Below are 281,150 nucleotides of genomic sequence, written 5' to 3'. Positions count from 1 at the left end.
AGGGGTGTCAAACTTCATTGAGGGCCCCTCAGGGGGCCGGGTGGGTATGGCCAGGGTGGGCGTGGCCTACTGGGTGGGTGTGGCTAGAGTGCATATGGCCTACTGGGTGGGCGTGGCCAGCTCTACATGGTTCGCATCAAGGGTGCCTATGGGGTCTGGGCAGGAGTGGGACAGTTCTGAGGGACTCTGGCAGAAGGAGGGTCTCTGGGCCAGGGCCAAGGCAGTGGGGGCCGTTCCCTCACTGTTTCCAGGATGGCTTCATGGGCCACATGAAACCACTTCGTGGGCCGGATCCGGCCCCCGGGCCTTGTGTTTGACATGTCTGATCTAGTGTCATCATGAAATGTAGACTTCTTCAAAAGCCCAAGACAATGTACATTGTTACACCTTAGCTTATAAACCAAATTTCTTATTTCCCTACCAGCTTCTTAACTTGCTCCCCTCTGTAAACTGTATTGTGTGTATGAAAATCTTGATTCTTTTGCACTCAGATTGTCACCCACAAACAAGAGTTTGTAAGTCTGGAATGACAAGATGGCTAGCTATGTTTACTTCTGATGGAATTCCTTTTCCCTAATAAAACCCTAAATGGGCTTGTCTATTCACAGTTAACTATTTTTTAAAAAAACATTTTATGGGTAAGGGTGAGGCGCCATTATTTTTCTTTCCCAGTTAACTTTTTGTATGAGAGAGTGCTTACTCTAGTTGTTTTCAATCAGACTACTACCACTATGTTCCAAGTTAGACTAAATGGGTCCATCAAATAGCTAACCACCTATAAATCTTGGAAAACTCTTAGCAAGAATAGGACCACTCAATCTTTTCCTTCCTTCCTTCCTTCCTTCCTTCCTTCCTTCCTTCCTTCCTTCCTTCCTTCCTTCCTTCCTTCCATCCATCCATCCATCCATCCATCCCTCTAATTAGGAAGTCACAAAAGCTGTAAGAGGATCATTATTCACGCATTAGGGGAGTTCAGTTTTTATTTCAAGTGCTCCAGGTATGAATTACCGTATTTTTCGGACCATAAGACGCACCTGACCATAAGATGCACCCAGTTTTTAGAGCAGGAAAACAAGAAAAAAAATATTCTGAACCAAATAGTAGCAGTATACTAAAACAGGGCTTTTCAACCTTTTCATCCATTGTACCACTTTTAGGACAAGGCAATGCACCCAGCAACATGTCAAAAACTTGACACCCCCCCTAAAAAAGGAAAAAAATGATAAAGTACAGGTAGTCCTCGACTTACAATGATTCACTTAGTGACCGTTCAAAGTTACCATAAGACGCACCTGACCATAAGATGCACCCAGTTTTTAGAGCAGGAAAACAAGAAAAAAAATATTCTGAACCAAATAGTACCAGTATACTAAAACAGGGCTTTTCAACCTTTTCATCCATTGTACCACTTTTAGGACAAGGCAATGCACCCAGCAACGTGTCAAAAACTTGACACCCCCCCTAAAAAAGGAAAAAAATGATAAAGTACAGGTAGTCCTCGACTTACAATGATTCACTTAGTGACCGTTCAAAGTTACAACACTGAAAAAAGGGACTTATGACCATTTTTCACACTTATGACCGTTGCAGCATCCCCAGGGTCATGTGATTTACATTCGGATGCTTGGCAATCGATTCATATTTATGATGGTCACATTGTTCCAGGTTCATGTGATTGCCTTTTGCAACCTTCTGACAAGCAAAGTTAGTGGGAAACCAGATTCACTTAACAATCATGTTACTAATTTAATTTCTCTCCTTCTCTTTCTCTCCCTCTCTCCCCCTCCCTCTCTTTTCTCCTCTCCTTTTCTCTCTCCCTTTCCTTCTTTCCCTATTTTTCTCTTTCCCTCTATTTCTCCGTTTCCCTTCCTTTCTTTCTCCTCCCTCTCTATTTTTCTCTTTCCCTCTATTTCTCCCTCTTCCTCTATTTCCCTCCCTTTCTTTCTCCTTGTCTCTCTCTCCCTTTATTTCTCTCCCTCTTTCTCTCTCTCCCTCTATTTCCCTCCCTTTCTCCTCTCTCTCCCTCTTTCTCTCCCTCTTTTTCTCTTTCCCTCTATTTCTCCCTTTCTCTATTTCCCTCCCTTTTTTTCTCCTTGTCTCTCTCCCTTTCTTTCTCTCCCTCTTTCTCTCTCTCCCTCTATTTCCCTCCCTTTCTTTCTGCTTCTTTCTCTCCCTCTCTATTTTTCTCTTTCCCTATTTCTCCCTCTTCCTGTTTCCCTCCCTCTTTCTTTCTCCTTCTCTCTCTCCCTCTTTTTCTCTATTTTTCTCTTTCTCCCTCTCTCTCTCTCTCCCTCCCTCTCCCATTGTCCCTTCCTTCTTTCCTTCCTTCCTCCTTCCTTCCCTCCCTCTTTGTCCTTCCCTCTCCGCGTTAGAGCAGTACCTATGTAGGCAGCCTTGCGGCCCAGCTTTCTCTTGCAGAAGGCAAGCTGAAACGGAGCAAGGAATGTGAATCGCTCCTGCAATCTCCTTCGCTCGGTTTCAGCTTCTCTTGCTACAAGAGAAAGCAGGCTGAAACGGAGCGAGGGAATCTCCCTTGCTTTGTTTCAGCCTGCTTTCTCTTGTAGCAAGAGAAGCTGAAACCGAGCGAAGGAGATTGCAGGAGCGATTCACATTCCTTGCTCCGTTTCAGCTTGCCTTCTGCAAGAGAAAGCCGGGCCGCAGGGAGATTGCAGGAGCCAATTGCAATCTCCCTTGCATTCACTTGCGGAGGTTGGGGCTGGCCATACAGATCACCTTCGGACCATAAGCTGCACCCTTGTTTTTCCCCCCACTTTGGGGGGGAAAGTGTGTCTTATGGTCCGAAAAATACGGTACATGTTATCTGTTTTTAATCCCTAATTCCATTGAGTAGGTAGGTTAGTTGTCATATTTCAGGCCATGTTCTGTCTATTTAGTTCACAGTTTTCTTTTTAATTTGGGTACATACTTCAGGAAAGAAATAGTTCTTATGATGAAATCTGAGTAAGATGTTGCATGTTATTTGGAATGTGAAAATTGATTAATAACAGAAATCATACGTTTGATTACTCAACAGGAATTGTCAAAATTATGGAAAACAATATTATTACTAAGACAATTCTACTTATAATTATTATAATTATAATTGAACATTCACATGAATGGGACTATAAAATACATGTTTACAAAAGTATTGAAATGTTGGAAAATTGAAATAGAACATACAGTATTATGAATAGAACACATATACTGTGAGATATATGAAATCATATTTAATCATCTGTCCCTTATATCAAAAGAAGTTTGAGTCTCGGTTTGTTTGTTTGTTTTTTAAAAAAAACAGGGTAGTAATTCCCTCCCTCTTTTCCAGAAGTAATCTTTTTGTTTTAAAGCTAAAAAATACAGAATAAAAATCATCATCCAGTCAGAGCTGAAGAACCTTCTTGAATGAGAAGCAAAACATCAAAGAAGAACAAAGTCTAGTTGCCTCTTGAAAAATCACCTTTGGGACAACCATGATCTGGATGACTGAGAATCTCCATAGACAACAGAATACAAAAATACAATTTGATGCACTATTAAAGTTTTCATTTTGAACATATAATTTGGATTTTAGCACAAAGGCAGCTCTCTTTAACTGGATCAAGACTAAATACATGCTAAAGTCTTATTTATTCACCAGGCTTTTTTTTTTTAACTAGGCTTGGAAGGTGCCAAGAATTTAATTGGCAGAATGACATGATTCTTACGTAACTTAACTAAGCACGCTGCACGTCCAAGGTTTTAGCTGTTAGCTATTTCACTGAAAGCTCAAAATTAGAAACATTTGAAATCTCTTTGAATCTATTTTTTTTCTTTTAAGCTCACTTTATTAATTATAGATATGGTTCAAAATACATATTACAAATGTGTAAATGCCAAGTTGTAAAGAAGTGAGACTACAGTGCTTCTCTTGATTTAATGATCAGATAAGACTATGTGTCAGCCTGATACCTTTAAGGTGGGCTGGACAATTCTAGTGGCCATGTTGGCTAAAAATGAATGTTCAACACATCTAGAAGATGTCAGATTATAGAAGATTGCTGGGGTAATGGGGCAAATGTTCTTTTTTTTAATTGAAAAGTTTTACAGTACATTTTATCTTTAACAATCCCTCCCCCCTCCCTCCACCCACCCCTACCTAACCCTCCCTATCCCTCCCCCCCTCCCCCCCGACTTCCCAGAGCTAAGTACAAGGTATAAAAACAAAAAAAAATCATAAACAACCATATGCTAACAACAATAAACTATTAAGTCTATCGCACTCTAGCTCATATGAAATGACTACAAGCAATACTAATATACAAAGGAAAAAAAACTTATTCAAATGCTAAATGAAACTTTTTAGTCCCAAATGGGGCAAATGTTCTTATCCCTTAGTTAAATTTGTGAGCTGAATATTTTCTAGAAAACTTTATAAAACATTCTTTAAAATCTCAGTATTTCGGAAGTAAATCCTCTTGCCTGAAAGTGGCTATAAAGGTTATTCTTTCAATAAAATAGTATAATAAGATGACATGAAGTCATATCTTAGCATTTTTTTTTAATTTCTGCATTGAACCTTTGATAGATTTGCAAATAGCCATCTGTGGAAATATAATAAGTAATTAAATATTTATATAAGAATTCCAAACTATACACAGAAGAAATTATACAATTTTGTAGAGTACTTTGGACAAACTTGGATTTTCTATTCATAATTATTTGATCTTGGTTACATTTTGACAGCAGCAGTCTGTATTTACGGACCATTACAGGCTAGGTAACATGGATTAACTTTGCATTTTACATCAAAATAGCTTATAATATTTTCCTATAGTATGAAGATAAGAGTGCAAAGCAATATGTGAATATGCTGAAGAGGAAATAATTGTATTTGATAAGCACTTATCTACTCATCCAAATCATTAATAAAAAAAATTGAAGACTGACTGTGGAATCCCACTTCTTAGATCATGCAGACCATACTGTCACAACTTCCAATTTGTGTTTGAGATGTCACTTAAACTGAAATTGTAGTTGTGTGAAAACATCCTTCTACATAATTCTGTTAAAGGCAGTAATAAATAAAATAATGTCTTTAACAACTGTTAGTAACTGCTGTTCCACCTACTAATGCTAATTAAAAGAAAATGTAGCATACTTGTCCATCAAAAGAGTACATATTTTTTTTAACAAAAAATTCTTTGAGGGCAGTTTATAAGGGTTCCTGAAAATGCATTCATGGTTGAAAAGCTTCAATAAATTATATTGATAAATCACGATTCAGCAAATGCACCTGAAAAGCCTTTTCTATTTTACATGCTTTGATCTTTTGTTTTTTATATACTGTCATCTTTTTATCAGGTTCTTGATGAATACCTTGACATGAACAAATACTTTTCCCTCTTGTGAACAATTTTGTCCCTTTTACATGAGTGGCGGTATAATTGTGTTGATGCAGCAGCTCTAAAATAAGTACCCGTGTTAAAAAAAAAAATACAAGGCAATTATTATGCCTCTATACTTGCTTCTAGCACATATTTTACAAAATCCCACAAATCTCAGGAGAAAGGATTACTTTGGCTTCCCAGCTAGCAAAAGATAGCATAGAAAGTGAATTTTAAACAATCACTTTCCAGAAATGATATTAAAAGTTAATTTAGATGGCAAATCAATTTTATTTTCTAATTTTATTTTAAATTATTTTAAAACTTGGGTTTGTTTGTTTTTTAAAAAATGAAGTACTTTAAATGAAGTAAGGAGAGGGATTCTTCTGTATTAGATATAATTATGGAATTATATTTTTTTGCTTGCTTCCTTGTAAAATGGGAGTGAATAGTGTCTTGATTTACATTCTAAACATATAGAAAGCGCAGCTGCTTTCTAACCCATTGCTGATTTTTTTATCTAACCCCCTAATAACACTGAGATTAAAGAGGGAGGGGGCATTAGGAAGTTCCAAAGAGCAATTTTTGAGGACAGTTGTAGCATCCATGCATTCCTAGAAAGGACAAAACAAAACTATTTTTAATTCTGTTATTAATGAAACAATTGAAAAAATTTCTCACACTGGTAGAGTATAAGATATGAAGCAGAAAACACAAAAGGTATTTTGAAAGAATGAAAGCAGAAAGACAACTTGGAGAGAAAGAAGTCATGATCTAATGTGTGTTTAAAATTAAATCTGCAACTCCTCATTTCTAAGCAGGAGGGATCTGAAAAAGGTGACTGGTGCAACAGTTAAATAATAATGAGACTTAATTAGTTAGGAAGATGTCAGGATACAACATTTGCCAAGCAACAGAACAAAAAAAATTCTGACATTTACGTTCCTAATTAGCAGGTGTTAATAATATCTCACTTTCCACTAAACCGTATTTCACTTAGCCTGCATCAAAATTCAGATAACTTTTATCTAAGAAGCTTAAACAATCCCATGTACAGGAATATAAATTCACACAGAGAGAAAACTCAATAGGTTCAAAAAATGATAGCAATATACTTCAAGGATCAGAAGCAGCATGCCACTAAATTATATCTGCTATGTTATTGCCCTCCTATTCCTAGGGTGTCAGTGGGAAGCAAGATGGTATATATGCTTCATGTTTGACCTGATTTAAAGCAACTTGTTTTAATAAATAAAGACTTATTATAAATACAGTCCTTATAGATGTCACTAACAAACATTTGACAAATATCTATGTGACATAGAATTAGATCATAGTATTCTAAATTGGAGTTGACAATGGTCCCCTCTTCTTTTTGTGGGAATGTAATCCCATTCAGGATCACACCTGGAGAATTTCCAAAAGCTAGCGCACCCTATCTTGACAAAGTTAAGCCAAAACCTTCCATATTTTTCATTTATCACTGGAAACGATTGCTGCCTTATTTTTAACATGCTGCTCTTATTGACCATTCCCTACTCCCAAGTCAGTTCTCATATTTTTGGTGGTAGACTGTGCTGTGACTGAAATATTGATGCTCCCTTCTCCTTAGTCTGCTGCCCTCAAAGTCAACAAAGCAGAAATCTCACACAATTTTAAAATAAAATTTACCTTGACATAATCTTGGCAAGCCGATGGATTAATCAGAAATGTTCTTGGGACATGCAGTTCATGAGGACACTGATTGGCATACAGATACTTCTGTCCCCATTCCAGGATCCTCACTGACCACAAAGTCAGTGAAAGAATGAATTTAGCTATCTATATCTTATAGTTCTAGGTATGCATTACTAATAGTGCTCTGCTATTAGTAGTTTTGCCCAGATTGTTAATGCAGTGTGTTCTGATATGTTGGTCCCCGTTCAGACCACAGGTTGAAAAATCAAGACTTCTCAGATTAATACTTGGAATACCATGTGTCAATTTGTCTGTTATTTTATCATGAACTTCTCTGGCTAAAATGAAGCAATTCTCATACTAAAGCATAGCTTACAAATTTGGGAAAAACAGTAAAAAGGAAGATGAAGACAAAGTTAGCCATAGATTTATATTTCTATTTAAAAATAAATTTTATTTTGTAAACAATATAAATAATGACATGTAAGAACAAAACTTTGAATTCTCATTTAAAACTATGAAATAAAAAAGCTATATACTGTACTAAAAAATTAAACAATATACACTAAAAAGGAAAAGAAACTCAGAAAAACAGAGATCTAGAAAAAGGTAAATAATAGAAATAAAAGAAAACCATTATACAAGATACACTGTCTGATATCAAACTAGAAATATATATGTACACACAGTTACAATTCAGTTTTTAAAACATTAATTAATCCTATACCATATCAAATCATACTATTTGATCCTATATTATGATCAATACAAAACCAGTTCAAAGTCTGAGAACTATCATATTTATTTTCAAAACTGGATACATGTGAATTCTTCTTGACATACATAATTGCCTTTTTGGCAATCGACTAAGGCACAATTCAGCTAAAGCTCATCATATATTAAAATAATTCCATATTTTTGGAGTATAATTAATAATACATGGAGACCTTTTTACTTTTATTTCCTTACAAGAATCTGATTCACATTTATCTGTAGCATAAAAAGATAACAATGGTTTTTGAACATCTGATGAAGTATCCAATATACCAGAGAAACAATTAGATGAATAAAATGAATCACACTTAACATTTCTTAGAATCAAAGACCATGCAGTATAGGATATTTAAGTTCCCCATTCAATATTTTTTGCATATTGTCTAAATTTATGTATTTAATATTTTAAATTTTTGATCATATTGAATTATTGATTTTGTTTTTATAAAGCCTTCAATACACTTAACTCAATCTTAATATCAGACACTGCTATGGTATGTTTCAACAAGAAACACAACAAGTAAGTTAGCTGTTCATATTGCCACCTAGTTAATTGTACTATTTTCATAATTTTTTAAAAGTTCCAAAATGGTTAAAAGTTATTACTATCTTCAAAATATGTTTATTCTGTATTTTTTAAATACGTTTTGTTCCAAAACATTAATTTCTTATCAGAACCAACATGGAACTTTAATGTTTTTTCCAGTAACATTCAAATATATCTGACCGCTTTACACAATGGAAATGGATTTCTGTTTGAACCTAATTTAATATAATTAAATAAAAAGATATGACTAGTTTATTCTGGAGAAGAAACACTTCCCTAACTAGGATGACCCTTGTTATAGGAAATGTCAGCAAATGTGCATTTCAATTTTTAAACTCTACTGAATTTAATCGTACAATCAAAGGTAAATTTAGTTTAGTACCATAGCCTGGTATTATTGAAATCTAACTTTCTATTTTAAACTGGATGCTGATATGTATCACATCTGCCATAATTCATATTATATTTTAGTCCCTATCATAATGCTCTCAGCAGCTACAGCATGTTCTTTGTTTAAACTTTGGTAAGATATCCTACTGTTTATGAATATATTTTGACTGCCACTAGTTGTTAGCAACTTAGTTAATTACTGAAATATAAGTAGAAATCATAACTACATTTAGAAAATTCCAATTTCCCTAATGTCCATTTGCAAAGTTCATTCACCTTCCATTTTTTCTTCAACTCATTTTGTTTCATTGATTTGTAATAACCAGGATCATCATTTCATTCACAAAGATTGCAAGGAGATCTAAAGTCTGATATATAGAGAGGCAAATCTCTTATCAAACAGAAAATAACATGGAAAGAACTCTGTAAGAGAAAAATGAGAAGAAAATAAAAGAAAATTATATCCTGATATTATATCACAAAGTGAAATGATTGAACAGTTTTGACACCTGTAACTTTTAGTGCCTATAATCAGAAGAAATAAAGGGGAAAAAAGATGAATCCTTCCTATATGTTTATAATCAAATAAATGATGGCTTGGGAAGCTACATCCATGAGATTAGAGCAAAACCATATCTTCCCAAAGTTGTTTCTGTTTTTATTTTTTAAATTCCCTGAAAATTTTCACTGAGTTAACTTCTTGAAGTTGGAAAACTATGTAATGATTTAACATGGTTGTATTATTATTATTTTTATTAAATCATTTAAAATATTGTCATCAAAAACAATGATCAGAAAAGGAGAATGATCTTGTGGGGATAAATTGGCAGATGGGTGAACTGAACAATTGTTACTGAGCTCATCTTTTTATTGATTTCCTTCTGCAGATAGGATAATAAGCTAGTGAAACCACAACAAACTAAATATGATTGTGTCTTGGCTGATTGATAAGTGCATGAAAAAGATACAGTTTTATGATATACTTACACTGTTCTTTTTACGCCATTATGGACATTTGCATCCTGGAACATGCAAAATCTCTGAATCTGGGAGTCGATTTATTGTCAGTTTTACCTTTTGGGGGGGTGGAATTAGGAACAGTAATTATAGTATTATATCTTACAGTTTATCTTGTACATTTTGTGTTAGTAAGATAATAAGCAATTGTTCAAATCCAAACTACGAATCAGCATGAATTTCTATAATAAGCACTGGATATGAGAAATGTATACAATTCAGATGATTTAGGCCTGCAGCAGCAATGAATTTTCTTGCCAGACAGTTTTATGAAGTTGGGTATCATTAGCATCTTGATGGAATCCACGAAAAATCTATTGGCAACAAAGTCCTGAAGTGAATAATTTCTAATGTTAGACACTGAGAAGTAGATGAAGAAAAGCCAGGAATTACCACTACCATAATAATGAAATCATCTGTCAGCGTGATTTTAAAGCAGTGATAAATTTGTCTTACAACTTGCAGGATGACAGGGGATATTAAAGAATGTTAGCTTTTTCCTTGCTACAAATAGAAACAAATCATAGGCCAGCTTGAGATGCATTTCTAGTTTTTAAAAAATAACAATCCATTTAAGTTTGCTGATTCTCCTTACCAGGAGTTAGAATATTCTGAATATTTCACAAAATCAGTTGATGTGTCATTGCTGATAATAGTGGTGGTATTTAAAAAGATTTAAGTTATTGAAAGAAACTAGTTTGACCAAAACAAAAAAAAACACTCCCCCCCCCCCGCCCATCTTCTAGTCTTTACTGCTTGCTCATTTTCACTTTATTTCTAAGGTCAGGCTTAAGTTTAAAAAGGGTTCATATGGCTAATGAAACCAATTCGGAGAGGTGAATAGGGAGTGAAGGATGATACATGATCACTTATCATCTGGCTGGAAATTTCTAATTGTGGATTAGCAATTTATAAGCGGATAGGTGGGGCAAAATATCTAGTGATAATTTTCCATTAAAATTTTCTATTCCTTAGTGCTAAGCTTTACCTCAATTGTTATGTCTTACCTTCTTTCTTGATCTACTTATGAACCAAAATATTTCATCCATATCTTTGATATTCAAATCATTCACAGCCACTATATAATCTCCCTGATGAAATATGCATCCTAAATGACATGGGTCTTTCCACTGAGAAATGCTGCAGTAAATTAGAAAAGGGACAAACACCAGACATTTTAGACTTCTTATCTAACCTGATCTGGAAATGAACAGAAAACACCATCATAGATCACAGTTTTAAGGCTGCATTCCCTTATTGTTGGCAATGTTTGCTAAAATTGGTAGGATCTGATCATGCTGAATTTTCATGGTACAGCACAGCTGGCTGGCTGGCATTAAAATGTTAGAAAATGGAATGAATTTGAGAGCTGTTCATTTATTAGGACCAGGAAGAGCAATTAATTAGAAGTAAAATTGTTTGCAAGTGGGCAGTGGAAGGCTATTACTATATTAAAATATTCAATACCAAGTTTTTATACAGTCATATAAAATCTCTTGTGACTTTAATATCTTGCAGCACACTATACTTCAAAAGGTTCCAAAAAGTAGCAACAGAAAAGAGAACTAGTTGCTCAATGAATGAACTGTGAGCAGCATTTGCTATTGTGTGTATGTGTGCGTGTGTGCGTATGTGTGTGCATGTGTTAACAAAAGAAGTTTGTCAGCCCAAGAACAAATGGAAGATTTGTTATGCGAAGATTTAAAATGATTATAGATCCAGAGGACAGGAAGGCCTGGAGGAACATTGTCCATTTGGGTTGCGATGGGTCGGACACGACTTCGCAACCAACAACATGGATCCAGAAATTGATTTATGTTATATATCAGATATTAAACCTCATATTAGCACTTTGAGGTAGACCAAGTTCTATATTTATATGTATATACACATATACATCTACGAAAACATATACATCTTCATATATACATCTTGTTATTAACTGCTGGCTGGAGGAATTCTGGGAGTTGAAGTCCATGCATCTTAAAGTTCCTGAGGCTGAGAAATAGCGATTGAACGTCTGACAGTGTTTTTTCTTTCCTACTTTTTATACCCAAGAAAATCAACGCAGGGTCACTTTCAATTTCTTTATAACAGCTTCCTTTTTCTGTGCTTAATTCACATTATGTTAACTACCACAATCCTAATGGAGAGCTTTGGCTATTGCTAATCTCCTTTCCACTTTATTTTTTGTATCCTTCCTCCTTTTGCCAGTCCCTGATATTATAGGCCAGTCATTGATACTGATAGGCCTCTTTGCCTGTCAACACCACAAAGTGGGTGGGGAAAGGGATATTCTTCAGTGTCCAAGCCTTCAGTACCAAACATACAATTTCCCATTTGTTTTGAGAAGAAAAGAAAATAGGTAAAACATGTGACACTAGAAGCTGGCTATCCTAATCAAATTTCCTATTTCATCTTGTTATTAACTGAAATCTGGAGGGGGCTGCTGGACTGATGGCAGACTCCACCTCCCCCGCCCCCGCTCTCCTCTCCACCTGTCCATCTTTTTTGGTTATCATATTGATGCATTCTCCTTGCGTTATTTTCCATCGTTTATTTTATTTTTCTGTTATCTTATTTCTGTTCTGTTTACATTCCTTTCATTTTCTTCCTTTTTGTAAGCTGACTAGAGGATCCCTGTGGCAAGATAGGCAGCAAATAAATGTAACAAATAAATAAATGAATGACCCAAAAATTATTAGTTATTAATCAGGAGTAGCATAACAGTCTATGAATGATAAGAAGCTAAAGCTATAGGATCTTGATACTTTTATTAATATTGTTTTTTTCCTACAGTCTTCTACTTGCAATGCAAGGTTAAGCAAGCAATGCAATGTTGTTAAGAAGAAACTTCTTTGTTGCTTTATTTAATGTCTTCATTATTTGAAGAAAGATAGTGGTAGACAAAGTGTGACACCTTGTGGTTTACCAAGGCAGTAGAATTTTAAAATTTTAAAAACTTTCCAGGTTTTCTATTTGCTTTTTAAAATTTTACCCTGGATGTCTATTGTGCGAATAATGACTAACCCTACATGAGGCCTCTGGCATTATTTTCTGCCAACTGAATTTGCTTTGATATTGATGATAAGATACTCAACAGCAACTGTGCAGTTCAAGCAAAACTGGACTGTACAGCTTTGTTCACTAATTTGGTCTCTTCATACGTATGTTCTCCCTGAGGCAAACACTTCAATTTCCTTTTATTCGTATCTATTCTGACATTAGGAGATATAAATACAAACACTGTTTACTATTGTATTGTTTTCAAAATTTAAAGCCAAGTTGTTTTGCACTTCAACAAATTTAAAGCCAAGTTGTTTTGCACTTCAACAACTTTTCTCACCACGTTTTTAAAAGTTAATTTTTGATCACTAGAAAGATCTGTGAAATGTATTATAGATTTCTAAGATTCATCAAATGGTAGCTGGAGACACAAAATTAACTTATAAATAGCTGCTCAAATTAAAAATGTTAAGAATTAAGAAAGAATTAAAATTAAAAGAGCTACTTCATGACTTTAAAAAGAATTTTTATAAAGTCCTTTGGCAAAATCTGACAGATTTTTGATAGTGTTGGAACTATCTAATCCAATTAATTGACTTTTGTTAATGGAGTTAACAATCCCAGCAGATGGTGAGCACATGATTGGCCTTTTCTGGATTTGAAAGTTAAATTAGGGGGTTTTTGTTCCAGGAAAAGAGATCTCAAATGAATATCAGTGATGTATGGTTGAGAAGCTGAGGGAAAAATACCTTGGAAGATTGCAGTCATAAACTGTTTCCATAATACTGACAAAAAACAGCAGTTTTTTGAAAGTGACTTTGCTACTTTTAATAGTTAACCAACTGCACATTAATTAGTTGAAGCTATCTCTTATGAAAGAATATTCAGTGATGAGAAGATGGCAGTACTAAAAATAACCCATGCATTTATTTTGGCCTGACAGCATATTAATTATGATAAAGCAATATATTTAGTTAAGGCAGCAGGAGTCTTATCAAAGTCCCTTCAACATAATCTTTGTTGAAAAACTGTAATTTGATCATTTAGTTAGCTGATTCTTTTAAGAAGGTAAGTAGTTAACCCATTCCCGACCTACCAAAACAAGTCAGCTGATTGTTTTTCAGAAGTTCAAACAATAAATGCAGTAAATAATTAATAAAATATAAATAAAAGACTTTACCATATGCATCCAGAAGCTTTTACAAGTGTTAAGTAGCATTTAAGATTATTCTGGGGAAGGAGAATATCCACCTGCTCCAACTGGTTTTCATCTGTGATTTTACTGAAAGAGAGAATGAAATCCAGAATGTAGGACTGTTGGATGTAAACCATTGCAAGCTATTGTTATTCATGCTAATTCTTAAGATAGAAAACATATACTGTAAGCAATAGCAAGCTATACAGTTTTCTAGACTGGGCTGGGAAACACTCAGCCAGATATGATTCAAATCTGCAGCAAACAGATTTGAATAATTTTTTAATTTTGCATATAGTTGAATTTCTGCCTCCTCTTCCATATAATTATATTTTTATTTAGAATTCTGTCTTTCCAAATTTTAAACAGTATTAATATTGCTTTCTCCTCTTGGCTAGGGCAGGAGTACAGGATGCTGTTAAACCAAATACAGATATGTCACAACAAAAGAAAAGGCATCCAGTAATGGTAGCAGAAGTTTCAAAATCAAACTATTTTAGAGGGGAAAAATTGGACCATTTCATTTCTCTTGTATCTATGCTTAATAAGCAAATAAAGGAACAAATTTATGCTTTGGTGAATTCAATCAATAAGATGATGGAGAGATAAAGTTAAACATTACTTCCTGGTTCACATAATGGAACAACAAACTTAAAATTTTTGTTCATTAACTACCAGTGCGATCTTTATCGATTTAGAACTGGAACGATTTGACAAGGTTGTATTTATCTCCAATTTAAACAAAACATTTCCTTTTAGATCTCAGCATTTTACAATAATGAAGGAAATGACTGTATTCAAAAGACATTCTTACCTGAGAATTATGGACAATTGAACCACAGATAAAAAGAAGAGTTTGGGTGTTTTCCCCAATATTCTTGGTAATGGCTTTGGTTGGTGTTGGCTGTCTTCTGCCATTTGTACATCCATTTGATTTTGGGGAAGGGTCACTAATTGATTATTGGCACCTTTTGGTTTTATTTTATCTTCTACCATTTCTGGAATTCTGAGGGGCAGATTATATTAACCTTAAAAGATGTTCATCAATCAGATCCCCAAAAATCTTACCTCTGCACAATCAAATCAAGGGCAACACTTGAATGAAAGGAGATCATGTAAAATTAAGATAAAATTTAGGATAAAATTTAGGATAAAATAAAATTAAGATAAAATTTAGGATAATTCAGGTAAAATTTAGCAAGAAAATGTGATAATTTATTCTCTGACCTCATGGCCGTGAGTCATAGATTTCTAAAGTCAGTCTTTTGACATATGTTGAAACTACATTGAGTACACTTTGCATTTTGAAGACCCTGAAGTGTTTGGAAATAAACTTACTTATGTTGTGCTGTTCTGCTTTCTGTTTGGCCTTATAATTTTTTTCCAAAATGGATAATTCTTTCTGAATTTCACATATTTAGTGATCCAGCTTTTTATTTGCTTCTTCTTATAGCTCAAATAAACATGGGTGATTCCATGTTTTGAACAGTCATTTATGCCTTTAAGTCAATGTTGACTCCTGGCAATTGCTTGGACAAGTCCCTGCAGTTTTCTTGGCAACATTTTTGTAAGTGGTTTGCCATTGCATGTTTTCTAAGGCTGAGAAAATGAGACTGGCCCCAGGCCACCCAGCAAACCTGTTCTCAGTTTGTCCTCTAAGACCTCACTAAAGTGATTCCTGTATACCAGGGGTGTCAAACTGCCAGCCCACAGGCCAGATGCATCATAGAGAAACTGCGCCCACCCCATTGCCACCAATGGCAAAAAGGTCACAATATGTTGTGACACGTCATGTGACATTGCAAGCTTGACACCCCTGCTGTATACCCTATGCTGCTTGCTAAGGCTGGAAGACTGAAATCAGCTCAAATTGAAAAAATGGAACAAATAGATATTGACAATGAATTAGATCTTCTACAATTTTGCCATGTTGGCTGGGAACTCTTGGAAATGTACTTGCATTACTTCTGAAGAGCTTCAGGATGGAGAACCCTTGTTTAGTCTATAGAAAATTTGGGGAAACTATCCAATGCGGAATTTCCTAAAAGTGTATTAACTGCTTATAGCAAAACCAGCAAAACAAAACAATGGATTGTCTTGTTCCAGATTACTTCAAATATTGTTATTAATAAATTTTAAATGCTATGTTAGGCCATAATTCAATGAAGTAAGAATGAACTACAGCAAACATAAAGGTCACATACTTCTCTTCTTATTTGAACAAAGGGAAAAACTATTTTTATTAGCAGTTTTTGGAGAGGCACATCTTGCTATGTCATTCTCATCAACAAAATGTAGTCAGTGTTAAATAGAGATTGTTTAAAACAAGCTGACCTGAAATCCACTGGTAGCATCAGAATTGAAAATAAGAAATGTGTGGGCCTTAAGCTGTTTTGCCCATGTTAAACTCTGATTTGGCCACTTGAATTTGAATATGGCCACTGCATTATTTATAATTGGTTCATTTAGAGGTATAGCAAAAGAAAACAAAGTGTGTAACCAGCACAAAAAGAAAATGGCAGTATACTTCTTTAGAAACTTATGAGTTAATATGTGATAAGTATACAATTAAAATTATTGGTAATAATTACCATCATTCTGACTGCTAGTATTAATATCTGAAGTTAGATTTTATTTTTAGTACTGATTTCCAATCTTACTCCAATTTGAACTCAGGTGATACAATTAATCAAATGTTTACATGCTGATGGTCCTTTGGAAATAAAGTTGGATATCAGCCAGATTGAATGTACATTTTCTGATACAATAAAGATTAACTTAAAATAGAAAGAACAGACAAGAGGAACCTCTAGCACAGGAGCCTAAGATGACCCCTGTAGTTTTCCCCTATAGTCCTAAACTTCATCCTCCTCTAAATCTTTGACCTATCTCCCCAGCCCTCATGTTTTCAGAATTCTCATTCTCTCTCCCCTCCTGATTATTCACAACGATCAGTTAACCAACAGGTGAATGCTGAGAGCAAATCATTCACAAATAATTTCTGAGTAGGGAGGGGGATTTATTTCAGTACAAGAAGAGAACCCAGAAGGAAGTGCTTTGTACCTTTTTTTTTCAGGGAGAAAAGACCAGAATGGGACACCTCTGCATGGTCAACTTGGGACAACTAGCGCTGGGTTTACCACCACTTACTACCACTATGTCGCCTCTGCCAACTCATTCTGCCAAATCATTGCAGGACAAGTCAACATGGGCAATTCGCTGTGGGGACAACTCACTGTGGGCACCTGGGACAACTTGCTGGGTTGCCCAGATGGAGTTGGGTGAGCAGTCAGGTGAGCAAGTGAGTGAGGAGAGCTGGGTGGGTGGGCAGGCGAGTGGGTGGGCAGAGCACATAATGGTGGTGGCAACTGAGGGCTTCCCATTCTCCTATCCCATGCTGCTGCCACCACTGTTTACTGTGCACACCTGCTCACTCACTCACTTGCCCACCCAGCTCTCCATTGGGGTGCCCCCAGTGAGTTTTCCCCACAGTGAAAGGCCCATGTTGAGTTGTCCTGCAACGACCTGGCAGCAGTGAGTTGGCAGAGGTGATTGGGCAGTGGTGAAGGGGCTGCCCCTAACTGGCCATCCACAACAGGCCTGTCAGTTGTTCCAGACCCAAAAAGAGGGTATTGTCCATATAGAGGACAACAGGTGCCAAGCACTTCTAACAGAACTACTAGAGACGGAATGCCAAATAAAGGATTGGAATTTCTGCCTTCTATTGCCATTCTGGTTTTGAAGCCAACTCTGGTGGTCTTGCCTGCAACATGCACAATAAGGAAAACTTTTAAAGTATTGTACTTATTGTTGACTTTGACTTTGCTACTCACATGAAAAAAAATTGTAAAAGAAATGCATAAATATTTGTTTCAGGAGAGAAATATCTAGTAGCTAGTATACTTACAAATCTTTCATGGACATATATTCTTTACTGCTACTGAACTTTTCATTGTCTGAGATGCTATATTCTCCCAGTGTGTTAGATTCATCAATCACCTCATCCAGCTTTGAAAATAAATTACATAAACAATTAATAAATGTTATCTTATACACTATTTGTATACAAATGTCATCAGCTAAACTTAACAGTTTCTAGATTTGGATTCCACTATTGATACACTCTATCTGGCTAAAGCTAAAACTGTATCTTAGTAGTGAAGCAAAATAAAATAGTTGTTGCTGAGTAGTTAATTTAGTTTCTATAAAAATCTCAGTAACTAGGACTGCTGAAAATATGTTCAAATTGATCAAGACAAAAAAGATGGCAAAAGGGAAAATAGGCTTATTTCACCTGCCCTGCTCAAATCAATTTTCTTTCTGAAAGTAGTCCCTAGAGAATCAACATTATTTTATAGAATCAACCTATTTTTGTCTCATTTCTGGCTTCCTTCCTAGTGTGGTGCAGGTAATGCTTAAATTATCTGGAATCACACTAAAGATAAAAAATGGAAGGTTTTGTTCTTTTAGATCAGGGGTAGGCAACCTTAGCTCTTTTATGACTCGTGGACTTCAACTTCCAGAATTCCTGAGCTAGCCATGCTGAGGGGAAAGGGAGAGGTTTCCAAGCTGAGCCATGCTGGCTCAGGAATTCTGGGAGTTGAAGTCCACAAGTCATAAAAGAGCCAAGGTTGCCCACCCGTTTTAGATCTTAGCTGCACTCAGCAAAATTAATCAAGACTTTCTTTTGGACTATCTATAAGATAGTGATACGGAGCATTGTGTTATCATGGTTATTCTAATTGGTGACAATGGGGGAAGAGAAATTGGAGATTTGGGCATTATAATATAGGATGAAGGCTTCTCTCCTAATCTTTTTCAATCTGTTTGATGTTATCATTAGTATCCTAATGATCTCTACCTATATCTCTCTACCCAAGGCTGACCAGAAGATTAAATGGACTTGCAAGCTGTAAGGGACTAGATGGGATTGAACAGACTAAATCCCATAAAGGTGGAATTAGTTCCTCTGCATCAAGGAAGTTCCAACTTTAGTCTTGGATGGAATGTTGTCAATGGTGTGCTGGACCACACTGGCTTACAAGAGGTGATGGTTAAACGTTCTGCAATTTAGTGAGCCAATTGAAGACAGAGCCAAAACACTAAGCTTAATACACCAATTAGCAATGTTCCATGACTAACGGTGCAGACCCAATTCTTAAACATTCAGGATGTTTAAGGATATTAGTCTCTTGAAGGATTTGATACACAATTTAGGCTTCTCCTGGGCTCCTGCTAGAGTGTCTTTGGCCAGCTCAGACTAGGGAAGAGTAGGGTAGAATGTCCCTGTCAAATACATGTAAATTGAGAGGGAAATGTTATGGGCTCCCAACCCTGAATGTTAGGGGCAGGACCTGATGAAAGATGTTTTTGGACATCATTCTCTTGCTTTGGAACAGCTTACCTCCTGAGGTCAGAATGGCCCATTTCTTTATACTCTTCAGGACAGCAGTTAAAACTGCTGATGGGCAAAAACTTAGAAATTTGATGTTTCTATGTTGATTATATTTATGTGATGTTTTCAGATGCTTATTGCTTATGATAACTTATCGCTTATAACCCTCCTAAATTGTTTAAGCAGCATGGAAATAATTACATAAATAATGTATAAATAAATGACATGTTAAAAATGAATGATTGTATTTGTTTATGCAAACATCCGCATTGTGCTTACTCCACGGCTTGCCTAATTGATGACATGGGAGATCAAGCCATTCTGCTTACCTCAGCTAAAATACTTGATGGAGAAGCATAATATTCCTCTTTTTCTTCCCTTTCTTCAAATGAAGTATTTGTCAGTTGCCTCTAAAACAATAATTTAATTATTTTTTTACTCAAAAATATTTGAGAAGATAAAAATAAATGTCAGCTATAAAAATCACTGCAAAACAGTGAGGTACCTATTGCTTCCTTATTAGATCAGAAATGAAGTTCAGAAATGGAGGTCACTGATTAAAATATATATGTTATAATGTGGGGGAAAAGCCAAATTAAGACTCATCTCTGCCAATTGGTATATAGCTATATACTAAGTACAGTAACAAGAGCTAATGTTATAATTTTAAAAGGTAAATGGTAAATGGTAAAATGCTTAGATAACTATTGAACATTATCATGCTAATGCATAGATCCCATACACATTTATTTTGTATAAATATTCTGGCCAAATAGCAAAACATCTACATACTTCATTGTATTACTAAACATTCATTCATTAATACTAACTCCTTTGTCAAACATAACCATATTTGGAGCCTCATAAGCGTAAAAAGAGGCAGAAATAAAGTAACAATTGGCAAGAGGAAAGGACGGAAGGAAAGAAAGAAGGAAGGAAGTAAAGAAGGAAGGTAGGTTGTAAAAATTTTTTTTTAATCCCATTTACATCCTGCCCTTCTCCGAAGACTCAGGGCGCCTTACAATCTAACAAGCACAAATCAATGTGCTTAGCAATAGCCTTCATTCTATGTATATGCCTGCTTATTAGGGCTTTCGGGGGCCCCCAAGCGGCATTTTACAAAGTCAGCTTATTGCCCCCAACAAGCTGGGTCCTCATTTTACCTACCTCGGAAGGATGGAATTGTTCCCCTTACTGCAAATAATTAAATATTAATAAATATTTCATATAATTCTGATGGACAACATATCCAGGATCAGTTTCTGAACTCACCAGGCGGTATAGGAGTTTTCCCGGAGACTCATAAATATGTCGTTCTTTCTCGATTTCTTGAGGACTAGGATCTGAGTTTGGCCTTTGTTTGTGAGCTGATGCTGCTATGTCCTATACCCCAAAGAAAATAATTAGTCACTGAATGGTTAGTGATAGTCATTTATTGAGTATAGAACACAGCTGGGCTTCTCACAGCTGTGAGAATCCCAGCTGTGTTCTATACTCAGTGATGAAATTATTTTCATTCTCTGATTGTAAAGCTTTTAACTGATAGTAATTTATTATCAATGATAGCTGAAAATCTGAGATAGGGTTTCTGATAAGAATTAATATAAACAGACACTTTAGCGTTAATTTACTTTTGATATGTTACAATTGTTGAAGAAGAAAAAGGTAAAAAAAACTATACTTAATCACTAAGGGGATATTAGTCAATGGCACAGCTAGGATATGCTGTTAATATTGAGCATACTGTGAAAGAAGAGACAGGAAATTTTCTGAAAACAATGTTTCTCAACCCTGGGGACTTTAAGAAGTGTGGACTTTGAACTGCTACCCAATTGATGATTTTGGATCAATTGGATGCTACCCAATTGATGATTTTGGTCCATCTCAGATAAGTAGTAAGAATTGTTGAAGGAAAAGAGAACAATTATGCTGTCCTTGTTTTATTGTCATGCCACCTCAAGTATTTAATAAAAAAATTATATACCGTATATCTAGAGAGTTATCATGGAAGAAAGTCTGTTTAAGTACATCCCTCTCCAAAACCTCTAAAAAAATAGTAATGACTAAATATGCTTACTGGGAATATAAGAGTAACTAATGGAAGAAATAATGAAGAATGAAATCCAATTTCTTAGGAGAGGGTATTTTCTTGACTTCTTAATATTTTGCCCCTTGCCACATAATATTATATAACTGGTTTGTAATTAAAGTGGATGTGTGTCTATAAAATTTAAACATGTAACACTTACTTCATATTTAGTGCCATCCATTTTGGTGATAGAGGTAATATCCAATTCATCAAGACAGGCTGGGACAGATTTGGACCGACTTCTGACTTTCTGTTTCTGATTCAAAATTTAGGCAGCAAATTTTATATACTTTACATAAATCATAACAATTGTTTATCATAACAGCTGAAGACATGTTTCTGCAAGCATTTGGGGGCAAGTAGTGTACAGGCTATCTTTTAGGCAGATTATTAGTTGTTGCTTGCTCCTGTTTATTTTACACATTTCCTTATTTTGTAAACTACTTTACTTGAGATCCACAAAAATGGGCAGTGTGTAAACTGTGTAATAAATAAATGGCTATATTCTTTCTTTGAATCTTCAGATACCCATAAATAAGATTCACTTTATATTCCATTCATCTAGGGTGGCAAATATATTCCGAAAGTTATGCAAAAGATAGCGAGGCTCTACTTGCTTGTTTTATTGTATTCATTGTCATTTAATCCTCAAGCATTTTGCTGTATTGAAAACTTCCACATTGTCTTTTCTAGGTGAAGAGGCATTACTTTGGGATATAAAATTACATTATTATATTATGAGCTCTTGCTGTTAAACATTCTGCTGCAGGGGTCATTCTGGCTTTCGATTCAAGAGGTTGATCAAATAAGCCTTTTTCTGTTCTGGTGCTGCTCTGCAAACAATGCAACAGGTGTGTTGCAACGTTACAATAGTCCCAGGTGAGCTGCCCTTTCATTGAAACTCTTTCCCAGTATGTGTCATGGAGAGAAATTGATTAATACTTCAATATGTTAGTTCTTGGGTTTTTACCTTTTTTTTTGCTTTTTACTGCATTGTATGTTGTTTAAAAACTGAACATCACCCACAGCACTTATGTAAACATAATTTATAAATAAATAAAAAAGAAACAAATGTTTTCCCTTAATAGCAAATACCAGTAATCTGTTTTATGATTGTTAATAACATGGGACATTGATGATTAGGTTAAGCTGTGTCAAAACTTCATATAACACTTAACAAGGTTGCTAAATTGTAACAATAGCCACGATCTGCATAAACCATCTGGTGTCTTCCTTATATTATTATTTAGTTCATGCCTTTTCTGTATAAGTTTAATTTATTGTTTTACTGTTTTTATGATTGTTACAGTTATTACCTTTGATTGTTTTTTCAGTTATTGCTTAAGCAGAGATGCTTAAGATGGGTATAAATCTTTTTTTAAAAATATAGTACATGGCTGATGTGTTGTAATCCTGTCTTTTAAAATTGGACTTGGATCACAAATAAAAATCAAGAATTATGTAAATATTATCTTGTCAACATTCAGCAGATTAAGGAGATTAAGCAAGTGTTAGTGAAAGTGAATAGGTGGAGGAAAATTGATTCACATTCTTAAGTAAAGGGGAAGAACTTTAAGTAAACCTGTCTTTAATGAAGGCAAATAAGAAAAGAATGGGCTTATCATTATCAACATCAAAGATTTACAATATTGCTTGTAAAAGTGACATTTCTTGAGCTAATAATTTTGTTAGATCGTGAGTTCTGGACCGCATGGCCAAGATGGACGATTCAGGACAACAGGGTTCACATAGCACACTTTATTGATTCAGCACAGACTGGGAGAACAAAGGCAACTACCCTTTTATATACCTAGCCAGGTATACATTGCACCAATCCCAATATCTGGATTTCCCGCCAGAGGATGCCCTGCCAATCCTGACAGGGCACCCTGCCACCTGGTGGTGATAGTGGCTTATCTGTGTGTGACATCCCCTCTGTACATAACAAATTTGAAACCTGGCTTCTGTAATCTGATTGCCTTATTAAAGCTTTTGGCAACAATTGCTAGTAAAATCCTATGTGGTTTTCTTGTGAACTAGAATGTGGTTGGAAAAGAAGGAAGGCAAATGAAAATGAACAGTTTTGTCTTTTTTTCTCCAGAAACATTAAATATGGTACTTTAATAACATAAACTCTTGGTGTAACTCAAAAGAAAACATTAATTTACCTGTTGCTCTGAGCACAATGTAAATAGGAAGGTGGCCCATTCCTCAACTTTCTTGCTAGAATTTTAAATGTTTTAAAACAGACAAAAGAGAAATAGACACATGAGAAATGAAAGTGAATAAACATTGTCTGGTGAGTAACAGAAGTTAAAAAATATATAAGTCCAGATGATGCTCACAACTTTTAGACATTCCACCAGATGATGACTCTGTCATTTTTTGCCATTGCCTATGACTTTCAGAATTAATCAAGAAGCATGCAGCAAGCTGCAGCACCTATTTGGACTTCAGAATTAAGCACAATGGCTTGGAAGAGTGAAATTCCCTTGGATTTGGATGCTTGATTTGCAGGCTAGAATAGAAAATTGAAAAAAAAAATCCCAGAAACATAAACAGGAAAACCACTTCAATATTGTTGTCCAGTAAAATTCAGCCTTTCTATGGAGAGTCAAGCTTGATTTAAAAGAAATTTTACTTGCCCACACTCTTTTAAAAAAAGAAGGGAAACTGTTTTGTTGTTTTGTTTTGTATGCCACTCAGGCAGTGGTGGGATTCAAATATGTGAACAACTAATTCTCTGTGTGGATGCCATTTCCAGAAGTCCATTCTGGGTCTGGGCAACAAAAAATTAGTTACTGGATCTGCCGAAGTGGTGCGAACTGGCTGAATCCCACCACTGCACTCAGGGTCATTTTTTTTTTGTGAGATCCGAAGCTATGTAAATTAGATAATAAATAAAATGTTGTTGCTTATGTAAGCGTTATCTTTTCATTTTTACAGGAATAGGTCATTTCAAAAGCTATAAGATATTTGGAGACAACACCAAGGATTCTTGAAATATGAAATGACAGGGCCAAGATGCTTTTAAAAAATAAACTTGTTGAGTGATTCCATTATTTTATGCATGAATTATTTTGAGGATGGCTCGAGTTCAATTCTTCTATTTGGCCAATTATTCTAATGGTGTCTTTTTTCTTGCTGAAGAATGATAAGAGAAGAAAAGATGATATTTTAATTGGTGGGCTGGATGTCAACCCTCAGACAGTTTCTGTTAATTAAAAACTGATATTAGACTAAGGATGGCAAAAGAAATTATGCTTTTCAAATGACTCCTATACAGGTAGTCCTCAATTTACAATTTATAGCCAGAATCAAGGTCAAAATTGTAAGTTAGCCGATTTAATGACCATTTTTATGAGTGAATCACCATACTAATTAAGCAAATCCATGGTTGTTAAGTGAATGCTGCAGTCGTAAGTGCAAACCCATTCTTCTAAATGGGCATTCTTTTTTTCTGGAAACCAAGCATAATACAGTGGCCAAAGTATCAAATTATTCAGTTTATAAAGCAGTCTTTCACAATCTGGAGCTTTACACATTTGCATAGTTGAAATAATTTGGAGTTTAATCCTTAAGACGTCAATCTGTAAACTGCACTTTTGGCCTGTTACCACATGCTACTTATTTTACAACAACCCCTCGTATATGATTTTTTAAAAAAAATATGTTATTATTATTCAAAGAGACATTTCCATTCATAACAGTTCTCTCCCTCCCTCCCTCTCTCTCTCTTCCTCCTCTTTCCTCTCTCTCCCACCTCTCACTATTTTAACAAAATATACATTATCCTTTTGTTTGAATTGATAGCAAAACACCAAAGTAGTAAGGGTAAGCAATAATTCTGATGTTGCAAAGAAATTCTGAAAAAACAACTTTCTTCTATGGAGCCAGTGATATTATCCAATAGAGATTTCTTCACCAATTCCTCCTATAAGCAAACTAGGCATGTGGGTGCAGGAATGGGAGCCAGTTTGCTGCTCCAATTTCTCTGCATTCATAGCCTCTCTTTGCTTGCAGTTACTCTATCTCCAGCCAAAGATGTAATGAGAATATATGGTCATGGTAGGTATGACATGCCCTCTTTCATACTTTTGGATGATTGCTTAGATGAATTGCAGAGAGACTAATATCATGCATGCTTGCTCTTCCTGTACATGGGCGAATGTATGCTCAACTCTACATGCAGCAATCATTTAATGGTGGATTTAATGGGGATTAGGAATGTAGGAGATTCTTGAGACTTCATTGCAAAAACCCCTTCATTTACCATAACCAATCGATCTCCACAGGGACTATTTTTGATGAAGGCAACTGAACTCTAATAACTTGTTTTCCTTTCTGACGTATAAAAACTTATAAAAACATTACAAGTAACATTATGTTTCAAAAGAACGATATAATTCCATTGTTTAAAGAAAACTCTGTTCTAGATGACCAATTTACAAAGATCAAAGATAATTCTAAACAAATGTTCTTTGTACCATACCTTTTGTTTACAAGATCTTACTAGAAACAGGCAGAAATTTAAATTCTTTCAGAGTAGCTGAAAGGAAATTAAATTCTTTCAGAGTAGCTGAAAGGAAATTGGTAGGGTTTTTTTAATCTGAGAAGAATTATAATTATAAGATATAAGAATTTATTGAATTCTGGGAAAAAAGGAAGAAAAGGTTTAATTATAGGATGTATCAAAACGAATATGCATTTTTAAAGTATAATTAATTTTTCTCCCATAGCGAAAGTGAAGTGCAAATCTGAATTTCAGATAGTTTTCAAATTAGCCACATAAAATATTCCAGTAGAATTGATTTCACTTAAGAATTAGCTCCTATTTCCCTTCTCACAATAGAACTTCCACTATTCTAGAATAGTGGAAAATAGTTTCCTCTTAAAATAATTTTATTTAATTATGAAAAAGATATATTTTCTTTCTTTCTTTCTTTCTTTCTCTTTCTTTCTTTCTTTCTTTCTTTCTTTCTTTCTTTCTTTCTTTCTCTCTCTCTCTCTCTCTCTCTCTCTCTCTCTCTCTCTCTCTTTCTTTCTTCTTTCTGTCACTCTTTCTGTCTCTCCTTCTCTATTTCCTTCTTCTTCTCTCCCTCCCTCCCATAACTGGGAGCAAGTGTATGCCACACTTTGCTCTTCTCTTTTGCAGTCTTATGCCATAAATGTTGAGAAACTAACTCTGTCATAAACAGTATTGAACTATGACTGCAGTTAATATCTCTCATCTATGCAAACTGTGGAATTCAGAATAATGATATGAAATTATAGGGGGCAAATTATAGCTGAATGCTAGAAGAAACATCTTATCAATAAGAGCAGTTTCATAGTAGATGCAGTTTTACCTCCTTGTTGGATGTGTTTAAACAGAAATGTTTTAGTCTAAGGATCTATTTTCAAAGTTTTGGTGTGCTTGTTTTCTAACATTGTAATGAAACCATGTCCATAAAAGGATTGTGAACTTACCTATCTCTTCCAATAAGGTAAAATATTCTGTTCTCTGTAGTGATACTCATCACTTCGGTGGACTGGCACTTGAACATCTTTTTCACAACAGACATTTTCTCAGAGTCACCTATGCCAATTTCTATTTTTGAAGCCCTGTCAAATAATATAGGTAAACAAATAAATGTTATTAATTTGTGACTATTTAAAAACAAATTCTTACAATAAAAAGTACATTTTTTTTAAGAATGCCTGCGTTGCATTTGAAACAACAGTTTTGCTAGCTGGGTTAGTTGGGATTTGGTTTTGGAAACTTCTGGATGGTAGCAGATTGTGGAAGACTAGATTTGGGACACAATTGTTTCTCAAATCCTTATCCTGTTCCATGAGTTTAAAAACTGAATGTGAATCAAAGATATCAGATGCTTAATAAATGTTTAGGAACATTTCAGGATTTAATTCTATCAAGGCACTTACTAGGACTGTTCATTAAGTTTTACAGATATGAGAAGAGAAAGTTTGTAGACTATATGTGGTATAGAAAAATCCTGCCAAAAGAAGTTCTTAGGCAATCAGTAGAGCTATCAAACCCAGGTGACAAAAACCCAGGCAACTATTAGATGGCAGATAATAGTTCCTCACTCTTTGCCTATGATCATCTGGGGTTTTCAAGCCCAGGTACAGTAATTGTAGGATCAGAATTATGTCTTCATAAAAAGTACCCCTTTATGCATAGTTGCATAGGGTCTCTTTTCACAAATCCATACAGTCAGAATTTGACTAAACTCATGCAACTCTGTTATTCTCATTTATTTTAATGCATGAGGATGTTATTCGACTCTCCCTTTACAACTTGCTCTCTAATATTTATTTACTTACAAGTAGCCTTAGACCTACGACCACAATTGAGCCCAAACAATTTTTTTGTTGCTAAGTGAAACATTTGTTAAGTGAATTTTGCCCCATTTTACGACCTTCCTTGTCACAGTTTTTAAGTTAGTAACAAGGTTCTTAAGTGAATCTGGCTTCCCCATTGACTTTGCTTGTCAGAAGGTCACAAAAGATGAGCCTGGGACAGTGCAATTGTCTTAAATATGAGTCAGGTGCCAATTGTCTGAATTTTGAACACATGACTGTAGGGATTCTACAACAGTCATAAGTGTGAAAAACTTTTTTCAGTGCTGCTGTAATGTTGAATGGTCACTAAGTGAACTGTTGTTAGTTGAGAACTACCTGTACTTACAGTACTTATTGTATGCTAACTCGATCAAACAGCAAATTGAAATAAACTAGATATTAGGACTAAAAAATACAAGGTGATAATGATGATCTCACAGCATAAAACAAAACATAGCCACACTTATCCTCGAGGACCACCTGCTGCCGGCGTCAACTCCCCTCCGCCCTGTGCGTGCCCACAGAGAGGGCCTCCTCAGGGTGCCTCCGGTCAGGGAATGTCGACTGGTGGGCCCCAGGGGGAGGGCCTTCTCTGTGGGTGCTCCGGCATTATGGAACCAACTGCCGGTTGAGCTCCGGATGGCATCGGACCTTCGATCCTTCCGTCGTGGGTTGAAGACCCACTTATTTGAATTAGCTGGTCTGGCCTGATGGGGGAATATGGGTTTTTAATTGGTTTTTATTATTCTATCATTGTTGTATTTTAATTGGGCATTGGTTTAATTTTCTTTTAATTTTTGTATAGCTATTTATACATGCCCTGTGAACTGCCCTGAGTCCCTCGGGAGAAGGGCGGTATAGAAATCAAATAAATGAAATGAAATGAAATGAAATGAAATTAAACATAGATTCAATATTATCATAATGCATCATGTGCCAGAATCTTTTGAAAGATCCAGGTTTGTGAAACAGGGTTGGGACCATAAAGAACTGGGGTCAGGGAGCTGTTCCATAGGGAAGTTGTAGCCACATATCATATAATCTAGACAAAAATGTATTATAGAACCAGGGGAAATTGCAGCATCCTTTATTATTTAAGCATCAGAAGTTTTGTATTTAATTAGTAACTCTGTTAAAATAAACTGTGATAGACTTGTTCAAATACTTACTCATTAATTTCAATGTGGCCCTTTATTTGCTGGTCTTTATGATAGCTCAAGATGTAACCATTTTGGGCAGAATGAGAAAGAATAAAATATCTCCTTTTCCAGGAACCCTACAGTAAGGGGAAAAATCAAGTTCATGCATTAGTAGAAAACCGACACATTAGGAATGTATTTTGATAATGATGATAGTAAAGCTATCATTTTCTTAACTGTACCTGATTATTAAAAAGGTGAGGTGGTGGTGATTTTATGAAGAAATCATGCCTGTAGACTCTGTCATCACTATTTCCTAAGAAAGAAAAACAAAAAGTCATGTTTTATAAAAAGAGATTATTCTCCATGCACAAAAACTAATGCTAAATTCTGGGCAACCAAATTTTAGCCCTGAAGTATCATCAAGCCATCTCTATTTTTCTCACTCACTGTCCAACTCTGTTTTAAAAATGCATGAAACAAAATAGTAAGTGCAATAAACAAGGAATGGTATTGTGTATTTTTTTTAAAAAATAAACAGCTACAAAATATCCTGAACATGTCACTATATTGCAAAAAGTTCCTAGAAGATGGGAAGTAGGCAAAATGTATATTGGAACAAGAAACAAAGAAGGATAAAAGAAACAGAAAATAAAGAGTGATTTTGGAGAAAATAAATACGGTGTTTTTGAGTTTCAGCATCTTTCAGGTGTATAAACTTCAAACTCCACAATTCCCACAGCCAGAATTTTCTACAGTCCAAAGTTGTAGTGTGGGACAAGAATAGAATAAGAAGATTGATTTGTGTAGCTTGGTATAATATTTCCTAAAAATGAGGAAATGAATAACAAAATTTTCAGATATGCAAATGCTGGAATGAAGGAATGAAGATTTTTTAAAAAGTAAAAAATAGTTATATATACATGTTAAACTGATTCTGTCCATTGCATTAAAGTTGAAAATTTCACAAAAGGAAATTGAAGCCACAAGAAAATGGTTACTGTACTTAAGAAGCCAGAGTGGTAAGAGATAAGATTATGAATGGGTGATAAAAATATGTGGACTGAATATAAAGATGAATGAATGAATATAAAAAGACTTATCGAGAAGCTTTGGTCATTCAGAGACAAAGGATAAAGATATAATCCCAAATATATGAAAGGAGACTGAATTCATTGAGAGGAAGGTGAAAACCAAGAAAGTTCTTTTTTGGAATGTAAAGGACAAAGTACAAATATGAATTTGTTTGCCAGGACAGAAATATACAGAAAAGTACAGAAGATGATGTTTATGCGAAATAGCTGAATTAGGTTTCCTTTTATTTTATCTCTTGATTTTAATTTGTGTTCCCTACTATTGCTTACACTTGCATTTGCAAAATGTTGCTTACTCTGAAAGAGTAATGTTATGTCTATATATGTTTGTAACAACACTCCAAACACATTGTATGATTGTATCTCTATTGTATGATTTCCAGTTGACTATATGTACACCGCCCTGAGTCCCTTGGGAGAAGGGCGGTATAAAAATTTAATTAAATAAATAAATAAATAAATATATATGTCAAAAGGAAAAAAAAGGGCATTAAATGTATACCATGATAAACCATATTAAAATACTTTGGAAAAAACACATTTGGAAGGATAATGTATTATCTAATCCCAATATGAGTAATGTTATATAGTTAAGCAATGAAGGTAGTGAAAAAAGATAGATACCATGATCTGAAGATAGATACAAATGAAAGCATAAGGAAGCATTTCTTGTATAAGTTCCTTTCATCCTATGCATTATACATTTTATTGATTATTACGATACTTTTGCATATTATCAAGGCACATGAACAAGGACAGGAAGTGGCCCATTAATTCTTGAAAATTGGATAATAGCCTAAAGCATTTGAGTTAAAATGGCAGGCTACAGATACAAGCAGAGTTTCTCTTTGTTCTTAACAAAATTTTAGCAAATTGACCTTTTGCTTCACAAAAATGGTTAAACGTGTTGAAATGTGCTTGTTATTCACAGAAAACTCAGAGCAGCATTTGAAAAATGATGTCAAAAATAAAATATATACGTGAATAGCTTTTTAATGAATAAGAAGCAGAGCTCAGTTTGAATCAAATTCAGCTAGATCACATCTCTGAACTGTGTAATGAATATAAAGGGTAAAATATAAAGCTTGGACAGTGGGCATTTTCTGCTTCATTGAGTAACAACTTAATGAAAGCAGAACTTTAGATACGAAAATCTGATTCTAGGGTGGCTTAAGCATGTCCATGGCCAAATTCTTCATTAGGTTTCAGATGCGGATCAAATGTCACCCTGCTACTGAAAAAAGAGTGGGAATATAGCATGGCAGCTGTAATAAATTGTTATGACTTTAATAGAAACTTGTTCTGACTGCATTTATTGAACAAGGCAAATAGAATAAGACATATATTGACAAATATCAAGTATCAAAAATGCTGTGAAAAGGGGAATCAGTCAAAAACATTAAAAATTAGTTGTGTACCAATACTAGTTCTTCTTGTAGAATCCATATTTGTTTATTAGGTCAACCTGAAAAATAAACAAAGAATGAATGTTAAAGGGTACTTGAATAAGATGAGTTTCACTGTTTCTCAAGGCTATCATAATGAAATGATTTCTAGAAGGCAGACCTTTTCTTTTCAGGATTCACTAATTCACTAATCCTATTCATCAAACAGAAACTATTACCATACAAAATATTATCAAATAGTAACCAATATTGTTTGTCAATCTTATTTAAATTTAAGTTACTCATATACCTGCAATAAAATAAAATGCTTTCATATGCCAAAACAAACAAAAAACCTCATATAGTTCTCAGTTTTCCCCAAAGGATGTGGTCTTTTCCAGAATAAAAATGTGATATTTTATTTCTATAGTTTTTTTTTGCTAAGTAAGAAGAGTTGCTCCTTGGAGTGTTGTGGGGAAAAAAAACCTGGAAGAAAGAATCAATTACCATCCTGGAAATTCAACAAAATAACAAAATCCAACAAAAAGTCCCTTGAGATTTGAATTGTAAGAATTGCATTGATAAAGGATTTGTAAGAAGGAAAAGAGATTTAGGAACTGATATATATTACTGTTTAGCAATTATGAAATTCCGACTTTTTTTTTCACCTTGCAGATAAAAATCGTAGTAGTAACAAAATGAACAATTCAAAGGACTTACCGTAGTATTATGCAAACAGATTTATTTATGAAAAGGACTTCCTTTCCCCCCAGTTTTGTCTTTTTCCTGCACAAAGATCCTTTAATCTGCCTAAGCTATTTTGGAAAGCCCGTCTAGATGCAAAGGAGAGAAAAAAATACAGTAGGTCTGCTAGTAAATGCCACTTTACTAGCAGAATTACAGTCAAAATGAAGATTTTCAAAAGTGATTCTAACTTCTATGCTGAAGAGAATTCACCATATTTTAGAAATAAATTAGATTTGTCTGAAGAAAGGAACCTTGGCTTTTGAATGCTAATGGTAAAAAAAAGAGGACAATGTGTTAAATTTGAAATATAGTCCATAATCATTGGAAGGCAACTCATGTGCATTTTCTCCCCCTTTCATTTCTAAGTACTTAGAAAACACAGTGCTTTTAGTGAAGAGTACCAGCCAGGCACTGATCTCTTTATCAGTTTTGTTTCAGGACAAGAATAATTTCCTACTCATTTCATTAGAGACGAGAATTTTGTGGATACACAAAGTTGCTACATTGGAGTGAACTTTCTCTGTTTTTCCTCTAGAAATAAATTCAGAACATCAAGTGTTCACTAAAAGTTCCATTTCTGCAAGGAATTAAATGAAGAGAACTGCAGAGTGTTTTTTTTTAAAAAAAGCCTATTTTGGCATGAGAATAATCATTCACTGCCCTGAAACCCTATTCTTCTTCCTCCTTCTATTGCATCACATTTGTGTCAAAATCCAAATGTACGTATAGTATATAACAATTATTTATTTGCAAGGATTGAAAGGGACTCATTTCCACTGTATGAAGAATACATTTTACATTAACACCAGCCTACAATAAAGGGTACCCAGAACTCAACTTATAATTGGGGGTACATGAAACCATACTTTTCAGCTGATCGGCGCTTCTTCTGGGCTCAGCAGAAGAGCCAGGATCAGTGCCGAGCTCCAGCTGGAGCCTGGCGCTGATCCTGGGGCTTCCGCTGAGCCCTGACAGCCCTGCAGCTCCAGCCATCTCTCGCTCAGGCTTGTGCAGTGCTGCCACTGGTTCAGCTCATTCCCCTCCCCTGCTAACACTTTTCTAGGATGGTCGCATACCACCTGCTAGGTGCCAATGTACCACAGGTGGTACCCGTACCACTGGTTGAAAAGCCCTGGTTTAGAGGGTAGCCAATATAAGCACAGGGCAGGTACCTATTAAGGGTGCAGTGCTGAAAGCTCCTTTATTACTAAATATTTTGTTTCAGCTTTGTTGGGCAACTGCAACATTCAAGATATTCAAGTGACATACATTCCTTATTCTTCAAAATGTTGGTTTTAAAATTTAAAATTAATGTTTTTTTTTAAGTTCATGTTTCATTCTTTTTTATTTAATATATAAAATACAAAGAAAAAATAGAAATGCTTGATGGCATACTCCTCTTGGGGCTGGAGGGATAGCTTCAGTCACAGAAGCCATGATGTTCTTATTATTTCCGCTCTTAATATTTTTATTTATTATTTATTAATTGAATTGATATCCCACAAAAACAACCAAGAAATACAGCAAGCCTAGCAGAGGTGCTTTAGAATCAATCATTCAATGTGGATCAAAACATACTTGAAAGAGCCAAAAACAAGAAATTAGTAGTCATCCTCCAACAAGAAAGAAGACAAAATTAAAATGCAAACCACTGTTAATATATTATTTAAAAGAGGATTCCAATCGAATCAAATATTTGTTTAAAGAAGTGAAACAGAACTTGAAGTGAGAATGGGGGATGATTTGCCTTGATAAAAACATTTATCAGATATTTCTGAAAGAATTAACAAACAGACAAACATCAGACTTTGCTCACAGAATATTCAAGTTTATCATTGCCTAAAAATGCCTTCTGCTATGAAAAATATGAAGAAAATAATATAGATGTTAAAATATCTCAGGTAGGTGTTGAAGATTGTAACATATGAAGCAGCATCTACATCAGACATGTTAACAAAAAAGTTGAGAATGACAATGTGATAGATTACATCATAATGTAATAAGACTTTATGATCTCTCCCAAAATTGCATGTATCTGAAAAGAACATGGTATAAGTTCTTCAAATTCAAAATTAAGACTTTTGAAGTTTAACAAACCAAGACTAAAAGAATTTATTGAAGACTTTTAATGCAAAACATTCTTCCCAATTTATTAAAAGAACTTCAAAAAAGAATTCATTCAGGAATGAAATTATTCAAATATTTGCTTGCTTCAAATATGTCATATATAAACAGAAGATTTTTTTGCTCCACTTAAGAATTATTATACATGTACAGTAAGCAGAATAAAATACTGTTAAGAAGATATTTTTATTTTTACTAGCTAAGGTAATTATTGCTGAACAATGAATTATTTTTACAATATAATATCTCTAAATTTAAATGGTTTGATATGATCTAGTTTATATCCTTGCTTGAGAACGTTTCTCATAAAAGCCATTATTTCACCATGAAAAATAGCAAATCATTATTTTATAAAGAATGGGGGTATATTATTGCTTATATAAGAAAAAAAGTCATCCATGCAATAGTTTATAACAGAAATTATGGAAATGTTAAATTTTACCAACATCATGTGAAAATAATTTAACTCTAAATATAATTTTGGTTGTTCCATGTCTCCTAGTAATAAATTATTATGCACTTTATTCCTGGTACAATAATCTAATAGACATTGTATAAAAATTATTTTCAAAATACAAAATTGTAGATCTAAATAATTCTGCTGCTATAAAGGCTTATTATAAATGTTTGTTTTACTTAAAAATAATATTTTTTTAAAAAAACAAGACTGTAGATAAGCTAAAGAAAACATAAGGTACCTTTGAATCTGGACAGTTAGTTTGTCTTCTTCCATATGGTAAAACTTCCAAATTAAGTGCAAACTCTTAGTCCTATAGGGCATACATCAAACAATATTAGAATAAGCTAGTGTCATTTGTTTTGCTCATGCCCTTTATATATCAAATTTGCTTGAGGTTGAGGATGGTAAAACACTTTTAAAATTAAAGGATGTTATGTTATGTATGTACATACTTGTGAATTTACAAGAGGGGCTATCTCCAAATTTTGAATACTAAAAGAGAGCAGGAACATTAATTGCAGATAATGTCCATGTCCAATTAAAGAAAATTGCAATAGCACAACTCTTCCAAAGGTGAAAAAAGATAATTCTAAGTTTATTCCTGTTTTAAATTTTATTTACAGTATTTATTAGGGTTTTACCCTAATTTTGTGACAATAAAATGTAGTGAGGCACTTTGCACTTTAACTATTGTACACAGAACAAGAGAATAAAATTAAATTGTACACATTAATGTCAGCTATAAATAAATGTTATGATTTTTAGCAATACTTACAGGATATGATGTTTGCCATGCTGGAGATCAGCAATGCCCAAACATGTCACTGAGACATTTATTGAAAATTGGATTAGTTAGTTGCAGAGCGACTCTTTTTATATCAGTATTAATTACATCCCTAACTGTGACTCATAAGGAAATACCCAACATTTTCATATGAGAAATATTCCCTTTTACTGTCAAAACTGAAAGTTGTTTTAATGAGGAAATACGGGAAATGGCAGTGTTTTTAAAGACCTTTTGACAGGGCACAAAACAGGTGCAATAATAATACTAAATCCAGGTTGACACTTCTTTTGCTTTTTTTAAAAAATCATTTCCTCATAGCAATCTTTTAAAAATGTAACACTGTCCCAACAGCAAGTAGAGGACAGATATGAATTGCTATGAGGATATAGTTGGGTTGTTGTGGTTAGTTGTGAAGTCGTGTCCGACCCATCGTGACCCCATGGACAATGTTCCTCCAGGCCTTCCTGTCCTCTACCATCTTCTGGAGTCCATTTAAGCTCACACCTACTGCTTCAGTGACTCCATCCAGCCACCTCATTCTCTGTCGTCCCCTTCTTCTCTTGCCTTCAACCTTTCCCAGCATTATGCTCTTCTCCAGTAAGTCCTTCCTTCTCATTAGGTGGCCAAAGTGTTTGAGTTTCAACTTCAGGATCTGGCCTTCTAAAGAGCAGTCAGGATTGATCTCCTCTAGGACTGACCAGTTTGATCGCCTTACAGTCCAAGGGACTTGCAGGAGTCTTCTCCAGCACCATAGTTCAAAGGCCTCAATTCTTTGGCACTCAGCCTTTCTTATGGTCCAACTTTCACATCCATACATACTAATTGGGAAAACCATGGCGTTGACTATATGCACTTTTGTTGGCAGGGTGATGTCTCTGCTTTTTAATATGTTGTCTAGATTTGCCATAGCTTTCCTCCCCAGGAGCAAGCATCTTTTAATTTGTTGGCTTCAGTCCCCATCTGCGGTGATCTTGGAGCACAGGAAAATAAAATCTGTCACTACCTCCATTTCTTCCCCATCCGGATGCCATGATCTTGGTTTTCTTAATGTTTAGTTTCAAGCCCACTTTTGCACTCTCCTTCTTCACCCGCATCAAGAGGCTCTTCAGTTCCTCTTCACTTTCTGCCATTAGAGTGGTATCATCTGCATATCTTAGGTTGTTGATATTCTCCCGGCAATCTTAATTCCAACTTTTGATTCATCTAGCCCTGCCTTTCTCATGATGTGCTCTTCACATAAATAGGCAGGGCGACAGTATACAGCCTTGCTGGATTCCTTTCCCAATTTTGCAATTATTACAATCTAACAAAATACTTTATTTAATGAATAACATAGGCAGGAAAACTCTCAGAAAACAAATTCATAGACTTTTCCTTATGTAGATCTAATAACTGGAAAAAAATGCTTTATTGTTTGCTTAGAATTCCTGGTATTCCAACTAATACCAGAAGCAGCCTTAACCCACGCTATTCTGATGTTACTGAAACATGTTAAGAAAAATCTAAAATGTATAAAACTGTGTTCTCAGTGCAGCTGACTGACTGCTAATGCAGAAGATTAACTGCAACTGATACCTGTTGGCAATTTCAGGCTGGTATAGGCAAAGCTCACCGTGCCTCCATTCTTTCATAGTTTTCTCCTGGTAGCACAAACTTGGCACAAATGTAATGAGAGATGATGGACTGCACAATTAACAGGAGGAACTGGATTTTTCAAAATGGAGATACTGCCTAGTTTTCGATAAGATAGCACTTTACAGCAGAGCTCTATCAGCCTACAAAGCCTGTTTGTCAAGCTTGTGTACGTTCTGGTTGTCCTGAATTGGCCCAGCAACACAGCAATCATTCATGATAGAAAGAGAAGTATGAGACACAAATATTAAGAAAGCTTTTGAAACAATTTCCCTTTATCTCCCTTCTGCTGAGAGGCAATACTCCCCCCCTCTCTTTGGAGGTATCCTGGTCAGATTTGCTAATGATGGATTGTGCAGCAGGTTAAGACATTGGCATGGGAACAATAAAGGTGACTGCAATGGAGAAACGATCCTCAGTATTTCAGAGGAAAACCTGAGCTGCAAATTAGGAATAACTTCAGTGTCTCTCCTTAAAGGACCCAGAGCTGAGAAAAAACGAAGAAGGGAAAGGTGAAAGAAACCTCTGATTTCTTTCTTTTCTTTTTTTTAAAGTTTTATTGATTTTCTAGTTTTACATTTAAATATTTAAAAAGCAACGTGGCAGCTGAGTTAATCCATAATTCAATAACATACAAGTTTCTTTAGTACAAATAATAATAATAATAATAATAATAATAATAATAATAATAATAATAATAATAATAATAATAATAATAGTTGGAAGTGACCTTGGAGGTCATCTAGTCCAACCCCTTGCTGTCCAGTCTCTTCTTAAAAACTTCCAGTGTTGGAGCATTCACAGCTTCTGGAGACAGGTTTTTCCACTGGTTAATTGTGGATATTTTTCTGTCTGTGTAGAATGCCGTTTTGATGTGTTTTTGGAGGATACAAGCAAATCTCTTATCAAACAGAAACTAACATGTAAGAAACTCTGTAAGAGAAAAATGAGAAGAAAATCAAAGAAAATTATGTCCTGATAATTGATTGAAGAGTTTTGACACCTGTAACTTTTAGTGACTATAATCAGAAGAAATAAAGGGGGGGAAAAGATGAAAGATGAATCCTTCCTATATGTTTATTATCAAATAAATGATGGTTTGGGAAGCTACATCTATGAGATTAGAGCAAAACCATATCTTCCCAAAGTTGTTTCTGTTTTTATTTTTTCAATTCCCTGCAAATCTTTACAGTTAACTTCTTGTTATGTGAAGTTGGAAAATTATGTAATGATTTAACATGGTATTATTATTATTATTATTATTATTATTATTATTATTATTAATCATTTAAAATATTGTCATCAAAAACAATGATCAGAAAAGGAGAATGACCTTGTAGGGATATATTGGAAGATGGGTGAACTGAACAATTGTCATTGAGCTCATCGTTTTATTGATTTCCTTCTGCAGATAGGATAACAAGCTAGTGAAACCACAACAAACTAAACATGATTGTGTCCTGGCTGATTAATAAGTACATGAAAAAGATACCGTTGACTTCCAGTTTGCCGGCGTGACTGCCACGGACATTATGAAGGCGAGCTCCATCCTTCACTTCCAATTTCGCACTGCTGGGGGCTCCTAGAAAAGGTCAAAAGTCACCCTGTAGGGGCAAACAGCAAGGAGGTGATCCCTGCTTGATCATGGGAGGGCAGTAGTTCTTCCGCTCGATCTGGAGCAGCCCTCCAAACTGGCAGACAAAAGACCGGCCATAGCAATATGGCTCACTAAGTTGCAGACAGCCAAAGTCAAATTTACCATCAGGCACCTACAAAGCAGCGCAGATGAAACTGGGTAAGATATACCTCTCTTCAATCCTATTTTTTTATTCTTATTGAAGATTTGGGTTTTTACTTACAAAAAGAAGTAAAATTGGATAAAGGATTATAAAAATTTTGGACTTAAAAAAGGTGACATCTTGTGGCTAAACCTGATATTACAATTTGTTATAGCCTAAAAGAGACTTGGCTTGAAACCAGATTATAGATAAGACGTAACCATGACAGATATCAGCTGTGAGAAGCCCAGCTGTGTTCTACACTCAGTGACAAAATTATTTTCATTCTCTGATTGTAAAGCTTTTAACTTAACACTCTATTAAGAGAACATAGATGAAGATCAGGAACAGATTCTCTTTATGTTGAAAGCAATTTATGAGACTATTCTTACAGCTACTGATGAAATAAGAAGCTACAGAAAAGAACAAGATGTCAGCCTAGATCAGGGGTGTCAAACTGCCAGCCCACGGGCCGCACACGTCATGGGGAAGCCAGGCCCACCCCATTGCAGGCAATGGCAAAACAGTCCTGATACATTGCACGACATCACGTGACGTCGCGAGTTTGACATATCTGGCCTAGATATACGAACCCAAACTTTTATTATAACTAAAGTTGCCATTGTTTTTAGGGGATGGGATAGAATCTTCCTTCCCTCTCTCCACAGGGGGAAAATACTTTGGGCAGCTTATGCAGGTAAAAAAATAGTTAGGATTGAAGAGAGGTAAATCTCACCCAGTCTCATCTGTGCTGCTTTGTAGGTGCCTGATGGTAAATTTGACTTCGGTTGTCTGCAGCCTAGTGACGAGCCATATTGCTATGGCCGGTCTTTTGTCCGCTGGTTTGGAGGGCTGCCACAGATCGAAAGGAAGGGCTACTGCCCTCCCACGATCAAGCAGGGATCCCCTCCTTGCTGGCTACCCCTACAGGGTGATTTTCAACCCTTTCCAGGGTCCCCCAGTGGTGCGATATCGGATGTGGAAGACAAAGCTTGCCTTCCAAACATCTGTGGCGGCCGCATCGGAAACCTGATTTCTATTTTCTCTCTCCCAGGATATGTCTGACTGACATGTTGTGGAACCTGAAATGGAATCTTGCTCTCTCCTTGCTGTGTCTCTTCAGCTGATCAGGAAAAGACACTTGTGTATGAAGTGGGGTTTTCTGCTTCACAGTAAATGCTTTTTGGCTGCGAGACAAAATAACTGAACAAAATGTGTGTGTACATGTGTCTGTCTGTGTGTGTGAGAGAGAGAGAGAAAGAGAAGAGGGAAACTTGCAGAGGATAACATGTAGATGTTTCTAAAAGAAAGAGGAGAAAAAAGCAAGAGAAAAAGAATGTTTATAGAAATTAAAACAAATGAACAAAATGTTATCTCTCATCCACTGTTTTTGATATTTTTAGAATTCAGATCTTAATTCTGTCCAAATCTTCCCACACTCAGCCATTATTTTTCCAGACTTTAAACCCAAATGCACCTGTCCATGTTTGCAAAAGTTCTCTGGTTCAAGTAGTACTGGTTCCTATCTTGTCAATTTTAGCTGATATGACCCTGGTGCTGACCACGTCCGTTTTGCATATTGCAGCAGCCCACCCTGCCTCCTTCCACCACCTGCCTTAGCTTGTCAATGTCCAGTATGGCAGTACTTACCAATGAAGATGCCACAGGTGCTCTCCTTGTCATTACTCCTTTCCAGGCCACTTATAAAATGTGACTTTGCCCTATTTATATCTTTGAGCAAATGCATTTCAGTCCATCTCAAGAATAAAATAGATGTTTTATGCCAAGACCAGACTTACCCACACCATGAAGGCATTCAAAATGTGGCTTTGTCATCTCACCTACGGTTTTGATAGTATGGTTGAGTGGGATCTATGAATGTTTTCAGTTACTGTTTTATGCTGTTTATATTGGTTTTAAATTTTTTTGTTGTTCGTTGCCCAATTTATGTGAAATGGGCAGCCATATATTTATTTAGTTAATTAAATAAGCCATCCAAACGTGATACTTGTTCAAAAGGTCCAAGTGTCAGGCCTTTTCAGTGGTGATTCATTGTAGTTTGCTCCAGAAGTATGATTGGCTGTTAGTTTGGACAGACCAAAGTAGCATTGTTCCACTTAGCATTTGGCCCTTAAGATGTACTGTTTTTATTTCTGTTGGTATTGTGTGATTTTTAGACTTTTTTAAACTTCACCAGGAGCCAACCTGATTAAGGTGGTAACAAATATTGCAAAATGAGTAAATCAATAACTAAACTAGTCGTTATATACAAAGAATTGGTGCACATAATTTATTTTCATTTACCAAGTTTTTCCTTCTTTTCTTCTATCATGCTTCAGTCGGGAGTCTGAGCTGCAATCACTTATCACTTATGCTTATTTGACATCTCACTGACCATATGAGAATCAATTTTCACAGTATTTCCTTTTTCATGTCTCTCCATCATTTAACAGACCTTGGAGCTTCTTTCTCCCATGTTTCCCTGATGATTGGCTTAAAATAAAGACTTTTTTCTCAGATGTACTCCACACGTTTGTGGAGATAATGAAACTCTATATCATCTCTCCTCCTTTTCCCCAAATCACAGGACTGGCTCAAGGAAATTTCTAACTCACAAGGTGTGGTGTATTTGGAACCTAGGCAGCAAAATAATTTTACAGAAGTTGGACAGTAGCTCTGTTTTCCTGTGCCTATTATGCCACGTCTAACCCGGAAGTCTCTTTTCATGTTCCTGTTTATTGAAGGAGCTGTGGTGGCACAGTGATTAAATGCAATATTGCAGGCTATGGAGCCATATTGCTATTATTAACGAAAAATACTTGAACTATTATTTACCATTTGCCTGTCTACTCCACAGCAATCATGTTAACTGTATATAACCTTCAGCTCATGCAAATTGTTTATTTTTTCCTGTAAGGAGTCTTACTTATGTTCTAATGCAAATGTGTCCTTCAAATATTTAGGACCACTACTATAGCAGTTGGCCAACTGCTGCCCAACACAATTGTTATGACTTTCTATTTGAGCACTAAATATAGATTACATATTTGGAAGATAGAAAGCAAACCTAGAGAAGCACATATTGTAATGACAGCTTGATTATAATAATACAGCATAATGCCAATAATTTCTCCAGATGTGAGGTGCTGAATATGTCTTCTTCCAAAACTCAAAACAAAAACACTTTAACAAGCAGATTTGTTCTATTGTATATGTTTATCCCGTCAGTTTTTTCCTTCTTGGAATTCATTAACATATTTTCAAAGAAACATGTTTTTTGCTTATATAGATTGGTTTTATGTGACTAATTATATAACTTAAAAAATATAACCTCACCATAACTGATCAACTGGGTAGGGAAGGGGTGTCAAACTGCCGGCCCGCGGGCTGGACGCATCATCAAGAATCCACACCCACCTCATTGCCGGCAATGGCAAAACTGTCCCGATACGTTGCACGTCACATGACGTCGTGAGTTTGACATGTCTGGTATACGGTGTCTGTTATTGTTGAATAACCACTAAATCAGAAATTACATAATCCACAATTCATTATTCAAATGACATAGACACAGTGGAAAATTTCTGTTTTACTGAATTTGTGAAAATTTGGTGATAAACTAAGGAATTTTTCTATATTAGTTTCTTATGTTAACTGCTGGTTAACGTAAGCATTTCAAAGTATTTGACATTCTTATGAAGTGAATGGAGATAGCTGTTTCCATGCTATGATAAAAAACTTATTAATACACCTTCATAAAGCAGAAACATAAACTCCTAAGAAGTCTTCAAGTTACTGAGTCACTGAGAATGTTTTAGTTGCAGTACCCATTACTAATGCTATTCCATAGTTACATTTTATTTTCTATGCAAAATGTTGGGAAAAAAAGTACAGAACTGTAATCACTCTATATCCCAAAACAGCATTTACTTTGATTGGTTGTCATGTATTTCATCAAGGTCAGCACAGAACCCAGTTCTTCTCTTCTGTGGCAAAAACAAAAACAACATGCCTGATCCCAAAGGTTAAATTTCAGGAACTTTCATCAGTGTGTGTGTGTGTGTGTGTGTGTGTGTACATTTGAAAACTAGATCGGCCAAAAGTTACTTGAAAAGGGGCACATCCCTTTATTGAAAAGTCCTTAAACTATCAAGTACCTACTCTAGTTGTATAATAAATTTGCAAATCTATAAAGTGAATCTATTGTAAATATGTAGTAACAATATAGATGTTTTGTAAAAAAAAGTTATTTTAAAAAACATTGTGTTACATAATATTGATTGTATATTAAGAAAATAAGTAACCAACAATTACCAAGAGATGAAGACATTACAAGAGAATTTGTTTTGGGCAAAGACTATGATTATGCATAGAGAAAGAGAACAAAATAATGGTTTGTTGAGAGAGGCAAATAATACAAGAAAATAGAAACTTAGAAATAATTTTCTTTTCTTTACTTGCTTTGTAGAATTACGCATTGAACAAATCAACAACCTATAATTTTGTTCTATTTATACACTACACTACATAACTATACTACCAAATGTCTTTGATACAAAATTATTTTTGTGTAAAATAGATTGTAAATTGTGTTTATTGTTCATTGATCTAAGAAAAGGATCAGGAACATTTTTTTCATTTTGGATAAAAATAAGAAATTTATATCTATCTTAGAATTAGAATTGGTTGCTAAAAAAGGAGAACAGAGAAACTAACAGTTGAACTACTGTGAATAGACTGGACCTTAGAGCAGACTCATTGAAACTATGGAGTTTAAATTAATAATAATGAAATCAAATAATACACAAAATAATGGATTTATAATAGACTAAATATGGATCCCACCTTGTGATTTTACATGTAGATTGGGATGAAAAAGAGCATTTAAGCATCCTTAGATGATTTCTCAACCATTTTATCACTGATCATCAAATGAACTTTGATAATACTTTTTTCCTATTCCAGATGGAAATATTTAACAAATATATACAATTATTCTTATAAATTAATGATGAATCTAAAAAAGTAATTAATAGAGGAAAAATGGGGTATTTCTGAGGGAAAGGAAGACGCCAGAGAAATATTGTGATTGTGCCTGGTGAAATAGAAAGAAGCAATAGGTACCTCCAACAACACAGAAACATGTGGCACTGTGAAAATCAATATATTAATTGACTGAGGTAATCTTGGCATTGTATATTTTAAATGTCATGTATCAATTTTAACTCTAGATCTATGACTGCCTTCTGCTGGAAAAGCTTGGATTAAAAATATATTGCAAGTTATAATGCATTATGTATTTTAAATGTGCTGTGCTGGTGGCACCAATTTACAGAAATAAAGTTCTTTGGTTAGCATGGATACCACACAAGGAACCTGCTTCTTCCTGCAGAAGCGTGGGTCATCAGACTGAGATTCATAGTTTCTTGCTACTCTGTAATTAACCAAGGTCAGAATCTGCAGGATCTCCAAATTTTTGCCATACTCATTCAACACTGAGCAAAGGGACTGCACAAACCAGGAGCCTTTCCCTGGATTCCTCCAGGAATAATAACCTAGAAGTAAGAATAGAGAAATGTCCTTTAATGACAGAATTAAGAATTAAGATGTTTTTTAAAGTCAGAAAGGGTTCTGTTCACCGCCCTGAGTCCTTCGGGAGAAGGGCGGTATATAAATTAAATAAATAAATAAATAAATAAATAAATAAATAAATAAATAAATAAATAAATAAATAAAATACAGAATTTATCACACTGTGCAAATTTATATTGTAAATTTAGCTATCTAAATCCAACAATCCATAGACAGAATAATACTAAACTGGCAGGCAGAAATATTGATTCCAAGTGCCTTTCAAGCTTCTGGTTAGTACAGTGAGCACTCATTTACAGACCACAATTTCGACTGGCAACTCGGTTATTAAGTAAAGTGGTCACTAAGTGAAACTACAATTGTGCTTGTGATTTTACTTCAACTTTCCTTTGCTTTATAAACCTGCAAGTCATAAGTGCAGAGTGGTAATGGGTTGCAATGACTATCTGTACATGTTTCATAGCCCGTACGTGTGAAACCACCTTTTGCTGCATAGATTCATTGGGACTGGTGTGCTCCATGTCCCATTCAATACTATCATTTATTTAATCCAATTTATTTATTTAATCCCATTTATATCCCGCCCTTCTCCGAAGACTCAGGGCGGCTTACAATCTAAGCACAAACCAATGTGCTTAGCAATAGCCTTCATTCTATGTATTTGCCTGCTTATTAGGGCTTTCGCCCCCCCCAGCAGCATTATTACAAAGTCAGCTTATTGCCCCCAACAATCTGGGTCCTCATTTTACCTACCTCGGAAGGATGGAAGGCTGAGTCAACCTTGAGCCTGGTGGGATGCGAACCTGCACTAATTGCAGGCAGCTGGTGTTACTTAAGGAGGCATTAGCCCACTGCTCCACCAAGATCATCTTGGGACATGACATTCAGATCTTTGACTTTTGTATTGCCCCCCTCCCACCCGCCCTCTGCTGTTTGGAACAAAGTCTGCATGCTTCTGACCCATCTATTAGAAAAGTCTTAAAACTGGATTTACAGTACGCCCTGCCACAGTGTTTTGTGACTCCTTACAGACACTGATACTGGACATTTCAATCCCTTTTTATAGTATTTTCTTCCCTGTTGCTCTGCATTTGTTATAGATTTCTGTTTTCTTTTGCCTTATTCTAAAATATTTATGATATTCACTTTTTTGATTGTGGCAGCTTATAAATTTATTAAATAAATAAAAAAGCAAAGAACAAGGAAAAATTCTATCCCCTCTATATGTAATAAAACCTTATGGCTGTGGGAAATAAATTGTCTCTGGGATATATCTCTCATAGAAAGGGAATTTAAAAATTTTGAATAGGCTACAATGTTTTCTAAAATAAAGAATGGGAAGGTTAAGTTATGAAAGATATTTTGAAAGAGACAATGTTTTTCTTGTATGATGAATATCATGATTTTTAATTTCATGACATTCATATTTCACGATATATGACAATTAATTTGTGGAATAGATTGTTACAATGTGATAAAAAATATCAGCGTTTTTACAGCCTGAGAGAAAATCAATACTTAAAAATAATTCAGTTAATGGGTATGAGGCATGTTAACCAAAAACAGAATTTGCACTTCTGTATGAGATGGTTTCTTAGAATAGAGGTCCCCAACCTTATGGGCACCAGGGACTGGTTCCGTGGAGAGAGGTTTTTCTGCGGACCGGAAGGTGTGTGATTTTGTGTGCTGCCTGCATCTTGCAGATGGGCTTTGCTTGTTTGTGCGGCCCAGCTGCTGGCATGCTGTGGCCCACTACTGGTCCACGGACCAGGGGTTGGGGACTCCTGCATTAGAACATGCTTCTGAGTTCATCAACGACACTTGCGGCACCATTGATGAAGTTATACTAATCAATCATGGCAATCCTCAATTTATTTTTTTTATTCCAGGTAGTTCTTGACTTACGACCATTCATCTATCATGTTTCCCCAAAAATAAGACCCAACCAGAAAATAAGTTCTAGCATGATTTTTAGAATGTTCTTAATATAAGTCCTACCCCGAAAATAAGCTCCAGGTAAGATCGTTAGTATCGCACATCCGTTGCAACACAGAAAGCAGCCAGTGCACCGGAGCTGACGCTGTCCGAGTTGCCAGCTCCTTGGCCTGCACACTTTGCAGCTGAGCAGCCTGTGCAGCACAGGTGAATCTGAGTGCTGTGACTGCCGGCCTAGCCCTCCAAGCAGCAGGTGGAGGCAGAGGGCTAGCGGGCTGTGGCTGCTGACAGACATTGGCTCCTGTGCACTTACCACCTCCTGTACGTGTGCTAGGAGGATGCCCAGCTGGGCTGGGCCTGGATGACAGAGGCCAGTCTCTCACCATCTCTGGGGCAGCCCTGCAGGCCAGATATGGACCTATCGTGGGCCAGATCCAGCCCACAGGCCTTCTGATGAAAAAAATAAGTGACTTATGACCAGTTCTTGTTCTCATGACCATCACCTGACTTGCTGAACAGACATGAATCAGCAATGGAAACTTAGCAATGGAAATCCCAGTCCTAAATGCAGTCGTAAGTTGAGAAGTACATGAATTCTATTTGGTAGAGGTATACATCCCTACTGAAATGAGCATGGATGAGGCTGCTGTACTTGCCAACAGTTTGGTAAAGGAGGTGTGCATTTTGCTGGACTTGAATAGAAGATCCAAGACATGAGGGAAAAAATAGGTGTTGGAATTAAGGAGGAATTGAGGAATTTGCAACAGAGCACTTTTCACTACCCTACCATTATCTCTTTCACCCACGCGTGTACAGTCATGGCCGAAATTGTTGGCACCCCAGAAATTTTTCCAGAAAATCAAGTATTTCTCACAGAAAAGTATTGCAGGAACACATGTTTTGCTATACACAGGTTTATTCCCTTTGTGTGTATTGGAACACAACAAAAAAGGGAGGAAAAAAAGCAAATTGTCTTCCGGGTGAGGTTCAAGGTGTTGGTAATGACTTACAAAGCCCTCCATGGCATGGGTCCAGAATACCTTGGGGAGCACCTGCAGCCGGCGTCAACTTCCCTCCGCCCAGTACGCTCCCACAGAGAGGGCCTCCTCAGGGTGCCGCCGGTCAAAGAATGCCGACTGGTGGCCCCCAGGGGGAGAGCGTTCTCTGTGGGTGCACCGGACTTATGGAACCATCTTCCGGTAGAGCTCCGGATGGCGCCCGACCTCCGCTCCTTCCGGCGCGACCTTAAAACCCATCTCTTTAAGGAAGCGGGCCTGGCCTGATGGGATGGGGTGGGTTTGTTATTATGACTTTAATTTTAAATTTGTACTATGGGCATTGTTTAATCATGTTTTAATAATTTTAACTTTTGTATCTGTCTTTTACGTATTGCCCTGTTAACCGCCCTGAGTCTCTTGAGAGAAGGGCGGTATATAAATTAAATAAATAAATAATAATAATAATAATAATAATAATAATAATAATGTCAAACAAAACTCCAAAAATGGGCTGGACAAAATTATTGGCACCCTTAACTTAATATTTGGTTGCACACCCTTTGGAAAAAATAACTGAAATCAGTCGCTTCCTATAACCGTCAATAAGCTTCTTACACCTCTCACCAGGAATTTTGGACCACTCTTCCTTTGCAAACTGCTCCAGGTCTCTCTTATTGGAAGGGCGCCTTTTCCCAACAGCAATTTTAAGATCTCTCCACAGGTGTTCAATGGGATTCAGATCTGGACTCATTGCTGGCCACTTCAGAACTCTGCAGCGCTTTCTTGCCATCCATTTCTGGGAGCTTTTTGACGTATGTTTGGGGTCATTGTCCTGCTGGAAGACCCAAGATCTCGGACGCAAACCCAGCTTTCTGACACTGGGCTCTACAGTGCGACCCAAAATCCTTTGGTAATCCTCAGATTTCATGATGCCTTGCACACATTCAAGGCACCCAGTGCCAGAGGCAGCAAAACAACCCCAAAACATCATTGAACCTCCACCATATTTCACTGTAGGCACTGTGTTCTTTTCTTTGCAGGCCTCATTTCGTTTTCGGTAAACAGTAGAATGATGTACTTTACCAAAAAGCTCTATCTTAGTCTCATCTGTCCACAAGACATTTTCCCAGAAGGATTTTGGCTTACTCAACTACATTTTGGCAAACTGTAATCTTGCTTTTTTATTTCTCTGTGTCAGCAGTGGGGTCCTCCTGGGTCTCCTGCCATAGCGTTTCATTTCATTTAAATGTCGACGGATAGTTTGCGCTGACACTGATGCTCCCTGAGCCTGCAGGACAGCTTGCATTCCTTTGGAACTTGTTTGGGGCTGCTTATCCACCATCCGGACTATCCTGCGTTGCAACCTTTCATCAATTTTTCTCTTCCGTCCATGACCAGGGAGATTAGCTACAGTGCCATGGGTTGCAAACTTCTTGATAATGTTGCGCACTGTGGACAAAGGCAAATCTAGATCTCTGGAGATGGACTTGTAACCTTGAGATAGTTGATATTTGTCCACAATTTTGGTTCTCAAGTCCTCAGACAGTTCTCTTCTCCTCTTTCTGTTGTCCATGCTTAGCGTGGCACACACAGACACACAATGCAAAGACTAAGTGAACTTCTCTCCTTTTTATCTGCTTTCAGGTGTGATTTTTATATTGCCCACACCTGTTACTTGCCCCAGGTGAGTTTCAAGGAGCATCACATGCTTGAAACAATCTTGTTTATCCACAATTTTGAAAGGGTGCCAATAATTTTGTCCAGCCCATTTTTGGAGTTTTGTTTGACATTATGTCCAATTTGCTTTTTTCCCTCCCTTTTTTGTTGTGTTCCAATACACACAAAGGGAATAAACCTGTGTATAGCAAAACATGAGTTCCTGCAATACTTTTCTGTGCGAAATACTTGATTTTCTGGAAAAATTTCTGGGGTGCCAACAATTTTGGCCATGACTGTATGTGCACACAAGTCTAGGAACAGGCATGTTTGTTTTACAGAACTGCTGATAAGCCTAGTTTTTCTATTTATATAGTTGTGAGATAACAAACTAGTCCCAATTAGATAATGATGTCCCATTACTGTTTTAGCATGCATCACCTAATACCTGCTAGATGCTTAGTCATCACCAACATTCACTGTAAAGAAAATCCCCCCAAAATAGCCTTTACTCAAATAATCACTTTTCAAATGCCTACATTTTCTCTCACATTTTATGCCTGACTCATCCTATATCAAACTGTTAAACCCCACCCACCCCAAAGTGTACCTGACACAGTGGAATATGCATACAAAAAATCTGCCTCAACTGGAATCTTGTATCTTGGATTGGCATCCATTTCCAGGGTGTCATTTGAAGAACCTGAATCTGTCTCAATCCCTTCATCAAATTCAGAACCTCGACATGCCTGAAACCATAATATTAAACAGTAGGCGTAATTTGCATATGTATAAATGGCACATGGTAAACAAAAATCATAACATTTTATGATAGTTCTCTAGCAGATTCATTTGGTGAATGAAGAAATACTTACACTTTGTAAAATTAAATACTGTACATTAATGAATTTGACCAGGATAACCACTGAAGTGCACATTAATGACTTCTATTACTGATAAGCAGCAAAGAGTTCCATCAAAAATGCTTTAACTCTGAGGGCTGCAGCATAAATGTTCCGGCTGCATTTCATTTACTAGACTATGTGGAAAAGGTCAAGCTGTAGCTAGTGGGCATATGATTTATTATTCATAAAGTTTCCAAAATTATACTCATACCTAGTTTTGGGATATATATTTGCCCCTGGGCTATCCAAAAGACATAATAACGAAGAGAAAACCTTTGCCTCTTAGTCACAAAGGTAAACAATGAGAAGAGAAGGTCTGGAGAAATAAAGCTGCACAGAATTGACAACTGTGCTTGAGATATGAAGCTTCCTTATATTCAAAGCCAATCTAGCTTTGTACTGGGCCATCTAGCAAAATTCACATTGATAGGATTAGACCTCATATATGTCAACAAAATTAATCTCAGCCCAGCTATGCTTAGTATACCTTCCCTACACTGAAGAATGAAGTATTATAGAACAATGGGCCACGGCATCCCACAAAAGAGTAAAAGGAGAACAATCAAGTAGTTTCTGTGACCTGCTGTGGCATGCGTAGTACAAAAAGGAAAAGATTTAGACTTTTCAAGGAATGATAAAGACAGCCCAGATTTTCTTCAAAGATCACAAATGTAGTTATATGATCACAAACGTAGTTATATATGACATTTACAAGAAAATGTCTGTGAATTTTGTACCCTTTTTACTTGCAGTTTTTTGGTGGTGTTTTCAAATATATGGGTATGCCAGGCTATTTTCTAGCTGTGTTTTGTTTTGATAAAACATTCCGTCCTTTAAGAACTAAAATCAGAAAACATCTTACCTGAATAAAGAACAGTTTGGGTTTTCCAATTAGGCTTTGGCATTTGTCTCCTCTGAAAAGTGTTGTCAAATCCTTGATTGCCATGAATGCATCTGTACCGTAGATGCGGCCTTCATCTCCATGGCTTAATAAAATGCAGGAAAAACAAGCAGCATCACTGTGATCTTCATTGGCAACTACAAATCAACCAGATCTCCCATCATTAAATGAACATGTCACTCAGCTCTATTTAGTAATTACAACTAAAAAGGGCATTTTTTTCCCAACTAGGTCTTTTGTCTTCCTGCTGCTTGAAGCTTATGATTTTTAAAGTACTGGTTTTAATTTAAAGAGTGTTGGGTTTTATAAAACATGAGATTCTGTGCATGAAAACAGGCACATAGTTTTAACAATAAATAATCTTAAAACATTACAGGTGCTGAAATTGGATTACAATTTGAGGATCCTAAAGCTCCAGAGAATTGATATGTGATTTATTATTCTTGATAGGGACCCGGTGGCTCAGTGGGTTAGGACGCTGAGCTTGTCGATCAGATGGTCGGCAGTTTGGCGGGTCGAATCCCGAGTGCCGCGTAACAGAGTGAGCGCCTGTTACTCATCCCAGCTTCTGCCAACCTAGCAGTTCGAAAGCACGTAAAAATGCAAGTAGAAAAATAGTGACCACTATGGTGGGAAGGTAACAGCATTCCGTGCGCCTTTGGCGTCTAGTCATGCCAGCCACATGACCACGGAGACGTCCTCGGACAAGCGCTGGCTCTTCGGCTTTGAAACGGAGATGAGCACCAAGCCCCTAGAGTTGGAAACGACTAGCACACATGTGCGGGGGAACCTTTACCTTTACCTTATTATTCTTTCTCTCAACCTTGCACTTGTGTTGAGCTTACAAATTTCGGGAATTCCCAGACACCTGGTTATGCATTTTTAGTACTTATCAGCTTGGCATCAACTTAGAAAAAGTTGTCCAAACTAGATTTCAAGATAATAGTTAAGTCAAGTTTAAAAAAAAAATCAGTACCTTCACCAAGGATTTCCCTCATTTTCTTACAGCTGAGATCATTATAGATGTAAACATCAAAACCAACGTCCCGAAAACTTTTCTGCAAGTCACCAGCATCTTTGTCAGTGCCATTTCGTATACACATTCCTAAGCCAAAACAAATGAATGTCACAACCGGCTGTGTGAAATAATATTTTATACAAGCAGTTTTATAACCTATAGCTCTGCATAACTTCCACATAATCATTTCTCTAATATTTGCTGAAGCTCAAAGTATGCTATTTTTACTTTTCTATAGTGGCAAGTAACTGCACTATAAGGGAATGAGCCAGCAACTACAATTATGCTTGCATGGTAATTGAGATGCATGGTAATTCAAAATATTTAAATAAGTATTTCTTTAAAATGCAGTGAAGCAAAGAGAAGAACAAAAGCCTCCTTTTAAAAAAATAGAGGCAAATTAAGAACTAAATTTAAAATCAAAAAATTAAAACTCCTCTGAAAGAGGTACTTGATATTTAAAACAACTTTTCAAAACCAAAGGCTTTTGTAAACAAAAGAAAAGTTTTAATTATGGCTACCACGCTGGGCTTCAGTCATCTGACTGTTAGATGGCTACAACAAAGTCATACATGTATTAATAGTATCCCCCCCCCCAATCAATTCGTTGTAGCCTATTTAACAGCTTGGTGGAGGCAAAACAAGAATTCTAAAATCCACAATGAATAAAGTGTATTACAGTTAAACTCTGGCTTGGTAAATTTTGGATTTAGGAGACAATATGAATTTGAACTAACAACAACAAAAGATTTGCTTTTTGATAGACATAACTTCACCCACTCTGGAAAAGTGAAGCTTACTGTATTTTTTTAATTAAAAAAAGTCTATGTTAACAACCACAACAAACCAGTGAGCATTTGAAGTTACAGTTGCCCTCAACAATTCCCCCCCCCTAAGGAATCTGGCACTGAAGTAAATGTCCTGAGGATCCTATATCCCATAGTGCATGCCTATCTACAGCCTCTGGTTACATATTTGTTCTGGGTATAATTCAAGATGCTGACCATCATCTTTAAAGCCCAAAACGACTTGGGACGAAGTTATCTGAAGGACCGTCTCTACCCAGGTACATCCAGCTGAACAATCACAGTGAGGAGGCAGGGAATGTTGCAGTTCCCCCCTCTTAAGGAGGTACATCTTGTGGGATTCAGAAGAAGGGTCTTTTGTGTGGTGGTTACCTTCCTTTCCATTGCCACGGAGGTTAGACTAGCCCCTACTTTGACATTCTTTCAAAAGGTCCTGAAGACCTGGGTTTGACAATGGGTCTGAGGAACCTGGAATGAGTTCAAGTGGCTTGTTTCACCAGAAGTGTGTGTGGGGGGGGTGTTGTTTTTACTATTTGTATGTTTTTTTATTTTTTGTAAGCCATCCAGAATCATTGAAAGTGAGTGGGTGGCCACATAAACTCTCTAAAAATAAAATAAATAAATCTATTGCTTGTACCACATAGTTTATACCTATCTTGACTGGCACTGTGGCAGCCACTATGTACCCTTCTGCACCTGGCAGCAGCTCTACCCAGCGGTCACTTATCTGCCTGCCAGACTACTTGCAAGCCACCTGGTACTTGTGACTTCCTGCCGGTGTTATCCTTGAAGTGCCTGCTTGTTGGAAGCAGGCAGAAAGTCAAAGGAAGTTCTCACTTAATGAGCCACAATTCTAAATAACGAATAGAAACTGCTGTTGTTAAACGATGTGGTATGTGACCTCACATCTTACTACCGCATTGTTAAGCGACAGAAATTACAGCTCCAATTACTGTTGTTAAGTGAGGTCTACATATACAATATTTTAACTTATGTCAGGTTTGTACTAAAACAAGAAGTCACTTAATATCAGCACATTGTGAAATATCACTCATTAAAAGTATTCACTTTAAGAAGTTCACACATCTTTTTAAAAGTTATAACAAGAAATTAGTGTGCAGGAAAAAGAATAAAGGAGTACCTGTATCTTTCGCAAAATTCTTATTGTTTATAATAATGCATTTACCAAGCTTCTTAAAGGCTAAATTATATTGGAACGTAGGGATAATAATTCGATATTGGCTACCAGAAGAATCCTCTGGTTGATCTTCCCATTCATTCTTCTTTTTTCTGTGGAAATAGAACTAAATGTTATTGTGAAAAGAATGCAAATGATCTCCAAACAATCCAATAACTACAGATCTGTCTAGTGAAATTAAAACACATATAATTAAAACGGCTTGTAAAAATAAGAGTGCATTACTCACAATATAGTGGGGTCCAGTGATGGCTTATTGAGGAGTTGGAAAACCAAAGCCTCCTTCAGAGGAAAAGTAAGTCCCTTCACTCAAGAATTATGCTTCACTAAAGCCACTCATACAACATCCCCAGGCCACTTTAACCAGCCTGAAGGGCTCTGGATCTAAAGAGCACATGGCTGAGCTTATAGCCCTAAGGTCCCTGTCTACTTCCTGAGGATCACCAGTTCAAACCACTGATATATACTTGAGTACATATGGGTTCAGAGAAGAGCAGGCAATGAAGATTATGAAAAAACTGGAAAATAAGTCTTACATGACTGTAATTTTATCTCCCCCCCCAATGACTTCTAGAGTATATATTTTAGCTGTTAACTAAATATTCATCATATTTTTTGCTAGTTTGTTACCTTTGAAGGTTAACACTTGCCCAGTGTTGAACACAGTCTTTGACCAATGCAGACTTTATTCCTTTATCTTTAAGTATATTTATCCTTATTTTGTTCCTTATGTATACTCTTTAATAAAATTGATCTCTTCACCATAAAATGTGTACTCTTTAACAATATTGGTCTCATCACCATAATAAAATGTGTGCAAGCAATTGAACAATGGAATTATAACACATGAAGATATATTCCAATTGAGTTATAGGAAAAAAAAGAGTAACAATTCAACAAAGTCTAGCACAAGAGGCTAGACAACTACAGTACTTGCTAAAGATGTTTTGAGTTTCATTTCTTAATGTCCTGCATGGCCCTTTTCAACTCAAGGTTTCTAGGATATACCTATTTATAGTTTCCCTGTTAGTCTTTTGGCAAAGGACATTCGCTAGGACAAACAGGATCCTATCCAATAAGCAGACCTCATCAATTTGGTATTCAGGAATATTTGAAGTTACATTTTATCTAATAGGTGTTATTAAGAACTCAGGGACTAGTCCTCGAAGATCTACATGTCACCTTATTTTAAAGTAACAGTATGTTTAGGATCATGTAAGTCTAGACTCAGATTACCGGAAATTACTCAAATTTTATGAGAAATGCTTGGCAGGACATTAAGGAAGTAAATCTGCAATGTACATGCCACGTTTTGGAAATTCCTGTATTTCTCTGGCAAAGCAAATAATTAACTGCCTTGATAATAATGGAAGGGGATCACTGATTTAAGGAAATTTTTTTAAATTATGGTCAGCTCAATTGCTTAAAGCAGAATCAAAGTTTCATTGTCTTCTAGAAGTCAATAAGCCCAGACCCTACAAATAGAAATATAAATGCAAATTTAAGGAAAGATATATCATCTATGTAATATTTCTGTTATTGATTACAGTGAACTACTGTTTCCTCTTTAAACACAACTAAAGCTATACTGGTCCTCTGCAATTATCATCAAAAACACAATTTGCTACTTCACAGAATGGGCTTTATCTACTTTACAGCCTTTTTTTTTTGATCATCTATGCATGTTACAAATACAAAACGTAACATCAGACATATCCTGGCTACTGCTTTATTTTACACACGTTAATTTCTTTAATTATTCTAACAAATGTATGATTCTACACTCTACCTTTTTATTGTCAATCTTATTTAAAATGATTTTTCAAATTTTAATTTCACTAATATCTAACACTAGGTAGCCCCTAATATTATATATCTCTTCTTCCCTTGAATGAATAGGAAAAAGAAAGAACGGTACCTTGGTTCTTCATCAAGTGGTACACTACTCTGCATCTGAAAAATACGTCCACCTTATGCTGAGGGATAATTATCTTTTCTAATAATGCGAGCATCTCATCATGCTCACGCAACACCAGAAACTGAAACAAACTACAATGTGTTCACAGACTCAACAATTTGTCTGTGTCAGCAATAGGTCACGCTGGACTTTTCTATAAGGCTATTGAAAGGGCCATTACTATGGCCTAACACATAGCTGAGGTCATGTAAGCCTCTTCTGCTCCAGCTGAAAGGCAGAAACGATGTACTTGCATCAATGTTATTTTATTATTGCACTGTTGTTACAGTACAGAATGCAAGAATGCATACAAAAGGCAGGTGCAACATACTGCACATTCAAGCAGGAAGATATCCTTTAAAGCCAAGATCCAGCTTTGAATATTTACCCCCACAATTTACTAATTCAAAGGGGGAGAAAACCTTTCCACTGCATTTAAAGCAATACTATACATTTGTTTGTTTGTTTATCATATTTCTAAACCAGCCAGCTCCCTCAAAGAGAAGTGTACAATATAATATAATCAGTAAACAACGTATAAAAGTTACCATTAAAAATTAAAACTTAGGGTTAAAATTTCAAAATGATAGAATAATGACAATTAAACATCAAAAGGGGTAGGAATCCTAAGATGGCCATTTAGCATTGGATTATTACAGGTGGGAAAGAGGTCCTCAAGGAAATTATTGTAAAAATAGTTGTAAATTCATTCATGTCCTTATTAAATAAGTTTATGTCTTTCTGCCATGTGAAAATGTTACACTCATTACATTTTTTTATATATTTGCAACTGTTTACTTATAAACTTCAACCTCAACTGAAAAACAATTAAACTAATTAACTACAACAGAGACATGAATTTGATTGAAAGAGGTAAAAGAGAACTCATATAATCAAGTGTAGAGAAAATAAAAATTCCAGCAAAATAATATGGTGATGTAAATATCACAGGATGCAACAATTTAGGCCTTTTCCATAACATCTGAAGTAACAAAATGGTAAAAACACAAAATGTAAGAATTATCTCACAAACCTAGATGAGCTTTAATGAAGATGAAATAATTTAATTTTGGGATGTGACCATCTGTAGTTAAAAGATTAAACTTTGAATGTTTTACTTCATTTAGACCTGTTGCATTTTCAAACAATTTTATATGAAAATTAAAATGAAAATACTAAGAAATGTGATATAAACCTTCCACCACCTTTTCTATTTTTTTTAAGAAAAAGAAAAATAAATGCTAATTTTTCTTATTTATTTTTTTCTGAGTATTTGTATTTTATTTATTAGATTTTTATCCTGCTATTATTACTTGATAAGTAATTTAAGGCAGTTAACACAACATAATACTCATTATTCCTATTTTACCAACAACTGCAAACCTGTGAGGTGAGTTAGACTTAGAGTAACCAAAATCACCCAGTCAACTTTCATGCCTAAGGCAGAACAAGAATTCAGTCTTCTGGTTTCCCATCAAACAGAATTTTTGAACAGAATGAGCACCCAATAGAATTATGGATAAATTATTTATCTATTTCAAAATAGCAAAACTAGTGGACATACATATATATGTATGATATACAAACATGAATTTAGAGAACTGACACACAAAAATCTGATGTACGTGTAAACCCGTCCTAAACCTATTTGAACATCTGTCATATCTCTTTAGCATATTTCATCAGCTGAGATTCTAGAGTAACATATATTGGTGAATTGCACATTTGAAAGAACAATAAAACACTGTGATACTATTTTTATCTCTTTATAAAACTATATGGAGATTCTTATAAAAAAAAATTACATTGGCCTGCCACCTTGTGGGCAAACCATGCACTTTTTTATCCCTTTAAGTTTTTTTTAAATGAATGGCCTATCGGTTATTTTTTTCATTTTAAAAAAGGAATCGGGTTTAAGACTAATTGATTAGATTCAAATATTTTTTTAAAAAAATTAAATAGCTTATTAAAAACCCCAAAGTATTATAGTTTTATAATCTGTGCTAAAGTAAGGTTTTAACAATGTTTTGTGAAGTGATCTGAAAGGGAAAATGTAATTTGGAGACCACATAATTGTATGCACACTCAGTTGTCAGTAATTGCTCCGTTGTCAGGCTGATGTGTGATTCTGGCAAGAGGCTTCTTTGATTTAAGGAAACGAAGACAGGTGCAGCAATCATGCCCACCCAAGCTTCTAATCACCTTTCCCATCCCTGCTACAAGCCATATCTTGCATAGAGAAATCTGCTTTTGTGAAATGTTCAAATGGAAGGAATCAGGATAGGCTTCCAACTGAATTTTATCTCACTTGAATACATGTCTCTCACTAGAGACATTCTTATCAGAAATAAACAAAAACACATTCTACTTCTCTTTTCTTCACTTCCCTCATCTCTTTATATTGTTAAGCCATGTTTTAGCAATGAAAACAAAAAAGGCAAAACGCCCCATACATGGGAAAAAATGGCTCTCTATTTATTAGCAACAGAGTGCCTGTCTGTGCTTGTAATACTAAACATTGTTTTTCTTCTCCAACAAAAATGTTTTTCTTTCTTTTGGAAATACACATGTGACATGGAAGCAATGTACCTTGAAGTCAGTTTATTGAAAATTGTTTGTGTGAAAATATAAACTAAGTTAGAAAGAAAAACATAATCCTGGCAAGAGAATCACTTAAGCCAACCTTACACCCTCCAGTTGTGATTGCTAGTGTACTTCCATACCTATATTATCTGGAAACTGCAACATCTAAACATGATGTGGTGGTTAGCAGTTGGGAAAGCTGTATTGTACAGTATGTATGACCCCAACAAAGCCTTTAACAACCTAATAAAACACGTCCCTAATTCTTCTCAACCTGTTTTGAGGAACAGATTCAGGTTGCTTAAATGATTTGCACAGATAAACAAAACAGAGCCAGTTTGGTCCTATGCTAAAGGCAGCAGACTGGAAACTGATAAATTGGGAGTTCTAATTCTGCTTTAGGCATGAAATCTGGGTTATCTGAGACCAGACATGTTAAACTCAAGGCCTATGGGCCAGATCCGGCCCATAGTATGTTTAGATTTGGCCCATAAGCAGACTAGTAGTAGGAGGTGATTAAGTATGCAGTGAGGTGTGTGCATGGGTGTGTGCTGAAGCAGCGGCAGGGCCTGAGGGAGAGTCAGCTGGAGCTGAGGTCTTGCTGGGTCTCTGCTGAGGCCTCAGGATCAGCGTGTATGGCTCCAGCTGATCAGAGCTTCTGGTGGCCTCAGTGGTGGCCAGCAGCTGCACGTAGTCTGGGGGGGGAAGAGTCAGCTGGAGCTACGGGGCTGCTGGGGCTCCAGCTGACTCTTCCCCCCCCAGACTGCGTGTGGCTGCACACCACCTTTCAGGCCACCGTAATCCCCAATCAGCTGGAGCTGTGCGCACTGGGTTGTCAGCTCCACTGGGGGAATGAGTGAACGCATGGGGGAGGAGAGAAGAGGTTGTAAAAGGAAGGAGAAATGAGGGGGGACAGAAGGTGATAGAGAGGAGAGATGTTGGTGGAGCAAACCTGAGAAGGTCATAGACTAGAAAGGCTTCTGTGGGGCAAGCCTGAGGGAGAGAAGCCAGAAACAGCAACTGGCCTTTTGAGGACAATCATACTATTGATGCAGCCCTCAGTGAAATTGAGTTTGACACTGCTGTCTTAGACAGTCTCTCTCTCAACCTTAGGAAGCAAGCAATGGTAAATTACTTCTGAAATCTGGCCAAGAAAACTGGACTAGGCAGTTGCCAGGAGTCAACATTGAGTTCAAAGCATGTCTCCCCGCAAATAAACATCCCTATAGTATAAGACTAGGAAAAAAATTCTGAAAAGCTTTCATCTGTATAGATCACCAGGTTTTATAAGCATAGGAACAGATGTTGCAGAATGAGAAGCTGAAACCTTTATTGGCTTTCAACTCTTTGAGATTGCAGAATAGAAAACTATGATTAAGACCCAAAGAGGGGATAGACAATTAGCTATGCACAAGTGAATTTTTGTTTGGCCTTAGGCTTTCCTGAAGCCTCCCTCATGAAACCCTAGTTTGATATTCCATTATACTACTGTAAGCCCATCTTAAAGACAAGACTTGGACTATTGTGTAATAAACATAATAAAAAAGTAAAATAAAAGGTTTCATATACTATGCCTGCCAAAAAAGTAAATCCATTTTACTCAAAAACCTGTTTAAGAATTTATAATCTGTTTTTAGAATAAACATTTTTTCCAGGATAGCTTATAGTCAGTATCATAAAGTCCTGTTAGAAAGCATTTTAAAACCACTATCTAAAAACATTAAATAGGGATCTAAAAACATTAAATAGGGATATAAAACAATTCTTCATCCGTTAATAAAACTTTTGAAACAGAAATCAAGTGACAATTTAAAATCCAGTCTATTTCCTTAAATGTTTGAGGTGAATAGTCATATAAAACACATAAATAAAATAGTTGGGGATGGTAATAAACATTTCCCCTTCATGGATTACTGCCTTGTCGTGGTGAAGGGGCTTGCATAATTCAATGAAGCTATGAGCTATGCTGTGCAGGGCCACCCAAGACGGAAAGGTCATAGCAGAGAGTTCTGACAATACGTGATCCACTGGAGAAGGAAATAGCAACCCACTCCAGTATCTTTGCCATGAAAACCCTATGGACAGTACCAAAATGCCAAACGATATGACATTGGAAGCTGAGCCCCTCAGGTCGGAAGGCGTTCAATACGCTACTGGGAAAGAGGAGAGGGCTAGTACTAGTAGCGCCAGAAAGAATGAAGCGACTGGGCCAAAGCCGAAAGGACGCTCAGCTGTGGATGTGTCTGGTGGTGAAAGGAAAGTCCGATGCTGTAGATTTTTCTCCATAGGAACCTGGAACGTAAGATCCATGAATCAAGGAAAGCTGGACGTAGTCAAACAAGAGATGACAAGACTGAACATCGACATCTTAGGTATCAGCGAACTAAAATGGACAGGAATGGGTGAATTTAATTCAGATGACCATCAGGTATACTACTGTGGGCAAGAATCCCTCAGAAGAAATGGAGTAGCCTTCATAGTCAATAAAAGAGTAGGAAAAGCAATACTGGGATACAATCCTCAAAATGACAGAATGATCTCAGTTCGAATCCAAGGCAAACCATTCAATATCACAGTAGTCCAAGTCTATGCCCCAACCACCAGTGCTGAAGAGGATGAAATTGACCGGTTCTATGAAGCCCTACAGCACCTTCTAGAACTAACACCCAAAAATGATGTCCTTATCATCATGGGGGATTGGAATGCTAAAGTAGGAAGCCAAAAGATAACTGGAATAACAGGCAAGTTTGGCCTTGGAGTACAAAATGAAGCAAGGCACAGGCTGATAGAATTTTGTCAAGAGAATACGATGCTCATAGCAAACACTCTTTTCCAACAACCCAAGAGACATGGACATCACCAGACGGTCAACACAGAAATGAGATTGACTATATGCTCTGCAGCCAAAGATGGAGAAGCTCTATACAGTGAGTAAAAACAAGACCAGGAGCTGACTGTGGCTCAGACCATTAACTTCTCATTGCAAAGTTGAGGCTTAAACTGAAGAAAGTATGGAAAAGCACTAGGCCACTCAGGTATGAATTAAATCATATCCCTGTTGAGGTGACAAATTTAAGGAATTAGATCTGATAGACAGAGTGCCTGAAGAACTATGGACAGAGGTTTGCAACATTGTACAAGAGGTAGCAACTAAAGCCATCCCAAAGAAAAAGAAATGCAAGAAAGCAAAATGGCTGTCTGAGGAAGCTTTGCAAATAGCTAAGGAAAGGAGGAAGCGAAAGGCAAGGGAGAAAAAGATGAGAATTGGATGCAGAACTCCAGAGAACAGCTAGAAGAGATAAGAATGCCTTCTTAAATGAACAGTGCAAAGAAATAGAAGAAAATGATAGAATAGGGAGGACCAGACATCTTTTCAAGAAAATTGAAGAGATGAAGGGAACATTTCATGCAAAAATTGGCATGATAAAGGACCAAAATGGCAGGGACTTAAAAGAGGCATTAGAGATTAAGAAGAGGTGGCAAAATTACACAGAAGAACTATACAAGAATGAGCTTAATGTCCCTGATAATCACAATGAGGTGGTCACTGACCTTGAGCCAGACTTCCTAGAATGTGAAGTGAAGTGGGCCTTAGAAAAGCTGAACAACAACAAAGCTAGAGGAGGTGACAGTATTCCAGTTGAGCTATTCAAAATCTTAAAAGACGATGCAGTAAAAGTGCTACACTCAATTTGCCAGCAAATTTGGAAAACTCAACAGTGGCCACAGGATTGGAAAAGATCATTTTACATTCCAATTCCAAAAGAAAGGCAGTGTCAAAGAATGTTCAAACTATCGCACCATTGCACTCATTTCTCACACTAGTAAATTTATGCTTAAAATCCTACAAGCTAGACTCCAGCAGTATGTGGACCGAGAACTACCAGAAGTAAAGGCAGGATTTCAAAGAGGCAGAGGAACTAGAGATCAAATTGCCAACATACACTGGATCATGGAGAAAGCTAGAGAGTTCCAGAAAAACATCTACTTCTGCTTCATTGACTATGCTAAAGCTTTTGATTGTATGGATCACAACAAACTGTGGCAAGTTCTTAAAGAGATGGGCGTACTAGACCATCTTATTTGTCTCTTGAGAAACCCTATATGTGGGCCAAGAAGCAACAGTGAGAACTGGACACGGAACCAGTGATTGGTTCAAAATTGGGAAAGGAGTCCGGCAAGGATGTATACTGTCGCCCTGCCTATTTAACTTATATGCAGAGCACATCATGAGAAAGGCAGGGCTAGATGAATCAAAAGTTGGAATTAAGATTGCCGGGAGAAATATCAACAACCAATATCATGCAGATGATACCACTCTAATGGCAGAAAGTGAAGAAAAACTAAAGAGCCTCTTGTTGCGGGTGTAGAAGGAGAGTGCAAAAGTTGGGTTGAAACTTAACATTAAGAAAACCAAGATCATGGCATCCGGCCTCTCAATTCCTGGCAAATAGATGGGGAAGAAATGGAGGTAGTGACAGATTTTATTTTCCTGGGCTCCAAGTTCACTGCAGATGGGGACTGTAGCCAAGAAATTAAAAGACGCTTGCTCCTCGGGAGGAAATCCATGGCAAATCTAGACAGCACACTAAAAAGCAGAGACATCACCCTGTCAACAAAAGTGCGTATAGTCAAGGCTATGGTCTTTTCAGTTGCAATGTATGGCAGTGAAAGTTGAACCATAAGAAAGGCTGAGCGCCAAAGAATTGAGGCCTTTGAACTATGGTGCTGGAGAAGACTCCTGCGAATCCCTTGGACTGCAAGGCGATCAAACTGGTCAGTCCTAGAGGAAATCAACCCTGACTGCTCTTTAGAAGGCCAGATCCTGAAGCTAAAACTCAAATACTTTGGCTACCTAATGGAGAAGAGCCTCATGTTGGGAAAGATTGAGGGCAATAGAAGAAGGGGACAACAGAGAATGACGTGGCTAGGTGGAGTCACTGAAGCAGTAGGCGTGAGCTTAAATGGACTCCAGAAAATGGTAGAGGATGGGAAGTCCTGGAGGAACGTTGTCCATAGGGTCGCAATGGGTTCGACACGACTTTGCAGCTAACAACACCAACAACAATAAACATTTGTCTCTAAGTAGAGATTTTCATGGAGTCTGAAAAAATCAAACTTTTGAATGTCAAATGTTTTATTTCAAAGGGGAAATGGGTTGATTCAGTTTTAAAAAGTTTCATGCTTCACACCTATTGAATGCTGAATCCCTAACTTTTGTTGCTAACTTTTTCTTCAATCAAGCATGACTTTCAGTAGTAGAAATAGTAGACCGGGGTCCCCAACCTGTGGGTCATGGCCTGTTGGCTACTGGACTGTATGAAGGGATAGCCAGTTCCTGTGTGCGTGCAACTCACACTCACCACACTTGCACCAGCGCCACTCCAATATCCCACTGGTGCTAGCACCACCCCCGAACATTCTACCGACACTAGTGCTGCCTCAAGCATCCTACCAGCGCTAGCACCTCCCTGTGTCCCTTCGGTGCTAGTGTTGCATTTGTAGCACTCGCACAGCCCCATTTGCATATGTGCAAGTGCACAGCCTGTTTGCCTGCCTCCCTTTCCAGGCTGCCAAACTAAAAAGGTTGGAGACCTCTGCAGTAGACTATATTATGAAAATACAACAGTAAGCTATCAAACTCTTCAGAGTATGTTACCATTTGGACCCCATAATCATCTGAATACACTTTAAAATATTTTCACAAATGACATATTGAGGTAAATATTCCCAACCATTTTAATTTACAAAAAAAGTCTTCAAAACAATTGAAAGTGGTTATTCTGTCAATATATCAAGATCATAAACATTCGTACGTCACAGAATTATTTGATCACATTGTTCGCCACAGATGAACTGTAATCATAACTTTTTGTACACTTATTTTATACAGATTTAAGATTTCTAATTTAAAAATTAATTTTCTTACTTTCCAAAGATGGATAACCGATCAGTTCTTGAAGGTTTTGCATCCATTGCATCAGCATAATCATTTTTAGTATCTTCAGCCATCAGTGTCCACACAGGAACAGATATCTTCTGCCAATATTTAGACTCTGCAATCAATATTCTTACAATTATCATTTTAGGTAGCATGATATATTTCTATTTTTAAAACAAATGAATCTAGAAGTTAGACATTTGCATTCAAATTTAGGTTGAAATATGTTTTACAAAACTATTCAAATCAGTTTCTTTGCTTATTTTTAACACTACCAGAGAAATGGAAAACCACATACATGTGAAGAAAACACGCCTGCTCTAAGTTACATTTCATTGAATTGTCTACAGCTAAATTCCAAACATGCTGCCATGCTCCCAATAAAAGATACAGCTGCTTTAAGATCTGTGCTCAAGGGCTATATTTGTGCCCTCGAGCTTTGAACCATTTTGAGAAACTGAATGCGAAACACCATACAGGTCTCATAATGTTTAGCAGGTTTTTTCCCCCAGAATGTCATAGAAAGAAATCATTAAAAACAAAAAAGCAATTTAAAAATGGATGTCCATTCAAACAAATAATATTAGTTTTCCTGAACCAACTTCTTGTATATTTTTTCAGTAAGATAAAAAATTTTCACTTCATTACTTCTCTAAAAGTAACAATATTGAAACTTGCAGGATACAAGCTGATTTAAACATTGTTTACCACAGGGATTCCCAACACCTGGTCTGTGGATCAGGCCCAGGCCGCTGCACGCCAGAAATCTGGTCGTGCAAACAAGCAAAGCCCCATCCACAGGATGCAGGCAGCACGCAAAACCACGCCTCCTCCAGTCCGTGGAAAACCTCTGTCCAAGGAGCTGGTCCCTGTTGCCCAGAAGGTTGGGGGCTACTGTGTTTTTCAAAGTTGGCAAATTTAAGATGTGTGGATTCAACTCCCAAATTATTGGCTGTGAAATTATCAGAGTTAAAAGTCCACACATCTTAAAAGTTGCCAACTTTGAAAAACACTAAATTATCTGAATAAAAGGTAGGCAACTAAACAACTATCAGTCACTGTATTCATAAAGGACAGCAGTGAGAAGGAAAAATCTACAATACATAAATACGAGTTACAAGAATTTCTTTTCCAATTTCCATCTCAACTCAGATGATCCCATTTGAGTTTCTTTTAATAAATCAGCTGAAGTAATTACACAGATCTAATACTATTTTACTTAATTTAGATTGCTCCCTAGCTTTATGTCCTGGATATTTGTATTTTAATTAATGTTCTAAGCTCATTTAAAGAAACAAAGAACAGAGCTATTTCTTTCATACATCCTTAGTAGATCTAGACTTTACAGGTAGTCCCCGACTTATCACCACATTTGAGCCCAAAATTTTCATTGCTAAGCAAGACAGTTGTTAAGTGAATTGCGTCCCATTTTACGACCTTTCTTGTCACAGTTGTTAAATATAAGATCACTACAGCTAGTAATACAGTTAAGGGAAATCTAGCTTCTCCATTGACTTTGTCAAAAGGTCACAAAAGCTGATTGTATTGGCCCAGGACACTGTAAATATCATAAGTAACATGTTGCTTGCCAAGTGTCTGAATTTTTACCCCCATGACCATGGGGATGCTGCAACAGTGATGTGAAAAACAGTTATAGGTCACTTTTTTTAGTGCTGTTGTAACTCCAAATGGTCACTAAATGAATGGTTTTAGGTTGAAGACTACCTGTATTTTTTGAACTACACCCACAAATTGAAGATGCCTGTAACACTCAGTAATTTATATGTTCAAAAATGAAAATAACTGGGTAAGTACAATGACCCCAGCTGATATGTGGCATGGCTGTCATAGCTATGCAAAAATGTTCCAAGGCTACTCCAACATTACTGTAAATGTCTTTCACTTTAAGTTCATGATATACTAGGGAAAACCTCTACTATATACCAGCTAATGAAGTGTATTACGATCCACAAAATACAATAACATATTGTTGACTGTACCAAGGGGAAAAACAACAACACCCAACCCATTTATTTGCTCTGCACAGTGAAGGCCACTGAATCTAACTCCAAGCTTTTCAGAGGTTCACAAGACTTTCTGAGTGTTAAAAACAGACAAACCTTTTGTAAAGAATATGGGGATTATCCCAAGGGTGTGTTTTAAAAGGCAACTGGACTTTCCCTTGAAAAGATTTTGATTCTCATCCAAGAAGCTTCTTCATTTCTGACTAAATGGTGGGAAATGGAAAGATTTATATTCTTTGCAGTCACCCAAGTTGTACCTGTGTCCTCAAGGTCACCTTAATCAGAGTACAAATGGGTGTGAAACTTTCTTGGGACTGTTGAAAGGACTGTGTTGTAGACATGAGATAGGTGGTTGAGACAGGGCTGTTCAATTTTAATATACAGATGGCCTCTTTGACCCCTCTTTCAAATAAGTGGCCCTTTCTGTCCAGAATGTGAAATCTGCTATCTTCAAAAGAGTGACTTTTGTCTTTTAAATGCAGATGGATGCTGAATCTTCTCCTGATGGGTTTGTTCTCCTGTGTTGTGCCGTGAATTTGTGAAGTGGTTGTTTTTTTCCCAATCAATAGGTGTGTCAGAAAACAAAGTTCACATTCTGGACAAAGTGCCATTGGTTTGAAAGAGGGGTCAAAGAGGCCATCTACGTTAAAACTGTACAGTTCTCTCTCAACAAAGGGGGAGGAATAGGACACTACCTATCTCCTGTCTACAACACAGTCCTTTCAGCAGTATCAAAAAGGTTCCACATCCATTTGCATTCTGATTCAGGTGATCTTGAGGGTAAAAATAAACCCCCAAGTGGCCTCAACAATCTTGGAGAGCAGTGGTAATGATCAGACTGCAAATAATATAAATTCAGTCAGACGTTTCTTGGATGAGAAGCAAAACATTTTCAAGGAAAAAAACCTAGAAAGAAGAGTTTTGAAAAACACCTTTGAGACAACCATGATCTGGATGATTAAGAATCTCCATTGACAATATGGAGATTAGCATATATCACTGGGATAGCTGCAGACACTTGAATAATTCCAGTCATACCTCTATAAGACAAAAGTCTACTAGACCAGTGGCCCCCAACTTTTGCGGCTTGGCGGCCCAGAAGGGGAAGAGGGCCATGTGAGCAGGTCGGCACGCGTGCACACGCAGCTCAAATGCAGAAGCCCGTGGCCCGATTGCGAATAGGCCACAGCCAAGTAGTGGTCTCTGGTTGAGGACCCCTGCACTAGATTTGCCCAACTTATCCATTTGGAAAGAAACATCTACCCTGAAAATCTCTGCATTATCCCAGCTTCTCTCTTATTTCTTAATGGAGTACTAAAGTACTAAGTAAAGTACAAAGTACTAAAGCAGCAGAGGCAATTCTCCCAGATTCTTATCTTATGTATTGCCCTACAGCTAAAAGGCAGCATGTTTTGGATTTTGCCACCAGGTGGCTCTGATTAGAAGACTGTGACAAGAGAAAACCCATCCCGATTCCATAACTGGTTGGGCACCATCCAATCCCTGGGGGGGGGTGTGTCTCTTTCACCCAGAAAATCTTTTTGTTTCACTTCTGCTTCCAAGTTCTTTTCCTTTCATTTTAACCAGTAACCTTGAACATGTTATCCTGGATGATCTCATCAGCTTATCTTTATCAGGTTTTTTTTTCTACCAGAAAAATAGGCAAGAATGCTTCAGTTAATAAGATATAACAGAGCCCCCCCCCCTTTTCCCCCTAGCAAGCACACCGTTTTGTGTCCATCAGTTGGAGACAAGCAAGAAGCTACAACTGTACAACACACTAAACCACAAAGCAGCAGGCCTAATTTTAGTTTCATTTCTTGTATGAACCCAGACTGGAGGAACCATATAGTTTTTCACGTTGTGCAATTCTAATCAGCTGAATGAACCATGGATTCATTAGTTAATCATAGATAATAAGCTTATCAGATCAATACAACCCTAACAGCATGCTTGAAGAGCTGGTCCCAAGCATCTTAGCATGGAAAACTGAAACTAACTGCATTTAATCCCCATTTTCCTAGCTCCGTGCCAAGCAGACATTTCCCAGATCGCGGTTCTATAGATATGGAAAAGAAACACATTGCGGTTTTTTCTGGAACGGAGATTTGATGCCGACCGAAGAACTGCATGAAACTAATCAGGCAGGTAGAATTCCAACCGGTGCTACTTTCACCATTAGTTTTAAAAGCAAAAATAGCAACCCTCGAAACGAATAAGTACATGGGAGGGAAACAAAAGATTGCAAGTCCATCACTTTTTGAAGGCTCCTACGAGCGACTCCGGGTCCCAAAATGTTAACAGCGAATGAAAGCACAGTGAGGAGAGCACAAAGATTTGAAAAAGGCCCCTCGTCTACTAAGGAATGTCCGAAGTAGAGAGAAGTCGGCATGGAGGTGGGAATCGAGCCTTGAGAAAAAATGAGTTTCTTTCTCGAAATAAACTACACTTGCCCGCGTGGAACTCACGACCAGCAGGCTCTCCTTGCAAGTCCTCTCGCTCCGTCCGCTCTCCGCGACGCTACGTCGAAGGTAAAAGCGAAAGTTAAACGGTCAGAAAACTTTACTCCCTGCAGCAACCCAGGAAGTTGCCGCGGAGACTTGAATTGAGCATCCGCCTTCCCGGTCAGCCCAGCCAAGTCTTTATAGCGCCGCCTTTGGGCTGAGTGCGGAACAAGCGTTTGTTTTCACAATCCTCAGCCTGGCCAATGGCTTCGCCCTTTCCTTCTCCCTTCCTCCCAAGCAGCTGATTTTCAGTTTTCGCCGGCTCGATTTCCCCCCCTAGGAATAATTACTTTTTCGTCTCGTCATCAGCATGATCATTTCTGTCATCCTCACATGAGGATGGGGGGGAGTGGGGAGAAGCTAACTAAATCTACTTCATACCCGCGCCATTCACTATACCGTGCCGCACTTTTTTATGCTTGCAAATAAGTGGTATGTGCACCATGTCTGTCCATCAATTTATATATTGTCTTCTTTTAAAAGTTCATTTTTCTTAACCTTGTCTTCCCATCTGGATTTACTAACTATATCCTCAACCGTTTCCAAACTAGTTAATCTGCCTTTGATCTTTTTAACTTAAAAAAAAACTTCTAAAAAAGAAACAGTAGGTAGTTACATTTGCCATTGTGTGTTTCTTAATGTCTCAGTCTGAATTTAGATATTCTCTTTTTTGCTTAATAAAGCTTTTTTGTGACTTTACACAGACTTGATTACTACAGGGTGTATCCAAGTTTAATTTGCATAGCTGTGTTCCTGCCTTCCTAATATTAATATGATAGGGATTTTACAATTTTTTAAAATATTAATTATGGAAAATGAACATATACAACTAATGACAACATATACACAATATGCCCACCTATGTAAACAGCCAGCTATCTGTTTGAAAGACATTATTTTCTATAGATTTCATGGCTGGTCTCAATCAAATAGTTATGAGCTTTTGTGCGGAGAGAGCATGACTTAACAGTTTTTCAGTGTCTTGATGTTTCACTGACAGCTGTGGCCTGTTCAGAAGCAGGAAGAGCTGCATCATGTTGTATGTTGTGTAGTGAGTTCTTCGCGCAGGAAAGGAGAGGCAAGTGAGTTCAATAAAGCTCATGATTTATGTCAATTTCAGCGTAGTTACGCTCAGCAGAGGACAGTGTCCTTGTTGTTGTTAGTTGCGAAGTCGTGTCCGACCCATCGCGACCCTATGGACAATGTTCCTCCAGGCTTTCCTGTCCTCTGCCATCTTCTGGGCTCCATTTTAAGCTCACGCCTACTGCTTCAGTGACTCCATCCAGCCACCTCATTCTCTGTCGTCCCCTTCTTCTATTGCCCTCAATCTTTCCCAGCATTAGGCTCTTCTCCAGTGAGTCCTTCCTCCTCATTAGGTGGCCAAAGTATTTGAGTTTTAGCTTCAGGATCTGGCCTTCTAAAGAGCAGTCAGGGTTGATCTCCTCTAGGACTGACCGGTTTGATCGCCTTGCAGTCCAAGGGACTCGCAGGAGTCTTCTCTAGCACCAGAGTTCAAAGGCCTCAATTCTTTTGCGCTCAGCCTTTCTTATGGTCCAACTTTCACTGCCATACATTGCAACTGGGAAGACCATAGCCTTGACTATACGCACTTTTTTTTTTATTGAAAAGTTTTAAAATACAATTTTCCTTTGAAAAACCCCCCTTCCCCCTCCCTCCTCCCCTCCCTACCTCCCCCCTATCTCCCCCCCTCCCCCTCTCCCTCTTCCCTCCCACCCCTCTACTTCCCCTCCTCCCCCCCTCCCCCCCGACTTCCCAGAGCAAAATACAAGGTATATATCTAAAAAGCAATCATAAACAATCATATACTAACAATTATAAACTCTAAAATCCATCACTCTCTAGCTTATATAGAGTAAACCAATCCTTAACAATACTAAATATGTATAAAGAACTAAAATAAAAGAAAACTAGCATCATTCCCATCTATGTTCTTCCACAATTCACTATTACCTAGACATATTCTCACTTACACATCACAAGCACCTATCCCTATTAACCTCTCTAGCCAAAATAGGCTATAATAGATAGTTCTTACACAAATTAACCCGCATTAACCCACAAAACTTTCTTCCTCTTCCTCTGTAGTAAATTGTCCATTAATTCCAAATTGAACATTCTGTTACCATACATATCATCCCAAAACTCTTAAAAACACAACTACCACTTGACTATAAGTATATTGTGGAAGTTCCATAGATTTCTACTGGTCTTATTTTTTAATCTTTTTTGAGCGTTTTAAGGCAGCACGCGTCACCCTCTGTTCTCTAGGATCATCCAAAAGAGTTGCAGCTTGATCTCCTCCTGTACCCTTCTCGTCTAACTGTCCATCTTCATCCTCTTGATGTTCTCCTTCTCCAGATCCCTCTGCAGCTTCCAGAAGTGTTGATGGGGTTGCTTTTAAAACATTGTTGTAAAAATCATGCGCTTGCTTCACAGTACCCAAACAGTACCTTTTGCCATCATACATGAAGCTCAACCCAGCTGGGATCTCCCATCTGAACCTTATATCTCTTTGCTTGAGCTCTTGCACAAGAAATATAAAGTCCTTCCTTCTCTTTAAAATCTTTGGAGGAATTTCTTTTAGAACCAAAACTTCTTGACCAGCAATCACAACTTTAGTATCATAGGCAGCTTGTATAACTTCATCTCTAATTTCCCTTTTTACAAAATAAACCACCACATCTCTAGGCAACTTTCTCTGCTTAGCAATCCACGAATTCACACGAAACACTTTGTCCATGCCTTGTTTTATTTCAGATGCTGGATGGTTCAATACCCCCTCAAAAGCCTCAGAAACCAGCTGCTTTAAATCTTCCTTAATATTCTCTTTTAGGCCTCTAATTCTAACAGCAAACTGCATCTGGTAAAATTGAGCCAAACTCTGTTCGCTATCCATTTTGTCTTTTAAATCTTCAATTTCCAATACTTTTGCTTCTAATATAGCATTCTTTTGAGTCAAGTCTTCCACTTGATCATCCAGCACCTCCACACATTTAGCTACTTTATGCACTGAGGACAAAATGTCTACCTTCATCTCTCTAAGTTTCTGCTCCATCCTTTCTTCCATTCTCTGCTCCAATTTCTCCAATTTCTCCTCCATCTGTGCAAATTTAACACCCATTGACTCCAAAATTAACTGGGTATGTTTTTCAAGATCCTTCGATGTCAATACATCAGGAGAATGCAACGCCTGCAGTAGTGATTGTTGTTGCACCGGAGAATTTCCAGCACTCCGAAAAGTTCTAGGGGGAGGTTTAGCCGCCATCTTTTACTTACAATTGTGACGCACTTTCACTTTAAGTTTTAAGCATAGTCCATCAAGCTTGAGAGTAAAATAAAATAATCCTCTTCATCTCTCCACCTTTTCCTCTTGTACCGCTCTGCCTGCTCCTTTAAATCATAGTCCTTTCTTCAGGCAGGGATGGTTCGCAGACGCCTGGCTCTGCTCCAGGAAGTTCGGAGCAGAGACGACGGCCAGCTGGGAGCAACCCAGGCTTCGGGGGAGTTCGATCCTTCAGCCGCCCAAGCTCAAAGCTCAGGCGGCCTCGGAGAACTCTACCCCTACCTGGGGCCTCACCCCCTCCTCTTCTCCCGAGGAGGGGGCTTCAATTTCGCCCGAACAGCTGATCGGCGCTGTTTCGGGCGAAAAAACAAACAGCTGAGCCGCGGGCAGCCAGGGGAGGCTGTCTTCGGCGCCGCGCCGCCAGCGGAAGCCCGACTATACGCACTTTTGTTGACAGGGTGATGTCTCTGCTTTTTAGTGTGCTGTCTAGATTTGCCATGGCTTTCCTCCCCAGGAGCAAGCGTCTTTTAATTTCTTGGCTGCAGTCCCCATCTGCAGTGATCTTGGAGCCCAGGAAAATAAAATCTGTCACTACCTCCATTTCTTCCCCATCTATTTGCCAGGAATTGAGAGGGCCGGATGCCATGATCTTGGTTTTCTTAATGTTTAGTTTCAACCCAACTTTTGCACTCTCCTTCTTCACTCGCAACAAGAGACTCTTCAGTTCCTCTTCACTTTCTGCCATTAGAGTGGTATCATCTGCGTATCTTAGGTTGTTGATATTTCTTCCAGCAATCTTAATTCCAACTTTTGATTCATCTAGCCCTGCCTTTCTCATGATGTGCTCTGCATATAAGTTAAATAGGCAAGGCGACAGTATACAGCCTTGCCGGACTCCTTTCCCAATTTGGAACCAATCAGTGGTTCCGTGTCCAGTTCTCACTGTTGCTTCTTGACCTGCATATAGGTTTTTCAAGAGACAAATAAGATGGTCTGGTACTCCCATCTCTTTAAGAACTTGCCACAGTTTGTTATGATCCACACAATCAAAGGCTTTAGCATAGTCAATGAAGCAGAAGTAGATGGTTTTTCTGGAACTCTCTAGCTTTCTCCATGATCCAGCGTATGTTGGCTATTTGATCTCTAGTTCCTCTGCCTCTTCGAAATCCTGCCTGTACTTCTGGTAGTTCTCGATCCACATACTGCTGGAGTCTAGCTTGTAGGATTTTAAGCATAACTTTACTAGCATGAGAAATGAGTGCAATGGTGCGATAGTTTGAACATTCTTTGGCACTGCCTTTCTTTGGAATTGGAATGTAAACTGATCTTTTCCAATCCTGTGGCCACTGTTGAGTTTTCCAAATTTGCTGTCAAATTGAGTGTAGCACTTTTACTGCATCGTCTTTTAAGATTTTGAATAGCTCAGCTGGAATACTGTCACCTCCACTAGCTTTGTTGTTGCTCAGCTTTTCTAAGGCCCACTTCACTTCACATTCTAGGATGTCTGGCTCGAGGTCAGTGACCACCTCATTGTGATTATCAGGGACGTTAAGCTCATTCTTGTATAGTTCTTCTGTGTAATTTTGCCATCTCTTCTTAATCTCTTCTGCCTCTGTTAGGTCCCTGCCATTTTGGTCCTTTATCATGCCCATTTTTGCATTGAACGTTCCCTTCATCTCTCCAATTTTCTTGAAAAGATCTCTGGTCCTCCCTATTCTATTGTTTTCTTCTATTTCTTTGCACTGTTCATTTAAGAAGGCATTCTTATCTCTTCTAGCTATTCTCTGGAATTCTGCATTCAATTGGGCGTATCTTTCTTTTTCTCCCTTGCCTTTTGCTTCCCTCCTTTCCTCAGCTATTTGCAAAGCTTCCTCAGACAGCCATTTTGCTTTCTTGCATTTCTTTTTCTTTGGGATGGTTTTGGTTGCTACCTCTTGTACAATGTTGCGAACCTCTGTCCATAGTTCTTCAGGCACCCTGTCTATCAGATCTAATTCCTTAAATCTATTTGTCACCTCTACTGTATATTCAACGGGGATATGATTTACTTCATACCTGACTGGCCTGGTGCTTTTCCCTACTTTCTTCAGTTTAAGCCTAAACTTTGCAACAAGAAGCTCATGGTCTGAGCCACAGTCAGCTCCTGGTCTTGTTTTTACTGACTGTATAGAGCTTCTCCATCTTTGGCTGCAGAGCATATAGTCAATCTGATTTCTGTGTCCTTGAATAAAATGCAATTGGGACTTGTGTTCCATTCTTTTCTAAATGATTCAAGACTGCCCCTACCCCATAAGGAGATGCATCACATGCTAAACAGACTGGTTTATACTCCCTAAAATGAGTTACAGTGGATTTAACTGACAATAGTGCCTTTAACTCCTGGAAGCTTTTTTCATGAATGCAGTTCCATTTCCATGGAGCTTTTTTATTTAAGAGCCTGTGAAGAGGCTCTGCCAATGCAGTCTTGTTAGGCAGGAAGGCATGGTAGAAGTTGAGGAGGCCCAAGAATGCTTGTAGCTCTCCTTTGGATTTAGGACTAGGAGCCAATTGAATGGCCTTCACTTTGGATTCAGCAGGGTGAATACCGTTAGCATCAATTCGAAATTCTAGAAATTCCATTGAAGGAACCCCAATACTACATTTGCTCTTCTTTAATTTGAGGCCTGCTTCTCGAAGCCTCTGTAAGACAGCCCTGAGCCTGCTGGCTAACACTTCTGTAGATTCTCCAGCAATAAGTACATCATCAAAATAAGGGCAAACACCCTGAATGCCTTTAAGTGTGCGTTCCATGATTCCCTGAAAAATGCCTGGAGCAACGCTAACTCCAAATTGTAAACGCTTTATTTTGAAAGCCCCCCTGTGAGTCACGATCATCTGAGCCACAGCTGTAGCCTCATCAACCAGCAGTTGCTGATAGGCCTGTGCTAAATCTAATTTAGCGAAAATAGTGCCCCCTTCCAAAGAAGCTAAAATGTGGTTCACCACTGGGACAGGGTAAGCGTGTTGTTTAAGGGCTTTGTTAATTGTACATTTATAGTCAGCACATATTCTAATTTCTCTGTTGGACTTAAGTGGAATGACTATAGGAGTTTCCCACTCTCCACCATCAACTGGTTGTAAAACGCCCTGTCCTACAAGTTTGTCTATTTCTGAGTCAATTTTATGTTTGAGGGCAAAAAGGACCCTTCAAGGTTTAACCCTAATGGGAACTACATTGGGATCTAGCTTGAATGAGATAGGCGGGCCTGTGTATGTTCCTAGGGCTGAATCAAAAACGTCTGCAAAGTCCTCGCAAACTGACAAAAGGTTTGCAGCTTGTCTCCAGTTGATACCAGTTATTTGAATGCCTACAGCATCAAACCAGTCTAGTCCTATGAGACTCATTCTCTGGCCCCCTACTACTATGACATCTAGGTGCCCATAAAACCCCTTAAATTTTACAGCCAAGGTGGCTTCTCCATTAACTTTGACTTGATCATTTTGAAAGTCAATTAAAATTATGTCGGAGGGCCTTAGCTTGGCCCATTTTCTACTGCGACTGCACACGAAATTGAAGGTATCCTGGGAAATAATGGAGACAGCAGAGCCAGAGTCCAACTCCAATTTACAAGGAACTCCTTGTAGCTCTACCTGCAGTTTGAGTTTAGGTTTGAGGGGGCATCGGGCCCCGGTGCAGCATACACTTCTACGGCTTCTACAAACCCCCACACTAAATCGACCCTGGGCCCCGGGACCTCTCCTGGTCGGATCTTCCGACTGGTATTTGGGCTGCTGGTCCCTCTGGTGAGCTCTGCAAACCGCTGCGATGTGGCCTGTTTTTCCACAGGCCCTGCATGTGGCTGACCAGAATCTGCAATCAGCACATTGGTGGCTGCCGCCACAACCTTTACATCTAGATAAGAGAAATGCCTTGTAAGTGTTTTCTTGCTGTTTGCTGCTGCGGTGGTGTGCATCAGGTTGCTTGTGAAGCTTGTTGACTTCAGGATCTTCTTCCTCCAAAGATTCCTCTGAGCGTTTGGCGTCCTCGTGGTGGACTGTTTCATCTTGTTTCATCGTTTTGGTGGGCTGGACTGTTTGGACTGCACCCCCGGCGGCTTCGTCTGCCATTACTTCGTCTTGGGCTTTGATGAACATTAAATTCGGTCTGGCAAAAAGTTTTTGCTGGAGCGTTCGGTAGGCTGCAGATGAGCTGGTCTCGCAGTCACTCCTCTACGTTGGAAAATTTACAGAGGCGTGCGGCCTGCCTCAAGGCCGCGATGTATTCTGATGCTGTTTCGCTGGGCTGCTTCATTCGCTGATCAAACTTGAAATGCCAAGCAATCACTGACATCTTCGGCTGAAAATGCTCTCCCAGCTTTTTCTTGAGGTCCACATAGGAAACTGACTCCAGCGACGTCAGGGTGAAGAGGTTTTTGGCCAGGTCGAATGTAGCTGGGCCGCACACGCAGAGCAGTGTGGTGGCCTTCAGCCCATCTTCTGCAACTTGGTTTGCCCGGAGGTAGTTTTCTACCTGGGACAAGTAGGAAGGCCATCCTCTGGATGCTTGACATCGAATTTGCATAGTCTTCCAACTTTAGGCATTCTGTCTTTGGCTGGTTCTGTCTTTTGTGGTTTTCGATTCTACTTCTCCAAGGCCCAGGGACTGAATCTGCTGAGCACATGGTCGCTAGCGTGGCTTGCTAGCTGACCGTAGTGGGGCATGAAATGCCTTTTTCCTCCAGGCATGAGCTGCCTCTCCCCTAGTGAACTTCAGCTCTTTTGGAGAAGCAGGATCCCACCTTTGTCACCAGTGTTCTGTAGTGAGTTCTTTGCAAAGGAAAGGAGACGAGGCAAGTGAGTTCAACAAAGCTCATGGTTTATTGCTTGCAGGATCTGAACTGAGAATTGGGCTGCAGCTTGCAGCAATTTATAGCCTGGCCCCTAGGCGGCAGCCAATACGTTTAAAACAACCCATTGCCGCCTAGGGACAGCCAATAGCAGCACTGGAAACCTGGAGTCTGGGTAGCTGGAGAGCCATTAGCTGCTCCAGCTTACCATATGGTGTTACAACTGAGCTCAATACATAACAGTGTATTTCTTAGGAACTCACAAATAGATTTATTTAATTAATTTATAAATCTATAGCAGTGCTAGCAAACCTTTTAGAGACCGAGTGCCAAAACTGCAACCCAAAACCCACTTATGTATCGTTGGGTGCCAGGTGGGCATGGCCCATTGGGTGGGCATGGCCCATTGGGTAGGCATGGCTGCGGTGGTAACAACAGACTAGGTGGGACTAAAAAGTTCAATCAATCAATTCCAACTTTGCGAGACCTTTTTTCCTGCAAGAAGTTGAAATTGATTGACTGAACCTTTTTTTTGCACATGGTGTATGCCTAAAGCGAAAAGGTTTTATGAAACCCAGCTAAAGGCCTAGGACAGGGGTGACGGCATGTGTGCCCACAGAGAGGGCTCTGCATACCACCTGTGGCACCCGTGCCATTGGTTCGCCACCACGGATCTATAGCATAATCCTATACATGTATATTCAAGTATAACTTCCACTGAGTTCATCAGAACTTACTTCCAGATATTTGCATACACAATTGCAGCCCTAATATCAGAATACAAACTATATTGCTAGGGAATTTGATCTTTTGAAATGAACATGAATAAACCTTAATAGTCACAGTTGTTTGATTCTTTCCAAAATCCATATCTGTAGAGAAAACTCCAGATTTTGAAAATATGGCATTAGTTTGTTGTACAGTTCTAGGCACTGCAGTGTCTCCAATAATTCAGAATCAGTGTTAGACTAGGTGAAATACTGACTTCTGCATTTCTCACAGACTCTGACTACTTACATTATTAAATGAGGGTTTTTTTAAAAGAAAACTTTCAACTAATTTTCAGAGAAAGGCATTTCTTACTGGTGACTATAGTATTTGCTGAAAGATACTAGGGAAAGGAAGTACATGGATCATTCTTTCACCCGATTTAATTGTAGCACAAAGATGCCTTGATAACCATATTTAAAAGAAATGGAATCAGGATATCATCTCTGTATATCTCTAGCTTACTGAAGAGGCAATCTATAGTTGTCTTTAGCTGTGTGGTGTTTCCCTTCTTTTCCTGACAAGCCTTGTCACCTGCTGTATCTATAATACTTTGAATCAGTGTTGGCAATGATTCAGTCAAGCACTGAGATCTGTATAACTCCTATTGGTCATTTAAATTTGCTGGAGATACCTTTATATCCACTACTATAGAAGCACTGTCCTCTATTACATTTTGGATTGTACAGGTGTAATGTCCAGCTAATGCCAAACAGAGACTTCAGAATGCTAATTAGATATTAGGTGTACTCCTTATACCTGACTTTTATCAATGTCAGCTGTAGTTCAAAACACCAATATACTTGTTAACAAAATAAAAGGAAAAAGAAGATGGGTGGTTAATTAAATTGGAATTATGTTACATACTCAATGACTGTTAAAGGTACAGAGAGAAAAAGTTTTCTATTTGCCTTATTTCTTTGTGTCATATAGACTATTCCAATGTTATGTTGTATATAGACTACAGTTTATTTCTGGTTGCTGTCATATGTGGGCCTTCATCTTTAAGCATGATTACCACACTTACAAAACAGTAAGTTGATTTGCTTTTTTTGTTTTACACAGAAATGTTGATCTTTAGAAGATGGATGGACATTCCCATTTCAGAAATAAATACGGTAGGTAAATCAATAAATCAAATCTAGAGGTTGGTGAGCTATAGAAGTCTTACAGGATAATGCAATATCTGTCAAAACTGACAGAATGGTGGTTCATTTTCATTTTCTTTTTATTCAGGAAACTAATCTTTGTACCACTATACCAATATTCAAGAATACCTATAATTCCTGTGCCAAACCCCCAAATCTCCCTCTCTCCCTCCCTCTCCTCATTGACCGATCATCAGGGGATAAGAGGTATGTGGGTGATATAAAAAAGAACTCTGCTGCCCCTGCAAGTTCTCAATCACTTGATCCGTATTTACCTATCAACCTGTCTGCTGGAATATTTGTTTATTGGTACTGGAATAACTACAGATAGTCCTTGACTTATAAGAGTTCATTAAGTGACTATTCAAAGTTACAGCAGAACTGAAAAAGGGAATTATGACCATTTTTACACTTACAGTCATTGCAGCATCTCCACAGTTACATGATCAAAATTCAAATGCTTGGCAATGGACTCATATTTAAGATGGTTGCAGTGTCCTGGGATCATGGGACCACCTTTTGCAACCTTCTTACAAGCAAAGTCAGTGGGGAAACCAGATTCACTTAAAAACTGGGTCATTAATTTAACAACTGCAGTGATTTCACTTGGGAAGAAAAGTTGTAAAATGAAGCAAGAATTCACTTAACAAGAGCCTTGGTGGAGCAGTGGGCTAATGCCTCCTTAAGTAACACCAGCTGCCTGCAATTAGTGCAGGTTCGCATCCCACCAGGCTCAAGGTTGACTCAGCCTTCCATCCTTCCGAGGTAGGTAAAATGAGGACCCAGATTGTTGGGGGCAATAAGCTGACTTTGTAATAATGCCGCTTGGGGTGTGTGTGAAAGCCCTAATGCAGGCATATACATAGAATGAAGGCTACTGCTAAGCTTGTAAGCCACCCTGAGTCTTCGGAGAAGGGCGGGATATAAATGGAATTAAAAAATAAATAAATAAATAAATAAATGTCTTGCTTAGCAACAGAAATGTTGGGCTCATTTGTGGTGGTACGTTGAGGGCCACCTGTATTCCTGAAGACAAATAGGTATTCACTAAGACAACTTGAAAGAGAGCTAAATCTTTCAGGCACTTCTGGAACCCCCAATCCCACCCTGTGCCATGTTTATGAAAAACAATAGGTATTGTTGATTTCTTTCCCCCCACCTGTGTAGGACATAGGGCAGGAAAAGAAAGAGAACCTGAGAATTAGTCTCTGTTCTGAAAGCACTTTGCCCTTTTGTGCTTTCCTTAATAGACTCTTAGTTGATACATAATAATCTGAAGATGATGTGAAATATATTTAGAAGGCAAACCTGGGACTCTGACAAATGAGCATTAAACTCTACACTTTATATATTACCAACTAGATATCCTTCATTTTCATATGACCATGATGCTTGTCTCTGACTTCACTCATCTATTTAGAGAAAGGCTTCATTGAATTCTTACCTCCCTTTCCCTCTGTGAACTCTTATCACAGTTGCCAAAATAACCCCTCTTAGTAAGTGACAGCTTTAAAAACCAGACAACAGCTGAGTGCAACTCAGAAGCACAGCACAAACAGACTGGAGTGTCTTTCCTAGGAAACAAGGCATTTTTATATATTACTGGACTCTCAAGATTTTTTTAAAAATTTTGTATATAGTTTCAATATGAATATTCAGTCATGTGCCAGGTGTGGCTATGGGGTCTATCCTGCTGAGAAGGTTAATTGTATTGATCAGGTTAGTAATTAATTACTATTTGCCATTATTACGGTATAAATGTTCTGATACTATTTGTCTATTTAGCAGCTTTTGTTCAAATAAATAAAACATACTTATCCTAAAGCATAATAATCAATATAACCATTGGATGGCCAAGTTAGAATTGAACATCTGCTAAATTTGTTGCACTGTTTCTTTTTTAAAGTTTTGAAAGGAGAGATGGATTTACACCCTACATCATGTGTGTTTGATTGTTAGACTATCAGGAAAAATTAGTTATAAAATTTTAAACTAGATTTAGAAAATTCAAAAGACAAATAACTTTCACCCACTTCTATCTGCTTTTCTAGATCTGGCATAAAGCCTGCTTTCACTGTGAAGTTTGTAAGATGATGCTAACTGTAAATAATTTTGTTAGCCACCAGAAGAGGCCATACTGTCAAGTGTAAGTGTGTACATTTTGTTTTGTAATAGGACCCTGTTATATGCATGAGATTGAACTAAATTCTGATACTGTTGAAAATTGGCTCAAATGATTTTCAGATAGACTGGTTTAGTCATATGATAAAGTGCATCCGTAGTGTGGAGTAAACAAAAAGTGTTCATGACATTTGAAATAATAAATACAGTTTATTATGCATTAAATCTAAGTTTTCTGTTTAAAAGTACAGTTGAAGATATGATAATTTAAAGGAGTAAGATAGAAAGCCAAAATACCTGATTAGACTTATATCCAGGAGGTGCTCAGTAGCTCTTTACTAGTACCAGGCTGTTCTGTCTTCTCCCACCTTCTAATCTCCAGATGTGTTGAGTTACAGCTCACAAATTTACCAACCAGCCTGCTCAAAAGATAACGACAAGAGTTTTAGTTCATCAGAATTATAACTGCTTATTAGATTAAAGACCAAAATAGGTGTACTATAGAAAATCCATTTTATATAAAAAGCACACAACTTGAAACTCCAAGTTGTGTGCCTCTATCTGAAGTTTCAGAGCAGAATGGGACAACTTGCCATGGCAAACTTGCCACGGGAGAACTCAACATAGTGATAGCCAGTTCGCCATGATATAACTCATTAGTTGTTGTAGACCCTTTTACCTGAAAGTCATTTCTAATAGAAGAGATAAATAATTCCAAGCATATCTGGAAGATAATTATATTACCTGTGCCTAATTTAGTTTAAATCTAAATGCCATTGACATAAACTCAAAATTAGATTTCTTTTTCTCTTTGAATTTACCTATTTTGTTTTGCAGTGCAGTCCTATTGTATCCGAAGATTGACTGGCCTGTGTATCTTAGTTCAGAAAATATGTATTTTCTTAATTTAGAGCATTTATTAGCAGGATATGACTTTTCAGATTTTAAATTCCTATTCCATCAAAGGAAAAAGTTAATACTTCTAGTGCTACGAACCCATTATAAATCACCTCCAATTATTTGGATTATTTAATTTGAAAGCATTAGAGTGATTCTAAATGACATTAGAACGTGGACCACCTTTGTGCTAGTAGGACTGATCTGAGACTCTTCAGTTGGCCAAATCACATTCTCCATCCCTCTTATAGCTACTAATACCTTCTCTGGGAAGGCAACTGCCTATAGTTACTTGCCGTTAGAATGCAGTTAATGACAAGTAATAATGATTGAGAATGACACAATATGGCTATTGTGGACATCCCTTTATATGTTTTTTTTCTAAATTCAAGCTGATTGGTAAATCTTCAAAGTTCACATGCATAACTTTCAAAATTTCATGTTTAGTTATGGATGCCTATAATGTGTCACATTGTTATTGCTTTTGTTAGCTTTTTTCACTCTAAAAACCAGCAATTCCAGTGAGTATTTCCTGGACACTTTTTAAATAAGTTCCTCAGAACTGGTACAATTCTGTTTTCCTGACTTTACTCTCCATATTGGCCCATATGATCAATCCTGCACTGAAGGACTCTCAGAGTGAAATATTTCCTCTATGATTGTGTTCTGGTTGTGCTCTGGTGTCTGTCTGTCTGTCTGTCTGTCTGTCTGTCTGTCTGTCTGTCTATCTATCTATCTATCTATCTATCTATCTATCTATCTATCTATCTTTCACATTAGCTTAATTTGGGAAAAGACAAAATGGGATGGGAAAACAAATCAGCTTAGAGAAGTTAGGCAGAGTCCTGAACCCATTCCCTCTACCCATTAGGCACCATCAAGTCTAATTGAACCCAAAAGCTCATAGGCAGAGATTTGAGGACTTAGCCCTGATAGTATACTCTTATTCTTAATCTCCGGTTAAAATCCTATGTGTCTTTTCCATCTCTTTACATTGCAATGGACTGGCATCTACTTATTTCTCAGTAGGCCAAGTAGTTGACACCTGGGAATAGTTACTGTAATAGCCCAGTCTGATCTTAGGTCCTTTGCTTCTGACTTCAGCCTTAGCCACAGTGCAACAATGCCATCATGAGAGGAAATTTTCCTTGCTGTATGATGACACATGGAAAAAGGATGTCAGCAAAGTCAGGATATAAAAATAATTCTCTGGACTACAATCAATGGCATTCTCACAAATTAGAACACTATTCAGCAGTGACTCAGAAGAGATGCAATACAGACAAAATAGAGACTAGTAACAGAGATAGCACATTTTTGTGCTATTTTGATTTCATGGTAACTAAAGGATGTCTGGATAAGATTTCAACTCAGTAGTGAGAAAGGCCCCAAATCTTGATTAAGAGCAGAGACATACAGTGTTGTATTTTCCTAGTAATATAAAATGAGTTTATGCTTCAGTAAAAGGTAAAAAAGGAGTCCCAGCAGATTTTACTCTGCTAGTTATTGCCAACTACAGGGGGTGGTGTTCATCTCTGTTTCAAGGCCATTTAGCCAGCACTGTCCGAAGATATTTCCATGGTCATGTGGCCAGCATGATGTCATGGAGAGCTCTTAGGTACCACTTCAGTGGGAAGGTAACAGCATTCCTTATGCTTCGGTATCCATCACATATTAAAAAAGTTAAATATTCAGTGCCTGAAATATAATCATTAATTTTTACCTTTGTAATTATATATAAAAATGTATAAATTATTGCCAAAGTCAAATGATATCCTCCCGCCAGTTTTTCAAGTTGGAATTTGTGATTAAATAAATGTCATGTGATTATATATGTATCTCTATTTAAAAGAATGCTATTCTTTTAAAGATTATTGATAATAATTTACTTTCTTTCATAGACATAACCCCAAAAACAATACATTCACAAGTATTTTTGAGACACCAATAAATATGAATGTGAAAAAGCAGTCTGAAGCAATAAGTGAGGTAAGATGTGATTTGTAATCACATTGTAATGTTAGATTTGTTTTTTTAGGTAATTATAGAAAGAACAATTTCACTCCTTTGACTAAAATCCATATTTGTTCTATTTACCCAAGTTGCTAACTAGTTTAAAAATGAACTATTATTTTTCTATTGAGTTTGACATTGACCCTGAGATATTTTAAGCAGAAATATAAAGTCAAATGAGTTTTGCATACTTGCAATGGAGAAATCTGGTAAAATGTTACGGAAATTGCTAGATACCATTCCCTATTCAGTGAAAAAAAATCCTATAAAATATGTCCAAATATTTTTTTAATGAATATTACTGTGCTACCAGTTACAACTCTCCTAAATTTCTGGTTGTATTTGTACTGCCACGAGTTTTCACTATTGAAACAGGAAATATCAATATATTTATATTTTTTATATAAATTCTTCTGGTTCGTTGGACTTATTCCTGAGTAAGCATGGCAACTTTGCAGATGTAATATATAGTATGAATATGTATTTGATGTTTCTATTTCATTTAACAAATGATGGACATTGTTGTTACAGCTTTATGAACCTCATTCTATATTGCTTTCTAGGATAATTTCATATGTATGTGTGTATACATATATCAGAATTACACTTCTGAATTATCCTTCATAAACCTATCATAAACAACAATTATATTTCTTTTAATTTGAGCATGAAATATCTGCTCACGAATGAGTCAGGGATCAAAAGCAATATCTATTTCTGTTTGAAGGTCATGCTAAGAGATCTTGTTACTTCCAATAAATTTGAGTGCTGGAAAAACCAAGATTACTTTTCCTTTCCTTTTGCCGTATAGAAGACATCCTTCTAGTCAAAAAGGGAAGCTTCAGACAAAATTCAAAGGAGAGTTTATAAGAGCTAGTTCTCACAATTTTGTTTTTTAAATGAAATATTGATTTTAATAAGCTTCCACCTTATTCATTTTGGAAGGATTCTGTCATTGATATTATCAAAACTGTTGAGAAGTCTAAAAGAAGTAACAGCATCAATTTTTGCCCCAAGAAAGCTAGAAAGTCTGACTAAAGAAAATAAAATTAGCTTCATGTAAAATGCCTAGAGTTAGTAGACAGCTACACATTCCAATGTTTTATCTCCTTGCTGCAGGGGAGCTGGACTAGAAGATCTCCAAGGTCTATTCTATTCTATTCTATTCTATTCTATTCTATTCTATTCTATTCTATTCTATTCTATTCTATTCTATTCTATTCTATTCTATTCTATTCTATTCTATTCTATAAGATTTTGCAACGCATAGTTATCTACTACTTGTGGATGCAGGGTAAAATTTTCTAAGGAAAGCCCAAAAGCAACCTATTTCAATGTGCAAATTTAAAGATCTTGTGATCTTAAATATCTCTTCCCTTTTACAAGTTCAAATACCACAATTAAGGCAAGGAGTGAATGCAATGGTAGTTATCAAGACTTGTCAAGTGGACCCGTGTCCATTTTCTCAGAATTCAGCTGCAACATTTAGAATTCACTTCCACATCAACATATTTTAAATCACTACTGGAGACCATGTAAAAGATTCCAAATGACTGATAGGATTAAAAAAGGTAAAAAATCATTTCCAATAGTAAATCAGATCTAGGATATATTCTGCTACATGTGTTCCGTTAATGATTCTTAAGGAGATTTCTGCAGATAGAACAGCTTTGGCAGGTCCCCAGAAGCTCTAGCCTGAATATCGTTGGCACCAAATCTCAAATCATATCTTAGCTTAGGCACTGAAATTATTTAATAACAGGGTATAATACTGTTTCTAGAAAGTCTTGGATCAGATGCAAATATCACGTATTAGGAGACATTGTAAAGAAGAGGATGAAATCTAGCCTGATGCAGTATTGAGTACCCTACTTGGCAAACTTCGTCCTATTGTCAAGTGTTTTAAGTACATTTCCAAATTATGAAGTGGTAGCTTTTTAAATAAAATAACTGAAATGTATTATGGTAAATATAGTTTGCATTGTTTTATACATAGTTTTTAAAATAAAATCTTAAAACTTGTGCTTTCTGACTAATGTCTCTTTGAAATAATCAATGAAACCAAAGAACTTGAAAATTCCAGAAAATTCTGGTATACTAAGATAATTTATGACCATTTATTTAACATAATGCCTTTTTATTTATTACAATTTAATCTGTATTTTTATGCAGGTTAAGTATAGGGAAGAGGGTGAGAAATTCAAGTCTGCTTTTCATTGGGATGTAATATCTAGAGACATGAAAGCCACACAGAAAATGCAACAAATAAGTCAGGTAAAAAGCTGCTAAGTCATCAAGACTCAATAAACTATCCTTCAACTCTTCACAGTTTTGTTGTGCTAGTTGATTGACTGAGCCACCAGATAGTTAGACCAGGAACCTGGCTGTTCAGGTTTCCCAATGGTGCATCCTTTGTTGCTATAACTGAGTTTCTAGAAAGCTTCTGAATGTCATTTTTTCATATTTTCCAGTATTATTGACTTCTTAAGAGAGCTGGGTCTTTGCATAATGTTTCCAAACTATGATAACTTGAGCTTGGTTATTTGTGCCTTGAGTAAGAAGATGCCTTGCTCTTCTTTGAGTGTTATCCTAAGAGTCCATTGTCTGGCACTATATTGTCAATCACTTTATCTTGTCTATCCTTGTGGTTTCCTTGATAAGAAACTGAGTGGTTTACCATGTGCCAGTATGGATGTTACCTTTGCTGTTATCCCTGTTCATTTTTCTCCAGTATCCTCTTCTATTAACGCTGCCTGATATAGGTGCCACCTTGCTTTAGTTGGCCAGCTAAAATGACTTTCTAATCTTGGGTGATTCTCCTGCATGCATATACTCTTAATATGCATTTCCAATATCAAAATCAAAACATGAAACTGCCTTGCAATTGCATAATGTTGTAATTCTGGCAGATGTACTGGACAGAGAAATTTAGGATGTTACTTTATTGGTTTGGGCATTCTAGTCTATATCCAGCTTGCTGAAATGTCCTGGAACTGAAATAAGAAACAGTTATATGTAATTCACTCTTCATGTTCAGGGCGAACAAACAGAAGAAAAGGGAAAATGTCATTTTCAGTTCAGTGCAAAAGGAATAAGACCAATATAAAATTGATGTAAAATACACTCAATAAAGAGATATGTGCACGTCCGGTCTTTTATTTATAAATACCTCTTAGAAAACTAATTCATTTTTGGAAACCTAATAAAAATGGATGTAATCTTTGTACTAATTTCTTATTATACATATATTCTTTTTAGAAAACTTACCATGATGTATGTAATGAAAGCAAATCCTGGTATAGAGAAACTATTCCACAGTTGGAAATGATCAAGATAGCGCAAACACAGAAAAGTCTTAGTGATGTAAGTAAATCACTACTTTATGACATTGATCTGTAAAACAAATATATTATTTCTCATGAAGGCTTAGTTTCTCAGCTAACTGGCTTAAGGAAATATGTTGAAATACAATGCTGTCCTTATTCTTCCTTTCACATACAGTCTTCACAGACACTTTTTTTATATTGGGGAATGATCTATACATTGCCAACAATATATGAAGGGAATATGGAACTGATAGAAAAAGAATTATTTGAAACTCAGTGACTGTATATCTGTTTTTAAGAAATCATTTCTTTTCTATTAGCTTTACGTTCTTGTACTCATCTCATCAGAGAGATTTTTTAAAGAGTAGGTGATTATTAAGAAGAAATAACTTTTTGTTTGTAATGTACTTTCATTAAAATTATTTAGGATCTTGGTAATAATAATTAATTACACAGAGGAGATATTTACATATACCATGAAAATTCACAATTAAATTTCAGTTGTCTCCTGTCTTATTCCAGTGTAAATTTTAAAATAGTCTCATATGAAGCTTTATTTGATCAATATTATTTATTAATAATATTTCAACAGTTGGCAATATATTAAATTTGATAAATAAATAAGTATAACATTTGGAGTGCTGAATTTGAATGTGAAAATAATCCATATTGAAATTTTTGCTATACCATAAAGTTCATTTCTTAATCTGAACAATCAGTCTAGCCTCAATGAAACATCACCAATGGAATCAAATTGTTGTATTATTATATTATATTATTATTATTATAATTGCATTTATATCCCGCCCTTCTCCAAAGACTCAGGGCGGCTTACAAGCTTAGCAGTAGCCTTCATTCTATGTATATGCATTCTGTGTATTAAGCTGGTGGAAAAAAAGACACGATACAAAGGAAAACAAATAACATAAAATCAGTTACTTCTGGTAGCAATGACAATTTAAGTATAATTAAAAAATGAACAATGGTTGACTATTTTCAGTATTTTATTCCATGACTTTCAAACAATCTTCTGATTAAATTATAATAAAGACAAAAGAAGTGAAAATTTTAAAAGCTCTGAATTCTGACTAATTCTTCCAAATGAAAAATATTAACAGAATTCTGTTCTTCTTCCAATTAAAAAAATAAAAGTTTGCTTATTAGTATCATGTAGAATCCTTTATTTAAGAATTTTTATTCTTTCTTTTCAAATGGAATGATGGAAAGAAATTTTGTAAAAGGAGTTGGGACTCTGTCCATCTCAAGGAGAGCTCTCTGAAAACTGAGAAGCTGAGTAAAACAAAGATTATTTTTCTGTAAGGAAAAATGCATCCCCCAAATATATCCCGATGAAAGGGCTATTTAGACAGTAGCTTCACATATAGCTTTACATATAGGGAACACATATACATCTATTCCAGACTGTCATGCATATATACAGAGTGAAAAAGAAGTGCAGAAATGCAGATGCATTGATCAGTCCAACAGGGGAAAGTGCACACTGAATTATATCGGGAAAACAAGAGTTTCCAAGCCGCTAAGGAAAAGCCGGCCCGGCCGACATTTGACAGTTGACAGCTGTCAAATGGCCGCCCGAAGCAACGGCGCACGCGCACAAACCAGCCGGCCGCCATTCCCGTTGACAGCTGTCAAAAGGGCTGCCGGAGGCCAACGCGCACGCGCCGGATTTGACAGTTCCCGGAACTGTCAAATCCGCAGTCTTCAACCTAGTCCTCCAAGTGAGCTAAACGCTCAGCTGGAAGGAATTCCCTGACAGCCGCCGAGCTGTCAAAATACTGTTCATCGATTGGCCGCCCCAGAACGGCGGGAAAAACACTGTTACCTGATTGGTTGTTTGTTTTGACAGTTCCCTATAAAAGCCCGGATTGTTTTGACAGTCAGCTGCCGGGAGCTGAACCGAATAAACCTTTCAAACCTTGCCTACGGTCTCGCGTCTGTCTTTCTAAAGACAATTCACCTGGCGACGAAGGTGGGATGCCGGTACTATAGAGCTGCATATTGAGCCGAGTCACCCCGCAAGGGAGTTCCGATCCCTCCCGCTGACAAGTCACTGCTGAAGCCACTTGGAGGGCAAAGGAACCCCTTGCAGCAGCTTGAACAGTACTGTGGACCCAGGCCATGGCAAATTTAGGTCACGTCAGAGAATTCGACGTCCGCCATCCTGAAGGATGGGAGTCGCACTGGGGACAAATTGAAGGCTACCTCGTTGTCAATAAGATAACAGAGGACCGCCACAAAGCTGCCGCCCTCCTCTGTCTAAGCGGGCCTGCCGTCTATGACATCGCCGTAGGGCTTTGCAGCCCTGACCCCATCGCGACCATCCCGTACGCCGTGCTGACCGACCGCCTCAGCAAGCACTTCATGCCCCGTCGGTCCGAGCTATTCTGGCGCCTCCATTTCGCCCGCCGCCACCAGCAACCGGGCGAAACCACCACAGCCTTCATCGCGGCGGTACGTCACGCCGCCCGCCGGTGCCAATTTCCCGACCTGGAAGACCGCATCAGAGACCAGGTTATCGCCGGCCTCTCTAACGAGCGGCTCCAGCGGAAGCTGGTAGCCAGGCCCACGATGGACCTCGCTCAACTCACGTTAGAGATCATGGCCTACGAAGATAGCCACCGTGAGGTCTCTCCGGTGCACAGAGGCAGCCCAGCCGGTTCAGTCCACCACGCCAGGGAGCCGGACGACGAGCAACCAGAGACCTACACCGGCGTCGACGACATCATGTCTCGTTTCAGCAAGATGAGCGCCGACCACGGAAAGAACCGCAGGCCATTCAGACCAGCTGGTCCGGGCTCAAGGCCCACCGCCACAGGGCTGAAACCTAAATGTGCCAGCTGCGGCGGGGCTCACGCCAGAGCCACCTGCCGTTTCAGAAACGCCAAATGCCACGGATGCGGGAAGACCGGGCACATTCGCTCAGCATGCCGCAGTTCGAACCGGGAAACCCTCCACGAGCTTGAGGAAATTCCGGCAGGTAGGACCCAGGTCCCTCCCCCAGCCAAGGGAATTCCCCGGCCCTCAGTCTTGTCCATACAAGCCGAAACAAAGAGGTCGCCCATCCATCAGTTACAACCCAAAATTAAAGTTTGGGTTAAAATCCAAGGGGTGCCCTGCGAGATGGAGGTCGACTCCGGCTCCTCAGTTTCAATAATGTCTTGGGACACCCTCAGGAAAATTGGGTTAAAAAATAGACGCCGTATTCCCCTGCAGCCCTCCAAAATACTCCTCGCAGATTTTCAGGGAGCTGCCATTCAATTAAAGGGACAGGCACAAATAAAAGTAGAATATAAGAAGTTCCTGGGGCAATTAACGATCCAGATCACTGAGGCACCCAGGTCCACCCTCCTGGGGTTAGACTGGTTTGAAGCCCTGGGCATCCACCTAGAAGGCACCAACCGTATACAATCCCAAACATTAGAACAAGTTTGCCAAGCGTTCGCAGACGTTTTCGACGGAACGCTTGGCAAATACACAGGCACCCCCATAGACCTCAAATTAAAACCTGAGGTGGCTCCCATCCGCATCAAAGCAAGAAGGGTCCCCTTTGCGTTGAAACAAAAAATCGAGGCAGAATTAGACCGTTTAATCAGCCTTGGGGTCCTAGAACCAACAGACGGGGGAACCTGGGAAACTCCCATAGTCACACCAGTCAAACCCAATGGTGACGTGAGACTATGCGCGGACTATAAAGCGACGCTAAACCGCGCTTTAAATCCCCATGCATACCCAGTGCCAGCTGTCAGGGACGTGCTGTCAGAAATCGGGTCCGGTTCAATATTTGCTAAACTCGACCTAGCGCATGCCTTCCTGCAACTACCTGTCACCCGAGAAACAGCAGAAGCTCAAACCATTGTCACACACCGAGGCGCTTTCAGGGTAAACCGCCTCCAATTCGGCATCTCAGTGGCTCCTGGCATCTTCCAGGAGGTCATGGAGAAAACATTAAAAGGAATCCCAGGTGTATGCCCCTATTTCGATGACATACTCATCGCAGGGGAATCAGAAAACAATTTAGCAGACAGATTACAAGAAGTATTATTAAGATTTAGAAAAGCGGGGCTGAAACTTAAACGGGAAAAATGTTCTATAGGTGTCCCATCTGCAGATTTCTTAGGCTACAGAATTGACTCACAGGGAATTCACCCCACGAACTCAAAAGTCCTTGCTATCAAAGGTGCCCCTACCCCAAAGAATAAAACCGAGCTCCAAGCTTTCCTTGGACTTTTAAACTTTTACCATGCTTTCCTACCAGGGAAAGCAACAATCGCAGAACCCCTACACAGGCTGCTTGACAAAGGGGCAGCCTGGCAGTGGACAACAGCCCATGAAAACAGTTTTAGAACACTCAAACAAATGCTTTCCAGCAACGCCACCATCTCCCACTACAAAGAAGACAAACCCCTCTGTCTAGCCTGCGACGCATCCCCATACGGGATCGGAGCAGTTTTGAGTCATTTAGACAGCAACGGCACCCAGGCCCCGGTGGCATATTATTCAAGAACACTTTCAAAAACCGAAAGAAATTATGCCCAGATAGATAAAGAAGCCCTGGCAATTGTGGCGGGAATAAAAAAATTTCACGATTACCTTTACGGCCGCCCCTTTGTGATTTACACAGATCACAAACCACTGCTAGGACTATTCACATGGGACCGCCAGACCCCCCAAATATTATCTCCCAGGATGTTGCGCTGGACAACGTTCCTCACAGCATATTCCTACCAATTAATATACAAGCCTGGACACCAAATGTGTCACGCTGACGGCCTCAGCAGGCTACCCCTACCCCACACAGAACCAGACCCAGCCCCAGCGAGCAACATCTTAGCCATTCAAGAGCTACCAGAATGCCCACTGACAGCAAAAGACATTGCTGCCGCAACTTCATCTGACAAAACACTCAGCAGAGTGTTAGCATGGGTACACACAGGCTGGCAAACCTCTTGCCCGGGCACAGAATTTCAGCCATATTTCTCCAGGCAAAGCGAACTAACGTCACACTTAGGATGTTTACTCTGGGGATGCAGGGTAATTGTGCCTTCCAAACACAGACAAAAAGTACTAGACACATTACATGAAGGCCACCCTGGCATTGTAAAAACAAAAGCCTTGGCCCGCAGCTACGTCTGGTGGCCAGGAATAGACCAGGACATAGAAAGATACATCGCTGGCTGCTACCTATGCCAAGAATCCCGCCCACTCCAGCCCAGAGCTCCAATTCATAAATGGGAACTCACAAAAAACCCCTGGTCCCGAATCCACATTGATTATGCCGGCCCATTCCAGGGACAGGTCTTCCTCATAGTTGTGGATAGTTATTCCAAGTGGCTGGAGGTTCTCCCGGTTCACAGCACAACGTCTGCCGCAACCATCCAAGCCCTCAGGGGAATCTTCGCAACACACGGTCTCCCCGACGTTATTATTTCAGACAATGGCCCTCAATTTACTTCTCATGACTTTCAGATCTTCACGAGGAGAAATTGTATTAGGCATTCAACATCGGCTCCCTTCCACCCATCGTCCAACGGCCTTGCGGAGGTTATGGTGAGGACCACCAAAGACGCCCTCAAAAGAATCATCACAGGGAACTGGCACCGTCGTTTGTCTCAATTTCTTTTAGCCCACCATTCCACGCCCTGCACGTCCACCGGCAAAAGCCCAGCCGAACTACGATGGGGCCGTCGCCTGGTGACACGACTCGACAGACTCCACCCCGACAGACTGGCAGCCGAAATAACACCAAGCACACATCCAAAAACCTTCTCCAAAGGACAAAATGTTTGGTCCCGAGATTATGGGGGAAGGGATAAGTGGGTTCAGGGGGTTATCCTGGAACAAACAGGACCATTATCATACACAGTGGACACTGGGACTGGACTCATACAACGCAGACACTCGGATCAGCTCCGACCCAGGTCACTGCCCAACCCCCCTCTGCAACCGACTCCGGGTGAGTCTTCACCAGCCGTCACCCCCGGACCTGACGAACTCCTCCAGGACCCTCAACCACCTGTCGAGCCCCACCAAGAAACAACTCCAGCCACGCAACCCGAAGAGAGCAACCCCTGCCCCCGTCGGTCCAGCCGAGCTAGAAGGCCCCCCGCATACCTCGCGGACTTTGAATGGAAGGGAAACTCGCCGTCTGTTAAAGAATCTGTTAACCTTACTGTTTCAAAATGTTCAACTGTTGTTATGCATAACGTACCTGTTCGGGGGGGGGGGAAAGGGGGTGAATTATATCGGGAAAACAAGAGTTTCCAAGCCGCTAAGGAAAAGCCGGCCCGGCCGACATTTGACAGTTGACAGCTGTCAAATGTCGGCCGGGCCGGCTTTTCCTTAGCGGCTTGGAAACTCTTGTTTTCCCGATATAATTCACCCCCTTTCCCCCCCCCCGAACAGGTACGTTATGCATAACGTACCTGTTCGGGGGGGGGGAAAGGGGGTGAATTATATCGGGAAAACAAGAGTTTCCAAGCCGCTAAGGAAAAGCCGGCCCGGCCGACATTTGACAGTTGACAGCTGTCAAATGGCCGCCCGAAGCAACGGCGCACGCGCACAAACCAGCCGGCCGCCATTCCCGTTGACAGCTGTCAAAAGGGCTGCCGGAGGCCAACGCGCACGCGCCGGATTTGACAGTTCCCGGAACTGTCAAATCCGCAGTCTTCAACCTAGTCCTCCAAGTGAGCTAAACGCTCAGCTGGAAGGAATTCCCTGACAGCCGCCGAGCTGTCAAAATACTGTTCATCGATTGGCCGCCCCAGAACGGCGGGAAAAACACTGTTACCTGATTGGTTGTTTGTTTTGACAGTTCCCTATAAAAGCCCGGATTGTTTTGACAGTCAGCTGCCGGGAGCTGAACCGAATAAACCTTTCAAACCTTGCCTACGGTCTCGCGTCTGTCTTTCTAAAGACAATTCACACACATAGTATATACAACTATATCTTGTTACTCTGAGGCTTTGTGTCTGTGCGTTCAAGTCAGCCTTAACTCTCTGCCACTGGACATGTCATGCGGGGGTGGGGGTAGGGGTTGGAAACGTTTTCAGAAATGATTATTCCTCCTTCCTAGGACTAAGAAAGAGTGACTGACCCAAAGGCAAGATTAGAAGTGAAATTCATAGTCCCCTGGTTTTTAACCCAGCGCAAATTGGGATACCAATAAATAAATATCAGAGGAAATAATTTCATGGCCAAGTGTAAATGCATACATATCTGTTTTGTCTAGCTGAAGAATAACCAGGAATATGAGCAGCTGGACAGAAAAGGAAGCTTTCCGATTTCTATGACTCCATCGTATCAGATTGCCAAGAAGGCCACAGAGCTATCCAGTGATGTGAGTTTCTGGAAATGTATTTGAGGAGAGAGAGCAAGAGATTTTATTTATTTATTTATCAAATTTAGGCCATAGATTGTGCTAGGATGGTGGCGGTTGGGATTTTTTAAGAATTAAAGCCAACCCTTTCACTTATAAAGTTGTGTGTCTGTATATATGTGTATATTTACTGTTTGGTTACCCATGTGTTTAAGCCCAATGTCTACGGAGTCTCTGATTGTTGTATGCTGCTAAGAGTCACTTCTCATGACTATATAAATTTTATATAGATTTAAAAACCAAATAAATAAATAACAAATAATAAAACCAAAAATAATAAATAAATAAAATAAATAAATAAATAAATAAATAATAAAAAACCAAATATACCAATATAGCATTTTGATTAATAAATGCATTTATTTTGTGATATGAACAAAAATTAAAATGTTTTAACAGCTGAGGATCAAAGTATTTAAAATTACTATTGTTTAAAAACTGAGTAATGTTAGAAATAATTATTTCCATCCTATAAACTTTTCAGAATTTCCATAAAGTTTTGAAGGTTTTTTTTCCTTAATATTATCAGGCTTCTGCTATATGACTGATTTATATTTATGTATCCATTGTCATGTCCGTGTTTTAAAATGAATACCTTTGGCAATTAATTAGTCTGTAGAGAATAAAATCAGCATAATGGTTTGAGAAATAAGGAGATCTCAGGGTTGATCTCCTCTAGGACTGACCGGTTTGAATGCCTTGCAGTCCGAGGGACTTGCAGGAGTCTTCTCCAGCACCATAGTTCAAAGGCCTCAATTCTTTGGCGCTCAGCCTTTCTTATGGTCCAACTTTCACTGCCATACATTGCAACTGGGAAGACCATAGCCTTGACTATACGCACTTTTGTTGGCAGGGTGATGTCTCTGCTTTTTAGTGTGCTGTCTAGATTTGCCATGGCTTTCCTCCCCAGGAGCAAGCGTCTTTTAATTTCTTGACTGCACTCCCCATCTGCAGTGATCTTGGAGCCCAGGAAAATAAAATCTGTCACTACCTCCATTTCTTCCCCATCTATTTGCCAGGAATTGAGAGGGCCGGATGCCATGATCTTGGTTTTCTTACTGTTAAGTTTCAAATTTATCTTAATTTATAATTGTAATTTATACAGAGCAAATCTTACAGATTATCTTTGCCAAAGAAATATGTTCAGGATTCTGTATATTAATTTAAAAGTGTATTATGGTACAAATATCGATAATTTTTATTTCTTTCAAATTATAAATTGTTCTTACATTAAGTATTCATCTTAATCACTTTTATCTTATTTAAATATCACTCAAGTCTTGTTTGTAGATCTTCTTTCAGACCTTTCTAGAACTTCTTTCGTGTATGTCTGAACAGCCAATAAACAGTTGAGAATAATTCATACAAAATACTGTGTCAAGATAAAGGAATCAGGACATAATTTAAACTCTAATCTGTATCCATTTTGACTGTTACTGTGAGAAAGTGATTAGTACTGATTTATTCCAATTTATTGAGCAAAAAGACAGGGTTCCAAGTTCATGTATTAATGAAATAAGAATAGGTGTAGATATGTCTGTTATATAAATAAAAGAGAAATCAGTATTTTTAATATTTTTTTGACTGGTCCACGAGTAACACTGGTGTATAATAAAATCTTATCCTCAGCTCTCAATGGTAATTTTCAGAATTTCCAATTCTACAGGTAAGAGGTTCTAAAAAAAAGAAAAAGAAAAAAGAAGAGAGAGCATATACTTTGGCGTGAATCAAACCAAGTATAAGCAGACGATATCTCTATAGGTATAGAAGTTGAATAAATAATTTCAGTCCAAACTATAAAACTTTGCAGGAATTGAAACCAAATGAAAATCCACAAGATATTTGTGCCCTTTTCTGTTTAGTAGCAAGAAATAAGATTTTTTTTCTTTATTTGTTTTCAAGAAATGTTGACTTCTTTCCATCCCTAGGTGGGATACAAACTGGGACATAAAGAACAGGTTTCCAAATTCAGCAGTGTTATGGATACTCCAGAAATACTTCATGAAAAAGCCGAGGGGCAGTTCATGGGTGATGTATGTATAAAGAAAAATTATGTGCATGATTTTTACTACTTACTTACTTTTCTATAGCTTATCTTTCTATAGCTATATTGATATATCATGTGACATAATAAAGTGGCTTGTTTAATTTTGCCTCAGTCAATATGTATGTATTGTATTATATGTATTGTTTTGTATATATTAACCTAGGCCATGATTTATATGAACTGGATTTATAGCTCTGTTGCTATAGCTTTACACATTCTTGATTTTTTTTCAGTTTAAATACCCAGAAGATTATGAACAACAAAGAGGGAAAGGAAGCTTTCCTGCTATGATAACACCAGCTTATCAGATTGCTAAAAGAGCCAATGAACTTGCTAGCGATGTAAGTTTTATAAGTCATGAATGTGTCATTCTGTTTATTCTGTTTATAAGATAACATGTTTTTTTTAAAAAATAAGGCATTTTCTGCAGTGAGAAAAATTACAAATATTACAGCTCACTAGATTTGAAAAGGGGAGAGATTAATAGGCAAATGATTGTCCCTTACTATGGTACATTTATGCTAAAAATGAATTTTAGGATGCAAGAGAAGGACAAATTAATCTCAAAATGGTGGACAGGTGGCACTCCCAGATATACGAATTAGGTGTAAATGCTTACATTTAGTCATGTAAGGAATTAAATTCGATCTCCTCATTAGTTTTTTGACTGATGTGAGAACAGTGGACATTGGCTATTCATTTTTTAAAATATGATTTTTGGGAAGCTTTTAGAGAAGGAGATAAACACCAATACAAACTAATATAAATTAAAGGAGGGGAGGGGGAGAAAAGATACAAAGAGAAAGCAAAAAGTTCAAGAAAAGAAAACAATTGAGGAAAAAGAGGAAAGAAAGAAAAAAAGATACAAAGATTTAGTTTTCAATATTTTTAAGCACAATTATATTTTAAGCTCTCTCTTAAATTGTGACTTCTTTCTATAAGCTATCCTGTTTAATCATTAAAGCCATAAACCACAAGTTCATTTTTTTCATTTTTACATAAAACATCCACAAGAGGTTTCCCATTACCAATAAATATACTGTAGATACTGTCTTCTCTATTTTTCTGCAACTTTTTTTTCTTTTCTTGTACATTATTTTTTTATGCTTTGCACATGTATCTAGAAAGTCAATCAGTCTTAAACCTAAAGGAATTTTAGAATAAACTCATTTTTTTTATAATAATTTCTTTCAGGTTAAGTATCACCAAAGATATGAAAAAGAGATTAAGGGAAAAGCAAGTCATTCTGTTGGCACATTAAGAGAAAATGTAGATCAATTTAATCAGGTAACATTCAAATGTATATGCATGTATTCACACTGCTTCTAAAATAGTGGTTTCAGTCCACATATTATGAGTAGTAGTTTCTCTTGTAGTTTAGGACTTTTGATTCCCTTGCAGTAGTGCCCCAAATTTTCTACCTCATGCTGTTTCTGGAAATTGTGAATTTTGGAATAAAATGAAATGGGAGTATGAAGGTTTAGCTAGATGCAAAGACTAGGTAGGTCAGCTGTTAGTAAGAATTTATTAGATAGTAGAAATTTTTATTTTCCTTCATTAATATGGCAAGATAAGAGAAAGATAAGACAAGGACATGATTAATATGTTCTACTTTACTTATTCATTAATATACCTTATTTACTGCATCCCATGGTTCTATAGATTTCTTAGAATTAGTATATGGTATACATGACAAAAAAGGACGCGGTGGCTCAGTGGGTTAGGACGCTGAGCCTGTCGATCAGAAGGTCGGCAGTTTGGCGGGTCGAATCCCGAGTGCCGCGTAGCAGAGTGAGCGCCTGTTACTCGTCCCAGCTTCTGCCAACCTAGCAGTTCGAAAGCACATAAAAGTGCAAGTAGAAAAATAGGGACCACTCCGGTGGGAAGGTAACAGCGTTCCGTGCGCCTTTGGCGTCCAGTCATGCCGGCCACATGACCACGGAGACGTCCTCGGACAAGCGCTGGCTCTTCGGCTTTGAAACGGAGATGAGCACCGGCCCCTAGAGTTGGAAACGACTAGCACGCATGTGCGGGGGAACCTTTACCTTTACCTTATACATGACATATTGCAGTGTTTGGTTTTAGATAAGCAATGTCATGCAAAGAGAAGAAAAAATAAGTAAAGGACAAAAAAAAATTAAAGACAAGAGAAAAAAAATCTAGCTAAATTTATTTCACAATAATACCATTGTGTACCACATTTTTCATTTTGTTTCCATCACATATATCAATTCATACATAGCCTTTAGTGTGATCTACAAATAAATGAATGGATTTAAATGTGGGTTTCTTATGTTCATGTTAGGGATTTAAAAATATATGGGTAAGAATGATGTTTTCAGCCTCTTTCATTATCTGCTCTCTTACATTGTACATTTGATGTTGTAATATGTGGAAGTACTACTTCTTCTTACAAAGGCTAATATTAAAATGAGATATCAAAATCAATAAGTAATTGATCACTGCTGAATATAATCTTCAGGATTATATGGACGAATATGAAGAGCATAGAGGAAAAGGCAGTTTCCCTGCTATGATCACACCAGCATATCTAAATGCTAAGAAGGCAAATGAATTGGCTAGTGATGTAAGTATGAATTTGGATGTCTCAGCTAACATGGGCCAGATCCAAAATGCTTGCTATAGTTTATCTGGTGTCATATTATTTGAACAACTAATGAAAACCTATAAAAAGAACAAGTCCTTGGAGGACATTAGCTGTTTTTTTGTGGTCTACCAAATGACCCTCTGTTTGAGTTCTGATTGAGTAAATACATGCTTTCAGAACTGGAAGCAATACTTTAGTCAGAAATATTTTATTACTATTAAAAGAAGAAATACTCATCTTCTATATTTATCTTTAAATAAACTTTGAATAAACTGTTGGTATTCTAGCACTCATTTTGGAGAAGGTCTGTCTGGGTGGTTGCTAAGAGGCAACACTAACTCATGGCACATAATCAGCTACAGTATTCTAGCACTCAACTAATTGGTAGTAATAGCTACAGTTAGCAGTATAGGATCTGAACAGGTGATTCATGAACTATTTAGCACATGCACATGTCTTGCAATGTTTTCTACTTGTACATAATCAAAAATAAACTGAGATAGTTTATTTACTTTTTCAATGTATGCAATTAATGAAAATTGTATATTTTGCATAAAGAACTGAAGCAGCATTTAATATTATGTAAACTAGTATCTCAAAATAATCCTGTGAAGTATGTTAACATGGGAAATGGCAACTTGTTGACATGGGTTATAGGACTGACTGGGAGCTGAATCCAGAATTTTTTTTACCTCAAGCTTATTATAATGTTTTGGCTTTCAACTGGATAGAACAAATTGTTTTTTATACTGAAGTACATCTGTTCAAATATATTTACAAAGTTTCTTTGATTTATATTTTATTTATTAAATTTGGACACAGACATGGTTTTTGCATGAAGTTTACCTCATGAATGACAAGGTAAACTTCGGTCCTTCCGCCATGACCTGAAGACATGGATGTTCCAACAAGCGGGCCTGGACTGACTATGGTTTTAAATTTGGCTTTTATTGGGTTAAATTGTCACTTATTTATTACATCCATTGTTTAGTTCTTTTTCAAATTTTGTACTTTATGTTTTTTAATTTTCTATTGTTGTGAGCCACCCTGAGTCCTTGGAGAGAAGGGCGGCATATAAATTTAATAAATCTAAATCTAAAAAAGAGTTCTGGAGTTTATGACATTTTTCCCAATGTATTGTTGCTTAGAAATATACAAACAGTGCTTATAGGATGCAACAAGATTCATAGAATAACAAAACTGCAAACATCAGATGTAGCATAATATGCAATCTCAAATGTTGTGATTGATATCGAAGGAAAATTTTAAGAAAAAAGCACCAAATTGTTTTTCTTCTGAAAATAATATATCCTGAAACTGTTGTTTGACACAGAACCTGCTATTTGCTGAAGCAGGTTGTGGAAAATATATATTAACATATTCACCTGCCCACAATTTACCGGTAGTTGATACCACTATGAAGCAGCTATTGTTGTTTGAAAAATAGAAAAAGTAAATCACAAATATTGTATTCAAAAGCAGGTTAATAGTATGTTCAGTTCAACTGTACCTGACTTTGTCTTTTTATATTCTAATTTCTTTTTTACTTGTACATTTATTGAAACAATAGCACCATGGGGTAAATTATAGGGTTCACTAAAATTATTGTCTCATCAATACTTGGCAGATAGCTAAGTAAATGAAAAATATAGTTTACTTGTAGCTGTTATACCACATTTCTTTTTCAGATTAAATACAAGAAGGATTTTTCTCAAATGAAAGGAGCAGCCCATTACCACTGTCTCTCAGCCCAAGACAATCTAGTTCTTAAACAAGCTCAGGATGTGAACAAGCTGTACAGTGAGGTAAAATCATATATCTTAATTGACAGTAAATGTAGAGGAAAAATATTTTTATTTAAATTATTGTTACTTATTTTATTTTTATTATAGTTATTTAAATTTAACTCTATCACTTACAGTGTTAGTTGCTATCTCTAAAACATTGATAACTTCTTTGTAAAACTATCCCTCTTCCATCATCCCTTAATTTTTCTTATAAAAAGTAGCAGTGTTTTTCTTTTACATTAATGCAAGAGAAGCTTCGCTAGAGCAAATAAATTCAGCAAAGTTTTCTGCAGTTGTATGGCGCCCGGATGGCGCCCGACCTCCGCTCCTTCCGGCGCGACCTTAAAACCCATCTCTTTAAGGAAGCGGGCCTGGCCTGATGGGATGGGGTGGGTTTGTTATTATGACTTTAATTTTAAATTTGTACTATGGGCATTGTTTAATCATGTTTTAATAATTTTAACTTTTGTATCTGTCTTTTACGTATTGCCCTGTTAACCGCCCCGAGTCTCTTGAGAGAAGGGCGGTATATAAATTAAATAAATAAATAAATAAATAAATAAAGTGATGGAAAATAGGTTTGGGCATTATTGTCAGAGTATAACGGCTAAACCGTTGTCCTCAGTTGTGTTCCCCTTTTTCATCTGCAAAAATGGTACTGACATATGGATGATATATGAACATTTCCCCCCCATCTGTCTGTCTGTCTATCATCTTACATATATCTTTTTATTCTTGTTAATTCTAATTTTTAAGGTTGAGTACAAGAAGGATATGGAGAACAGTAAAGGCCACAGTATTAACTACTGTGAGACGCCTCAATTCAGGAATGTTAGCAAGATCTCAAAATACACCAGTGATGTAAGTCTGAGTTATTTGTGTGCACTTCTGTGAAAGCTTAACTTAGGTACTGTTGAAATCAGAGTTTCTATATAGGTGACTTCCAGAAAATACAAATAGCTTAGATCAAACAATACAAAGTCATTGCAAAAGAGATTGTATATAAATTAATCACTAATCCAATAATTTCTGTTAATTTTAATATGAATTATCTTCATCTGTTAAGTTTGTTTAGAGCTTCAATTATCAAGTAGCCTTGGCTATCAATTTTGAGTTCTAAACTAAAGAGCAAAATATAAGCCAAACATCAGATTATAACCCAATAATATTTTGTTATCAATTTTTAAGTAACAGCAATTGAATTTGGATATTATATGTCTTATGATTAGAAAGGGTCATAATAGCAGTGTTGTAGTATGCATCTGGGAAAACATGATATCCTATTAAAAATAATCTGTATTGAAAGTTGTAAAGCAGTATGGTTAAATTGGATTCCACTATTTTGTTCTTTCATAAATAAGTTGATGTTTTCTAACTACAATGGCACCTAAATAAAATGATAATGTAGAGTCATCTTTTGAAATAACAATACAGCTGCACACTATCAGTTCTGATATTGTTTTAAATTCTCTGTTAAGTCTTTGCTTCTTTGTTGCAAGGGAGAAGTAATAATATTTATATGTGAGAGGTGTTTTGTCTTTATGTTCAGCTGAAATATAAAGAACATTACCAGAACCAGAAAGGTCATTATGAAGGAGTTGGCATGGACCGGCGCACACTGCATGCCATGAAGGTTGGAAGTTTGGCAAGCAATGTAAGCTGTTTAAATCAGATTGCCTTTAATTATTTTCTGTATATCATTTCAAAACGATATCTAGTCTTTGCTTCCTGAAATGAGGGAGAGCCACAGTTTTAATTATTTCTTAAGAGTTGCAGGAAGGGCTGTATATATTTCTGTACTGTTCAAAGGACATATTAAAAATTAATTTTGCATAAGCATATATCATGCCAGTAAACATGTACTGTATTTTGGATCACTAGAGGAAACAATAGTTTTCCCCCCATTTATGTGGCAGATGGTTCAATTCCTCTTAGAATGTAATTTGTTAATTGACATGTTATAAGCCTTGGAACTAGGCATTAAAATAATTGAATTTAGTTTTCAAAGAAGGGTCATCCTCTTTGTTCCCCATGCTTATAAAAGTTTAGTTCATAAACTGCTGCTTCTGCTACCTGTTTTTTGATACTGCTGCATTTAAGAACAATTGTACTTTATCCAATATTTATGGTATTCAGTGAGATGACATTTCTTACTTATATCTCTTGAAGCATATTATTTACAAATGTACAAGACACTAAAGAACCATGACACTATATCTGATAGTGGCATATATGCACAGCTGAAGAAGATTCAGCATTTAAACTTTGCAAATAATTTCCTTTCTTTGACATGGACCATCCTGATCTTGCTTTGTTGGTTAGGTTTAATAGTAATATTAATATTCCTTTTCCCCTTGTCTTATAACTACTAAAAATGATAGCTTTAAAAAGGTAATTGTTTTTGTGGTCCTTGTGTTCCAGATAGTCTATAAATCTGATTACACACATGATGATGCTAACTACAATTACCCAGTGACCCTGACACCCTCCTATCAGACAACAAGGAAGCTGGATCCTCTGAAAGATGTAAATAGTCTCCTCAGTTCTCTCATTACGTTTGCTTGACATGATATTATCTGCATCATTTTTTTCACATGTTTTATCAAGCTGTGGAATAATCAAACAAAAGTCAGAATGAGTTAGTCCAAGAAAGACAGATTCCTATACATCTAAGCAGGGTAGATATGGATTTTAAAGACACAGCCTTATGACTCAGGGCTTAAATGATACCTGGTGAAACTCTATATAGCTAAATTTCATGCTTTCAGATGCTATTGAGCTGCCGCATGCCTTTTCCCCTCAAAGCACTGACTCCTATTACAGGCACAAGCTGAAGGCTGCCCTTCTTTTCATCAGGTCATTCTGTTGACTTCCATTGCTTAGAGATATATTCTTATTTTTTTCCAGAAATCAGAGCCCATGAATAAACATATCTGGAATTACACTGGATTTCTAGGTGATCTGCTGAAGCAAGAATGTCTTATCAAATTAAAAATAATGCATTGGATGTGCATTGCTTAAACCATGTTAAGAGTTTTAGATGTTTTGTGGATGACGTGGTTTAAATATAAGTCCCATACTATTAAAAAAAAAGTCTATAAATGAACTATTTTTGAATGATATACAATTTGCAGCTTAGTAAGGAAGTAATTAATCAAGGGTGGGGGTAAATAATGATTAAGATCTGATAAAAATACTAATTATACCCTGCATTGTGATCTGAAGGTCTTTGGATGAGATAAGCATTTGTAAGTTTGAAAGTATGTGTAATCTGAATGTTTGCTTGTTTTAATTTTAGGCAAACTACAGGCAAAACATAGATAAATTGAAATATAGCTCTGTTACATGTACACCTCAGATCCTTCAAGCAAAAATCAATGCCCAGCAACTTAGTGAAGTAAGTTCTATTATGATTGTCAAATAGTCATCCCAAAACAGAGCAACTTTGCGCAGGCAAACAGATATTTATTCCTGGAAAGGAATAATACAACATTTATCAAAGGCAACACTGTCTACTTGAGCACACAGTTCTGATAGAAAGGTGCTTTTGCCAGCTCCCTTTGGCCATTGGAATGGCTTTTCATTTTGGTTCTAACAGAAATGAGAAGAATTAGCAGGCTCAGTGTGTCCTTCTGGGCCATTGTGTGAGGTGAGCTAAAAGAGACAATAGCAGTGGTAATAGTGATGAGGAAGAACAATTCACAGAAGACAACTAACCCTTAGAGTATATGGACTCAAAGTATATTTTGTTTGATGAGGGGTGTGAAACAGATTTCTGTGGCTTGTTTGACATACATAATCAAAATAAATCCAAGATAATCAAAATAAATCTAGAGCCATGGTGGTTAGGATGCAGTATTGCAGGCTAAGTGCCCACAGTTAGGAATTCAATCCCGACTGGCACAAGGTTAACTCAACCTTCCATCCTTCTGAAGTCAGTAAAATGATGCCTGTTGGGGGAAGGGACAATATGTTGACATTTGTAAACTGCTCAGAGAGCGCTGTAAAGTGCTATGGAACAGTATATAGTTAAGTTTAAGTGATATTGATATTGCTATATACAGTAATAACTGAAAAACCATAGACTACAGTGACACATATGCTTCAGAGAAATATGCAATAGTTAATCTTTATCATTTATATTTTATTTTGCATTCAAACATTTCAGTGACAAGTTGCTATATTACAGGATAACATAAGAGGGTTCCCCACCCTTTCTTAAGACCAAGCATAACTTCACAATAATTGTTAGCATCATATTATAATCCTGAATAATTACAAATCTTTTAAGTACATGTTTTTGATCTCTGCCAGCTGAACTATCGAGCCAATTATCAGAAAAACAAATCACATTATACTTTGCCTCAAGATGTACCAGAGCTAGTGAAGGCGAAAGCCAATGCAGAATTATACAGTGAGGTAAGATTTTTTCCTATTCTAGTGTAGATATTGGTTTAACTTGCAGTGCTTTTGTGTAAAAAAAAAAAAGGTGCCGGAACTCACACATGTCATACAACCCGCCTTGCCTACCCTACAAGCACATTGATTTGTGCTTTAAATTGTAAGCCGCCCTGAGTCTTCGGAGAAGGGCGGGATATAAATGGGATTTTTTAAAAAAAAGGTTCCATCCAAAAAAGGTGCCGGAACTCCATTCTGGGTGTTCAATGACAAAAAAAGCCCTGGGTTTAAGACTAGTGAATGTAACACAGCAATTCAGGTGGTTAACAACTTTCCTGCAACCTGCTGCATGAAAGAGAGAAAAGGTAGGCCTTGGAGAAAGAGAAAGGAGGGGATATCAGGGTTTTGTTTTTAGTTTTGTACTACTTTGTTTCAGCCACCCCACCATGGAGCTTTGCAGATGCTTGTATGCATTTTTACTGTAGTTGTTAAGGGAATAACCATGGTCATTAAGTGAATCTAGTGTGCCCAATTGACTTTGCTTTTAGGAAGACAACTGGAAATGTTGCAAATCATGATTACATGACTGCAAGATGCTGCAACCTTCGTAGGTGTGAGCCAGTTGCAAGCACCAAATTGTGATTTCATGACTGCAGAGGTGGTACAATTGTTGTAATTTTGAAGATGGGGAGTAAGTCACTTTTTCCTGAGGCCATCATAACTTTCATTAGACAAATGGTCATAAGTAGATTGCTACCTGGTTTGCTATGTTTATATATATATGTGTGTTTGTGTGTGTGTGTGTGTGTGTGTGTGTGTTTGTGTGCGTGTATGGCTTATTTTTATTAATAATATATAATGTGCAACCATATTTTCTTCCTAGATTAAATATAAAAAAGACTGGCAAAAAAGCAGGGGCCGCAACGTTGAAATGAAGTTAGACGCCAGGTCTTTCCTTGCTGCCAAAGCTTCAGGAGATCTTGCCAGTGAAGTAGGTTCTATACGTTTTTGAAGGATTTATCAATTGTAAAAATCAGCATACTTTATATAAATGAAAATAAGTTGTTTTATAAATTCAGTATGAATTGTATTTGAAAATAATATGCCATAAACGATGATACTCTATATTAGATACTTTGTCCTTTTCCATAATAATCTTTGCATTTTAGATACTTTCTGGAGTGTCCAGAAAGTAAAACAGAAATTTTGAAAAGTACTTTTCAGGGCTTAAAAATTAAACATGCATGTAGATAAAAACAGGCAAAATCTTTTTTTTTTTTTTTTTAAAAATTTTTATTTTTCCAAGAAAAAAATATAATTGTTATAATGGAAAACCAATTTTATACACCTCATCTATGCTCAATTTCTTTTTTTTTTTTTTTAAATTTTTATTAAATTTATTATTTAAAAACATTGGACACAGTACCAGCGAGCTGACAAACCTTTTTGTCTACAATGTTTAAATATATATATATATACATGTATATATGTACATCAAAAATACACTTAAATACACTTAGATTACAAATCGGTGAAATACCACAATATTTAAAACAGTGAGCTAGTCTGTAAAACCTAATAGAGACCTTTCTTTTTATCCATCCAAAGATACAATTTGTTCCAAATTCTATAATAGTCTGATTGATCTTTATTCTTTAATTCCAAAGTTAATCTGTCCATTTCAGCGCAATCCCAAATTTTCCTAATAACCTCTTTTTGTCCTGGGATCTCATTCTTTTTCCATTTTTGCGCAAATGATATTCTAGCTGCTGTGATAATATGGATCGTTAAGTATAGCACGTCTTTAGGATATTTCTCTTTCGTGATTCCCAACAAGAAAAGTTCTGGACTAAACTCCAGATCTTGTTTCAATATTTCTTTCAGCCAAATCCAAATCATTCTCCAAAATTTTTGTGTTTTACTGCAAGACCACCACGTGTGGAAGTATGTGCCTATCTCTTCAGAACACTTCCAACATTTGGGAGATACTGTTGTGTACATTTTTGCTAAGCGGGCTGGGGGGAGATGCCATCGGTAAAACATTTTAAATAAATTTTCTTTATACGATGAGGCCAGTGTTATCCTTTTATTCCTATCCCAAATTGTTTGCCAAGTATCTAGGTCGATGTTATGTCCTAAATTGTTAGCCCAGATCAACATGGGGTCTTTCACTTGCTCTTCAAACAACTTATATCCCAAAAGTAATTTATAAAAATTCCTTATTTGTTTAGAGTCCGGTCCCAATAATATTTTGTCCAATGCTGTTTCAGAGGTATATATCCCCCATTCATTTTTATCCTTCCTAAATCTCGATTGGATTTGTAAGTAGGCCCACCAATCGAGTTTTATACCTTGTAATTCTAGTTCATTCCTAAGTTTCAATTCCCCCTCCTCATTCAGAATATCCTTGTATGAGATTATGTTACCCAAATCAAACAGATTTGGGTAAACTATCGCTTCAAGGGTGGATAGCCAGACCGGTATTTTGGTGTAATTGTGAGATCTAATTTTTTTCCAAGTATTGAGTAGCGCTTGCCTGATCCGGTGTCTTTGAAAATGCGAGAAAAGACCTTGTTTCTCCGTCCATAGGAAAGCATGCCAGCCATATTGCAAATCGTGACCCTCTAAAGTTAATAGTCTTCTATTTCTCAAGATTACCCATTCTCTAATCCAGCTCAGGGCCGCGGCGTGGTAATATAATTCCCAGTCTGGCAATCCAAAACCCCCATTTTCCTTCGTGTCTTGTAAATATTTCAATTTAATTCTTGGTTTTTTCCCCTGCCAAATAAAATTTAGTGATAATTTATCCAAATTTCGAAAAAATTTAGAGTCGAGTTGAATTGGGATATTCTGAAACAGAAACAGGATTTTAGGCAGAATATTCATCTTAATGACAGCGATTCTTCCCAATAATGAGAGTTTTAGGTTTCCCCATCTTTCCAGGTCACCTTTTATTTGATTCACTACACTATCATAATTATCCTTTTTGAGTGAAGTGCATCTAGCCGTAATGTTAATCCCTAAATATTTTATTTTCTTGACTATTTCTATATCCGTGATTTCGGCCAGATTACCTTTTTGTTTATTGGTCATATTTTTAACAATCATCTTGGTCTTATTTCTATTTATTCGCAGTCCAGCAACCTCACCATATTTAGATAATTCTTCCAATAGCTTTGGTCCCGTCTGACATGGATCCTCCATAATAAAAACTAGATCGTCCGCGAAAGCTTGCAATTTAAAGGTTTCCTTTTTAAATGGTTAATCCTTTTATCTTTGGGTCGTTTCTTATAGTTCTCGTTAATACTTCAAGAGTCAATATAAACAGCAACGGTGATAAGGGGCAGCCTTGCCGTGTTCCCTTTTGAATTTGAAACTTGCTAGATGCTTCCCCATTAATAATTATTTTTGCTTCCTGATTGTCATAAATTGCCCTAATTATATTTATAAATTTTTCACCCATATTCATAAAGCTAAGCTGTTGGCACAAAAAAGACCATTTAACATTGTCAAATGCCTTTTGGGCGTCTAAGAAAAGTAATGCCATCTGTTGTTCGCTATGTAATTCATAGTACTCCAATGTATCTAATATTATTCTAATGTTGTGCTTAGTGTGTCTCTTAGCGAGAAAACCATTTTGATCTGCGTGTATGAAATCATTCAGAAATCGTTTCAATCGTTCCGCTATAATTGATGTAAATATCTTGTAGTCCGAGTTAAGAAGTGATATGGGTCTGTAATTTTGGATTAATGTATGGTCTGTGTTATCTTTCGGAATAAGGGTTATGTTTGCCTCTAGCCAAGATTTAGGCGTCCTTGCGCCTTCTAATACTGCGTTAAATACCTCCACTAGGGGTTGAGCTAGGATATTTTGTAATTCTTTATAAATCTCTGATGGAAGACCGTCGGGTCCCGATGCTCTATTATTCTTTTGTGCATTAATAGCTTTTATCACCTCAGATAGTCGAATTTCCTCGTTTAACATATTTCTGGTATCTTCTGTGACCTTAGGTAGTTTGGCTCTTTGAAAATATTCCTCCATTTTCTCCACACTTGCCTGGCTATCTTCTTTATATAAACGTTCATAAAATTCCTGGGCTATAATTTTTTTTTTTCCTCCTGGTGGAATATTCTCCCTTCCTCATCTCGTAGTTCGTGAATCCAGTTTTTCCCCTTTTGTTTTCCCAATTTGTATGCGAGCCACCGGCCCGGTTTATTTGCATTTTCAAAAAAATTTTGTTTCGTGTTTCTCAATTGTTGTGCCAATTTCTCTTTGTCTAGAATGTTAAGTTTGTGTTTAATCAGATCCATAGATTGCTTGATATTCTCTTTTTGTGGATCTTGTTGGAGTGTAACTTCTAAGCTCTTATATTCCTCTTCTAATCTTTCCCGTTGTTGTCTTTTCCCCTTATTTTTATATACCATATATGCCCTCGCTACCCCTCTCATCACAGCCTTAGCTGTATCCCAATTGTTTTGTACTGAGGTGTCTATAGCTTTATTTTCCTTAAAGAAAAAACTTAGTTCTCTCTCCATCTTAGATTTGAATTCGTCTTCTTTTAAAATTGCTCTTTGAAGCGTCCATCTGGATATTTTTTGGAACCTTTCCAGATAAGTTTAATAGGATTGTGATCTGCCCAAGTACCTGTCGCTATATGTACCTCATCTATTTCTGAACTAATTTCTTTCGTCATCCACACCATGTCTATTCTAGACCATGAGTTATGTCGATTGGAGTAATATGTATATTGTCTAGCCTTACGATTTCTTTCCCTCCAGACATCTTGGATATTTAGTTCCTCAGCCAAGTTAAGAAAAGATCTCGGTAGAGTTCTTCTCTTCTTTTTCCTAAGCGTCTTTCCCATATAATCCAAATTTATATCTAGGATAGCATTAAAATCTCCTATTAAACAAATCTCCTCATAATCAATGCTACATATCTTATTGTGAAGTGTTTTGAAAAATTGTTCTTGGTTATGGTTTGGGGCATATATCTCTACCATCATGACCTTCCTGTGATTTATTATAACCTCGACTATCAGTATTCTACCCTCTTTATCGTTATAAATTAGTTTTGCAGTCAATTTTGGGTTTACATATAGTGCCACTCCTCTCTTTTTCTTGTGTCGGTCTAAGGAAACGAATAGGTTCCCTATTCTTGGTTGTACTAACAAATATTTTTGTTGTTCCTTTATATGGACTTCTTGTATTGCCACGATATCCAATTGTTGGTGAATAAGCCTATTAAAAAATTTCCGCCTTTTCACTGGCGAATTCAATCCATTAATATTCACAGACATAATACTACACTCACCTCCCTTCATCTTACTTATTTCTGGTTTTTGTGGATCTCGTGATTCGGGGCTCTCTCTCTTCCTTGTCTCTAGTTCCATGTTTCTCTGTTAACTCACCGGATTTGTTCCTTCTATCCTCTGTAGCTAAGATCTTCCCATCCATTGCCACACGTATTGTATCTCTTTCTCTTACCTCCCTTCCATCTTGATCTTCTAAATCTACTTCCTCTTGGCTATGGAAGTGGCGTTTGTAAAAATCTTCTGCCTTCTCTATCGTGTCCAGTCTATGCCTTCTATCCTGCCACGTAACAAGAATACCCTCTGGAGTTAGCCATCTAAAGTTTACATTTTCTCTTATTAGTTTGGATGTTAAGAATTGATAGCCGCGTCTCAGATCCCTCATCCTTTTAGGTATCTGTTTAAGGATGGTGATTGGTTGGCCCCGAAATTCTAATGGTTCCTCTCTAGATCTATGCAGAAGCTCATCCCGAATTGATTTTTTAACTAACCTTACATGTACTTCTTTTGGGAGGTTGTGCCTTCTCGCATAATTAGTTTGGACCCTGTATGTTTCATCAATTTCCGCCAGCATTTCCTCCTTCCCTACACCGAGTGCCTTTGCCATCAGTTCTGCCATCATGACCAACAGATCTTCCCCTCTTTTTTCTTGAACGTTCTGAAAGCGTAGATAATGAGCAGCCTTTTCTGCTTCCAGAAAAATGACTGTTGTTTCTAATTCCTTATTAGCCTGAAGGAGTGTTTCATTTAAATCATCTACTCTCTTTTCCTCTTTTTCCATTCTAGCTTCCATATCTTGAAGTCTTTGTTCATTTTTGACTAATTGCTGTTGAATCCCTTCAAATTTATCATCTATCGCTTGGATTTTCCCCTTTAATTCACCAGTGTCGTTTCTTATTTGGCCTATTTCTCTCTTCATCTCCTCGTGATTTTTGGCCATTGCCTCGTGTAGGTTTTGCAAAAGGGCATGTAAATCTTTAAAGGAATTCGAGTTAGATCTTTCCCTTTGCAGCATATCCTCTATAGATTTCTGATTGGAGGGACTTGAGGACATCCCCTGTCCCTGTGCTGCTGCCTTTTTGCCAGCGCTAGGCTTAGTTGCTCCCGAGATACTTGTCATGTTTCCCCAATTTTAACAGCGTTTTATCAATGTATAATACCCTGAGTCTTATATAAACCTTTTAACTCTATGACAAAAGATATATAAAACAGTTACCACCAGATACTTATTACCAACTAAGCAATTTATATAATAAAATTCTATAGTATGAATATAATCAAAGTCACGTTCTTCTTCTTTTCCCCCCCCCCCGTTTCCGGCGCAGAAATTGGCACCTTTTCCGTCTTCCTCTGCTGTCAAAGACCAGTAGGTGTCCCACTAAACAAACCTCCAGTTACTAAATTGCTATATCAAATGGCCGCCCGTGACAAGTAGAGTAGAATTTCAAAAGTTTCAAAAGTTCACAAATTCAAAATTTACCAGGATAGACCAGACTAGACCAAGCTGATCGCTTTCCACGCCCGACAATCCAGAGTTCAGTCTCTAAGGCTCCAAAGCTCAGACTTTGACTTGTTGTAGCTTTTCTCCAGCTAGAATACAGTCATATAGTCTTCGGCTTTCTTTCCCTTGCTGTTTTTGCCAAACGCCTCCCTCAAGACTTCTATCGCCGCTTATTCCCTCTCCGTGAGGCTCCCACTTCGAACCAGTACCTCTTTCACAAGCGCTTCCTATTTAATATTCGGATACACTCTCCGTCAGCTCCGCTCTACCGTTGTCCCGCTGCTTACGTGCTAGCTCCGTCCCTCTGTCAGATCTTCATGTCGGCCATTACTGGCCTCCTTCTCCCCGGTTCGCTCGCATCAGACTTTCTCCGGATCTTCAACACGAACTGCCGCTCATGAAGGTTCTCCGGGCAAAATCTTAATGGACCAAAACATATGTTTAATTCATTTCAAAGTATTTCAGACATTTATTTAGTTATTTAGATTTAGTACTGTTTTTAAGTATAAATGTTCACAGATCTTTTTAATCTCAGGTATATATTTTGGGTTTTGCAACTGTTCTCACAAAATGCCCGGTTATGTACAGCCAGTTAGAAAGTACCTTAAAAAGCAAAATGTGAACTTCTGAGCTGAAAAATCAGAAGAGATTTTTTTTTAAAAAAATAGTTGCCTTTCCTCTTTTCAGGTAAGGATTCAGGTAAAGAGGTCATTGTGCAACGAGTTTTTAAAGAAAAAAAATCACAGTATTAGGTAGTTACTCTGTCAATTATTCAGCCTTACTTTTAAATGCCAGGAAGTTTATATCTAGGGGTTACAGTGTTATTATTCTATAATAATTGCTTATTTTCTCTATAAAGATTAAATACAAAGAAGACTATGAGAAAATGAAAGGAAAAGCTTTATCAACAAAAGATTCAAGACTTCTGCACTCTATGCAAGTAGCCAAAATAAATAGTGAGGTAAATTTCCTTTCATATCCACTTTTATTATTTCTTTAGGACATACAGATCCCAGTGGTTGCATGCTTACAGTAAAAATCAGTATTTCTTCTCATCAGACTTCTTTATCTAAGCAAGACAATAGTGGTTAGCAGTGCTTTTTTTGTAAAAGAAAAAGGTGCCGGAACTCACACATGTCATACAACCCACCTTGCCTACCCTACAAGGTTCCATCCAAAAAAGGTGCCGGAACTCCGTTCTGAGCGTTCTATGAGAAAAAAAGCCCTGGTGGTTAGGGATTAAAAGCTTAAACCCTGTAGAGATTGGAGACAAAATAGCAATAATGATCAAATCATGTTTATTACATTAGAACATGCCACAGGCTCACATGATTCATTTCCTATTCTCGTGTAATTTCTTTTCATTGACATTTGTTCTATCACTAGATATGTCAATCATGTTTAACGCTAAGCAAAGTTAGCAAATGTATAATTCAAATTCTTCAAGATTAGAATAAATCCATATGTGCAATATTTCTGGTTTGGGGAAGATAAAAGATCTCCTTATATTATTATAACTGGTAATGTAACTTATTACCAGTTTCAGATCTTAGTTCAAAGAAACTTGTATTGAAACTTTGATTCAAAATAGGTTATTAAGGTTATTATTTTGGTATAAGATGCATTAAATCATTGAATTTTTGCCAGTCTAAATCTGCATGAGATTATCTGTTCATTTGGTTGAAATATGCAAAAGTGGGACCTCAAGCACATCCAGAGGCCAGATATTTCTCTTCTTTAGCACACTGGATTATATCAAGTGATGTAGTTTTGCAAGAGAGAAATCCTGAACTACCACTTGCTGTTATCCACATCTACTCAGAAGGAAGGAAGATCATCTTTTCCTTTTCATAAGAAGAATAAAATTTTCATTTTTTTCTCTCAGAGGTTAAAAACTGAAAAACAAATGGGATTACATTTTATGCCCTTTTAAATAATGGCATGAGGGCTTAATCAGAATGCTGATTCTTGAAGTTATCTCAGGTACTGATTCTTTGGTCTTTGCTTGACCCCTAGAAGAAATGGGGTCACAGCACAGTCCCAAGAAAAGTTATGGCATGCTTGTGGCACTCTGAGCTGTATTTGATATGCTGGTTAAAGTTTTTCCAAATGAAAACCAACATTTGCCTGACTTCTGCAGCCAAAGAATAAAGCATGAATTACTCCAAATGTAGTAACAAAAATAATTCTTTGAAAATAATTATTAACTTCAGTTAAGTGTTAGCAAAATTTTGTAAGCCATTATAAAACTTAAAGAAAATGTCACAATGCTAGCAAAGAAATTTAGTCTTTCAACTCTTAATCAGATAAGCAAAACTGTGCAGAGATTTGAGGGAACTGAAAGTTGTTGTTTTTAATCTAGTTATTGTGTGGCAAAGGTAACTCTTAATTCAAGTTTGGTGTTTCATCAGTCTGTTTTAATTTTTGGTAAGGCAATATGTTGACATTTCTGCAGATTGCATATAAAAAAGACTTTGAGAAGAATAAAGCACATTTCCATTTACCACTGGATATGATAAATCTGAAACATGCAAAGAAAGCCCAGGCTCTGGCTAGTGATGTTGACTATAGGAAGAAAATACATGAATATACAGCAGTTCCAGAAGACCTAAAGACACAGTGGGCCAAAAAGGCTCATGGGCTACAAAGTGAGGTAGGATAAAAGGCATTTCTTTTATTAGTTTAAAAAAGCTTATAAGAATAATTATGAGATTAGAATCTATTGGTTATTGTTTGGTCTATTAAATCTGGGTTGCAAAAAATCCAGATAATAACTAGATGTCAAAATTAACTTTTTGTCTGCTATCTATTGATCATCCAGAGTTTTATAGTTCAGATGGTACAGCCCAGGTATTGTCATTTCACAGGCTACAAGTTAAGACGGCAGACCAATCCACATGGAATTACATATGCACTGTAAAAATAAAATATATTTAATTCAATAAAAATTATTAAATTAATATATTTATTGTCACAGAAGAATATTTTGTTGAGCTGAACTCTTGTAGTACCAACAGTTTGTGTGAATAAAAATTTTATACAATTTTATATTTATAAAGTTGCATATACAACTTTATAAATTTATATACGTAGTTGTTATAAATTAAATCTTTATTTGCATTTATAGCCTTGGTGGAGCAGTGGGCTAATGCCTCCTTAAGTAACACCAGCTGCAGTGGGCTAATGCCTCCTTAAGTAACACCAGCTGCCTGCAATTAGTGCAGGTTCGCATCCCACCAGGCTCAAGGTTGACTCAGCCTTCCATCCTTCCGAGGTAGGTAAAATGAGGACCCAGATTGTTGGGGGCAATTAAGCTGACTTTGTAATAATGCCGCTTGGGGGCCCCCGAAAGCCCTAATAAGCAGGCATATACATAGAATGAAGGCTACTGCTAAGCTTGTAAGCCGCCCTGAGTCTTCGGAGAAGGGCGGGATATAAATGGAATTAAAAAAAAAATATTAGACTTATATCCCGCCTTTATTTTGTTCACTCCAGGATGGTATACATAATGTTCCTGTCTCCTAATTTCTCCATGACAGCTGTCTTGTCTGTGCTGAGCAAAAGGATCACCCAAATTGCTTTCACGTCTAAGGGAGGACTGGAAGTCTCTTAATTACTCTTGTTATACGTAGCTGGCCAATTTAATATATTTTAATAATGCCACTCTACTTAAAACATGTGAAATTTTATTTCCCCTTTCCTTTCAGCTTCAGTACAAAACTGACCTTCAGTGGATGAAGGGAGTTGGCTGGATAGCAGACCAAAGTATCAATATTGAACAAGCAAAAAAAGCAGGAGAACTCATCAGTGAGGTCAGTTTACTGATTTTATTCAAGTATTTATACTGCTGAAATCTTATAGAAAGGAAAAGCACTTGTACGTATGTTGATGGCATGACCCAGTGTTGTAGTTTTTCAAGCATGTGATTGACCAACTGTCAAACCACCAGTTGAATTATATTAAATTAAGAGCAACATTTTTTTTGCAAACAGAGAGGTTTGCAGAATTTAGCATTTTGTTAAAATACTGAAACTACTATTGCCAGTATAAGTTCCATCCTTTGCTTATCTGCAAGTAACGTCATGATGGACTTATAGAAGTAGTGGAGGTTGCCACATATTGGCAAAAAGTTTCCTGCTTTGATCGTTTGACTTCCCATACCATCTTTATTCCCCACATGTGTTCAAGGAGGGGGGAATACAGTTGAACTTGTATATGATACAGATACAAGTAAGTGGAGCTTGCAGTGCCATCTCAGTGCCTCATTATAGTTAGGAGTAAATGTCTATGATATTAAATCTTAAATCCATATCCATAGTAGTGCTTGTGGCACTTGATTGAGAAATTGGAGTGAGAAAGTATACGTGTTTATGTATTTAAGTAGCATACTTCAAATTATACCCATTTCAATTAAATATGAACGTACGTAAATAATGAAGAACATGATTATAATTAAAATCTCAACTACAAAAGCGCCGTGGTGGCACAGTGGTTAGAATGCAGTATTGCAGCCTAACTCTGCATTCCATTGCAAGGAGTTTGATTCTGGTCAGCTCAAGGTTGACTCAGCCTTCCATCCTTCGAAGGTCAGGAAAATGAGAACCCAGCTTTAACTTCAGAGTTGATAGCAATATTTTTAAAAAGAAACCTTGCAGTGCTACGTGACCTAGACTGGAAATGAATGGAAGGTGACATTGGTGACAATGTCTGAATCATCTTAAAATGTATTTTTACTGGAAGTTTTTAAGAAGAGACTGGCCAGCCACTTGTCTGAAATGGTATAGGGTTTCCTGCCTGAGCACAGGGTTGGACTAGATGACCTCCAAGGTCCCTTCCATCTTCTTCTTCTTCTTCTTCTTCTTCTTCTTCTTCTTCTTCTTCTTCTTCTTCTTCTTCTTCTTCTTCTTCTTCTTCTTCTTATTATTATTATTATTATTATTATTATTATTCTTATTCTTATTCTTCTTCTTCTTCTTATTCTTCTTCTTCTTCTTCTTCTTCTTCTTCTTCTTCTTATTATTATTATTATTATTATTATTATTATTAGAAAAAGTATCGACAGAGGGCTGATGCTCTAAGGTTCACAAGCATTGCAGACAGTTCCCAGATCCAACATGCGAAGAAAAGCCAGGAACTGCAGAGTGATGTGAGTCTGCTTTACCTTCTTTCTATATTGATTTGTTATTGTTAAAAACTAAAAAATCCCTGAGGACAAATTGAATGATTGACTTATTATGTGTCATCAAGTCAGTATTAACTCTTATTCATGTCAATAGTTTTTCTCCATGACAATCTGATCCTAACCTGGTCCTTCAGGTCTTCCAACAATGTACGCATTGCCACTGAAACTGAGTCCATCCACTTCTCTCCTGCTGCTCCTCTTTTCTTTCTTTCCATCTTTCCCAACATAAGAACCTTCCCAGAAAACTAGGTCTTTACAAATACCAGCAATGAAAAATAGGAAGATTTAGCAATGAACATTTTTCATTTCTTAGGTAAAGGTAAAGGTTCCCCTGCACATGCATGCTAGTTGTTTCCGACTCTAGGGGCCGGTGCTCATCTCCGTTTCAAAGCCAAAGAGCCAGCACTTGTCCGAGGACGTCTCCGTGGTCATGTGGCCGGCATGACTAGACGCCAAAGGCACACGGAACGCTGTTACCTTCCCACCGGAGTGGTCCCTATTTTTCTACTTGCATTTTTACATGCTTTCGAACTGCTAGGTTGGCAGAAGCTGGGACAAGTAACAGGTGCTCACTCTGTTACGCGACACTCGGGATTCGACCCGCGAAACTGCCGACCTTCTGATCGACAAACTCAGCGTCCTAACCCACTGAGCCACTGCGTCCCTTTTTCATTTCTTACATTGATTCATATGTAGTTCATCTGTGCTACTTAATGTTTGGCTTACTTAAATAATGTATCAAGATGTTGTTTTACCATTGTTTTGGGTATTGTGGTGATTAAGGCCATGTAGTAAACTACTAAGAAAAAACAACTTTACTTCTGCATATTTGTCCTCAGCAAGACTCTACTGTTTGTTGCTAAGGTTACGTGTCCGTCTTCCACAATTGCTAGACAGAATTGTTGAGAGTTAGATTGCAAGTTTCATAGATTATCATTGGCTGCATAGTTAGCAAGATGTTTAGATGGATTTGGCATTTTTATCCACCTACTGAGTCCTTCCCCAGGACCTGGGATGGCAGATGGTGTTTGATGGGTGTTAAAGGTATCATCACAAGATGTAACATGCTCCAAGTAAAGCTGCCTTTTGCAATTGACTGATGCTGAATTTATCAGTGCTGATAGTGTTCAAGTGGTGCTCTAGTTGCACCCAAGGCATTTTCTGGTAATATCTTTGCTATTATCTTAGTTTTATTTTGCCATAGTCCTTAGACTTCTGTTTATAGGTTTTTGTATTTTGTGGTTTTTTCCCAAGTTCTTTTTCTTTTGTTCTGCTGCCTCCAGATACTGCAGGGTCCAGTATCCAGACTTATTTTGTCTTTCTTAACAACAGTTGTTATGTCTGGGATGCTGTGTGGCAGGTGCTTGTCTACCTAATTCTAAAGTGCCAAAGACTTAGTTTCTCCATTTTCTATTACTTGGTCTATTTTGTAGTCTTGCTTGCAGGCAAAATAGGCAAAGTAATAGAAAATGAAGAAGCTAAACTGCTCTGGGATACTATTTTTATTATTCTGAAATCTTTCCATTATTTACAAAAGAGATATTGTACTACTTTATATTAGCATATTAGGGGAAAGCAGCCCATTCTGATACAGTATAATATGCAGAAGCTAGCATCAGCTGCAAACCAAGTTTTCACACCATATGTCAATGCTGCAAACATTGGGTGTTTTTGCTCTGACAATATAAGAGGCAGCCTTTTCCTTTAGATTGTTTTGCTTTGAATCAAATGAAGCTGGGGGGAGGAGAATGCTAACCCGGTAGTTTTAATAAGATAAGGAATGTCCTGCTACAGAAAGGAAGTGAAGCTTTGCATGTTAAACTAATTGGAGAATGTGATTTATGACATGTAAACTAAGGGAGGGAATTGTGTTTGGTACGATGTGTTCAAGGGAGGAGAATTCAGATTCTGGCATCCATCCATGTGTGCCGATGCTTCGTTCTCATTATTATAGACTTTTTAGAATAAACAATGCCTGAATGTTCTTTGGTCTGTGTCATTAATCGGAACTATGACACCATGAATAAGAAATTGTTTCATTCTCCTACTGTAATGCTTCTACTACTTACACAAATTGTTATCATAATATTATTGACAAATCCAATGCTTTACAAACTAGAATTTGGAGAAACAAAGTATATACACAAATAATTATGACTTCTTCATGAATTTATAGCTTCTTTATAAATACTAGACAAAAAATCCATCTTTGGCTTTCTTTAAAAGGATTACAATCTAAACTATATACTATTTTAGGTCATATGACTTTTTTCCCTATCCTTTCCTTTCCTTTCCTTTCCTTTCCTTTCCTTTCCTTTCCTTTCCTTTCCTTTCCTTTCCTTTCCTTTCCTTTCCTTTCCTTTCCTTTCCTTTCCTTTCCTTTCCTTTCCTTTCCTTTCCTCTCCTCTCCTCTCCTCTCCTCTTCCCTTCCCTTCCCCTCCTCTCCCTTCTCCCTTCTCCCTTCTCCCTTCTCCCCTTCCCTATTGGTGTATAAATTTATAGAAAAATGTATGGAAATCACCTTTGTTCAGTAATAAAGCATACAGACTGTGGGCAGAAAAACCCCTGTTCAATATCCAACATTTTATGCTAAGGTATGAAAAAGTCTGTTCTACCTGAAAAAGTCTACCTGAACCACTGTAGGTGTCAGTTAATGTCAACACTACTGGGTTAAAGGTTGGAGAAGGCATGTTTATATATTTGTAAGAACTAAGATATTTTTTTGTTGTGCCTTATGCCTCTGGATGACATGATTTTGTCTGCTTTTGTGAACAGATTGCATACAAATCAGCAAAAGAGGATTTCCTTCACAACTACACTATTAGCAAAGATGAGCCTCTATTCATACAGGCCAGAATAAATGCAGCAAATATTAGTGAGGTATGTTGAGTTTTGAATGCTATTTTGTATGGGGTTTATGGAGAAAGCCCGAAAGCTTACATTTTAAGTAATAGTAGAGAGTTGCTATCCTTGTGCAAGTTCTGGAACATTTCTGCCAAAATATTTTAGAAAGGCGCACAACCCTTGTGGGCATCCATACATTTATATATAATATACATTTGTATAAAATAAGAGCTCAACAATATCCCACAAGAATTTTGTGAATTATAATTTAGTGTGGATTCTGAGTCTCTGTTAGACAATGTTAGCTAGTTCCTGTCAGACAACTAGTGTCTAGTATTCATTAAGAGTGACAGGGTCTCTTTTTTGTTTTGGGATACAATTCCCAATAGCTCTATTCAGCATCACCTATGTCAGGAATAATGGAAGCTGAAATTTAAAGCATTTAGATTATCCCATTTGGGAAAAACCACCATAATTTTTTGCAGAACACCTGTGTTGCTCATATTGACACCTATAATAAGGATCTTCTTAATTTGGCCAATAGGGAAACAAACAAACTGGATTAACAATAGGAATTTGAGATGCATTTAAATAACGGGTAAAACAATACAATTGTGATTCCTTTTGGAGCTATTGGATGCAATTATAATGCCTGTGGTTCATGACAGCAAGCAAAATAATTGTGGTATTAACATATTTTTAGAAAATGTACAAGAGTAGCTGGGAGAAGCAGAAAGAGAAAGGGTTTGAACTTCATCTTGATGCTATACCATTCCTGGCAGCCAAGGCAAAGAGGGACCTAGCAAGTGACGTGAGTATTGAGTTGAAAATATGCTCCCTTAAGAATTATTAAAACTAGAATGAACGACTGCATCCTTGTTTAAACATTTTGCTAATCAATAAATGATATGTGATCAAGAAGAAACAGAATGCAGGACATACCTTTATAAGGAAGGTTACCTGGATCTGATTCCATAGTTAATAATGAGTAGACTATTTCCTTCTCCCTGCTGCCTTAATCTATTATTTTTCTCAACAGATAAAATACAAGGAGAATTATGAGAAGACTAGAGGAAAGTTGATTGGAGTGCAAGATGTGAGCCAAGACTCACAAATGGCTCACATGCTTCATGTATCCAAGTTGCAGAGTGACCTGGAATACAAAAAGGCATTTGAAGATGTAAAGAATCAATATCATGTGTCCATGGATATGATAAATCTTGTCCATGCCAAGAAAGCTCAGGACTTGGCCACTGATAGAGGATATAAGACAATCGTGCACCGCTATACAGTCTTGCCCACAGATATGAAGGTAGAATGGGCCAAGCAGGCTTATGGCTTGCAGAGTGATGTAAGTCCCAAAGTTCATTATTTTTACACAAGCTTATACTCTCTTAGCCATTTGTGGCTAATCATAAAGAATAACTTTAGATGGTTAATCTTTTATAGGTTTACTGATAAAAACTATGTTTTCAGTATATAATCAGTATATAGTCTGATTATATACTAAGACCATAAACACAATGGCTCGATCAAACGGTCAGGAGCTTGCTAAATTATAACTCTTAATATAATAAGTGATTCCAATATGGTAGGAGTTATAGTGTGTTCTGGTGTGGCACAATTTCTAAGTTAGGTAAAATGTACACTGTTTATCCTGGATCAAAAACAACTTCATTTATGGAATCCTGTGTGGATTTTTTTATACAACTTTGTGTAAATTCCTGATGGATCTGGAAATGTGTATATATTGCAAATTATGAAAGTGAGTACTTTTTCATAGTTAAATAATATTTACAAACCAATATTATGCTTCTCATTGACACCTATATGAATGGAAACTGTACTTAATATTTTTGGGTGAGCGTAGGCCACTATAATGAACAGATCAATGATGCAAAATACAATGTACTGTATTTAATAGTAGGATGTCTTATCTTGTGTTCCATATATATATATATATATATATATATATATATATATATATATATATATATATATGTATGTATGTATGTATGTATGTATGTATGTATGTATGTATATGTATATGTATATGTAAATGTAAATGGGGCTAATTTGACATCTTGGAATGGCAAGAAACTATGCCACCTATTTTCAGCAACCAATCATAGGTAGGTTTGAACCCCTATTATAGAGGCATGAGTATTTGTCTGATGTTGTTGAATTCACATTTCCCTCTTTCATGTAACTTTGGGTAGAATTAACACATGGGTTATTTGCACTGGCCTTTACAAAAAAAAGTGATTTAAATAAGTCATTCCTGTGTGCACCTTCACTAATTTCCTTTACTGCCCCAAATCTTTCCTATGGCTGTAACTCAATTCACACTTGGAGTAAGTCTTATCATACTCATTTGCCTTATTTCAGGAAAATAGAAAAAAAGATCTATGGAGAACCAACCCTGATTTTCATGACTGATATTTTGAGACTGTCAGAAACTTTTAGTAATCAGTAAAACAGAGTAAATAAATACGTTCCTCCTCAATGCATTTTCTTTTAAACCTTATAGCAAAAAGGTTCACTGTCAGCACATTCATGATCTCTTTTTCAATCCACCACCCTCCCTTTCACATTTCTTTCCACAGTTGCAAAGAAGTGAATAAAACAAAAGCAGGCTCTAATTTAGCTCAGTTGGTGTTCTGATGTGTGAGTTCTTTAGGTAGCATTTTTAATGTGTGAGCAGCCACAATGGAGCATTTTCATTTCCTTTTGTCAGAACCGATACAGAGCAGATCTGAACTGGATGAAAGGAGCCGGATGGATCGCCACTGGGTCATTAAATGTGAAGCAGGCTCAGAAAGCAGGAGAACTCATTAGTGAGGTGAGATTTCGTGACAGCTGCAGCGATACCTGCCCCATAATGCATGTAAAATGTCTGTATAAAATTAAAATAATTCCACTGAAAGGGGGAGAAAAGAAAAAGGCTCTCAAAACAAGGCATTGTAGTCATAATTAGAAGGAAGCCAGATACCAAACACAAAACAGTGGGAGTCCACATAGTCTTTGCAAAAGCAAAGGAGATGACAAGCAATATCATGAATAATAATAGCAACCAAACAATTGCTAACCCACCACCTTGCATTTTATTAATGAAGTTCATCAAGGCTTAACTTGTATATTTATGACTCTAATAACCAACTTTTGTTCAAGCTCTCCCCTTTTTTCAGTACAAAAAACAAAATGTAGCTTATAGTTGCTTCTGAATGCTACTTTCTAAGACATCGCCAGCAAATATTGTGAATGATTGAATATGCATACCTAGCAAGTAAGTTAAGAGGATTTAAGGATTCAAGAGAACTTTTGTGCAGTCACACTAAAGATGGTGCAATGACAGGCATGGTCATTTATAGCAGAAATACATTTAGTCTCAGATTTTCTAGTGTAGTTTTAGTGCTACTGAAGCTCTTTGACCAGACCAGCAAAACCACATAAGATATTTATGCTTTTACAATATTGTTTTAAGTAAGCAATATTCAGGCACTTGGCATAATTATTTTGCAGCTTTAATATTCTTACTATTGAAATGGCAGCACTTTGGAAATTGTGATTTTTACCAACTATATTTCACTTTTGCTTGTAATTATAATTTGAAGGAATGTATTTTCTAAAACATGGATTTCAAGTAGTCTTTGTCCCTAGCAACCCTAAGAATCTTTTATGTAATTGTTATCTTTATAGTTACGAGTGATAAGATGTTTTTAACTTTTGAAGCGTCTACCATTTTAAAAAAAATATTTTAAAATATTTTTATTACAACAGTTAATTTGGTGAATCAATTATTTTCACTTGTGGGAACAGCACAATAAAGATGCACTGCAATGTTAATGTAAATGTCACAATACAATGTCCTCGAAGTGAATGATATATATACAAATACAGGAAAAACATATGATTAAATATCTCATTTTTTGTGTAACTTAAGCAATAAGATAGGCTATCAGAAATGCCTCTTTGATTTGGCTTCAATGTTTATTATTTGTATTCATGACTTAAATCATCAGATTTCAAATAATGCACAAAAATATCATTGCGGTATTATATTCAAATAGCCATTTTACTTCAAGGGCTTACCAATATAGAATACTCCTTTGTATTTCAAACTTAGGGAGAATGCATGAGGGTTTTTTCATGGGATTCTGGGCATTTTATTATACACAATCCTCTTGATGAAATGTTTTCCTTAAATTTTAAGTGGAAACTAGTATGATCATACTAGTAAAAATTAGTTTTAAATGGAAACTAATTCTAATCTGAAAGTTATTAGGTGATAAACATGAAGAAAGAGGAATAATAATTATGTTTACACATTCACTCTAATCTCAAGGAACCTACAATTTTTTTTATTTCAAATAGCATGAAAGAGCAGCACAAAATTCACTGCTTTGATCTTTTTTTTTTCTCAACAGAAGAAATACCGTCAGCACCCATATGCTTTGAAGTTTACCAGTATTAAAGACACTCCTGAGATGATCCAGGCTAGAATTAGTTATAACCAGGCTGTGGATGTAAGTTGTAATGTATATACATTATGATTATAAGAGTGGTAGCCTCTTTGAATGACCTGATTGAAGCACTAGTTTTCTATGTCATTGACCTCATTCTCAGGAATAGAGAAACTTGTGTTAATGGAAACCTACCATTCTTCTAAAAAGCCTAGTAGAACACTCATATATAGAGAGATAAATTTGTAACCCTATCCTAACTCATACAGTTTGGTACATTAAGCATGTGTTTGCAATTGATTACCATATCAGCTTCATATTTGTAATACATATTTTTTCTCCTTAGGGAACATTTTAAATATGAATGTCTCTTTCTCTTACCAAAACAATTTTTAGCAATTCACTTATTTTACAATAAATCAATGCTAGTAATACAAATCACTTCAATCTTATACAGCCATGTACATAGATACTTCTAATCTACAGCTGATTATTTCTATAGTAATAGGTAATTCTGTGATGGATATACTCAAAGACAATACATGAGGAGATGAAAAATGATTTATGTTGTTTTATTTCAAATTTAAGTACAGCTTTCCACTTAGAAATAATCCCAATATAATGTAAAATAGAACAAGAAAATAATCAAATTAAATATAACATAAGTGCACAGCGAGATCTAAAGTCTGGGAAAATAATTATTACCTCATGGTGAAAAAAACAATACAGTAGATACCAGATAAGCATTACAGGGAAGTGGCATTTTTCTAAGTTATCACCACTGGCTCAGGAGAAGAATATGGATGGCATATTGATAAATAAATAAGCCTGGGAACCATATCATATTCATATTCAAGAGTTAAAATAATTATCTTATTCAGGACCTATAAATGAATAAATCTGCCATCAAGGATTTCAAAATTCAGAAAACAGCAAGAGATAATTCTGTCTTCCAGAGCACGTTGCCTGCAAGTGCTGTGTTTTAGAAAGGAATTTCTAGCACAAGGCAGCAGCATTTCGATTCTCCCCATTCACACTGAATTGAGATACTGGAATGCTATTCTTTGATAGAAGCTAATTAACATAGTAATATTTAAATAAAAAACCATTTAATGCTGTTGTGAATCATCACTTTATAAACTTTACCAATGTATATGATAAGCAAACAATGGCTTGGATGTATACCGAGGAAGGAATTCACGATTTGCCAAAAAAGGTTTCAGTACACAACTGGAAATAGCTGACCTCAAAGGGTGCTCCAGATTCTAGATACCACAACCTAAATTAACTCATTTTAAATCTCCAGTTAGTAAAGACAGTCACAAGAAAATTAATAAGGCTTAGATGAATTCTTATGTTGGCTATAGTTCTTGAATTAATTTTATAAGGATTCATTTGGGGGAGGGTGGGAGAGATATTATGCACAAAAACATGTGCCTTACAAATTATTTTCTGAATTTTGCAGAGGCTTTATAAAGAACATGGAGAGAATGTCAAACATAATTATACCCAAATAGCAGAACTTCCTGAAATCTTTCAAGCTAAGCAAAATGCTTTGAATATCAGTGAGGTAAGTTTTTTTCAGACACATCTTGACTTTCTTTATATTAATAGCTGTGATTTATGTAAAATGTATTTTTCTCTCTTTCTTGAGGATAAGTCTGATTGTAAATAAGGGTTTACAAGAACGGGCTTATGCATATGCATTTTTTGATGTTCTTTTCATTTTTAATAATGGCAATATTGCCATATTGTTGGCTGGTTTGGCTTTCTGAAAAGAAGATGCCAAGATGCCAAGACTGAACTGAGATGAAGTTTGGTGTTCTTATAACAAGTACTCAATTGTGACAATAAATCTTCCATAGTCTCCTTAAATCAAAGGGTGGAAGTTGCAAAATTTGCAACCAAGTTATTTGCATGGTAGTAACCTTACGTAATAGCAAGGAATCATTCAACTGTAGTTAAGTTTATGTTTTTCCTTATAGCACATATATCCTATCTTCTTGAGGATAGCTACCATTGCTTTTATTCAAAATGCCCCAGATTCAGTTTGCATTGCAAAAATAAAAAAATAAAAAATGGGTAGTTGGCCCAAATGTAATTTTCTATGATGCTTGGCTGCCATTTATGCTTCAGAATGCAATATGTTACATCTGGGGCATTTTAAGTGTTGATTTCTTCTTGCTAGTGCTGTTATTACTGACACCTTTTATGATAACTGCAAATTAAGATAAAAGAGAAGCTATTGCCAATACTAAAGGTAAACATTAATGGATATAAGCAAAATAGATTTGCTGCCCTTAGACAAGATAATAAAATGACTGCTTCAGACACATTGGACTGAATCTAGATTAACCTTTTTCAGATTAATCATAGTTCCAATTTGAATCAGTGGGTCTAACTGTCAGCTATTCAAGTTTGTCCAGGCAAGAAATCAAAACTATGAATACTAATATTAGCTTTATCATAAGATTACAGTAACAGAATCTTACAAATCTAAAAATACCTCTCCCCTCAATTGCCTTTACTTTCCAGAGAACTAGGGAGAGTCCCTTCTGAAATATTTCTTTCACCCTCGTTTCTGTTCGCTGAGATAGCTCTTCTTTGACTGTTGTCTCGGCTATAGTCCACTTCCTCCTCCTGTTTCCCAAGTTCATTCTGACATCCATTACACCAGCTGAAGCAGATTTCAAGATTCTGTCAGAAGTCAGCATAGCATCTTATATGAACTGTAACTCTAACAACCTACAATACTGACCTAAATAGAGAAGCCTATTTAATTAGAAACAAGTTAATTTATATAAGTTTGGGCTAGGCATTCTAGGTATAGAATGTATTGTTCTTTGTAGGGAAGAACATGCTTCAATAAATGGATGTTGGTCTTACTTACTATTTCCAAACAGACCCATTACAAAGAATCCTGGAATAAAATGCAACATGGTGGTTATAGACTGAAACTGGATGCCATTCCTTTCCAGACAGCAAAGGCTTCTAATGAAATTATAAGTGATGTAAGTTGATTTAGTAACAATGGCAAAGAAATAATTATAAGGTAAATTAGGTAAATGGATCCTAATGTACCTTTAAACATTATATTTGATACTGTATATTATATAATTTATATTGGCAAACTGGAAGGGGGAAGGGAAGATACTTTTAATGATCACTATTCTTTAAAATGGGTTTATTTAATATTAAAAGTCATCTTGGGATTTGAATATCAAAGTTAGTATTAGGACAAAGAAGAATATTCCCCCCACTGTCAATAAAATTCTTAAGGACAGTTGGAAAAGAGAATAAAATAGTATATAAAATTGCCTCTTATTTTGTCTGTATTGTAAACGATATGATAGATTAGAAATTGCTACTGAAACATTATGAAACCTATTCATTACTTTCAGTTGCAGTCTCCAAAAATACAATAGCTATTATATTATTATGAAGCTTTTTATTTTAAAACTAGGAAATTCAAATAACAGACTGAATTTACTTCTGAATATATTCTAGTATATTTTTTAGGTCAAACTATTCATCTATTGTTCCTCTTATTGCTTAAAAATGGTTTAGTGGTTTATTATTATTTAGAGTAATTCTTAAATGTTTTCTCCAAGTATATCAAGAGTTTAACTCAGAGATTTTAATCTAATCCTCAATAATATTGAGTTTATGCCATTGTATGGAGTTCAACAAATAAAACAAATGAGCAGGGGTGAGGAACTATTATAATGGGATTACATGTAACTATATTTGCAAAGGGTGTGAATATATAACACCTTGTGTCTTTAGTACCAGTTCTTACATAACAATTAGACACCAGCTGTTGTTTAAACAAAGTACAGGTTAATAAATGTAATTTGAATTTCTAAACCCACATTCCCTTTCTTGGAGAGCAGATGTATTCTAAACAAATTTGGTTTTGCCTGAATAAGGCCATTTGATACATATGACTTTATCTAAAGTCTTCACTATCAGAGAAGACAACAAAAAGCAATGTAAAAGTAGTTATTTTATTTCACTTTTCATGTTTTCATTAGGTTAATGTTTTCTTTCTCCTCCTCAGTATAAGTACAAGGAGGCATTTGAGAAAATGAAGGGACATTTGATTGGTCCCCATGGCTTGGAAGATATAAACACCTCTCACTTCATGCATGCAGCTTTGCTACAGAGTGATGTAAGTGGTATACTAAATCAACTTGTATCACTATATTTTTAATAAGCATACATTCAATTTGTAAGGATCAGCACATTCAAAATAATATAAATGGATGAGACTTTCACCTGTATTGGCATAAGAATATAAGAGTCTTTACAGAATTATCTAAAGTCTTATCTAATCCTATTTATTTCATCAACCAAGCAGATGCCTATCAAAACAAAAGAAAAAAATGCATGGATAAGACATAAATACCATAACTCCTTTCACCATCTTTTTCCAGTACCTGGTATTCAGGGCCAAGATGCCTCTGAAATATTATTATTTAAACCAGTGATAGCCTTGTCTTCCCTAAATAGGTTCTTAAGCTATCTGAGTTATTGTGCATCATATGATCTTGTTTCTGTGAGGATACAATAAAGGAGACCTGCATGTAAACTCCCTTAAGCTTTTGGAACTCAAATCCAACACAATGAGTAAAAAATAAAAATGATAACTTAATACTGCACCACTATTAAGTATGGAAATGGAAGGGAGGAAACATTGAGGAGCAATGCCAAAAGAAGAAGAAAGGAGAAAAGTGGATAGGACAAAACATTACAGTGGTTCTAATTTTCTTGCAATGTGATGATGATGACGACGACGACGATGATGATATTCTTTCAGTCATGTCAGATTCTTGGTGATTCTATGGACAAGCTCTTTCCATATTTTCTGACTTTGTATTATTTCTTTCAGTTGTTTTATGCTTTGGCTAGTGTTGGCTTTGTTCACCAATATAATACAGGCATTTTCAAAGAACACTTTTGAAATTACTAGAAAGACTTCTAAGACAATACTCATATGCTTAGGAACAGAATTCAGTAATGTGCTCATAATGTACCCCAAGCTTGTTGAGGAGCAAATAATAACAGTACATTCAAGTGGCCAGTTGTTTCCTGCGATTATATTGTTATTTTCTGTCCTGTTTCCTAGTTAGTAGTTATAATTATAATCGTAAAGTGAATAATTTCAAAAGAATTTGTCAGATTACTTTCTATGACTATCTTTTAAGTCATGACTGAAAAATAGCATTTGTTTTTACTTCCTTCTCAGATAAATTACAGGAAAGATTTTGATAATCAGAAGACCAAGTTCCACCTACCATTAGACATGCTGAATTTAGTACATGCCAGAAAAGTTCAGTCTTTGGTCAGTGATCAGGAATATAGACAACTGCTTCATGATTATACAGCGCTGTCAGAAGATATGAGGCTGCAGTGTGCTAAAAAAGCTTATAAACTACAGAGTGAGGTAAATTAAGTTCTGCAGACCATCTTTAACTGAGAGTTGAATAGCTTCTGTGAGACAGAGAGCCAGATCAATTTATGAAGAATTAGTGAAAATCACATTTGAAAATTGGGCAAGGTCAGATTTAAACCAACGTGGGGCTATGCCCAAAGAGGGCTGAGCCATTTAAAGTATAGTTTTATAATAATAACTTATACCTTTATAATTAATTATTTTCATCCCTTAATCAGTATAAATATGCCTCCCCATTCTGCTCCTATAAAAATTTAAATCTGAGTTTTAAGAATATATTTTCTAATATATTTATGTACTCTGTATACTGGGTTTATATGCTGCTCCAATCCAATAGGTCTCTTGAATGACTTACATTCAGTTCCTAAAATAACACCCCACTTTCTGGAACTCATCAGGAGTCCAAGGAGCTGTCCTTACTTGGTAGACAGGAAAATGTTGTTCAGATGGAATTTCAACCCAAAGCCATTATCCTCCAGACATTCCAGCCAACAATTAAATCTCGGTGGAATTGCTTAGGAATCTTACCAAGTACCCTCTGGAAATGATTGGATTCCACAAATGTCAGCAATAGTCTAGTCTCCTTGTTGACATAATTGACACTGTGCAATAGAAATTAGACAAAGGACATATATTAATCAGACTGTATTGTGCATATAACATGCATCTCCCAGGTTAGTTTGGTCTATAACAATAATTGTATGAAATTCTGGAATTTCTGAAAGCCCAACCAGAGATGGTAGGTTGCAATTCTCTAACTCCATGAGCTAGAGAACTCTACCCCATCCTGATAATGGAATCTAGCAGCCCAAGAAATTATGCTGCCCACCACTGGAAAAAAAATGGTGCAGTAACAGCAGGGCAATTGGCCTAACCCTGTGGCCCAGTGCCTCCAGTCTTTTGTAGAAGATTATGGATGCCAGTAGCTACTCTACTTTCCTAGACCCTGAGTTCATGCTTTCTGCCCAAATGAAATTTGAAAGAACACATTTTGAGGTGAACAGCTGGTTTTTGTTAGAAGAAACCAGATCTATGCTCACATCCATATCAAACTGTGGACAAGAAGACATTATTTGTTACAGATAGACTGTAACATTAGGCATTAAGAAGCAGTAGCCAAAGGAGCTTCCAAAAACCTTGCTATGAAGGCTTTGAGGCTGAAATAAAATGTCCATAGATGGAGACTGGTCTCAAATACCTTTTTCCCCAGGTAGGCTGGCTATTGCCTATTTTTTTTCTCACTCAGCAATACCTAAATCTTTGTATCTAGATTCTCCCTAACTATTAAAAAATGTGTAAATTACGTGTGTGTGTGTGTATTCACACATATGTACATACATTAGCGTAATATCCGCTGTTACAACCGTGACACTAAAAAAGTAGTAGCTTAAAGTTTTTAGAGTGAGTATAAACATGATCATTTCATCAGTGTAGGGTTTTTGATTGATATGAATGATTTTAGACGAAATATCAAAAATAATTTATAATTTTATACAGAATTGACTTCAGAATTAGGTATTGTTTTCCAGCAATAGATAGATATAGATAGATAGATAGATAGATAGATAGATAGATAGATAGATAGATAGATAGATAAGAGTTATGTAGAAATAGATAGATAGACACACAGACAGACAATACTGAGCTAATGTTTTGTGCATGTAAATGAAAGTGTGTTTAAACGCACCATCATGAAATAAGGAAATTCAATTCCAGCATGCTTGAAAATTATATAGGTTTCATGTAACATATGTTATTTATAATGAAAGCATTTGAATAAATGCTTCTTCGTTCTGTGCTATCACTTAGTTTTGATTGGTTTCTCATAGAATTTATACCGATCTGACTTGAACTTTATGAGAGGAGTTGGCTGTATCATACCCGGGGCCTTGGAGATTGAAGCAAAGAAGAAAGCTTCTGAACTCATCAGTGAGGTAACAAAAGATGTTTTTGATTTCTCCACTACAAACAAGGTTTTGCCAGATGTCTGTGTAAAACTGACAAAGAGGCTTCCTGATTAAGGGTGGGCTTTCATTCCCACCCTTCCTCTTTATTTGATCACTCAATTTATATCCTGGATGAACTGAACGGAGTTCAAGGTTTTGCAGACCTTGATAACTACTTTCACAAACTTTCTGTTCTGTAATCAGGACCCAAGTGATTGGTACATTAGGGTGATCCTTTGTAGAAGCAAATTCTCCTTTCCAGATGAAAGGAAGCTTGTGTTTTTATATTAGACATAGAATCACATTTCTCAAAACCCAAGTGACTCTATATAAGTGGCCTGGATAGAAAATTACTCTTCCTCATTACTATGCACTCTCTCTGTCTCCTTCTCCTGCTCTCTCATCTCACTCTTAAGTTTTTCTCCAGAGCAAAAGAATGGGTCAATAATAAGGCAAAATAAAGACCAAAACAGATATAATGGCAGAAACCACATTTTTAAAATGTGCATGCGATTTCCTTTCATGTATAAACATGGTGTAAATGTTTTTCGTCAAAACATCCTAGAGGTGAGGACAACTGAATCTCCCCCTCCTGCCCTCTTCTTGCTCATAGGTCCAATCTCTTTTTAAATGTCCTGTCTGAAGAAGCCTCTCTGGATTAAAAAGGCCTTTTAAAAGCAGAAAAGGCAGGGGCAGTGAGGTGTTCAGCTTTTATCCTTTTGGGGCATGTCCTATTCCATATGTGTTCTAATATATGAATAAACAGACCCAACCAGCCGGCTTATTTATCCTTTGAAAGCCCTTATATGAATGTAGCTATTATTGATAAAAGAGGTCCAACTTTTTCTAGCTCTAATATAAGTATTTCTTTCAGGAATTTTAATAAAAAATATTAGTTCTGAATTGATCTAATATATATTTGTTTATTATTTCCATCAAAGTGCTAAGATGTAGCTCAAAAGAAGTAATGCCAACAACTAATTTTCAGGGATTGCTTTTACTATGCAGGCCCGGTTAATAATATGGAGGCAAGGGATTAAAATGATATACTGTACAGGTCAATAGATTGCTATATGTTACAGATTCTGTGTAAAGTACTAGCCAAATCTGTAGCATTGAAAATATAATGTCCTTATCTTGCATTCCCTCCTTTTGTCTGCCTCTCGCTGTGTGAATTCAGAGTAAATACCGTCAGCAAGCAAATTCCTTCAAGTACACATCAGTGACAGACTCTCCTGGCCTCCTTCATGCAAAATTCAGCAATATCATTGCTAATGAGGTAGGTTCTGCTAACATGGATCAGAAAATACCCTCTTTAAAATGCAATATATGGGGAGGGAGGAAAGCAGCATGCTCTGAGAAGTGTAATATACTAGGGGGGAAAAGGGGGGGTGGAGGAAAGCACCAACAATTTATCCTTTAACATCATGAGATCATTTTTATTATTTATAGAGAAGCTTTTAATATCTCTTTGTCAATCAGACTGACAAAGAAAACAAATCAGAGCAGTTATTTCATAGTGACTCCTGCAAATGACTTCTCTTTTGTTCTTGAAAGCAGCCATAATGCAAAAGGGTATACAGGAAGTACAGTCTCAAAGATAGTTAACATCAATGTGTTCAAAAACTCACTTAAAGCACCAGAGGCCAAGAATCTTCCTTCTGATTTTTCAAACTATTCAGGAGACCTTTGCAGATTCATTGCACCATTAAAATTAAAATAAAATAAAATCCACCTTTGGAAACTGTTTGGTCCCCTAACCTTCCTTGCCATGATTTTTTTTTTCAGAGTAACATTGAATCTTTATGGAAATGTCATGAAATAAGGCTTTAGCAATCATGGATTAGTGCAGTCTTATTTCTGTAATTTGTAGGTTCGTTCTTTTCAACAACTTTTTTTTAGCATTGTAACATTTTTTTTCCAATTAGTAAGATTAATTAATTAAAATATTGATTGAGAAAAACATTAAATACTGAATATATTATTACATATTAAATAATAAATCAGATTAATGGGTAGAATATTTTGAAATTTTTAAAATGCAAATGTTTGTAAAAAACAAGAGATGCAATGTGGGAATATGCTTTTATTCTGTGTGAGAGAAATTGTACAGTGCTTTTTTGTAAAGATTTTTGTTCGCATGGGATTATGATTTTCTTTATTTTTATTTCTATACTTTAAAAACTCTGCCAGCTGTGTATTTATTAGCTGGATGAGGTTGAATGCAAGGAACAAATGTTCCTCTTTGCACACACACACACACACACACACACACACACACACACAAAAAGAGAGAGAGAGAGAGAGAGAGAGAGAGAGAGAGAGAGAGAGAGAGAGAGAGAGAGAGAGAGAGAGAGAGAGAGAGAGAGAGAGAGAGATGTTTTCAACATCAGGAGGCTCAAAAATAACACCCAGATTGAAATCTTCCCCATTTTGGGAGATCCAAGGATTGAGTCCATTAACAATATCATCTGGTTGAGGTGACTATTTTCCTTCTATTTCAAGAAAAAAATAATAGAAAAAATCTCCTGTTTTAGGGAAAATCCACAAATCTCCAGCTATTTTTTTATTCCTAGCATTTTCTCTGCAAGTATAGACTCCACTGTTTTTAGATCAACTGAATGATGATACATTTATTGGAACAGGAATTGACTGACCAATTTTTCCCCAAGCCTGACGTCCTGGCTAGGAGTGACTAGCTCAAAGTCACACAGTCAGATTTCACACTTAAGGCTGGATTATAATTTACAGCCTCTGGCCTGGTGCCTTAAGCATTAGACCAAACTAGGTCTCTTCTACAGCTATATGTGTCATTGAAAAAGAAAAGTATGGATATGATTGACATCCTAATATTCTGTTTCATCTGGCCTCGTACTTTCTCTTTGAATTATTGTGGGAAATTTCTCTTTTAGTTTGCACCCAGTACATCCCCAGTCATTCCCGATATCCAGATCAGAGAAAGTATACATACTATTCAGCACAGCTAACAAAAATGTAGTTTGATGTTTATTTATTAAACATCGGCAAACATCAAAAACATTTGCTGGCAAAAATGGGATAAAAGGCAGGCAAAAACAGAGAAAAAGCAAGACGTGAACAACAGGCAACAAAATTACATTATTTGTATACTTAGATCTAGGCACAGGAACTTTCCGAAGTTGTTAGTGGGGACAGCCCCACAATGGCCTGTTATTCCATTAGCTTCAACCCTTTTATGTATATAATATTATTATAATTGTGTATATAATAGTGGCAGAATAGAAATGGAAAGTAGGATGCTGGCAAATCAAATTCTATTCTGAGCATGCAGTGAACATGAAAGAAACAATTTGGTGGGTAGAAATAATGAATCCACTGTGAAAAAAACAGGGTATGTATGTACGTATGTACGTATGTATGTATGTATGTATGTATGTATTTATTTATTTATTTATTTATTTATTTATTTATCCATCCTATTTCTAAACCATCCTTCAGATGGGAAAATAGCAGTTGCAAGCAACAACAATTGCGGCAATGCAGTAGGGAGCACTGCTTTTTCTTTCTTTTTCTGCACAGAGAAAATTGATTACGCTTTCATTAGTGTTATTGATTCTCTTCAATTGTGGACGTTCTTAATCAAAGTTTCCAGTTTTGCACTGGAGATAGATCCATATTTTGTGCAAATATGGCAAATGTGTATGTATGTATGTATTTTCACTAAAATAATTCAAAACGTGTGGTATTTAAGAAATATAGGTTAAAAACAAATCCAAACCTGCGACTATACTTGCATTTTAAAAATACAGCTAGATAACATTTTAAAGAAATTTTTGTTAACCAGACTTTTAAAAACAATTCTCCTAGCGCCTGTACAAAGCAGCAGGAGAAGACACTTTGCATCACTGTAGGGTAACCCTAGGACTTCCTGAGTTTGAAAGGTCAAAAATGAATGCAATGAACATTAGTGAGGTAAGTGCTTACTTTAGTCTTAATAAATAATTTCTCCTTAATAAGTGTATTTAACCTTCTATTCTATAAGGGAGAAGTTGAAAGTTTTACCCATTTTACCAATATGTATGAAATGTAATTGCTATTTTCTGTCCTTGATCCTCTGTCAGAGTAGTTGTGGTTTATCAATTTATAATAATTTAAACCTCTGTGTTGCATTTTATATTTGGCTGCCATGATTCTTTAGCAGGAAAACCTGTCTGCTCTCAGTGGTGATAATTTTAATTCCCTTTTGCATCTATTATATCAGTATCTTAAATCATAGGCATTGCTGCATTTAAAATTTGCATATTCATTTTTTCACTTTTTATTGAAAATGATCTTTATGCTGACATTGGTTCCAGTGTAGTGAATTTTCAGAATTAAATATTCTGTGGTAAGATTGTTGTAATGATTGTAGTTGTTTTGGGGTGTTAATATTTGGGCAGAAGTACTATCTATCCTGAATTTTTCACCTTCTTTTCCTTCCTAAATTAATGTGGAAATAGAAGGAGCCAAGAATATGAATAAGTGCCTGCCAAAAAGATCTGGGTGAAAATTTCTATTCACATCAAATACATATATTTTGTAGGTGTCTCATGATTGTTTATAGATGTAATTATTCGTATATAAATTGAACAATCCATATAAAGATGGATTTACCATTTGATATGTTTATTGAATTGTTTTTATTTGATTTGATGTGAAGAAGCATCTTTTTAAAAGTGACAAAAACCTATGTGAACTATTTTGAAACCAGGAAATCTAAAGTTGCCATTTCCACTTTAGGCAAAATACAGGAAATCTTGGCATAATCACTGTGCTCAGGGTTATAAATTGACAATGGAAGCCATCCCTTTCCAGACTGCCAAGGCCTCCCGAGAAATTGCCAGTGATGTGAGTTGAATTATGCAGCCTTCCATCTTGTCTAATTTTTGTTAACTTCATGTAATACATTGTAGAAAGCAGATTTTACTGAATTAAAGCAGCTCCATAATGACGTGAGACAAGGATGTGAGATAGAATGTATTACTTATGAATGAGATTCTTTGTGTGAATTAAAAAAAAGTCACGATTAATCAGAAACAAAGCAGGACTGAAGCTCTTGCAATGGGAATAGGAGAAAGAAAAATATCTCTGGATGTTCAGTTCAGATTTACCCAAAACATCCAATATGATATCAATCCATGTAAATATATAATCCATTTATTTCCTTGGGTATTCCAGTAAAATAGCTAAGGGGGAATAAACAGAAATTTATGTCCACATTTGACTGTAATATATTATTTTCTGCTTTTAGAAGCTCAATGTTTTTTATGGGAATTACATTCTTCACTTTCCTGAAACAAAATGCACCCTCCCAAAGTCAAGTAATAAGACCACTATGAGCAATATTCAGACTTTTGCTATCATAAAAATGCTACTTTTCAGAGCAGCAGTGGTACCCATACAATCTGTAGATTTGTTCTCTTTGTTTATTGTGAGAATTCAATATTTGAACCCTTTTCCTGAATTCCCAATGACTTCTTGCAAGTACCATTTCTCTAGAGGATTTCATATATTTCAAGCTATATTCAAATGTAGCATCTTTTGCATAACAATAAGCATTTTGGCTACATCAAAATAACTTTCAGATAAACAGAACATAGCCTGAGTCTTGCTGAGATATGCTTATGAACCTGTTATGTCTTTGATGATACTGAAACACTGATGTGGCAGTGTACGAATAAAACAGATGCAGATGCTCTCACCTGTATAATGCTTCACCTCATATTCTTCTGCTCTCGTTGCTCAGCTTTCCTACCTAGCAGCAAGTTCCTCAAACACTTAATCACTGAATTCAAAAGGACTTTCTACAAAATCTCACTTTTTTCACATATAGAATCCTGTTGTTCAAACAATACAATTTCTTTTGGCATGTGCTGATCAGAGCCAAGTTTTTAACGTGTAAAAGATGAAAAGTGAACAGAAGCACAACACCAATAAAATATATGATGGCTCTTTCATGCATTGAATTGTTCACTGTGGTGAATGTTTTTTTTAATATATGTAGACATAAAGCTTACTTTTTAAAGCATCACAGATGCAAAGGTGCAAGATAAATCCTGTTTTCTTTTTTCCATCACAGCTGCAGTACAAGCACAACTTTGTTTCTGAGAGGGGAAAGCACATTGGTGCCAGAAGCATTCTGGATGATACCAATCTGCTACACTGCTTGCATGCTGCTAAGTTACAGAGTGAACAGGAATATAAGAAAGGCTCCAGAAATATCTGTTCTCAGTACAATCTCCCTATGGACATGGTTAATCTAGTTCATGCTAGAAAAGCCCAGAATCTTATCAGTGACCAGGAGTACAGGAAAAGATTGCATCAGTACACAGTGCTCCCTGAAGACTTGAGGATGAAGTGGGCCAAAAAAGTTAATTTGCTGCAAAGTGAGGTAATGCATATGCTTGAATGTCAGAGGTTAAAATAGTGTAACACCTAGACCAGGGGTAGGCACCATTGGCTCTTTTATGACTTGTGGACTTCAACTCCCAGAATTCCTGAGCCAGCACAGCTGGCTCAGGAATTCTGGGAATTGAAGTCCACAAGTAAAAAAAAAGAGTCAAAGTTGCCTACCCCTCATCTAGAGAATTATCTTGGACAGCCAACAACAACACGGTGTAAGATGAATCAAATTAAGTATTGCTAACTTTACTAAATAAATAGGCTTTTTATTATATACAGAGTTATATCTTTTAAAGTTTTTCTGCACCTGTCCATTCTGAAGGGCATGGTTGATTAATGAATTCAGAGCATTTTTCAGAAGTTATGCTAAAATATTTTATTAATTCAATTTTGGTATTGAGTTAATAAATAGAACATTGAGATAAACAGGTATACATGAAGTACAGTACTGTTGGCTAGAAGTTTACCCAAATCAAAGCAAAAGCATATCAGTTCCTGTTTTTCTTACTTCACGGTACATTTTATAGATACCAAACCCAAATTAGTACTTTTTAGAATGCAGTTTAAAAGCATTCAGCCAACTGGATCTTTTTAATGACAGCTAATGATAACAAAGAATCATTCTTGGATTCCTCCCTAAGCATAGCTAAAACAAAGCAAATTTTTGCTTTAAATTACAAACCGAAGGAATTGGTAAAAGTGCTGTTTCAGTAAGTAGGATCAATCAATTAATCAAACAAACAAACAATCAGTCTCTCAAATGGGAAAATGGTGCACCATAGGGCAATGACTTTTTTTTTGAATCAATATATCTCAAAAAGGCTAACTAAATAATGCATTCAAAATCCAAGATCCATTACTCCTGGGGGATTGAAATATCAAGTTCTTTAGATCAGTAGTACTGGCCATGCTGCTTTTGGTCACCTGCCATCACATGATTATAATTTCCAATGCTTCCTTTCAGTTTTCCATAAGCAAAGTCAATGGGAAAGCTAGCAGGAAGTCAGAACTTGCTTCTGCTCTCCTTGCTTTTTTGCCTGCCCATGATCATTCTGTTTATCAGTTTAGGTAAGGAAACATCTCTGAAATGATGACCCCAAAATGATGTCTAGTCTTTCCTAAGTTTGTCAGTGATACATTATTTATTCCCAAAGGAACAATTGAGTGCCTCAGAAAATATAAATGCAAATATAAATCAGGGATCATTCTCACGTTTTGCTTTTGTTTTTATTAATAGTTTTCCTACAAATCAGATCTGAATTGCATGAAGGGAGTTGGCTGGATGTCTCTAAGATCCCCTCATATAGAAAATGTGAAGAAGGCTGGAGAACTCATCAGTGAGGTACTGCTAACTCTTTTATGGGATTGTGCATCTGTAAAATGTGTATGCCATCAAGATTCTTCCCTAAACCATCATTATGATATGAAAGCCTGGACGGAGGGCATGTATTATCAATATCAGAGCAGACCTAAAGACCTTTCTCCTTATACCAGTATAACTAATTTACAAAATGGAACATGAGATATTCTGAGTGCATTTGTTTCTATAGGATTTTTTGTTTTTGATTTATATGTATATCACTGCCATAATTTATTTATTTAATTTATTTAAATTAAATAAATTTATGCATTTAATTTATGTAAATAAATGTATTTATAAATATATTTATTTAATATATTTAGTAATGCCAGTTAGCTCAGTAAAAGTGAACACTAAAAATATTTTCCCTGTTTATTTATTGCATTACATAATAATAATAGTTTTAAAAAGTAGTTTCCAAATCCAATAACATCATATTTCTGTTAGACAAACCATTCTTCCAGCCTAGATAAATAATAGATAAATAATAATTTTTAAAAAAACAAGAAACGCTATTGAGGATAATAAGGAAAATTATATTGACAGCGAATTGATTGATTACCAAAAAATGAGGAGAAAAATAGGTAGCTTAAATCCAAAACAATGAGAAAGTATATGGAAATGACTCAGAGAGACACCTCCACCCTCATTCACATTTGTATAAGAAAGAGAGAAGGTACAGTACAATCAGATCTGAAAGTTTCTGTTATTTTAGCTAATCTCAATAAAGTAGCTTTACTTTCCTGTGATACTGATATCCTGGTCTGGTTTATCTAGTGGGGCTAATAGCTATATTATACACAAAAATCTATTAGGTTACATTGAACCTATAATGAAAATGTTATGTTACAAATGACATCATTTGTATGGAATCTTCTTTATTATACTTTGTCAGTATTGCCCTTTGTTCTTTTTTCAGACAAAATATCGTCAGAAACCAAACAATCTCAAGTTCACGACAGTTACAGACTCTCTGGACTTTCTCCATGCAAAGAATAGTTACATTCAATGCAATGAGGTAGGTTGGGTATCTATGATATTGTAAGTCATAAATAATTGCCCTCAACCTTATAGAATACTGCTTGGAACCATGGTATTAGAAGAAATGTTATTGCTACAAATAAACTGATTTTTGCTGGCTGTCACACATATAGTAAATTACATAAAATAACAGTGGCAAAATATGTTGTGAATTTTCAAGGTATCAATTTATCCCTAATTTATATATTGGACTTTAGGTTTTTTTTTACTGCAGCATTGAAATCTATGAACCAGGGTCTACTGCAGAAGATACATATTTATAATTCATTACTTCGCAGCCCATGAATTTGTTCTGAACAACAGAAGTAAATGAAACTTATAATCTTTCCACCACAGTTACAGACAGACAGATGGTAGAGAGGTGATCAATTCTGCTGATTCTAAATTTCCAAGTTATTTAGGGCAGGTATATGGCTTACTTACTCTATTAACATTTGGAAGTAAGCAGATCTCAAATTATCATGGATTTTTCAAAAATCTACTGGTCATCATAGATCTGCATTTTGGCATTTGTATTGTTGGATAATCGGAGTACTAAAGAGGCATTGATAGATAGAGGCATTGAACTATCTCATAGGGATTGATTATCAGGCGAAATACACAATAGTTCTATAAGGTTTGTGCAGTGGCAACAATTTTACAAAGAGCAACTTCTGATTTTGCCTATAGAGTTTTGCTTGACAAATAGAGATAGCATTTTGTGTTTTTTTCTTAGTGGAAATAAAGCTTTGCCTAAAGTAAGTGTAAGCATAGGCATAGGTTAGTGCTATGTGCATTCTGTATTGCCCTTTTTGGGGAAAGTAGCATTTTAGATATTGTGGAACTACACTAAATGTTGTTTGTCCTAACAGCGGCTATATCGAGCTGGTCATTTGGATAACATGCACAGATACACCCTGCCCCTTGACCGCCCTGACCTCATAAGGGCACGTCTCAATGCCCTCCAGATCAGTGATGTAAGTAATTGTTCTTTTTCATTTGGAAGTTAATCTCATAATCAAGATTACTTCTCTCTTATAGATGTTGTTCAAACTATTTGGAGTAATATAAGTTTGAAACTCTACTGCAGGATCCAATCTTGCGTTGGTCAACGGGACCAAAGTTTCATTCTTCCAAGTTTTCGAGGTCTTGCTGGAGCCCATGCGCAGGGAAATTTTCTCTCTCCAGAAAGTACACAGATTGGATCCTGCAGCGTTATCTTGGGGCACGTGCATTTGCCTTCATTTGTGTAAAAGATTACTGCCTGCCGTTAAATGCCATAGACTAATTTCACAGATTAAAACATTCTGTAACAGTGAATAGACCATTGTGGACAATTAAACTATATGCATAGTCATGTGAAAAACTGATACACAAATAATTCCATAAAGTGACCCGTTTAATCAATTCCCGGAATATAAAAATAGCAGAGAACAATGCTGGAAAGGCTTCTCCAACACACAAAGAAGTAGAAGCAGGTAGCACATTGTGCATTGTACACTGGCAAACCTTTCCCTCTCATGTCAGAAGAAAAGAATAAGAGAGCTATATTGCTCATGCAGTTAGAGCGGCATTGCCATGCACAGATGAATGGCACAGTTGTATGTCTGGTGCGTTCTGTTTCTTCTCAGACCATTCAAATGGATCAGCATGTATCTGAACTGAAACAGCCAGTGAGTGCATGAGGAGGTGGAGGAGTTGGGGGCATCTCATTAAAAATGAAACTGCTTTTGGTAGATACACAATTGGATCAGATGCCACACACAGAAAGCTGTTGAGGGAGAACTGACCCCAGAGCACAGAGAAGAAGGAGGAAAAAAGCCATGTTGGTATTTGTAAAGCTGCAAAGATAGCCATAAATCAAATGAATGTAATGTGCGAGGATGAGTGCAAAAACTGTGCAAACTGTGATAAAGTAAAATGATGCATGGGGTTTCAAATCAAAGGATCTGTGTTAAGAATGAACTGCAACAGCAAGACCAAAGATTTGCAGATTTAAAGGAATGAAAAGGAGAGAGAAAAGGCGGAGGGAAATGAGACATGACTAGAACTTGAGAAAAGGGTCTAGATTTGGATCTCATCCATACTGGGAGAGGGAATGCCAAATTCCTCTAATATAAATTCTGCAAACAATTCTAAAGATTTGCCTAAAACTGCTCTTTAAAGAGGCTATCTTTTATACAGTATTTTTGGATGCATTCTTGCTTGTGTTCCATATCATCTTATCTTAAATGAGCATACTATTGACCAGACTATAGGAGCAAAATTTGTTAAAATTTCAGGCCCATTCAAAAACATGGAGGTGGCATTAATTTACTACAGAGTAGAAAAACATTATTCAGGAATCTAAGTAATCCGAGGTGGGTGCAGGACAAATTCAGAACAAAGTAAATGGTTACCTGAGGAAACAGATGTGGAAAGGTAGTAACAAAGTGTGAGATAGGAGAGCTGTGCACCATTACCATCTATGTCCTAGTGTCTCTAAATCTAGTGTGCTGTGTCTAGTTGTAATAGAAGAGTCTATCCTTGTAACAGTGCTTAAGATACTACAATTAATCTGTTCAATGTTATATTTGGGATGGAAGTTTCAAACCTGTGAATTTCCTTTTTGGTAGGATATTGATGAAGTGAACCCTAATCAGAAGTGCCATAATATAAACCTTGAGGTGGAAATATGATAGAGCCACAATGTTGGCCCTAATCTCTACCTGTTTCATGGGTCTCCAACTCAGAGCCTGAAAGCCTTCTAGTTTATTTGGCATTATCTCTATGAATGTTTAGGAAAGCAATAGAAAGTGTCACATTCACAACACAGCAGAACTATCACTGGAAGTAAGACAGCAGTTTGCTAATCTTGACCAGGCACCAAGGCTCTTCCCTTACATAAGAAGAAAGTGTGGCTTTACATATGGGTGGTGGTGAGGGTACATGCCTAGTTTTCCATCAAGGTGCAATCATAGCTGTGTAATAATATCTAGGAGTTATTGAAGCTGAATGTGTAAGTGGCTCTTTCACACAGAGCAACTAGAGGGCACTTAAGGAACCTTCCCTCAATGCTTATACCAGAGATACTCCTGAGTCATCACCTTGTACTGGGCATATACACTCTATCACGGCAGACTGTGGCATCACCCTGTGAGGGGCTTCCTTTCAACTAATACAATGTAGGAGAGCAAGAAAGCAAGATCACCAGAGTTTGAGCCAAATTTAGGCCTTGTTTTGCCATGCGCTGGTGCAGCAGCTTCTCCATTTTATGGCTTGAGAAACATGATAATCCATAGCCTATTTTCTGTGAATACTAGCTTTCTGGAAATTTAAGGTTATCCCCACCATCTTTTCTTAATCTGAGTTAAGCACTTGAAAGTGTGGATAATAAAATGGACTTCTGAGGTATGGTGAATTGGTTTTGTGAAATCAGAGCCAATGACTGTGGTAAAGACCAAGGAACTGATGAGTAGACTGATTCACTGAAAATTCTATGAATAAGGAGAGGATGGGAGATCCCCCACATGTGCTCCAGAGAACTGCTCCTTTTGAGGAGACTGCAGGACAATGATTTTCCAAAGGTTTGAGAATATGGGATCAGCCATTTTGCTTGCAACTCCAGCATATAGGTGCAGCAGCTTCTCCATTTTATGGCTTGAGAAACATGATAATCCATAGCCTATTTTCTGTGAATACTAGCTTTCTGGAAATTTAAGGTTATCCCCACCATCTTTTCTTAATCTGAGTTAAGCACTTGAAAGTGTGGATAATAAAATGGACTTCTGAGGTATGGTGAATTGGTTTTGTGAAATCAGAGCCAATGACTGTGGTAAAGACCAAGGAACTGATGAGTAGACTGATTCACTGAAAATTCTATGAATAAGGAGAGGATGGGAGATCCCCCACATGTGCTCCAGAGAACTGCTCCTTTTGAGGAGACTGCAGGACAATGATTTTCCAAAGGTTTGAGAATATGGGATCAGCCATTTTGCTTGCAACTCCAGCATATAGGTTTTTAAAGGGCACTGAGGTCTCAATTTTTTAAAAACGTTTTAACAAGGATTTGCATTTTATAAGGATTCAGAAGGAAAACCGAATTGGCACTCTCTAAATCTTGGCACCCTGGGCACCAACTCAGGGTTGGGCCTGAGTCCAACAGAGAGAACTGAATAGGTTAGCTATAATACTTGGTTAGAAGATTTCAGGATAAAGAACTTCACATTACATGGTCCTCATGATGATTTGAGTCGTGATCTCTGAGTTATGTGGCAATGCTGAACACATGAAGAGTTGTTCTATGAGCTGTGAAACTGTCCATGTGTTCAGCTGCATTCCTGTGTACAGCTGTGTTCTCTTCATAATTTGGATCTAACTAATGCCTTAATCATATCTGCTACCTTATAAAAACATCTCACTACTTTAGATAGTTTGATGGAACCAGCAGGATTTGGAGACAGCACAGAAGGTATTAAAAATGTTTGAAGTTATACATAGTGGAAATACAGTACTGAAATGTCTCTGCTGTAAAACCCAAATGCTACTGCTAAATGTTTCAAAAGACAGAATAGGGGCAATGTCAATGCAATATTGATGTGTCTAATGCATCAAAGCAAACTTTAATTATGACGTTTGTAACTCTTTCCAAATAGGACATTGTATTTTGTATGTAAAAAACTGAAGGGATGCATGCTAACTTTTGAGTCATAAATAAATAATTGTAATAGAATCAAATTTTAATTAATAAAGCCACAGCAGATATGTAAATAAGATTAATTTATTTATTCCCTTTGCTTTTCCATTTTTCAATGCAGAAACTATATAAAACATCTTGGGAGAAAACACGGGCAGCTGGCTATGATTTCAGATTGGATGCCATCCCTTTCCAGACAGCTAAAGCATCTAGAGAAATTGCCAGTGATGTATGAAACATTCCAAGCTGTACTTTTTGTGGCATTTAAAGGCGTTTATGACCTAACATCTCTTCCATGATTTTTTTCCATGCAGTTTCAAGGAAAGAACCTGTTTTCAATGCCATAAGAATCCCACAATAAGAACAGTCCCGTATATTAGAATTCACCAATATTCCTATTGAACTGCATATGAAAAAAAACTGTGATCAATATGCTGTGGAAATAATTAGCATCTTTTTATTCCATGGAGTATAATATTTGACCAAATACTATTATAGTAATTGACCAAATACGATTATTCCAACTCTGTCAGACTTGACACTGCCAGAGAACAAAAGTGCAATGGAGAAAAATACAAGTTTGCATCTGGCCCAGAGAGTAACTATCTCAATCATATTTCATGTATATCAGTTGGGCCCTTGTTTTATTTCACATTAGTTTAAATGTATTTATTTATAAATGCATTTATTCAGTCTATCATCAGTCATTCACTTAATCAATCAACTGAAAAACACTGACAAACTGAGAAAACTGAGGAAATTCAGGAGAAATTGACTCTTCTTGCTGTTGTCCACAGATATGACATTAGGGTACATGTGCTCTTCTTGTCAAAGGCAAGGGCAATAATTTTGGCACATTTTGTTCTATTTAATCAATTTGTGAAGAGTTTTAAAAATCAAAACTGATGCTTTTACGGCTTCACAGACTTAAAATATATCCATGGAAACCTTGATTTCCTTTTCTCCTTTAACTGTTCCTAAAATTTGGGTGGTATTTGCATGGTACTGTAACATAATTAGCTGTATAACTTGTTTAGGGTACAAAGTCAGAGAATGGTTCCTTGCTGAAAACGATTGCTTATTCCTGCTGTGCCTATACAGTATGTGCTGCCAGCACTCTGGATGTTCTGATGAAGAGCTCACCCTAGAATTTTATTTGAAATTGTCCTATATGTGTAATTGTTGCTTTGAATATACTGTATGTTTTCTACATATATTCTTCAACTATAATGAAATGTTCTCAATCTAAAAATAATTAGTATGCCGTACCAGGATTTTAGCATTTATGTACTTATAGGCTACAGACGTACATGTAAAATGGCATAATATGAAATTATGTGAGTATGCTTCCATATGATTGTGTAATGAACTAAAGATTCCTCTGTCTCAATATTCTCTAGTTCAAATACAAAGAAGCTTTCATAAGGGATAGAGGTCAACGGATTGGATTTTGCAATGCATGCGATGATCCTAAAATGAGACATTTCCTGAAGATGGGCCACCTCCAGAGTGACAACCAATATAAAAGGGATTCTTTTATAAACAGAGCGCAATTCAGAAGTCAAACTGATCAGCCAGGATTTATCCATGCAAAGAAAAGTCAGCAATTAATAAGTGATGTCAACTACAGGCAGCGCCTGCATCAATATACTTGTGACCCAGAGCAGCTGAATCTCAGGCATGCCAAAGAAGCCTACAAACTCCAAAGTGATGTAAGTATGTTAGGATCTATGGCTAAGAGCCCATTCTAGGCAAGGATATGTCTACTCAACGTACTCATTTTCATATCCAAACTTAATGTACATATGAAGGAAGCAGATTAGACTTTAAAAGTCAATAGGTCTTTTCCATAATATTGTGCCATTATAATGCCCAATGCACCAGGTTTAGGAAGGCTTTCATAGGAAATGCATTAAAAGGTGCAGCCACTGGGAGAGTTTTCCACAGTGATGTGATGTCGTGCTCATGTGGACAGTTTAGAGGAAAGAAGATTGTGGGAATAGCTGACTTTTGAAAGAGGAGAGAGAGAGAAAGAGAAAGAGAGACAGAAAAATACTAATGCATGTTAGGGGAAAAAATAGTACTCCTAAAATCAAGAAATTATTTTCACCAGTCCATGAGGAAAGGAGAGAAAGCTTCTCCAAATAAATCCAATTCCTGCATGCATCTGTAAGTTGCTGTTGTTGTGAGTGAAGAGCTACAAAAAATATGTAAAGATATTCCACTGTTACTTGGATTTCTGATAGATCTAGTCACTGCTTCACATTTCCAATATTTATTGTCAACAATAACCCTTTTCTGTCTGGAAAAGGGAGGAAAAAGAAAAGACTGTAATAAATGTTAACCTTTTGAGTCTTGCCAATGTTCTGTCAATTTCTTATGGCTTGGCAACTATTTTCTTGTATTATATAATGTGTGTGTATATGGTCTTTTGTTAACAAACAAATCATGTTTGGTATGAGAAGAAACTCAAGTGTTTTCAGTGGCTGAAGCAAAGAAAAGATCTGTCTTCCTTTTCTGTATATAAGACCAATTTTATCTTAAAATGCTAAGATGGGAGGACTCCATAGCACCTGATTTAGGAGAACAACAAAGGTGGCACATAATAGCTTGTGTTACTCCTTCATCTGTCCTTGCCTATCAGCTACTGCTTCCTGGGGTCGCCATATTTTTTTCTAGACCTTTAGTCTCTCTCTCTCTCTCTCTCTCTCTCTCTCTCTCTCTCTCTCTCTCTCTCTCTCTCTCTCTCTCTCTCTGTGTGTGTGTGTGTTTCACTTCATTTGATCTAAGTATTATAGTCATGGAAGATACATGCAGTTAGTACTGTATTTTGTTTTCTAGGTTAAATACAAATCTGATTTGAATTGGATCAGGGGTATTGGCTGGACTCCTCCAGGTTCTTACAGAGTGGAAATGGCCAGAAGGGCTGCAGAGCTGGCATATGTCAAGGGAACAGAAACGCAAGAAACTCAGGATCAGTATGATCCAGATTATGTAAGTGAATGAATGGGTAGCCTAAGCATGAGTGAAGGCAAAAATACTAATTTGCTAGCTTTTACCATGTTAATTTTTCAGCTGAAAATTTGTTATAAATTATAGAAATCAGGCACAATAAATATTGTATTGGATAGTCCAGCCTGTACTACAGAGCCACAATAGGAAGATGAATGGCCATGGAATACAGTTCCTTTTATTCCAGCAAAAGGGAAATTAGTTGCATGAGCTTTAGGTAGAGTTATGGTGAAGTATTCTGATCCAGGTAATCATATTTGGGTAGCACAGATGCCTTGGATCTGTTGGGACCAAGTCTTATCCCAATACGCATCTGGATAATTGGAAAAAAAGACAGCTGAACGTATACCATAGGTCTGTGAACATCTCAGCATTTCAGCTGGTTTCGATCTAAACCACTACTTGAAAATCTTTATTGCAGTCATAAAGATCTGTGGGTTATAATTGGAAGAAATTTGAAATAACCAAGCTATAAATCTATTGTAATCAGTTTTATACAGCCTAAGTACCCAACCTAGAAAAGCAGCTTTCGGATATTATTTCTGTTACTTAGAATATCATGATATATTGTTCGGCATAATTGTTAAAAATGGAATGACACAATAGTTTTTGTGAGGAGATAACATTCTGAATCTATTGTGATTTCAGGAGAAAATAACAGAAGGAGCCCAACAAGTCCAGTTGAATCCTGATGCAGCAGAGGTTCTGCAAATGAAGAGAAGAAAAATGAAACTAATTAAGAAATGAGCAGAAACACTGACATCTGTCTAATTAAAATGCATATATTTTTCAGCTTGGTCTCCAAATCATCTAGCTATTCTAATCTCCCGAGAAAGAGAGTAATGCACCGTTCAGAAATAGTTATTACAAAAAAAAAAGACCTTTGTAACCCTAGAGTAGTGGTTTAATATTAAACTTTATATTTTGCATGAAAAACTGCACCTGATTTTTTAAGCTATGTATTGTATTATATAATATAGTATTTATGACAGCAAATTAGATTAGTACTAGATGACTGGCAGGCTCAGCTTTGTACTAAAATATATGAATCGTGATTTGCTGAAAAGGAAAATATATATATATTTGTACTGAAAATAAATTAGTGGGATCACTTTCCAAAAAGTCTAGAGTTATTTTGTTGATTTGTTAATGATGTTCATTTTTTGAATTCCTATGTGGCTAAATTAATTCATGCCAGTGGGCACTTTTGCCTCCTTTTTTTAAAAAAAAAAATCCTGAGTAAAGGATAGAAAAGATTAGAAATGCAGTGGCTAGAGGAAAAAGTTTCATCTTCCATCTGTGCAGAAGTCTGTTTAAAACAAGATTCCATATCTTCCTTTACTGTAAGATGTTCACTACATAAAAGCATAACTTATCACTTGATCTTCAGCTGGCCTGAAGATATTGAAGGTTTATTGTCATCCAATCAATGTTTGTAGAAATGAATGAAAAGGAAATTCTGGGGAATTGCAAGCAAATATACATAGGTTCTTCTGAGTCAAATGATGCATGAATTCATATAACATTGAGAATTGTTTGCCCAGAAGACCTCAGTCTGTTTAATGGGGAACTTAGAATTTACATTCAGAAACCAGGAAATATGCTATCCAAATAGACAGCATACCTCCTGGTTTCTGAATATAAATTTGAACTTCCCCATTAAACAGACTGAGGTCTTCTGGGCAAACAATTTTCAATGCAACTAGTTTTAATTATGAAGGTTATGATCGTGTTTTATAGTTTTAATATCTCAAATGATTAAAAATATAATTAAAAAAAATAAAATAAATTTTGTACATTATTTTAAGCAAAGGATTGCACAGTTACTTGGCCATTATATAAGCAAGTGAATTCTAGCCAAAATACTATTCCCACCTTCATGACTACCATTCATAGTGGTGAAAATTAGACTCGTGTTTAATTTTTGTTCTAATCCAGTTGAGAAATCTTGTCACCCGTGTATAAACTCCTGGTTTATTTTTTAATCCACACTGATCTCCCCAGCTTACAATTCCATAAATATAGTAAGTTCCATTGGTAACACATGTTAAAGGACCTCCTGAATCGCCCTAATGAAAAGATTTAAAAAGGCAATTAACATTGACAATAACAACAAAAAAATAACATTAACATTTTATACTTAATCCTGAAGAATTACATTTTTTCAATATATTAATGACAGGGTTGAGAAAACAGATTCTTGGATTAAATAAGTTTATGATTTTTTTCTGAAGTGTAAATTCCTAGGTTAAAAAGTGATGGTTTTAAAAGCAAAGTATCCATTTAGATTTAGAAGGTTATCTGGGACTAAGATTAAATATAAAGAAGACCAAATATTTGACAACTGGCCTCAGAAATGACAAAGAAAATATGAAAGAGTTAGCCTTTTAGAATCAGCCATCAACTATAAAATAACAAGCAGTCAAGTACAGGTAGTGCTCCACTTACCACCACAATTGAGCCCAAAATTTCTGTTGCTAAGAGAGACATTTAAGTAAGTTTTGCCCCATTGTACTACCTGGATTGTTGTCGAAGGAAGACCAGGAGGCAGCAGGCACAGTTAACGGTTTATTTTGGACTCGGGTCCCAGGCGAGGCACCGCCGGGATTCCCTCTTATTTATACACAAAACTTTGCAACAAAAAAACCAATCAGCTGGCGGTGTTCTCCCGCCACGCGGCGGCAGCCAATCAGGCGAGATCAGCTGTGGCAGCCGCGGCTGTCAACGAGCTGTTGCTGTGGCCAGCTGGCAGCTTTGACAGCTCCGGATGTTCTGCGCATGTGCGGCCCAGGCAACTTTGACAGCTGTCAGTGAACTGCGCCTGCGCGGCAGTTTGACAGCTGTCAAAGTCAGCTGCTTGCTGCGCCGGCGGGGGGGTGAGAGGCGGCAGCCCTTTTGACAGCTGTCAACGGGCTGCCGTGTCTTCCTCACGAATGTGTGAGGAGAATGAACCCGTGTTTCCCTCACGAACGTGTGAGGTGAATAATTAGTTTAACAGCCGATATATAACACTACCTTTCTTGCAATGGTCGTAAATGTAAAAAACTTTGAAAGGTCACTAAATGAACTTTTGTAATTTGAGGACTTACCTTTATATACCTTTGAATTAAGGACGAATGTTGGGGAATGTTATCTGATATAAGGAGTAGATACATGTCCAGCACCTTGCCAGTCATTGCCTTGTATAGGCTATATACATTTTGTCTGAAGAGGAATTAGTGTTCAAATAGCAAAAAGCAACAAACCTGACAAGTATCTGCTCTTGTTCTCTGAAGACTTCCAGCACAAAACATGCTTTCTTCCACTCTGCTATTATGCGCATTTGGTGCATTACACTGCCTTTGGGAAATCAGTTTTACTTTGGCATCTAATAGTTGATGAGATGATTCACCTATAGAATGAAGACCATAAACACAAAAATATTCTATTTCCCATCTTCAGATTTGTGGCTGGGCCCAAAAAACAACTGGTAAAAATACTGAATTTAACTAATGCTACAGAAGAAAGAAAGAAAGAAAGAAAGAAAGAAAGAAAGAAAGAAAGAAAGAAAGAAAGAAAGAAAGAAAGAAAGAAAGAAAGAAAGAAAGAAAGAAAGAAAGAAAGAAAGGAGAACGATGCATATACAATAGTCCTGTATATTCATTTTGTTTAGTGACTGTTCAAAGTTACAACAGCACTGAAAAATGTGACTTAGGCCTGTTTTCCCCAGTTACAACTTTGCAGCATCCCCATGATCATGTGACCAAAATTCAGATGCTTGGCAGCCGGTTCATGTTTATGACCATTAAAGTGTCCCAAGGTCATGTGATCACCTTTTGTAACCTTCAGACAAGCAAAGTCAATGGGAAGCCAGATTCACTTAAGAACTGGGTTACTGAATTATGCTTTTCTTTGGGCACTAATAATGTCCTTGTGCTAAGATTATATGTTACATCTGTAACCCATATTCAGTTCTATACAAGACAGTCCATCAAGGACTAAAAATAGACATCAGTCTAGTACTGAACTTTGTTTTGTGAACTTTTGCTGATACTAATAAATCTGTCCACATCCAGAAGTCAAGAGAAGACAGGAAAGAGCCAGGTTCCATTATGCTGCATACATATGTGATGAACTGGAAACCCTCTTCTATCCTTTCCTAATCCCTAGGACCCCCTAGGCTGGAGCTGCAGGCAGGTATAGCACAATTGTCATCACACAAGTGGCAGCATCTCAGCAAAACCTGATGGGTCCAGTGAACTGTGGGCAGCAGTGGGAGAAGGCAGGAAAAAAAGTTGGGAGAAGGTGGAAAACACCAGATTGCAGCGCACCAGATGGCTATTGGACAACATCGAAGCAGCTTTCTGGAACTTCAGGTGACTGCAGTTGTTTTGGAGCTCAGTGCTTTTTTTCTAAAAAAAAAAAAAAGGTGCCAGAACTCTCATCTTGGTGGGTGCAGGAGGTGGGGGGGGGGTGGGGCAGCGCTGCTGCGGTCACGGGTGCGAGGGGTGTTGGTGGTGGGCTCCCCCCCAAGCCCAGAGCCGGCATGGCTGGTGCTGTGGGAGCAGCAGGGCCCGCTCTATATGGCGGAGCTGTGTGGAGCAGGTAGCAGAGGCGGTGCAGGCCAGGCAGTGCAGGGCAGCCACTTAGGCATGCAGGGCGAGGCAACAGTGACACAGGTCCAGCACCAGGTAAGCCACCAGCCTGGCTGACAAGGGGGAGCACAAGGAAGGAGTGCACATGGACTCCGCAGAACCCACCTCCCACTCCTTGTCCTCTTTTACTTACCTAGTTGAGATGGTGTAGTTGGGCAGCAGGGAGGGATGCAAAGTTCCTGCCTACTTGCTTTCGCTGCAGACAACTAGCCGGTGCAACGTTTGCCAGCCAGGTCTTTTGGCACGCTCAGCAGCAATTCCTATTGGCTTTCAAAAGCCAATAGGCTTTTGAAAGCCAATAGAGGGAGTAGCATAGCTTGTGCAAAAGCTTTTTTTTTGTGCAAAAAAGGGTGCCGGAACGCCATTCTGATTGTTCTATGAGAAAAAAAGCCCTGCTTTTATGTTTTAATCTTATGATTTTAAAAATATATTTTTTCTATTGTAAATTGCCCCAAACCTCTCCATGTGGATTGCATACAAATATTATATAATTGGTAAATAAAGGTAGAACATATGTTAAATATACATCAAATGATAATATGCTTCCCTACAAAGTCAATTCTTGCTCAATGACAGACCAAGGAGTTAAGTCGGAAAGGCAAGAGGAAAATCTAGAAGAGATCTGTGCAACTTGTAGAAGGGAAAGGCCCACACTGATAAATTAAAAATCTTTGTGATCTGCAAAGGAATGCTGGTGGGCTAATCAATGGTTTGGTGACTAGAGGAGCATCTACAGTGTTGGAGCTCGTGGTCATGGTAAGCCATAGAGGCACTAGGCAATATGACTTTCAGGGCAGTGGTGGTGATTTTATTACTTTTTTTTTAAGTCTGTGCTCTGTCCAAGGGTGCTTAGTAAGCTGCATGTACAGGCCTGGTCTAGAATTTATTTTGGAGCATTCAACTATCTAGAGCAGGCATCTCAAACTCATTTTGTTTGAGGCAACTTCTTATAAAAGAATTGCCATTAATTTGTTTTAATAAAATAATTTAAATTTTTTAATTTAATGAATTATATTGGTTGACAATGATTTTTTTTAGTACAATTGCCGAATGCAATAAACTGGTTTTAGGTATATGTTACTGGAAGGAAAAAGCAATCCCTGCTGCGTTACTGATCCCAGAGAAGCATTTGCATGTATGCAGATATCCTTAGGGTGCCATAGTTATGGATGAGAAATATTGGTTGCAAAGTTGGCATCTCTGGATGTAATACAGATATTTTGGACTTATTTTTGTTTCTTTGCACGTTTGATATTTTTAAAAAGGCATATGCTATTGACTACGCTTATGCACATATGTAACATCTTTTGCTAGGATACATGATCACTGCTTGTCCAAAATTTTAATATACAGATAATATCACCAGAAATTATTTTAGCCTTTTTAATAAATGTTGTTATTGATGTTAAGCTCACCAGGGAAAACATCATATATTGTTATGTATATGCTAGGTTAATTATTTAAAGACTGAAGTGCAACATAACTAGATTCTAAATAATCTATTTTTCAAAACACACAACAGTCCAAACAGTAAAAGTAAAGTCCAAATTAAGAATATTTCATTCTTAAGAATTGTTTAGATTCAAAATAGTTTTCAAGAGTGTACAAAAGATACTATTTTTTTCTAGAATCAGCTAAATTAGACATATTACATTGAGAAAAATGTTTCTCATTTCTTTCCTGTTACCTTTGATTTCATTGCAGAGATGTTAACATAAAAAATAGATTATTTTGTTATCTAATTTTACCTTCCAAAAGACAGAAGCAGATGAAAAATGTGAGGCTCTTTCCTGTTGGCTTTTTTGAACTAGCTGTTTTAGAATCTAAAAGTTTAGTTCCTAAAGAAGTAACCCTGTAAATAATTTTAATGTCCTCCTCTAGTGCAGGCTCTTTTATGACTCAAGAACTTCAACTCCCAGAATTCCTGAGCCAGCATGGCTGGCTCAGGATTTCTGGGAGTTGAAGTCCATGAGTCATAAAAAAGGGCCAAGATTGCTAGCTCTGCAATAGGCTTAGGAAAGCCAATAAGGGAGCTCTTTTTTTTTTTTGCAAAAAAAAAAGTGCCAGAATGCCGTTCTGAGCGTTCTATGAGAAAAAAAGCCCTGTTGGAGCTTATAGGTGAAACTGCAGAGGCAGCCTTTGTTCATAGAGAATATCATTGTGGAGTAATTTGTGCAGAGCTAACAAACCTCAGTTCAAATCCTGTCCATATGTTAGACTCAATGGCACTGATTGCCATGGCTTACCTGTTTCTGTTTCCCCCCAGCCTGATATGTAACATTCTGTGTTATCAGGGAATGTAAAATCAGGCAAGCATACTGATTTAACGTAACTTGTTTCCACAGCACAGTGCCCATCAATTGGCTTTAATTTCAGCAAAGCTGTAAAAAGAGAACAAAACATAGTATTTTAAGGCACAGTTACTTATATGTCCAGTGAACTGTACTATAGCCTTAAATTTGCTGATGAGATTTCTTCTAATTTCACTAGGTCAGAGCTGGGCATTTGTTAATTTTTTCTAGATCTTTCCAATCTATTTCATTAAAGTGTTTTTTATATGCTTGAATTAACAAAGTCATCTCTAGACTTAACTTCTAACTTTGGTTTAAAAATAAAACAGTAAAAGCAATAAATATATTTATACTAATCTTCTGTATGTAGGTGGTGAATGAGATAATAGAGCGAACAGTCTAGTAGATTTTGCTGAAGGACACAAACTTTTACAAGAAAAAGTCTAGCAGAAAATGGACATAGAAGAGTCCATCTGGGTACACAAGAGAAATTGACTACATCATGTCAAGTGATAAAACCATATTTTTCAATTGTACTATCATCAATCGTTCTAACATTGGAAGTGACATAGAATCGAACAAGCTAAAGTGAAGACAGACTGTCAAAAAGAGTGTATGAAAAAGATAAAGACATGATGAAAAACAAAAATAAAGAGTGATAAGCTGTTAGAGGAGAACAATGATTTTGAGATTAATCTATCAAATCACTTTGCTCTATTGCAAGATTTGGAAGAGATGAACATTATGGACCAAAATGAACAAATAGTCAAAAACATCCTTGAATATGCTACATCTATAGCACTGCCATAAAAACACTTTATAAAGTCATCAATCTTTTTATGAAACTATTGATTTAATGAATAAAAGATGGACAATAAACAATATCAGAATTTTCACTAATAAATTGGAGTACATTGAATTTTGCAAGACCATAAGAAACATATCCAAGAAGAAACGAGTCAGTTTAGTGTGAAGCCTGTGAAAAAGACAGTAGAAGTACACAGAGGGACTAATAGAGCAAAATGCAAGTTTATAAATACAAGAAAGAAGGTTTTTGCATTAAACCGTGAAAATGGCTCTGTGTGTAGAAGAAGACAGGAAATGTTAGAAATAATTGTAAAATTCTACTCAGAGGTATACAAAGATCAAGATCACTCAAACGTAATCACACCCACAAAAGAAGAAATGCCAGATATCTTAATGGATAAAGTATTAAATGCCATAAAATAAATGAAAAATGACAAAGCTTTAGGATATAACTGTGTTAAGGTTGAAATGCTGAAAGCTGGTGGTTACAGTTTATGCAAGATATTTGCAAACTATATTTAAGATACCTCAGAGAAGAAAAATACCAGATGCATGGAAAAATGCAGGCTGTCTTCAGAAGAACAATTGTTCATATCCAGATTGTTCAGCAAGTCATTAAAAGGCACAATGAGTACACAATGCCTCTGTGCATGGCTTTCATTGATTATGATAAGGTGTTTGACTTAGTATTACAGCAAGCAATAACTGAGGCATTGTTCAACCAAGGCGTAGACTGCTTACATAAACCTACTACAATCAATATATGAAAAAACAATGCTGACAATTTGCCTTGATGATCTTAAAGTGGAAATCAACATAGAACGAGGTATCCAATAAGATGATACAATATCACCTACCTTTTTCTCAGCCTGCCTTAAAGAAGTATTTCAAAAACTAGACTGGGCAAAATATGGAATAAAAATCAATGACACTTATATAATTCACTTAAGATTTGCAGATGATGTTTTTCTTGTTGTGTCAGTAGCTTAATTGCAAAAGGTTTCTTTGAAGCGGGAAGTTTGGGTGCATTTATTGGTTAATGTTTTAACGGCGGGAAATTCCGGGCTGCAGATTGGATACAGTTCAAACGGCCAGAGTATATAAGCCGGAGTTATTCTGACAGTTGACAGTTGACATATGTGTATTAATAAACCTTCTTACTGTTAAAACCTCACTGAGTCATTCGTCTGTCTGAACCTAACAAGTGGCGATGAGGATGGGATCGACGGCGGACTAGTGAAGGATCGTCGACAATCAGCTGAGCGTAAGGCGGTAAATTTTAAAATACACAGTCAACCGCTAGCGGCCGCGGCGGAATAAAACAACCTCCGAATGGCGCAACTAGGCTCTTTAAAAGAATTTGATCCAAACTACCCAGAGCATTGGGAGGAATATGTTGGACAGGTCGAAGGGTTATTGCTCGTTAATGGCATAACCGACGACCGGAAAAAGGCTGCTGCCTTATTGACCATCAGTGGCACACCCGTGTACCGGGTTGCCGTTGGACTCTGTCAACCTATGCCAGTGTCAAGCGTCTCGTACGCTGACTTGCTAGCCAAATTAAAAGTACATTTTACGCCGAAAAGATCAGAATTTAATTTAATTTAATTTAATAATATTTCTATACTGCCCTTCTCCCTGAGGACTCAGGGCGGTTCACAGGGCAGAGTAAAATACTAAATACAAACATTAAAAAAAGATTAAATGATTGCCCAAGTTAAAACAATTGGTATACAATTATAAAACCCCAAGATAAAATTAAGAAACCAAAAAATAAAAAACCCCACCAATCCCCATCAGGCTAGGCCGGCTTGTACAAACAGAAACGTCTTGAGATCGCGACGAAAGGAGCGAAGATCGGGCGCCATCCGGAGCTCTACCGGTAGCTGATTCCACAGCTCCGGAGTGCCCACAGAGAAGGATCTCCCCCTGGGGGCCACCAATCGACATTCTCTGATCGGTGGCACCCTGAGGAGGCCCTCTCTGTGGGAACGCACAGGGCGCAGGGAGCTTGATGCTCTATTGGAGGCGCATTTTCGAAAAACGCAATCAGAGACCGGGCGAGTCAATCACGAAATTTGTCGCTGCAGTCAGAGAAGCAGCATTACGGTGTAAATATGACAACCTAGAAATTAGGATTCGTGATAGAGTGGTGCTGGGCTTGCGAGATGAACAGTTACAAAATCGTATTATTGCTAAGCCCACCGGCGACCTACAAGAAGTCCTTGACGAACTTTTAACTTATGAATCTACTGGAAGTCGCGACCCCCCCCCACAATAGCATGGCTGCTTCAGCCGAAATTAATCAAGAAAGCCATGTGGACAGCGGGGAGGCGGATCAACAATGGGAAGCCGACATAGCCGAAGTCACCCGAAGGTTTGGAAAAATGGCGGCAAGACCTTCTCGCAGCGAAGGACCAGAACCGGGTCGCCGATTTCAACCAACAGCACCGCAACGACAACCGAGAGACAATCCGACCAGACCGCGCGACAGCGACACCAGATGTGGAAGCTGCGGGGGCAACCACCCCAGGGCAACATGTAGATTCCGCTCTGCTAAATGCAGAATGTGCGGAAAGACTGGCCACATTCAGGCCATTTGCCGGGGACGCCCTCGCGACAATCATCTTCATGAAATCGACGTTTGGGCCGAAGGTAAGGTAACCCCCTACCATAGTGGCAACGAGACCCCCAGACCTGTGGCACGTTTTCCCAACCGCGGGGAGGAGGCGCGAGTCAACCACATTGGAAAGCTAAAAATAAACCATGTCCTAAGACCAAAACTAAAAATTATAGTCCATCTGCAAGGAATCCCTTGCAAAATGGAAGTCGATTCTGGGGCCTCAGTATCGATAATTTCTAATGAGACCCTTAAATTTATTGAATTTAAAAGTGGCCGAAAAATTCCACTTAGCTCAACAAAAATTCAATTGGCCGATTTCCAAAAAACCCCAATAAATATTAAAGGGAAGGTCACCCTTAAAGTTAACTATAAAGGGTTTAATGGCTTCTTAGACTTATTAGTCACAGAAGGCCATAGAACTAGTTTAATCGGTCTTAATTGGTTCCCAGCCCTGGGAATTTGGGTCGGGGGAATAAATGCCATTAATAATAATAAGACCCTCAAATCTGTCTGCGATGAATTCGCAGACGTATTTGATGGGTCTTTAGGTAAATATAAAGGGCCCCCAATTAATTTTAATCTAGACCCAACAGTTAAACCCATTAGGCTTAAGGCCCGATGGGTGCCTTTCGCCCTTAAGCAAAAAATCGAGGCCGAGCTCGATAAGCTTGTAGGCCAAGGCGTATTAGAACCGGTCGAGGGTGGTTTGTGGGAAACACCAATCGTCACACCCCTAAAACCTAATGGGGATGTGAGGATTTGTGCTGATTACAAAGCCACCCTGAACTTAGGAATGAAAAAGCATGCTTACCCGGTCCCGATGGTGAAACAGGTCCTCGCCACGATCCAGGACGGCGCCATATTTGCCAAGCTCGACTTGGCGCAGGCGTATTTGCAACTTACTGTTTCCAGGGAAGCTGCTGAAGTTCAAACTATTGTCACCCACAAGGGGGCGTTCCGAGTCCACAGATTGCAATTTGGTATTGCAGCAGCTCCAGGCATCTTTCAGGAGGTGATGGAGAGGACTTTAAAGGGCATACCTGGTGTATGCCCTTACTTTGATGATGTCCTGATAGCTGGAAGAACTGAAGAAATTTTAGCTGAGCGTCTGGAACAGGTACTGGGGAGATTTAGAGGGGCTGGACTCAAAAAGGGAAAAATGCTGTATTGGAGTTAAATCCACTTAGTTCTTAGGGTTTAGAATAGATGAAAAGGGAATCCACCCTACAGCTGAAAAAATTAAGGCAATTAAATTGGCTCCTGAACCAAAAAATAAGGCTGAATTACAAGCCTTTTTAGGATTAGTCAATTTCTATCACACATTCTTGCCACATAAAGCTGCCATCGCTGAACCATTGCATAGACTATTAGATAGAAAAACCCCATGGCAGTGGCAAGAAAAACATAGAATTAGCTTTCAAACCTTAAAAGATATTCTATCTAGCCAATCCACAGTTACACATTTTATTGAGAACAAACCGATCTATTTAGCTTGTGATGCTTCACCTTATGGTGTGGGAGCTGTCATCAGCCACATGGATAGTCTGGGCAATCAAAAGCCAATAGCATACTATTCCAGGACGCTTACCAAAGCTGAACGGAACTACAGTATGCTCAGATTGATAGAGAAGCATTAGCTATCGTGGCAGGGGTAAAAACGTTCCATGATTATCTTTATGGTAGGAACTTTACCATATTCACTGACCACAAACCTTTACTGGGACTGTTTACCACTGATAAACAGACACCCCAAATAATGTCTCCCAGGATGCTGAGGTGGTCAATTTTCCTCTCTGCATATTCATTTTCCTTGCAACATAGACCCGGTAAGGAAATGGGTCACGCGGATGCTCTCAGCAGACTACCTTTAACTAACACTGATGGTGACCCTGCCCCCGTAGGACAAATTCTGTCACTACAGGAAATACCTGAATGCCCCTTAACAGCTAGAGAAATAGCTGAGGCCACTAAAAAAGACCATATTCTCAACAGGATTATGACCTGGGTACTAGGTGGATGGCCAAGTAAAAACCCGGACCCTAAATACACTGCATATTTTAGAAGGAAAGATGAATTATCATCCCATTTGGGTTGTATATTATGGGGTAACCGAGTTGTCATTCCTGAACTTCACAGGAATACGGTTATAACTGAATTACATGAAGGTCACCCTGGGATTGTCCGAATGAAGGCATTAGCCAGGAGTCATTTGTGGTGGCCGGGGTTAGACAAGGCTATAGAAGAGTGTGTGTCAGGGTGTTATCAGTGTCAGCGCTCTAGGCCTGAACAGGCACACACACACACGCATAAGTGGGAAATGGCCAGGAATCCTTGGTCTAGGATTCACATTGATTTTGCGGGGCCATTTCAAGGCCTAACCTTCCTAGTTGTGGTGGACAGCTTTTCCCGGTGGTTGGAGGTTGTGCCTGTTACTTCAATGTCATCTACTAGAACAATACAGGTTTTAAGGGGCCTCTTTGCCACTCACAGGTTACCTGATGTGATTGTATCTGATAATGGGCCCCAATTCACCTCTGCTGAATTTCAGGGTTTCCTCAAGGCCAACTCGATTAGACATGCAACATCGGCACCCTTCCACCCTTCCACCAACGGCTTGGCTGAACGCAACGTGAGAACCACTAAAGACGCCTTGAAGCGAATCATCCGTGGCGACTGGCACCAAAGACTTGCAGACTTTTTGCTGACTCAACACACAACCCCTTGCACGGCTACGGGGAAAAGCCCTGCGGAGATGAGGTGGGGCAAACGGCTAACCACTAAACTGGACAGGTTACACCCTGACAGACTACCCTCAAGTGCAGAACCTGACATCCCAAACAGGTCCTTCAACATTGGTGACCTAGTTTGGGCCAGAAACTATGGTCCTGGGGACAAATGGGTTCCAGGGGTAGTCACTGACATAATGGGGCCGTTGTCTTACACCATTGAGGGGGAAGGGAATAGAGTAAGCAAAAGACATATTGACCAACTAAGGAAGAGGGTTTCCGAAAATGTGTCAGTCAATGGGGGTCATATTGAACACAGGGGTGATACTGCATCTTGGCTTAACCAACATGACTCGTTAGCTAGTGGGGGAGAAGTAGAAACTCAACCCAGGTTAGCTGTAGCAAATCCACAGCATAGTCAAATCGATTGGGAGTTGTTTTCTATGGACAGGCCAACAGTACCTGTACAACAACAACAACAGCAAGATCAACATCAACAACAACAACAGCCACACCAGCAACAGCAATCAGTCATTAGAGAATCTGCAGAGCCAGTAACCCAAAATTCTAGGCCCATAACAATAAGCCAGTCTGTTAACAATGATGTAAGTTGCAAGCCCAATAGATACCCATCTAGGGTCCATAAGCCACCAAAATACTTGAGAGATTATGTCAACGAATAACATCAACTGGGGGGGAAGGGGTGTTGTGTCAGTAGCTTAATTGCAAAAGGTTTCTTTGAAGCGGGAAGTTTGGGTGCATTTATTGGTTAATGTTTTAACGGCGGGAAATTCCGGGCTGCGGATTGGATACAGTTCAAATGGCCGGAGTATATAAGCTGGAGTTATTCTGACAGTTGACAGTTGACATATGTGTATTAATAAACCTTCTTACTGTTAAAACCTCACTGAGTCATTCGTCTGTCTGAACCTAACATTTCTCTTCTCACATGACCCAGAAAAGCTACAAAGACACATACAAGAGCTGCACAAAGCAGGAGAACCATTTGGCTTAAACATAAACCTGAAAAAGAGCCAGGTTATGTTTAATAAATTCACCAAAGAAAGAAAAAAAATCATATCTGTAGAAGAACTAGACCTAGTAGATCACCTTGGCCGATGAATCTAATGGTAGGTGATATAATAAAGGAAAGTGAACAGCATGTTAAATGTGGTTGGCAGGCATTCGGCAAGTCAAGCACAATTTTCAAGTGGTGCCATGGAAAAATACATGCTTGGCATTACAAGACAAGATAGAAAAACCTGCACATGGATCAGAGAACAAACAAAAGTAAACAAGTAAAGAAAATAAAAGAGAATAAAATAATTGCGATGGAAATGGTCTGGTTACATAGCAAGAAAAACTGATGGCAGGTAGATCAAGGCAGTCATAGAATGGATCCCACTTGATAAAAAATATCCATGAAAGAGACCTAAAACAAGATGGATCGACGACATCGACAAGTATTGCTGGCCCAGTTGCCAAAAGAAAGCTCAGGACCGTATTGGTTGGAAGAGGCCTTCATCCTGCAGTGGACAGAAAATGGCTAAAATGATGATGATGATGATGATGATGATGATACTTAATAAACATCACATACTATTTTCTAAACTTCTGGAGATGAATTTGCTAGCTGTCTTAATTGTAACTTAGTTGCATTATAATTTAGTGTTTTTTTCTCAATATTTAACCTGCATCAGTGTTCTTACAGTTCAGCCCAAGTTTCCTTCTTTGGTTCCTAGTGATAATGATTGGAATTTATCCATGACACAAAATAGGAACTTGCCAATATCATTGTATGGGATGCCATCTTGCTCTGTATAGTGTCCATGTTTAATGACCTTGTCTACATCAAACTTCTGTTCATGAGCTTCTTTCCTATTGAGATTCTGTTCTCCAAGGGACACCTGGAAGTTGTGGGCTTCTGTTCTATGAAAGAAAACGGAACATTCAGTCTGAAAGAACAGTCAGTCACAATTATAGATCTGTGGGACACTTAATAAGTTATAGAGAACTGCACCAATTTCATCTGAATTCATCATCATACAAATTGTTTCTAATCGATTAACCCACACTAAGAAGAGTGTATCTTCTGATATAATAGCAAAACCATTATAAAATATAAGTCTATACATTGCCAAATTATAAAGAAATAGAGTTTAAAGGTAAGACTAGACCAGGGGTAGGCAACCTTGGCTCTTTTATGACTTGTGGACTTCAACTTCCAGAACTGCTCAGCCAGCATTGCTGGCTCAGGAATTCTGGGAGTTGAAGTCCACAAGTCATAAAAGAGCCAAGGTTGCCTACCCCTGGACTAGAAGAAACATATTATACCAATAGCAAAAGACAAAGTGGTGTCTTCCTGAGTTTTATATAGCTGCCATGAATTGTGCATTAGCATTGTAATGGTGAGATGTTGTTGTTGTTGTTAGCTGCGAAGTCGTGTCCGACCCATCGTGACCCTATGGACAACATTCCTCCAAGCCTTCCTGTCCTCTACCATCTTCTGGAGTCCATTTAAGCTCATGCCTACTGCTTCAGTGACTCCATCCAGCCACCTCATTCTCTGTCATCCCCTTCTTCTATTGCCTTCAACCTTTCCCAGCATTATGCTCTTCTCCAGTAAGTCCTTCCTTCTCATTAGGTGGCCAAAGTGTTTGAGTTTCAACTTCAGGATCTGGTCTTCTAAAGAGCAGTCAGGATTGATCTCCTCTAGGACTGACCGGTTTGATCGCCTTGCAGTCCAAGGGACTCGCAGGAGTCTTCTCCAGCACCATAGTTCAAAGGCCTCAATTCTTTGGCGCTCAGCCTTTCTTATGGTCCAACTTTCACTGCCATACATTGCAACTGGGAAGACCATAGCCTTGACTATACGCACTTTTGTTGACAGGATGATGTCTCTGCTTTTTAGTGTGCTGTCTAGATTTGCCATGGCTTTCCTCCCCAGGAGCAAGCGTCTTTTAATTTCTTGGCTACAGTCCCCATCTGCAGTGATCTTGGAGCCCAGGAAAATAAAATCTCTCACTACCTCCATTTCTTCCCCATCTATTTGCCAGGAATTGAGAGGGCCAGATGCCATGATCTTGGTTTTCTTAATGTTAAGTTTCAACCCAAGTTTTGCACTCTCCTTCTTCACCCGCAACAAGAGGCTCTTTAGTTCTTCTTCACTTTCTGCCATTAGAGTGGTATCATCTGCGTATCTTAGGTTGTTGATATTTCTTCCAGCAATCTTAATTCCAACTTTTGATTCATCTAGCCCTGCCTTTCTCATGATGTGCTCTGCATATAAGTTAAATAGGCAGGGCGACAGTATACAGCCTTGCCGGACTCCTTTCCCAATTTTGAACCAATCAGTGGTTCCGTGTCCAGTTCTCACTGTTGCTTCTTGACCCGCATATAGGTTTCTCAAGGGACAAATAAGATGGTCTGGTACTCCCATCTCTTTAAGAACTTGCCACAGTTTGTTATGATCCACACAATCAAAGGCTTTAGCATAGTCAATGAAGCAGAAGTAGATGTTTTTCTGGAATTCCCTAGCTTTCTCCATGATCCAGCGTATGTTGGCAATTTGATCTCTAGTTCCTCTGCCTCTTCGAAATCCAGACTGTACTTCTGGTAGTTCTCGATCCACATACTGCTGAAGTCTAGCTTGTAGGATTTTAAGCATGACTTTACTAGCATGAGAAATGAGTGCAATGGTGCGATAGTTTGAACATTCTTTGGCACTGCCTTTCTTTGGAATTGGAATGTAAACTGATCTTTTCCAATCCTGTGGCCACTGTTGAGTTTTCCAAATTTGCTGGCAAATTGAGTGTAGCACTTTTACTGCACTCTTTTAAGATTTTGAATAGCTCAGCTGGAATACTGTCACCTCCACCAGCTTTGTTGTTGCTCAGCTTTTCTAAGGCCCACTTCACTTCACATTCTAGGATGTCTGGCTCGAGGTCAGTGACCACCTCATTGTGATTATCAGGGACATTAAGCTCATTCTTGTATAGTTCTTCTGTGTAATTTTGCCACCTCTTCTTAATCTCTTCTGCCTCTGTTAGGTCCCTGCCATTTTGGTCCTTTATCATGCCCATTTTTGCATTAAACGTTCCCTTCATCTCTCCAATTTTCAATGGTGAGATACAGTTCTATATAAAAGAAATAAGGCCACGTGTTAACATTCTGAGATGAAAAGACATGACACAATCCTATTTATTCTCCAGCTTGACATGGCTATTTTCCCCAACTGATTTCTGCTACCTAAAACTGTGCACTTCAGAGTCCTTTACAGGATGGTTGGACCCAAACAGGTTTGTTTGTTCTTTGCATTTGTACTGAATCTGTCAAGTATGCTTACGTGATACAGTGTGCTGCAGTAAGAACCCAGCATGGCTCAATCAATGCTCCTCCACAATAATGTTCCTTTGGAACACCTGCTGAAATCTTCCTCTGAAGAGAAGCTTGCCATGGATGCTTGCCAGGAGTTGACTTGATACCTCCATAGATTCTCTTGAATGGTCTTATTATTTCTGGTTTCCCACATGTTCTGGATGTATCATCTATTGCAGGATTCTTGGAGGAGGTTGTTATATTCCTAGAGAACTTTGCTACAATATAAAGAAGACCAGACTTGAGATATTATATTATATCTAATTAAGGTAAAACTCAACAGTTTTCCAATATTTTCTTAATATCTGATTTTTAATTAGGGAAAGAACAGAAAATGTATGCAGGAATCTTTGGGGTGCTACCCCACATGTAGCAAAATTGAGATTCTATTAATAAGGCTAGGCCATAGATATCAGTTGGGCTTGTGTTTGCTTATCTCCCTCTTTCTAATGTAGCTCCTGCCCAAACTCCTTGATTCTTTGACTTGTTTGGTAAAGGATTTTCCCACATTTGTGGTCTTGGGAACTTCCATCTGATTCATTTGGACCCAGAGCCAGAGATCACTCAGGAATTCATGGCCATCATGGGAACCGTGGACCTGATCTAACTTTTCAAAGATCCAACTCACTGTGCAGATCACACATTAGATCTGATCTTTGTCTGATGGCAGTGGTATTGCGATCTGGATTGGAAATCATTAACATCAGCCCTTTGCCATGGACAGATCACTCCTTTTTAACTCTTGAGTTCTCCACACTAATCCCCCACCAGAGGGAGGTAGGACCTATTAGATCATCCCACCTCAGGTTACAGAAAGAACTCGGGTTTTTCTGCAAGCCCTGAAGCATAGTTCAGTTGAGTCATTTGTTGTGGCTTGAAATGTGGCCCTCTCTCACTCACTCTCCCTTCTTTTATTCCCTAGAATTCCTGTTAGCTTTCCTATTTACTTTGGTTGTGGGAAACCTGTGAGAAGAAAGTCAGTTGGGAAAGCCAGCAGGAAGTTGCAAGTCCAGCTGGCAGGTAAATAGCTGCTGCCAGGTGGGTCCAAAAAGTATGTGGGCTATGCAATAAATGTTGCATGGGTTAGGAAGGGTATGCACTCAAGATGCCATGCAGGTCAGAGAGGGCATCAGAGTGGGTTACATAAATTGAGAAGGGTGTCTGAAAGTGAATGAGAAGTGCTGTGCTATGACATGTGGAAGGATGGAAAAGGCTATGTGGGAGCCATGGGAATGTGTAAGAGGTGCTCAATAGTTGAGGGTGGTGCATGGGGAGAGGGATGGGAAAGGTGCCTTTAGTTTTTTGGGAATATGCAAAAGTACTGTGCAGTCAGAGACAGCAGATAGGGTTGGGAATTTAGACTGGGAACTGTTCTTGAGTGAGCCCAAATGGTGCTGCATGGGTTAGGGAAGGTGTGCAGGAGAATTTGTGGATATATTGTAGATGTATTGAACAGGTCGAGGAAGGCATTTGGGGGTGGTGTGGATCAGGAAGGTGTGTGCGGGGTGTGTGTGTTGCAGATCAGGGAGGGTCTGTGGGTCTGTGTAAGACATGCTGCATGGGTTGGGAAACCATGTGGGGAGGCAGTGTGGTGGCTGGCATAGGTCAGAGGAATGCACAGAGGAGTAGCATGGACCAGAAAAGGTGCACAAAGGATCATTTCTCCTTTTCCTCACTTCTTCCCTTCTTATTTTTTTTCCTTCCTTCCACCGTCCTTCCTTCTTCCCTTCCAAACTCTTCCATTTCCAGCAGGCAGGTAACCAACTGGATGAAGGAAAGAGCGAGACATTGCAAGACAGGCTGGGAAAGTGTCCCACAGAATGTTAAAAATGAAGATTTTGTGACCACAGCAATAGCACAGTCCTGGATCTTGGACTCATTCTATAATTCAGACCATTTGGAGCAACTTGGTTAATAAATTGTTGCACTGTGGTGTACCATTTTTCCTAGTTAAAGACAACAAGACTTGAGTAGCATTAGTTAAAGCCTTTTTATCTATAACTGTCATCTGGATCTTTTTCAGTCAAGCTCTATTAGTTCTACTAATCTAATCTACAATAGATTTCAACATATTCTGGTATATACTTGATTTGGCACAAAGAGAAATACTTTCTTCTTCCTACATTCTTAAAATATTCTTTAAAATCTTCTGCTTAGAAATAGTTCTGTGAAGAAAAAGAGGACTACAGCATCAAAGAAAGCTTCCTTAATTGCATTCTAAGAATCGTGCAGAATATTTTTTTCTGTAATTCATTTATTTTCTTCTTTCTTGTTTTTTATGTCATCTTCTTTAATATCTATTGATAGTAGACATCTCAAGATACGTTGTTTATTTGGTATACTTTTTGATGCTTTGCAAATGAGAAATCTTCCAGTATCATTAAAGTCATTGGGCATCATGTGAGCTGTGCTCTTGAGGTAGATGGATGACACAAAATTGACAGTGATTGCCAATCTAAATTAATGCCATACTAAATTAATGTTACACTGAATATACACCATGTTATTATTATTTATTCTACCTGTTGACAAGCATGGAGGGACATCACAGAAATCCCACTTCAATTTGTTATTCACAGTGACAAAGCACCAGGGTTTGTCATCACCATCTGGATTCCTAAAGGAGACAAGTTTCAAGATTCACCTGTCAGAAGAATGGATCTTCAGAAAAGAAGTTATTAATTGAAGAAGTGATAAGCAGTGGAACCGAACAATGTTCACACTGAAATATCAAGTCATTCAGAAACCAAGAAGACAAACATGATTAATAATGGCATCTTCTCAGTTTATTGTACTTACCTACTAATAATATTGTGCCAATGTCTAAGCTTAATTTTTATGCTTTTATAGACGTGCTATCAGAATTCATTCTTTAGGAAAGTATACTTGGGTATCAAAAACATTACGCCAAACTAGCAATTATTTCTATGGTGAGATCAAATATTTCTGATCTTTTTCGTTAAACAACAAGTTAATTGTACCAATCTATTGTACTGTTATTTCATCACTGGTAACAGGAACAACCTAACCTGAATCATACTGACACAGGGGTATACAGCGTGGTATAAAGGTAGCCTCACTTGTTAACCATCAGGTTCTTTTGGCATCTCCACTGAATTTAAATAAAATTGTGAACTGGCAGGCTTAACATCCATTCTTAAATTTAAACATGGTAACAACTTCTAGAAAAAGGAGACAGAAAAGATGAAGAGCATTCCAAGGGACTAGGGAGAGGTAAAGAGCCTGTCATCTTATAAGTCAGGGGTGTCAAACTGTTGGCCCGGGGGCCAAATGCATCATAGCAAAACCGTGCCTACCCCTTTGCTGGTGATGGCAAAAAAGGTGTGATACGTCTCAACACGTCACGTGACGTTGCAAGTTTATAAGTGAATACTTTGTGATTTGGGTTTTTTGGGGGGGTAAGAAAGCTTATTAATGGCTGAGCTACTGATGTCCTCAGAACACAGCCAATGACTTTTATTTAGTAATATTTGATTTGAAATGGGGGTATAAATAACAATGATATTCGTGGAATTGTGTTTTCATGTATACATGGAATACCTGCAGAAGTTATGATCACCAAGGCCATAATAGTCAGCATGTTCCATAAATGCGTTGTAACTACTGTCCAAAAGAAAATGAGACTTCCAGTGAAGGCATCTTTTTTGGAGGATTGTTTGACTAACATTTCCTCTATATGTGTGGCCATTTTCTTCAAAGCAGTCTTCAGTCCCTACAACAAGATTGTCATGTTTTGAAGATTTTTTTTGTTTTATTTCGGCCTGTTCTGGCATTTTTTCCTCTTGATTCTTATATAAATGAATGACGTTTCACAAGAATCTGCATTCCACCCAGTTTAGATTTTATCAAAAATACCTGAGTTGGATATTCTGAATCTACTGCTTACATCATGACAGTGATGATCACAATGGAGTTCAAATCAGTTTTATATGTAAAAGTGTACAATACAAAGAATATTAATCAGTTCTTTGTAAATTACTAACATATAATTAAAATGATCAAAGGCTGATTTATCTACCACGACCCCTATACTAGTTATGCCATCGCTGCCAAACACAGAGAATTCTCTTACCTAGTTCACAAAATTCTCCTCTGAAACCTTCAGGGCAGTTGCAGCTAAATCTGAACCTTAAACGATGCCTCTGGCAGGTGCCTCCATTTTTACAAGGATTTGGTCGACAAGGTGAGGATGCTAGTATTCAAGAATTAATTAGAATATTGTATTTAAATGAGATTGATAGCTTGTTCAAACAATTTAAGAAGCTCTTCATTCAAGGATTGCCCGTGTCGGGCAATGACTAGAGCTATGGCTACAACACATGGAACTATCAGCAATTCACTTTTAACAACAGATACCCAGAGACAACTACACCCCCCAAAAATGGATGTGTGACAACTCAAAGAAATACGGCTGACCTCAACAAACAGATCAGTTACACACTCCATGAGCAGAGTGCAGACACCAACAGTATAAACGTGATCTCCCCACCCCAGCGTTCTATCCTGATGACGTTGGCAGTTAGCCAACGAAAGCTTGATCTTTTAGCAATAAAAACTGTTTTAGTTTTTCTTATTTTATCATTTAGTTTGTTAATTTTAACATGCCTGGGATTCGCATTTTTAATCTTATCAAGGAATATATATATATATATATATATATATATATATATATATATATATATATATATATATATATATATACTGCTCAAAACAATAAAGGGAACACTTAACAACACAATGTACTGTATTTAATAGTAGGAAGTCTTATCTTGTGTTCCCTTTATTTTTTTGAGCAGTATGTATATATATATGTGTGTGTGTGTGTGTGTGTGTGTGTGTGTATGTATATATGTGTATGTATATATATATATATATATATATATATATATGTGTGTGTGTGTGTGTGTGTGTGTGTGTGTGTGTGTGTATCCCATATCGAAGGAAAAACACAGAAGAATAACCAGATTTAATATGGGAAAATCTAAAGTCTCCCCACTCTAATGTCTACAGGTCCATTAAAATAAATCCATGCAGGCTGTCCTGAATATTGTTTGCATTTAAGAAATAAGTTAATAAAGTGAAAAGATTTGAAGTTAGAGGATAATTTAGAGAAAAACAGTTGTGATTCTTCTTTGCATAATCCATAGAATGTAGCAGTAGTAGAAGTAATCCTAGAAATTAGTTACTGACAACAACAATTTGTCTCACCTTTATTACATAATGGTGGTTTGTAAGGGTATCTACAACTGCATTGATAATAAGGTGCTCTTAACATAATCAGACATTCTCCTTGATTGCAGCTGATTCTTTGGCATGTATTTTTCACTATGGTATATAATAACAGTAAAAAGAGCAAGAAAGTTAGGTAGATTTTTGAAGTTTTGGATATTTGCTAAAAGCAGACTTTATGTAGTACAATACCAATACACAGTTGTATTTTAAATATTTCCTATTTGTTCTACACCTAAATAATATGAATTTGTATGGCTTATCTTCATATTATTAAAAAAATTACCATGTAGTATTAATTATTATATATCACTAAGTTGCAAGGGTGTTTGAAACAGTTATCACAAAAGTGTTTAAAAAAGAAAATATTTTAAATTGGGAAATCCCAGAATTCCAAGCTAGCACGGAAAAGGTCTAGAATCTGCAATACAAGAGGCTAGAAAAGCTGGATACAGATATTCCACAGTCAATTCATTTTGTTTTTATTTATATTATTATTTAGTTATTTTTAACAGTGAAATTTTATGCTCCTTTACAGATTAATACTCAGACAGTCATGATCATTTACAAGTTTTTTTTGGCATAGAAGGTACAAAGAGTAAGGAAGGTGAGCATGGTGGAAACAGGTAGGTATCATTACCTAAGCAAAAGGAGCTGAAACATTTTTTAAATCCCAGAACAAGATGACATTCAGAAGTGAATCAGCTAGATGCTTCTCTAATTAATTGAACTATAAGAAGGTGAAGGATGTACCTAGTCTCAATAAAAGTAGTTTCAGATAAGCTGAAATTGATTTCATACTCTATCTATCTACTCTAGTGGGACTAAGATTAGGTTGTTATACCTTCCACATATAAATGTCCTTATCCTACTACAATTTATTCAATGGACTAATTTTTTTAAAAAAAATCCCATTCTAAGCAGTCAAATGCTTTATAGTTGTCAAATGTAAATAATGGAGATAAACGTAAGTATTAAAATATGTTTAATAGTTTTGTGTTTAAAAACTGCTTAATTTAATAATGTACTCGCTGGGCATCCTTGATTTGTACATAGTCTGACATCTTTAATAAATGTATTTATCTATTATTATAGCTAAAATATATAAAGTTTAATGCCTTTGTTTAGAAAACAACTGATTTATATGACTGCACTGTTTTGGTACCATTCTGACTATAGTCTTTTCATGTTTTATGAATTGGCTCATAAATACATAGATACAATTAAATAAATACATAAATTCATAGGTACAATTAAATAATTTTATGAAATGCCATCCTTAATTTTTTTAAAAGAAACTCACTTGATGAAACTATTACATCCTCATAATTATGTTAATATATTGTATTTACTTCTTAAATCTATTTTGAGCCAATATATAGGCACTTCATTTATGGGATTAATTTCTATTTTATTTCATTAATTATCTGTCAATACGTTCCATGATGTATCTATTTTTGTAAAATTTAGCAAGTTCTTGAATGTAGTGCTTCATTATCATTTTGATTTGACTAATATTGGCTAATATTTAAGAATGCTATATTTTATAGTTATACTTCAGGTATTTGATTTAAAGCAATTCGTCATAAAATATTCAATTTTAAATATTTTCTCCTAAAATTTACGCTACTACAGCTATATGAGATTGCTATTAACTTTGTTTAACTTAAACGGAAGATATTTGGTCTAATAACTGAAGATATTTATATTTATACTCTACGTTTAGCTATTGTTCTATTGGAATATCAGAAGACTTCCATACATAAATACTCAGCCACACCTAAAGATTGTTTGGTGCATTCATATTGCTTACCTTCTATGTACTTTATTCATTTTTTTCCAAATGATTCTAAAATGTAATGAGAATTAAGTAAAATGGCCACAATTGTTTTCTAGCTCCTTAGTACCAGTACATTGTTCTCAAATAATTGCAGTAAGCTCTTACATTTTCTTTCTTCTGCTTTAAACTTTGTTATTGGTAAAATAACAGTCAGAACTGAAGCTACTATTTTATATTCTATTTCAGAACTAAATCTTCTTCTCAAGTATCTCTCCTATGTTCCATTGCTATTATACTCTATGCCTTGGAATGGAAAATAACAATCTTTTGAATACACTAGGATATTTTCTATTCTTGTGAGTATATTTTACTTCTAGGAGATTGTTTTTGGATTTTTTTCCTTGTAGTAAACTATTTTCTCTTATCATCCATGCTTGAATCTATCTCAGTTTTCAAAATTCTTGTTTGAAAAAAAATGCACATATGAATCTTTAGCATGCAAAAGTAAACTATTCCGTTCATGCTAGGACCATAACTTTGCACTTGATTGAATTCTTCTTGTCCAGAATTTGTTTTTTTTTAGAAAGAAATATATTCAACAAAAATATGCATACAATTTATTGTATGTATTCAGGATTGGAAATTATAATGAATTCTTAATTTATTTAAAGTGGCAAAGTAATGCAGAACTTAACATTATAGTTTTAAACTTGAAAGTCCTTGCAAATTTCCAGCTGACTTTTAAAATGGGATGTAAATAAGTCTATTTTATATTTTGCAAACTATATGATTTATAACAGTATCTACATTTTTCAGCTTTACGTAATAGTAGTGACAAGATCAAGATGTATCTTACCACGGTCACACTTTGATCCTGTGTATGGTTCAGGGCAGGTACACGTATAGCTGTTTCTGTTCCTTTTACAGATTCCATTATTCTGACATGGGTTTGTCTGGCAGGGATTTACTAGCACAGAGAAATAAATCTCAAGTTTAATTTTTGAAATTTTTTAATCTGTACCATTTTTATTGAAAGGTTTTTCAACCAGAACAGTGATGTAATGGCAGGTTTATCAAGCGGTTACAGTTTTCTCAATTTCCCCCAGTTCTACATTTATCTAAAAATTGAATTCCTTTCTTTCGCTTCCCATATGCTGTCTCTCCATCTTATAATGAGCATAATGAAGTACCATCATGAGTGAAGAATTCGTATATCCAATCAGAGTCAAAAAAACTAAATCTGATTTCACTGCCTGCTGGCTCTATATAGTCGGTGCTGTATTCATCGTCATAATCATCAGCTGAATCTGCAGATATATCAGAAACAAAACAGACTATAATGTGAATGAAAAGTAGCATTTCAAAGTTGTTTAGTGTAGCAAATATATTGATCTGGCAAAATTAAACTAGACAATGTTATAGAATAAGCATGGTGATCATCAACACATTCCTATTCCGTTGTGTAAAGTACTGCGAAAAAAACAAAAAACAGCATGGGGGCATAGTTGGAGTCCTTGGATATAAATATAATATATAAATAAATAACTTCAACCAGGAAATAACGATCATCTCTGAAGATTTTGTCTGGATCATTAATTGATCTTTAATTCATTTTACCTTCACAACAGTTTTTACAAAGAGTTGAAATCTGAGGCAATGACTTAGCATAGATTGCCATGCATGTTTCATGCAGGGTGATATTTTGAAGGTATGATTACGATCCTATTGTATATTTAGAAAAAACAATCACACAGTACTGTAAAAGGCATGAGCCTAATATGCTGTTATGGAAGTTGTATTTAACTGAATGTCATTGCAAATAGATGAAAAATCTGATATTATACAACAAGGTAAATAACAAAAACTTTAATGCACCAGCTTCCTGGGCACAAATATTGCTGGAATATTTTGTATTAATATATTGAACTGTATTTTCTTTGTTGATCAGTCTTATGTGTTCATTGTAGTTCACATTATATTATGGACAAAATAGTAAACTGGATTGTCCAATAGAAAAAATATTCTTGATGAAGAATGTGCATGATTTTCATTTTGACTTGAGAATAGTTCTTGGTGTTAGGTTCATGTGAATGTATACATCTTCTCCAAAACACATCTATACGCATTAGATGCATTTGCCAATTGGCCTTCTGAAACCTTTGTTACTATATCTCAGATATTAAAAAAAACTTGTACAGAAAAGATTCATAATCAGTGGTGGGATTCAGCCAGTTTGCACCACTTTGGCAGGACCAGTTGCTAATTTTTTGTTGCCCAGGCCTAGAATGGACTTCCGGAAGCGGCATCCACACAGAGAACCAGTTGTTCACCTATTTGAATCCCACCACTGTTCATAATGACATTTCAACACATATGGAAAGTGTTTAAAATTTATTTTAAACAGTTAGATTAGTATATATTTTTGTAGGAATAATGCATACGCTATTTTAGGAAGTAATTGACATTCTAAACATAGTCAATGACAAATGTTCTGTTTATTGAAGCACTTCAGGCCTGTATCTCAACTTTTAATTCAAACTGGCATTGTTCAAAATCTTTTTATGAGACAGTTTATTTTTTTCTCCTTGATATCTATGGACTGCTCCTATATAATACTGTGTCTGCAACATTTGTTATGGTCTTCAAGGTAGGAGAAATGCCTTGTTAAAAGTAAATAGACTGTTTCAAAATCCCAATTCCATTCAGAGCGCTGCTGGAATCATTTCATCACAATCAAACTAGTACTGGATAAAGTACAGGTAATTATTCTGGTGTTAGTAGCCGTATAAGAGAAGGGACATATTCATGAACAAAGGAAACAAGTAGGAGATTCTCCTTAACTTTGATCATGGTGCCACATTTCCAGTGCACAGAAACAGATCTTTGTTCATAGCAATGGCTCTCAGGATACCCATTGACAAATAGCTTTCTGAATAGCAAAGTAAAGATGGGACACAGTTCTTTCCATAGACTTTTCACAGAAGTAGTTGATTAAGATGGGTCATCTGCTCTTTCCGGCAGGTGTCAGTGTAGTTTGTTGGAACCACTGGTGAGTTTCAAAGAGCAGGTATGGTAATGAGGAGAGTGAAAATGCATACAGGGATACTTTTAAAAGCTCTCCCCTAGGGCTGGGCCGATGGCCTGGTGAACAATGAGTCGCCTTGAACTGCTTATCAACGGCATTATCTTAGTTTTCTCAACTCATTCATTGGATTGCTGCCTTTATCTCTGTTCTTCTCTTGCTTCTGATGAAAAACACTTTTTTGTACAATGAATCCTTTATATTCCATATTAAAATAGAAACTTCTTTTTTCTATGGACCAAAACTGGTTCCTTGACGGTAAAAAAAAAGTTTCACCTCATTTATCGTTATATCAAGTCAAGACTTCTTTTATTCACTCATTATTTCTCAAGAGTCAAGCCTTTGCAATATGAAAGTGCTGCAGGACTGCACACCAGGCTGAGGGATAAGGAACTCATTCTAAGATAGGGCTATTGTCTCCACGGAGCAAATAAAGTTTAATACGTGGTAATGAAAAAGGAAAGGAGTTCATATTTTAACCTGACAGTATGTGGGATTATTTTGCAAAAGTTAGAACTTCTCTGTTTATTTATTAAACTTTGTAGTAATAATGGTATCTTTGGCTTTTTATGTACTTTTCCCATCTCTGTGTCAAATAATGTATGAAAGAAATAGTTTTCTCCCTTTTTCTAAATAATGGAGTCCATCTTAGTTGGATAGAACCATTTTTATAATTTCTCAATACCCCATCATGCCCATAGATGGCTTCTTATGATTATTGTTAGCTCAGTTTGTTCATTGTTCCTAATCAACTATTAGGAATCAAGTGACACCAAGATCTATTCAAAATATCTCTTCCAAGATAGCTTGCAAGTGTTATTTCTTTTGCTTCTAATGCTCATTTTTATATGGCTATTTTTTTTAGTCATTTGATTTAATTTTTTTTTGAAAAGCTTGCTTAGGACAATATATCTGCTATGTTTGCTACAGAAGTCAAGTTGTTATACTGTCCTAGCCTTTCTTCACCAACCACTTGGTATGTATATGATTATAAATTTGACCCTATACTCAATATCTATCTTGATTTGGATTTGTCAGTATAAAAAAGTATATATTTTTCATCTAGTATGAAAAATAAAACTAAGCTCTGTGTCAATTATTGAGGAAAATATTCTATATATTTCATGCATCTATTGTTGCAAAATCTTTGTATGGTACAACTAGTAATTTATTCATCATATCTAGTGATGGGATTCAAATATGTAATCAACCAGTTCTCTGTGTGGATGCCGCTTCTGGAAGTCCATTATGGGCCTGGGCCACAAAATATTAGCTATTGATTCTGCTGAATTGGTGTGAACCAGCTGAATCCCACCACTGATCATATCCATGCAATATTTTCTGTCAGAACATGTTCTGTGGTATGATAAAAATTACTTCCATATCTATTAGAAGAGTAGCCAAACCATAGCTGACCATGCTTTCTCAGATGCCATATGGAATAATTGCAAAAATATCTACTTGGCAGTAATAAAATTTCTATCAGCTATGAATCCAAGTGAAGATTAAGCATCAGTAAGGAGTCTGTTGGCCAAAAGACCAGAAAAATCCCAGCATAGGATTTATATAATATGATTATATCTACTTGCTAACTTTCCTTCTTTATTTGAGAAAACTATGACCTAAATATCAATCTATGTAGGTTCAAAATTGATTTTGCCCGATATCTTACATTTCTAGCAACAAATAACTTGAACTTCTCCACTGTTATCTTTTAAAGGGCTATTTTCTAACAGAGACAGAGAAAATATTCACTACTAATAGCTTTTTATCACAGTTTTTACTTTTTGCACATCTTGTGCTACTGTGATGGAAACTTGCTTTAAGTTCAAAACTTTAAAAAATCCTTCCTTTTGAAAAATAGTGAATGGTAATATATTCACATATAACAGAGGCAAGCATTCTGACTACATTTTAATAGTCTTAGATGACAAACTATATCCTAATCATCCTATTCCTAATCTTTAGGATTTGCTAATGCTAATAGATTTCAATGATCTAACAACATTTACCTTTACCTTTCTAGGTTGGCAATATACGGGTAGCTCTCAATTTCATTTGTTTAGTGATTTGGTCCCAGTTGTGTTGTAAGTCGAGGACTATCTGTACTACTAAGGTTGGGTGCAATAATAAGCTATTAATAAGTCTATGAATTTGCCTTCGATTCTAGGATAAACCAAGAAGCATCACTTACATTATATAGGAATTCCATGATTTATTTTTTTCTGAATCCTATTTTTTTAATCATTAGAGAACAGTTGTAGCAGTTACAAGGGCTACACAATCATTTACTGTATTCAAAGTTTATATCTGGCTAATAAATTAACTTACATTTCAGAATCATCATTATTTAGTATATTTGTATATACTGTATTTAATATACACATTATGATATATCAGCCAGATTCAAGTATTAAAGCTCTTGCTTAATCATATAAATTTTTGGTCCTGTTTATGGAATACTTCTGATGCAGAAAAGTATTTCTGCTGGCAGAATAAAGAAACAGATGTATTCTACCTTTATCAGTCCTCTATACTCTCTCCTTGCAAGAGGCCATAGAACAATGTGGCAAAGGGTGGCATGGAAAAGCTGGATTACAAACTGACAGTTCTTGGAACTTTCAGTAAATTAAATAAAAAGCTGAACAGACTTCTCAAGCATATGAGAATGTTAAATGTTAATGATACATCAACACATAGCAATCCAGTTACAATATTCTTTGTATTATTTGAATCCATAAAAATAAAATGTATGGTAATGCTTTTTTTAAAGAACATACATGAAACAATGGCTAACATTATTCAAAAACTGATAAAATGTTCCATGTAGAAAATATTTTACAACTTTTATATTACAGCCTTTTCTATCCATGGAAGTGCTCAGAAAAGATTATTTTCCCCTGCACATATTTATACTTATAACTTCATAATACAGACTACCCATTTCCACATTGATCATTTTGCATAGCAAAGCTTCTCATATTTGTATATAAATATATAAAATATTGCTTTTGATCAGGATTTCTATATTATAATAATTCTATAATAGGAAGCAAACAAAATATCATAATTAATCCTGTTTTTCCACAACTGCTGATGATAAATTAACAACTAGAATTAGAACAGAATAGAGCTGGAAGGGACCTTGAAGGTTTTCTAGTCTAGGCATCTGCTCAAGCAGGAGAACCTATACCACTTCAGACAAGTGATTGTCTAGTTTCTTCTTAAGTGATGGAGCACCCACGATTTCTGAAGGAAAGCTATTCCACTGGTTCATTGCCCTTACTGTTAGGAAGTTTCTTCTTAATTCCAGGTTGCTTCTTTCTCTACTTCAATATAGCAAGATCAACAACCTACCAATATATTCCGTGGTAGGTATTGGGCATGATTTCTACCAAAAAGTGTATGTGGCTGGAGATTTAATTTTTCATATGATGTCACACAAGTCATTCTACTGGAATCAAAGACATGCTTATCTACTTAAAGGGAAGTGTGATTTAAGGTTCTTGCCCAATAAAATTAGAGCTACATTCTACAAGCCAACTGCTCATAGCCAGAGATAATCATGTTTTGTCAAAATTTAGTGCAGCCATATATGGAATGCACAGAATACACTTTCACTGTAATTCTTCTCAAAGCAAAAGAGTCTCTGAAAGGGTCACATTGTCCTAATTATTCCCTCCATATTTTAACATGTAAATATTATGAAGCATCTGTCATAAAGAACACATTAAAAAGCATACTGTTTACCAGGTTGTTGGCGGAACCATGATGATATAATCTCAGAATGCTGAAACGAGAGAGAGACAGAGAGAGAGAGAGAGATGGATGAGACTTTGTAATGCTATACAAGACAAATCAGATATAAATGCTATCTGACAACCAAGAGTCGTGGTGGCGCGGTGGTTAGAATGCAGTAAGGTAAAGGTAAAGGTAAAGGTTCCCCTGCACATGCGTGCTAGTCGTTTCTGACTCTAGGGGCCGGTGCTCATCTCCGTTTCAAAGCTGAAGAGCCAGTGCTTGTCTGAGCATGTCTCCGTGGTCATGTGGTCGGCATGACTAGATGCCAAAGGCGCACGGAATGCTGTTACCTTCCCACCGTAGTGGTCCCTATTTTTCTACTTGCATTTTTACGTGCTTTCGAACTGCTAGGTTGGCAGAAGCTGGGACGAGTAACAGGTGCTCACTCTGTTACGCGGCACTTGGGATTCGACCCGCCAAACCTCCAACCTTCTGATCGACAAGCTCAGCGTCCTAACACACTGAGCCACCACGTCCCTTTTTAGAATGCAGTATTACTCACTAATTCTTCATTTCCATTGCCAGGAGTTCAATTCTGACCAGCTCAAGATTGATAAAATGAGGACCCAGATTGTTGGGGGCAATATGCTGACTCTGTAAACTGCTTAGAGAGGGCTGTAAAGCACTATGAAGTGGTATACTACTGCTATTGCTGTTAATAAAGCAGTTCATTTTTTAAAAAAAAGTCAGTTTCAGTACTCTCAATCCCCTTTAAAATAAATTCATTGTATGGTTAAAAATAATATATATTTCAACTAGCAACTATAATGTCATATTTAGTTAAGTCTTTTATAAACTACTTTTTCCTATTAACTGCGAACATTTTAATTAGGCATGTCAATGTACACTTTCAAGACAGGATTAAGGTTAAATAACATTATGTTTATTAGGTTAGCTCTATCTAGTTGTTTAGATTTGGCTATTAAGTTGTGAGTTATTATGCCATGACTTTCATATTTGTGTTGCACTTTGGTAATTTATTATTATTATTATTATTATTATTATTATTATTATTATTATTATTTAGCATGATGTTGTATAATCATTTTGAATTATGGGGATAAACAAAAGGGTTGTCTCAGAAGTAACTCTTTAATACATTGGCACCTTTCCTGTCTTTTATTCTGGACAGATCCACACTTCTGCTTCCTTCATCTCCTGAAGAGGTTACTCAGTGTCTCCTGAGGGCAGGAATGGAGACATATAATCTGCTACCCATTCCTAACACACTGTAAATAGGCTACTCACTTTCTCTCAGCCCACCTCATCTCAGAGGGTTATTATGGGGAACACAGGAGGAGTATTAGCTATGTCCACCCTTTTGAGTTGCTAGTGAAGTCATAAGGCAGAATAAAAATCAAATGCATATGCATATGCATATGTATAAATAAATAACTGCTGGGGTCCTATGTTCTCTGCTGGTTGGCAGGCACCTCCTTTAAAAATAGCAAGGAATAAACTCTTTGCTTCTTCTTTTCTTTCAGAATATATGCCAGTGGAATATTGCCCTTGGTGAAGTTAAGCTCCGTTACTTTTGAATTTTTCCTGAATCTCAGTGATCTCTGCTGATGTGTTTTCTGGCACCATCTGTAACATTTAATCTGCCAAGAACACATAGGCATCGAAATTAATTATTAGGTTAACATATTTCAGGGGAATCTAGTTCCGCTGTATACTCAATATACTCAGAGAATATTGTCACCAATTGTCAACTCTATTGTAGAGCTGTGCAAAGAACATGTTGATGCATGCAAAGTGTTTCCTTGGTGATCCCTATGAAAATGCCTCTGTCTTTAGGAGATAGCCTTCAGATGAGCATGCCAAGCTTTCCAGAGGATGCAGCTGCTTTAAAGCTTAAAGGACAGATGCTTTGCTTGTGCCAGCACACTTTGTAAAAGATTCTTATCTAATGCTTTGCACAGTCATATTAAATAGGTACAAAAGTAGACATAAGCATGAAAGTAAAACCTGCCTCTTTTTATTGTGTTCTCCATTCTTTAGGCTGCTATATTCTATGTTGCCAGAAGATGGAGGGCTTGACTTATTAAGGGAATACCACAATATGCACTATTTCTTTTCCAAGTGGTTTTGATGGTCAAGAATGAATAGAAGGATTAAAAAGCCAAATTTGCTAATTGTGTATGAGAAGCAGAGGCAATTTTTGTCTTAGGAAATCTTTTCAGAATCCTCTCTTAACAAAATACTTTTAAAATCAGTGCGAAACCTGTTATAGCAAATGTAAGTTAGTCATTTTGGGGGATAAAACCAGAATATAATTCTGTTTCCTAACAGCTATAAATGGACTAGCAGTGCCTCATGGAAGTGTCAAGCTTAGAAGAAATGATGGAGAGTAAGAGGTTTACTAGTGGCTGGACTTATAGAAAGGAAAAATTGCAACTTCCATTGCTTGGAAAACCTGAAATCTAGCTAATTCGAATGGGCTATGTTTTTGTGTCAAATAGATCCGTTTTCCTGAATTTATCATAAATACTTGTTCAATTTGCTGAAGAGAATTTGTTTTACAACTTATTTCAAAAGAGAAGAGAATTTCAGAAATTTCTCATAGATGGACCGTGATTTGCTGGAACTGATTTAGCGATAAAGTGGTCAGGAGCGCAGGTGAGGATTCCATGTCTTGTGTACAGTCATATCTGCAGCTATTTAGACTTTCTTTGGCTTCCCAGATTTCAATTATCCTTGCTTGTAGTAATTTTATTCGAGTTTACAACTACAGAGATAAAGATGAAAACTAAAGCAAATATAAAAGAGTAAAATAATAAAAGTCCAAAAAAGGGACAACACTTTATATATTTTTAAAAAGAAAATAAGGTGTCTATAGAAATATCCTCCCTCTTCATCATGACCAATACATATAGTTTCAGTAACTTATCATCTTTTCTACTACTACAATAAAACCATCCTTCATCCCATCTCATTCCTTATTTATAAACAGATTCTTAAAACTTCAACATTTAAATCTGGTCAACAAAAGTCCATTAAAAGTTACCAGAAATAATAAAGTATATATTTTAATCTTAAATAAACTAGCTTTATTTTACTTTCCTTTTTCTAGCACACTTTCTCTACAAATAAAACAAAGAATCTCCTCTTCTTTTATTTCCTATCTATAAACAAATTTTACAGCCTTATCGTTTGGTCACTTACAGCAAAAATACATTAATATTTATTCAGAAAAAATATATATATTTTAATCCTCATTAAATAATTCCACTTTATATTCCTTTGTTTTATTTTTAGAAATCTTTAGATTTAGAAATCTTGATTTCTATTCCTTTTTAATAGAGTGTAGGGCTTGATTTCTTTCCATTGTCTCTATGTTGCTTTTCAGAACCCTTTAAAACTTTAAAAAGTTTCTTTTGTAAATGAAAAATGAAAAAAATAAATGTCCAAGTCACTCTTCTGGTTTGTTATTTGTATATATTTTTTTATTTTAATCCCATTTATATCCCGCCCTTCTCCGAAGACTCAGGGCGGCTTACAATTTAAGCACAAATCAATGTGCTTAGCAATAGCCTTCATTCTATGTATATGCCTGCTTATTAGGGCTTTCGCGCCCCCCCCCCACGTGGCATTATTACAAAGTCAGCTTATTGCCCCCAACAATCTGGGTCCTCATTTTACCTACCTCGGAAGGATGGAAGGCTGAGTCAACCTTGAGCCTGGTGGGATGTGAACCTGCACAAATTGCAGGCAGCTGGTGCTACTTAAGGAGGCATTAGCCCACTGCTCCACCAAGGCTCTTTTAATTGTTAAGATATTATCTGGTTTCACCTGTATATCCAGTATAATATTTTTATCTATAGCATTCTTTTAGTCTGTGATTTTTAAAACCACATTCCAGTCAGGCTCAGAAGCAGTCTTGTTAATAACAGATGATCTTAAAAATAACCTCTGAGTGAATTAATCCCAAATATTCTTAAATTTGATCTGTTGGAATAATTTGTTCTATTCTATATTAATTGGTCTCTTTTCCTTTAATTACAACCTTTTAATTCTTTCTGCTCCTTAATGGATTACTGCCTTGTTGTGGCGAAAGGGCTTGCAAAATTCAATGAAGCTATGAGCTATGCCGTGCAGAGCCACCCAAGACGGACGGGTCATAGCAGAGAGTTCTGACAAAACGTGATCCACTGGAGAACGAAATGGCAACCCACTCCAGTATCTTTGCCAGGAAAACCCAATGGACAGTACCAAAAGGAAAAAAAAATATGACACTTGAAGATGAGCCCCTCAAGTCGGGAGGCATCCAATATGCTACTGGGGAAGAGCAGAGGGCTAGTACTAGTAGCTCCAGAAAGAATCAAGTGACTGTGCCAAAGCCGAAAAGATGCTCAGCTGTGGATATATCTGGTGGTGAAAGGAAAGTCCGATGCTGTAAAGATTTTTTTCCATAGGAACCTGGAATGTAAGATCCATGAATCAAGGAAAGCTGGACATGGTCAGACAAGAGATGACAAGACTGAACATTGACATCTTACAAATCAGCGAGCTAAAATGGACAGGAATGGGTGAATTTAATTCAGATGACCATCAGGTATATTACTGCAGGCAAGAATCCCTCAGAAGAAATGGAGTAGCCTTCATAGTCAATAAAAGAGTAGGAAAAGCAATACTGGGATACAATCCCCCAAATGACAGAATGATCTCAGTTCAAATCCAAGGAAAACCATTCAATATCACAGTAGTCCAGGTCTATGCCCCAACCACCAGTGCTGAAGAGGATGAAATTGACCGGTTCTATGAAGCCCTACAGCACCTTATAGAACTAACACCAAAAAATAATATCCTAATCATCACGGGGGATTGGAATGCTAAAGTAGGAAGCCAAAAGATAACTGGAATAACAGGCAAGTTTGGCCTTGGAGTACAAAATGAAGCAGGGCACAGGCTGATAGAATTTTGTCAAGAGAATACGATGCTCATAGCAAACACTCTTTTCCAACAACCCAAGAGACGGCTCTACACATGGACATCACCAGACGGTCAACACAGAAATCAGATTGACTATGTGCTCTGCAGCCAAAGATGGAAAAGCTCTATACAGTCAGTAAAAACAAGACCAGGAGCTGACAGTGGCTCAGACCATGAGCTTCTCGTTGCAAAATTTAAGCTTAAACTGAAGAAAGTAGGGGAAAGCACTAGGCCACTCAGGTATGAACTAAATCATATCCCTGACGAATATACAGTAGAGGTGGCAAATATATTTAAGGAATTAGATCTGATAGAAAGAGTGCCTGAAGAACTATGGATGGAGGTTCGCAACATTGTACAAGAAGTAGCAACTAAAACCATCCCAAAGAAAATGAAATGCAAGAAAGCAAAATGGCTGTCTGAGGAAGCTTTGCAAATAGCTGAGGACAGGAGGGAAATGAAAGGCAAGGGAGAAAAAAAAAGATACACCCAACTGAATGCAGAATTCCAGAGAATAGCTAGAACAGATAAGAATGCCTTCTTAAATGAACAGTGGAAAGAAATAGAAGAAAACAATAGAATAGGGAGGACTAGAAATCTCTTCAAGAAAATTGGAGAGATGAAAGGAATGTTTCATGCAAAAATGGGCATGATAAAGGACCAAAATGGCAGGGACCTAACAGAGTCAGAAGAGATTAAGAAGAGATGGCAAAATTACACAGAAGAACTATACAAGAATGAGCTTAATGTCCCTGATAATCACAATGAGGTGGTCACTGACCTTGAGCCTAGAATGTGAAATGAAGTGGGCCTTAGGAAAGCTGAGCAACAACAAAGCTAGTGGAGGTGACAGTACTGTATTCCAGCTGAGCTATTCAAAATCTTAAAAGACGATGCAGTAAAAGTGCTACATTCAATTTGCCAGTAAATTTGGAAAATTCAACAGTGGCCACAGGATTGGAAAAGGTCACTTTACATTCCAATTCCATAGAAAGGCAGTGCCAAAGAATGTTCAAACTATCGCACCATTGCACTCATTTCTCACACTAGTAAAGTTATGCTTAAAATCCTACAAGCTAGACTCCAGTAGTATGTGGACTGAGAACTACCAGAAGTAAAGGCAGGATTTCGAAGAGGCAGAGGAACTAGAGATCAAATAGCCAACATATGCTGGATCATGGAAAAAGCTAGGGAGTTCCAGAAAAACATCTATTTCTGCTTCATTGACTATGCTAAAGCCTTTGATTGTGTGGATCACAACAAATTGTGGCAAGTTCTTAAAGAGATGGGAGTACCAGACCATCTTATTTGTCTCTTGAAAAACCTATATGCAGGTCAAGAAGCAACAGTGAGAACTGGACACGGAACCACTGATTGGTTCAAAATTGGGAAAGGAGTCTGGCAAGGCTGTATACTGTCGCCCTGCCTATTTAACTTATATGCAGAGCACATCATGAGAAAGGCAGGGCTAGATGAATCAAAAGTTGGAATTAAGATTGCCAGGAGAAATATCAACAACCTAAGATATGCAGATGATAACACTCTAATGGCAGAAAGCAAAGAGGAACTAAAGAGCCTCTTGTTGCGAGTGAAGAAGGAGAGTGCAAAAGTTGGGTTAAAACTTAACATTAAGAAAACCAAGATCATGGCATCCGGCCCTCTCAATTCCTGTCAAATAGATGGGGAAGAAATGGAGGTAGTGACAGATTTTATTTTCCTGGGCTCCAAGATCACTGCAGATGGGGACTGCAGCCAAGAAATTAAAAGATGCTTGCTCATGGGGAGGAAAGCCATGGCAAATCTAGACAGCACACTTAAAAGCAGAGACTTCACCCTGCCGACAAAAGTGTGTATAGTCAAGGCTATGGTCTTCCCAGTTGCAATGTATGGCAGTGAAAGTTGGACCATAAGAAAGGCTGAGTGCCAAAGAATTGAAGCCTTTGAACTATGGTGCCGGAGAAGACTCCTGCGAATCACTTGGACTGTAAGGCGATCAAACCGGTCAGTCCTAGAGGAGATCAACCCTGACTGCTCTTTAGACGGCCAGATCCTGAAGTTGAAACTCAAATACTTTGGCCACCTAATGAGAAGGAACACTGGAGAAGAGCCTAATGCTGGGAAAGATTGAGGGCAAGAGAAGAATGGGACGACAGAGAATGAGGTGGCTGGATGGAGTCACTGAAGCAGTAGGCGTGAGCTTAAATGGACTCCAGAAGATGGTAGAGAACTGGAAGGCCTGGAGGAACATTGTTCATGGGGTCGCGATGGGTCAGACAAGACTTCGCAACTAACAACAAATTCTTTCTGCTTTCCTCTAGGATTCAGTTTTCAAAATTCCATCTTGTCACTTATTTTTTCTGATTAACAACATTTTTCCACAGGAAAATTTCTTATACTTAATTTCAAAAATGTTTCTTTTTCCCCCCAAACAGCTATATTTTCCTACAGGAAAAATTCTTGGAATTAGTTTCAAAATCTGATTTCAAATACTGGTACTTAGTTTGTAACTTTCCAAAATAATTGTTTTAATCACCCTTTTGCTGTTATTAAAGAAAATGTTTTTCAAATTGCTAAGGACATTGGTTTGTGCTTAAAATTGTAAGCCGCCCTGAGTCTTCGGAGAAGGGCGGGATATAAATGGGATTAAAATATAAATTAAAAATATCTCTAAACTTGTATAAAACTTCTTTCATTGAGGATTGAAAAAGATTTACCTGATGAAATGAAACTTTCCAGTATGCAGGTTCTTACTATCCAACAAGCAGTGAATGAGCAATTTATATTAAGAAATGAAATATGTGAATCCAGTGTCCTTTTGAAGGCTCAAAAGCATGGCTTAGGTAAAAGTGATAATCCCATTGGGTCTCAGAGGTCTAAACCCTTGTTTCATGGTTTCTTCATGGGAAGCTATTCTCTGTGCTGTGTGTGGGCAATTCTGAGTCCTCCCCTTATCTGGTGAGGAAATTCAAGAAGCTGGTCCGATTGCCAACTTCTCATACCATCAACCCTGTTCACTATGGAGCTATCTTCAGGTCATCACAGCTTCCCTGAAAATTTTCCCATACCTCAATTATCCAAGGAAAGTTTTTTAAGGAAACTAGTTGTATGAGCTTTTTTCAAGGATGAGTCCTATGTTTGCTACCGCTGAAAAAAAGGAAACAAGTAATGTTCAGGCTACAAATTGCTGGAAAATTTCAAAAGTATACTGAGTTCTTGGTCTAACAGGAGAGCTATGCAAAGCATTTGAAAGCACGGAATTACAAAGTATGTTAGCAGCTGTGTGCTTTCATGTTCTTACTTTGTTTCTGGTTCTCTATATTTATATTTATGTATGTGTATGCATGTGCACATGTGTGGACAGACCATATTTCTTCTGGGAGTGCCAATGTATCTAAGCATTGAGCAATTGTTTGCATACATAGATAATGAGGGACAGTTTTCAAAGCAGTTGCATCAACTTTCTAAGGAATGTGTCTGTTTTAATGCTTTGAGGAGATTCACTTACACTAGTATGCTTTAACAACTATTAGAATGCTAGTTTGCTCCCAAACATTCTTGATTATTCATGATATGCCCCAGACAATAGACTGGAGGTATTGCCAAGAGTGACTAATAATAATGATAACAAATACAACAAACAACTACAACAAATACCATTATTTCTTACAGGACAGCCAGGGAAAACTGTTGTGCCAGAATCAGCAAAGATTCTTACAGCATCTTAGAGACTTTGTTACTGAATGAGCTAAGGTGTTGGTTTAGGTTATGACTTTTAATTGAAAATCTGTACCACATCAGTCAAACTTGTAGTTTAGAAACAGACCACAATTTTAGGTGAAATTGCTTTGTTTTGGAGCATTGATTCTCTGGAATACTTACAATGAAAACTCTGCAGTGCAGAAATTGGCCCATTCATGTCTGCTTGCTCCTACCCAATTTTTACTGAAGTGCAATTATAGGTAATTATATATAATTATGTTAGTTTGGCTGTTTTGAAATTATATCTACTTTCATTCTATACTACAGAAATAAAATAAGATTTGTGGTGTCTACCTTTACCCTACCAAAACAGGAAGACAAATGAATAACTTTCTTCTTATTGTTAGCAAAACAGTGAAAAAAAATCTAAAATATTGGAAGACAGAAAATAACTTGAAGTGGCAATCTTATACCTAATACTTCGCTGAGAAATAACCCATATTTGTTCATTTGTATCTATTATACATGCAAATAAACACATTAATAACTTTATGTACATAAATTTGGGCTGTCAGAAAATACTTGGTAATGAAACAGTTATAGGAGACTACATTAAACAGTTATAGGAGACTACATTAAATAATTTATCCGTTGATCTTTTGGTTTCACACCGCTGCTTATAGCGCTAGTGAATTAAAATAGCAACTCTACACATAAATAATTGCATCACAAATCTATATATTTTTCTAAATAGATTCATTCTCCCTAATAGAGGCGTATTGGATTTCCCAAGCCTAGAATTGCTGGATTCAAACCTGAGCAGCATAAATGTCCCTTAAGCCTCCAGATGAAGCCAAAGAGAAGGCAGGTGTAGTTTCTTCAGTATTGTCCCCAGCCCCCTTTTCTCCCCTTGCTGTTGTTGATCAGAGATCCTGGTATATCCCATAGCAAGAAAATTTATGGAAATTCTAATCTAAATGCAATCAGGAGCCACATAACTTCACCCTAGTTTCTCAACAATCACTCCTAACCCTACTGATGAAAGGACAAGAAGGGATTAATCTCCAGTTTGTTTTGGCTTGGAGTTAAATGACGCTTCCTCATTTCTCTCGACACTTGCTACCTACTTAGACACCTATTTTTTGCTTGATGGTTTTCAAAAGAAGTTTACTTTGCCTGTCTTCTTAGTGACACCAATTCTGGTTATGCAGCCATAAAGCTCTCTGTTTGTAATTTTTAATTTCAATCCCCTGGAGTTTCAAGCATTTTCTTTCTTGTGACGTGCTACAAGTTTGAGGTTTAGTGATATTTTCCCCCTCAAACACGAAGAAGAGAAATAAATTTTGAAAAGCCTATAGAAGTTTGAACCAAAGTGGAATGAGTTCATTATTCCTATGAGTAGTTTCACTGCTAGATCTGAAATTCTATCTCCTGCTACATTCTGAAATTCTCTATTTATCTCATGTGATAGTGAGAAGACACACACTTGGTTTCTTCTTCAGAATAGATCTGATTTCGAGACAGGAGCAACAAAGCCTCTTCAGTTAGTTTCACAAGGCAGACCTTCCTATGAGTCTGACATGAGATTTTTGCATTATCAAACATTTTGCTATCTTTGCTGAAAGCGCAGGCTACATAGCTCAAGTTAAAGCTTATGGAAACCCATTAAGAAGGCACTTAGCTGTAAGAGAACTCTCACGCTTCAGGGCATATGCTGAATGCCTTCAGGGGTCAGAAATGAATTTCCCCTCTATAAGAGATCAGTTCAACATTTGGTAATGCATCTAGCTAAGACATTTTGCAATCCTGTAGCTTCAGGCACACCCTTGCCTGTCCTATAAAAGAGAGCATATGGGGTTCCCTTGATCAATGAATAATGCTGAATTGGCAACTTGCTTCTTCACGCTGGAGGCTGAAGGTTAACAGTGCAACACCACAAAAGATGTACACAACAGATGCTTGAAAGCTCATGCAAGTTTTTTTAAAAAAATAATAATTTTAACTTTAATATATTATTTAATGTGTGTCTATATCCAATTATTATGTAGTTCCATTCAAAGATATGTCTCTGATCCAGGTTCTACTTCTTCTTAAAATTGGGTGAAGCCTAGGATACATCTACATGGTCCTCCTAATCTATCTCAATAATGTCTCATTTTTAGTTGTGTAAAGTCACATTTCCATGATGTACTAGAGGAAGCTTCTGGATTTATATTAAATACTAGATGGCCAAGGTATGCATTGTCCCAACATAAAAAGTACATGTTTTATTCTACTCTCTATCATTTCTAGCCATAGGTTCATTCTCTCTTATTTTTGCATCTGTTCATATTTTTTAAAGACAAGCCCATAAAAATATGTTTGTCACAAATTAATACAATCTAACAATATATTTTGTGTAGTTTTGTACATGTGAAAAACAGACCATTTGCAGCACACAGTGTGTGCATATATTATACATTATACACACATATATTGTACATACATGCTCATTTTTTCCAATAAATATCTTTCCATTATTAAGCTCGATAACATACAATATTTCCCTCAATGCATACATTTTGCATACCCTTTGAAGAACTGTATTACAAAATGAGGAATTCATTTGCAGTGTTGTGGACCTCCAGATAGTGGTACAAAAAAAGGACTGTGGGTATGATTTCCATATAAGTAAGTGGTGGGCATCATGGGCTCTGTATAATTATATTGTATTATATTATTTATGCCTACTGTATATTTCTGTCCCCTTGGGAGTTCATGGCAGTACATATGCACATAAAACGAGTGTCTTCCCTTATTTTAGTTTTACAAAAGAAACCCAGGCTCTTGTGAGGTGGAAATTTTCAGTTGTCTCCCATGGGAACTAATTGCTACTTGAATTGGCAGAATGTATAAGCCATGGCTCAAGGGAGGGAGTGACAATGCGTAGGTATTGCCTTGCTCTTTTTATTACAGACTTCTGTTTGGAACTTACAGCTTCCGTTCCAGGTAGGGCCAAAAATTATAGCTTCATTTCCTTTAATCTAATCATTAACTAAACAGAACAAACATGGTTGCAAAATCAGGAATGAGAGACTGCTATATTTGATGAAAGAAATCCTAATTAGAAAACCCAATTAATTAGCAGTTAAATAATAATTAATGTAAAGAACATATACTAAAATATATGTGCATGCACTACATTTTTTAACTTCCTTTGTATCATTGATAAATTATTTTAAAAGGTATTTAAGAGTATTGACTAACGGACTTGTGTCTGCAAATGTAATCTATTTCAACCATTATACAAAACAAAGAGGAGGAGTTAATGTTACATTTACACTCCTGAACATGGGTAGTATAGCGTACTCATGTTCAGGATGGTAGGTATAACAACATTAAAGCTCTCAACACATACAGAGTGCAAATGCACAGTTTTATTAAAATCAGAATATTTAAATTGGCAATTCATTTTGTAGTGAAACATTAGAGGCAAATAATATAATCAACTCATGGAACAGTCGATATTCTTGCTTCTAGGATTTATTTTCAGAAATTTTGAACAGTTCAATTATAACAAAAAGAAATATGTTTTATTAAAAATTCTCCTGCTTTTTCATTTCATCACTGCTAAAGAAAATAGTTTTTCTATGTATTCTATTTATATTTATTGATGTAAATTTTTGTTATACAATTTTGACATGAATGATATACTCAGAATTATGTTAAGTGCACAATGGAAAATTTCAAAAATCTCATCCTGTTATTTAAGCACAAGCCAAATTTAGCTTGTAGGAAATGGATTAATAAAAGAAATATTTACATCTATTTTCAAAAGAAGAAAAGAAATATGGAGGAAGATAAAAAGGCCAATGTTGAATATTTGTTTATGCTATGTCTTTTTTCCAAAAGTTGCTTTTAATTCCCCCTTTACATTGATTATTTCCAAAAAAGCATTAATAAATCTGAATCCTTACAGTTCTAAGCTACATATATCTCCTGATTACTGATAATATACTTAGCATTGCCAATAGAGTAATAGAACATAATGTTTTCTAATATAGGCATGACATTAATTCATCTATCACTTTTAAATGCTTTAAAATAAATATACTTACTGAAACAGGAGTATTTCCGAGAAAGACAATCAGAGGGAGAAGTGGCAAATAGATGAACCAATTAACCATTCTTATTTTAAACAGATTTTCTTTCTGCTTGTGAATATGCTTTTTGTTGTTTCTATTTTTTTTCTTGTTTCTCAACCAAAATTGCTAAATAGCAGGTTTTGCAAATTATTAACCACACTTTCAAATTTGATCACACTGGACTAGCAAGTACAACTGGCATGGAAAGTTTTTTTCTAAGAGGGCTATGCTAAGGAAAAGCGTTGCCATATTTATCTAATTTATTTGTGATGTCAGTTTTAATAAACTGGCTTCTAAAATGTGAGATATATTTGGATCATTGGTTAATCATTACATTTATGATTAGGTGCAGTTTAACAAAAAAAAATATACTAATCCTACCAATTTCAATGGTAGATATTTGTTCTTTGGCTGCTTTCATTCCATGAAAAAATTTGTGGTGGTACATTGCATAATTCATTATGGAAGCAATATGTCAATAAAGATTCTTAATCACCCAGCTAGAGTTGTCTGGAAGTTGAGTCATGTCAACTGGAATTATTTTCTTTTTGATTTGAAACATTTAGTTGCTTGTCCAAGTAGCTTCTTCAGTCTTTCCAAGTTGATGAGGGGGACCCTATATATGTTCACTAAGGTGCTTTAATTTTTCATCTAATCTGAAGAGGCTACTTAGGTGAGTAGGCAGAGAGACACTAAGAGTACCTACTCCTAAATCTTTTCTCCTAGGTGGGTTGTTAAGTGTGACCTCCCTGATGAATCTGTGAAGCGGTCTTGATCTTCCTTGGGACTGATGCAAGAGCAGCATAAAAAATGGGGGACAGGTCGTCTCTGAAGCTTCCACCATTATTGAGGGAAGGATTTCTACTTTGGCGTAAATAGATTCCTTCGGTCCTTTCTCTCCCTGTCCAAAATGTGAACATCATTGTCCTCAAAAGAGTGTCCTTTTTTAAAAATGAAGGCATACTGCTGATTCTGGTCCTGTAGTGCTGTTTCTTCTGTGCTGGGCTATCCTCTTGTGTAAAGGCTGCTTGTTTTCTTCAATGTAGAGCTCTGAACACTCCTCACTGCAGTGGATTACATGCATTACATTATTCTTATTTTTATGGTGTCTGATCTTTAGGGTGGATAAGCCTCTGTCTCAGTGTGTTGGTGGGTTTGAAGAACACAGATATGTTTTATTTTCCAAGTATCCTTTTTAACTTCTCTGACACATCAGTCATGTAAGAAATGATAGGTTCTTTTGTTGACTCTGACTGTCAGCACTTTCTGCCATTCTTTTGTTAGATCCAGACATTGATTTAATAAAGGCCCAATTTGGATACTAACACAATGAGACATAGATTTGTCCAGAAGGTCAGTCCCCAGGAAGATCAAGACCACCTCAGAGATTCACCAGGGGGCCACTCTTAACAAACCACCTAAGAGAAAATATTTTGGAGCAACAACTCTCTGCCTACTTACCTAACAATCTCAATTTAGATTAGGTGAGAAATGAAACCATTCTGGAGAACATATATGTGGTCCCACTAAACAACTTTCTCAGACTGAGGAAGCTATTTGAATAAGCAGTGAAAATTTTCACACCAAAAAAAAAAGTCCAGTTATCATGATTTATGGAAGCATTATTTAAGTTTTAATACAGAAAATTACTGAATTTCCTTTGACATCATTATATAGAAAATAATTTACAATTAGAGCAAATATGGACTTTGATACTGGTATGGTATGTTTCTCAATTCCATAAATGTTTCTATAAATATGTTTTTTTCTGGTTAGAGAAACAGAAAGATGAAAGGAGTGTAATAAACAGTTTTATGTGCTCTGACCTTGACTAAAATGAGATGCCCTGAATTTTAATATACTCCTGAATCATCAAAAATCAGATTGAAGATATGGAGTGTAACTAATATCAACATGCTTTATATCCACAGAAGATAAATTAAAGGGAGTAAAACTGCTATTGACAAACATTGATTATATGCACTCTGAAGGACTTTGAAGCTGAGTCAGATGCTTTCTACCAGTCTCCAATCTTCTCTTTTGAATTTCATTGCACAAGGTTTTACTTTTTAATTATTTTTCTTGAAAGCTCTTTGATCAAGTAAAATATAGATCACATTTGGATGATATCATGTCCTGTACTTTCTATGAAGCTGTGCCCTTGTACATCATTTTCAAATATATTTGCAGAAGTTACATCTTTTTACATAAAATTTAATCTGTGATGCAGAAACCTGTTATTTTTTTAATCCAAGATCTGTAGGCTGAATTTATCACATCATGGAAGTTTTTAATATAGTTTATCATGCATATGTTACCTTGGGCACATACCTATCACAAATCTTCTGTATGTTTAAATTGAGTTTCATGCATGAAAATCTAAGTGAAATTTTCTTGAGGCTTGCTCAGTAATCTTGTTAGTTTCCTTAATATACATTATGTATTTTGGATCTTTTACAAATATGCAATCTGGAGCAATTACTCTTGATTACAATTTGAAAGAGAGTGTGATGAATATATGCTTTTGGCTTACAGTATATAGTACAGTATTTGGAATCTAACAAGAGATCTATTGTACATTTTTCAGGAATGGGAACTGAATAAAAACTGGTATTGATTGTTCAATCAAAAGACTGTGGATATTGTTGAATATTTTTGTTTTTTATTTTTGAAAAGTACAAAGAAGATGATTTTTCAGCAATAGGGTCATTTTTTATGCTCCATTAAACTTATAATTTATAATTATAATTATATAAATTTATAATCCAACTTTTTTATTCTATTTTATTTTTATTAAGATCATGATTATATATACAAAAAGCCAAAAAAATTTACACAAATATGAGCTGCCACTGCTGTGGCTACTGCCTGTAGATGGCCTTGGGTTAGGCTGAAACAGGAAATAAGATTTCTCCCGTGCTTGGGACTTAAGCAAGTGCATTCTAAATACTTAACAAACATTTAACATACATACATACATACATACATACATACATACATATATATACATATATATATATATATATATATATATATATATATATATATATATATATATATATATATATATACATATACATATACATATACATATATACATATGTTAAATGCTTGTTAACTTATTTAGATTACCTTGCTAGGCCCCAAACATGGGACAAATCTTCATTTCCTGTTTCGGCCTAACCGAAGGCCATCCACAGGCAGTAGTCACAACAGTGACAGCTCATATTTGTGTAAATTTTAGATTGCTAACAAAGAATTAAAGGGAGACTGATATGCATTTCAAACTTATTTGGTTTCATCAGTCAGCCATACCCCTCTGAGATTCGAACCTGTCCTGATTGCACATTAGGCAGTTGTTTTAACCTCTAGGCCACAAGCTCTATCTCACTTTGTTAGCTGAGAAGCAAGGGAGATATGTGTTAAATGCTTGTTAACTTATTTAGATTACCTTGCTAGGCTCCAAACATGGGACAAATCTTTATTTCCTGTTTCGGCCTAACCGAAAATGATGAAAATGATGAAAACAAATAAGTTTGAAATGCATATCAGTCTCCCTTTAATTCTTTGTTAGCAATCTAAAATTTACACAAATATTTATTTATTTTTATTTTAATCCCGTCACTGTTGTGACTACTGCCTGTGGATGGCCTTCGGTTAGGCCAAAACAGGAAATAAAGATTTGTCCTATGTTTGGGGCCTAGCAAGGTAATCTAAATAAGTTAACAAGCATTTAACACATATCTCCCTTGCTTCTCAGCTAACAAAGTGAGATAGAGCTTGTGGCCTAGAGGTTAAAACAACTGCCTAATGTGCAATCAGCCCAGGTTCGAATCTCATCTCCATTTCAAAGCTGAAGAGCCAGTGTTTGTTCGAGGACATTTCCGTGGTCATGTGGCCGGCATGGCTAGACACCAAAGGCGCACAGAACACTGTTACCTTCCCACCGTAGTGGCCCCTATTTTTCTACTTGCATTTTTTACGTGCTTTCGAACTGCTAGGTTGGCAGAAGCTGGGACGAGTAACAGGCGCTCACTGTGCTATGCGGCACTCAGGATTTGACCTGCCAAACTGCTGATCTTCTGATCGACAAGCTCAGTGTCCTAACTCACTGAGCCACCGCATCCTACATATACATATACATATACATATACATATACATATACATATACATATACATATACATATACACCCGTATATACTTGAGTATAAGCCGACTCGAGTATAAGCCGAGACCCCTAATTTTACCCAAAAAAACTGGAAAAAGCTATTGACTCGAGTATAAGCCGAGTATAAGTATAAGCTTGGCCCCTTCTTAGCAACATATCTATATTCTGTGCCACGACGAGCTGCTTGTTGACTCTGGCAGCATCCCGAAGCTGGCTCGGGCCGCGGTTCACAGGGTCCGCTCATCAGGCTGCCAGGCTTCCTGGCAGCACATCCCGCAGGGAAGGTCTGCTAGGGAGGCGGCAGTCAAGTGTTGTTTCCCTCCTCGTGCGTGTGTGTGTGTGTGTGTGTGTGTGTGAGAGAGAGAGAGAGAGAGATACCTGCGGGAATGGCTGGTAGAGGTGGCGGCAGTCCGGCGTTTGCGTTATTTTGTGTGTCGAGCCCCGTGGGCCCGACACACAGGAAGGGGGGGATGCCGGAATGCCGCTTCCCTACCAGCCATTCCCGTGGGTCTGACACACACACACGCACGCACGAGGGGGAGAAACAATGCTGGACTGCCGCCACCTCTACCAGCTCTGCAAGCCTTTGCCGCCCCTTCTCTCCGCTGCCTATATATATGTAGGTCTTGGCGTATTCGGGTCTTTTTCTGTGTAGGATTGGGGGTGTCTTGGCAACGTTTCGACAAGGTCCCACTCCCACTCGTCATCTTCAGGCTGGTGTCTTCGGTTTTGTGCTTGTGCGAGCGAAGCGTGATCGGAGCTGCCGTCTCTTTATAAATACTGGTGGGGATGTGTGGGGTGCTGGCTTTGTTGCTGTAAGTGGATTGGTTGGCTGTGATGTTACATCATGATTGGTTGATGGGGTTATTGTTAGGGGATTAGTTGGCTGATTTTTAGCATCCTGTGTGGCTTAGGTGCTGGCTGTGTGCTCGTTAGTCCTTTGTGTTTTAACAACCTGGGTAATGGGCTGTGTGATGACATCCTGAGCTCTATTGTAGTGATTTCCTGAGTTCTGTGTTGAAATATCCTGGGTGGTTTGCTGTGTTGTGATATCCTGGGTTTTAGCATTGTAACCTTCTGAATTCTGTGATGTAATGTCCCGAGTAGAAGGCTGTGGTGTAACATCCCGGGCTTTGGTTTGGCTTCGAGTTTGTGGTCTGGCCCTGTGTTCATGGCGTATGTCAGTTTGCTTTGTGTGGGGGTCGGGGGGGGGGGAATGCAGCAGCTGAAGATGCTACCGAGGTTTGGTTTCTGGATGGTGGTTGCATTTTGTCTATGGGGTGGGTTTGGGTTTGAGTCTGGTGAGGGTGATTGTTGGTGGTGTCCTGTGTTGTGGGTCCGGTGTCGGTTTTCGTGGCTGGGACTCGTTTGTTGACTAGGGGTAGTTTCCAGATGTCTGGTAGGCGGGAGGTATCATCACATTTATTCATGTTGTGGGGGTGTTTCTCTATTTCAATGGCTTCCATAATTATTCTCTTGTTGTAGTGTTCAGTTTTGGAGATTAATTTCGTTCCTTCAAAGTCAATTTCATGTCCTGTTGCTTTAAGGTGCTGGAAAAGGGAGGAAGTTTTTTCTTCTTTTCTGACTGCATTCTTGTGTTCTGCAATGCATGCATTTATTCTCCTATTAGTTTGTCCAATGTATATGGCTGGGCAGATTTTGCATGGTATTTCATAGACTCCTTGGTTTTCTAGCTGGATCTTGTCTTTGGGGTTTCTTAAGATGTTGGCTATCTTTTGGTCAGTGCCAAAGGCTGTCTTGATATTGTGTTTGTGGAGAATTTGATGCCTTTGATGTAGGGGAGGAGGAGGGCGATGCCATTGTCCTGTTCTGTGTCTCAGTTCTTGGGGGGTGTCTCTCTTTGGATTAGTTTGGTAATTGTGTTTCTTTGGAATCTGTTGGAAATTAATACGTTAGTGAGAGTGTGTAATTCAGTTTTCAGGTGGTCTTTGTTGGCTAGGCATTTGGTTCTGGAGATGAGGGTCTTGGCTATGGAGTTGATCTGTGCTGGGTGGTGATGGGATTGTGCGTTTAAAGACCCAAATACGCCAAGACCTACATACCTATACCCGTGAAAATCTACGAAAACATATATATATATATATATATATATATATATATATATATATATATATATATATATATATATATATATATATATATAAATTTATATTTCACATATTAGAATGTTTTTTTAATCTTGGCAACTCTAAGGTGTGTGGATTTCTAGAATGCTGGCTAGGGTTCTAGAATGCTGGCTAGAATTCTGGGAGTTGAAGCCCACACATCTTAAGGCTGCCAAAATACTATCTTAGAAAGTGGAGTTTTGAGAAACTTTAGGTAATAATCACTGTGATTGCTTCCCTTTCATACAGTCTAAAACTGGATTACAGCAGTTCTTATAGAAACCTTGAGATTTGACTAACAAAATAACAAAGATCACTTTAAAAATACATACTATTGTGTTTTGTAAGATTATTTTCATGGTTATGATTTTATATGGGACTGTCCTCATCTGTCCTTGCTACATCTACAGTCATTGTCATCATGAAATTATAAATGAACATGGTATATTTACAAATGGCACTGAATAGATGGCTAAATACTACTAAGATAAAATTATGATAGTGATTATCTTCATTGCCATATTATCATCTCAGTATTTGGAAATCCCTGTATAGATTGCAACATATGAGAGAACATTTTAAATGGCACCTTATAGGAAAGGTGAGTGGCATAATTTAATGAATAAATAAATAAAACAAACATAAATAAAACATAAATAAAACATAAATAAAACATAAATAATAACAAACAAACAAACAAACAAACAAATAAATAAATAAATAAATATTGTTCATAATCATCATCAGTCTTGGAGAAAAAATATTTTTGGACTAGAACTTATATTTTCCCTCACCACCTATCTTCCTTAGGGCCTCAAGGGAGCTCAGTTCAATAACACCTATAGCAACATCATACTGCAATAATGAAATTGCTAATTTTCTCATCTTAACCAAGAAAAAGTGTGAGCCATGGAATGTCACTGGATGATTGGTTGCTGTTCTGAGCCCAACTTGTCCTCAAAGAATGTTGTTTTGGCAAAAAAAAAAATAGAGGAAGGACTACCATGTATTCTAAATTCCTAAAGAAGATGAAATATAAACCTGCCATAAAAATGAAGCTTTGTCCCGTCCTTTAATATAGAATTCTGGAAGTTGACAATAACAACACATGTTTCCAAAAAAACTCCATGGACATTTCTATATGGTCACCAGAAGCTGAATTCAAGGCATTTGTATTTTTACATTATATAAAATATATTATCAGTGGCCAGTGTGGCTAGCCATCAGAATATTATGCCTTTCGGTAATTGATTATCAGCAGTAAAGTCTTGGAGCCTGTTAAGCATGCGTTTTGGATCCATTACCTTCAAAGTCACCTGATTTACTAACAGTGTCTCTGTTGTTGTTGTTGTTAGCTGCGAAGTCGTGTCCGACCCATCGCGACCCTATGGACAACATTCCTCCAGGCCTTCCTGTCCTCTACCATCTTCTGGAGTCCATTTAAGCTCACGCCTACTGCTTCAGTGACTCCATCCAGCCACCTCATTCTCTGTCGTCCCCTTCTTCTATTGCCCTCGATCTTTCCCAGCATTAGGCTCTTCTCCAGGGAGTCCTTCCTTCTCATTAGGTGGCCAAAGTATTTGAGTTTCAGCTTCAGGATCTGGCCTTCTAAAGAGCAGTCAGGATTGATCTCCTCTAGGACTGACCGGTTTGATCGCCTTGCAGTCCAAGGGACTCGCAGGAGTCTTCTCCAGCACCATAGGTCAAAGGCCTCAATTCTTTGGCGCTCAGCCTTTCTTATGGTCCAACTTTCACTTCCATACATTGCAACTGGGAAGACCATAGCCTTGACTATACGCACTTTTGTTGACAGGGTGATGTCTCTGCTTTTTAGTGTGCTGTCTAGATTTGCCATGGCTTTCCTCCCAAGGAGCAAGTGTCTTTTAATTTCTTGGCTACAGTCCCCATCTGCAGTGATCTTGGAGCCTAGGAAAATAAAATCTGTCACTACCTCCATTTCTTCCCCATCTATTTGCCAGGAATTGAGAGGGCCAGATGCCATGATCTTGGTTTTCTTAATGTTAAGTTTCAACCCAAGTTTTGCACTCTCCTTCTTCACCCGCAACAAGAGGCTCTTTAGTTCTTCTTCACTTTCTGCCATTGGAGCAAAACTATGCAATCTCTAGTGATTATGTGAAATCAAAGAAAGAAAAATCAAGATATAGAAAGTGCACAGGCCGTGAATCAAAGATGCCAAAGGACTGCAGAACCAGTCCAAATTTACTTTGGCATGGGAAGGACTGGTTCTGGCATAGGAAACTCAGATTTTCTCCACTCCTTAGGCCTTTTAGATCCAGCCTGTCTATCAACATACTGTAGAAATTTATATTTCTTTTATTTAGCAAAGGAAAGAAACAGATTAATTAAATAGAATGGATTTATTGTGTATGATGTGTACGTGATAAATACATATCAGCAACTTTATTTTCAATGGATAGTGCACCCCTGACTCAATGTCGGGTATTTGAAAGAAAAAGTTTTTTTAATTTCCCAACACCTAATTTTATAGTTCTCTTCTGTTGGCGTAACTTGAACCCTTATCATTAAGAATTCACCATGTAGGTATAAATGAACCCAGTTAATCCTTTCAGAAATGATGCAGGATCAGGCCTCCAGTTCACAACACTTACCTTCAAAGGATTGTTCAGTCCTGTAGAATTAGATGTCAAGGAAAGAACTAAGAGGAACATCAATAAAAAAAGAAACTGTGAGGAAATGCAATGTAGCACAGATCGTGATGAATTAAACAACATCCTCTAAATCTTCACACAGTAATTGATTTGCTCATTTGTACTTTTTTCCTATTCTTTAATCTTTCAGCAGGGCTTCACTCTTCCCTTCTTGCTTTTTAAATATTCTGTGTTCATCTGTTGTCTACAATATTGTTTCTGATCTCTTCCACTTTATCAGACATTTGTACACAGAGAGTAGTCTGCATGGGCTGGACTTTTATAACGACTAAAAAGATAGGAAAAAAAATAATCACCTAGACTGAACAATTCACATCCTTCTAAGTGTCTCTTTGATTTATTAAGCGCCTCTGCATAAACTGTTCCTTCCTGAATACCTGAATGAAAGGATGGTGAGCATGGGCTTCAGATCTATTAATTCAGCCAAAAAAGGAGAATTGCATCACAGATGTCAAATGTTCACACTGAACTAAAGGGCTATGTTAAGCATATCATTTTGATATATTAACTTTTGGATGAGATGAAATGTGCATCTATTTTACATTAAACTAATACCGATGCAGACAATGATCTGGAGCCAAACATTACCCACAAGAAAATTTTATTGTATGAAGAAATAATCCTCACCAACCTTGGATGTATAAATCTTTCACTTTGCTGGTGGTTAAAGTTCAGGGAGAATTGGATTATAATAGAATGACTATAATTAAACAGTTACTAAAGTGTCACCAGACAAGGATTTACATTAGGGGTCCCTAAACCCCAGGCCACTGACTGGTACCAGTCCATGACCTGCTAGCATCATCTGTTCATGCGTGGGATCTAGGTAGGTCATGAAACTACAAGCCCTTCTGGTCTGTGGAAAAATTGTTTTCTACGAAACCAGTCTCTGGTGCCCAAAATGTTGGGGACTGCTGATTTACATGACACAAATTATCTGAAGTCTTATAAACATCTCTTGTTCAGCCAATGATTAATTTCTTCAAACAGTTCTGATTGTCCTACAGCAAGCACAATAATCAAACCAGATTACACATTCATATGCCATGCTATCAAAACTAGATATTTAAAGATTTAGTATTTATGATAGAAAGTTCTATAAATATCTATTTTCACCTTGGCATAGAGAATAAGATGTCACTTTTCCTTTTATTTCCAAAAAGGATAAAATAGGCCCTTTCATTGGGTTTTCACATGAAATATTTTCTTCACTGATATTCTAACTGATCTACAGAGAAGGTATTTGAAGACAATAATAGTTTTCTCGGCAGACTTTATCTTGCAGATAAACCTAAGAAAAGTGTGTAGGAAAATCCCTGTTGTTTCAATAAATCTGGGCATAATTACCTAAGAAGGCACTAGACTGGGAAAAGCTGTTCCAAGATGATTATTGTTGATTGTATAATAGAAATACTTAGGATAGTTGCACATTTGTAGTTTTCTACAAACCATTACTTTCATAAGATTCTTAAGTGTTTCTCAAATTGCATTCACTAACAACTGAAAGATTTTCCATTAGCACATGGGTGTCAAACTTGATCGCGTCACGTGACATATCATGATGTATCATGATGGTTTTTTTGCCTTTGCAGAGCTGAGATGGGCGTGGTCTGCATGTGGCGCATCTGGCCCGCGGGCCACCAGTTTGACACCCCTGCATTAGCAGATCTCAAGGTCCAAGATAAGGAGGTTGTAGAGTTAGGATTTATTCAATTCCATCAGCTTATTCATGAACAAAGACATGTTGGCAGGCCAGTTTCCAGATGTTACACTGCAACAAGGCCCAAACACGAAATAATTACTATAAGTCATTTGAATAAATGTCCAAAGAAAGAATGAACTTTTAATGAAAGTCCTATCTTCAATATACCTTTCTGAAAATGGATTTTTTTTACTGTACTGTACCAAGAGGAATATATCAAAATATGCCAACTGTCTCTTAAGATTTTCTTTAACAAATCTTACTCCAACTTGCGATAAATATTTGTGTATGTTTGTTTGTAAAGACTTACTGGCATACATAGCTTATATCTTGTGGCAAGGGAACATTTGATATTTGCTTTTGAAAATTAGCAATGCACTTTCTTTTTAAACCCAAATAGCTTGAGGGCTTTAATTCTTGAGGATGTTCTGCCTAAAAGGAGCAGCAAGCAGGACGGTGAAAGATGTGTGAAAAATATAAACTATTCTGTGGATCTCTCAGCCATATGCCCAGTTTTTGTGTGTCTCTATAAAAACATATTGCTATTACTAGCCTTTAGCTTAGCTGCCAGAAGTGGTGCATAAAAATGATCTTTCCAGCAGTTCTAGACAGATTACTAAGCTGTGAACAGATAACTCCATACAAATAAGGGAAAGAAGAAAAGCTTGGAGGAAAAAAGTAGAAACTGACAATTTCATTGCAGCCCAAAGTAGAAAAGATTCTCTCTCTCCCTCTCTCTCTCTCCCTCTCTCTCTCATGACCAAGGGGAAAGCTTTGATAAACGGTAGGGCAGCTCCTCAAATCCACAGCTCTGAAGTGGAGGTGGAACGCTGCAGGAAATAATGTGAGCACCCCTGCTGTGGAAGTCAAGGGAGACAAGGGAAATGGTTGAGGTAATAAAAAAAAAGTTAATATTACAAGAGTAAAATGCATTTGAGTATAATTCTGGACTTTAAATTTGATTTTCCAAATCTTGGCGAAAGAAAAAGGCAATCTGCTTCCCTAGCAGGGTTTTGTCACATTGAGTTTTTAAAATATAGAATAAATTTTAAAATCTATTTAAATCACCTCCTGGAAAGACATGCATAAATAATAAATGAAAATACGTTCCTCACACTAGGGTAAAAAATGTGGAATGCTACTTTAAAAAAATGTGAGGGAAAACATTTTAAACTTCTGAATTGTGTGAGGACAAGATGAGATGGGCACCATCCATCCACTGAAGAGCTTGTTAATGTGGTAAACTGGACATCAAAAGCATCTGGTTGGGGGGGGGGAGAAACAAGTGTTTTCAAAAGCTAGAGGTTTCATGATATATAAAAAAGGTGAAGGAAAAAATATTTCTAGGTAAGAAGATCTGCCTTTTTTGTTCCTTGATTAATCAGAAATACCCAGTAAATTCAAGAAAAAAATTATTTACAAGAATCAGTATCAACCCTCACAATTTTTATATTTAAGGAATTGTAGCCATTTTGCAACTAATTCTGAAATGATATAGGGTCTCCTGCTTGAGCAGACATTGACAGAAGATCTCCAAGGTCTCTCCCAATTTTATTATTTCGTGTCAGATGCTAAAAAGAATGGTGTGGGATGTATACGTGCAGGTGTTTAGATTGATTTTTCTTGGAGATTAAATACTTCTTAGATGTGAATGACAGTATTTATTTATTTATTTATTTATTTATTTATTTATTTATTTATTTAAATTTATATACCGCCCTATTCCCGTAGGACTCACGGTGGTTTAAAGGGAAAATTAAAAATTAAAATACATCACATACAATTAAAATCGATTAAAACTAAGATTAAATTAATCCCTGAACTTAACTAAAACCCCATTAATTAAATAATTAAGACCCCTCAGTCTGGGCCAGACAGCTCAAAAAACCAGGTTTTCAAGTCCCTACGAAATGAGTGAAGGTCTGGGGCGGTCCTAAGCTCCGTGGGAAGCTGGTTCCAAAGGGCCGGCACGCCCACAGAGAACGCCCTTCCCCTGGGAATAACCTGCCAGGATTCCTTAACCGGCGGTACCCTAAGAAGGCTCTCCCTGTGGGAGCGCACAGGACGATGGGAAGTTGATGCCGGCAGCAGGTGTTCCCTTAGATAATCCGGACCCAAGCCATTTAGAGCTTTATAGGTCATTACCAGCACCTTGAATCTCACCCGGAGGGCAACTGGAAGCCCATGCAGCTCACGGAGAAGAGGTGTTACATGGGAGTATCGGGAAACTCCCATAACAACTCGCGCAGCTGCATTCTGCACCAGCTGAAGCCTCCGAGTGGTCCTCAAGGGCAGCCCCATGTAGAGAGCGTTGCAGTAGTCTAGCCGGGAGGTCACAAGCGCATGGGTGACTGTGCGTAGGGCATCTCGGTCCAGATAGGGCCGCAACAGGTGCACCAGACGAAGCTGGGCAAAAGCCCCCCCCTGGTCACGGCTCCTTTGTGATCTTCAAAATTGAGCCGTGAATCCAGGAGGATGCCCAAGTTGCGAGCCCTATCAACGGGGGGTAACACCTCACCCCCCATCATTAGTGGTGGAACAACCTGGTTTATCCAAGATGCCGATATGCACAGCCACTCAGTCTTGGCAGGATTGAGTCGAAGCCATCCAAACCCGGACCGCTTCCAGGCAATGGGACATCACGTCGAGTGCATCACTGGCTTGGTTCAGGGTGGAAAGAAAAAGTACTGATGATACCCCACCCCGAAACCATGAATGAGCTCACCCAGCGGTTTCATGTAGATGTTGAACAGGAGGGGAGAGAGGACCAACTCCTGAGGGATTCCACAAACAAGAGACCTCGGGGCGGACCTCTGCCCTCCTGTCAACACCGACTGCGAGCGGCCCAGGAGGTAGGAGGAGAACCACCATAAAACGGTGCCTCCCACTCCCAACCCACTGAGACACCGCAGTAGGATACCATGGTCAATGGTATTGAAAGCCGCTGAGAGATCTAAAAGGACTAGGACAGAAGAACATCCCCTGTCCCAAGCCTGCCAGAGATCATTCACCAGTGTGACCAATGCCGTCTCCATGCTGTACCTGGGCCTCAAACCTGATTGGTACGGGTCCAGATAATCAGTTTCCTCCAGGAACAGAGGAAGTTGATGCACCACCATACTCTCAACAACCTTCACCAAAAAGCGAAGGTTGGAGACCGGACGATAGTTATTTAAAACAGCCGGGTCCAGGACAGGCTTCTTGAGGAGTGGCCTCACCACCGCCTCCTTCAAGGCAGCGGGGAAGATACCCTCCTTCAAGGAAGCAGTTATTACTGCCTGGAACCAGCCTCGTGTCTCCTCCCGAGCCGCATAGACCAGCCAGGAGAGGCACGGGTCCAGTAAACAAGTGGTGGAGCTCAGTCTCCTCATAATCCTGTCCACGTCATTGGGAGAAACAGGGTCGAACTCAGTCCAGATAACATGCTCAAGACCGCTTGATTCCTCCATGCCAGACTCTGCCCAGTCAGAGTCCAAACCGGTCCGGATCTGAGCGATTTTGTACACCAGATGATGACTAAACTCCTCAGCCTGACCCTGTAAGGGTTCCTCCCTCACCTCCCGATTAAGGAGAGAGCAAGTCACCCTCAATAGGGCGGCTGGGCGATTATCTGTGGACATGATGAGGGCAGCGAAGTAATTAGACCTTGCCGTCCTCATCACAGCGAGGTAAGACCTTGTAAAGGCTCTTACTCGCAATCGGTCAGATTCAGACTGGGTAGACCTCCAACCGCTCTCTAGACCCCATCTCCGACGCTTCATCTCCTGGAGCTCCACAGTAAACCATGGAGCCCAACGGGATCTGTGCCGAGTCTGGGGTCGCAAGGGTACAACACGGTCGAGTGCCTTGGTAGCCGCCGTTTCCCAGGCATCAACCAAGGCATCGACCGGGCTGTGAGTGAGGGAGATAGGTAAGGACCCAAGCGCCATCTGGAACTGTTCTGGGTCCATTAGGTGCCTGGGACAGAACCATCTGGTCGGTTCCACAGCCCGGCAGCGGGGGGTGGCACAATGGAAGACCAGCCGCAGGAGATAATGATCGGACCATGACAGGGGGACAACAGATGGCGAGCCCCCTCCCAAATCATCCAACCATTGTCCAGATAGAAAAATCAGGTCAAGGGTGTGACCCACCCCATGAGTCGGGCCCTGAATTTCTTGGGTCAGGTCCATGGCCGTCATGGAAGCCATGAACTCCCGAGCTAACTCTGACGACTCTCCCAGGGAAGGCAGGTTGAAGTCGCCCAGAATTATAAGTCTGGGAAACTCCACTGTCAACCCTGAGAGGGTGTCGAGCAGCTCAGGCAGGGCCGTTGCCACACAGCTGGGCATCAGGTATGTTAGCAACAGACCCAACTGAGCCCGAGGGCCACATCTCATGAGAAGGGACTCACTCCCGCCTATCTGGACAACGGTGGTCTCCCGCAGACATAAGGTCTCCCGTATAACCACCGCCACCCCACCGCCCCTGCCCTGAGCCTGAGACTGGTGTAGCACACAGAAACCCAGAGGTATGATGTAGGCAGTCACTTAGAGTCTAAGTCTTAGACTATTTCTTAAAAAATGGCTGGTATTATTCCAGGAAACAAATAGATAAGCTGCTCAAAAAAGCATTCCAGGCTGATAAGTGTTGATATGGAGAAGGGAGTGACATCAGATGTGTTCTGTCTTGCTTCACCCCATATTCACGTACCCTTTTAGAGCAAATTTTATGATGATTGACCACCATCAAGACTGATGTCCACTGCTGCTTTCACTGCACGGATGCAGTGGAAACAACAGTGAAGAGTGTTATTTGTGGCGGTCTTGCTGTTGATCTATTTAGAAATCTGGCTGCTGGTACTATTCATGAATGAATGAATGCACTTTTTATTATGGTCAAAGTCCAGCAATTTAAAACAATCTAAATGCATTAAAATAAACAAGATATGAATAAACATGACTTTGTAGCCGTCCCCCTTGCAATCATTGCAATGTTTATGGAATGTTACTTTCCCTTCTGAAAGAACTTGGCATACGTTTGTAGCAAGTCAATGTAACCATGGTCAAGAAAAGCCAGAGAACTGCAGCAGTAAATAACCAGATTTTATCTCTTAATGAGAATTTCTCAGATCAAAACAGGAAAAATGCTACACCAGGAATTGACAGAGAAAGCTTGGCCATAAGGAGTATAATCTAATAAAGAACCAAGCCCGGTAAGAACAGTGATGAACAAAACAACTCTCAAGTCCTTATAGAAGAAACAGTCTAGGAGAAGTAAAAGAAGTAAAAAAGGATACTGATGAACAGGAGACAGAATGATTGATTCCTAAAGGGGAAGAGGAAATGCATCAACACTGCAAAAAAGATAAATGGGAAAGTTGTGTTAGCTGGTGGCTCTGTACTATGAAGTACAGAAATAAACATGTACTCCAAGAAACATATTAAAATATATGATGTGCTGGGAGTACAGACCAGAAATATGACCAAGCAACTTCCAATATTATTAAGCTTCTTCACATTTATCCCATCCTGCTAATTCACAGGAGAAACAAATGATATTGCCAAGGCTTGCCACAATTATATAATTATGGACTTTGAAAATTTAGGAAGGAAGGTCAGGTGGTATTCCCATCCATTTGTAGGGTTGTGGAAAATAAAGAAGAAATAGATGAATACTGCAAGCAAATGACTGTGTAAATGATGTCATGGAAGATAATTGACTTCTGGGAATACTGCAGGTTGCATTTATTAAGGACTTCTAAGGCAATTTTTTGCTGAATCATGGAGAACTTGATCAAGAGGGCTTTAAAGTAAATGTGCAAGTTTGAAATTAGTAAGTTAAATTTACTTCATAGATAATACATTATTTAAGTAAATGAGAATAGTTTTTTAATGGGGCCTATTAAATCATTCATTAAAATCAGAAAACCATTGTTTTATAACACTAATAGTATTTGTTATCTGTACTTAGATAAATAAGTTGAATTTGAACCCTTACTAAAGGTAGTTAAATATAATTTTGAAGGAGTAATGAAAATCTGATGAAATTGATCAGCTTGAATATTAGAAGCCATAAAGGAGGTTAATGTGAAATAATTTCAAAGTTGTGAGCTCTTCTTTAGTATGTTCAAAGATAGGATTTTAACTATGTATTGGGGCTATTTAAGTTTTCATTTCTACTATTTGACACAATGGTCTGAATGATGCCAACCAAAACTAGGCTTCTGTACTCTTAGATAGGATCAATAAAACAAAAGTAGACACAAACCCATTTCTTGATATAAAAGAATTAAGATTAGTGGTAGGCATGTCTTCCCTTCCCCCAGCCATTACATTCTTTAGACAATAACAGATAAAGAGTTGAAAAATAATTTGATCATGGGGATGAAAGTAACTTGTTCTGAATACAAGGGTACCAATAAACCATACTGGCCCTCACACATCTAATTTATGGTTTGTATTAAGGAAAAATGATTCTGCATGAAAAGGTGTTTCTCCTCACACTCAAAAGAAAATACACATCTATCTCCAATTACTGTATTCTCAGTGAATTCAAGGTAATTCCGATATTGCAGCAGAGGGAAAAAAACCAAACATTTTCTGTCAGATAAAGATGATATCAGATTCATTATGTATTATTACAATGTCTTTTAATGGAATACTAACTTATAACCAGTATATAATTTATATTATAGCATATGAACATTCTTTGACTCATTTTTTCAACCAGTATGCCTACTTTATAAAAATGTTTATTTCTTAAAATACTGATAACAAAACCAAATAGAAAAAATATATATACACACAATGTTGTGCCTGGTTGTTTTTTTTTGCATGAGGTGACGACAACTTGCCTAATGTTTGCAAAAGATGGGTCAGAGTCTGTGTTAGCTTAGAGCTAACTATTAATCTGGATAATTTACAAAACCAGTTTCTTATGGAAAGCATAAAATTCAACATATGCATGCTGAAAATATAACAACCATGTGGGGGAGAATGCTGTGTTTTGAGGTCAGCTTGTGTCTGAAATGGAGATGGTAATAAAGTAAAACCAATAAAGAATGAATGACTTAGTAGATGCAAAAATTGTTAGAACCATTTACCTGTCACTACCTATTCCTTACATTTTTTTAACAGTCAGATATTTTTGTGGTTAAAAATATGTCTTGAAATCTCAGATGGTTAGTATATTCAATGGATCCTAGGCTTGGAAATAAAACATCTGTTAACTGATATCTATACAAAAGTGTAATATGCTGCTATAAAGCATAGGCTACTGATTTTGTTGTATTAAATAATTAATATTTTAGTATATTCTATATCATATAGAATAGACAACTTAGTATTGATTTTAAGTAACATGAAGAAAATTTTTACTTGCTGTTTTAAGCTAATATTGCAACATTAAATCGGAGAAATGTATTGTTCTAAAAACCTAAAGAGAAATGTCAGTTTTGCAAGGATGAACTTTCTAAAGAGAGTTGTATTCTTGCTTGTTTCTTTAAGACAGAATGAACATAGATTAGATTCAATATTTTCAAAGCTATAGGCATTCTAGGAATTCACAGCCATAATCCCATATGCACCTATTTATTCAACTACAACTTGGCATCTTGTAGATGTAAAAGAGATGGATCTGAGTCCCTCCAGATATGCAGTGTTCATATCCTTTTGATATGTAAAAATATGTATAAACTGATTAATATTTATTTTGAAAGTTTGCAGCTTCTTTATTTCTATAAATAATCAGAATGAAGCACTTGACCCAATGGATAGACATTACTTTGTTTAATGTGAATCAGTGCTTTTATCTCACTACATATTTTCATGCCTGAGTATATGTTATCTGCTGTCAAAATTTATCCTCTAATATCTGAGGTCATTATTGACATGTGCCTTTATTATAGAATGAATATGTAAAAGTGTGTCATTGGATTGCTTAAAATATAAGAAAGGGGTGTAATTTAAGAAGGGCTGGTCATGAGTGGACATTACTAGATCTGAGCAGCATAAATCAAGCTTCTTTTAGACAAGGTATAGTTACCCTAAAAGTCATCTAGATCTGGACTATAAAAGCCCAGATGACCACCATATGGAAGCAAAGTTTCCTTGTCTACTACTGTTGTCATCTAGTGACCATCTCAAAATCCAAACTGTTTATCTAGCTTACTACTGGTGGTCCTCATCCAGCAGCTGGTTTGTTTCACAATGTTCACTGTCATGATAGTGATGAAAAAGTAACTTTATGACCATTCCTTGCATTTATAACGTTCATACATGTAGAAAGAAAAGGAAGGCTAAAGTAAGATCATAAACACAATTGTAGCTTCACCCAGTGACTGTTTCACTTAATGATCAAATTGCTGATCCCAATTGTAGTTGCTAAATGAAGGACTAGCTATATTGTTATAGAATTGTATCTCATTCAGGCACATTTGCAATTTTGAGACATGTCTGGCAACATACATTAAACGGGTGCTTAACCAAATGACTTCATTCATGGAGTAGCAGTTGTAACAGTTAATCACAAATCATCCTTTTACAATATGAGAAACAGTAAAATTGCTTTCTTTTATTTTTTCTAATTTTTAAGAATGTTACCTACTACCCATTTTACTTTATCTTCTTTTTTTAAAATCAGCTTTATCAACTTTTAAATCCTGACCCATTGATTCATTTTCAGTGTGCTTGTGTCCAGAATCCCAAAACAAACACCTCTTTCTGTTGGTATTGCCTGTGTGCTATCTTCTTTGTTAAAGCTTATATTTCTATTTGCCACTTTAATTTATTATGTTCTGCTGAAGAAATTGAAGAATGATGTTCAAACTGAAAGTTGAGCAGATATGGATTTAGATAATGGAGATAAGTACATTGTAATTGTAGGACCTTAGAATAAAGGTACTAGAAGAGTATTCTAATAAAAGAGGCCTTCATTAGCTTGATGCAGCTGCTTTAAATATATGCAGGAAGTGCTTATTTAATGACCCCATGTTCAGTGACCATTTGAAGTTAAGACAGCTGTGAGCAAGGGCTACTTATAAATGGCCCTCATAGTTGAGGCTGCTGCAGCAACTCCATGATTTTGGTTCTTGACAACTGGCTCACAGTTATGATGTAGCATCCTGCAGTCATGTAGCTGTCATTTGCAAGTTAAGCAAAATCAGCAGGAGAACAGAAATGGTTATTGCATACCTGTGGGATGCTGTAGTCCTGTGAGAATTGCCTAACAGTAGCAACTGGGATTGCTGGAACTGTTGTTGTAAGTTAGCATGCTCATGTAATGTTCTGAGTTATGACCACCTAGCTTAACAATTCCAGTTCCAATTCCAAGTCCCCATTGTTAGTAAGTGAGGACTATTTGTAATTCTGAATCTGAGTAAATCTACTGTGGCTTTTGACATGGTGCTTACATTTTGTTCTGTCATGCAGACTTCAGTAGAGTGACTATAGTGGCCAATTTAAAAAAAATAAAAATAAAACAAGGAAATGGAATAAAGCAAATATATTCTTGTGTGAAATTACTTCTTGTGAATTAACTAAAATAACAGGTACCTAAAACAGTAAATGTGACAATCTAGTTGCCTGGATCCATATGGCAATGGACAGCTTTCAAAGAAGAAAGCACAAATTGGCCTTTTAAATCTGGGACTGCACATATCACACCCTTCAATTTTTGTAGATTACAAGGCTGTGATTTCTGTACATGAATTGGCATCTATTCTAGCATTGGTGTAATAACTGGAATACAATTCTTTTTAACAGAGCTGTGTACTTTCGAGCCTTATGCTTGATAAACTGTGCTAAATAAACAGTTCTAGGCTGCATTAACAGAGGTATAGAATTAAGTTCACGTGAAGTGTTAATACCACTTTACAATGCCTTGGTATACTTGGAATACTGCATCTAGTTTTGGTCACCACGATGTAAAAAAGATGTTGAGATTCTAGAAAGAGTACACAGAAGAGCAATAAAGATGATTAGGGGACTGGAGGCTAAAACTTACAAAGAACAGTTGTTGCAATTGGGTATGTCTAATTTAATGAAGAGAAGGATGAGGGGTGACATGATATCAGTGTTCCAATATCTCAGGGGTTGCCACAAAGAAGAGGGAGTCAAGCTATTCTCCAAAGCACCTGAACGTAGGACAAGAAGCAATGGATGGAAACTAACCAAAGACAGAGCACCCTAGAACTAAGGAGAAATTTCCTGACAATTAGAACAATTAATCAGTGGAACAACCTGCCCCCAGAAATTGTGAATGCTACAACACCAGACGTTTTAAGAAGTGTCTGGACAACAATTTGTCTGAAATGGTATAGGGTTTCCTGCCTGAGCAGGGGGTTGTACTAGAAGACCTCCAAGGTCTTAATAATAATAATTTATTTACAAGAGGCTACTATGGGTTGTTTTTCAGCAGACCAGAATTAAAACATATAAACATAGCTAATTTGGGGAAGGAATTTTGAATTGACTAGAAATACTTTTTTCCCCTGATGAGCAGATTTACTTCCATTTCTAACAGAAGAAATTGGGAAGAGAATTGACTAATTTTTATCATGCAATATGTTACTAACAATTTAATAGGAGAAATACAGTATATTAAATGGCAAATTTCACTCTGGCCAATGGCTTAATATTCATACCACCATGTTCAGGTGGACTAGATGGAAAATGTATTAGGCATTTTGAAGTGAAGTTTGAAGTATTTAGTCTGGTTTTTCTTTGCACATTATTGGACTGCAAATGTGAGTATAAGGTAAATTTTTCTCACTCTTTCTCTTTTGACTAGGGAGCTTTGGAAATCAGATATTTTATATTTTATGAACCAGATGGTATTGACTTTAATAACTCTCATTCATCCATGCATACAGCAAAAATCCTCCCCAGTTGTTTCTTTAGGTTGACCTCTGCCCTGCCCATTCTGTATCAATGCTGGGATAAACTATAATAAATTTTGAACATTCTACAATACAGGCTTGGATTCATAAATGGAACATATACTTTCCACTCCATTGCCAGTTATTTTAATCTCTAGTAAAGTTAAAATATTAATACCTATAAAAGATGTTTACCTAAAACATTAGAAAGCCACCAGTAGTCAAGCTAAAATGTACAGAACTGGATGAACAGATTATTTGAATTAAAATATGTTTGTTTTTAATACCTACTATTAAACTATGTTTCAATCGGTCAGCCTTGAAACTGGGATTGGTCTGTCTGCTGTATATGCATAGTGAATTAGCCATGAAAGACACAATCTGCTATCATGCACAAATTGGTATTTACTCTTGCAGCAGTCATCTGGAAAAAAACTAATTTGCTTCATATAGAGTGAAACTCTGTCAGAAAGGATACAAGCTCCAAAGTAGCTACGTATGTTTTCTCCCTAGGTTTATATAATGAATTTTTTTTTTACAAACGGCAAATTTCTTTTGTTTAATTTTTAATCTCTTCCTCCCCCTAACAGAAAATATACAACTCCACCACTAGAGGACACTAAAGCACAAGCCTACAGAAAGCAAAACAGCAAAACTTTCTAAAAATGTGTTGAACTGATATGAATTATTCTGCTGCTCAAGTTCTATCTTCAGTTAAAATGGAAATGTGCAGATACATTCCCTGCTCTCTTTCAACTGGTAGGAATAAATTTAAACAAAACTAGGGTTCCGTTCTCCTTGAAAAAGTCTCCATTCAAGGCAAAGCTGTAAGGGAATATTTGTCTGTTGGACTTGTTTTAAAAAGAACAACCCACAAAACAGATCTGAAATTTATTTTTAAGAAACAAAAATAGATTTGAACTGAGTCGAATAATGCTTGAAGTAGATCTATTGAAATGGTATAATTTCGGTTGCTTGATTTCTACTTATTTCAATGAATTTAGCTATAATAAATTTGAATCCAAACAGATGTCTCAACTGGTTTCCATCTCCCCAAAATTTGTATGGTAAAAGCAACACTGTTATTATGCACAGTGATGAAATATCTTGTCTGTAGATCAATTATATTAACAGTGGAGAAAATAAGACTTTTATTTGAAAACACAGTGAAACTTTGGCCTACTTTATCGTTATTAATCAACAGACAGCCATTTCAGACTGCACTTCTTGGGCACCTTAGGAATAAAGAAAAATATTATGTTATTTTCTAATATAAGAAAAACATTCAGAAAATGTTCTTTCACTGATACTTAAACTAAATAGGACAAGTACAGACTGCAATGGATAGTTAGGATGCAGAAAACAAAATTGCAACCAGCCTGCCTTCCATAGAAGATCTGTATATTGCACGGGTTAGAAGGAGGGCTGAGAAAATATCTACAGACCCCTCACACATCCTGGACAAAAACTGTTTCAATTCCACCCCTCAGGACGCCATTATAGGGTGTTGCACGCCAAAACAGCTAAATATAAGGACAGGTTTTTTCACTCATGCTCATCCTCACAGTATTATCTTATGTCTAAGTATGACTGTAGTATTATCCTTCTCATCTTCTCTACTACCCCTTCTTATTGGTATCATTATTATGATTATTGTTACCTTGTTGCTTTGCATGTATATTGAGAGCTTCTTCACAAATTGCTCGTGTGTCTAATCACACTTGTCCAATAAAGTATTCTATTCCAATAAAGAATTCTATTAACATTTAAAAATATGTTTTTAAGAAACTGAAATATGTCTCAGTCTAGATTTAATTAGCAGACTTAAGCAGACATGTTAAAATGGTACAATGTAAGCATGTATTACTTGTTTTCTACTTATTTCAATAAATAATTAATTTCAATCCAAATAGATGGATTTCATTAATATCATTTACTGTTTAATTTACATTCAATATCACCCATTGCTAATATGGTAATTTCATAGCTCCAATTATAGTATATTTTATAGTAAAGAATTAAATTATATAGGTATATGGTTATGTTATGAACACTTTCCTTTTAAACAGAAAACATTAACAGAGTAGTAATGATTAATAGAATGATTAGAAATGAAATACATTAAAGACTGTATTACATTGAGAAAATATTGAAATTAATTTTTAAATAGATTCATAAGAAACCAATATGAAGATAATGAAAAATCCATGAAACATAAGAATGTTAAAGTTAGTTGGAAGCCATAAAGCAGCTGAGCTTTCCCCAGAGAAAATGATTTTTTTCAGATGCCACTTCTTACAGTAATTATTTTGTAACATGCAAATTAACTGGCTTTCCATATTATTATATTTTAATCACATATAGGTATTAAGAAATAAATCTCAAAATGGTTTTTAGTTCCACAGAGCAGAAGAAAAAGAAGAAAAATTAACATATCTAAATGATGTCAAACTTGCTTTATCTGGAAAGGTTTTCTTAAGACATTTTATAGTCTAGCTAACATTAGTTCAAGACAGGAATGGATTAAACAGTAGGTGTATATATGTCCTAAATTGGTCTATAGTCTTTTGCCCTTTCTTTTTAAAGTGTCTTTTCTTATGAAAAAATATTAATGTTAAACTATACAGAAAGCAAAATAAAAACAAAAATCTGCCTCAAATGTGATCAGATTTAGTCTATTATTAAAAGAAAATTCACTAAGGCAAATACATGCATATCCTTTAATATCAGTCTTCCCCCTCGTGGGTAATTCATTTGCAGAACATTCATCATCTTAAATCATTTTGCTATCTTGAACTGTCTGGCAAAAGTTGATTTCTTGAAACATTTTCTCCCCAAGCCCTAATTAGACAACATCTTGACTTACATATGTGTTCACAGTCTCTCCCCCTCTTTTGCACCACTATGAAATTTATGGACCGCTGTTGGGAACAAATATCAAAACAGCAGCACCTCTGACACAGATTCTTTGAAAAGAGGAATTTCTGGGAAGATTTTTTTTCCCTCACTCCTTGTTCCACTTTTTCTCCTGTTCAACTGGCCTCCTATGCAGTAATTCCTTTAATATGCAGAAATTAATCATTATACCCAGAAGCAAAATGAAACTATAACACACATCACATTCTGCTGAAGGAGAACTTTCAGGATGCTAACCCCTTGGCTTATACTAGTTTTATAAGCAATATTGTAGTGTAATTTGTACATCTGCACTGCTTCCTCCTTAATAGGGGTGAAGCTGATGATGTTGAAAGTAACAGAACATTGGTTACAGACTGTGAAATTACCCAGTGGGAGTAGATACGCTGCATTTTAGCTTCTTTCCTGAGCAAGAAGTTGAACTAGTCATGCAGAACTATAACAGCTGTGGTAACTTCTTTCATTTCTTTTGCTTTAATAATGAAGCTTAAACAGAGGGTATTTAGTGGTTCTGTCTTTTTTCATATGTGAAAAGATCCTTTCTATATTTTTAAGCAAGTTAACTTAATTTTATTTACATTAGCATCTAGATTTGCAACATGGTTCTTGACTTCAAAATGCCCCACACTTGTGATCAGTAATACATCTGAATCATTTTCTTCTTGACTTCAAAATGCCATACCATGTGATTAATAAATCTGAACCTTTTCTTTCCCTGGAAATATTTGGGGTTTTTAAAATTCATTTCTGGCAAATTTAATTTAAATTTACATTTTTTTAGAGGATCTTTGCCTGAACTATGTGTGAGGATAGATCCTTCTGAAATGTTGGTACTTAGCTCTTCCCATTCTATCAAATGCAAAAAACATAGGAATTCAAAATGGGGACCTAAATTTGGAAACTGGAATTTCTTTGGTAAACGTTTATACTTTTTAATCCCCGCCCCGTGATGGAATGCATCCATGTCTCCTCCAGCCCTTCTAAATGGTTTCTACTCTTTACTTGTAATTCTCTATCTGTCTCACCTTTAACAAGAAATCAATCAACGATTCCCGAAAACATATCCATTGAGAAATGGTCATTAGATAGTTGAATCTAAATACCGTACTCAAATTAAATGAAGGTGCAAAGAAGATGCTTGCTTTTAGGAATGTGGCTGTAAAAATACCAATTACTGCCAGATGGCAGCAAAGGATTAGAGTGGTCTATATCCCTTTGCTATCATTTTGTGAATTTATGGACTTTGAGGTTTGGTATCTGTTTTCATAAGGTTGCATTGGTACCCAATGTTATCAAAACCAGAGAAAACCAAGACTTTTTAGGAAAGGGGAGTTTTTCTGAGTTCCATACAGGGTGGCTTGTTCTATTTAAAGCATGGTTCTGTATTTGAAAAAGACAGATTCTATTCTTAAAAGGTCTCATTCTATTTGAGACAAGAAAACTAACATATAACTCCAAGAATTATTTTAGCATTTTAACTAAAACACCCAATCAAAAGTGCTATACGAATATTCCAGCGTTGCTCAACTAATATTGGCTTCCAGTATACATTAATACTTGACAATAGATAAGTTTGATGATATAGCTTGATGATATAATCCTCCCTCATTAATTGGTAATTCCATTTTCTGTAAAGGTACTCTCAGAATCAAAGAACCTCATAAAAAATTACTAAACAAAGAATTTATTTTCTGAAAATATTTTTCAGATATTTCAATAGAAATTTGTCTCAGAATATAAATTAATCTGGTATTAATATACTCTTAGTCAACAATTTATTGCACTCTGGGTTCCCTACCTTGGATGCATGACACACGATATCTCGATTCTTTAGTATTATCTTGATTTCCTAGTTTCATTAATGGAAGATAACTTGTGAAATAATAACTTAAATCAGCAAGTCTTTTTATAATTGTCAATCCACATGGAAACAGGCAGTGGGAACTAAAATATCTTCCTTGGGCTTCTCTCCAGGTCTTCTACTCAGCACGGGATATGATCAGGACAAAGCACTCATTAAACAGCTTGTAGCAGACACAGAGTGCCAGTAAATCCAAAAAATACTCTACTTCCCTTAGGTCATATTTAACTAAACACCTAAACACTAGAGGGTCACTACTCTGGCATGATGTCACCCCTTCTCCTCAGCTGTACTTGAAGGCTGATACAGGAAGATTCATTACCTGGATAGAAAATGCCCCTATGAATTTGGATACACAGAAACAACACAATATGTGTTTCTCCAGTGCATGTGTTACAGACAGATTGATGCTAGCCTCATTTCACCATTACTGCATTAGTGTTGTAGGTGCAGAGGACACTTCTAGACTTACTGCTGCTTTCAGATAACCAAGTCTGCTGCAACATGCAATGACAGAATAACTGAATTGGAAGGGACTTTGAAGGTCTTCTAGTCCAACCCCCTGCTCAAACCAGAAACCATGTCCCATTTCAGGTAAATTGTTGTCCAAACTCTTCTTAAAAATGTCCAGTGTTGGAACAACTTCTGGAGGCAAGTTGTTCCACTTATTAATTGTTATACTGTAACTGCCAGGAAATATCTCCTTACTTCTAGGTTGGTTCTCTTCTTGATTAGTTTCCATCTATTGCTTCTCATCCTACTTTCGGATCCTTTGGAAAATAGGTTGATCCCCTGTTGCCATGTTCTGTGCAGCAGGACTTAAAATTCATTGGAGGATGACTTCTGTCAGAAACTAGACTTAAAATCTAGTTCACCATATTAGAGTGCTCTGTAATTTGATAGATATTGACTTCCACATCCTTATACCTATCTAATGTTCCTATTTTTCCAAATATATACTGTATGAATATAGTATATATTTTATATACAGTATATTTTATATACCCCAGCTTTTCATATTTTTTATTTTTAGACTCTGATTATCTTCTATTTTTTTAATTGACTGTACATAATCCTCCTTATGCTGATCTATGAACCTAATAAAGGTTTGGTTTGAACCTGACAACTTCAGTGAAAATGACTTAGAGGTATATTTTCATCACTGCAAGAGCATTCCATTGATAGGAACTGGAATGGATTTCTGTGGTCTCCTAAAGAAATCTCTTACTTTTATTGAAAAATTATTTGCTAGGATATTTGGTTGTTCAGCTTTTAAAAAGCAATATTGATATACATTGCATTATGCACATGTACAGGGTCCTTACCATTCTTTTTGTTAAAGTCCCATCTTCCTGAAATTTGGGTTATATGTGTTTTTTTAGAATAAGAGATTAATTTTATCAAATGAAATTTATTGTGTTCTTGTTTCACTTGATGAAGCAAATATATCTGTAGCTTTGGTGAATATGTGAAGAAAATATATTGTGAAATGCTATTTTCTATATAATCCCAAATCATACAAACTCTTAAATTCATTTGTCAATGCTGCTAACATCGGATGTTTTTGCCTTGACAACAGATGAAAATGCAGCCATTTTCTCTATGCTTTTAGAATTAGTTGTTGTTGGGAGGGGGAATTGGGATGAGAGTTCAGTTAGTCATAACAATAATAATTCTGCTGTGGGAATCCAAGGACAAACTGGGTCCTGAGCTGATAACGTTTTGGCGGGCTGGAGAGCTGGGGAGAAAGCCCGCGCTTCAAGCTAATTGGGAAATGTGCTTTATGACTCTTTATTGGGGGTGGGAATTGTGATTTGTTATTTTGTATCCAGAGGAGGGGAATTTAGTTTTGGGGTTCAACTATGTAGTGCAGATACTTTGTTTCCTGAATAAAGATTCTTTAAGGTAAACAATGCCCCGAAGTTCTTTTGAAGGGTTTCATCTGTTGGAACCATGACATTAACCCCAAAACTGCAATTTTTACCTATCCATCCTGGGGTCTGAGCTCCAGTCGCTGTCCCTAGAGTCGAGGGTTAGACTGACAAAGATTCGGGGAAGATCTCAACATGGAAAAGGAAATCAGCATTCCGGCAGTGGCTGCTGCCTCAGAGGAGGGAGCGCAAGCCAGCGCACCAGCGGAGAAGGAAACTTTTCATGTCTCCCAGAGGGGGGCAAGACCCAAGTGGTGAGGAAAATGGATCTGGTCGTTGGACTGGACCCTAGCCAGTGGAGACTCCAGACACCTCGAGATGGCCTTGCCACATTCGAGTGCATCGAAGGCAGACGAGGTCGAGCTGCGAAATTTATAGAATATAAACTGAGAGCAAAACTCATCCCTTACTAGCACTGATGATGTTAACCTAATTTAGGTAATGAAATTTCTGCAAGAAAACAACCAAGCTCAGATAGCACCAAAGACCTCTCATTTCAATTCTGAGCTACAAATATTTTCCTTTATTATTAATCCTGGAACTATTCATTCATGACCATTTCTTTTGGATTTACACACCACCAGCAGACATTTAAATACTAATTCCACTGCATTCAACCTACTTTTATATTGAGTTCTCACTTCCATATAAAAGATAATTTATTTTTCTTATACGTGATTTTTATTCTTTCAACAAATATTCATTTTTGGAACAAGCTACATGCTATCCATTACTTTGCTACCAGCATTTGCACATGTTAAAAATCTTTCCATTTTACTATCTTTAGTAAGCATTCTACCAAAGTACAAAAATGTAACTTGAGCTTTATTTTTTCCCCTTTTATGCATGTTGTAATTGTTTGCTCCATTCTTCTTCATAAGCATGTTTACTTGGTTTGAGAAATTAATTTTTGCATTCATATTCCTTGTTACATCATACAATCTATTTTCTATCTAAATTTTATTTTAAATAATTGAGTTTTAGTCAATATCATCTTTATATACACATTATTAAATCTCAGCATAATACTTATAATGTTATCATAAATATTGCCTATATATATCTATATCTATTAATTTATTGAACAATCTGTGGGACATAACAACATAGTTATTTTTTTTAATTAAAGTTAAACCATTCCGTAAGCATTCTATTTATTCTTATGTATGCTTTATTTCCATTTTATATAATAACTTTCAGAAACCAATCCTCAACTTCATATTTATAGAAAATATAATTCAGCCCTATTCACTGTTATGCGTACTGATTTGCTGAAGAGCAAAAATCTGGCCTGTACAGCAAACTAAAATCTCTTATCTTTGCAAACCAACATATTTTCCCTTCATTTGGGAACTACATTCAGGTTATTTTGTGTTTGAGAGAACACCTTTTTGGTAAGATCCTTTCTGTTCACCAAAACATCTGGAAAAATTGTTTACAGCTGCCTTAGGTTCTTCTCGTGGCTACTTGTTACATTTTTGTAACTTTCTCTTTTCCTTCCAAGTTTGAGGCCCTAAAATATAAACATTTTTGTTGCTGTTAGTTTTAATCATTGTTTATACTATTTATTTGTAACTGATGTCTTTATTTCAGAAATCTAGTTTTATTTATTTTTTATTTAATTATAAGCTAGTCAGAAAATACAGTGGTCAGGACCATGCAATTAATAAAATAAAGATTAATTAAAGACTGAAAATCTTTAGCAAACTCTTCCAACGTATCATATCATTTGCATGTTTACACATTACTCTATTAAAATAGAATTTAAAAATTGTTATCTGTTCATATTAATGTTTTTTTTATTGGAAGGGAGTAATGAGTTAGCTAATAAGCATTATAAACATTTCCAGCTTGTAACCAGGGGCTGGTAATGTTGATTACAGAAAATAACATGAATGTAAAAAAAGAGGGAAATGGAACATCCTATAATTCCTGAGGTATTATCAAACTACATCCAACTAGGATTGATTCAGAAAAAAAATAAGTGAAACAAAAATGTTTATGCATTCAGAATTTGCTATTAAAACATCATCATACTCAATGCTTTCTGGAGTGCTAATGAGCCCCAAATTTAACAACAAATCTTAGCATAATAAGCTTATTTGCATAATCCAGTTTGTTCCTTGCAATTATAGATAGCAAAGGCTTCTGCCCATAAGAGGATAAGAGATTTATTTTATTCTATCCTCCCCTTGCAAAGTAAGAAAGAGAAAGGGAGGGAGTGGGAAAGAGAGAGAGAGAGAGAGAGAGAGAGAGGGAGGGAAGGAGGAGGAATTTCTGGGAAATAGTTCTACATGAACTAAAAGCCTAAGGGATTAAAAAAAAAACTAAGAATGATGAAGACTGGCTGCCAATTTAGTGATAGAAATCTGAGGAAGTATAAATAAATAAAGCTTAAGTTAACATAGAAGCAGGATGTTTAGAATTTAAGATTTCAGCTACTGTTTGTCAACACTGACAAAACTTTCTGAACATATGAAATGAGTCCATAATTGAGAAAACATAGACTGGTTGCATAGGGGACTTTTTAGGTCACTCTTCAAAGAGCAGGCTTGGGTGCTACAATTCCAAAAGGGAAGCAGAGTCAGGAGAAAGAAGGCCTTAATTACATGCAGCAAATATCATTACTCATTTTATTATATATGTTTTTCCTTCAGGCACATTAATATTTCTATTTTGTGTAGAATATTTGGAATATCTTGGGAGGTTCTTTGCGGGCTGCATGTAGATTGTGCTCCCCTACAGTAAATATATTTTCCAGCAACAAGCAACTACTGTATTGCACAATTCACAGATTGTGAACATAGTTATTGTGTTATCTTTCATTTGTTGAGCAATGTATTGGATAAGGAAAGAAAAGTAGACCATAACTGGTCAAGAGCTGTTGAGTATTGCTCTCAGGGTTATCATATAAAAGAGTACTTTATTTCAATACAATAAATACAATATTTAAACCAACGGATAAAAAATAGAAGGAAAAGTTGTTTTATAAGAATTAACATCTTTCTACCTCTTTTATAGCTTTCCTGTGAGAAGGGCAAATTAATTAAAAAAACCCTGAGCTTCAAGTACCTCTTCTTTTGTTTAAGTTTTATGAATGTCCTGTTTTGTTCAAGATAGTAATATTTTAAATATTCAAGGCAGTAGAAATAACAGCTTCATTTGTAAGGATCTTTAAGCAATAAATTGCCAAGTGTTTAACTTTTTCCATACAGAATGTTCAAGAATACACACCCAGCCTTGCAGTATTAAGAGTCCTAAGAAATGTCACAGAAGTGCAATGATTAAAACAAAATGGACAAAGGGGGTGTGCTACATCACAACATAAACCCTTGCCTTTCATATTGATGTTCTGGCATCAGATGAAAGTACAGAGAAAGTACAAAGTTCACGTGCCTTGTGCCATGATGTGTACCATTGTGCCCTCTTGTATGGGCCTATGTTCAGAGGTATCACTTCATAATACAACTATTGGTCTTCATATCTTACTTCTTCAAAGTGCAATTTTTACTTCCATAGAATGCCACAGGGAGCACCATGACTTGGAAAAATTTAATCTTTATAGTTGATACATCTCCTAGTTCTGAACACATTTGTTTATATCAGGGGTCTTCAAACATGGCCCTTTTATGACTTGTGGCATGCCTGGCTGAGGAATTCTGGGAGTTGAAGTCCACAAATCATAAAACGGCCAGGTTTGAAGACCCCTAGTTTATATTATTGTTTTATAGATTTATATAGTTGTCCATCTCAAATATATGACCCTGCACACATTATTTTGTTCAACTTAACAGATTCCAGGTGAAGTAGACATTGAAAGATATTCATTGTTCATACGTGGTGTTGATCTTGTTATGAACTCTACTCTGCGAGCTGCATTGGCTTCCGGTTGCCCTTCGGGTGAGATTCAAGGTGCTGGTGATGACCTATAAAGCCCTTAATGGCTTGGGTCCAGGTTAGCTGAGGGAACACCTGCTGCCGGCATCAAGCTCCCTTCGTCCCGTGCGCTCCCACAGGGAGGGCCTTCTCAGGATACCACCGGTCAAGGAATGCTGGCGGGTTATTCCTAGGGGAAGAGCGTTCTCTGTGGACGCGCCTGCCCTCTGGAATGATTTACCTGTGGAACTTAGGACCACCCCTGATCTGCGTTCATTTCGCCGGGACCTGAAAACCTGGTTTTTCGATCTATCAGGCCTGGACTGAAGGGGTTTTAGCTTTTTAAATATTGTTTTAATTGGGATTAATTAATTTAATGTATTTTAATTTTATATTATCTTTTATATTGTATTTTATGCTGCCCTGTAAACCGCCCTGAGTCCTTCGGGAATAGGGCGGTATAGAAATTTAATTAAATAAATAAATAAAATAAACTGTTAATCTTTCTAACCTTATTAACCAATCTAACCTTTTTAACCAACTGGCACTTGTGAAGTTTCTTGTGTAGGCTGATAGACAAGTGTACATGAAATTATCCTTGGAATGTATACATGATTGGTACACCTGTTTTAAAGAAGAAACATGGAAAAATTCAAATACTTGGCTAAAGGAAACTAAAGGGGGGAAAAAAGGAAATTTCTTTGATCTAATTGGAAATTTTGCACCAGTTTTGGTGTGATTTTCTCATTTGTGTTTTTGAGCATGTGTCTTTTCTCCCGTCATCACTATACCGCTGTTATGATCCCTCATTGCAATTCATACACCTGTCATTTCTGAGTGTCACTAGTTCCTGCCATGCTGATTAAAAAGCAAACAAAAAGAGAGAAAAAAGATGTAGGGGTGAAAGAATAGCTGCATAAATAAAAAATTACAGTCTGTCGTATTTGAGGAAGCAGCTCATGTTTTAAACACCAGCTTTTATTTTATGGCTTAAACAAATACATGGTTTTTTACTATTATTATCATCAGCTTTTTGGGGGGGAGGGGAAGAGGGGAAGGACAGGAAGAGAAAGAAAGAGAGAGACAACTAACGTTTTGCACTTAGCGATTCAGTGGTTAATGACTTAATAAACTTTAAAAAATCTCATTTGTTGCATCCCTTGAATTGAGGGGGGAAAAAAACCTCAAAGACTTGATTTTCTGTGTACCTCAGTCCAATATTGCTACCTGCTGGGTTATGAATACAATCTGTAAATAAATTGCAAGTGGCCATGGGCAAAAGGAAGAGCTTCTCTTTGATCTTGCTAGAGAGAATGAAGTCAAATGTTCAATCAATCAATCAAATTCATAACTTCTAGCTACAATTGGCCTGACAACAGCCTATTATTTATTTTTAAAATCTTACATTTCATTATTGCAAAACACAAGAACTCTCATTGAGGGGAGGGGGAAAGGACTAAATTATTGATGTGCCTTATATATGACTGAGTTTGTTGTTTCTGACATGCTTGTCACTAACTATTGTCACAAAGAATTTACTAAGATGTTGCTCTGGAAAACTTGGCAGCAAGTGTGTGTTGTGCCAAATTTAAACTGGGTAAAGTTACTTTGCTCTAATGGCCTCTTTCTTGCAGAATTCCTAGTTGGTAAAGACAGCTGAAGGCAGAAAAGCTTTAGAGTGTGAAAAAAATTCACAATATCATGAAAAAAGGGACTGCACTCCCTTTTCCAACACTATCTTGATTTTATTTATTGGAGAGAGATTAATTTATGTTTCAAAACCTGGGAACCTAGAAGAGGTAGAAAACAATTAACTGATTTCTATTGTTCTAGATAGAAAAAGGTATTGCTAATTTGTAGAGGAATTATGAAAAGTAAATATGAGAAAAGTGAAGACAATTAACTAGCAGAAATATCTCTTGAGCATTTTTTACAGTAGTATCTGTCAAAAAACAGAATAGCTGCAAAGGATGTGGGGTGCTGGAAAGGGAAGTGAAAGAAACACTTAAGGTAAAAACTTAGACCACTCACCTTAGGCATGTTGCAGAAAAAACTGGATTATAACAGGTGTACAATAGGTTTATATAATTCTGATTAAAACTTAACATAATATTGCTAATCTATATTATTATTAATATATTATTAAATATTTAATTTTTATTTATTAATTTTTTATGATGCCCATCTATAAAGTAACTCAGGGTGGCTTGCAGATTATATAAAAAAGTATAATTCATTAAAGGAAATCTATATTTTATGCTACAACCAGCGAAAGGATTCTAGAACCGAAGTAGAGCAAGATCTTCAAGGGTGCATAAACAAGTGTGTTGAAATTAAGTTACAGAAGCTCATTATTGCACTCAAATAATAATTGTGATGTTTTCCAGAGGCACCTAATGGACTTCATACAAACAGGAATAACTAAATAAGACCTTGATGAAATCAGGGAGAAATTACTGAATATTTTAAGTGGTTTATCATAATTCTATGAATTCTTCAAATACATTCACTGAATGAAGAAGAGTTTTACTTATTAAACTTTATGTCTTTTTATGCCTATTCAAATGAAAATGAAATTATGGAACTTCCAAAAAGGAGGAAGATAGCTCACATTCAAATTGCCAGTCTATAATCTAGCTGGCTCAGCAACCATAATTCTTGCATCTAGACTTTTATTCATTTAATTTGCAAATTAGAAACTGCAAATTGCAAACTCCATCTGGAGTTTGTTGAGTGAGGAAATGTATAAGTTATATAATAAACAAACATACATGCTAGGAAAAAATACTACATTTCTTCAGGTTTTTACTTAAAGATATTGGAACGGAGCAAAAGGAAAAATTGGCCATCTTAAACTATGTTAAATTTTTTGAAAAAACAGACGGTATTTTTTTTCCAGTAAGTAAATTAACTATTCAATAGTATGGATGTAACAAATTCTCAGCATTCTAGCTGTTATGAAGTTTTCTTTGAAAATCTGACCAGCTTATTTTTAAGAAGCACTTTTCTTCCTCTCTTCTCAAGCTCTTGTCCCTGGGTTTGGTCAACTGTTCACTAGTGGCAGTGATTGTCCAACTTGAAGAAACTAATATTTTGCAGCTATGGTAAAGAAGAATGAATTCATTAAAAGATAACAGAACATGATTCCCTTTTATTAATTTCTCTGCATACATAATTTAAAAAGCAACTCTAATCTAATTATGAACAGCCAAATGTTTATGGGTTACCAAGATCTATGGGAATATGAGTTTTCTGCCTATTTTTTCACTTTCATGCTCATTCCTCCAATCACTCATGTGGCTCTCACAAATGGGTTGGCCAAGCATCTAGCCCAAGAGCATCAATGTCCTCTATATAGAAGATAATGTCATGGGCATTAGTTTGGGCAGACTCAGAAAGACATTAGAGGACAGAGTGCTGTGGTCCATGGGGTTGAGAAGAGTCAGACACAATTTAGTGATTGAACAACAAAAATCCAGGTAGAAAGCTTTGCTGGAATCTTTTATTTCAGATCTTTTATACCCTGATGTTGGTAAGCTAAAATGCTTTGCACAGTGCTGATTTAACAGACTATGACTGTAAATGTTAATCTGTCCAATCATTTTCCTCATTCTTCTGAAATATGTTTTCCTGTCCCAGGAGTTGTGTATGCCAAGTATTTGATTAGATATTCACATACCTCTCTCATTTCCAGGAAATGATATAGTTTTACTTTACTTTACTTTACTATTTTATTTATTTTATTATTTTATTTTATTTTATTTTATTATTTTATTTTATTTTATTATTTTATTTTTTTATTTTATTTTATTTTATTTTATTTTATTTTATTTTATTTTATTTTATTTTATTTTATTTTATTTTATTATTTTATTTTATTTTATTTTATTTTATTTTATTTTATTTTATTTTTATTTTATTTTATTTTATTATTTTATTTTATTTTATTTATTTCATTTTATTTTATTTTATTTTATTTTATTTTATTTTATTTTATTATTTTATTTTACTTTACTTTACTTCATTTTATAAAATTTATTTGCCACCAATCTTATGGTTCAAAGAGATTGTAAGAATGGTAGAATCTTAAGTATTCTATTACTAGTGTCTTCAGGAGGTAGTTCTAGCCACAATAGAGACATATTTTAAATTGTATTACACTATTAACTACTATTAACTACTTTAGTTTCAGTGACACACTCAGCAATGTACGTAAGGAGGTAATAAGGAAAGTGCAAAGATGATAGCAATATGCCATCAAATGACTATATTCATTTGTTGATTAATTGCAATTCTGCTCAATCATTTCCTTTCCCTTTTAATAAGATAGAGCCACTTTGGATTATTCTCTCTATATATTTAATTATTGCCAGTGCTAAACATGCCTGTTTGTTCTACTTAGTTACAGAAAAGATTTAAGTTCTTGGAAAAAGTCTATAGTTTGTAAGCAATGGCCTGAATAGATATTGGTAATATCTATAATGCTGAGCAAGATTTTATTTTATTTTAAGAATATAAGTTTGAATATTTTGGATGCAGTTTAATCATATTAAGCTATTCAGTTTTTACAACCAATTTAAACATTTAAACAGCTTTTAAAAATATTAAAATAACTTACAGTAATAATTAAAATTAAATATGATTATAATAATTATTATTTATATAATAAATATAACTCAATAATTGTTATTTTAAATATATATTTTGCTTGTTTAAGTTCAGTTCCACAGCAAGCACTATCCAGAAATCATAAGATAGTTCTGTTCGTTTTAGTTTAAAAAGGATATTACTGAGTGGGAATATGCAGAAGGCATATTTTAAAAAGACAGATTAAAACACTGGAGCCCTTCAACTTAGTACAAAGGCAAGGGAATCAAAAAGGTGCATAAAATAATGCATAAAATTGTTAATAATTTGTTGAAGGTAGATAGGTCCCACTTTTGCTCTTCTTCCATAATGTTGCAATTATTCTATGTACTGAAAATAATAATTATTTATAGAACACACTCTTTTGTAATATGGTATACTGGGTTTTTATGCAATTATTATAAAGTGCCAAGGTCTACCAGATAAACTACCAATACACTCCTTATCTCCTTAGCTTAATGAAGACCTACATAACTATCTTTAATCATATGTTATTTATTGACTTTATTCAATATTTCTCATTGAAGTATTTATTATTTCAAATATTTAAGAGAACAGTTTCTTTAAAATAGAGGTGCATGCGATCATCAAGAGCTGCAGGGATCTTATCCCCTGAAATCCATGTTTGGTCACTATAATCCTTCAATTGCTAGAGAAGAGAAAATTATTAAGTAAGTGATTAAGTAAATGACAGAGAGCAATTATTCCAATTACCGTATTACAGAAGATTGATTTAAAAGATGTAAAACCTATCAATCAATCAGTGAGCCAATGAATTTGATTAAGAATGTTTAGTATCTCTCTTATCCACCTTTAGTCTGTATGGCTTTTGACTTTAGAAAAAGTTGTGCACTCCTGTACTTTTATGCCCTTTTTATGTATAACAAAAGAAAAAGAAACTAGCTCATTATTTCATTCTAGAATATGTTAATATAGTACAAATTCATCTAATAATTACTCATATGCTCAACAAACAAAGTCTATCTGGAGAGTCTAACACCAGGATTATTAGAAAAATTTAGAATGAAGGAAATAAGAGCATTTAGAATTTTAAAAAATCCTTAAATTTAACCTGGCATTAAATGAAATTCATGACATAAAATATGACTGCATTTGCTTTTATAGGATAAAGATTATAAATGATACCCAGTTGTTATCAAATATTTTTTTAAAAAAATGTGTGCCTTGAATCATCAATACTTATTGTTTGTTTTCAACAAAGCCTTGATTTGAATGTGGTGCAGATGTCTTTCATTTTTTTTCTCATGGAAAACTTAAACCAGTTCTGTCTAGTACTGAACATCAAGCCAAAAAAGATCTACTGACACCATGGAACTGAGATACCAAGACAGCTGTAGAAATGAATGCTTTCTTTGACATGTAGCAATTGCATAGTTCGAGTGTGTAAGTCTGGGGATTCTCAAAAAACTATAGATTTTTCATTCAGTTATTTGTGGCAGATATGAGCCAACAATACATTCATTTTTCAGTGAATAGATAAATGGAGATGGTGAAGATACAAAATTAACTATCGCGGTTGACAAATGTGTCTGCTTTTCTTAAATAGTCAAAGTCTTTATGCTAGATCTATAAATAAACCTTCATTGTTAGACATCAATGAGATACCGCTTAAGTTTTGGAATGAACATAGACTGTCATCTACCAAATTCAATTTATTACATTGTGCTTAGACTTGGTTATGTTTATGCTACCTAAAAAGGTGGAATATACCAGGGGAAATAGGAAACAAAACATAAAAGAGAGAGCATCAACTGTGACAAAAATAATAAAAAGTGAAAAAGGACAAATAGTGCAAGAATAATGAGAAGTTTTAGTTCTAACTGATTCTATATGAAAGTTCAAGTACTGATTGCAATTCATTGTGATGCTGTTACGTCTATCAAGAACTGTGTTATGTCCTCTGATATGATTGTTCTGCTAATATTTTCCTTTATGATTTGATAAAGCCATTTATCAAAATGGCCAAGTAAAGAAACAAAAGTAAAAAAAATGTGTAATTGTATTCAAATAAAATAATTTATTATAAAAAATGAAAACAATAAGAATACATATTACAGTGGAATACGTAGCAATCCTGTGGAGGATCAAGTAAAAAAGTTACAAATAAGCTTGATTTCAAGAAAAGGTTTTAAAAAATCATTCCATTTTTAAACAACTACAGAAAATAAAGACATTTATGCTGTCTCGAGGACTTGAAATTAGGCATTTACAAGTGTCTGTGTGTGTGTGTGTGTGTGTGTGTGTGTACGAAAGAAAGCAAAAATAAGCTTTTAAAGTTTACAAATATAAAAAGTAACATTATTTTAAAAACATCAATGCAGACATCCACAACTATACCCTCTCTGAAAAAAACTGAGGAAGTGGTTTTTTTTTCAAAAAAATTAAAAGCTCAGCATTTTTTTTCATTCCTTTCTTTCGGCAGGAGGTCTCCTGATATTCAGTGAAACATCAGCTTTGCTCACAATATCTCAATCTGCCCCCTTCAATCTCTGTATGACGTTATTATACATTCTCCAGTTACAAGAGGAAGACCTCTAATTTCAAGCCCTTTATTCCCTTTCCTTTCTTTTTCTTTCTTTCCAAAGGGATGAGACTGGATTTCTAAGGACCGAGATCGCCTGTTTTATTGCCCCTACGCTGAGCACAGTGCGGATCCAAGCTCTCCTCTCATAAGTCACGGCAACACATTGATTTTTGAAAGTCCTCCTTTGTCATTGTGTGCATGCATACTGTGTCCCCACTGAACTTTTCATTCATTACCTGGCAGAGTACTTTTCTGACTGCCGCTGCAGAGCAGTAAAACTTTGCTCCTTTTTCACAAGAGAAGCCAGCTGCTCAAGAGACTTGCAGCCTAGATAGTGGGTGGTCTTTGAGGTCAAGGCGATAGATAGAAATTCAACACAGAGCCTTTTGTAAGCCAATATTTCTCTGTTTTCCTTTCCGTTCGCTTTATGGCAGGCAGTCTTGAATATTTTCTGCAAGACTTTATAGACTATACTGGTGTAACTACTGAAATGACTGGTGTATAAGCATTGCTACTTTGTGACTTGAACAGAAAGCTCTTAATGGCTATTAGGGACTGCTAGTTCACAACCAAGGAGACTGTATGAATTATTGAAGAAGAAGAAAAAAAACCCCTAAATTGTATGTCTAGTCCATAATTCATTATTCTTTAAAAATAGTGGGGTATAAATGTCTATTTTTTCTTGATGAATGATGGGAAGCTTTTTTTTAAGATAAGGGGTACATATTTTGTAATTTCTGCAAGGGGTCCAGCAATGATGGGAACAAAGTTTTTGGTTTTGTTTTGGAGTGATGTGGGTTTTGTTAGGCCCAAGGTACACACACCTGTTAAGCTTAGAGTAAACTTTAATCCATTGTTTATTAAAAATTATCAAAGACTGTGCTATCAAAAATTACTGTTTTGTTACTGAAAATGGTCTAATGTTAGAAGAGTATGAAGGTTTAAAATACAGCTTTGGATGAACTCATATAGCCCACACCTGCTCTAAAATAATCATAATTTCAGTGCAAATTAGTAACACTAGCAGTAAAAAGTGTAGGGTTGGATTAATGAGACAATCTCACTGGCCCATTGCCTAAACCCCAAATCAGTATTATTTCCATGTTAAAGTCACTATGAGATGAGGTTTTTTTTAAAAAAATGAAGAGTCACATTACACGACTAGAAAAAAGATTCTTTTGTGTGTATGTATAGCAGTTTGGCGGGTCGAATCCCGAGTGCCGCGTAGCAGAGTGAGCGCCTGTTACTCGTCCCAGCTTCTGCCAACCTAGCAGTTCGAAAGCACCTAAAAATGCAAGTAGAAAAATAGGGACCACTCCGGTGGGAAGGTAACAGCGTTCTGTGCGCCTTTGACATCTAGTCATGCCGGCCACATGACCACGGAGACGTCCTCGGACAAGCACTGGCTCTTCGGCTTTGAAACGGAGATGAGCACCGGCCCCTAGAGTTGGAAATGACTAGCACGCATGTGCGGGGGAACCTTTACCTTTACCTTTATAGTATTATTGTATCAGGTAATATTTGAGGAGTTGATTTCTATCGAAATTCAACCTTCCTATGCCCAAATTCAGTGGCACAGTAAGGAGGGAGGTAGCCAATATCTTTACATATGGTTTATATATATTTAGTCATAAGGTTCCCTTCCTACCTATCCTCCTAACTGATCATGCTTTATGTAATGAAAGCCTGTGCAGGTGGTTAAATATAATTCTGAAAGGGATACATTGCAAGACTGAAAATCATAACTGTTTGACAGAGCAACAGTGATGATTTATAGAACTTGAGCTTTTTTTTTCCAAGGGCTTCACATTTGCAGAATGGGCAGGAAGCCAGGCAATGCACAGCAAGTAATATAATGAGGTGGAGTTTTATCATGAAATTTTCATAGAGATCATCTTTCTCTGGCTTAGTTAATAATGCTTTACCAAGTCACACATGAAAAGCTGGTTTCACAATTGCACTGAAAGTTGAATGCATTTGACTGCAGCCCTACAGGAATGAGAATATACGTAACATAGAAAGTTTTCCCATTTTTTACATCCTTAGTTTATCCTTAGATAAATTCTCTATCCTACTTCCAGGCAGATACAGTAAAACAATGGATTTGGTGGGAAGAGGCTACTTTATAGAATGTCTTCAGAAAATGGAGAAATTCCTCAACAATTTTCAAGAGCAGTGATCATCATTAACAGGGCTTCTTCCTCCCCCCCCCCATGCTCTCCTCTCTTGAAGGAAGAGAGACATCCACCTTGATGAAAATTGCTTTCACAAATTTTAACATTGTGGGGAAAACAGTGGTGAACACAACAGAAATGATGGGAAATGTCTGGAGAGAACTCCACAAGGTACATTGTCCTTTCTAGGATACTTACAATATTTTCTCAGAAAACTGTCTCCTGAGAAATTCAAATTAAGGTCTGTTAATAATTAAGAGATATAGTAATGCCTGTTTCAAAGTATTGAAGCAATCTTTTTTCAGACCATAAGAGCTAGTATTGTATGTTTGAGAAGGAATTATAATTTATAGTGGGACAATCTGTCCTTTCTACCCACTGGTGAACTAAAAAGCTGTTTTTATTCCCTAGCATTGACAGGATAAGCATTATTTCATTGCTGTTTGGACTCAAATTGTACCCATCTCACCTTAGTGTGGAGTGGAAAACTGTATCTCTTAATCCTTATGTTGATTGTCAGTGTTGACAATCTGGAGAATAATTTGCACAGTTTTTGGCTTTTCCCTTGAGACTCTTTTTGAAGCCCAGGCTATGGGGCAGATGTGGTAGCTCTCTTTGCCTACTCCTTTGATCTGCTTGCCCCTCAGCTATGGACAAGAGAGGACACTGCAGGCAAGCCAGCTGTCTTTGTTCCCCCACAGCTCCCTTTCCACTTTCAGCTGACTAGATTGATTCGTATTCTTTCTAAGTAACAGAAGTGAGCAGCAGTAATCTCTTTCTTCTCTGTGCCAAACCACCTGTTATTGCAGTTTTATACTTTCCTCCATTAGGTACAATGATCTAGATGCTCCACCAATTTCCACATCATTAATAGTAACATCACAATATGAAATGGTTGTTTTTCGTTTCTTGTTTAAAAATAGAACCAATTATTCGTTCAAATTCCAGTTCTTAGAAACAGATCTACGGATGTAGATTTATTTAATAATAAATGAAAGTCCATTTGATTTGAAGAAAATCAATTCTACATTACAATGTACTTTCCCTTTTTTAATAATCATATTTCAGCTACATTTAATTGAAATATGAGTTGCATCAATTAAACAAAGCAAAACAAAAGTATTGTGGAGAATCTGTAAAGTTCTTTAAGAATCAAAAAGCCAATACTTCTGTAAATCCAGGAGGGAAAAGCCATGTATCATCAGAGAAGACTGAATAATTTCTGGGCAAAAAACCACTTGTAGGGTAAAATACGGAAAGTGACATACTGTCAATGATATCATTGTCCTGGTTGATAACATGACTGAATCGCTGATGATGGAAGCCATGTGTCTTGTCCATTGCATTGGTAGGGAAATTTGAAATTTCTTAACCTCAGTTTTATTTCATGCTTTTAACTTCTTTAATTCACTGTTTTGTAATTTGTTTCTGTGCTCTGTATAACACTGCTCCAAAATGGAATACCATGATGAACATCTTCATATGACATGCTAGTTTAAACTATCTCTACACTCTATAGACATAGTAGAATTTTTGATACAAATTATACTTGATTTCAAATGCCTGAAATAATCACTTCAATTGGTTTGGCATTAAAGTTATAAGATTATTTGGGAGTAACTCTTTAAATACCTAATAGTTTAATATTTAATATTGTGCTTAATTTGATCCTATGTTTCTGTAAATTATCATTCTTTGAGAAAACACTAAGCTTTGTTTACCCCAAAGATACTTTTTCCAAAAGGCTATTGGACTTTCTTGGGTTTTTTCTTTGAAAATGTTTTGCTTCTCATCCAAGAAGCTTCTTCAGTTCTATAGTTCTTTTATAAAGAACTATGGGTCTTTTATAAAACTTTCAGTCACACTTGTTACTCAACTAACACGTTTCTGAAACTAAAAGCTTCTTTAACACCAAGCATTAGCACCGCTTTGTTGAATTTGCAGCTGTTTTGTATCAACCCTGTGGCATCAACATTACCACTGGATAGAAAATAAAAACTGTTCAGAAAAGGCAAAGACATTTCCTCCTATCAAAAAAAGTAAAAAAAGGGATATTCAGTGCCTTGATATGCAGAAATCACTGGCTGAGTTTACACAATAGAAACATATATCTCCAAAAAAGTTGGTAAGCTTCCTTCTAAATATCGCAATGTCCTTCCTCCCTATTGTATAATAGTGTTCTTTTGCCAGAAAAAAAGAATGATAAAAGCTACATTTTTTTGAGCAACATAGCATCGCATATACAGACAGAGTTAGAGGAAGAAACTGTAGTTGCGTGCCTTTTATTTTATGACACAGTTCAATCTTTCCTCTTTTGTAAAGACATTGCTTAAAGTGAGAAGAGATTAAAATAAGGTGCCAAGTGATGAGATAAAATTTGAGTCTCTTGGAAATAGGCTAATGGTAATATGTTTTATGCTAAGGGTGAAAAATAATGCACTTAAACCTTCTGGCATGTATACAACAACTTGATTTCCATTTCTTTCTAAAGGATTATTAGCTACTTGACTTTCGCAAAAAAAAGCGCTAAGATTTATCATCTCCAAAGTAATTTTTCAGTCCCTTGGGACAATAAAATAACTTGCATTTGAAAAGCCTGTGGTTTCTACGCATGTTTACCTCATGTAAGATTACAATTCTGGATTGCAGAGCATAAGTTACACATGGTAACAGCTGTTAACACAAAATGTAAACAGTGGTGGTTAATTATGTTAAACCATTTATAAGCATATCCAGGAGTGGATGGAATTGGAGTCTAATATGGCAAAGACATATCTGAATACAGTTAATACTGGTTCTATAAGTACATAGTAAACCTTTGGAAGGAATCACAGTGCTTTCCCTTTCAGTATAACTCTATGCCACAGTTTGATTTGTAACACATTCATTGCTATTTTTCAGGATTTCATATACTATTGCAATTGTAGATCCTCTAAATCAAACCTAAGTGACAATGACCTACTCGTGAAACATTTGCAATTAACATATTCTTTATTAAACAGTAGTTATAAACTTCCTTTAAGACTGACTCTGCTTTTGATATGGTTTATAACCATTAATGTTAATAGTAATATATTTCAAATACAAAAGACTTTGACACTACAGTAAAAGTCAAATAAGAAGCAGTCTAATGAATATATATCTTCCAGAAAAACATTTATTTTTACACACACACAAACACACACACACACACAAAGCTGGCATAGTTTAGATATTATTAATTGCTTCCCTTTGCATCCTAAGAAGAACAGACTGTGCTAGTAGGTCTCTGGACTGAAACCAAACCCTGGATTAAGCAGATCAGATGTAATGGTATGTGGGGAATGCTATTTTGGGAGACAGGGTCAACAGAAAAGACAGCCAAGAGAACTGTCAAATAAAAGCCAACTTATCATGAATGAGGCTGCGGCAAGCAGCTCAGAAGGGACCCTCCTTAGTTCATGGGCTGTAAAAGGGACAGGGGAGAAATGTACATTTAGACTTCCAAGAGGGTCCTTCATGGTCCCTGAGCTTGGCTGTTTTCTTGCAGACATTTCATTACCCATCATTAGTGCTATTAGGGAGTGGGATTTTCTCTCAATTTATATTCTAGCAATTTGCCCTGTCAGTGTTGGTGGGAATCATCGTCTGCTTACTGGTGGCCTGTTTGCCTGGATTGGTAGTTCTTGAATGGTGTATTATTTGCTAATTGATTGTTGGTTTGATGTTAATATTGCTGTTAATTATGCTTATCTAGGTGTTAATTGCTAGTGATTAGGTTGTTCTGGTTTTTTGTTCCCTTTTTGGCTTGTTGATTGTCTTGTTTGCAAAGTCTGTAGGTGTGATTTATATCTATGTGTTTATTGATTGTAGATTTGTCAGGGTGCCAGGCTTCCAGGAATTCTCTAGCATTTTTGCACTTGGTCTAAGATGGTTTCCCAGTTTCCTAGTTGAAACCTTGGTTAAGTCTGTCCATAAATAAGCCAAAATTGAAGTTCAGCTTCAGTAGTCACTCGGTGCCAAATCTGGGCTAGGGGTGGTGGTGATCAAAAACACATCCCAACAGAACTGCTTCAAAACTTCTTGGTATGTGGGCGAGCATTATCGTGAACCAACACCACACTAGAAGTGGTGCCATAGAAAATCCCACCAAATGTGAAGATGCCAAAGGAGTACTGCTAGTGAAGTTCATGGAGCGTGGTTCGACCATCAGTTCAGAAGTCTACTGTGAAACATTACAAAAGCTCAGATGAGCCATCCATAACAAGCTTTGGGGCGTGCTGACTTCCGGTGTGGTGCTGATTCATGATTATGCTCGCCTGCACACCGCTATATGCACCCAAGAACTTTTGAAGCAGTTCCGTTGGGATGTTTTTAATCACCACCCCCTCCATACCCCAGATTTGGCACCGAGTGACTACCACTAAGGAATTTCAAAGAGACCTATGACAAGTGCCTCAGTTTGAATGATGATTATGTCAAAAAGTAATGTAAAGTTGTAGTTTTCTAATGTGTATAATAAAAATTCTCTATCTGTGAGTGTCTGACATTGATAACCAAATGGAGGTTTATTTCCAAATTTCCCTTGTATATATTTCTATCCAGTTTTTAAGTTTTCACACTGATGTGAGTGGACTTCACAAGTTGCACGTCTTTTCAAACAATAAGGAACTATACTCACCATATCATAGCTCAAAATGAAGAAAAGAAACAGCACTTTGCACATTCTATAATCAGTGGTTTGTTGAAGTTGGTTCATACAAGTCCACAAAACTCAATTTTTATATTTTTTGAATTTTATGATCTGAGAAGTTGAGAGCAAAATTAAATCATTAGCATGCCTATCAGCCTTTTGGTGGCTAGTAGCACAGAGCATCGGTAGCAGTGGAATCAGATGAACTGGTTCATGAACATTTACCTGCATGCCACTCCTTAAAACATCTGTATGCAAAAGTGTTCCTCTAGTAGTTTTGAAGGATGGACCATATGATACAGGGAATGATTTTAAATTTTAATTCATCTATTTAAATTTTAAAAACAATTTGTTTTCAAATTAATTCATTAAAAGTTTTACTTACAACAATAAAAGATCAGGGAAACTAAAAAAATGCAAGAAAGCAAAAAATAAAACAGAACAAAAAAAATTAAAAGGAACTTCCTAATCTCCTCATGACAAATATAAACAAATCAAATAAGCAACATCTTCTCTAATCCAGCTATCAGCAAAAAGTCCAAACACAGCTCTAAAATAATAACATTAATACTATACATATAAAAATTCAACATTCCACATCTCAGCTCTTAACTGTAAGATGAATTCTTACAGTTAAAATGATACTGATACCCTAATGCGGCTGGCGTCAACTTCCCTCCGCCCAGTGCGCTCCCACAGAGAGGGCCTCCTCAGGGTGCCACTGGTCAGAGAATGCCGACTGATGGCCCCCAGGGGGAGGGCGTTCTCTGTGGGCGCGCCATACCTTTGGAACCGTTTAACGGTTCCGATGTGATCTAAAAACTTATTTATTTGAACAAGCCAGCCTGGTCTGATGGGTTTGGGGTTTTAATTACTGTTTTTAATTAATTTATTGTATTTGGGCACAATTGTTTAATTTGTTTTTAATTTTTGTATTTTGTACTTTTGGTATTTATTGCCCTGTACACCGCCCTGAGTCCTTCGGGAGAAGGGCGGTATATAAATAAAATAAAATAAATAAATAAATAAATAATGCAGGGGTGTCAAACTTCTGGCCCGCCGGCTGGTTGCATCATATGGATGCTGCACCCACCCCAGCTCCAGCAATGCAGAAAAAAGACACAATACATCACAACATGTCGTGTGAATACATCACAACATGTCGTGTGACGTGGCGAGTTTGACACCCACGCCCCAATGTAAACAAAACACTGCTAAACTTTAACCTATTTGTTAAAATTTGTTTTGTATATATACTTTTGGTTTTATATCTTTTAGCTTTTTATAACTTTTAAAAATTATACTCTGATGTATTTTCTATACTTTTTAACTCACCCTTTTTAACTACCCTCCTTATGCTGGCCTTTGACCATAGCAAAGTCAAGATTCAATACACATCATTTCTCCATTCCAAATGCCAACAATTCCAAGAAAACCACCCTAAATAGCAACATAACCCATTCAAATAAACATTCCATCTTTCAACTCTAAACAAATACACGTTTAGCAAATATAAAGTAATCCCACTATCCTAATATAAACAAAAAAACGAAAATTTAACATAACAAAGAGGCCTAATTTTTCCTTTAAAAAAAACCAAGTTCACAAGTAAAAACAAATATAGAGGCAGTTTAAATACTACCAAATTTGTATTTGTAGTAAATGTAGGAGGGAGGGGACTTAAAGATTGCATTTAAAATGCAATGTACCACATTTTTACAATCCAGATATTAGCAAATCCCAAAACAGCCACCCAAAATAATAACATATCCCGTTTTAATCCTGGTCAAATAAACAATCTTTGTATTCCATTCTTTATACAACATACTGTTTCTCTGTAATCCATTCAGATGGTTGCTAATTCCTGTTACAAATTTTTCCAATACTGTAAACAACCTGTGAATCCAGGAAAAAAATGCTCCAAATACTCTTTGGAATTGTCATTTTTATTTCCTTCTTAATTTTTAAAGATTCATTCTGTTTTTCTTTATATCTGATGATAAATTCTTATTCAAATTCTTATGTTGTTCTCAGGTAAATTTTTATCTTTTTCTATAGCAATTGTCAATAAGACACAACATAATTGGTATAATTAATTCAGAAGATGCTTGTATAGTTTCTCAAAGATAACTCAAAATGCCATTATATGTTATTTGTCTTGTTATATCTCCATACCAAAAACAATTTTTCTTTCCCACAAACATGCATTTATTCTTTAAAATTAATTTCAAAATGCAATATTCCAACATTTCTGAGCATTAATCTGTTTAAAATTTTCCGTAGCCAAAACCTTGTTTTGTTTTTTGCTGTTTATTTTAAATTATTAAATATCATAAAGATACATCTTCATTTTCTTATATTAAGGATTGAAAGCACTCACATGGTATCACTTTGAAGGCAATATCCTTGCAAGAAACAACTGTAAGGAGAACAACTTTTGACAATACAGGTAGTTCTCAACTTACGACCACAACTGGGACCAAGATTTCTGTTGCTAAGTGAAACATTTGCTCCATTTTGCTCCATTTCCCACAGTTGTTAACTGAATCACTGCTAATTAGTAACCCGGTTGTTAAGTGAATCTGGGATCCCCATTGACGTTGCTTTTAAGAAGTTGCAAAAGGCGATCACATGACCCCGGGACACTGCGACCATCATAAATGTGAATCAGTTGCCAAAAGTCTGAATTTTGATCACATGACCACGGGGATGCTGCAATGATTGTAAGTGTGAAAAATGGTCTTAAGTCGCTTTTTAAAGTGCCATTGTCACTTTGATCGGTCACTAAATGGTAAATTGAGGTCTTCCTGTATCGTCACTTTATCCAGACAGAGTTGAAGGAGCTGATCTACTTGTTGGCTCCCTATTCAAACATCAGTTCCACTTTTGACAGAGCCATCTTCACTCTACTATCTTTCCTGGAAGTTATTGGTTTTTATATTGATAGACTGTACAAATAAATGTATGCAGTCCACAATTTCTTTCAAACCGTTTAGAACATTTCTCCTTCAGCCCAGTGAAAACGCTAATAGACTAAAAGCACTAATAGTTTATCAGGCTTAGTAAATCAAGCTGGAAAATGTATGAAAAGGCTCAACCCATTGTTTTCTGATGATCAATTACAAGCCTTATCTTATATATTATCAGTATTGATAGGAATTCAGTAATCCTTATATACTGATTACACATAAGATACATTATGTATTACATTTACTTTAAAATGTAAATTTAAAATATAAAGAAGCTTATGGAATTAAAAAGGGCACCCACGGTTATATAGTTGCAACATAATAAATGATGTAAAACAATGTGTAGAAATTATAAGTGAGCATGAAAAGCGAGTGAAATCATAATCTTTAGATAATAAAAACATACAATTTAATAGTGAAGTCTTAAGCATCTATTTAGAAAGAAAGAACTTTTATTTCACTTTTAAACATTCACCTTATCAATCTAGGACAAAGCAATTTTCATTCAAATATTTCTTCCCATCTTTTTCTCTCTTTTTTCACCAAGGGGTTGTTTATTTATTTATTTTAGTACCTTCCAATATTAATTCCACAATTAGCCTACAGCAAAAATTAGCCCCTTTTGTAGATTTAGATATAAAAATGGGACTGGCATTGTTGAAACTATAGTAACACTTTAAAAACAGATGCAGCCTGGGGTGAAATTATTTCTTATGTCTGTGTTTGAAAAACAGATGATAAAAATGTGTGAAATGAATCATTCCACTATAGATAAAACTGAAAATGCCTATTAACATTTTTTTTTATCTACAAGCACATGTGCAAGCAACTAATCAGACTCACTTGTCACCACTTGGTGAAATCAGATGTAATTAATGGATTTCAGGTAAGCTATAATGGTTATAGGGCTTGGAATAGGATATTGTATGTGTGGACAGGTATTTATTGTTTACCAAAGGTCAAATTCTTTCCTTTGATTCCAAGAAATTTCTTCAGATATGTACAGTATTTTATCAATGAAAGAAAGTGGAAGTGTTTCTGTTATCTCCAAAAAACTATAGTCCCTGTCCCTTCCCCCATTTTATTATACCTTCTGTTGTTATTTTTGCTTTGATGAAGAGATTTCACCTGTAGCTAATAGGATCAATTGCAACTTTTAATGGGGATTTATTGTTGGAATGCTGGAATGTCTACTGTAAGACAAAAACAAACATAAAACAAAACCTAACTTGTTGTAGACCGGTAATGTATAATATATATAATGTATCCCAATTCAGGAAAATCTCAATTCAGGAAAAAAAATTCAGGGGAAAAAAATCTTAAACCTTGTAAGGGGGGGAGTAGGGAGTGGAGAGGATATCAGAACGTGAATTCCTTTTGAACTATTTAGTGCATGGAAATTGACAATGTAAATAGATTCTTCACACCTTTCTTATTGCTAAGACGTTTATTCTTAAACATCAGAAACATACCCCCAAATATCCAGTGAACTGACAATCTGATATTATTTGCAATTTATGAATGAGTTGTTGATTAGTTAGGGACAAATAAAATCTTGACAGAGAAAAGAGATAAATATAATAAAACAAAATTTTATAGAGGTAATTTTAAGTTTATCACTTAGAAATTTTAAAAAAAACATATGTTATTTAACGTGGTCATAGTACCTGATAAAACAATTTTAAAATAGTGAAAATGTGATTTGGCTACAAAAAAGGCAAATGCAACTTTAGTACACAATCTGGGGGTTTGTTTTGGTGTCACAACTAGGCTTAAAGAGTACATGACAGGTGTGGCCAAGAAAGCTTCATATGATATGCTAATTGTGATTCTCCAGTTATATAGTCCCATGTATAATACTCTCTGTGTTATACTTTAAGGGCTGTCCTTGAAGTCCACTTGGAACTACAAATGATCCAGAATACAGCTGTATGGGCAGTGTTAGGCATTCCTCAGGGTAAGATGTGACACTAGTGTTCCAGAAGCTCATTGATTAGTTGTGGTTTAACAGGTGCAATTCAAGGTGATAGTTATCACCTACCTAAGGCCTTCATGATATAATACCAAATCATCTGAAGAACTGTCTATCTGCCAAGGCTTCTGCCTTTCTGATAATATTAGGAAGAATTGGTATTGCTCTTCCTCATCAAATAATGCCATCTATTGAATTCAAAAAGTATGTCCTTTCTCACGGTGTCTGCCCTGTCTAATGGTGTCCTCCCCGGGATCCATTTGGTTCTTACCATGATGATCTGGAATGATGATGATGTTTTGAAAGTCTTTAAAAATGTTGCTGTTCCCTCAGTCCTTGGGTAGAATGCTGGTGCAGCTCTTAACAGTTGTGTTTTATGGTACATCGATTGTAGGTTTCTGGCACACATATGATTATCTTTTCATTGTTTTCTGTTCTTTAAATGTAAGCCTCCCAGAGTGGTTTTTGAATCTGGCAGAGACTAAATGAGAAGTACTAACAGTTTACTGCATGTTATCCTTCCAACTGTACTTTTGAAAACTAAATTGTGAGAAAAACAACAGCTTTATAACTCTGCCTAGGCATGGCCTTCATGAGGAAGAATAGAAGATGTGTGTCAAGGTTCTGACTAATGAACCCAACCAAATAAGCACCAACGAGATGATCCAATCTCTTTATGCAAAACTTTATTGACTACATAATTTTGGCACAATTAAAAGCAAAACCAGCTCTATTTTTCCCCCACACAAACTTCTATAATTAAAACATACAATTCTTCCTCTTCCTATTAGTGCATGTCACATTGTCCAATCAAGTGTCAAAAGTTGGTTATGAAAAAGTGTCTCTGTGGGTTGGCAAACATCTGCTGAAATGTCTTTGGTTCACATGGTTGGATTTCTTGCTGTCTGGAGTCTGCATTCCATTTCCCTCCTCCCCCCTAGTGCAGGGGTAGGCAACCTTGGCTCTTTTATGACTCATGGACTTCAACTCCCAGAATTCCTGAGCCAGCCATGCTCAGGAATTTGATATTTGATCTTAATCAAACGTATTTGATCTTAATCAAAAATGTCCTAATACTTCTGTCCAAAAGGAACCTGGTGCCTTCTCTTGTTGCCTGACTCTAATTTCTGCACTGGGGCTGTTGGTCTTCTTCTTTATTCTGAACTATTTTCACTGGAAGTTAATGTATAAACAAAAATGTCAATTAGCTTACAATTTCTCCTTTACATTGTTGTATGCATTTCCCCCCTGTATTTTTATATATATGAAATAGGGAGCATGGTGGCTCATGAGGTTAGGACACTGGGCTGATGTTTGGCAGGCTTACGTTCAAGACCCATTGCTGCCACGGGGCAGGGTGAGCTCCCTTCACATCCTCCAGCTCCTGCCCACCCAGCAGTTTGGAAGCAGGCGATCACAAGTAGATTAATATGTACCACTTCGTTTGGCAACTTCATGGAAACATGGAAGGAGCCCCCAACTGCATACCCCTGGGGTGATGTCATTGGCAAATCCTTTCATGAAAAAAAATGGTTTATATATGTAGGTATGCTCATTAATCTGCAGCATTATGGAGATTTTGGGGTGCTTGGAAAAGCAAGCAACAGGACTGGTTTGGAACAGTTACTTTAGTATTTTCTCCCTGAGCAACTCAATTAACAAGAAAAAAATATATAAATAAAATTGACACTGTTTAACCTGCTATTATATACTATTTTTATACCATTTTATTGCTTGTAAACCACCCAGAGCTGTTCTAAAATGGGGAGCTATATAAATATTGCAAATAAATAAATAAAATGATGCCACGAGGTGTCAACATAACAGGAAATGGAGAAGCCTCTAGCTACACCTTTTGTTATAATTTTTCAAGTTTGGATATGATTTGATGTCCCTTGGGTGCACCGTATGAAGACTGAATCAGTTCCAAACTCGTCTCTGTTGCATCCGTGCAATCTTGTGATTCTTTCTTTTCAGAAAAAAAATATCTCACGCTTGTTGAGTGGCATACAAAAAAGAAAAACACCTCCTACTAAGAGAACTAGAACCTGGGGAGGCAGAGCAGAGGAGAAGCCGTTGTGTCTAAAGTTCAGAAATAAAAAAATGACTTTTTCTTTTGAGCTCCTGTTCCCTGATGTGACACTGTGATCTGTATCAAATGCTTGGTGGCAAGGATTTTTGTCAAGCTTTCTGTGCTAAAATAGATTTAACCTACCAGTTGCTCTTTGTGGATTTAACAATGTATGTGACAATAATAGGCTGCTACTGTTATATTGTTAGCACATGAATAGTCCCAATTATATATAGTTATCTTGTCCTCTATACTTTCAGGTATGAAATGTTTAGTTCCATGTGTACTTGGAAAAATGCTTGATAAATGCCAATTGTTGTTATTTTTTGTTCTTTGGGTAATCCAGCATAATTAGTGAATTTATAAAAATGCTTGAGATGAAGGTAAATTCAATGTCACTTTTTTCCCCCACATTTATAGTAAACAAATCTTGGAATATATTGTACCCTATTATATTATTTGCTTTTCTGGGATCTCATACCACCATCATGAAATCTTGGAAATATAATACTTTCCACACAGTGGAAAAGGCCCAATACTGAAGCTTCTAAAAGTCTCATGGGAAAAATCAGTAGATGGCAAGAAAAAAAAGAAAGAAAAGAAACTCTTTCCCCGGAAGCATTGAAATTCACCTCATTTTTTACTACCATTGGCCATCTGAACGCAGGCATGGCTATTTTGTATCTGTAATGGTGACTGTTATCCTTCAGTTAAGATACTAATGTTCGATGATGACATCAGCACACTCTCAAATGAAACCCTGTCTTGATATAACTCTGAAAATGAAGTTCTTAGTTATGCTCAGTGGTGGGATTCAGCAAGTTTGCATCAGTTTGGCAGAACTGGTAGCTAATTTTTTGTTGCCCAGGCCCAGAATGGACTTTTGGAAGTGACATCCACACAGAGAACCGGTTGTTCACATATTTGAATCCAACCACTGGTTATGCTGGTCTATGACTGTAATGAAGATTTGATTTGAGGTTCTTAGCTCCACTATGACACTCACACAAATCAACACTACACTGTTCTCATACTTCCATGAAAATGTAAGACTTCACGGTCTGATAGATGATAGATTAGATCAGGCATGTCAAACTTGCAACGTCACGTGACATCGCATGATGTATCACGACTTTTTCCCCATTGCCAGCAATGGGGAGGGCGTGATGCATCTGGCCCATGGGCCAGCAGTTTGACATGCCTGGATTAGATAGATGATAGATAGATAGAGATAGAGATAGAAAGACAGACAGACATTGTTATGTATAATGTTATAATATATTGGAATATTTCTGACATCCTTGCTATTTTTTAAAGCTTTCTGTGTTGCACACAGCACACCACATACAAAAACCATATAAATTTGAAAGCTATTCACTATGATACAATTTTCAAAAATATTTGATTTTTTTGGTGCCAGTAACTTGAAGATGTAGCATGTAAATATAGTTGGTGTTTCAGCACACTTATTATCAGTTCATGCAACATATCATGAAACATTTGTTCCTGATTACTTACTGATAAACAGTTCAGACCTTGATTTCTGATTCAAATGATTTATTTATTTATTTATTTGCCAAAGTATAATCAAAAGTTTAAAGTATTCTTACTTCTGCATGTGAATTGCATTTAATTTTTTTTGATAGCCAACATTTGTGAAGAAGAAAAAAACTTTCATGAAATTTGCAATTAATTGTACCTAAATCAGAGTTAAATTAGATTTAAAATGGTTAATTTTAATTCTTGAAAGAATAATTAAAGCAGAATATTTTTATACATTCCACACAATTTGACAGATTATTTTTCTTTATTAATACAAGGCTAAAGATTATTCCAATGGCTATACAAGCAACCATAGAAGCAGATACACTGCAAGTGGAGTTAAATATGTTTCATTGGATTTAAGGATAATCACTGGATTCATGATTTTAAAAAACCTAAACCTAATTTGAAGGTGTTACAAGTCTTATAGTCAATTTCCTTTCTGTTTGCCAAGAATCTTGCTTACTATGTTTTGGGGTGCATTGTGTCCTTATCAATTCATAACATACCATTAAATCAGAACTGCTGGTGAAAGGTTCTTCAATTAAGCAAGATCAGAAGAAACTGATATATAAATATCTGCCTATCTTATAGAGTGCTACAGTTAATCAATCCCAAGAACAAAGAGTTTGGCTTCAGCTGAGGAACAAGCCCTGCCTACCTGAGCAGCCCTGCTGGAGTAATGGCTCACTATTGACAAGATGTTTGTAGGGTGGAGGCCTCTCTCACTAAAGAAGCTGAAACACAAAATAGCTCAGCCTGTGGAGCAAATGCCACTCTCGGCTCAGAGAAGCACTAATTCCTCTAAAGACTCAACTGAAAAGCCAGGGGAAGCTGAGGGGAAGACTACTCTTATCGATTATCTGTTCAATGAAAGGTCAAGACTCCTTTTGAGGGTCACTGTTCTTTCCATGAACGGTCCTCTTCCCCGAGCCCTTTTCCTCTTGGTTTCTTTGCTGAGTTATTTTTGCCAGACTTCCAGGTGGAGAGACCTGAGGTAAAAAGTGAACTGCAAATGAGCTAATCATCATTAATGTCTTGACAAAACCTGCCAGTCCAACATCCCATCTAATGGCTGACAAATGTCAGGGTGACTTGTATGCTTTTTTTTGTTAATTGAATTGGTTAATTGGATCCCAAAGGCCTGGCTGCTAATTATGAGTTGTCAGACAGATATGCATATACGTCCAGCACATACATTCTGATACGGGGAAAATAATGTACAATAAATGGATATCCTTGTGATCAGTGGGAAACATATACATATTCTAATTTTCTCTTTAAAAAATATCAATGGTGGAATTTCCCCAACCACCACATGTTACAATCTTCTTGATGTAATTTTAAAAAATAAGGGATAGAAAAATTCCAAATCTGTCTTTTTCTTTTTTCTAAGGGGAGCATCTGCTCAGTCAGCTCCACATTCATTAATTATCAGCCAATTAGTGAAAGAAAAAAAAAGCCCTCCCGATTTGCATCTTAATTTGTTACTTAGTAAAGATGTTTTTATATATATATAAAAGTTAAATACTCCCTCTGGTTTGCAAGCTGGAGAAAGTGAGAAAGGGGATGGCAACTTCCCACCAAGAAAAGGCAATTAATCACTATACTTTGCACTTCTATTGAGCCTTTTATCCCCAGATCTCAAAGCGCTTGGCAAAATTAATTCATTAAGCCACCTGGCACCCTGGGAGCTGGCAAAGAAGTAGTAAGTTCCTTGGGGCAAGAAGTGTCTTTGTGTATGTGTTGTACAGCCCCAAGGACATTGCTAGCTTATTTATAAAATGAAGAAGACATTATTGGTTCCACCAATAAACTGAAGCTAATGGACAGTCAGTGACTCTCCTTACAAATTCTTGGTGAAATGGTATAGACAAACAGGGCACTGTGTGCTATGGAATCAGTTTCCCTCTCTGCACTTTGATCCATTCCGAATGGATTGCTTAACTTCTATATGTTGAAATATACAGCTGAAAGAGATCTGGAAATGTTGATCTGCTCAAATATATCACTTTAGTGCAAGATCTTTTTTTTTAAAAAAATAAAGTCTCTAAGGCATTATCTGAGCACCTGATGATCCATGGAGCATAGGAAGAGACCATGAACAGCATGATCTTTGCCAATAGATACACAGGGGAGGAGGTTCAATGCATTGTAGATTTTTTTTCCAGATGTCTCTTTTAGGCTGGATGATATCACTAATGACTTTTTTTCTTTTCAAATCCTTCCTCAACAAGTATATTTGACACAATTATTTTTAATATTTACTGTACAACCAAAATCAAAGCCTATTTATTGGTTGGGAACAATAATGCTTCTGACTTAATAGATTCAAAAAAAGAATGTATCATATTATTGTTTAGTTGTTTAATTTTTACATTATCCTTTAAATGGGCATTTTTGCAATTTATTTCCCTGTCACCTTTTAGATTAATATCTGGAAACAGTTTATGTATCTAACTGCTTTGAATATTATTATGTTAGGCAATAACTTAAAATGTAAGTGATTTAAAACATACTTTAAAGTAAGCTGCCATTTAATCATTCTTTTAATTAATCTAGTTACGTGTCATTTGTATGTGAAAAATTTCTATTGTGCACCTAAGGAATTACATAGTAAACACTCTGAATTAGACACAAGCAGATTCATCACATTTGTTACTGGCAATTTGTAATATAGTTCAGAGATCTCCAACCTTTTGGGCACCAGGGACCGGTTCTGTGGAGAGAGGTTTTTCCACGGACCAGATAGTGCATGATTTTGTGTGCTGCCTGCATCCCACAGATTGGGCTTTGTTTGTCTGTGCGGACTGTTTGCTGGCATATCGCAGCCCAGTACTGGTCCATGGACCGGGGCTTGGGGACCCCTGATATAGTTCAACCATTGAGAGATAAAGTTTCTACCCTTGAACATGATTTTGATAGCAACAATGTGCTGGATTTATTATTAAGTCTCCATTACTATAAATAATGTCAGTTGGACATATAGACTTGTGGAGCTGCATATCAATGGTAAAACTTTTGAAAAAGACTTGATACAAAAAAGGTTTTAAAAATACATATTAATGTATCAGTTATTAAATAATGTCTGAACTATCTGAAGATGAAAGCAAAAGGCCTGGCTGCAGATATCCAGAGAGAAGATGACATTTCATCTCAGCATCTTGGAAATGCCTAGTAAAATAGAAACATTATTGGAATGAATAAATTAATCTTTCCTAATTTTTGATAAGTACAACATAGGAAAAAATAAGGCCTATCTGAGACCCCATAACCGTGGTTTAATTCCTACAAGGAGACTTTAGTTATCTCATACCACCACCACCACCACCCCCCACACACATACACACCTTTGCCCATGCTTTGTTTCATATTTGAGAATTTCTGGATAATTTCTCCAACATATGCTATCCATATCTTTTAAGAGTTAATTTTTCTACTTTTATTTTTTCAGTGCCAGACTCACTCTTCTATCTTCTGGATACTTTCAGAGTTTGCTGAGGCCAACAGCATCTCAGGAAATGTACTCTTGATCAGAAAATACACATATCTTTGTTGAATTTTTGAAAATGCAGATAGCTTTGTGAACTGATGAATTGTTAAAGATTCAGATGTGGCTTCCAAGTCACGGTTAGGTTTTTCACGATATAAATAATACAGGGCTTAGTCAGTCCTTGTGCATAGTAACAAAGCAGTATAGAAGAATTTGGGAGGTGAACTGAAATGTTCTCCATGAAAAGTCTTGATATGCCTGAGTGAAAATAGAATTCTGATGTATTCTGTAGGGATTACTCTGTGTGTTGTTGCTATGCTTGTAGTATATCAAATGAGTCCCATGTTATTGTTATTATGAACAAACAGACTGTGTACAATTCTGCTGGAAAACTAGATATACCATATTTTCTCTGAAAATTGAAGTTGAAAGTTAATGACATAAACCAGCCATGGCGGTCACAGTCAATAGATTCAGGATCACCTGAATCTCATCAGGTTGTTTCATAAGACGATGCCACAACAGAGAAGGCACTCTTCCTGGATATGACTATATGTCATTGTTTCACAGAGGAATGCTTACTCTGACCTGATCTTGCCTGATCTGATGGAATGGGCAGAAGCCTCTGGAGTCAAGGGTTTCTGCAATTTGTTTTTCCCTTTCTATTCTGTATTTGTTTTTCAACATTTATTTTCATATTCAACATCTCTGATTCCTGATATGATTGTCTATCTTGCCTGTGGTTTCTTCTTGGAATTCTATTCTCTAACCAGAAAATCAGATTGAACTTGCCACGATATTCATCAAACTCCTCTTCTTCTGCATCATTATCCAATGCAAAGCTGGAAAATCAACATATTAAAGAATTGCTCAAAAGGTTTATTTTTTTTATTGAAAAGTTTTAAAATACAATTTTCCTTTGAAAAACCCCCCTTCCCCCTCCCTCCTCCCCTCCCTACCTCCCCCCTATCTCCCCCCCTCCCCCTCTCCCTCCTCCCTCCCCTGCCCCCCCTCTACTTCCCCTCCTCCCCCCCTCCCCCCCCGACTTCCCAGAGCAAAATACAAGGTATATATCTAAAAAGCAATCATAAACAATCATATACTAACAATTATAAACTCTAAAATCCATCACTCTCTAGCTTATATAGAGTAAGCCAATCCTTAACAATACTAAATATATATGAACTAAAATAAAAAAAACTAACATCATTCCCATCTATGTTCTTCCACAATTCACTATTACCTAGACATATTCTCACTTACACACCACAAGCACCTATCCCTATTAACCTCTCTAGCCAAAATAGGCTATAATAGATAATTCTTACACAAATTAACCCGCATTAACCCACAAAACTTTCTTCCTCTTCCTCTATAGTTAATTATCCATTAATTCCAAATTAAAAATTCTGTTACCATACATAACGTCCCAAAACTCTTAAAAACCCAACTACCACTTGACTATAAGTATATTGTGGAAGTTCCATAGATTTCTACTGGTCTTATTTTTTAGTCTTTTTTGAGCGTTTTAAGGCAGCACGCGTCACCCTCTGTTCTCTAAGATCATCCAAAAGAGTTGCAGCTTGATCTCCTCCTGTACCCTTCTCGTCCATCTGTCCATCTTCATCCTCTTGACATTCTCCTTCTCCAGATCCCTCTACAGCTTCCAGAAGTGTTGATGGGGTTGCTTTTAAAACATTGTTGTAAAAATCATGTGCTTGCTTCACAGTACCCAAACAGTACCTTTTGCCATCATACATGAAGCTCAGCCCAGCTGGGATCTCCCATCTGAACCTTATATCTCTTTGCTTGAGCTCTTGCACAAGAAATATAAAGTCCTTCCTTCTCTTTAAAATCTTTGGAGGAATTTCTTTTAGAACCAAAACTTCTTGACCAGCAATCACAACTTTAGTATCATAGGCAGCTTGTATAACTTCATCTCTAATTTCCCTTTTTACAAAATAGACCACCACATCTCTAGGCAACTTTCTCTGCTTAGCAATCCACGAATTCACACGAAACACTTTGTCCATGCCTTGTTTTATTTCAGATGCTGGATGGTTCAATACCCCCTCAAGAGCCTCAGAAACCAGCTGCTTTAAATCTTCCTTAATATTCTCTTTTAGGCCTCTAATTCTAACAGCAAACTGCATCTGGTAAAATTGAGCCAAACTCTGTTCGTTATCCATTTTGTCTTTTAAATCTTCAATTTCCAATACTTTTGCTTCTAATATAGCATTCTTTTGAGTCAAATCTTCCACTTGATCATCCAGCACCTCCACACATTTAGCTACTTTATGCACTGAGGACAAAATGTCTACCTTCATCTCTCTAAGTTTCTGTTCCATCCTTTCTTCCATTCTCTGCTCCAATTTCTCCAATTTCTCCTCCATCTGTGCAAATTTAACACCCATTGACTCCAAAATTAACTGGGTATGTTTTTCAAGATCCTTCGATGTCAATACATCAGGAGAATGCAACGCCTGCAGTAATGATTGTTGTTGCACCGGAGAATTTCCAGCACTCCGAAAAGTTCTAGGGGGAGGTTTAGCCGCCATCTTTTACTTACAATTGTGACGCACTTTCACTTTAAGTTTTAAGCAAAGTTCATCAAGCTTGAGAGTAAAATAAAATAATCCTCTTCATCTCTTTATCTTTCCTTCTTGTACTGCTCTGCCTGCTCTTTTCCTTTCATAGTCTCTCCTTCAAGCAGGGATGGTCGCAGACGCCTGGCTCTGCTCCATGAAATCCGGAGCAGAGACGCTGGCCAGCTGGGAGCAGCCCAGGCTACGGGGGAGTTCAATCCTTCAGCCGCCCAAGCTCCAAGCTCAGGCGGCCCTGGAGAACTCTACCCCTACCTGGGGGCTCACCCCTCCTCTTCTCCCGAGGAGGGGGCTTCAAATTCACCCGAACAGCTGATCGGCGCTGTTTCGGGTGAAAAAACAACAGCTGAGCCGCGGGCAGCCCGGGAAGGCTGTCTCCGTCGCCGCGGAGGCACCGGAAGTCCGCTCAAAAGGTTTATTGATGTTATTTTGGCATTTGACTGCATTGTCCCAAACTCTGTATTTGCTACATTCTTCCTGATTATGAAGCTCATTCCATATTTGTGTGTGTATGTGTGTGTGTGTGTTCTGAGTAGTAAATAGTACAAAAGTGAAAAATTCCAGGCCATTCCAATTTGCAGAAGCCTAACATTTCATCTTTCACTATTGCACTTTCCCATTCTGATGGTTCTTAGGTTCCATGTTCTCACTATAATTCTCTCTTTGCAGCTTTAGATTTCTTTTCTTGCATGGCAGAAGCATCAACAACTAGACATCTGGAAGGCTTTAATCATTGGATCATAAACACTCCAAAAGATGCTGATCTCTTTCTCAATAGCATGTTGAATACCATTCAACATAGGAGGGGGGAAACCATCTGGCACTATAAAAGTCAGTTGCTTTATCCTATTATCCATTTGTTTTTCTCAGTAAAATACAGGAGTGGGTTACCACTGCCTTCTATGTAAAATATAATGATGCCTTTGCCATTGTCACTAAAGTCAAAATGTGTCTCTAGCATCTTCCTCCTACATCTCTGCTGCCAAGTATAGGTTTTTAGCTGGACAGCTGGGCTGACCTTTATGCCTTAGGTGATTCTAATGGGAGTACATATTTTTTTGCATACAGTCCTGGCATTGTTCACACATCCATCTCAGGAACCCACCCCATCCTCATTACAGCATAACAGGATTTGGGAGATAATCATACATATTTTTAATAATTGGAATAGATCAACATACATATAGTGTTTCAGAGATGAACACCATGGAACACAATTGATTCCTTTGGCAAATACAAGCAAGAAAGATAAAATTACATACTCCTCTTCAAATATGTTTCTTATCTTCCAATAATTAAATAATAAATCATGTTCAAAGAGGGCAATTTGACTACTTAGCCATGCTAACCATAGAAACCTGAAGTACAAAGCTGTAGTAAGCCTGCTGGTGCTTCTATTTCTGCTTACTTAGTAAACTATACCAAATAAATAGGCCATACTTGGGAAGGGAACTGTGGATGGGTGAATGAGTCCTAAAGCAGTCCTAAAGTGTTAAACAGTCCATGAATCATTTTTTGCTTCTCTCACCCAAAAAGTTTTAATTTTTTCTCCTCTGTAAATATTGATTTTATGCACATTGACATGCCACCTGCTGAGGATTCTTTCGCTATTGATAACCAATGCCATCCTTTCTAAGTTCAGAAACAGAGAGTCAGCTTTCATGTTTGTAAACAGTATTGATCTGCATAAATAAGCTCACTGTTAGAATGTGGGATTAAACAAGGACAGATAGAACACTGCAAGATTAAATCCGGAAACAGTTAATTAAAAGCTGAGCAATAAACCCAGGTAATAGCCAACCACCAATTAATGCAAATATCTGTAGATCTAGGAAAAGATTTCTCCCCATTTCAAACTTTTCTCTCTGCCCCCATTTTTCATCCACATCCTTCCAAGTCATCCCAGGTACTGAATTTTAACAAGAAGCAAGATTCTATGGTTTTAAAAGACCAATGCTTTATTTAAAAAACTATTTGTGCAAGATGTTTATGTAGCTTAGTGAAATTCCTTAGAGTGCTATGTAAGTTTTGAGTTCCTGAAAGGTGAGATATAAGTCTAACAAATTGGATATCATTCTCTGCAAATAGGCATCATGCCTCAGAGCACTATTACTTTTTCAACATTTTTGATAATTAAAATTGTGGGTAATTTACAACTGAACCTTTCACCAGCATTTAAGATGTCCAGTGTGCACATTAGGAATATCTTTAGTAGAGTCAATTTGGTGTAAGAGTTAAAGCTGTAGGTTCGAACCTGGGACACCATGAATTCTACTCCTATCTTAGGTTCAAAATAGCTGTTCAAACTTGGGCCAATCACTCTGTCTTGGTCCTAAGAAGTAGGAAATTACAAACCACTTCTCAAATCTTGCTAAGAAAACTTCATGGACTTGTCCAAGCAGGAATATATAAATAATTTATATAAAATTTATATATATATAAAATTTTTTGTTAACTATTTAGTTTACCTTGCTAGGTTCCAAACATGGGACAAATCTTATTTCCTGTTTCAGCCTAACTCAAGGCCATCCACAGCCAGTGGTCACAGTAGTGACATCTCATATTTGTGTAAAAAAGTTTTTTTGTTAGCAATCCAAAAAAAAAAATTTACACACACACACACACACACACACACACACACACACACACATATACACATACATATCTATCTATCTATCTATCTATCTATCTATCTATCTATCTATCTATCGGCACACATTTAAATCTTCCAGAAAAGTATAGCACATTTTACTCTGCATGTTTATTTACAAGTGGCCTAGCCTGATGCAGATTATCAAAATCAAGAAAAAATAGGACAATGGTCCTAACATGCAAACATGGCCCTAAAATGAAGTAGAAGTCTACTTTGCCCACACATTTACTCCACGAGCACAATCACAGGTCCTAACAGCTAGACAAACATCACATGTTCTTCCTCTAATGTGATATATGCCATTATTTGCCAGCAATGATCTTCACTAGATTCTATTTAGTAAATAGGATAAACTTTGTGCAAAATTATTAATGGATTCAAATTTGAAAAAGTGTTCAAACAAAGTACTCTCAGGTTATTTCAGCCTCTCAGAATAATCTATTGTGGATTTCAAAGTAATAATAAAGTAAAGGGGTTACAGGATGATTAAGCAAGAGACTGATATTCTACATAACGTACATCAAAAGATTTCTGGTTATCTCAAAAGATCAGCAAATACTGTGAAATTTGTAGGACAGTACAATTGTTCTTTGAGAAAATACTGATTTGTCTCATACGTATAACCTGCATCAGCCCAACGATCTTGTCTTTTCCTCCCTATCAAGTTAAATCTATATTAATCTAGCAATTCTATGCATCTGATAAAGTAAGCTGCTGTTCATGAAAATGTTTTAGTAAGAAAAGGTCCTTCTACACTTCTCCCGAGTTTTAACAACTATTTATTAGGTTTATTTATTTGATTTGTATACCGCCCTTCTCCCTAGGGACTCAGGGCCTAAACATTTTTTTTCTTGCAATTTTCCTTTAACACTTGTCTCTTTTCCAGATTATTTCCAAATAATTTAGATTTCCAATTATTTTACCTGTAAATTAATTCCAGGAAATCCCTTAAATTACTTGTCATTCAATCATTTCTTCTCAATTAACATTTCTTTACAGATCCCACTAGATTAACTGGTTTCTCAGATTCCCCCTTTTGCTTCTGCCCTGTTATTCAAATATCTTTTTTCCTTTATCTCACTGTACCGGTTTTTCAGGGTGTGCATATAGCTATGAATGAGTTTTCGGAGGAAACAAAAGGAGTATCCGATGCTATATGGCCTATTTCCTTTTTCATTTCAAATACTGTAAGCAGAAGTCAGCCAAGATTTAACCGGGACAGGTTGTCTATTCAGCAGGCTTCATTTGGATAAATTAGTCTTCTTTTTTTATTCTCTTATTTCCACACCTTCTACACATTTCTCTTACAATACCACAATAACCAGGAAAGAATAGTAAGTATTCCCTCCCAGTTCTTTAGAACTCATGTATTTGTTTAAAACATGAATCTCTGATTTAATAATTTTGTAATTTTTTATACATATACGGGGTAAACTAACAACATATGTTAGCATTGCATTTCAAGATGTTTTTTCCCTGATTGGTTAACTGCTTTTTTGATATATGTTCTCTATATTTGAGCCATAATCTATGATAATATTAAATCATCTTAGACAATACGGTATGAAAAACTATTTTATTGGATATGCCAAGGGATTAATTTCATCAGGCTCAGTAGGCATTTTCTGGATTCCTACATGTTGTCTGGAGAGATTGGCAGAAAAAGTATCTGAAACACCTTACTTTTTGGATAAAGAGCAGCAAAACATAGGCATTAATCAATTTATCATTGCAGCTAAGGAAGTCCGAGAGAAAGAGAGTGTTGGAAAAATTGTACTTTCCTTATAAGTACAGAACAACGAGCTCAGCTATTCCATCTGGTGTCCAGGCTAAATAATAAGTTATATCAAGCTATTCCCGTGAGAGATTCCACTTACAACATCATCTCTCCCACAGGATGAAAACATATCCATTGAACAGCCCTGGAAATTAAATGCTTGTCACTCTGTTTCTCTGTGCACCAGCATTCACATAATACATCTTTTGTTTTCCTATTCTGAATAGAAATTTTCACTGGCCATAAAATAATAGGCGGGAAGTTTGTTAAGTGTCACCACTTTGCATCATAAAAATATGAGCTGATATACACCAGAGCCATGTTATCACCGTAGGCATCCCATTTCTACTCAGATGGCAAAAAATATGATTACGTCCACATAATTTTAGTCACTTGTGATTACTTGTGTTGCACACACAAAAAATCTCAAAATTAATAGTTTTATGTTATAATTAGGTTATTTATTCTGTGGAGTTTGCATTTAAAAACAAATGCATAATGAAACAATGTATCTCCAACAAAATATAGGATTCTAATAGTAACTAGGGTATAATTATAATCAAATTTATGAAATTTATATGCCAACGAACTCCCAATGATGCTGGGTAGTTGATAGTGTATATGATTACACCTATACGTGTAACATACATACATACTTCCATAATAATAATAAAAAGGCAATCATACTGAAAGTCAGAACAACAAGCTTTCTTGATTAAAGAAAAAGAAATTGTATCTTACAATTCTTTTTCTTATCGCCCTCCTTGATATTTTTACTTATATGGTGAGTATATGGTTGACATGTAGTTTCTTGGAGATTTCTTGTTGAATATCTTCTGTGTTAGCTTAAACTACACTTGAGCATTGATCATTGTTGTAAAAATTAGATTTTTTAATTATTCTTCCCCCGTACCACAGATATTGGAAATAAATGAAAATACCGATTGCATAATCACAACCTACTCAAAAGTTACTGTGTTTTGGCCCTCAAGACTTATAAATGAGACACATAATAAAAGAGAACAATCTTGGAATTGAAGCCACATCTGCAGTTGCATTTATTAGTTGCATATCAGATTCTACAAGCTGAAGGGTTTTACTTATACCCTCACAATTCGAAATGAATTCACAGGTGTGCATGACATGCAGCACAGAAGGTCACATAAAAGCAGCATATCAGAAGGTGCACAAGGTAAGCAAATTTAGAATAAATGACTGTAACAAACAATGGAATGCACATCCATTACTTAGACACACACAGATGTTACAAACCGAAAAATATCTCTGTGTATCTTTGTTGATTAAATATTACCAGATGTCCATTGGAAAGATACGTTATTTAAAGTGTGCTGACATGAAAACCCTTGAAAGAGTTAGAATAATGTTAGGTAAACGTTTTCCCCACAGTATTTTTCTCCAAGCCTTGCTTGCTTTACTCCCACCCAAAGCTTTACAGATGTTAGAACAATAAATTCAATGAATAGTTTCCCACACTAGAATGCCTGCATGCCAAGGAATGCAGAAGTGATTTTTGGCCAGTTTCTGACACTGATCTACAACTGTGCTGCTTATATTCTATTGCTCTTGTATCAAGTCTTCAACTGCTCCCTGCCAAGAATTAAGTGCTTGTTCTATAAACCTGGTATAGATTATCACTTAGCAGTATAGATGTATCTAATAGAATTAAATACTTTGGCTCTCGACCAACAACAGATGTGCTACATATAATGCAATAATAATGAATCTGAAAGCACCAAGGTATGTCAAGGGAATGTTGCACACAAGATCATATTTCTGCTGTTGCCCAGTCAAATCCTTTTAAAAGACTGATCTGCAAGTTAATTGTTTGTTTGGGGGGGGGAAAGTCATGTGTAACAGCTAATGTAGAGTGCAGTTTTTAGTTCTGTTGACTAGAATCTGTTTGCATTTATCTGGATTTTGATCCATGGGCCCATTCTCTTATTAATTTCATTTTCAATATTTTACTTCTGTAACTAATTTAAATTCACAGTAAAAACATTTGACAAAGGATAATTGTTGTTACAGTATTTTTTTAATAGGGTTTTCTTCATCTCACATTTTATTGTAAAAAAAATATCCCAAGGTGGATGGACATTGAGTTTGATTAATAATACTGTAATTACAAACATAATAAGCATTATGCAATATACATCTCTAGTATCACAATAGAAATTAATGTTATTACAGCAATCATACAGTATAGAATGTACACAAAAATCTAACCTAAAGACCTAATATAGCTTGCCTTTATTTCAGTCGTATCTTGATGTGATTGAAAAGTATAAAAAGATTTAATTATAAATAATTGTCTTAATAGAGTCAGTGATTTTCATGACCTATTTGGTGTTTTAAAGCCAGTCACTGATCACCATATTTGTTTGGTCTAGCTGAGATGACAAATACTTTTAGCAAAGCGTTGGATTTCTTTGTCCTGAAAATATTGTTTTTAGGAGAAATGGATCATCTCAGTTCCTGGTTACTGGGAGAATTCTTGATTGTCACAGTGTTTGGCCGAGTATTGGAAAGAATTCACAAGAGGTCATTTCAGGATGGTTGATAAATTTTGTTGGATCAAAATTTATAATCAGCTGATGCAGACTTATATTTTTAGATCAACATGCAGATTGGAACACAATTATATTTTAGTGTTAAAACTTCTCAAGTTTAGGAATGTAACTCTGGCAGTAAATTATATGATTATGACCACCTACATCAGCATTCACATTTTTTGTGGTCGAGTTCATTAATTGTATCACTGTCCTTTTGTTGTTATAGACCTAACTGATATAGCTGAACATCAAAATTTATGCTTTATTTATTTAAAATATGTTTCTTCATTTTCAGGTCAAAATAGGTCAGGCACTTTTCCTAGATAAACACCTAAAAACAAAAATAAAAAATAAAAAAGACCAATGATATCCAGACTGAAGGGTGCAGGAAAAGAGAGGCAGAAACAAACTTGGCTAGAAACCTAGATCAACCAGCTCAAATAGAAAAAATTCCTTCCTCGCTGTGTAGAAGCAGATAATTCAAGGTACAATCCTAAGAAATCTGAATGATTGTACTTATTAGAAGAATGGGCAATCTAGGGAAACAAAATTCTTTTCCTTCCTGTCCTCCTTCCATTTTGGCTGGAAGTTTGCCTGTTTTGTGAACTAGGAGGAGTGTGTATCTTGTGTTGTTTTGATAAATGGTCACCCCTATCAGTGTGAAAAACATTCACATAGATACAGGTAGTTTTAGACTTACAACAGTTCAGTTAGTGATTGTTTGAAGTTACAACAGGATTGAAAAAAGTAACATGATCATTTTTCATACTTAAGACAGTTGCAGCATCCCCTTGGTCATGGATCAAAATTTGGATGCTTGGCAACTGATTCATATTTATAATGATTACAGTGTCCTAGGATCACGTGAATCCCTTTTGAGACCTTCTGACAAGCAAAGTCAAAGGGGAAGCTAGATTCACTTAGCAACCGTGTTACTAACTTATCAACTACAGATGATTCGTTTAACAAATGTCGCAAGAAAGGTCATAAAATGGGGCAAAACTCACCTAACAAATGTCTCATTTAGCAACAGAAATTTTGGGCTTAATTTTGGTCATAAGTCGAAGATTACCTGTAGGAGGAATCAAACGTTGGTGGGGTCTCAGTCAAACTGATAGAGTCTCTGCATCCCATCTGTTCTTATGCTGCATTTTACTGGAACAATTCTTGACAGATGATAGTTGATGGACAGAGGTAAAATCATGGACTACTTTTCTATGTGAGATGATAGTGGTCCTTGTTATATGTCTCACTGTAATCAAATGGCTTGTATCAGACAGGGCTTTTCAACCTTTTCACCCATCGTACCACTTTTAGGATATGGCAACATCCGAGTACCACCAGTCGTCTAGCTCCAGCCATCTTTCGCTTAGGCTTGTGGGGTGCTGCCACTGGTTCAGCTCATTCCCCTCCCCCACTACCACTTTTCTAGATGGTCGCGTACCAGCTGCCAGGTGCCAATGAACCACAGGTGGTACCCATACCACTGGTTGAAAAGCCCTGGTATCAGAGACCTTATAAGTTTTACTACATTTTTTTTAGTTTTATCATTTATAAATGAGATATTCTGAAGGTTCTGTTTAAATATAGAAAAGCTTTACATTACTAACAGATTTATTTTCAGTGTATAGGCACAAATTATGCATGTTCTAGATTGAGGATACCAATGAAGACAATCAAGAAGCCAAAATGATGCTGGGTGTTCAATGTAAAAGTCAAGTAAAAAAAAATTACGTCCAGATTATTATGCGGTCAGGATTTGCATCCGCCAGCTCGTTATTACCAGCAGATTGCAACTATAATTCCAAACAATTCAATTATTTTACAAATAATTTTTGACTAATGAATAAATCTAAAGCCACTGAAGGATAGACCTGAAGGCTAATTTTAGCCAATGAATTATTCACTGAACACTATTAAAAATGAAAAGGATGGGGGAGGCAACTAGCTTAGGAGAACAAGAAAGGGCTCTAGACAATTGTCCATATTGTTGTAAATCATTTGAGCAGAAAAATTCAGGGAGAAAATAACATAGCTGGAGAGTGACAATTGATTCAAACTAATTGGAAGTTAAATTAAATGATAATTAGCATTAATCAATAGTGAGGTTGGTATGCTGTACATCCTTCCTTAAGGCAATTCACCTCCAATCCCCAGTGGACTAATAAGGCTGGTGATCTATGAGCCCTACGTGTGCCCCTGCTATCAATAAAGAAGCATGTCCCTGCAGCATTGACCAGGGGGGAGGTGGGTAAAGAAAAGATTATTTGAATGTGCAGCAGCTCTGCCATCGAGAGAGTTGGCCGCTGTGCTCCTCCTGCAGTTAATTGCAGCCTCATCAAAGGACAGGGGCCCTCAAATGGCAGAGGATGGTAGCAGTATCTCAATGCCTATCTGCTTTCAAAGAGGACATCACAAGGATTCTTAGGTTAGCATATTATTCTGCTTTTTTTGTTCAGTCTTAGTTTCATCTATTTCTTTCTGTTCCTTTTTGAATGTGTGTGGTGATATTACAGTATAGATCTATTCTGATAGCACCACAAAAACATAAGAAGAAAAGAACCTGGGGATTGGGCTAAAGGCCAATACAGTACTGTGGTCACAGTGGGTAGTCAGGTGTTTATAGCAAATCCATAGGCAAGACATCTCACTCTGAGATGGTGCTAAAGAACTGAGGAGGCCAGATTGAAAATACAACTGGGAATTTTGCAGAGTAATTGGTTACCCAATGCAAATAAATAAATAAATATATACGTACGTACATATATACAAACCATGGGTAGGCTTGGTATCGTGTAAGCCATTTTAGCATGACATTCATTATTAAATATGCATAAATATCTTAAACAATATTCAAAGGAATAAGAAACAAAATACTGCTTTCTGAAGAAGGTGATTTCGTTCACTATCAGCAAAAAGTTAACCACTCCCTCAGCCCCTCGATCTATGACAAACATAAAGCCACACTAGAACAAATTCACAGTATCCATAAAATAAAACAGAATCTATATTATAACCAGCTTCATTTATCTTAGCTTGTTAGATTCCATTTTGTTTGTTGCTGGGGTTGTTTTCAGCCAACCTCAGAATAGGAAACATAAATATCTGAAAACAGAGACAAGATGGACACTATTTTTCCTCCTATGGAGATCCACCTGTGATATGAAACATATACCTCTTATTGGCTTCTGAGCGGTTTTGTGGATGGAAAAGGGGCTTCTGTTCTACCTGAATAAATACTTCAGTCAAATGATCCTTTGCATAAAAAGGTAATGAATTCTAGCATCATTGTATAGTAGAAAAGAAAAGATTCAAACTAGTGCTTCATTCTCCAGATTGTATTTCACAAAATGTCACACTGGAGCTATGTTCAGATTCTTCATCTGAGCTGTCTGTGGGCATCTAACGAAGTATTCTTAGCCCACTGATACTATAGAACTATTATGACTGAATAAAGCTAATAGATATCAACTAAATTTCTTTCATCCAATAATGGCTTATTTAATGGATATAATATTAACCTGGGGATCAGGTTATTTGCATTTTCTACTACCATAAAACTGTTCTACATCTTAAGCAAATGTAAAATATTGCACAATTAACTTTTCAATATTCAAAAATAAATGGAAAATTTCAACAGATGTTTCTAAACAGCTTCCATGGGTTCAGAATCTGACTGCACAAATTGGATGTTGGCACTTTATTTACCCATAGATGTTGTTAACTTATAAAGGAATCCAACTGCTCATTCCTTGCTGATATTTGAAGGCTAACATTAAATGCTTCCATGCCAAAGAATAGTTCTGCCTGCTTTCCTGCTGACTCTGTATTTAAGAAAGCTCAAGTCACTGTTTGTAGCTATTAATAGTTGAACATGTAACCGGATTATTGGTCAAAATACAAATAGCATGCTGCTTATTCTTTGAATAGAAGTCCTTTTGATGCACAAGTTGCAGCCCTTATATTTCTGTGTGCCTGTCTTTCTAGATCAGCCACCCTCCACCTGCACCTCCAACTCCTTCCCATCAACATGCTCCTTGTTCAGTCTCACGTAGATTATTTATTCCTTGGCACTGAAACTTTTTCTCCAAAGAATTAACATTTGGATCTTATTTATTGACTAGCAAAGTGCCAGGTATACAGCTATTTATTTTGATGGGGGAAATCAATGATAAATTGAAAAACAAGGAGGATCAAACAATGAGTCCTATGTGATCACTGTTGGAAAACATCACATCAGCAATTCACTGGGTTTTGACAAAGAACAGGGTGGAAAGGGTTGAAATGATGGGAAAAGTAAATCCCCTCGCAATTTTATACATAGCTCTCTCTTTTTCTTAAGGTTGAAAGTTAAAGCAATTCACAGGTTAAATCTATCTTTGTACCCACCCACCCACGCACCCTGAATAGGGAGAGGGGGTTATCTAAATCTTTATTGCTATTTTAATGTAATTTCACCCTGAGAGGGATTTGAAAATAAAATACATTTCCTGCTGGAGATCATGGGTTGTGAGCGCAAGCAAACATATAGCCTTTGGCTTGGCTCAGCTTTATATAATCACTTATGTTCCAGCAAGCAACTCTTATTGGCCAAGGTTTGCACCTGCAGTTAGAAGAGCTCTAGGCAAGTCCAGCATTTCATTTAGATGTCCCTTATTACAATCAGTCATACCTATTCCTTGTAGCCACAGGAAATCTGATGCTTAACCCATATGTTTTTAAAATTAAAAACTTAGACAACAGCCAGTGTTTCAAAAAGAAAGAGAACAAGGAATATATTAAGGTATGGAAGATGTTGTATAATACATCTTTCTTCATAGTTTTACCTATTTATGTGAAAGTAAAAGTCAGTCAATTAACTAAAAAAAGACATGTATCAGTTTAGTGGTCACTAAAGATTATTTTCAAGTTTCTTTCTTGAACCGCATGAAAAAAGAGGGAGAAAAAGAAAGAAAAACAGATGAAAAATTGCAGGCTAGCAGCATATTAGAAATACTGTCCAAAATTTGCTATAGAAGCATTTTTGGAGTTTCCTGCACTTATATGGATGACATCGCCAGGGCTCGTTGCCTTGGAACAGTGAGGAAGATTCTCAGGGATGACTCACACCCTGGACGGTATCTCTTTACTCTCCTACCATCCGGTAGGAGATATAGGAATATAGCCAGCCGTACCAACAGGCTGAAAAATAGCTTTTATCCGTGGGCTGTTAGGCTTTTAAATGGGACATAATCTTATGCAGAATTGACTTGGGAGGCCGGTGTGTGGTGTAGTTGGTTCACATAGTGTGGTGGGATGGAGGGTTTGTTGTCACTGTGTGTTGGGGGGAGAGAGCACAGGGGGAGGCTCAGCTAATCTCAATGTACACATGTTGTACTTTGACAATAAAGGTTTATTATTATTTATTATTATTATTATATAATAATGCTGTTACTATTGCGCCCAACTAGATATACATATACCTATATGAGTTGCTAGATGCAGGATTTATTTTCTAATTTTAAAAAGTACTTCATTAAATCTTTATTATAGCACTTTATGCCTTTTGCAAAGTATCTCAGACTGCTACTATAAAATTTCCTGCAATTAAGAAGCAATGGTACTTCCCTTAGAACTCTATTATGCTTGGTTATTTAAACCTGGCTCTCTTCTATGTAATCCTAACTCCCATTTTATCTAGCTGGAGAGCATATGAACTATAGCAATCAATCCTCAATCTGTATGTCAGCATGGGGGTTGATTGCTATAGTTCATATGCTCCCCATTTTTATATACCATGTTACCCCGAAAATAAGACCCGGTCTTATAATTTTTTTGCCTCCAAAAGAGGCATTAGGTCTTTTTTTCCCTCACTGTCTTGCCTCATGGCAGTGGCACCAACAGTCCCATCCAGCAGGACCCCGCATGACCGCTGGTGGCCCACTTCTTCTGTGGTCCCACATTGCTGCTTGCAAAGTCTGCCCTGGCCTCTATTTCGCCAGCAGAGGACTTCAGGAAAGGCCTGTGCTGCCCAAAACAAAGTTACAATGTGTGCATTGCTCCTCTGCCTCCGTTTTGCTGGCAGAGGCCTTCAGGATAGGCCTCTGCAGCACAGAACGGAGCTTCAGGTTCCTGAAGTCCGTTCTGACTTTGGGACTAAAATCAGTATAGTCAAGAAAGTTACTAGAAGTTTTCTGGTGTCATGATGGGCTCTGAGAAGAGATTGATGACAAGCAGCCAGACTCAGCTCTGTCAGACCATGAACAGCCATCTCCGGCACCACCAGACAGACTGCTGTTTGAACTGGGATAGGCCAGTAATCAGCGGACATTGCCTCCATAGCTATGAAAATGAAGACATGGAATTACTGCCACCTCCCAACACAAGAGCTCAGAATGGAGTAGAGCAAAGGCACTGTGTGAGATTGCTTACACAGAAGGAGTCTCTCCCCACTAAATGAGCTACACTGGGTTGCTTCTATTAAAATGGAGCAACAAGTACAAGCTCTCTGTTGATGATAACCACTTGTTAATTCCTGCTCCATGTGCCTTGACTCATGAACGTCTGAACCCATACTGGCCTTTGGACTCCGATTGACTACTCTCTAGCATGCCACTTGGATTTGGAATTTATATAAGCCAGACTTGCTGAACTTTGGGAGACGTTGTCTTCGTGCTGCAAATGAGTGTGTGTTTCTGCAAGCTTCATTTAGTAAAGAGAGAAAAAAAATCTGTCAACGCTGCTAACATTGAATGTTATTGCTTGACAAGAGATGAAGAAGTAGCCATTTCATATGTTAAACTTGTGTATTGCTTTAAGAGATTGGATTAAGGTTGGGAGGGGGGAAGAGGAGGATTGTTCCTCAAGGCCATCTGAAATTAAAGAAGATAAGAGCTTGGCGGGTTTTCTAACAGAAGGGAAACTGATTCTTTAAATTAATAGGAGAATATGATTACTGACAAAATTAGAAAGGTGGAGAATTGTGTTTTAATATATTGTGCAAGGGGGTGGAGATTTCAGATTCCAGCTTCCTTGGAGCAAGCATTTGCCGGTGTATTACGCTAATAAAGGACTTTTAAGGTAAACAATACCTCAGAGTCACATTAAGAGCCCATAGGACAGAAACATGACAAAATCTTTTTGCATATTCATGTTTATGTTTGATCTGGGACAGGACAGCTTATATGACTTCTGAGAAGCTGAACTTTTCTAGACAGACTATCACTTTGGCCTTTCAGCATACCAGAAAAAAGGTAAAAAGGAGCCTTAGAGAAGAGGGAAAAATGGTCCCAACACTGTCTGAGGAAGTGCTTATTCTAATTGTTTTCAGTAATTTTGATCCAACAAAATAGCACATAGGAAGATTTTTAAAACTCCCGCTGCTTTATCAATTGATTTATTGGTAATTACATGTTACTGACACAGAAGCATGAGCTAGTGCTGTTATGAAAACACACCCTAATAGATGTTTGGTCATATTTTGTGAATAACATGATAAACGTTTGGTAATTAAAGTATGATAGTTCATGGTTAGACATCATGCGGCAAAAAAGCAAGTGTGTTATCTGTCTCTTAAGCAGGCCAGAGACAAGACACAACCAGATACACTAATTCTACTTTAATGGAAGACTACATTTACAGAGTCTTGGAAGTCTGAAAGTACAAATCTCCTACTATCTCTTTTTACTATCCGATTAGTTAGGGCAGATCCTTTCCAAGTTTCTTTCTCTGCTTAGTAATTGGTTGAGGGATCCTTCTCTTATTGTCTGATGGTTCCCATCTCTTCCTTTCCTCCTTCTCTCCCATCATCCAAGATCATTCTCACATTCTATTACAAATGTTTAATACCAGATAGCTCCAAATACATCTGGTATTAGATTTTCATGCTATTTCTTACTTTGATTTAAAATTAAAAAGTATTGTGCTGGACCTGGGTTTGTCAGAATGTGATATGATATTTGATAAATATATCAATTGGCAGATGTGGAGAATGATGATTTTGACCAGGGAATTCTATGATTTCTATGCAAGGGATAAGGGATGGCACTTTCAGTCTTCATTCTTGGGTTTTCATTTTGTACTATTGGAATGAATGGAAAAGAACAATACTGCAAAGAGCACCAGAAAGATCAGCTAGATAAGATGAATAATCATTTAGTTCTCTGAAGAGAAAGATCATGTTGATAAATACCCCCAACAATGCTTAGCAAGATCTCAAATGTCTTTCAAAGAGCTGCTTGTATAAAAAGAATAAGTTTCTTATGACAGGCATGCATTCCCTTTTTCAGAGGTGGACCAACACTGATTGTTTTCACTGTTGGAATTTGATTGTTGTGCATACTGATTTTTTTTTTAAAAAAATATTAAATCCCAGGATACATCCTGCAATGCACCTCCAGGGCTGATGTTTTAAAGCTTTGTTTAGACACTCTAAATTCGCCTTTTCTTGGACAAGTGTTGGAGTATCTCTGTCAAGGAATTTGGTGAACATCTTTTCTTCTTCTGATAAAAGAGAATAGGATACTTTCCTTTTCTGTAGAGTGATCTAAGATCTTATCTTTTTTATATATACTTTACACAGAGAGAGGCACTCTTCTAAATGAGAGGAAGGATTGTTCGTTTTCTCTGTTTAAGTGTAGGATTTAGTACTTGGTTATTTGGACTCAGAAATCTGCTGCAACTGGACATATTGTCAATGCCCATAAATCATTATTCTCAAAATTCATGGTAACTAATTTTGAGATGCTGTAAACACTAAAATATTTGGACAAAATCTTAATAGGATGAGATAGGAAGAACATTAATATAATGGTTACATTAATGTCTAGAAGGATGTGAAATGGATTTCTGCATATACATCTTTTTGTACAAATTTATGTCCCTATCTATTCTCCATTTTTGGAGAAAATGATCCATTTGCGGGCAGTGACTAAAACCATTATTGGCCCGACATCAAATTCCTTTTCAACAAAGCTGCACAAAACACTTGTTAACTTTCTAACAAATGATTTTCAGGCTTCTTTTAAGCATCTTTCTCTGGATAAGCCTACTTTTACTGATGTTTTGTTCTACCGTTCTTACTTCTGCATCAGTGTTTTTTTTAATAAATTGAAAATCGTATTTTTTTCTGAAGGTAATATTTCTAATTTAAAAAATTCCCTAATATATAAATTTATGCAACCAGTTTTCCCAATATAATATAGTTTTACAAGGTTTTTACATACATACATTGTTTGTGCCTTTTTAGTAGGAATTTCTTGACTGGACAACTATACCATGCAATTCTAAAAATATTAAAAAATAATGTTATACAGCGCTTCAAATTAAATTCCAAAATGCTGTTTTAGAGCAAGTGGGATGTAGACATAGCTGTCCTTTAAACTGCTGTGAGAGTTAGGAAATATTGTAACATGCTAATAGAAGGATGTCTTTGGGCCATCATTATTTGTTACTTCAGTCTGCTCTATACTAGGCAAAACTGGAGAAATTGTTTATCCAATTTCCATTTCCACAAACTTGATGGAAAAATTCAAAAGACACTTTTACAAACTAGTATAAACAACAATGCAACAATGCATTAAATCCAATGCATTCTGCTCCAGAAAGCTCAGTGCCAGTGCCCCATAGTCTTTCCTTAATATTGTATCTACTTTCCTACATTTTTATGCCTACATCAAACAGTTGTACTTTAGTTGCATCTCTCACTTTTTTTGTGGGGGGGGGGGGGAATAGTGTTCATTGGAGAAAAAAAAGATGATCTGGGCTGCCAGCTGAGGCAAAGCTTATTTTTGTGGTCTCATAAATCTACTTTCATGGACTTTTATAGACAATACTGTATACTGTAAACCATCCTTTTTGAGGCCTATACCAATTATAGCTAATCACCTCAGTGGTTCCTCATTCTTTCAGGATTTGCCACTGTTGGATCTGTTTCATTGAGATGGAGGTAACCTTTCAGTGGAGAAATTACTCTATACCATACTTGTGCCTCCTTCCCAGAACATCAGTGGTAAGAATGCAAAAGAAATCTGATATCACTTGTTCATAATTGTAAGACGTCTTTTTACAGAATCCACCTATTCCAGATCTATGAGTAGTGTATTGAAAACCTCTGGTCAGCTACTTATGTCTACTTAATTAATGCAAGATGAATTGTGATCTGTTACTTGATTTTCCTGGGCTCCAAGATCACTGCAGATGGGGACTGTAGCCAAGAAATTAAAAGACGCTTGCTCCTTGGGAGGAGAGCCATGGCAAATCTAGACAGCACACTAAAAAGCAGAGACATCACCCTGTCAACAAAAGTGCGTATAGTCAAGGCCATGGTCTTCCCAGTTGCAATGTATGGCAGTGAAAGCTGGACCATAAGAAAGGCTGAGCGCCAAAGAATTGAAGCCTTTGAACTATGGTGCTGGAGAAGACTCCTGCGAGTTCCTTGGACTGCAAGGCTATCAAACCGGTCAGTCCTAGAGGAGATCAACCCTGACTGCTCTTTAGAAGGCCAGATCTTGAAGCTAAAACTCAAATACTTTGGCCACCTAATGAGAAGGAAGGACTCACTGGAGAAGAGCCTAATGCTGGGAAAGATTGAGGGCAATAGAAGAAGGGGACGACAGAGAATGAGGTGGCTGGATGGAGTCACTGAAGCAGTAGGCGTGAGCTTAGATGGACTCCAGAAGATGGTAGAGGACAGGAAGGCCTGGAGGAACATTGTCCATAGGGTCGCGATGGGTCGGACATGACTTCGCAACTAACAACAACAACAACAACTTGATTTGTAAGCAACTATCAAGACAAATTACTGATAGTTGTTCAGAGAAAAAGCTATTATGTTCACAATTAATATTTTCTTGTGATCATGTAGTCTAGGAAAGTATGGTAGATTACCTCAACATCTTTTGTCTTTTAAGTTATACAGTGTAGAATGGCTGGAGCCCTGGTAAGTCAACCAGTGTTAGGCCAAAGCACTGCTGCAGAGACCAGGAAGGGGTGGAAAACATCATTGCTGTGGCTGGAGGTGGTGCAGTCCCTTGATTGATTGGAAGCAGCAGAGCTTCTGGTGAAGAGGAAAGCAAAAGGAATGGAATTGTGGGCTGGTGGGCTATGGTGGGGAACTGTGAAGTAAAGGAGTCAGACAACTTTGGGAAAATTGGTGGAGAAGCAAGGGCTAGTGTTGAGGGGGATTTGGTCACTTACCTTCTTCGTTCCCCTGAAGCTTGGGTGGGAGCACATACGTTTGGTATCCTTTGGGGTGCAGTTGACCTGAGAATAAGGAGCTGGAGTTGGTTCCTGAATAGGTGCAATAGGGAGTTCAGTGCTACTAAGAATGCCAGACTGAAGAGCACTTAGTCCAACTAGAAACTCTTTGTGAAGTTCAAGAACTGGGCAAGAACCTCTGAACTGTATGTTTGGCCACCTGTTTGTTTGACCCCTTCTGGATTAGAAAACACAGAAGGTAACCTGTTGGTAGGTTTATGCAAAAGTATCAGCTTCTTTGAGGGAATGGATATTCCCCTTCCATTGAAGAAGATGGGTGGTAGATCACTGGACTCCTGTGTTGTAGATGATTATCATCCAGTTTTGAACCTTCCTTTTATAAGGAAGGCTGTTGAGAAGATAGTTGCATGGCACTTGGAGGAATGGAGAATAATTCAACTCCAAGTGCCATCCAACTAATTATAGGGTATAGTACAGAAACAGCATTGCTATGCCTGTGAATAATGTACATGGGAACTGGGATGGGGTGGTGCATCTATCTCTGTGCTTCTTAAGCTCGGATACTTTTAATCCTATTGATTATGCTAGCATGCTGAACTGATTGCAGGGCTTGGGAGTTGGGGCTTGAAGAGCAAGAAACAGCTTTGGTCCTGAATATCTCACATTTAACTTCAACAAAGGATGTCATATTCTAATATTGTGAGCTGAAGGATCACAAAGAACCCATAAATGCACAAATGTACAAAAATGAAGGTGTGTTATTTAGCATACTTCGTAAATTTATTTCTACAGTATAATAGTTGGACTGACTCTGCCACCAAATAAATAAATAAATAAAAATCCCATCTTTGTAGGAAACGACCGAAATTAATATTATAGGAGTCATATAAGAAGCTGCAAAAAATTGCTATTAGCAAATGAACTGTACTTTTTGATAAAATCAAAAAGATCTTTCTAGATCTTGAGTGCCTACTGAATCCATTGACTGAGATAGTATCTCCTCAAATAATACTTTGTTATGGCAATGTATTATTTTAGTGGCACACACATTAAAATACTGTTAATATATTGTTTAATAAGCCTTATTAAACATGTTTTTTCCCAGAGACCTCAAGCTATCTATCACCAGAATGATTTTTTCCCTTCCCCTTATTTTAGACTATAGCTTAATAGAGTGAAATACTTTCCCCAGCAGATTTTTCCCTACAAATTGCTTTTCAATAACCTAAGCGTAGCATGAGGATAACTTGCTCACAGCCCTCTTCTGCATAACAATGGGAGCTCACAAATGTGTCACCAGCAATTATGATTCCGGCTTAGTCATGTGATGGAATGAAAGATTATGGTGGTTGAGCCTAATTAGTGACAGAATTGAACAATAGCAGAGATCAGTCTTTCTCTGGGCTGGCTGAAATGAGACATGCACAGTGAAAAAAGAGTTAAGAATGAGCTATTATTTGAGCTGAAATCAAAGATGGTAAGGCGATGCCAGCCCAGTTTGCAATTTTAGGGACCAGAGGGGAAGGAATTGGATTGATTCTGCTGCTACATGTTTACTCCCACCCTTTCATCTGGAACTGCTGGCTTGGGAAGGAACTGGTATACACAACACTGAGCTCACCATCATTCTGTGGTGACATATCATTTTATAATAGCATGAGTTATAACAGGACAGTTGAAAGTTCATCATTGATAAGTGAAACAGAACTGAAATATTATATGAAAAGCATCAAACAGCTTCCTAGTCTAATGCAATCATTCCTGCATTATATTCAGAAACATAATGACAGCTGTCATAGGCCGCTTTTTACGCGGCCGCACTGACAGCTGTCAATAGACTACGCATGCGCAGCCGCACACGCGGCCCACAAGTACACGCGGCCGTTTGACAGCTGTCAAACGGCGCGCATGCGCGTTACAACGAGAACTGTCAAACCCGCGGCTAGCCCTCAGCGGCAGCCGCAAGCTGTCAAAGTTGGCGCATGCGCAGTAGCGGCGGCGAGCTGTCAAAACGCCGCCCGCCCGCCAAAACCAGCTGACGGGATCCCCTCCCTGGCTAACTCGCTAGCGTTGTCGCTGGGGTGATTCTGCCCTGACAGCTGACCGATTGGCCCCCTGTTCTTGGCGGGAAGAATATGCCCAGCTGATTTGCTGTCCCGTTTGACAGCTGTCTATATAAAGCATGTTTCCCCCCTGTTCTATTGTCCGGGCTGACTAAATAAACCTGTTGAACGAAGACGCGTCTCCCTCGTCCTTCCCGCCGTCAATTCACCTGGCGACGAAGGTGGGATCCCGGTACTAGCTGAAGTCACGGCCCTGGAAGTCGCTGTCCGGTCAACGCTGAAGTCACTAGCTAAGTCACTGACCGGACTAGCTAACCATCCGGGCGCCCTAAGTACCGCGGACCCAGCATGGCGAACCTAGGACATGTGAGGGAGTTCGACGTCCGGCACCCCGAAGGATGGGAGTCGCATTGGGGCCAGGTTGAGGGGTACCTCCTCGTAAACAAAATCACGGAGGACCGCCACAAGGCCGCTGTGCTCCTGTGCCTCAGCGGGCCGGCAGTTTATGACATCGCTGTCGGCCTCTGCAGCCCGGACCCAGTCGCCACGATACCGTATGCCGAGCTCACTGACCGCCTCAGCAAACACTTCATGCCAAGGCGGTCGGAGCTGTATTGGCGACTCTACTTCGCCCAACGGAAGCAGCAACCAGGTGAAACCTCCACCGCTTTCATCGCGGCCGTCAGACACGCCGCCCGCAAGTGCCACTTCCCCGACCTGGAGGACCGAATTCGCGATCAGGTCATCGCCGGTCTCCAAAACGCGCGCCTGCAGAGGAAGCTTGTGGCAAGGTCCACAATGGACCTCGCAGAGCTCACTCTAGAAATAATGGCGTACGAGGACAGCCATCGCGACGAGGCTGAGGCGTTTGGAGAAAACTCGGGCACCACCGTCCATCAAGCCCGGGAGCTTGACCAAGGACCCTTGGAGCCTAACGCCGGGGTCGATGCAATTCTCTCCCATTTCAACCGAATGGTCGCCGGCCGGGAGAGGAACCGCAACCAAGAACGACAGACAGCCCCCAACGCGAAGAAAATGCCGACCAATGCCAGGGCGAAGTGTGCAAGCTGCGGCGGGAACCATGCCAGAGCTACCTGCAGGTTCAGAAACGCGAAGTGCCACGGCTGTGGCAAGACCGGCCACATCCGATCAGCTTGTCGCAGCCTAAACCGGGAGACCCTCCACGACCTTGATGAGATCCCCGCAGGTAGGATCGCCCCTCCCCGCCCTCCCCCGGGGGTTGTAGGGTCCGTATGCTCCCTAACAAAAGCTCCCGCTAACAACATCCCCGGAGCCAAAGTAAGAACGTGGGTCAAAATTCAGGGAATTCCCTGTGAAATGGAGGTTGATTCAGGATCCTCCGTTTCCATCCTGTCAGGGGACACCCTCCAGAGAATAGCCAACAGAACAAATCACCGCATCCCCATTCAACCCTCCAGGGTCATGCTGGCAGATTTTCAAGGGGCGCAGATAGATTTAAAGGGACAGGCCGTTCTGAAAGTAGAATTTAAAAAATTCTCAGGCCACTTAACAGCCCAAATAACCAAGCAACCAAGAACTAGCTTAATCGGGTTAGATTGGTTTGAAGCATTAGGCATTCGCCTCGAAGGGACAAACCGCATCCACACCAATTCTTTAGAAAATATCTGCAAAAATTTTGCGGATGTGTTTGACGGCTCACTAGGCAAATACAACGGCCCCCCCATCGACCTCAAGTTCAAACCGGAGGTCGGACCAATTAGAATTAAAGCCAGGAAAGTTCCCTTCACCCTAAAACCAAAAATAGACAGGGAATTAGACCGCTTGCTCAAGTTAAGAGTCCTAGAACCCACTGACAGCGGAACTTGGGAAACCCCCATCGTGACACCTGTCAAACCCAACGGGGAAGTGAGAATCTGCACGGACTATAAAGCGACCCTCAACCGCGCACTCAATCCCCATGCATACCCAGTCCCATCAGTTAGAGATGTCCTCTCAGAAATTGGGTCTGGCTCAATTTTTGCCAAATTAGACTTAGCACATGCTTTCCTGCAACTCCCTGTGACCAGGGAAACCGCAGAAGCCCAAACCATAGTGACGCACAGAGGGGCGTTCAAAGTGAACCGCCTCCAATTTGGCATCTGGAGCCTTGGTGGAGCAGTGGGCTAATGCCTCCTTAAGTAACACCAGCTGCCTGCAATTAGTGCAGGTTCGAGTCCCACCAGGCTCAAGGTTGACTCAGCCTTCCATCCTTCCGAGGTAGGTAAAGTGAGGACCCAGATTGTTGGGGGCAATTAAGCTGACTTTGTAATAATGCCGCTTGGGGGGGGGGGCGAAAGCCCTAATAAGCAGGCATATACATAGAATGAAGGCTATTGCTAAGCTTGTAAGCCGCCCTGAGTCTTCGGAGAAGGGCGGGATATATAAATGGAATTAAATTAAATTAAATTAAATTAAAAAAAAATCTCTGTGGCGCCTGGAATATTCCAGGAAGTCATGGAACGAACCCTCAAAGGCATCCCCGGAGTCTGCCCGTATTTTGATGACGTCCTCATCGCGGGCGACTCCACCCACTCACTAGCAACCAGGCTGCACGAAGTCCTCACAAGGTTCCGTGCAGCCGGATTAAAATTGAAACGTGAGAAGTGCTCAATTGGAGTACCCTCTGCAGACTTCCTGGGGTACAAAATAGACGGCAAAGGCATTCACCCCACCAACGCTAAAATACTAGCAATACAAGCCGCACCCCCCCCAAAAAAATAAAACGGAGCTCCAGGCATTCCTGGGGCTCCTAAACTTTTACCACTCATTTTTGCCCGGAAAAGCCACAATAGCGGAACCACTCCATAGACTCCTAGACAAAGGAGCCCCCTGGCAGTGGACCCCAATTCATAACGATAGTTTCAAACAGCTAAAACAATTACTATCTAGCGATACAACCATATCGCACTACAACGAAACCAAACCGCTATGCATCGCTTGCGATGCTTCACCTTATGGCATCGGGGCAGTCCTCAGCCACTCCCTTAACGATGGCACGCAAGCACCAATCGCATACTACTCTAGGACACTTTCAAAAACCGAGCGCAACTATGCGCAAATAGATAAGGAAGCCCTGGCTATAGTAGCTGGAATTAAGAAATTCCATGATTACCTCTATGGCAGACCCTTTAAAATCTATACTGATCACAAACCTCTCCTGGGCATATTCACATGGGACCGCCAAACCCGGCAAATTTTATCCCCGCGAATGCTTCGCTGGACGACATTCCTATCTGCTTACTCTTATCAACTAATCTACAAGCCTGGGAAGGAAATGTCCCATGCGGACGGCCTCAGCAGGCTCCCACTGCCTCAAATAGACCCTGACCCAGCCCCAGCCGGCCAAGTCCTGGCCATACAATAACTTCCAGAATGCCCAGTAACAGCAAAAGACATCGCACACGCTACAAGCAGGGATCCCACCCTCAGCAGGGTACTCTCATGGGTCACATCAGGTTGGCAATCATCCTGCCCCTGCCCCCCCATCCAACCATATTTTGCAAAACGACACGAGCTATCAACACACTTAGGCTGCATCCTCTGGGGGTGCAGAGTAATAGTCCCTTCATGCCACAGGGCCAGGGTTCTCCAAACACTACATGAAGGTCACCCTGGCATTTCAAAAATGAAGGCCCTGGCACGCAGTTATGTCTGGTGGCCATCCTTAGACAGGGACATCGAGCAGCATGTAGCCGGCTGCTATCTCTGCCAGCAAACCAGACCCGCCCCTCCACACGCCCCAGTTCACAAATGTGAAATCACTTCCAATCCTTGGTCCCGCATCCACCTCGATTATGCAGGACCATTCCAGGGACAAACCTTTTTAATCATTGTAGATAGTTACTCTAAATGGCTGGAGGTTCTCCCGGTTTCAAGCACCACATCAGAGGCCACCATCCAAGCACTAAGGGGAGTCTTTGCCACCCACGGTCTTCCAGATGTCATAATTACTGACAACGGACCTCAATTTACCTCCCGTGACTTCCAGATCTTCATTAGACACGCAACATCGGCCCCGTTCCACCCGTCCAGTAATGGCCTCGCAGAGGTCATGGTGAAGACCACCAAGGACTCCCTGCGCAGAATGATCGTCGGAAACTGGCACCGTCGACTCGCCCGCTTCCTTCTCGCACACCACACCACCCCCGTGTCCACCACCGGGAAATCTCCGGCTGAACTAAGATGGGGTCGCCGACTGGTCACTCGACTTGATAGACTGCACCCAGACAGGCCAGCGGCCGAAAAAACCAACAATTTGCCACACAAAACATTCACTAAGGGACAAAATGTCTGGGCCCGAAATTATGGGGGAAGGGATAAATGGACCCAGGGGGTGGTTCTCGATCAAACCGGCCCCCTGTCATACACCATCAACGTGGGCGGGGGACTCACATTTAGGAGACATGCAGACCAGCTTCGCCCCCGGTCACCCCCCAACACCACCATGCCAGAAGTGGCGGCAGACAACTCTGAACCCCCCAGCACCACCTACCCGGAAGATATCCCTTGCCATACAGACCCACCGCCCATTCCCCCCGCAGAAGCCCCCGCAACCATAGAAGAACCTGCACCTCGCAGATCCACTCGTCAGAAGAGGCCGCCAGCATACTTATCGGACTTCGAATGGGCCGGAAGTTCACCAAACAGTTCCAACACCAGTTAAAAGTTACTTCAAGTTATGTGTTCAGTTCAAGGGGGGGGAAAGGGTTGCATTATATTCAGAAACATAATGACAGCTGTCATAGGCCGCTTTTTACGCGGCCGCACTGACAGCTGTCAATAGACTACGCATGCGCAGCCGCACACGCGGCCCACAAGTACACGCGGCCGTTTGACAGCTGTCAAACGGCGCGCATGCGTGTTACAACGAGAACTGTCAAACCCGCGGCTAGCCCTCAGCGGCAGCCGCAAGCTGTCAAAGTTGGCGCATGCGCAGTAGCGGCGGCGAGCTGTCAAAACGCCGGCCGCCCGCCAAAACCAGCTGACGGGATCCCCTCCCTGGCTAACTCGCTAGCGTTGTCGCTGGGGTGATTCTGCCCTGACAGCTGACCGATTGGCCCCCTGTTCTTGGCGGGAAGAATACGCCCAGCTGATTTGCTGTCCCATTTGACAGCTGTCTATATAAAGCATGTTTCCCCCCTGTTCTATTGTCCGGGCTGACTAAATAAACCTGTTGAACGAAGACGCGTCTCCCTCGTCCTTCCCGCCGTCAATTCAATTCCACAAAAAGAAAAATAGTCACAGATTAAACCTGCTCACCAGAAAACTGTAGTCATAATTAAAACTGCTCCTATGTTTTGCTTTCTTCCAAAGGCTCATGGTAGAATAAATAATTCCCATTTAATTTCATGGTAAGTCCAACACTGAATGAGGTCTTGTTTATAGATATGCGTTAGTTTGATATTCTGCCAATTGTTATTGGGCAATAACTATTACTTAGTAATGGTTATTGCCCAAGACAAATACAGAATCCATTCAGTGCTGCAGTTAGTTTCCATAAGCTTCTGAATTCCCCAGTTCTCCATTTTCTCCCTTCTTGAATAATTATTCAAGCATGTTGCTCTTAATAGGTGGGAAAAGCAAATTTGTAAGGAAGATATTCAATAAAACAGTTCTTTCTGATTAATTCTAGTCAGCAAAATTGTATAAGTTGTAATTTACACAGTGACTGAGTTCACATTGTGCTAAATATTGTTTCATTATGATTGCTGAATAAGCTGCAGTTGCCCTTAATAACACAAAAAGCAAAGCCAGAACTTTGAAATCACAATAATTGAGTTAACACAACATGCTGAATCAAAACCATGCAATCATATTGTAGCTTAGCATAATGTCTGATCCAAACATCTGGCCTATAATTACAGTTTTAGGGACTTTGTTGAGGAAATTATAAAAGTATTCCCAGTTTAGCAGAATAGACCAAAGTATTATCTTTGGGAAAAATGTCAAAAGATGCTGAAGGCATAGAAGCCATCATATCATTGATGAACGAAGCTTAGAACAATTTGTAAATCAATATTAAAATGTTAATGTTTCACACATCAAATTTCCATTTTAGGTCTAAATTGATTGAAATAGAGCTAAACAAATGTGCTTTCATGACAAAGTGAGCATCTTTATGTAATAAAAACCTATTTAAAATTTTAAAATAAAATTGGATACAGCATTCTCTTCCTCATTAGGCTGAAAAACAATGACATAATTTCTTATTGTCAGTCTAGGATTGAAAGTAGATCTCATTCAAAATCCAAACCCAGTACTTTCAAATTATGTTTTATGAATGGAATGAAGTGGTAGAAAACTGGAAATCAGGAAGCAGCATATCTAATGTGTATGTGGTGACAGTGGCAGACAATTTTGAGCCTGTAGCTAATGTGTCAATACACTGATTTTTGTCCCTCTGCTGTGTTTTTTTAATTGATTTGAAATTGCCATGATTAGGAAAAGGTAAGGAAGCAGAAGAGAGAAAAGGCATCTTTGCTGAAACAATGCTAACATACTGTATAATTAAGATGTGATAAAGCAATTGGGTGAGTCTTGTTTGAATGATCCATACCCATTGATGCAATGAGAACTAATGAACCAAATCTGAAAGTTTCAGCATTGGATTTTGACAAATGTGTTTTTCTATTGAGAGAATAGAAAATGATTATAAATGGCCAACTGGGCTTCTGTTCAGGCATGGACATTTCAAAACACTGGCTTTAGGTCCTGTGTTGGTTCCTGGCGGTGTAAATTATTTCACACTTCTGCTTCCAAATCAATTGGGTATCTCCTCTACTTAAGCAATGTTGAAATAAAATCTTTTCCACTCTAGATAGTTTCTCTGTATTTGAAACTGTTGTGGAGCTTTCAAAAATAGACGGGTCTTGTGTTGGAAAGTGAAGGGATACAATATTTTAAATAAACTTTGTTACTGTTCAAACTTTCATTTTACTGATTGAATGGATTTTGAAAAGACTGTACTGAAATTATGTTTATTTCTATCTACTAATGTTTTAATAATCTTTACCCAAATGTGATTAGAAATCTCTTAGAATGAGAGTCCAGTTCAGCAAAATACCATGATGAGAAAAAGGATATTCAAGTGAATAATCAAACAGAATATTTGATTATGAACTAAAGAAGGGTTT

General features: G+C 37.1%; 4 protein-coding genes across 5 annotated transcripts; 1 reads left to right on the top strand and 3 right to left on the bottom strand.

Moving 5' to 3' along the window:
• Positions 1 to 7,258: 7,258 nt before the first annotated feature.
• PLEKHS1 (pleckstrin homology domain containing S1) lies at positions 7,259 to 42,923 on the bottom strand. Its single transcript, XM_083363803.1, has 17 exons — positions 42,878 to 42,923; positions 42,284 to 42,467; positions 34,989 to 35,060; positions 31,453 to 31,499; positions 29,183 to 29,256; positions 28,971 to 29,077; positions 26,926 to 27,060; positions 23,625 to 23,679; positions 21,617 to 21,712; positions 20,640 to 20,750; positions 19,697 to 19,777; positions 17,880 to 17,980; positions 14,787 to 14,978; positions 13,958 to 14,059; positions 10,779 to 10,911; positions 9,742 to 9,828; positions 7,259 to 9,177 (listed from the first exon to the last, which is right to left on the bottom strand). The coding sequence occupies exons 4-16, from the start codon at positions 31,478 to 31,480 to the stop codon at positions 9,760 to 9,762; spliced, it is 1,284 nt and encodes a 427-aa protein (XP_083219929.1). The 5' UTR covers positions 31,481 to 31,499; positions 34,989 to 35,060; positions 42,284 to 42,467; positions 42,878 to 42,923; the 3' UTR covers positions 7,259 to 9,177; positions 9,742 to 9,759.
• Positions 42,924 to 44,248: 1,325 nt separating this feature from the next.
• CASP7 (caspase 7) lies at positions 44,249 to 69,051 on the bottom strand (the record flags this gene model as incomplete). The annotated part of the gene is made up of 7 exons (XM_083363820.1): positions 68,915 to 69,051; positions 64,426 to 64,552; positions 53,900 to 54,048; positions 51,911 to 52,039; positions 50,896 to 51,071; positions 49,739 to 49,877; positions 44,249 to 44,502 (listed from the first exon to the last, which is right to left on the bottom strand). Exons 2-7 carry the CDS (start codon positions 64,506 to 64,508, stop codon positions 44,249 to 44,251), a joined length of 930 nt encoding a protein of 309 aa, XP_083219946.1. The 5' UTR covers positions 64,509 to 64,552; positions 68,915 to 69,051.
• Positions 69,052 to 80,564: 11,513 nt separating this feature from the next.
• Positions 80,565 to 150,355, top strand: NRAP (nebulin related anchoring protein). 2 transcript variants are annotated; one of them, XM_083363765.1, is made up of 42 exons: positions 80,565 to 80,730; positions 81,063 to 81,157; positions 83,931 to 84,018; positions 86,215 to 86,316; positions 87,301 to 87,405; positions 94,618 to 94,725; positions 96,693 to 96,797; positions 97,045 to 97,152; positions 98,006 to 98,098; positions 99,294 to 99,398; positions 101,108 to 101,224; positions 101,963 to 102,067; positions 102,756 to 102,860; positions 103,628 to 103,732; positions 104,505 to 104,603; positions 105,521 to 105,625; positions 106,488 to 106,595; positions 113,277 to 113,378; positions 114,873 to 115,070; positions 116,125 to 116,229; positions 117,465 to 117,563; positions 120,375 to 120,479; positions 121,147 to 121,254; positions 121,483 to 121,794; positions 123,181 to 123,285; positions 124,871 to 124,969; positions 126,372 to 126,476; positions 127,810 to 127,917; positions 128,967 to 129,077; positions 130,155 to 130,352; positions 132,191 to 132,295; positions 133,488 to 133,586; positions 136,154 to 136,258; positions 137,066 to 137,173; positions 138,405 to 138,716; positions 139,965 to 140,069; positions 141,007 to 141,105; positions 141,980 to 142,084; positions 145,904 to 146,011; positions 147,183 to 147,494; positions 148,624 to 148,776; positions 149,443 to 150,355. In XM_083363765.1, the coding sequence occupies exons 1-42, from the start codon at positions 80,659 to 80,661 to the stop codon at positions 149,539 to 149,541; spliced, it is 5,190 nt and encodes a 1,729-aa protein (XP_083219891.1). In that variant the 5' UTR covers positions 80,565 to 80,658; the 3' UTR covers positions 149,542 to 150,355. The 2 variants fall into 2 exon arrangements, with proteins under 2 accessions (XP_083219891.1, XP_083219892.1); XM_083363766.1 differs by lacking the exon at positions 86,215 to 86,316.
• A 322-nt stretch (positions 150,356 to 150,677) lies between these two features.
• On the bottom strand, positions 150,678 to 203,927 carry HABP2 (hyaluronan binding protein 2; the record flags this gene model as incomplete). The annotated part of the gene is made up of 14 exons (XM_083363298.1): positions 150,678 to 150,863; positions 152,040 to 152,185; positions 155,675 to 155,809; positions 163,662 to 163,804; positions 166,221 to 166,470; positions 168,775 to 168,869; positions 169,814 to 169,985; positions 170,346 to 170,465; positions 171,482 to 171,598; positions 174,139 to 174,249; positions 174,473 to 174,589; positions 180,115 to 180,154; positions 201,846 to 201,892; positions 203,918 to 203,927. 14 exons carry the CDS (start codon positions 203,925 to 203,927, stop codon positions 150,678 to 150,680), a joined length of 1,689 nt encoding a protein of 562 aa, XP_083219424.1.
• Positions 203,928 to 281,150: the final 77,223 nt, after the last annotated feature.

Source organism: Vipera ursinii, assembly GCF_947247035.1.
Source record: "Vipera ursinii genome assembly, chromosome: 5".
NCBI classification, from domain to species: domain Eukaryota; kingdom Metazoa; phylum Chordata; class Lepidosauria; order Squamata; family Viperidae; genus Vipera; species Vipera ursinii.
The sequence above is the reverse complement of the archived record's forward strand: the minus strand, read 5'-3'. Positions and strand labels throughout refer to the sequence as shown.

What these genes read in the sequence shown, in the direction of transcription:
- PLEKHS1 (XM_083363803.1), bottom strand. Translation starts at nt 31,480, where the DNA reads ATGGATTCTACAAGAAGAACTAGTATTG. An exon ending in CTCACCTTTTTAATAATCAG is followed by an intron (nt 29,078 to 29,182) that starts GTACAGTTAAGA and finishes CCCTTACTGTAG; the next exon opens with GGTTCCTGGAAAAGGAGATA. An exon ending in TGGATGGCACTAAATATGAA is followed by an intron (nt 20,751 to 21,616) that starts GTAAGTGTTACA and finishes TTTGGGGTATAG; the next exon opens with GACATAGCAGCATCAGCTCA.
- NRAP (XM_083363765.1), top strand. Translation starts at nt 80,659, where the DNA reads ATGAATATTCAGTCATGTGCCAGGTGTGGCTATGGGGTCTATCCTGCT. An exon ending in ATGCTTTGAATATCAGTGAG is followed by an intron (nt 126,477 to 127,809) that starts GTAAGTTTTTTT and finishes ATTTCCAAACAG; the next exon opens with ACCCATTACAAAGAATCCTG. An exon ending in GCAATATCATTGCTAATGAG is followed by an intron (nt 133,587 to 136,153) that starts GTAGGTTCTGCT and finishes CAATTCTCCTAG; the next exon opens with CGCCTGTACAAAGCAGCAGG.